The following is a 288,358-nucleotide window of genomic DNA, read 5'->3' as shown; positions in this document are numbered from 1 at the left end:
GACTCAGGAATACTCACACTAGAAGGTCATGAACGTTAAATTATGCATTCACGGAAAACGTTTATTTCAATACATAAAACCGGTAAAAAAAGTAAGGTAACACAAGTTTTCGAAGCTCGTTGTCAACAGTTTTGAAAGGATGAAAACCATCATATCTAGAAATTATTTTTCTGGTTTGAAGTGTATTTTAAACGGCGTGCTTCAGCTTAATACTATAACACACATGGTTTTATATTATATAAATTTAAATATTTGGTAAAAATAGCAAGACTCGTGATTTGCTACAAATGGTCATTCGGTGATTAACTTAGTTAGGACAAAACAACGTAAGTACTACATCAAGCAAATTGGAAATACATACAATTTACAAAAAATACTTAATTATAACCTAAGAAGGAACAAAATTAAATAATACCCCCCCCCCCAACAAAAAACCCCCAACAAAACAAACAAAACAATTGGCCTATTCGTTCAATAAAATATATGAATACTCGATATCAATTCGAGAACATTTTTTTATTACTTGGATTCTATTGTAAAGGCATGAATCTCTCGAGTCCAAATACCAATTTCACAGTCCCGGAACTGCCGTTGCACATTGTGCCGTCAGATCCGGTTCTGTGCAGTTTGATATGAATAATCAGTAGAACACACATAAAAGACGCTGATCTGGAGCATTATGCTAAGGCAGATCTGATCTGGAGCATTATGCTAAGGCAGATCTGATCTGGAGCAGTATGCTAAGGCAGATCAAGATCTTCGCTGTTTGCAGTTCGATACGAGTTATAAGTGAGTATATACTGTACATGTATATCAGGTTGTGAGCCAAAGGATTAGATGGGTTAAGAAATAATCTACCAGTAACAAGAGTATTGTGCTTTTAGGGTTGTAGTTGATGATGCTCTTATTGCTAGTGGCTTCAGGGAGAGTGTTTATACATAAATCTGTAAGCTTAATAGTTTAAGAAGGTAAGTGCCAGTAATAACAGGTCTGTGCTTTGAGGGTAGTAGTTTATGGTACTTTCTGGCTGGTGGTGATCAAGTCCATTATCACGCACGATATCGCTGTTAGGAGCTGACGCAGATATTGTTGTGGGCAGTAATTATTGAAAGAGTACCAGAGTGATTGATTTCAACCTAGTTTTGTCATATATTGACTGTCGTTTGTATACAATTGTTTACATTTGTTTTTCTATTTCTTCTCAAGATATTTTGTCGATTTTTGTAACAGGAAAACGATTGTTAGTCCGCATGATAGGGCCCGGACAGAGTAGGACAATTAGGACCAAATTCCTGGGGCCTACAACGCTCAGGTATCCCACATCTGTCACAATCTATAATTCATAGGAACCTCCTGGAGAATTCGTCCTACGGCCAACAAGTCCTGAATGCTGGCCTGACGTATGATAGGGTACTCAAGATCTCTCTTTAGAATTAAATGTAAATACATTAATAATTACAATTAATTAAAGCTTGGAACAAGAAGAGTCTTGTCGGTTTTTTTCAGTATAGAGACGTAATGCACTCGAGAAACGAAGGTGTTTCAAGTCTGCTCTGAAACAATGATACGATACAATTACCAGCGCTCGCCACACACCGAACGGTCAAGACAAAATAGGCCTACCCATTGTAGGCAAAACCACAGACACATGACATACAATGAACGCTCAAGACAAAATCATTACAGACAACAGCCGAACATGATTAGATGTTGTGCACTTAGCGATTCATAAGTCATGAATTACTTCTCTGTTGCTATCGGACCTGTCAAATGAACGCTCAAGACAAAATCATTAAAGAGCAAAACAGTTTGCACATTGCGATTAATATTCAAGAGTCATGGTATCTGAACTTTGTAGGCGCTCGACGTGGATCACGATGCCGTCCGTCATGTACCTTACTCGAATTCTTATTACTAGAGATCTAACGACTGGCTGGAGGTACACTGGTATTTAATAATCATGATCAGTTTTATATTTAAACTAATATTTGCGATAAATGTAGCAACGTTTTAAATTGCAAATGTCATGAATGTAAACCATCCCTTAAAGAGCAATGGACGTTGTATTACCGAACATGTAGATGGAATGGGTACAGAGTCCGATCGGGAAACCATTTTCAGTCTGATTCTAGTTCTAAAATATATTTTTAAAAAGGGTTTACATAGCAAACTTCAATTATCGGCATATAAACCCAAAACCCGATGAGCTCAAGCAATACAGTTTCCACTTACCCTCAGACTTACACTTTAGAACTCTGCGAAACATTTCTTAATAATAAAACCAATGACCACTCAATGTCCTTGTCGAGTGTATTGAACGACAAGGATGGCGCATAAGGAGAATGGATATATACTTATCTGAGTTGGAAACGATTTTGATTGAATAAAAAACAACCATCGTATAAGCCCATCTCTCTCTCTCTCTCTCTCTCTCTTTGAGAGAATTTATAATGCATGATTTACTGCTTCTAACTTTAGCAGGTGGACTAGATCAAAAACTTGGAATCAGAAACCCATACTATCAGCGCAAGTTGATGTCCCTTCAACTGAAAGCTTGATAAATACTGATAGATGATTCTTTTCCAGCTGGTCTGAAATTAGCCACAGTGTTCCGATGTATCATAAGCATGCAATATTCCCCTAATTTTAAAAGAAATATGATCTTCTTCATAACACACAATCCGGTTTCAGAAAAAATGTAATCATGATTCATACCATACGTCGCTAGCAGAAAAGTAATAGGATCAATTTATTTAGATTTTCAAAATCTTTTGATTTAGTAGCTAATGGAATATTAATGACAAAAACGCAAGGCATACGAAATCAGTAATAATTAGTTTCCTACAAAGCTAAGAGGAAGGCAGCAGTAAATTGCTACATCTTCTTCACTATACGTCAAAGTGGAGTATCTCAATGACCATTTCTTGGCCCTTTGCTCTTTTTTCCGTTTCATTCATGTTTTACATTTGTATAAGTGTGACGGAATGATATGATATCCCCACCTTTTATTGTACTTTTGTTATCGTTATCTAGGAGATGATCGACCCCGGTGTTATTGACCGGATCGAGCAAACAATAAAATAAAATATGAAATTAATGGATGGAATAACATAGATCTGAGCAAAGATATATAATAGAAAAACACGAGCCCTTATATGTAGAATATCACAATTTAATCAATTTGATAAACACCTTGACATTGAACATGACATTTGAATGATACAATTTCTCCTCAAAATAGAGTGACAAAATGTAAGCTATTATAAAATTAATGTCTCTTCCCTTAGCTGATAGGGCTATTCCTAATAGGAACTAAGACATCACATTGTGGGTAGTAAATTACTGGCTTAAACAATATTGGTCGACACAAACCGATTTTCCTCGGTTAAGATAATTCACAATTTAATTATACAACCTTGGATGTTCAAAAATATTTGAGTGATTTCTCTCTCTCTCTCTCTCTCTCTCGCGCGCGCGCGCTCCGGGGCTCTCAAATCCAACCAGACCACGGTCCCTTGGCAGTTTATTTAATGAGCAAATTACTTGTTAATTTCCTCCGAGTCCCTCAGGTATATATTATCAATATAATTTTTATGGAACTAAACTTCATCATCTGGAAAAGCAAACACATTTCGGTGTATTCTGTTGTTGGAACAATCTGCTTTGGTATGTGCCAATACTATTACTCTAAATCAAATACATTAAACTCCAAAATGATACGCTATAAATATTTAAAAAAGGACTATCCACGTTGAAACTGTTTTGACATGTAAATCTTTTCATTACATGACTCCACAATATATCAATGATTTCCTAATTCCAGCGTCCAATTTCCACTCACACAATCTACTGTCTAGTTCGTATTTTAATCTTATTTTACCTAAATTGAATCTTCTTTGTACAAACTATCTTTTACATTCCGCAGCAGTGTTGTTGAATATATTTCACGATAATATTAAGTAAACACCAACATTCTCTTCTTTTAAGACCGTTCACGCAAATTTCTTCTGTCTGGTTATGCAGTCAATCAAACTAACTGAAATACCCAACTTAGATACCCCTACTACTTTCCTATCTCCCAAACATATATGTATATTTTATGTATACTTTATATAATGTCTGTATGTATGCGTGCATGTATATTTTATAATTATATGTGATTGTATAAGACATTGTAGTAAGTAAAAGTTTTATATGCCTATATATATATATATATATATATATATATATATATATATATATATATATATATATATATATATATATATATATATATTAGAGCATGAAAGACTTGAAATTATTGTAAATAAAACGTTTAATCGAAGTTTTGTTTAGCGTTGAGTTTGCTGTCACAAAATTTTGAGTAAGGTAAACATATCATTATAATAGGAATTTACAAAGTTTAAAACCAGACAATGAAGGTGACTGTCGTGAAATGCGTTTTTTCATTTACAGCTTTTTAGAATGTGCTCGTTGAGTTGTTTGCACTCCACATGTCAGCAAAAGCTATTAAACCTTGCGAAAACAAGTTGTGATTCCACATCGATCTTGTCATATAAAAGGCATGTTCCCCCAGGAAACATTTTACAGCAAATATTGATTTTAATGATGCTAAAATGATGTACATATAAATCTTTGCTAGCTAATGTTCCGATGTGTTTACCATATCTAAATGTTGGTGGATAGAGCATAATTTTCTGTGCTTCGGGCCTGTGAATTTCATTGGATGCGTGCCTAAAGATGCCGGTAATCCTGCTTCAGTTATTGAAGGAAATGTTTCCTGCTTCTGGCTTTTTAAGTTAGTTGCTTCTATATGTCGCATATTTTTAAAATTGCTTGAGTCGCCATTATTAACTTTTTTGCAATTGTTTGATGAGATAATACCTTGAGATTTTCCAGTCTTCTGTCGGCTTTATCACCATTTTAGTGGTCCAAGACATGGCCATCTGCAATAATACCATGCCAAATTTCTTTATTTTATCACTGATTTGCAACGACACTCTAGAGTTTGACTTTCTTCTTCGCTCATTCGATTCACAGTTGCAGGCAGGGTGCGTTCTCCACGCCAATCTATATAAAATATAATCTGATATCTAATTGTAGGTTCAAGATCAGGCAAAAGAAACAAAAAGACAGAGGACAGAGAATATAATACAAGACAGCAACAGAAAACCTTGCGCAGCTTATGCACACGAAAACGATTACCACCAGTTGCGAACTAGATAATAAATTTAATTCTTATCCCGGAGCAACAGAATGAGATAAAGCGCCTGTTAGTGCCTAGTGCATTTTCTGCGCGTAACAACGAAGCAAACAGTTCCTGCTCGCCAGAAATCAGTATTGGTTGCGTTTACTAGCCGTGCTGTCGTCTTATATTTTCCTACTTCGACGTGCAAATTATTTGACCGCCGTGATTCCGCCTCGAGGTTTCGGATTCTGTTTAACTTTTAGCCGTTGATGTGATTTATGATAATGTCTCTTTGTATTAAATCATGTCAGCACTCAATAATATAGTGGTGCGCACTTAGTACTTTTTGACATCTTCTACTGCTAGAGAATGCTACAAGAATATAGACGTTGTTGTTTGGATTCTTCGTAAGAATTTTATAACTCAAGATACCGCGTATGGATTGTAGACGGGGTGCTACCTCCACGCTTTGTTATATAAGTATATTTCTCTGTTTAACTGCACATTCTTTTGGAAACGTTAATTGCAGGAACATAAATATGCCAGCTATTGCTGTACCATATGAGAGGCCGGCATATGCCCTGCGATTTTATTTTATTCGCAACAAAATGTACACTCTCTCTCTCTCTCTCTCTTTCTCAGAGTTCTGTTTACTTCACTACAGATGTGCTGATGTGCTAAAGCGCACTGAATGGGCAACTGTCTCAACTACAAAATGAATTCGAAATTAAATGCAAACACCGTTAAGAAATCAAGGGACTAATCTTGAAACTGCAGCATAATATGTTTATATGTACCCATTTTGAGTATCAAGCTTACCCGCGGTACCTGTGTAACCAAAAAATGAAGGCAGTGCCTTTGCAACATGTTTTAGGCTCATGCAGGTAAATTAGGCAAGATTATTTATAACTGAATCACACAAAAGAGTGAAGCTATGCTGAATTTCGGCGCTTATAAAGGGTAGAAAATAGATATTATCTCAAAGTGCGAATCAGCATCTATTCGGCAATTTTAACCCCGTCAGGACAAGTATTTTCCAGAGTCCATAATAGAAAATTCTGTTTATGATATTTGTTAAATACTCATTTGGAACGCCGCATTTTCTTTACAACGGGTGAGATATAAATTCTTGTCTTACTTCTACACTTATGTCCACATTCCAATGGCTAATTATTAAATAATGAGCTTATTTAATCAGTTGAATTACTAGCTATTATGAGCCTTCGCTAGCAAATGCTGGACATCATATGAGTTTCATACATTTAAGATTAAGTAATTACCAGTCTGAGATTTTGTTTATTGCATATACTTTATTTTAATGGAAATAGTTTAGAGAGAAAGAAGAAGAAATAATTTTCTTCATTCTTTCTCGAATTCTGCACCTTTCAGTTCGTTTTGCATAAGAAAGTAGTCCAAGGCGCCATTTGAAATAATAAAACCAGTTACAAGTAGATTTTGGTTTGTAAATTATAATTAAAAAGTGCAACTGTCCTTCCAGATATATAGAACAGTTTTAAACAGACAAAATCATTTTTCAGCATAGGATCTACAATGGAAATTACATGTTGTTATGCATATTTGATTTAATTATATCTTTATATCTGATTTAATTGTTTGTAACTTTTAAAATCTTTCTAATTTTTTTTCATTATATGTCAAAATAATGTAGTTCTGTTTGCTAGGAAATAATACTTTTTCCAGAAAATAGTTGGACCTTGACTGTTCATTTTAGTAAACACATATGGCTGACTTGGTCTCTGGCCTTAATTCAAAATTAGTAGCAGCCACGTAAATAAATTCTATTTTTATTTTAAAATGATTGGTTGTTGTCAAGGTCATGATGGCACTACGTCATTTAAGATGTAAACACTATATTATTTTAGTTCTTAGAGTAAAATGATTGGCTTTCGTCAGGGTCATGTTAGGCGTACGTGATATAAACACAATCATCTGACCCCCTTTCGATTTCGCAGCTTGGGGATTTTCGAAACTGCGTTTTATAATACGATATAACCTTTGTTGTAGAGAAATATTCTCAGTTGGGCTCTTACACTGGATAGTGTATTTTGTGTCGTTTGGAGTTGTTTCAAATTATTTGGATTCAAAGGGATTAATTCTGTGGGGTTTTTTTTCATAGAGATATACGTGTGCTCATACGAAATTACTGAACAAAGACATCTCTTATAAAAATGTATTCGGATTTCCAAAACCGGAGTGATATTAGTTGTTTCTACAAGGAACTGTAGACTTCATCATGCTACAGGTTACAGCATACGTCATCGTCTTCCATCTTGGATTCTTCGTCGGGACTTGAACTTGAAATCATTAGAACAGTTTATTATTAGTACTTCTAAAATGTTATTCTTGGATTATTTTTGAATTTGATTCTTAAAACCTTAAGTTCATATTTTTTTCATTTTTTACAGAATTTTTTCAGGGAAATAAATTATTATATATTTCAAAGCTTGTTGTTTTTACTCTTTCATGTGTTACTGTTTAATCGAGCCTAAACACGTAACATAAGTATGTGATGTGACATATTTTCCCTCCGGTTAGGTTAGACGAGATGTATATGTCGATTTTGACCAAAGTGTTTATAATATTCCACCTAAAGTGTGTCAGCTTTAGTACTAAGCTTTCCATCAGCTAGGTATTCGTATGAAGATAAGTTTGCGGCATGCAGACATTTCTGACCGGATATTTGCATTATTTGATTTGGAACAGTAGTAGACAAAAGGCAAATTTTATTTAAGGTCGGAATTGAGTCACATCATAAGAAACATTAGCTCCTTGGAGCTATTTAACCGCATAAACGTGTTCTAGTTGGATAACATTCTGTCAGTTGGGAGACCGGTTTGTGTGCATATTCTTCGGTGAGCAGAGGTGAATTTTGCTTACCCTCTAAGCTAAGAATCAAGCCATGCTTGTCATAATGTTGATTACACTGGTCAACAGTGAAATCATTACTGACTTGAAAAGGCCCTAATCTGTAGTATTTTGGTGTGCCGAACACGAATATAACCGTGACAAATTTGTATTGGCTCTCGTTTTGAAGATATTCATATACCTCATTTTCTATGTTTCACTGTGTAAATTTCTCCAGTAGGACTGCAGCAACATCCGGAATAATGATGTAACATTGCATAATACCATCATGCTCACATCATCCACAGTTGATTGCATCATTTTCTGATGCAATGCAATACTAATGCCATGCGGCTGCTGAAGTAAGTTGACGTCAGCAGTGTACTATACATGTGTAGGCCTATTATACTAATGCCAGGCGGCTGCTGAAGCTGACGTAAGCAGTGTACTATATAAAGCCCAATCAGATAGGTTCAGCATTTAAAATATTTTAGACGTTGTGCGAGACAGTTCAAGCTACTGTTACATAAAACTTATTATTTTATCCATTTACGGACAATAAAGAACAGTAATGCCTCGAAAGTGTGTTAATACCGCGGACAATTTTTGCTATATTTGTGGGGAAGTGACATTTGCCAACCAGAAGAAAAGTATCAATTCTCAAGTGAAGAAGGCATATCATCTTTACTTCGGATTCAAGGTTGGTGACCAAGACAAGCCTTGGGCTCCGCATATATGCTGTGCTACATGTACAACACAGCTTTCACAGTGGTTGAATTGCAAAAGGTCATCAATGCCGTTTGCAGTCCCAATGGTGTGGAGAGAGCCAAGCAACCACCTAAATGACTGTTACTTCTGCTTGGTTCCTCCTCTTTCCGGCGGAATAACGAAGCGAAAGAAGTCGAGAATAGTCTACCCAAACATTCCGTCTGCATTGAGACCAGTTCCACATGGTGAGGGACTTCCTATTCCAGAACCTCCAGCAGAATATTCTCTTGATTCATCTGACGAAGACAAAGGTGAGTCGACCTGTTCTTCTCCTGGTCCATCAGCATGCAGTGATCCAGATTTTCACTGTGGTGCATCATCAACCCCACACAGAATAACACAGGAAGAACTAAATGACCTGATTCGTGATTTGGACTTATCAAAGAACAAGGCAGAATTGCTAGGATCAAGACTCCAACAATGGAATCTTCTAGAAGAAGATGTCACAATTACTGCATATCGAAAGCGCCACCAGCAATTGGAGCCTTTCTTCAGAAAGGAAAGTAATCTGATATTCTGTTCCGATATTGAGGGCCTCATGAATGCTTTAAAAATCACTCATGACCCACAAGAATGGAGACTATTTGTGGACTCTTCGAAACTGAGTCTCAAGGCTGTGCTTTTGCACAATGGAAACATTCTTCCATCTATTCCAGTAGCGTATGCTGTCCACATGAAAGAGACATACGATAACTTAAGGCAGCTACTGAATTCCATTGAGTATAACAAGTACAGCTGGCACCTCTGTGGTGATTTGAAGGTAGTTGCCCTTTTAATGGGACTGCAGCAAGGATATACAAAATACATGTGTTTCTTATGCGAGTGGGATAACCGAGCAAGGGAAATGCACTACATGAGGAAGGAATTGACTCACAGGCAGAATGTAGCCATTGGAGAGAAGAATATCCAACACCCAGCTCTGGTTGAGGCTCAGAAAATCTTGCTACCACCCCTTCACATCAAACTAGGTTTGATGAAGAACTTCGTGAAAGCCATTGACCGGACTTTGCCAGCAGTCCGATACCTGCATGAAAAATTCCCTCGACTCAGCGAAGCAAAGATTAAAGAGGGAGTTTTTGTGGGTCCTCAGATTCGAGAGCTTTTCAAAGATGACCGGTTCAACAACTTGCTGGAAGGTGACGCGAAACAAGCATGGAATGCTTTTCGCCTAGTTTCTACAAACTTCCTCGGAAATGTTAGGGCAGAAAACTATAAGGAACTAGTAGAAGACATGTTGATGAAGTATAAGAAACTTGGCTGCAATATGTCTCTAAAGATTCACTTCCTTCATTCCCATTTGGATTTCTTTCCTAGCAACTGTGGTATTGTTAGTGATGAACACGGCGAACGTTTTCATCAAGATATCGCAACAATGGAACAAAGATACCAGGGAAAATGGTCCACTACAATGCTGGCTGACTACTGCTGGACACTCCTCAGAGATGCTCCCGAACAGCTGTACAAGAGACAGGCGAAGAAATCTAAGATGTAGTCAATGACTTATTTTTTATAGGTAGGCTATTACAGTTGACCTTTTACTATTGGAATGCATTTCGTTATGTCAACATTAATTTCTTGCAGATTACAAAAAAACTAGAGCCAATTTTGCAATTTGACTGTCATATTCGTGTTCAGCACATAAAAATTGATAAGAATTGACTAATTTTATTTCAGTAACATGACTTTTGTAAAAATTTGTTGTCCAGTGTTACATGTTACGTGTATCCCGCTCCCATTACATGCCCTTTATCCATTGACCAGTGACCTTAGCTTTATGTATAAAAACCCACTGATGTAAATTGGCCATATTCCGACAGACGTGACCATTTTGCCCAATGTCCCTAGGACAATCGATTCGAAAAATGGCCGCCAATATGTTACTCGCATCTATGAAGTAAACGGAATAATGCGCAAGAATGTTTGGGCTTATTTGGACCAATCAGAAACGCAAGCAGTGATATATTAACATATCGTCATATTGAAAATATTAAACTGCTAGCACTAAATGTAAATATAATTTTTTCTACTACGCTCTTCTTTCTTAGTGTCATAAAAATATATCATAAATATCATTCGTACTATCGTTGCGTAATATTTAGCAACGCCGGTAGGTCTCTGACGACTACTCCGATAGATAACCGTTGACGTTTGAGTTTTAGCGGCAAGCAGTTTCAACACTTGGTTACCAGTTAACCGAAATCTCATCACCACTCTCATGCCCATACCTCACGATTAAAAAGCATATTTAATAAGCTGTGCAAATTTATATGCATACTGAAAGTGAGAGCAATGTCTCACTTATGGTTTTTTATCCAGCGCCCTTTAAGCATGAATTAAACCACTGTCCTATCTCTGTCCAGGCTGTATCCAAATGCCATATCTCTACTCTGACCTGCTATTCTAAGATATGATACAAATTTTCAGACTATCTTCGTTAATACGTTATGCAAAGACGTACACACATTCGTAAATACACCACAAACCCTGTTTTCTTCCTTGGACATGCTTCTAAGATTTTCATTTTGTGTTTGAGTGATCCTGACAATCGGCCTGGCTGGTGCTCGTGATTTCATGAAATGGCGGGGAATATGGTAATTAAAGTTGGAACACAAATCTAGAGCTCAGTAGAAACGCAAGCGGACAACATATGTAACATTACGTTTCACTCGGTTTTAGAAACTGGAAGCTTGAAATATGCTGTCATTCTTGCCAGTTGACACTGTACAAGAGGTGATTTTGTCTGCGATTAATCGGTTTAGGTTCAGTTATTGTATTACGGGTAACCGGTTAAGCAATTTACTGTTTTATCTCTCAACGCCCAATAGCAACCTCGAGGAGCAATGCAAATTCTTTAACATTATAACATAACCTTTAACTCGTGTACATTTGTATGGAACCTGTTGCATAACACAATATATAACATTATAAAATGACGTTGCCACGAATCTCTCATCGCTGAAAATTTCTCAACTTAAAATAGTTCTGCTTCAGTAGCTTTGCAGTTTCTGTTTCGATTTCCTTCAAGAGATTCAAATCCGAAATGAACTTATTGCTCAGAGACGAACACAAATATCTATTACAACTTTGTGAATTCAGTTTGTCATGTGTGTGAAAGTCTTATAGTTCTAAAGCTCCAAGGATATTGTAGTTATTCTTTTGTTCATTCATCTTCTTTAAATTTTGTTTTTGCCTGAAAGAGAAGAAAAATATTTTATAAAGTGCCACAAGAAAATAAGCCCATTAGCAGTACAGGGCGTGTAAGAAAAAGACAAGTTTCCATGTTCATCAACGTTTGAGGTCTGGGTGCTAATATAGTGGCATAAAATAATAAAAAGTATTTAAAATATTTAAAAAATGATGTTTGAATCGAAATTCCAGTTTCCATCTGTATTACCCTTCAGTCCTCATTTTTTAACAACAAATCTTTTCAGTCTTTAAACAACATTTAAGCATTTTTCGGTTATATCAGACAAAATTTAAAAACAGGCACACCAAAACCGTACATGAAATGAACATACTGGATAGAAAGTTAAAAAGCGGAACAGAACAGGAGATCAGTAAGGAGTGTACAAAAGAAATAAAAATAGAGAAATAAGAAACGCCTAAATGACGCACAGTATAGTATAGACTTACAAGAGGTTACAGAGAAACTTAAGCAGATTAAATAAATAGTGATATCTTATTGTTTCTAGAGCAGATTAGTCCTAAATGCACAGAACTTGATGATAAGGTGTGATGTAAACACATACGTAGTTCCAGACTAAAGAAGGCACAGCAGTGACAGTATCACCGGTCTGGGAATACTAAGATATATAACCTTGTCATAAGATGACTCGCTATTCTTACACATTAAACAAAAACTAAAATATACAGCTCATTCGCTAGGTTTAATCTACTGTGTTTTATTCTCAAGTAGATTATACCAAAGTGCCTTCGGATGAACACTGATTTAATTATGTTCTAGAGAGTTGCATAAGAGTTGCATGGTTGATATTAAGTCGTCATGATTGTACTTGCACTCCTCGTGTATAACTGGAACGATATTATTAAACGGGACGAATATGGCAAAGTAGTCTGGGTTTCATGTGCTTGATTACTTCTTAAGTATCAAAGCAAGCTGTATTTGTTTTCAAATGGCATCGTCAATGAGATCATATGCGGCATCAAAAATATATGAATTCAAACGTAGTGGAAAGAAAATAAATGTGTTTGAATAATAAAATCATTGATATTTTCACATCATCCTTTCTACAGTTTATGTAAGATACATTACATTCGAGCACACGAAATGTCAAGGTAAATTGTTTGGTACTAGATAGCAGTGAGTAGAAGTTGGTACGACCCCACATTGGCCACGTGCTACCTGCATCATAATTCGCAGTCCCATTGTATTTTATCATAAGAAAGAAATAACAAATAATAAAGTAATAAAGAGCCTACAATATATATATATATATATATATATATATATATATATATATATATATATATATATATATATATATATATATATATATATATATATATATATATATATATATATATATATATATATATATATATACACATATATATATATATGTATGTATGTATCTGTATGTATGTATATGTATGTGTATATATGTATGTATATGTATGTATATGTATGTATATATATGTATGTATGTCTATGTATGTATCTGTATGTATGTATATGTATGTATATATATGTATATATATGTATGTATATATGTATGTATATGTATATATATGTATGTATATATATGTATGTATATATGTATATGCATATGCATGTATATATATATATATATATATATATATATATATATATATATATATATATATATATATATATATATATATATATATATATATATATATATATATATATATATATATATATATTATGACTTGCTGTTTCGCCAGTTGCTCTCAAACCCATTATCAAGTGGAATGTCATTACGGCAGACATTTAGACATATATATATATATATATATATATATATATATATATATATATATATATATATATATATATATATATATATTATAGCAAGTCATACAGCAAGTCATACCCCACCCGAGTAGGTGACTAGAAACCCCTGGTCTTGCCTTTGATGATTGCAAAGTATATTAAACGTGGACTGTCAGAGGCCTTGTCTGGTTCTAGACAAACCATGGAAAAATATAAAAGGCATTAGACCAAAAGTTGAATTTTCTTTGTCGAATTATCTCTAGCTGTGTGTTGTCCAATAAAGTTTGGTTCCCATAAACGCTGGCTCCAAAGTCAAGGTCTGCTCTCGTTTTTAGGGACTACGCATTTCCATGGATTAAAAATAGTTCTTGTATACTCGTGAGTAAACCAGTCATTATCATTTCAAAAAATATTATGATTTACTTTTTAACATCGTTTAAAAATATCATATAACCGCCACTAGTCTGACTAATTTGTTAGTTTGTTGATTACAGATCGTTTAATTTTTAATGTCATTTATAGTTGAACATGATCCGTTTAAACGTTCACTTCTAATTAATTTTGTAACCGAAATATAATTGTTTCATTCGTTTCTACCACTGGAGATCTTTTAATACATTTGCAGCTATTATTCATGGTTATGACAATGAAGAGCCGACAATATTGTTGCAAGATCCAGATGGGCACTACTGCCTTATCGCTAGGATGAGTCTAGATGTGGAAATAGAGTATCTTGCCTTTGACGAAAATAAAACTCAGGTAAGTGTGAAGTACACAATATTTCCGCTGCTTTAATTGTAATCGTCTGCGTAAAATGCAGAAAGAAATAATTACACCTTACAGTGACTATCCCATACCTTCATTTAAAACAAAAGATATCATCAAAATAGGTCAGTTTTTGATAAATTGAAATTAATTTCCAGTATTTTTGCACCTAAAAATTATGCAAATTAGAAATCAAGTATGATTTTATTCATTCTAGTTTTTTTTATATATTGTCTATATAACAGAGTTAATTTTGTGAGATTCTAGTCTTTGTCATCGTTCCTTTGTAAAGAGACCTTGAAAATTGTGGATTTTGACTCCTCCTATAAACTGGTATTTGATTAACATTCGGAATAAAACTTCGGAGAGGTCAGGAAAGATGATGAAATATCATATAGTATATTGCCTTATTCCGTGAAAATATGACTGCAAAGTTTGAATGTATTAAACTACATAGGATTTAATTTACTTTAAGTTTCAGTATGAGATATGATTAATTTTTAAACAATTAATCAGATTAAAGCTGTCTGTAATGGCTAATCAGTGCTGAATATTCCAAGTCTTGGTCAGGTCGGCATGTAGACTTTGATATATATGAAACTCCAGTTTCCAAAAGCAGCAGCAGCAACAACAAAAACAACAACAACAACAACACCACCACCACCACCAACAACAACAATAATAATAATAATAATAATAATAATAATAATAATAATAATTTCGTAAATAAGAATATGCTTTTCAACGGATTTTTTTTTCAGACAACATTACCGATGAAAATCCTGAGAGTACCTGATCACGACAGCGTGAAAGGAAATTGCAGTTATTCCAGGACAGAACTTACCTTCAGCTGGGAAGATGGGAAATACCAACTACTGATGGTATTCGATAGCCAGGTCAGTCAACGTGCGGTCAGCTATTTTATATACCGGAATGTACATTTTATCTTTCATGAATATATAGAACTAGTGGAACCAATCCAGATCTCTGTAAAATTATTTAGGACGATTTAATATCACTGGAAGTGTCTTTGTTTAATAATGTTTAAGTGCATCACTGATATGAGACAATATCGCAAACAAAGTGTCTATTTCATCACAAACTCTAATTGCATGCGTAGACAGAGATCTTCTTTGTCTAAATATCCTTCTAAGACGAGTTCGATTCAAACACCCCATGTCTGTATCAAAGACTGAAAAAACCCTTTGATGCTAAATTTTTATAACACTGTGATTTATACTTAGATGCCGAATTTTTATAATACCGTGATTTATTCTTAGATGCTGAATTTTATAACGTTGTTTTTACTTAGATGCTGAATTTATGCTTAGATACTGAAATTATACTGAGATGCTGAAGTTATACTTTAGATATTGAAATTATACCTAGATGCTGAATTTATACTTTAGATATTGAAATTATACCTAGATGCTGAATTTGTACTTTAGATATTGAAATTATACCTAGATGCTGAATTTATACTTTAGATATTGAAATTATACCTAGATGCTGAATTTATACTTTAGATATTGAAATTATACCTAGATGCTGAATTTATATTTAGATACTGAAATTATACCTAGATGCTGAATTTATTCTTAGATGATGAATTTTTATGATGTGATTTATACTTCGATGCTAAGTTGTATAACGCCGTGATTTATACTGAGATGCTGAATTTATACTTAGACGCTGAATATATACCTATATGCTAATTTTATAATGCATTGATATATACTTTAGATGCAGAATATATATATATATATATATATATATATATATATATATATATATATATATATATATATATATATATATATATATATATATATATGCTAATTTTATAACGTTTTGATTTATACCTAGATGCTTAATTGTATACCACTGTGGTTTAGACTTGCTGTAGGTTTCTTATCTTTATTTGGCTTTTGCACAATGCTTAAACCAAGCGGCAGAAAAAAAACCCATAAGTTTCCAAATACGTGTTAATTTAGTTGACATTTTCAAGTCAGTTTGGTTTAAACGTGTCAAAATATTTGCTTTGGCTTGGTTTCCAGTCACCACTGAAAGGACAATGTATGTTCTATGATGGCCACAAAAGAGTGACACGGTTTGTTTTACAAGGCGTCCATCTAGGGATTGACTAGACAAGCAAATAAAAGCCTTGCTTTTCAAACGTTTAAGTCACAAATCTAGGTCAAAAAAGGATCAACATTATTGGTTGTAAATTGAACACTAATTACTGAATTTTGTATTTAAGAATATCATTTCTGAGGTAGTTTGTTCTTTATTTAAACTATATCATGCTATGTTGACAGAAGTTGACAACTATTTTAGTTAATTGTCACATTTTAGATAATGCAGACAGATGCTTTGTTTTTAATTTTTTAAAAATCTTTGTTCAGTTGTGTCCTATCAGTCGAACTTGGGCGTATTATGCTGTTCCCTTTAAGAGCTGATTATGGAGAATAACAAGATAAACCAAGCAAAATAATTTTCAGAAGTGCTTTGAAATCCTAAGAGATTTGCTTGATGTTGCATGCTAACTGAAATCTCACTGTTTCCGTACTATGACGACAGAGTTCTTGTGAAGGCTGCGAACTTTGTCCTCGAGGGATTCATCCGAGTCTTGAGCACTAGACATTATAAGTTCTCTTGGTAGCATAATTTGATCTCATGCGCACGCCAACAGCTTTAACATTACTATGTAAGCCCGTGCATTAGTAGCCACTGTAATTGTCTTTTGTTGAGTATGTATGTATGTATGTATGTATGTCTCTCTCTCTCTCTCTCTCTCTCTCTCTCTCTCTCTATATATATATATATATATATATATATATATTCACTTGAGTTAAATAATTTGAGATGTCTACAGGACGATGATTTAGAACCAAATAAACAATAAACGTAAATCACAAAATAAAAAATATGTATAAAAAACTTTTAACTTATAAAATTTAAATGAAAATGAAAACTATAAAAACAACAATCGAACCTAAATCTATCAGCGTGATGTTGGCTACCTTAAACTACTTAATGTCCTAATTTTACAACTAATACTTCAGATATGTTCAAATGTATTAGTAGGTTTGATCATCTGATGTATTAATAGGTCTGATCATCTGATGTATTAATAGGTCTAATTATCTGATATATTAATATGTCTGATCAACTGATGTATTAATAGGTCTGATCAGATGTATTAATAGGTCTGATCATCTGATGTATTAATAGGTCTGATCATCTGATGTATTAATAGGTCTGATCATCTGATGCATTACTAGGTCTGATCATCTGATGCATTAATAGGTCTGATCATCTGATGTATTAATAGGTCTGATCATCTGATGCATTAATAGGTCTGATCATCTGATGTATTAATAGGTCTGATCATCTGATGTATTAATAGGTCTGATCATCTGATGTATTAATAGGTCTGATCATTTGAGATGCAAGTACATATTCATGAAAATATTGCAAGATAATTGAAGATTTTAAAAGAGTTCCTTTCATCCAACTGATCATAACTTTTGCATGATGATTTGAGAGGAGGAACAATCAATAAAGTAAGCAAACACAGAATCTTACTGGATTTTATTTTCAAGTCTAATACATCATTGAACATAAAGGAGAAAAAAAACTTCTTTACTGACGCTTTTATGGTCTTCATTGACGCTTTGACACATTGTTCAATTGACAAAAATCTACAGGAGATCTCAAAACTTTCAAATCTAATATATAAAATGTAAGCTATGTTTTGTCGATGAAACATTTGTATTATGCATGAATTTAATAATAATAATAATAATAATAATAATAATAATAATAATAATAATAATTATTATTATTATTATTATTATTATTATTATTATTATTATTTCTGATTTAATTTATATGGGTTGGAACTCAAGTAGCTTATACAGCAGGGGTGCAAAACCTTTTTCGGCCAAGGGACATATTTTATTTTCTAAGACCACTCAAGGGCCGCAAACACTAATTTCTTTAATATAATTGTTGTTCACGGGCCATGTTTCTGTGTTGTTTAAATTTGCCCTGAGGGCCGGACAGAATGCGTTCACGGACCGGATCTGGCCCGCGGGCCTCGGGTTGTGCATCCCTGTTATGCAGGCTGGGATCCTTGTTCGTCATTTAAAAGTAGGTTTGAAATCGTAAATATATACTTCTCTCATTATTGGAGTTTTCCTCAGTATATGCAATGAAATGGAAAGAGGACAAACGGATGCTTCACACATGTACTTACAATTGGAAATTGCGTGTCCTACTCTATCTTGGCTGTATCATTTTTATACATGCAACTACAAAATGTGTACTTCGAGACATTTTATTATCAATGTCATGACTTTTATCACCCGTAATTTCTCCAATCAGTGCCTGTAATTTTCAATCACGTCATTAGTACGATCCTAGATGACTCTATTCTAGTGTTTTCTGATAAAATACGGACACTATGTTATATAATGGGTTTTTAGCATCTAGTGAAAGGAACATCTTCATAATAAAACATATTATTTTTTTACCTTGTTACATCATCACGAGATTTCTGCTAACGAGATGCAAAAATTTTGCCAGAAGTTCTGCTCGAATTTGGTTTCAAGAGTGTTATAGTCTGTCATGATTTATGAACCCAGACTAATCAGATTTGGGAATGTCTTCTTCGTGCGATTCATTTAAAACCCTGCAGGTCGTGGTTATTAAAATCATTAAATTAAATTAGCAATTAATATACACATCAAAATCTGATAATGTGTCCAATTAATTTTCTTTGATAGCTATTATAAACATGTGATGTCATGCAGAATGAATTGACTTCTTCAAAATTAATATATATTGTAATACACACGCACACATATACTCGCACACACCGTTAAATATACAATTTTGGTACAAAAATTATGAAGGTAGGGTAGACAGAAATGAAATTGAGAACTTCTGATCCAAAGAGTTGGAACAAATTAGTAAAATCTTTGCAAAGAAATATGAACCTAGAATTGTAACTTTCTCAGATATTATGTTCATTGAAATTAAGTTTAAAAAAACTAACCAAGCACACTTAACTGCGAACCTGTACAACAGCCTATATCACAGGAAAGATTTAAAGTCCTCAGGAAGGTTGGTCAGAAAGTACATGATATTAATATGGTTATTAACTTCATACAACTAATGCATGAAATGAGTATCTTCCGACTAATGGATGGCTGACAACAATTACGAATTCTATTCTCGCAGTGGTTGCAAACGAAACACATCCTACGCAGCATGTTTATACATCGTCTAGCGTTTTGATTTTAGATTGTTCTTGTTCCATTAGCACTCTGTAGAGCTTCTGTTGGTTTACTTCCTCATATTTTAATAGCAAACATTTGCTTCGCAGCTTTACATAATGCTGCATTGGCATTATTTCCCTTCGGGCTGCCATTACTGGTTTCCCGGATATAGATTATCTGTAATAGTTGTCTCGCGGAACCGGTAACTGCATGATCGTTTCTTATTTCTGACTCTGCCCTATTCATCATTTTTTTATTTTATTTTTTTATTTTTTGGGTATTATATACCAGAATTTTACCGTCAAATCCTTAAAGTAAGACACGATATTGTCATCTGATTACACATTACCATATTCTCAAACGAGGCTGTAACTACATTTGCCTACAGTTTTTTGGGTTATAACTGAAGACGCGTGAATAACAATGCCGTAGCCTCACTAGACTGGAATAGCATTCTCTTTAACAAATATGTTTATGAAGTTCCAACAATTTTTTCAATCCTGCTGTAAATAACTGTCGAAATAAGGGTGTCATTCCCATACCAACCCCATCTTGTCTTCTCACAATAGCCGTATAGAAACAGTTCGAATTATATCTGCCGGGCTCCAGATATAAACTTTCCTTGTAATTTGGTTGGTGACACCTCCCTTGATGCGAAATTTGATAACTAACCAATAGCTGGGTCTGCTGCCACCATCCGTAGACGAACTTTAAAAAATAAATAAACAGTGATAGTAGTGAAAATTTGTGACATCTTGTAATACACGTTTCATTCATAAAACTGATATTCATGCGCATACAGCTTTTAAAAATAATGACATTAGGTTTCTGAGTTAAGATGGAGTTCATACCAGAAAGGCTGAAATCTTAAGCAATTTTTTCTTTTTCACTCATGTTTTGGGATATTATTAATTTATCTGAAAATTGATTGGCATACAACACAAATATCATTATCAAAGTAATTTGATCTTGATTGCTAGATCACGTCTTCTTGTCAGCATCTCGTAATGTATCCAGAATTTCTAATGCTGACAACTCGACATGATCAAGAAAGAATACTACATATTCACAATACAACGGTAAAGCTAAACATAAGGGACATTTTATATGCAATTTCTACAAACTTTCACAGGATATTAATAAGTAACTGGTTCCGAGCTGAAGCTGGCGCAGATCTTCAGTAGCATAGAAAGTAAGGCCATTTTTTTCTGATAACGTTTATCGCATATTTCATGTAGGCTGTAGCTTATCGGTAAGATAATGTTTTGGACATTTTCATACTCTTTAGACCTTTTCTACTGTAGTACATATATAACATTTTGCTGCATCAAGATTATCTCTTGTTAATTATGACCATCGACAATTTAATCCTTTGTCGTTTATAGTGTGAGAAGTTTTCTCAGACACTGGGGAAAGAATACCTCTATGTTCAAGTAAAAAATAACATCCTTATGAATTACATATTTCAGCTTACACAGTGAAATCAGCACGAGACCACCGCACCTGTGCTACAACTTTCTAAATTAAATCTGCTAAAATTCAGTTTAAGGCTATTTTATCATGTTGTGGCTCTTGTAGTTGCGTTGAGTCAGTAAATGCAATCTTTCGCGCTATATCGTCATAGTTAAGTGAAGCAGCTTTTACAAATAACAATAACATTGAAAGTAATAACAATAATAAAGAAAAGTCAAATAGTTAAAAATGACAGAATTAGTGAAAAATGGCAGGATCAGATATTTTGTTCATAGTGGTCAAACATATTTAAATATTGGCAACACGAGGGTAATGAGACGGAGCCGTTTGATAGTTAATTAAGTTGAAGCATGTTATTGTCCTAATACGATACAGTGGAATAGCGCACACGTTATTATATCTTAAATCACGCCTCTTCCTCTGGTGACATAACATATGCATCGGGTGTACAGTTTGTTGAATAGCCTCGAAACAAGGATACGATTATCGTAGTGGTACATTAAAATTTCGTTTTTCTAGCTTTGCTGCGTAAGAAGTCAAAGTTTAGCACATTAAGTTCAACTTTGTGCACAGATAGTTTTGTAATTAGATGATCTATCCTCATATCCATGAAAAATATGCCTTCATTAAAGTCTACTTCAGGTGGTGTGAATCTCTCCCGGAGCGTAACGTGCTTTCCGCACCTGTCAAAGTATGTGCAGTAATTTGATCGGTGTGCAGCGCCACAGAAGCCGAATAAATTGTCTTAATTACCACTATTTACAACTCCCTGAAGTAGATATTTTGATATTTTTTTATGAGTGATCATTCTTTTTTTAGGTCTTAGAATTATAAAAGAAATTCGCAAAGTAATTTGAAAAATAGAATCATTAAAAAGAGCAGTCACTTTAAAGTTAGGTTGAATTTTGCAAGATCTTTTCAGACATCGAGACGTTTCCACAGAGGTAAAAGAAGAGCACAATGAATTTTGAGAAAGACTAAAGTTCTGTCTCTAACCTTGTTCAGTAGCGAAACTTAAAGACATACTTTTTGGCTTCATTTGTATGTGGACAAAACGTTTATTGAAAGACTATAACAACATAATTTTTTTAGACGGAACACATGTGATTGAGAGAGCGATTAGGCCGTTGAAATAGAGAAAATAAAAACACTGACGATAAATTCGAGAGAAAATTGAACAGTTGTCACTGAGATATTTGAGATGGTTTCATCACATCATGCATAAAACAATGTCTGAACAATTTCGACCGTTTGTTTACTATTTTGGCCTTTCTCGAAAACTAACAAAGATTTAAATTTATTTGTTGTCAAGAAACACGAGCTGCAGCTCGTATATTGAATGCTATGCCTGAAGGCAGTGTATTGAATTTCCCTCTCGAGAGTTAATATTGTGAATCTGTGTGGGTTGTCATCAAAATGTTAATCAATTTTGGTATCACGCAGAAAGTAAATCAATCACCTTAGCCTTTAAATTAACTTTCTAGATCTTGTTTCGATTGACAAAATTCAATATGTCACATGTTGAATGCAACTGGAGCTGTATGCATTAATTCTGAAAATTTGCAACAGCCAGGGCTTAATTTCCAATTCTACTGGAAGACAAAATGTTTTGTGCCAAAGAGATTGATCTGACACGACTATTAGATGCATACTCGCAAGTTACTGAAAAATATGACAGTTGTCAAATAAGGCATTTGAGTAAATTAGCAACACTTTTATTATATTTTAATGAAAAAGGCATTTATCCGAGTAGTTACTTTTGATAAAATAATGTGCAATAAACTGGAAGACTCACAGCAATGACCATTTACAACAATGGCTCATTTGTGTTCATGTAGGTTAATTAGCGCCATATTCAACCTGGTGGGCTAATGACAAACACTTTCTTGACTTTTTAAAATACTTCACGTTAATGTATTTATTTCATTGGCTTTTAGTTTATTTATTATTAATTCAAATGTTCGATTTGCATTAAAATATATTGTTGTTGTTGTAGTTCTTCGTCTTCTTTGATTGTCGAGATGGCCGCTATCGCTTAACTGGCTTGAGGCAGCTGTTCTGGATGTCTGTGCCTTTTTTCATGATATATGTGCTTGTTTTCTGTCTTTCTCTACGTTATTGTGTTCATCATGCATTGGTTGTTCTGTTGTAATGTGTTTCTTCATCTTCTTGCTTTGGAAACGAGAACAATTATACTTTTATCAGCTATCTTGTTCCAATGATATAACTTCCATCACGCGATACTTGCCAGTTCACCCGTTTATGCTATGATGGACCCTCACTCATTGCTTTAAATGACCACACTACATTGTGGACTAGACTAAACGACATAGGATTACAGTCATCATTACTTGAATGTAAACTGAAGCGTAAAAACGAAAAAAGAAATGTTGTTTCAAAGCTGGCCAGCGTAGAACAGGAAGAAGAATTTTAGTTGTCTCCTTTTCCCCATTTCCGCCACAGCAGTTTAAAAACTCTGCCATTAATTTAGATAACCTAATTCAAATCCCTATTAAATCGTCAACCTTTGTTATCAACTATCCAATAGATACAACTGCGTATCGCATTATTCAATGCCCAACCAGTAGGACCACCGGAAAAGCGCACAGAAATAGTTAATTTTATCAACTATCAAAATAGCGACGTCTTTTTCCTGACACAAACATGGCTACAACATCAGACGATGAGCCCAAGTGCGCGGATCTAACACCCACCGGTTACTCCATCAAGTCGTTCCCCCGCCACTCTGGAGGTGGTAGAATTACTGTCATCGCAAAGAACTCTATGGTCAACCGTCTTATCCACACTACAACCTTCGATTTATACCTCACATCGTTTGAACTAGTCCAAATCACAATCACACTGGGACAAAGGTCAGTCCATTATTCTGTCTCTACCGCTTTCCTCCTAGTAGAAAAAAAACAAGCTGACCAAATCTCTCTTTCTGGAGCAGTTTCCGAATCTCCTGGTGTATCGAAATTCGATAGGTGGAAACCTGATTATTCTTGGAGATTTCAACTTTCACTTTGACTGTCATGGAAACCCATACACATACAAATTCCTAGATTATATTCATGTTTTCATACTCAAAGAGTCAAGTAGCCAACCCACTCATAAACATGGTCACATTTTAGACTGGATTCTTCATTGACCTGATGATAATATTCTACAGTCCTCCCTGGGGTCCCACGAACTTCCATCAGATCACCTCTGTATTATACGCCATCTTGACGTATCCGTCCCATACCCTCCATCTTATTTTGCTACTAAGAGAAATCTTCGTATGATACATGGAACCCAACTAATGCAGGACATCCAAGCAAACCTAACAACTGGATTACCTCCTACGGCAGAACAACTCGATAACTGCGTGTGTTCATTGCTTGACAAACATGCCCCAGCAACCATGTGCAGAGTATCAATTAAAAAGTGTTCTCCGTGGTATAGCAGTGTTAGGGACCAGCTTCGCACTGTTAAAAGAGACCGCCGTAAAGCTGAGAGGCTTTGGTTTTCCACCAGACTCACTATTCATAAGCAAATCTATGAAGCTGCTAAGAAGAACATCACAAACATGGTCCATGCAGCGAAATCAGCCCACTACAGTACTAAGATCATGGAAAGTTCCAGCTGCAAAGAACTCTTCGAGTTTACTAACAAGCTAATGTCATGGAACGAATGTACACCACTTCCAACTACCTTTTCTCTAGTCGACCGTCCGGACCTGTTTGCAAATTTCTTCCCTGCCAAATTACAAACCATTAGAGATAGTCTTGACACCACAATTCCAATTGACTCGTCGTCACCATACAGTTGGGATACAGAATTTGAGCGGCAACCATTAGCAGCATTTGAACCTGTCTCTATGGTTTTAGTACGTACAGTCGTGATGAAGAGTGTACCAAAGTCATGTGAACTTGATCCGATTCCGACATCACTGCTGCTAGAGTGCTTAGAGCCAATATTACCTTCACTAACTGATGTTATTAACACCTCTCTCTCTCATCCGGATGATTCCCATCATTTTTCAAAACCGCCATTGTAAGGCTCTGCTGAAGAAACCAACACTCGACTATAACGATTTCAAGAACTACTGCTCTGTTTCTAATCTCCAATTCATGTCAAAAATCTTAGAAAAAGTTGTTCTATCCCAACTTGCATCTCATCTGAATTCAAGCAGTCTTTTTAGCAATCTACAGTCTGCATATCGTCCCTGCCACTGTACTGAAACTACTCTTCTAAAAATAGTTAATGACATTCTCTCTGCTTTGGATAGCGGAAAGATCACAGTCATCACCCTCCTTGACTTGTATGCAGCATTTGACACAATAGACCATGATATATTACCTCAACGTCTGCAGCATGTATTTGGCATTCACGATACAGTCTTATTGTGGTTCTAGTCGTACTTAGTCAACAGGACACAGCTTGTGTCCGTAAATGGAATACACTGGAGCCCACTTGATTTATGTTGTGTTCTACAAGGGTCTGTTGTTGGACCTGTTCACTTCATTCTATACACTCAGGCGCTCTTATGTGTCATAGGTCGTCATCCAGTGTCACACCAATTGTACGCTGATGACACCCAGATATACAAATCTAGCCACCCAACTGAAGTTGATGCTACCATTCAAGGTGTAGAGAGGTGCATTTCCGATGTGAAATCAGGGATGACATATAACAAGCTGCAGATGAATGATGATAAAACTAAAGCCATTTTGATTACAACACAAAGACTTTCTCATTCACATCCTTTACCTCAAACAATAAATATCAGCAACACCAATATTAAATTCACAGTTAGCACGAAACCTAGGTGTTACTCTCGACAGTACTCTCTCATTGCACCAACATGTCATGAACATATGCAAGGCTGCATATCTTGAGCTGCGACGCATCAGCTCCATTCGCAATTATTTTTCAGTTGATGCCACTAAAAATATTGTGTGTTCCTTAGTACTTTCAAGACTGGATTATTGTAACTCAGCTCTGTCTGGTTCATCTCAATATCTACTCCAGAAACTCCAAAACACATCTGCTCGGATCATCCTTAGAGTACCACTATCAGAACACACCTCCCCCTGCTCTGTACCCTACAATGGCTATCCATTCGATCCAGAATCAAACACAAAATTTGTTCTCTGTGCTACGTTTCACTGACGGGCTCCAGTCCAACATACCTGTCCGACCTCATCCATGTGTACACACCAGCAAAATAATTACGCTCTTCTTCTGACACTCGTAATCTCATTATTTCCACTATGAAAATGAAGTCATACAGACAACGTTCTTTTGCATACCAGGGTCCAGCTACATGGAACGAATTGCCCGCTGAACGTAGACACAAAGACACAGTGATATCATTCAAGGGCGCTCTTAAAACTCATCTATTTCGATTGCAAAAGCAGACTTAGAGGCATAATAATGTTTCATTACCTTAAATATTTTCAACATGTTTTCTGTGTTCTAATTTCATGGTGTTTTTTTATAATCATGTCATTATATAGATTTTGTCCAATGTTGTAAAGCGCTTAGAGCTTCTAAAGATTAGGCGCTATACAAAGTCCTCATTATTATTATTATTATTATTATTATTATTATTATTATTTTATTATTATTATAAAACGAGCCTACGATATGATTTTGTGTCCGTCGTATGTAGAATGAAGTCATGGTTAAATAACGTGGACGCATTTTGACGTAATGGTCTTCTAATTTTTGTTGAACTGATTTATTTATTTATTGCCTATTTTTAGGGATCGTGCCTTTAATTTTATTCCAATGATGCCTATCTACTATAAAATTTATGTCTCCATTAAAATAATATTTAAATAACCTCTTTTCAAATACTGGTTAACAATAGTTGACATCTTCGTTTAAATACATATACGACTGCACAAATAATGCCAATCTGCCATCCAACCAGGCTGTCATTTCTAAAACTCATTTCTAAAACTAGAGAAACGTTTAAATTTCTCTAAGTACAATGCTAACCCATATTATTTGGCCAATTCATTTGGCATATAACATTGAGATATAAATGAGGCCTCTTGTAATTATTATTATCATTATTATTATTATTATTATTATTATTATTCACAGGTCGTTAATGATAGCTGGGCATGGTCTCTAACAGAACTGGCGTTGACGTTGGATGTCAGTATGGACACACAACCATCTATTGCAAGCAAGTTTAATAACAATAACTTACCATCGTCTGCTGTTTTGTTTTATTTATCCTTTAGACATCATAAACGCCTTTATATTTTATTCTCGATAATGAAAAATTCTTTGGGTGAAAAGCACGCCGCCTGTACCAAGTCTCTTAACCTTGTAATGTATTTTCATGGGGTAGAAATGACATTACTTGTACCACTCTCTTTGCCATGTAACATCTTTCACAGAGTCGAAATGCTGCTTCGACAAACTCTTTTCGCCATATATTTTGTGTACGGAAGTTTGCGGCAAAATTAATATTTTGATGGCATTCAACTTACATTGCCACTGGTAAAGTGTGTTACAAAAGATATAAGAAGCGTGAAGTACACAGAATCAATGAGTGTCAAAACTTTTAAAATCAAACTCCTCTCGAGAGCCCCGTAATAATGGAACACGTATATTGGTAACTAACAGTGTCTGCAACAATTTCCAAATGTCGCCCTTGATAAAATGTATTTTCAAATATATAAGCTGTGAAAGATTGGAACTATTGTTATTTAAAGAGAGAGAGAGAGAGAGAGAGAGAGAGAGCAGTATCTAAGGTCAGCCAATTTTAAACGTTTTGGTGACAGATTGTCTTATTAAATTCAGTTTGTATATCCTAACTAGTCGTATATTAATTAATTGCACGTTAAATGATGTGTTGCTGATGCCAGTCTTTGACAAAGATGCTATTTATGGTTGGATTCATCTTTCCCATTCTTTTGCCACGTAAAGCTTAACGTCTTGAAAAGTGACCAATGATTTAAACATTTTAATTTTCCTGGACCGTATGCATTTTTCAAAAATAATTTTATTTGCATAAATGTCCTATTTCATTTGTTGGATTCCTATTGATAAAAGAAGAAAAAAATTGTCGAGTCAGTTTAAATGCATTAAAAGTACGCACCGAAACTCATCCTAACCACATAAATGCATCGTCAGACGTTGGTAGCGAATTTCTGTATTGATTGCAAATTTTAAACTTATAACCCATCCACATGTTACGTCTTCGTGTTCTTTGCAGAGCTGTTAAACTAGAATACGAACAGGACAAACAAATTTAACAATTGAAATGTGATAAATCTGGCGTGTTCATCGTGTACATGTTGGACAACAATGTCCATGGTAAATTCTCACATTGCCAGCACCATACCGTAGATGATATTATATTTTACATAATAAACCTTCCAATAGAATGTGATAGGACTGTCAGTCGGATGGGTACATTCAGTTGAACAGAAATGAGATGTTTGCCGCTTACTTTATCTGAGTAGCAGTACTCATGATGCTGCTTTACTTACCTGAGCAGCAGTACGCATGATGCCGCTTACCTTACGTTACCTGTGTAGCAGTACTCATTATGCCACTTACTTTACCTGTGTAGCAGTACTCATTATGCAGCTTACCTTACATATGTAGCAGTACTCAACATCTGGAAAGGCCAATTAATAAATAAAAATTAGTTTTCATGTTACATTAACAGAGGGAACGAATAGTACTACGACTGTATGATCTTAAACTGAGTAACAGAAAAGAACGAAAACCAACAAGTTTTGTAAAATTCAATAAATGATTTGTTTCCCTAGAGAACAAAACTGATTTTTTTTAGAAAACACGTAAAATATTGTGAAAAAATCCCATATAGTCCTCAAGTTATATCACCAGTCCAAATGTATGAAGTTCCAACTGAATTTTAGTGGTATTCCAAATAAATTCCAATATTGAATATGTTGATGAGCGTTTCCTCGAACGTAATACTGTGCAAAGGGATTGGAGCATGATCATGTGCTAACAGTCTATTGATGCATCATGATAATATAATCCAAACTGTCCTTGTCTGAATTCACTATAATTCCAAATTAATGTTCTAGTCCAAGAATATTATTGAGCACTTTGTCATTACATTGAATAATAATTTGAATAAATAAAAGCCTCTAAATGAAAAACTGAGCACAACATTAAGATTGATTCTACTTCGGATGTTCAGGCAAGAATTGATAATTTTTCAAATGAACAATATTATATAAAAAGCTAAGACACATTATAGAGACAGGAGGTAGGTCAGTCTCCTTAATAAAACAAGTTGTTAACATATTTAGGAATTGCCAAGTGGAAATCTGATGTCCTAGACCCAGACCCAGATAAACATGTTTGCCTCCATTGATAGTGATCTGAATATTGAATCCACACCCCAATGAAAAATAATAGCGATGTATTATATTGTTTACAAAATAAATATTACTAGTTATGTACACCATGAACTTGATTTTGCGCAAGCCCAAGTACAAAATACAAATATACATAAATGCGATCATTAAGAAAAGCCAACAGACAATACAGGTTAAATAACCATAACAATAGAGAAAGAGGACATGATTTAAAATGAAAGGAAAAGTTAATTAAGTGCTGGAGCTTCAAAATCATCGTATGCGCTATACCAGCAGACATTAATAACAAGAAAATAGATTAGTCCTGACAATAAACACCTTTGTAATGTGTAAAGATTCATTTGCCCAGAATAATGTAGACGTTGCTCTGTTGCCTTATTTTCACTGAAGTGTTGAAAATTAGTCTCTATTATCTTCACTTTTGGCATTTGGTTACATGATTATGTCAAGAAACTGGGCGCTAATTTATGTTTGATTGAAAGGAATGTGTTATAAAGACTGTCAAATCAACAGTAGTGGGGTATGGTCTTAAATATACCATTAGTGTCACACGCTACCGGCAAATCGAATAGCTATTGAAGAGGGATTAACGGCCAAGTAACGTGCCAAGGCTTGTTATATTGAAATTTAAATGCCACGTTCGGAATATTGGTCATTAAAGCTATATCTGATATATCATAGCAATAATATCGACCAAAAATAGGAAGCGAGAAACTATGAAAGCAATATAGATTCACTCAGATAAAAATAGTAATTTACGTACAAGCCAGATCGGATTTTTCGGCAGGGATCTCATACTCAAAATGCTTCCAAGATGGTATTGTAGACAGTGTCATTTTACGTTTACTTAAATAACAAAGATTGTGAATTGGCAATAATCGGGTTATACTTGCAGAAAATAATGTAAACATGTCAATTTTTAAATATCTTTTGCATACACATCGAAAAAGTATTAAAAAAATAAGGGATAACATTTCTGCAAGTTTCTTGCGTAAGACAAGTCATTTCGGGGAAAGTCCCTTCAGTTCTAGGAATGAATTAAGAGAGCAGTGAAGATTCTGATTTGCCGGCGCACTGTACCACGGCAGATCTGGGTCTGTCTAGTTCGCATTTGAATGGCATCATATAAAGGTATAAACATTGATAGGCCATAGTTTTATGCAAAGACGATCGGTTCAAGTGTTGTCTGCCAGCTTCACGGTTTAGCCAATATACATTTAAATATGATGATAGCACCTGGATCTTTTCTGTTTCAGAACGAGTAGAACTTGGTAAGGGAAATGTCCGTATGTTTGAGACACCATATAACAATTCCTATGAGTGCAAATCGAAACAAAAAATCAGACTCAAGTCTCCGAATTCCTATACTAATGTCATCTTCTCCCATATGAGGCTTCAACCCTTCTCAGCGATGGACAAGTTTAAAGGAGGTCTCTCTCTCTCTCTCTCTCTCTCTCTCTCTCTCTCTCTCCATGGACGACTCTTAAAGAAACAAATGTGATACTTTTCATTCAACGTAATGGCATGCAACATTATGTTACTTAAATGTACTAGCGCTTAGCATAGTCTCTCTATTAGAAAAAGAAAGTATCCTTTCCATCAATAAATGAAAGAATGGCCAAAAGACAAGATGGATAAAAATAAGTTCCTTGCATGTTCCTTCTTTGACCATTCCTAGCATGTATGTGTGCTTTTTACCAAAAAAAATATTTTAATTAATCTAAAAGTCGGTTGCCATGGAAATTATCAATTTAGCACACCATACTTCAGTATTAACGTCATTCATTCATAATATCGAAATTAACGCATTAACCCCTGGAGGTTTTGACATTTTCGCCTGAAAATCGAGTAGGAAACACGTTTTGAAAGCTATTTCTGAATAGATCCGAAAACACCAAATCCCAGGTGATCTTTCGATAACATACTGCCTAGTTGTGTTAGAAACATCGTTTATCATTGGCTATTTGGCTCGCGCATGAGCAAAAGGGCAGAATGGTAAAAGTTGTATTTTTTTGTTTCTTGCTATTTTTGTATCGAGACCACTCTTTATACCCAATGCCCATCTTATCCTACTTTTTGCAAAGGTTCATCTGTCTGTTTGCAGTTCATACCGGTTTGTCTTAGATTTGAGACCAAAAAGTCTAAAATCCGGACACAAAATCGGATTCCGACCACGCGCGAATTTTGGGTAGAAAACATCGGGTCCAATAAATGAGATTTTTTTATCTGCATTTTGTAGTGCAGCTAGATATTTCAGATTATTTGGTATCATTGTAGAGCTACATCTGTCTATCTTTCTATAATGCCACCCACTTTAGTGTATCATGCATGACCATGACGCTACAGAGCTCGGCAGTAGGCTACTACCTCCTGCCACGTTAACTGGTCACTTGGGTTTAATGTGTTAAGCAGCTACAACTGTTTTGGTTTGATCAGACGAATGATCAGAAGCTGACAGTGTAATCAATTGCTAGTACTGGAGTAATGACGCTTAAAATAAATCTGTGATGGAATTTGTTTTCCTCAGAACACTACACTGCATAATACTGCCGATGCCGTACACTGCCGCACTGATCAAAGATGGACAAGCGTGTTTCACAGAAACAGTCCTGTATTCTGAACTCACGGGGTTAACTTAGGTGTTATGAGCCACATATTGGCTTTGGGGAACTTTAACCTTTTCAAGCAGCGTTTGTATACTTTACGAAACAATAATTTAAAAATTTATACTATATACCATGGGGTGCCGCGTTTGCTCAGTGGTTAGCATTCCAGACTCACGACCGAAATGATGCGGACTCGAATCCTACCATCGGACTAGCCTGGGCCAGCTACCGTGGTGTATCCTTGGATATGGCATTTTAATGCAATTACCCCGTTATTAAATAGCCTACCTGTGTTGCTATGTCGTTAAGCACAAATCAACCGAATTACCACTTAAATACTGTAGATGATCCCGATGCTGGGCGAGTCGGTCAGTGGCACTGAAGAACCAGAGGTAACAAAAATTAAAGACCTTAGTAGTACGACCACTGATTTAAACTTTTCTTTCTGTGTAAGCGAAGAGTGATTCTAATCTAAGACTGTGGAAATGCAGAGTATTTGTTTTACAAAGACACTAGTAATTGTGCACCCATTCATCCATACTGCTTTTGGTACATTGAGTTAAAATTAGTCCAAAGTCTGACTTTAGGTCGACCTGCACTCAATGACGGTAAAATCATTAAGTCCCAAGTAAGCCTAAAAGTTCAATAACAAGTCCAAAATAATGGTGTTCTGAATGAATTCCATAATTGATTGTGCTGATGTGCCAATAGTATTGAATATGTTGATGAACCAAGAAGTCTTGATGTATCACAATAATATAATGCAGAATGTCTTTGAATGAATTCACAATAATTCAAAGTAGTATTTGAGTCCAAAAAGTCCATGAACACTTTGCAATTCCAATGAATAATTTAAATAAAAAGATTCCGGACTGATTTTAAAATAAGAATGAATAAGTCTGTTTACTACAGCAACCCTTTATAAAACCTAAGATACAATAAAATGGCCATTCAGTGACATCCTTTAACAGTAAGTACTCATGAACAGACTTCACTTAGTTATCAGTAATTATATCACACTCAATACCAATTCAGTCCAAAATGATCGACATTGTTAATCAAGTTATAGCGTAATTTCATTTATGTGCTCTTTATTGATTTGATTTATGTGTTATACACATATGGGAAAGTATGTGTATAACATATAAGGATTGTCCAATTACAGTCTCATTGTTCATATTTGACTCAAATGTTTAAATAACAAATATGATCTTAATCTGTGTTTTAAGCTTTTAAAAATTTCTCTCTTTGTGTTAGATCCTGTACAGATGTTTCTCACCATATAGAAAACAAGGTTGGTGACACTTGTCGCATGTAACTGTAACAATAGTAGATGACGGTGACTGCGACTCTGTTTGTATCAGTGCAACTTTTCAGCACTGTTGTGCCAGGTCTGCTCGGTTGTAAAGTGCTGCGTGCCAAGTCATAATCGTCCCTTTAATATAATTATCATTTTTACAGAATTTTGTTTGTATCGGGACCCCTAACAATTTTAAAAACAGTTGACATCAATGACATAAACAATTCACAAAACTTAGTCATTTAATTGATTATAGTTCTAATCTGATTGTTTCCAGGGGGTCCCAAACACTGTCAAATTGTTGACGTTGCGAATCGAAAAGGGGAGTTTCTTTAGCAACACGGTCGTTATCGTTGCTTGGATCAGTCTGTTTTTAAGCAACAGATGTGATGTAGCTCACCGTCTTCGCAAATCTCAATAATTCAGTAAATTTTGGATTTACATCTCTTTGAACATGTGTATACAAGAGTTCCACCGGTTTATATGTTCAATTTGTTTAAGAAATATTAAAACTAGACATTGCAAATATTATAAACAGACGATACAGAATTTTTTTAATATATATCTGAAATAGACTATTCTCGAAACCAGAAATGGACTGCGTGCAGTCCGTTTGCTTGGTTACATGGGATCTTCCGTTTAATAATTTGGCTGTGTTAAGGACTCCTTGGTGACAATCAGGTTATAAATTATAAATCAGCGAATGAAATGACGAAGTTTCGTGCACTTTTTATATCACTGATGTTTTTCATTTTTAAAATCGGTAGGGGGAGGGGTACAAACTAACGGGAGGGTATTCGAGTAAATAGTACATGTAATACAAAACTACAACTGGTACCGCGAGCCTTTCCAACGAGTCTGGCCTGCCGTCGTTGGCAAGCGTGCGATAGGTTGCCAATACCTACTGTGAGATGTGTTTGGAGGGAAATGGTAATTTGGCGGCATTCTAAATGAAAGGCTGTAGTTTGAGTTTGCTTGATAAAGATTGGGACATGAAAGTACATCGAAGTTGTTTATCTTAACGGGCGTGCTAAATGAAATATAAATGAGTCCTCACTGCTATGTTAAACAGAGTCAAACGTTTATAGGCACAAAAGTGAAATCAACATGTCAGTATTATTAGCCTAAAGTTTACAGCGACAAAGGGTCGACAGATTATGGGATCATACAAAATAATTCTAGCCAATCAAATTTCTTTATTTGCACGCTGTGTATTCAAGACGTAAGTCTAAATATGTACTAACTACTGGATTTTTTCAGATTGTAGTGGAGACATATTACGGAATTTTGGAATCAAGAGAAAGATTTCATCGAGTCCATTTTCAGTGCATTCAAATCAAAGAATTCTGCAATCAAGCTAAAGACTTTTTTTTTTTGTCCTGGAAATCTTAGCTTGTTCCATTTCCTTTTTTCTAAAACAGATAGCCATCCAGTTTATGTAATATCTGGGCGTAAATAAACATAACTCAACAGATCATAAAATAATAATAATAATAATAATAATTTCATACATTTGATGTTTGCATCTCTTTAATACTTATGGACATCACGCAACAATTGAAACACGTACACGAATTAGTTAATGTCGCAAGCATCAAGGGCTATTTCATTTTCTTACTGCTAATTTATTTTATGAGCACTTCAAATACAACAACTATGATACTAATTTCAATTAACACACCAGTTTTAATTTTCAGCCCTTTTAATGGTTCGCAGACATTAAGTAAGTTGCAGAATATGATAGATTGGCTTTCTCCTGTCATCTTAACAAAAATGCAGTGCAAGTTATTGCTAATTTCGACATGACATTATCCCTGGCATTCAAACAATCAAACACCGCAAGCCGACTGATTCGAGTGGGCGATTGACTCAGTTTTTATCCTTTTAGAAATTTGTCTTTGATAGCGAAGAATATCTTTCAAGCCTGCTATTTTTGTTTTAAAACTACTTTTCTTTAATCACTAACATGAAAAATGTATTCCAAAGATTTTTTCAAGATTCATTATAAGAAATTCTATGATGATGAAATCAGAAACTTGTAAGGCAAGATGAAAGATAAGTATGGATGGGGATTACCACCATAATTCTATCCATGTATTTTCTAATCTGCCTTGATACATTATTGTAAATGGCTGCTTGCAAGTGATACTTTCATAATTCTATCCATTTATATACTGTATTCTTCGTTGATGCAAATCGTACGTGGCAGTTTTCAAGTGCTACTTTCTGCCTGTATTATTGTCAATGTCTGCTTGCAAGTGCTACATTCATAATTCTAGTCACGAATTTTCTATTCTTCATAGATGCAAAGTGTAAATGGCTACTTGCAAGTAATAGGGCTACTTTCCTTCTGCGTCATTTTATCTTGCAATTTGCCAACTACTGAATTGATTCTTTAGTTTGTCGTATGGCAAATGCTATATCAGTTATTACAAGTTTTAATATTTTATTTATAAATGTGCTATATGGCAAGTTACACAGACTGCACCTTCTAAACTCATGATTATAATGTACTTTTGTAGCATCAAGCACGTTGCAAGTTAGCATTACGGAAGTTAGCATAAAATAATGCCTCATTATGACAACAGATGGCGCTGTGACACGTCAATTTCTTACAACATGACTACTCCCTTGAACCTAGCAACAATACCACTTTACGGCATGTTTGTGCGTCTTATTTAATATATCATTCGAAATATAATAACGCATTACGGTCAGCTGATTTCTCAGAGTATTAACATTCGGAAGAGAGGTGGCCTGCAAGAAGCACAAAACAAACTAAATTTATCAAATTATATACAATTAGATTAATTTACACAATGTTGTATTTCCGCGGACCCTTTCCACCCCATTAGTTTTATTTGAATATTTTGTAGGTGTAATTTACCGTTACTGCACGGTGACAGAATATGGTAGCCGCTTACAAGCAAGGTTTAAGGTTTTTGATTGATTACTTTGTTTGTTTTTTTAGACTGCAGTACAAATTCTGCTTTTTGTATTAGTAAAGACCTCATAAGGTTTGAACAAATTACAGATAATTGCACAGCAAGGCCATACTTTCTCTTTCTTGTTTATTCACGAGAGAGAGAGAGAGAGAGAGAGAGAGAGAGAGAGAGAGAGAACTTTATAGAGACGAAGATTCTATTTATTCTCTCATCTCTATGAAATTATTTTTTACTGTTAACCTTCAGTTTATAGCGGCAGTATATATATATATATATATATATATATATATATATATATATATATATATATATATATTTATAAGGTAAATATTCAAATTATACAGAATTTTTATATATGTATGATATGAATGGTTATGCAATATCCAGCAAGTATTTTCACCAGTTGTCGTGACAAGTATCTCATATCTCCAACTTCATTTTAAATCTCCAATTCCAATACAACAGCAAGAGGCAATGACTTGAGACAAGGACATCACATACAAAGCATATACTGTAGCATAGCTATATGCTAAAAAATATTAACTTATTTCGTTATATAAGAAAAGAAAATAAAACAGTATGAAATATATTTTCTATATATAAACATAAAGAACATTTCCATACAATTATGAGATGCTTTATTTCCACAGATACCAAACTGGAAACTACATTTTTTTAATATTATTTAAAATCGTACTCATCCATATATGAAGCGATATTTATAGTACATATAAGATGACTGATTGTATGGTACCTCACTGATAAAACATCAGACTCCTTTGGTAGCAATTATAAAAATATAATATATTGAATATAAATAACATTGCTACCGCTACCATTAACCTGCTCAATGTGTTTGTATTATCACTGATACAATACAGTACCAAACTTGCTTGATACATCTGGATATGAAATTATTGTAGTAGTTAAAAAGATTAATACAAATGTTTACATATATCTTCTACAGATGTGATTGTTTTCTGTTAGAAAAGTAAGACCCCCACCACATAATTTTTTAAAAAACTTTTAAAGTTTTTTTTTACGGCTACTCATCCAGCCCACTCCCCATAAACATCTTAATTTGTTTGTGATTTCATCATTATTTTATCCTGTTTAAAATGTAAGTTAATATTGTCATGACACAAAAAACATCAGCACAATACAACTATGCAATATTTCATAGGAAATATTGGAGAAAAATAAATGTTTAATGTAAACCGGCATTCATAAAAACACTATTGTACAATGAATTAGTCTAAAACAAAAATTGTCATACAGGTAGGCAATTATAAGGAACAACTACCTGGATTGTCTTGTTACATTGTTCTTATAGATTTATTTGCCAATCCATTTTCTTTTTCACTTTCACATGAATAAAGTATGATAAAGGCAAGCTTTTCACACAAATTGGCTTTTCGATTGAACGTACAGTCATAATTGCAAATTCTGAGGAATTAAAACTGTAAATTCTGGATTGGCCGAGACACATTTCCTTTTCTATACCACCACATGCATTTGTAATTTATGCCTCAAATACAGTCAGGTTATATTCCCTAGTGACATTTTCAAGAATTAATCCAAAAAAAATTCCATTACTGAATCTGTATTCAATATATACATTGTAAAAAAAGGCTCACTTTTGCGAGAATTTGTTTTTTGCGGGCAATAAAAAAAGTTGTTTGCACTTGCTATGAGCAAAAAACCACGAAAAAGATTACATTTTATTCACTAATTTGTTATTTCTGATGTTTTGGCTTTCCCTTGCGATTACAGAAGTATTAGATTTAGTGTACGATTATTTTCCAATAATTAATTTGCATTGTTAATGCTTATTTTTTTTTGAATGTCATTTTACCTATAAACTTTATTTTAAATGTGATATTGATGTTGTTCTGAAATATATTATTTTCGCCGTAGCTTGTGTACAATAGTATCACAGGGAAAGATAAACGTCTGTGAGGTGCGTTTAATTGGGTGACGTACAATATGATCCTTACAACCAGGGGTCGTCTGATGAAAGCTCGTTAAGAAGAGTACAAAGGAATATACCATTGTTATTTCTGATTCTTACTTTGCTAAAATAACTAATGGTTCCAAAACAATGATATATCACTAAGAAGTAGATTTGTTAAACAGCGAAAGTAAATACTTTAGTGTATCAAAATTGGGGTTGAAGGAGATGGACCACCCTGCAGCAGTGTATGCGTTTTTGTTTTCGTAAGGTGCTGTAAATCTTTTGGATCTTCGAGAAAGCACATGGTTTTAGAGAACAATTAAACCTTCATTGCTAACGTACACCATAAAAAGGGGGACTGAAAGAGTTACAATGTTTATCGACACAAACTGAATGCCATAAAGCTCCGTGGGGAGCATTAATTATTTATGGTAAAGGGAAAACTTTAACAATTTAGAGCGCCGTCTGTTGTCATAATGCCATGCTAATCTTTAGTATGCTATTATGACAACAGATGGCGACACGAGTTGGAAAACAAAGACGATACTGATAAAACTTAGTATTTACATTGTTGCAAGGCCAAATCTGTACGAAAACAGCGGTTGGAATAATGTAATTATAATATGGCAAGTTATAAACAGAATGTACAAAACTTGTAAATACTGACATATCGTTTGCCATATGACAAACTACAGAATCAATATAATAGTTGGCAAATTGATAGTCCTGCAATGTAAGACATTGAACATGTTTTTGTTTTTAGTGCTATAACATAAATATCAGCGTCAAGGTCTTACATGTAGGACTAGCAAATTGCAAAATACAATGAAGCAGAAGGAAAGTAGATTTAAGCACTTGTAAGCAGCCATTTACAGCTTGCATTAATGAAGAATAGAAAATTGATGACTGGAATTGTGAAAGTAGCACTTGCAAGCAGCCATTGGCAATAATGAAGGCGGAAAGTAGCCCATGCAAACTGCCACGTACATGCATCAATGAAGAATACAATATACATGGATAGAATTTATGAAAGTAGCACTTGCAATCAGCCATTTACAATAATGCATCAAAGAAGATTAGAAAATACACGCATAGAATTATGGCGGCACTCCCTCTCCATAGATAAGACCGGAGTAAACCACATACTTTCCACCACCGGAATCTGGCGTGAAGCCTGTATTCGAAATGATCAATTGTGCGAAAGAAACGGATTTGCTAGCTATTGCTTTCAACGCCATTTGGGTCAAGATCCTCAGAGGATCAAAGCCATATTGTTGCAGTGTGGTTAAATATTACAAACTCACTGTTTATGAATATATATTTACAAAATTCGAAGAGGAGCTCGTAATTAGGCATCAGTGGGGAATGGCTCTGCAATAATCTACATACTATAGTTAATGTTAATATTGTCGTGATGATGGTAAGAAACACAGTTTTCAAATATCGAGCGAATAATGTTAACGTCTTTCCAAGGATAAAACATCACAGAATACAGCTACGAATGCGCTGTATGTTTTCCGTGACGTCAGCTGGGGGGAGAGGGTAAATAACATTACAATGAGCAACTAAACTAGGTTTGGTAAAATTAGTCCACATTCAGATTTACAGAAGTCCGCCATTCTATCCATCAGAGTAATTTCTCCAAATCGCGCGACAGCCTGGTTGAAGGAAGCAATAAATTTTATTTTTTGTCATGTCTCATGCATGACTGATACAACTGCTTAATAACTTCAAAATAATCATAACGCAGCTTCAGAAGCTGAAGTATTGTATGGTTTTATTGCAGGAATCATGTGCAAGGAGGACAAGAACAAGGGCATAAGCTTGGGATCAAGAGAAGAAGTTTTTGTGCCACTTATTGTAGCCATTTGTCTTGCCGTTGTCGTCTTACTGGTTATTCTTGGATATTTAATCAGGAAGAAGTTTGAGGGATTTGGATACACAAACATGGACTGATATTAATGCAAACTTATAAGATTATATTCATGCTAATTTGCATAGCCACACCTTCTTTACTTCAACAGCCACACTCTTTTCTGAACAATCTATCAGCGCAGGCAATCGAATTGCATTCATTATAAATGTTATTGATGCTTTCCGTGTCATTTCCCAATGTCATGCCTACTTTTTCTCACCAGGCACGCTCTTTCCTAGACAATTTATTAAAAACTGTAAAAGCTCAGCCACAGTTGCACTACTGTACCAGGATATCCCGTCTTCTAGATCCTGGAGCACACAGGTTTAACCCATTTCACGATAAATCGTGTCTCTGCTATGCGAATGCATAAGGATTTCGGCAAAAACACTATGGACGTAAACATATACCATCATAATTGTAATCGAGTATTAAAGTTATGCCGATTCATAATATAGTACTGACGACCATCTTTAACTGATAATGTAATAAAATATGGGAGGGTGGAGCACCGTGTCTCCTGCCTATTTCATGATAAACTGTCAAGACATGGACTTACACAGGTACAAGAATGCATAAAGACTGCCTATGTGCAACACTGAATTAAAATTGACAGTAATGTGGACTTAAAAATTTGTCTAATTATGGGCTAAATTCATTACATTATTGTTTGTATTATATTACTCATTTATTATTTATAATACGTTAATTACTAATCATATATTATTAATAATTACAAGTAACATTCAATGTGTCAGCAAAGAAACAGTATCATCATAAAGAACATAAAACAAAGAAAAGCTTTAGATGGACGTCTGACATGTTTAACTATGTATAATGGTTTTGGATACATGAAAACAATGCTGATAGTGTATAATTCATCAAGGTTGTGTGGCAACAGTGACATTGATCACTAAATCATCATACTGTCATATATTTTCTTCAATGTGGAATCTGATGCCTTCCATATACTTAAGTATCTTTGCCAGGGAAACACACATGTGACCATTTTTATTTCATATTTATGCAAAATGTGCCAAAAATGCCTGCTTCTGACAGTAGCCTCAGTTTAGAAGCAAGTTGAGGATGACGTGGAAATATTGTCGCTAAGTATCATATATACTAACCTATAACCTGAATCCAACTGTAAGCTTCACAAACCCAGATCTGCCATCACATAATGCACTGGCAGATCAGGATCTATGTTGTTTGCAGTTGGACTCAGCTTATTGGTAAGTATATATGGTTTGTTAGTTCTGTGCTTACTATTCCATAGTTCTTTCAAGCTTACAAAAATTTGCCCAATTTAATTTGAACTTGAGAAAACTGAACACGTTAGCTGGTGACATTCCGTCTAGATAGAAATTTAGCATGAGCTGTAACAGACATTCGTAAAATCTTGTGACATCATATTTCTTATTCCAAAGGTCATAAAATATATACTTTTCAATGCAAGACAAGTTTGGTGAGAGCTGGCAGCATCTCAAGGAGCCATTTGGGTTCATATATCTTTTGAAAGCTTCATCAATATCATAGAAATCATAGACTACAAGTCAGATATAAACTTTTGGGATGAGATATGGCACATAAGCTTGTGACTTCATGATCATTATGTCTTGAAGCAGATATGTGAGTTGTGGAAAAAAAGGTATCTCTGAACATGATATCCAGCACTGTCAATGCTAAGTCGTTTTTCAAAATATGCACATGCTAAAATAATCCACTGGGTTTATTGATGGAATGCAGTATTAAAAAGGTGTTGATTCCAGATTCTCAGTCAGATTATACCCAAATTCTGCAAGAACTTCCTGACTCATTAAACAGACTATGGACTAAACATTAGATGGCAGAAAAACACCCTTCAAACATACACACACACACACACAAACATATATATATATATATATATATATATATATATATATATGCAAAGAACATTTTAATTTGGATCTTTTAACAAGTCTACTGAATAAGTTTTCTTCATAATGAGTAAAGAGATAGCTGTCAGTAGAGGGTACCATTTTCAGCATGCACTGAACATCAGTGTAAATAAATTGTTTTGAGTATACCCATAAGTGAGGAACACTGCCTAAGTTCAGTGTGTGTTGAACCTCACTTCCAATGAGCTGTTTTGAATACCAATAAGCAAGGCACCTTGCCTCAGTTTCGTGTGTGATGAACCTCACTGTAATAAGTTGTTTTGAAGCCAATAAGTTGTTTTGAATACTCATAAGCAAGTCATCATGCATCAGTTCAGTGTGTATTAAACAATTGCCAATAAGTTGTTTTGAATACCCATAAGCAAGACACTTACCTTAGTTTAGTGTGCTTTAAACCTCATTGCCAATAAGTTGTTTTGAATATCAATAAGCAAGACACCTTACCTCAGTTTAGTGTGCATTAAACGTCATTACCAATAAGTTGTTTTGAATACCCATAAGCAAGACACTTACCTTAGTTTAGTGTGCATTAAACCTGATTGCCAATAAGTTGTTTTGAATATCCATAAGCAATGCATCTTTCCTGAGTTCAGCTTGTTTATGACAAAAATAGCTTACAAGTATAAAGGTCGATGTCATTTAATGAAAAATGAATGTGTATGTGTGATTTGGAACTTTAACATAGCTTCAACAATTTTTTAGTCATAACGCTATGATGTCTGCAGTGTGGCAGTTAATAGTGACGTTTAGCACTTGGGCATCATACCGCAGACATGTAGCATGATGTCCCACCCAGTCACATTATCCTGACACCAGGCCGACCAGTCCTAACACTAACCTCTTAATGCCAAGCGTCAAGAGAGGCAGCTGTTAGTACCATTTCTGCAAGTCTTTGGTATGACTCAGCCAGGGGTCGAACCCACGACCTTCCGCATCCAAGGCGGACGCTCTAACCACTAGACCACCGGAGTGGTGATGAAAAATGAAAATGAGTTAAATACATAACACAAATAATAAATATTATATCTCATGTTTTAAATAAATAAAGTGCTCAATTCTGAAGAATCACTGCTTATAATTTGCTGGAGTATTGCACAACTTATTGTACATAGTATATTTTAGGTGAGTAAAAATAGCAAAACATATTTTAAGTTCCGACTTTGTGTAATTTTCACAAGAAAGTCTCAAATGCATTAAAGATTTTCTTTAATGAAACAGCAATCTTAGTTCAACCATTTAAAGCTTTAAATAGTTTTGCTAAAATTTTGTCTTTTCATAATAAGTTCAAGACCTTGCCCTTTCATCTTATCCATGTTATTCATGGAAAATAACTTGTAACATTTGTGGTTTAAAATTCTGATTTAGAGTTTAAAAGAAAGAAAATTATATCACAGAGCAGAAGATCTCAGATTTATATTGCAGTGGAGATTGTGGAAAAAAAGTGTTCTGTGAAATATGCTGTCTCACCTGTAGATTTAAAGCCAAGAACAAAACAAGAAAACTTTGTGTTCTTTGCAGCTATGTCGACCCATATACAATACACACTGAACTGCAAATGAAACAGACCCAGATCTGCTGTCATTAATGCAGCAATGTATCAGGGTGTTCACTAATTTTTGGTAACAACAGTAGAATAAACACTTCAGACCCCCCACTGGTAAAACTCCTTAGCTTAATTGCTCACTCAAATTAACAATTACCTTTCTCAATCATATTTGTTCACAATATACTATATATATATATATATATATATATATATATATATATATATATATATATACACACACACAACTGGAATTTATATCAAAATGTATTACTAACTTGAAATCTCTTGTATTTCAATTGGTTTCCTGATTGACAGCTGTCAAAATATGATTGAATGTGCACTCACATAGAGTTTCTGGAATTTGGGACTAGGCTATGATATGTTACCACAGTGTGTAACAAGAGTCAAAGTTTCATAAATATTGGGACCAGACTGTTATCTGTGGTCATACTGTGTAGCAAGAGTCAATTGAAAGGACTGACACTCTACTTCGTGAGAAAATTTCCTGGAATTCATGATAAAACCATTTCTTCCTATTAACTACTGAGTGTTGAAACCAGCTCTGATATTCTTCAGCAATAACAAGATTTTCAAATTAACTTCTGTTCTGGCATACTGGATGGTACAATGTTCATTTAGGACAAAGTAGACAGAAGTCTAATGGTCAAACCCCATGACATACAAATCAATCATTAAGGGGCAGTAGTGACAAGATTTTCACAAAAGCTGTCATGGCAGCCACACTGCATGTTTAGCACTAGTTTAATTTAGGACCTACTAAGTATCTAATGAAGTCTGTATGTTGAAACACCATGCTGATATAGCCATCCATTTGGGAGTAGAGATATCAATATTTTCAAGACAGTCATCATTGTGACCATATTGAGGGTTAGCCATTTTAAGACCAAGCAGACACCATTTGAACTCTTTTGACAAAACCCCAATGTCAACAAGAGTAGCTAAAATATGATTTTCAAGATGGCCATGATACTAGATGTGCAGTACAATCAGTGCCAATTTAATTTAAAATCAACAAAACATTACAAGAAGTCTCTTCATGAAAACCCCATGAAGATATGACTATTTATTCAGGAGGAGTAGTGATAACAAGATTTTGAAATGGCCACTGTGTGGTAGCCATATTGAGTGTCAGATTGGCACCATGTTAATTTAAGACCAACTGGACATCATAAGAAATATTTTGGTAGATTTTTAAGATGGCTGCCATGGAGGCCATATTGGACTGCAGATTGGCATCATTTTTATTTAGAAGTGTGCAGATATAAAAATTACGATAGTGGAAATCTCATGTTGAGATGACTATCAATGCAGGAAGAATAGCAATAACAAGATTTTCAAGATGGCCATACTGGATGTACAAGGTGCACCATTTTCATGTAGGACCAACTAGACCATGGGATAAATGTGTATGTAAAGTTTCATGACAATGCTCCAGGTAGTTTAGGAGGATTAGCAATAACAAACTTGTGCTAATGGAAGGATGGACAATGGGCAACAGACAACAGACCACTCCATAAGCTATTTTGGTTTATGGCCAGTAGAGCAAAAGACAAATTTGAGTCGATACTGCTCTCAGATGGGTTTGTGATTTACACAGGGTAACATAACACCTGAACTGGGACAAAGACCCGGATCTGAGTCAATAGTATGCTGGCAAATTATTCTCCATAACTTTCTTACTTTTGTGATGGAAGACACATCTCTCAAACAAAATCAACTCCATGTTTAAAACTGCTAACAATCGTAGCCTGTATGCAGGTAAGCTGTTGACAACAGCAGCTCTGGAATTTTTTTTTTCTTTCTAAACTACAGGCAATATGACAGAAGTGTAACAATAAAACCAAGTATTTGCAACAGAAGCTTGACATTAGTGTAGAAGTTTATTTACACATGTACACATATAAATACTATTCACATACAATTAATGAATATTATAAACACTGTAACACTACTGCTTGCAAAGTTAAAATGGATGGTCTTATTTAAATTTTCTTTTAAGCTGAATACATTTATGCGACTAAATTCAATATGCAGTCTGACAATATGTTATCACATGGCTTCTATGACATATTTGTACATACCCTGATAACAATATATACATAAATGCTTCACTTTCATATGGTCAAATAAGTAGGAATATAGTTATCAATTTGAAATACACAAATACATAGTTATGTACTATTCTTCTATAAGCAATATTCTTATTTTAAATATGTATGTGTTTAAATATGTAAAGACAAACCTTGCCTAATGGACACTTTATTATAGCAGTCACCTGGTCTCGATGGTCATTCCCATCTGATTTATGCAGTCAATAATCAGGTGTTTCCTAACCACACAATGGTCACCTGCTTTATGGAGTCAATGACAGGTGTTTCCTAATCACACAATGGTCACCTCTTTGTGCAATCAATGGCCAGGTGTTCCCCAACCAAACAATGGCTTCTTACTGTTTTATGCAGTCACAGACCAGGTGTTTCCTAACTGATCATTGGTTTTTTATGGCTTTGTGTAGCCAATGGCCAGGTGTTTCTTAACCAATTGATGTTTTTTTACTGCTTTGTGCAGTAAAAAACTAATCGATGGTTTTTACTGCTTTGTGCAGTAAAAAACCAATTGATGTTTTTTTTTTACTGCTTTGTGCAATCAATGGCCAGGTGATTCCAACCCAATCAGTGGTATTTTTATTGCTTAAAGCAGTCATTAGAACATATCTACTGTGCAAACAAACCCTTTGTTTTCACAGAAGAGGCATTTAAATACATCTCATGTGAATTAATATGTAAACATAACTTAACTTGCTTATAAACACTGTCCTAAGTCAATCTGTCAGTGAAAATTACCTAATCTTTCCAACATCAATTTAAAAAATTCAAATAAAGCCACAATATTGCTTAGAAATTATTTGCTGGGGTAAATGTCTTTTTTTCTAGGGGTGATGTGTGCAAAGATGACTACTAATTACCGTATATTCCTCAAAAAATATTATCAGAAAAATAATTTTACCCCAAAATTATCATTTTGCATAAAAAATATGACTGGTTCTACAAATTCTATCAGTTTTTACTGTATAACAAGTTTGGGGATAAAGATTATGGTTAGCTTTTGCTTAAAAATGAGAATAATTAAATTCTTCTTTCAATTACTGCTTATTTCTGTCAGGTATGTGGATGGTAATTATTGTATGTAATATCCTCCATCCTCATCAACCAGCTAAAGTATTATTGTAGAATGAAAATGTCTGCATAATTCTGTATGCAGAAAATGCATTGTGTTCTGAGAAAAACAAACTGACAATATACATACCAGATCTACATGTCTGATATATAATGTAAACTGGCATTTAATTATTAGGGCATGGTTTTTAATCCAAGAATATTTAAGTGACCAAAACTAGTCTATATTTCACATAAGATATTCTGCTCTTTAAAATTTTAAAGGAATAGTGTGTGAGATTCTTCACAAAAACAGAACTGAGAATGAAAACTTGTGCATATTTGATAACAAAATAAATAATGGGAACAGTGTCTCAACTTAAATGGTATCACAAGCATTTGAACAAAGGTGACCTGTAAACCATTTAGTTGACACCTTTTATAACTGGCCTAGGTCTGTTATTTCTGAGACAGCTGACTCCTACTGCAATATACAACAGGTGAGCCAGCTAACTCCTTACTATATATATATATATATATATATATATATATATATATATATATATACACAAAAGCAAAAACGTACTATGTGAAATATCAACAGAGGAAAAGCTTGAAACTCTGAGAAAAACCTTTTCCACCAGAATTTATGAATGTCAAATTTATACAGTAAAATCTTAAAATAGGAAGTTAGGTGAATTGTCTGAAATAATAGTAATAATAATAATAATAATAATAATAATAAGAAGAAGAAGTTGAATAAGAACAAGAAGAAGAAAAAGAATAAAAACAACAATAATAACATAAAATAATAATGATAATTATACTTTAGAATGATGATACTTCTTCAACCAAGTCTGACATGATCCTGCATTCAATTGTACAAAGGACAATTTGACTCTCTCTGTGTCTGATTAAAACAGGTTTGACTGTATTACAAGTACCTGTCCAGTTGTTTAATATAATTTTTTTAGTCCATAACTTGCTAGGAATAAGTTTATATCGATTGACTAGTGGCTAAAATTAGTCATTTCTTAAGTAGTTGATGAAAGGGGTATAAACCTTCACATTTCACTGCTGGTACTTTATGCACTAAATATTACAACTAATTCAATGGTTTATGATATTACAACTAATTCAATGGTCTATGATATTACAACTAATTCAATGGTCTATGATATTACAACTAATTCAATGGTCTGTGATATTACAACTAAATCAATGGTCTATGATATTACAACTAATTCAGTGGTCTATGATATTACAACTAATTCAATGGTCTATGATATTACAACTAATTCAATGGTCTATGATATTACAACTAATTCAATGGTCTGTGATATTACAACTAAATCAATGGTCTATGATAGTACAACTAATTCAATGGTCTAAGAAAACACCTTCTGTGCTTGACAAATAGGTACATCTGTAGCAAGAAAAATAGAGAGCTATGAATTTAAGACATCTGGTGCTGAAGAGATTTAAAAAGAAAGGTTCTAGCTCTCGACTATTACCTGGAAAAGAAAATATTAGCTTCATTAATTCATATATATAAGACAGACAGAAATGTTGGGTCACATACATACATACCTACATACATACATACAAGTAGCTCCTTGTAAAAATCAATAAAATTTATTTTTAAACATAAAATTAACTATGCAATGCAAATAAGAATATTTTTATTTCTGCTTGTACGAATATGTGAATATTATTATTCTTCACTAAAGCCTGGAACTTTGCATATTGATGTAAACTATACTTAATTTGGTACTTAAAACATGCTATGAGCATCTAAACATTAGGTGAAGTATGTTCAAGGATAGTCAGAACATCTCTCTCTCTTTCTCTCTCTCTCTCTCTCTCTCACACACACACACACAAACCACAACAGTTATTAGGGCCTAGGACATTCAAAGAAAATGGTATTGTGGTATGAATGCACACCAATACCTGTTTCAAAAGGACTATGTTCAAGAGACTATTGTACTGAATTATACATGTCGATATATTTTACAATCTGTTAATTCTTACATGTGTTGGTTGTGTGAGACAGAATGGGCCAATCATGTTGAAGGACACTTCCTTCAGATCTACTGGTGCAAATGATATATCAGCTGACAGAAGCAATCCCAGAATACTCTTCTCACGTTTCTTGATCTTGAATGTCTCGATATGCTCTGCACGTTTCTGTAACATCAATGATATAAATCAAGACTTACTCTAATGGATGACCTTGAAATAAAAAACTCAACATTTAATGAAATCAATTACCACAGTGCTAAACAAGTAAGATACCAATTAAACTTAGTATTTTTTAGGGAAAAAAATGTCCAATTTAGATATCATCTGGTTATCTAATTTCCTAATTTGCATAACTCAAATTCAGTTGCAGCTGGATTGACATCATTTTTATGACTTAGAAAAGGACCAGAAAACAATTTTATGCATCAATTCTGACAATGTTTTGTACTTAGGTTGCATTCCAGTTTTTCTGGCACTATCCAAATATTTGCTTTCACTGGAAAGACAAAATCTTCTCCAGATGATTAATGTTGTAAAATATATCCCATCTTGATTAAGCTTCATGTCTGAATTTTTTTTTTTGTCCATAAAAAGGCATGATTTAAAGTAATGTGACGTCTACATCCGCACATGAAGGTGAACAAGTAATACCATTTCTTAAGCAGATTCCAATTTCAGAGTCAACTGAACACCATATCAAGATAAATGTAATTACTTTGTTTGGTGAAATCTTTATTTTTGTCATCAAATATAATAAAGTTGTGACTTGAATGTAGAGTCCATATTTTTTATAAGAATCTGTATCTTCTATGTCTAGAACCTTGATCCCAAGGTCAAATGAATGAGCCAGTATGTCACAAGATGAATTGTTCTTGTTTAAAAGTCAGGAGTCTTCATACCAACAGAATCAATCAAAAGGTTAAGAAAATGAAAACATACCAAAACTGTAAGCAAACCTTAATGTAAATCAATGTTTGTGACCTTGAATCCAAAACTGAAGGGATGACAGAGTGTGTCACAAAATCAGTACTGAATTTGCTCTCTAATGGATATTCCAAGTATGAAAAGGATACATGAGAGATTTTAAAAAATATATGAAAGTGAAAAACTTTGACTAAAACTTTAATTAAACTGTTGACTATGTCCCTGCCACTGCTTTGCGAAAAAAAGATGGTTTTATCTTCACTTTTCCAACAGCAAGAGCTCAACAACAATAATGACCATAAAAGAAACAAACGTTTTGGTAAGCAGCTTTATCAGATGGAACTGATTCAAAACATCAGAGAAACATTTGATTTTGTTCTATGTTAAGATACAAGTCTTACCATTTCATTTTCAAAGTTTCCACTGATAAACTCCGGCAAGTAGGTGGAATGGTGCAGTGGATATATTGTTTCCATGACAACCTTGCAAAACTGCTGCTTCATGAATTCATAATCTCTCTAAATGGACAACAAATGAAAATTTAAATTTTGTGACAGCATCCATTGCAATCAATGAACATATTTAGAAACAGACTTTTTATCATTCTTAAAAGTACAATATAACAATAGATATTTCTGTGAGAAAACAAAACAAGCATTTTAATACACAACCTAACACACTTAAATATTTTCTAAAAATGAACACACAGAATGATTAATAAGGCTTAAATATCCACAAACAAATGAAAATGAGTACTGTCACATACTGACTATAATAGCACTAACATTAAGAGCAAAGGTTTATCACATAAGTTAATGGCCATGCTGGAAACACTCTAAGACCAACAAATTGCAGAAAATGGAAATGTGACTCATAAATATTGCCCTTTTGTTTCTATTTATGGGATGTACTCGATGGTCATTGCTTTATGTTGGCTAAAAAATACACATTGCTGACTGAAGAAAGAAAAATATGTAATAATGGTCTGTAGACCTGCGATAGAAATTTTAAACTTAAAAACAGTTATTCTAAAATCTATATCACATTTCTCAAATGTTAAGCCATTGCTTGATGATACATGTAGTCATATCCACAACCTTTTTCAAAATGTCATAAAACAAAGGTAAAGCCTTGTCCAGTGATAACGATATGTCGTATGTACTCACTTATAAGTCAAGTCAAACCACAAAGAATAAAGATCCCGATCTGCCATAGCATAATGCACCTGCAGATCAGGGTCTATGTTGTTTGTTCTACTGATTACTCTTAACTGCACAGACCCAGCTCTGCTGGTGCATTATGCAATGGCAGATCTGGGTCTGAGCAGTTGGCAGGACTTATAAGTGAGTATATATATGGTGCTTTTAATCTCATTTTCTATACATGTTATTCATAGGTACATCTCAAAGAACCTTGCAATTTGATCAGCAGGACCTGAAACTGAGCAACTTGTGTCAGGAAAGCAAAGTTAGGAGAATGTTGTTGTTCTCTTTATGAGACCACATGTCCACAAATTACCACCATATCTTCATGACACGACTGATTACCTCATAAAAAGCAAAGCAAGTGAACCATTACTGCCAGATACATTGCTTGTTCCCTTAGATGTCACATCTTTGTATACTAACATACCGATAACGAAGGGACACAGGCGTGTAGAGAAGCATGGGAAACTAGAACTGTAGACAATCCACCCACACACTTCCTAGTCCAACTCCTGGAGCTTGTCCTAAAACTCAATAACTTTGAATTTAATGAAGAAAACTACCTCCAAATTAATGGAACCAATGGGTACAAAAATGGCCCCTTCATATGCTAATATTTTTATGGGAAAACTGGAGGGTCAACTTTCAGCATCGGTTGAACTTACCATACCAGTGGGTATGCATTATCGATGATATAGAAATGAAGTGGCAACACGGAAGAGAAAGTCTGGATGATTTCATATCAAAGGCAAACAACTTCCATCCCTCAATAAAATTCACGGCAGATGTCTCTAACTCAAAGCACGTTTTCCTGGACACAACAACCAGACTGATAGAAAACAAACTCCATACAGACACCTACTCAAAACCAACTGATAAACACCAGTATCTTCCCCCAACTAGCTGTTATCCAAAACAGAGGATATGCAGAATTTGCTCTGAAGATGAAACATTCCTAAAAAGGTCTGAAGAGCTATCTAAACATTTAATTTACCCAGGCTACGATAAAGGCCTGATTACGGAGGCAACCCAGAGGGCTAAACAAACCATGATGACCTACTAAAATATGGAAAGGAGGAAAAGGCTGATAGGATACCATTTATCCTGACCTACCATCCAGACAACCCCAAAGTAGGGAAAATCATTGGGAAACACATAAGACATATATCCAGATCTGCTGTCATACAATGTGCCAGAAGTTAATGATCACTTAAAATGAACAGTGTTGGCCCTAATTTACTGATGTTTTATACATCAGCAGGTCTGGCTCAATGTTAGCAATTTAGATCATGTTACATACTTGTGTTATACATTACTTTGTTTACATCTGTCAAACAGTGTACCAAAAGCATGTAATAACTGAATTAAGTAATGATACAATGATTTATTCACATCTTTTATAAAGTGTACTGAAAGCATGTAATAACTGAATTAAGGGATGATACACTGCTTCATTTATATCTTTTTATGGAATACTAAAAGCATGTAATAACTGAATTATTGATGATACACTGCTTATTTACACCTTTCAAAGACTGTACTGAAAGCAAGTAATAACTGAAATAAGGGATAGTACACTGCTTCATTTACATCTTTCATACAGTTTACTGAAAACATGTAACAACTGAATTAAGGGATGATACATTGCTTTACTTAGAGCTTTCATAAAGTGTACTGAAAGCAAGTAATAAATGAATTAACACATTAACCCCTGGTGATGAGTTTACGTGGCAGAAGGTAGTAGCCTACTGCCGAGCTCTGTAGCGTCAAGGTCATGTATGATATACCAAAGTGGGTGGTATTATAGAAAGGTAGACAGATGTAGCTCTACAAGATACCAAATAATCTGGAATTTCTAGTTGCACTACAAAATACAGAGGGAAAAATCTAATTTTTTGGACCCAATTTTTTTCCACCCATATTCACCAGTGGTCGGAATCTGATTTTGTGTCTGGATTTTATAGTTTTTGGTCTCAGATGTAAGGCAGACTGGTATGAACTGCAAACAGGCAGATGAACCTTTGCAAAAAGTAGAATAAGATGGGCATTTGGAATAAAGAGTGGTCTCAATACAAAAATAATGGGTCCATTAAACCAACAAAAAATGATAAAAAAAATCAAACTTTTACCTTTCTGCTCATGAAAAATGATGTTTCTAACACAACTAGGCATTAGGTTATTGGAAAATCACCTGGAAGTTGATTTATTAGGATGTATTCAGAAAAAGCTTTCAGAATGTGTTTCCTACTCAAATTTCAGGCGAAAATGACAAAAACCTCCAGGGGTTAATGTGTTAAGGATGATACTTTGACTCACTTACATCTTTCATACGGTGTACTGAAAGCATGTAGTAACTGAATTAAGTAATGATATAACCGTCAGATTGGAACATAATACAAACACTGTTAAGGTACTTATAAATTGTTAAAAGCCAGGTAAAAATCCAGGATATATACCTAATAAAGTGGTATGTAAAAATATACAATTAGTATTACATTTGCATGCTAATGTTTTAATTCATATGTATAATAATGGTGCTGAATATATTAGTGTTAATACTGTCAAATGTCAAACATGCAAGTTGTGAAGAGAAAATTAACATCAGAACATGCAAATTATCAAAATAAATTGATATTAGAACATGCAAGTTGTGAAAAAAATTAACATCAGGCATAAATATACGAATCTAGCCAAAACTTTTGTGAAACAAATAAAGAAAAAATTAAAGTATGCTTCTGAACATAATTTTTTGCACTTACATGCCATAATTAGGCCTTTAGCATGTCTTGTATCAACTGTTAAAGCTCATATACGTAATGTGGAGTGTTCATATAGGGATGTCTCACCTGAACATTTGGTTGTATGTGTAGTGTGGTGTGTAATGTCCATATAAGGAATGTGTCACTGACCATTTGCTTGTATGTGTGATGTGTAATGTCCATGCAAGGGATGTGTCACTGACAATTTGCTTGTATGTGTGATGTGTAGTGTCCATGTAACTGATGTTTCACTGACCATTTGCTTATATATGCAATACATATTGTCCATATAAAGAATGTGTCACTGACCATTTGCTTGTCATTTATTTATCAAATCTATGCCTTGTGATAATTAACTCAAATATTAAGTTCAAGGGCAGTCTTTATCTTGAAAACAACAAGACAAAATATATTGATTTCATTATGTCAAAACAGTATAGGTTAACCCTTAAAATGAATTCAAAATCAACATGCAGTTACAATTACTTTGAATTACAAATATGGGTCACTAACTCATGAGGGAAATACTGGTAATTTTTTTGGACATTGTTAGAACTCAGATTTGATTCCCTTAACTTCCTTCTAATCAGCCTCTAATGGAGGGTACATCTCAAAACCAATATATTATAAATTTTATCACAAGTCCAAACGTCTATACCATTCTTGATAAATTCAAGTGCTGTTCCAAATGAAGTCAAATCTGGAACGTGCTGATGTAACAATAGTCTGTAACAGTGTCGACGTGCTAACAGTCTTGATTGATAATGATACAATCCAAAATTAATGGACAAAAATCACAAAATAGTGATTTAGACTGAAAGTATTAATGAGCACATTGTAATTCCAATGAATATTTAAATAAATAAACCCTCTCATATTATTACTAAACTAAATGACTGATGTTAAGATATGAATGTGTAATTCTAATGTCAACAACCTTAATATAAAAACATGACACAACAAGAGGACCAGGATAAGGGTCAAAAGTTCATTTCCAGAACACTATAAATTATAAGCTAGATCAGATATGTTGCCAAAACTTAAGTAAAGAACTTGGCAAACATCAGGTAGACCAGGAATTCATGAGGGGAAAACCATTGTTCTGAACTCAAATCCAAATAAACACTGCTTTACTTTCAATATTATCCTTCCATGATTAACTGGCTTCCTCTCAAAGTAATTTATACAAATTATTTTTACTTTTAGTAAATTGTACTTTACAATTTATCAAACAACGGTATTTTATTCCACTCTATTGTTCTAAAACATTAATTAATAACCAAGAACAATCTGACTTATTATGTCGAAAAAATGCAGCACCCAACTTAAGGGCATCTCTGGTAAAAATCTGACTGTGAAGTTTTATTTGATCAGGTCCCATGTAAATCTTCTGTAGGATTATAATAAGGTTAGTTGTCATTGCTAATATCTTTTATTTTCTTCCACTGGGTCTAGGCTTCATATATTTTGTTTTAAAGGCAGTATGTGCTGACAGACTGTGACCAAACATAGTTAAAAACCATGTTGTGTTAGGGACTGATGTAGTGTCTGCAGGGGCAACCACTTTATTAAATGGCTTTTATTATATCCAGGAGATAAGCATTCATATCTTGTGCTTTGTGGATATAGATTGTTTAAACAATTAGGAAAACATAATAACCCAAAACACCTCTATTATATGTTGAACAAAGAAACAATGTGTCCACTTGACCTAGTCATCACTGAATTAAACTTAATGGACAATACTTCCATTGAGTGTTTGACAAACAAACAAGCTATAAACAAAACCTAGAGCCCTGAGAAATTTATTTCATTAAGGTATTTGTTTAACAATTTAATGAATAAACTAATCAAAGATGATTTGAATACTTATATTTGAGATATCCTTTGACCAATATCCATTTGCTGAAAGCATGTGTCAGTCAAAATCTTTGATCTGCTAGACATGCCTAATAAAAACAGTGATTTACGGATTTAAGGATATTATGCTACTATGATGATCAAAATAATACCAACGTGGGCTGCATGCAAATTTTAATGCTGTGTGTTTTATTTTGAACATTCTTGTTATACTGCATTTTGGTATGTAACACTTTATTTGAGATATCATGGTTTAGTACATGTTTCTCACTACAATATTGTTCAGTATAAAACAAACATTGAGAAATAGGGCAAAGAAAATGTTTTGGTTTTTTCAGATCAGAAAATATAGATAAGTTAAGAACCAATGCTCTAATGTTTCCCATGTTAAATATTCATTTCAAAACTTTTCAACAAAATGCGTGAAAGGCAAATGTTACAACTGAACCTTTTTCATCTGAACCATGTTCATCTGGATTACTGATTTATCACAGACACATATATCAAAGACACATGTATCACATGTATCATAGACACATGTATCATAGACACATGTATCACAGACACATGTATCACAGGAACCACAGACACATGTATGTTCCCCACCTACACCCCAGATCATCTAAAGTAGTGGCAAGTCATAAACCAAACTCAAACTTCCTTTAATCCGGAACACTTTTTAGGTTCCTCTGGAGAGTTTGGATAAACAAGGTTCTGATGTATCGTAAATAAAATTGCAAACTGAAATTCAAAAATACAAACAAAACATCCTCATATAACATAATATTATTAGCTTACTTTTGATGACAAGCTTGTGAATGCTTGAGAATAGGTTTTAGACTACAATAAAGAAAGGCATACAAAATCTATTATGCTTGCCTTTATTTAATCATCTGTACATGCATAAACCTTGTGCAAAAATTTCAACTTCAAGGGGATGGTTAATGTGTTCCTAAACTGCATAGACATCTATTGTAAGAAACGCTTAAGAGCATGAAGCCATATCTAGGAAAAATATCTTGTCTGATATCATGCACTGATAGCATGAAGAAAATATTGCAATTGTATTTAAAACTGATATTAAATAGGAAATTGAAAACTGGAAAGTATAAGAATTAAAAATGTTCTGCAAGCAAATACATTTTTGGTGTCAGTTACATGGTAGCACGATATAACTGGCAACACAGATCATAATCATGAGAAGGGTTAAGTGAGGTAGATAATGGGAAAAGAAGGGTAGATAAGAAGAAAAGAAGGGTAGATAAGCAAAAAAGAAAAGTAGATAGATGAAAGAAAAGAAGGGTAGATAAAGAGAAAAGAGGGGTAGAGGCAGGGAAAAGAAGGGTAGATAAGGGAAAAAGAGGGGTAGATGCAGGGAAAATAAGGATAGATAAGGGGGAAAGAGGGGTAAATGCAGGGAAAAGAAGGGTAGATATGGGGAAAAGGTTAGACACAATATACAAGAAGCCTGTCTATATAAAATACATTTCTTGCATGGCTTTAAGTGGGTATTTTAGCAGCACTTCCAAAAATTCAGCATAAAGAAGAGCTGTCTACCATTAACTCCTTAAAGAAGAGCTGTCTACCATTAACTCCTTAAAGAAGAGCTGTCTACCATTAACTCCTTAAAGAAGAGCTGTCTACCATTAACTCCTTCCTACAGCATCACAAATATGCATCTAAAAATTGATTCAGCTGAAAATGAAATTCCAGTAATTGATTTTGACATTATTGTTTTGTTGAAAACAGACAAGTTTTGTTTTGTTGAGGTAGGTGCTAGGTGATGAAGCTGACATAGTAAATGAATTACATAAAGGTACATTGGCAAATGAAGACATTAACTAATGATTTAGAGCACAGACTACTGAAACCAGCTGATCTCTAATCAATAAAAAGTTACATATAAAATTTGCATAAAATACTAAATACCCCCCCCCCCGCTGATATATTAAAAGAGTTACTGTGCTGAAAGAAAATATATGGTTCCAATATTCAGCTGCTATAAATTTCTAAAATGATGACATAGAAAGCTAACAATCCCTAAAAGCTGACAATCTGAAGTTGCATATAAAAGTATATTTATATCCTATCATAATTTTGGAAGTTATTGTGGAGGAATAAAAGTGGGTGCATCCAACAATGAGTGACCAAATCTCCAACAAATACTGATGCAAAATGCTGAAAATCTATGTCAGCCATGGTGTTACCAATATAACAAGAGTCCCTTGAAAGGACTGATGCTTCACTCTCTGAAAAGAATTTCCAGAAATTCAAGAAATGCAAAACTGAAATAGGATCAGTTTGATGATCAGGGGCCAAAACTCTGCTAAATGATAACATAGAATGCTGAAAATCAAACCTGAGATCCTATCAATATTAATTGTATAATGAATTAGGTTGCAGTCTAACAGGAATTAAGAAAGTCACTGTGCTTAAAAGAAAGTGAATGGTCCAGCAACTTCGGGCTATACCTCTCTTAAAAAATGATATAAACTGCTGATGTCTGAGCCAAGGTTTTATTAACATTGTGCTGCCTACTAAATTTTGTTGAAATCTAATGATAATAAATGAGTTATTGTGCTCAGCTGAATGTGTGTGGGGCCATGAATCTGGGATTCTTCAAAAACAATAACATAGAAAACTGGTGACTGAACTCAGCAAAGACTTTATTAACATCAAACTGCATACTAAATTTAGTAAAATTTAATTACAGTTGGGAATTATTGGCAAAATGATGGTAGGTAAGCCTGAATATCAGGGCCATGTACTAAATGACTACATAGAAGGCTGACAATCAGACGTAGCCAGTATCTTGTCAGTATCAATCAGCTTACAAAATCATGTGGAAAAGAAAGAACAATTATTACTGCATGGAAATCATAGTGGGTGGACCTGACAATTTGGGGCTATAACTTGACTAAACAATGATGCAGAATGATGATGTTCCAAGTCAACGAATGTCTCATCAATATTAGGCTGGATACCAAACCAAACTTGGTTTGAAATTCATTAATAAAAATTAATGGAGTTATTATGTGGAAACGTGGATGAGTCTGATGATTAGAAACCATAACTATTAAAAATTGGCATAGAAAGCTGACAAGAGAAATCATTCAAACTTCTCATCATCTTATAATGATGCATACAAATTTTGGTTAAAATTCAATAATAATTAAGGAAGTCTGTTTGTGGAAATAAAAATGAGTGGATCTGAAAGTTAGGGTCCATAACTCTGCAAAATGAGATAGAAAGCAATCAAAATCTGCAAAGGTCTCATCAGTGTCCTACTGCATATCAAACATAGTTGAAATTTGCCTAATAATTAAGCAAGTTATGGTGCAGAAATAGAGTGGTGGTTCTGATACTCTTGGGTTTTATGTCGGTTGACAATTCAGTCAACATCAAGCTGCACACATTCTTTTAATCAAAAGCATTGCAAAGAGTCTCTCTTCCTCTCTCCACTTTATTCAGGCTGGCCTTAACTCTTCTAAACAATATCAAGTGCTTGAGTTCCTGCTCATTCAAGGTATATCATGGTACATTCTGACTTTGGCTGAAATGCAATTTATTCCTTACTAAAATTATTCTTAATTTCATGCCACCTGCCAAATTTGATTGAAATCCAACACATCTTGGGCAAAATATCCTGTGGAAACAAAAGTCAGGAAGACAAACAATCAGGGTCCATAACTCCTGAAAATGAGACTAAAGCCATCAAAGGCACATGGTAGTTTATGAAACAATGCATCAGAATAAGTCTGTGTGTGTGTGTGTGTGTGTGTGTGTCTGTGTGTGTGTGTGTGTGTGTGTGTGTGTGTGTGTGTGTGATTTTGGATTTTTAACATAGTTTTAACAACTTTTCAGTCATATTGCTATGATGTCTGCACTGTGACAGTTTTATAGTGATGTCTAGCACTGGAACATCATGCCGCAGACATGTAGTATGAATTCCCTCCCATTTACATTATCCTGACACCAGGCCAACCAGTCCTAATACTAGCCTGTTAATGCTGAGTGCCAAGTGAGGCAGCTGTTAGTACCATTTTTGAAAGTCTTTGGTATGACTTGGCTGGGGATCGAACCCACGACCTCAGAATAAGTTCAATGGTTCTTGAGCTATGCCAGTTATAAGCAACACCCAATGAGAAGATGGTGGCACTATACAGTTTCATATTCTGCATAGGGTTCAATTTGTAAAGAAATAGAATTTCCCAGGGTTTCCTCACTGGTTATATTGGCTATTTAAAAAAGACCTTGTATATCTTAAGTTTTATTCAAATAACTTTTAACTCCATTTATTTTGCAGTATGACTGATGGGTGTAATTTGGGTTTTATAGTATACAGCTTGGACTTAGTTCAGATGTGTAACAATTAAAAAAATCAGCTAGTTCACTTGGTCAGTTTCACTTCTTGGACTGCAGTGATAAAATGTCCACAAAAAAGAGCCAATACCTTTCCTTTTTACAAACTTTATAATTCATTCATTGCACTTTCTGAAGCTGGCATTGTCTAGTCTGGCAAAATTCATTTTCCCTATTTTAATGACTGCTAAATATGGTGTATTTTACGCTAATTCAGGCTTATTTTTTGGGTACATGGGAGCTGTGTGCTTAGATCATGTACAAAATACAAATTTTGATGCAAAATATAGTCTCTAGCCAGTATTTAACTGGTTAAGCTTGTATGACACAACAAAGAAGTGGAATAGCTGCAGAAAACTCATTGGAACACTGTGATTAATGAATTCAGGTATCACTCTGCGTGATGGACATAGCATCTGCCAAGCTGTAGAACAAGCTATTACCTGAATTTGTGAAAAGCACCAAAAGCATCAATGAGCAAATGTACATAGGGATCTCAGGTTCAAATGAAGCAGGTTTATAGAGAATATGGATATAATTGGAAAAATTACTTACTTATAAGCAAGTACATATGGTAACATAACTGAATATATTTTATAACTATACTCACATTCTATGGCATGAAGAACACAATTTAGGCAAAATAAAAAAGCATGCTATTAAATGCATAGTAAGCAAATTCTAAAATAACAACATTTTGAAATCTTTATATCACACTTAATAATCAATACTGAGAATACAAGACATTGCTGATAAATGGGTAGAAGATCAATGTTGTGTAAACCCTTGCATGATCTAAAACTACCGTATATACTCCCTTATAAGTCAAGTCAAACTGTAAACAACAAGGATCTTGATCTGCCATAGCATAATGCACTTGGAGATCAAGGTCTGTGTTGTTTGTATTACTGACTACTAACAAACTGTCCAGACCGAGATTATGTGCCAGCAGACCTGGGTCTATTCAGTTTGCACTTGGACTTGTCTTATAAGTATATATGGTAGGTAACGCTATTTGTATATTGCATTCAAATATAAAAATTAAGGACAAATTGTGCATGAATGCAACTACTGGAAATAAAAGCAAAGAAATGAATGAATAATGCCAGGTAAAAAAAATGGATGCATATTTGTTACCTACTCGGAGCTCTCTTAAGGTATTTGACACTGGGAGTCTGGATGTTCAGTTTCCAAAAGTTTTGACATGGAAACTGATCACCCAGGTGACAAAACAGGAGACCATTAGAGGGCATTAAATCAATAATTTCACCCTTGCAAATCAACACAAATTTTATGTCTGTAAATCCTTCTGCTCATTTTTAATTATGAAAATTCTTTGCTTCTGTTCATATAATTACTTTTCTTGCCAACTTGTTTTTTTCTTATCATCTAATGGAACAAAATGAACATGTGCTGATGGTCATTAAAAAAAATCTCTGCTCAACTTAAAGAGATTTACAGGAAATTGATTATTTGACTGAAAGAGAATAAATTCAATACCTCCACCTTCAAAAGCACAAATCACATCACGTTTTGCACCTATTCATGAAGTAGTAAAAATTTGTCAAAAAAGACCTATTTCAAAGAATGGTGCAAAAATATATAAGAAAAAATGACAATATTGACAAAATGTCAAGTTTCTATTATATGAAAATAAAGATCTCTGTAAAAAAAAAATCAGCATTGTTTAAGACCTTTCATTGAATTCAATGCACAAGATCATATATAAATAAGGTAATGGATTTTAAAAACTCGTGCTCAAAATATTAACTATTATATTTGGCAAGACTGTCTATTTTTCACAAAACAATGTTGTTAAAATCATGCAAAGGATCATTTTGATTATACACAAAAAGATCACACATGCAGATGACACAGTGGGTTGTCCGTCTAAAATGGACATTTCTATTTTTTTAATAACGTGTTAGATCTAAAGAAATGGCATGCAGTTTGCTCATGTAAATATACTTTGTTCTCTTCCACATCCAACCCTACTCAGTAAAGTCTTGATTGAAAACAATTTTCAGACTAGTTGCCTCAAGCCGCAAAAAGGGAAATAACTCCAATAAATAAAATTAAGGTTTCAAGCCCAACATTGCCCAAGTCTACTTGTTTAGATTTGTATTCACCTTAACTCTTAGAGTGTTATATAGTTTTGTAGAACAAGTTCCCCCTGGGCTGAATTATTTGAGAAAAGAAATGAAAACTGCAGTTTTAAATTGCATGTATTTTAATTTGGCTTGGTATTCTGCCTTTTCTACATTTCAAAATACTGCTCAATATGGGGCTGACTGGTATGTTGTATGTTTCTATCCATCCTGCATGTGCATCAAACTCAAATTCAACATCATTTCTAATAATCCTTTTCCAGCTTCCGTAATCTGATACACTTCCAATCTTTCTTAAAAAAGACATTGTCATCATCACTATCATCAGCGAGTACCTCCCAAATGAAATCATCATCTGAAGAAGAACCATGTTGGAGTTAGCCATTTGGTGTTTTCTAGGTAGCCCATATTTTACACATGCATCTCTAAAACTTCCTTGATGAAAGCAAGGTTAAAACTATGACAGAATGCTTGTTCCTGGCCCAATGTGCCAAACAAATTTAGTTTAACAACTATTCGTGTCAAGCTGAAGTACCCAGAAGTGAAAACAGTTGCCTACCTAAAACAAAAGCACTATGTCACCTCCTCTACTGGTGGCATAACTTATGAAAATACAAGCACTTATGAGTTAAGAGTTCAATAAAAATTGTAGTCTACTGTGCAAAGTTCATATTTTATGTGTGACTTGAAACTAATTTCTGGGAGTTCAGGCTCATCGCTACTGTCACAGTATGCGAATTCATACAAATTTTGTGCCTTGCGTGCCCTGGCAGAATCTCATTGGCCGTGTATTTTCGGGAAATGCAAACTCAATCACAAGCGGATATTTGTTACTAAATGTTTCTTGCATAAAATGCACAGTCACAATGCTTATAATTCTGTTATATATATATCTGTTTGTGTCGGGTGGGAAAGAAAATGTTTCTATTTAATAAAATATAAAACACTGTATAATACAGTCCAAGTTGCTGGGAGATAAATTGAAAAGATATAAACAAAAAGGAAGACAGACAAATGAAATTGTCTAAGAGGTTTTACAAAGACAAATGTGGCTTTCTATGATAGGTATGCATTTTAGCCCCAAGATCCTAAATGTTACAATAACACAACATTTATTAACTTATGTATTATATATATATATACATGTATATATGGACAATCACATTCTACAAAGCATGTAGTTATGGAATGTATATAGCAACAGTAATATTTTGGTGCATATAATTTACCGTTTGTGAGTAAGTAGATAAGAAACTTCTCTGTAAAATAAATAAGGCTTGTTAGATTTCATCTCTGATCGAAGGCATCTCATTCCAAATTGAAAATCAGGATTTCTAAAACTCTTTCTCATGTTGCTGTGAAGATGTAATGAAATCATTTTTTTATTCATACCGTGTATGCTAATTCACAGTGGTTTTATTTGTGCAATGAAATCATTTTTTTATTCATGTATTCATTATCCAAATTGAAAATCAGGATTTCTAAAACTCTTTCTCATGTTGCTGTGAAGATGCAATGAAATCATTTTTTTATTCATACCATGTATGCTAATTCACAGTGGTTTTATTTGTGCAATGAATCTTAAAAGCGCATAAATGTAAACTCACTGAAATTTAGAAACTTGTACAGTGTTTAGTACAAGTATTACAAATTACTCTGCCCCTTCAATAAAAAATGCAAAATTGTCCAAATAAAAAATTCATAAAAGTTTCACCATATACAGACTCTTGTGTACAAAATAATTGGTTTTTAAGCACATATGTGGCATGGCATGCTTTCTGATTGATTAGACAATCTGCAGTAGTAACATCAATGTAAACTGTCAAAAATTGTTATTTTTTTTGTTAGGGCATTAAGTGTAGCATAGTGCCCTGAAAATCACAGAAATATGTGACAATTTCCTGACAATCTTTTGGGGGACATTTGTAAGAAACGGAACAAAGATCTATAATTTGACGATATGAGGATAATAATGATAGCTTCAGTGTCATTTCTGTTTTATTCCTCTGAGACACTGACTGATGCATCTTAATAACATCATATGTGACTCTATAAGCAAATGTGTATGAGAAAATGACTTAGAACACTGAATCTAACCTGGTGAACATTAAGCTCAATAAAAAATTAAGCAAAAATCACTGAACCATACAATATAGGTCACTGTGACTTAGTTTTCAAAGATGGTTATAGTACTCATCACAATGCAATGACATCATATAAAGTTATGAGAGTCCATAGTCAACGGTTTTTGACAACAGGACCTAAAAGCATTACTTAACCAAAACCAGTGGACCACAAAATGTAGATCACATTGACCTAATTATCACTGACAGGTGTAGTAGTCTAAATGATACATAAAACATCAACTATATGTCTTTATGAATAAAAGTCAGAGAAGAATGACTTAAATTTCAAACCTAACCGAGAGAAAATGAGCTTGACCAAAATGTAAACAGAAATAACTAAACCATGAAATATATGTCACAGATACCTAGTTTTAGCTTAAGGTTGTTGTATTTCTCATGATGCAATTACATATCAATTTCTGTAACTCCATAGGAAATAGTCCATAATAACTGAAAACCAGGAATTCAAAATAACTAATTTCTTCCTTTTAACCACTGATTATTGAAACCATCTCTGACAATGAGATTCTTGAGCAAAAGCCAGATTTTCAAATTAGCTGCCATGGTGAATGTACAGGAAGTCAGATTGGCATCATTTTCATTTATCAAAAAGCAGACATCATCAGAGTCTCTTGGTGAAAAGCCCATGTAATAATGATCATCCATTCAGCAGGAGTAGTGACAACAAGATTTTTTTAAGACAGTCGTCCTGACAACCAAACTGGATGTATGACTGGCACCATTTTCATTTAGGATCAACAATATATCATAAGATGTTGTTTAGTGCAACCTCCATGTTTGATACGACCATCTGTTCAGGAGATGTAGACATACAATTTTCAAGATGACTGCTGTTGCAACCATAATGGATGTCCGAGTGGCACCATTTTTATTTAGGACCACCTATACCATGAGATGAACGTTTGTGTAAAGTTTCAGGGCAATCATCGAACTAGTTAATGAGGAGTAGCAGCATCAAACTGAATCTTTAAAGGAGCTAGATGAAAAAAGATCAACCAAATGAATGCCCAATGAACAATGTGACCTCATTTTCACGGAAACGTGGAGTACTCCACATGACACCTTTAAATACCGATATATGTGATTCAACAAGCCAGAGAGAAAACTCACTCTGAGTGTTCATGCCAGAAAGATGGTTCTAAAGACAGACACAAACATACATCATTATTCTGTAAGCTAGAACTGCTTTGCAATCCAGCAAAAAAAGACTTAATGATATAAAACTGAAAAGTTAAAAAGATTTATTTCTCAATTACTAGCTAATCAATCAGCTATTAGATTAATGAGAGTCAAATTCTAGAATAAAATTCTATAATTATCTAAATTCTACTGTAGACATTTTCTTTGCTAACAAAGCATAAAGTTACAGCAGATCTACCAGTACATACTTTTAACAAAGTAAAAAGCATGTCAGTCAATAAAGCACCAATTTTATAATCAATGAACTGAATAACACAGCACTTGCTTAAATAGCCACTTTTCTAAAGATATACATACCATATCAACTTTCCGAATTTTCTTCACATTCTCAATCCAAGCTTCCTGTCAAAAAGAGGAAAGCTTAGTGTTAGCTTAATTTGTATTTGTCAGCAATTACAATGCTTTGAGCCTTTTGCTTTTTTCATCCAAAATATATGAAGTAGTATGACAAAACTAAGTGATAAAAGGTTTGAAAAAAATTCACCATTATTTGAAGTACAGTATTGTACACGTTAAACAACAAACACTGCATAGATTGAGATCCATGCAGCTTGCATGACCTTATGTTAAGTCATTAACCGAAGTCTACATACACCCTATGTATTTTATCTGAGCAACTTATGTTTTTAACAGTAATGGTTGGTAATTTTATTTTAGATTTTAATTTTGTGATAATACCTGTTACATTCTGCATGAGAAAAGAACAAGATTAATTTGATTTAGTTGAGCACCTGGTATTTGAAAAATGAAAACTATGTGACTTTCAAGCATTACTGTTTGATGTTGTTGTTGTTGTTTTGGCTTTAAACACTATTTCTCAGCACAAGATAGGCTATATATGGTGGCAGGTATAACTCATGGAGGAAGAACCTGGGAAGATCTCAGTAAGAAGCACTGACCCATGGGAAGGTACTGGATAGTTTTTCATCAAAAAATCTCAAACCCATGCAGACAGAAGTGAGGTGGCAGTGATCAATAAGGGTTAGCACTGAGACCACTAGACCAACCAGGGCCCCTCCATTTTACTATTATCCTTAGTTTTATATGTAAACCATATGGAAAATGTCTGCTAATTAAAATTTCCTAAATTAGGACCAAAATAATGGTTCTCAAAAGTTTTGGATTTTGAGTTTGTACATAAGAAGCAAATCATTCAAGTCTATAATAACAATGAGAGTGGGAGATACTGATAGAACACTACCCACCTATCTATCTCCTGATTTATTTATCTATATTTACTTTTCTGTCTTTTCATCAATACCAACTGAAAAACATGGCAATAAAGTCAGTTTATATTGATTACTTGTAGCAAAACTGACAAAATTTATGTAAATATCTGTAAGTAAACATGAAACAAGCAAATTCAGTGAATTTTTGTTCCCTGCTTACTGCTGTGTGGTCATCAAAAGTACCCACTGATGAAATCTGGTTCTGATCGTTGTAACAGAGCTGATGAATTATAAGGAAGGAATGGAAAGTAAAAAGAATTTCAAGCCTATATCTCAACAGAAATTAAAGTGCAGCAAATGGGAATAAATTGATCAGTGACCTTGCCCTGAAAGATAAAATCTTGATTGATCTTGAGGATCTTGACTGTCCTTGAAGAAAGAATCTTGATTGCACCTGAAGATAAAATCTTGATTCTGATACATCAGACACTATCAAATAGAGAAATATAAGTGTACCATGGATCATCCTTGAATCTCATACAGAATTTTTAAGACATAAAGCAGAAATAAAAGCATTCATGAACTATATACCTGTAACCTGGACCATAAAGATATGACTAATTTGTGGAATGCAACTCATCTTTAATTGACAATATACCAGTGCTCAAATTCTATATATTTATCTTAAACAGCTAATAGTGGATAAGAAAATGCTGCTGAAAACCAAACATACTGACCTGTAAGCTTGAAATGGAATCCCTAATGCGGAACATGACAAATATACAGTTTCATCCCTTTATTCACAAATGGAACTGATGTTACAGAATGGAAAAGAAAGCATGAATGAAAACTCAAAATATTGACCCATGACCTTGACCTTGAAGAAAACAATGTAGCATGTAAGATTCCGGCAAACAACGATGATGTAAGCATACCATGTTGCACCTTTTAATCTCAAACAGCTCTAGAATGATAAAATGTTGACCTATGATGAAGACTTTGAATATACACCCCCCCACTCCCAATATTGTAAATGACAGTTTGAAATAATAAGTTACTAGTATAGCAAGGTTTATCCCTAAAGCCCATTGAGCTCTACAGTTATAGAGCAGAAAGGAAAACTTAAAATACTGACATGTCTGTGACCTTGAAGATATGGCTACCAACGTAGAACACACCACACTTTCTAATGATAATGTACTAGTATAGCAAGATTTATCCCTAAAGCCCATTGAGCTCTACAGTTATAGAGCAGAAAGGAAAACTTAAAATACTGACATGTCCGTGACCTTGAAGATATGACTACCAATGTAGTACACACCACACTTGCCAATAATAATATTATAGTATAGCAAGTTTCATCCCTTGAGGATACTTGATAAGATTTTTAAAAACATGTGACAATGGTGGGAGAATGGATTTTGTTCTCAATGGATTTATCTATCTTACCCTGAGAAGATTCATCATATCTGGATGGTCAGCCACTTTAGGGAAGGTGGTCAGTGTAGGCTGATGTATCAAATCTAGAAATATATAATGATGACAATTTCTCAAGGTTATGTCTTTATTAAACTTCACTGGCATGATAATATTTGTACAGATTAAATTTCTCAAATTGTCTTTTTAATGTGTTTTTAAACTTTTAACTGTAATTTTTCAGAGTATAAGTATCTTGAACTCTAAATTGTAGGTGAAGACACAACTTTTTTTGAGCTACCTTGAACTCTAAACATTAGGCATAGACCTCTTTTCTCATTTACCTTGAACACTAAACTGTAGGCATAGACCCCTTTTTTTGACTTACCTTGAACTCTAAACTGTAGGCATAGACCCCTTTTTTGACTTACCTTGAACTCTAAACTGTAGGCATAGACCCCTTTTTTTGACTTACCTTGAACACTAAACTGTAAGCATAGACCCCTTTTTTTGACTTACCTTGAACTCTAAATTGCAGTTATAGACCGATTTTTCTGATTGACCTTGAAATCCAAACATTAGGTGTAGACCCCTTTTTCTGACTTACCATGAATTCTATACTGTATGTACAGACCCCTTCTTCTGATTTACCTTGAACTCTGAACTGTAGGTATAGACCCCTTCTTCTGATTTACCTTGAACTCTGAACTGTTGGTATAGACCCCTTTCTCTGGCTTACCTTCAGCTCTAAAGCATAGGTGTAGGCTCCTTTTTTACTTAACTTTAACTCTAAACTGTAGGTACAGACCTTTTTTTGATTTTCCCTGAGCTCTAATCTGCAGGTATAGACCCCTTATAATAATAACAATAATAATGAGGACTTTGTATAGCACCTAATCTTTAGAAGCTCTAAGCATTTTACAACATTAGACAACACCTATAACATAAAAAACATATAATGATATATTACAAAAAACAAACACCACGAAATTAGAAAACATTAAAAAAAACATGCTGAAATATTTAAGGCAGGAAACATTATTAGGTCTTTAAGTTTGTTCTAGCAGTTGAAATAACTGAGTTTTAAGAGCACTCTTGGATGGGATCACTGTGTTATTGTGTCTAAATTCAGTGGACAATTAATTCCACATTGCTGGGCCCTGGTATGCAAAAGAATGTTGTCCATATGACTTCATTTTCATAGTGGGAATAATGAGTATATGATTGACAGAAGAGGAGTGTAAGCATCTTGCTGGTGTTTACACATGGGTATGTCAGATAGGTATGTTGGACAAGAGCCCGTCAGTGAAATGTAGCACAGAGAACAAATTTTGTGTTTGATTCTGGATGGAATGGATAGCCAGTGTAGGGTATAGAGTAGCGGGGAGGTGTGCTCTGATCATGGTACTCTAAGCATGATCGGAGCAGCTGTGTTTTGAACTTTTTGAAGTTTGTGGAGTAGATATTGAGATGAACCAGACAGAATTGAGTTACAATAGTCCAGTCTTGAAAGTACTAATAAACACACAAGTGTTTTAGTGGCATCAACTGAAAGATATTTGCGAATGGAGCTGATGCATCTCAGCTCAAGATACGCAGCCTTGCATATGTTCATGACATGTTGGTGCAACTTGAGAGTACTGTCCAGAGTAACACCTAGGTTTCGTATTGACTGTGTGAATTTAATGTTGGTGTTGCTGATATTTATTGTCTGAGGTAAAGGATGTGAATGAAAAAGTCTTTGTGTTGTGATCAGAATGGCCTCAGTTTTATCATCATCATCTGCAGCTTGTTACATGCCATCCATTTAGGGCATATATGCATACAATTACTATTCAATAGAGGCTTTGCATGGGAGATTTAGGGCATATGTGCATACAATTACTATTCAATACAGTCTCTGCATGGGAGATTTAGGGCTTATGTGCTTATAATTACTATTCAATACAGTCTTTGCATGGGAGATTTAGAGCATATGTGCATATAATTACTATTCAATAGTCTTTGCATGGGAGATTTAGGGCATATGTGCATACAATTACTATTCAATACAGTCTTTGCATGGGAGATTTAGGGCATATGTGCATATAATTACTATTCAATACAGGCTTTGCATGCAGAGTTAGGATTTTTGTGTAGAGTGACTGAATTTGGCCAGCAGAATATCTGCTGTTATGAATGTAAAAATCAAACCCTAAACATCTTTTTAACTCACAAAGTGACCTATAACGTTAAATAATCACTTTTGAGTAATCATATTTCAAACAGAGTAGTGATAACTTGATCGATGGTGATCTCTGTATATGTTAGAGTAAAACCCACAGCTTCTGCCTCTGCTTTGGATTTATTTGAACAAAAGTAATGAGGAAAAGCATCAAAGATTGAAGAAAGGTATTGATGACATTCTGAGAAACAAAATCAAGAATAATTTCTACATCAGATGCAGAATTAGGTGTGTTGGTGAGGATATGTAAGGCAGACAAACAATTTTATTGGACACAATTTTCTTGTTAAGTTTGTTTGTTCTTAAATTTTTTGATAAGGAAAAAATATAAAATTATTTTATCCTGTCCCAAGATATATAGTAATTTAGGTATTTACTGCAGATATTTGCTTCTCTGCTTCTTTTCTTTCTTTCCATTTGAATTATGCTTCTGAAGATTATGCAATAAGAATATTGAGAACATGTGCACAACATGAAAATCTATTGTCTCGACTTAGACAAATCTTGTAGCCTGCAACTGTAACCTTTGTTGACGATCATTCTTTTTTGTCCCTAAAAATTAAATAAATTAATGAGCTAGATGACAAATGATGAATGATACTCAAGTATGTCATCATGCAATGTGACCATCAGAATTCAATGAGATTTTCTAATTCCATACAAAATAGCTAATACATGGATGTAGATTAATGACTGGAGTATAAACTCTAACCTGTGGATTCTAGATCCAGCCTGTCTCGCAATAAATTGTCTCCCAGAAGTTGTCTGTAGTAAGCATAGAATGGAAGCAGAACTGTACTACCAACCAGGGTATCTGGTAGTTGACTGTAACAGACATTGATATAGAATTAACACAAAGGTTTTTCATAACACTATGTTAAAATATAAATTTCACTGTGATATATTGTTACACTTTTAATAATTTACAAAGAGAGCTTTAGCACAAGATACAGTTGATGCAAATGCTGTTAGAGAAAAGATAATGTACATCCCTCTCATCATCTCCTAGTGCAAATAAGAACAGTTTCTTACCTCCTGGAACAATATGTATATATATTCATAAGAGCCAACTGTATCAAGTCAAACACACACCAGAAAATGACTGGGATTGAAGAGTACTTTAAATGGCACATTATATGTCTGCAACATGTGTAACAGTCTTCTATGGAGGCACCAGTATGGATGATTCAAGAGACTAATGACAAATGTGTCTGGATGACCTTGACCTTAAGACAAGTTAAGCAGTATTATTAGATTTTCCATGATCTCTGATCTTTGAATCCCAGAATATCTATTTTATTAGCATGCATATAAACCATCCACAAATGTGAATCAAGGAACTTACTCTAGAACAAAGGTTACTCAGCAAAGACAATTTTGTTTGAGCAATAATGACCATGATATTTTACCCACAAAATAATTTGCCTCTTCCATGCATTAAAGTATAAACCCTTCACAAACTCTGGTTAAGGTACATATTCTGGTACTAAAGTTTTTATGCAAAAAACAGAAATATTCTTCTTCTTTCAATTCACAGAGTCCTTGATCTATGACAGTTTGGCCCCAAACTGTTACCCAACATGTAAGTCATCCACTAACTTTGATGAAGGTAAATGGTTCATAATTGATTCAAAATCAATAAATTTCTTCCTTACACCAACTACAAGCTGTCCTCGAAGTTTGGTTCAGATCTGTGACAAAGAACTAATATTATAATGTAAAATAACACTTTCCCTACAATTACAATGATCTTAACCTTTGACCTTTTGATCTTGAAATCAGTAGGTTTTTTCCTGACCCCAAATACAAGTCATCCACAAAATCTGGTATAGGTATGCAATATAGAACTAATGATAATATGCAGATACCATGTTTCTTTGATCAGTTATAGTGACCTTGACATATGACCTTTTGACCAAAAAAATTTAAGGCTTCTTCCTTTACCAAAGTGTAAGCCATCATCATCAAAGTTTGGTAACTGTCAATGGTGGAGAACTCAAGTCAATGCACCAAAATCATTTTCCTTCTTTCAGTTACAGTCACATTACTCTGACCTTTGACCTTTTGTCTCTGAAATTAATTTGATTCTTCCTTACCAAAAGTGTAAGCCATTCATAAAGTTTGGTAACTGTAGAAGGTAGATAACTTGGAGTATGGTGTGGAAAAGAAAATGGTTACAGATGGACTTACAACATCATTGCTCTGCTTTTTGGCAGCCATATATAAATAATATCTTAGAAAGGAAATTGCAGTTGTCCTTCTCTTGTCCCAGCAATTAAATAGTGACATCACAAAAGGGATGGCTTCTTCTGATGGGGAAACATTGCAGAGAGGCAATACTTTGGTAACCAGAAGCTTTCATATACATTTCAGACTACAAAATACCATATATACTTGCTAAGACATCAAGTCCAACTACAAACTGCACAGATTGAAATCTGCCATCATACAATGTGCTTGCAGATCTGGGTCAGTGCAGGTTTTTAGGAGTAATCTGAAGAACAAACAACATATTCCCTGGTCTGCAGGCACATACTGCTACGACAGATGAGGATCTTTGTTGTTTGCAGTTTGACACAACTTATAAGCGAATATAAACAGCAAGTGTTGAACCTTGGCTGTGCTGTTAGGGGGACATTTTATGTACTGCTCTCACCCTATAATGATCAAGGTATGTATATTTATTAATGTTTGGGGGACTATGGCAGTTTGGCTCAGCAGTTTGCTTAGGGTGCAGGATTGAAAATAGGTTAAAATGGACAGTGTTTTCCAGTGAGCTAGGTACAATATGTGTCCCCCTAACATACAAACTTTAGAATGGACAAATCATTTTTTGCATCAGAATTAATGATCAAACAACAAGCCCAAAGGGAGCACAGGAGACCTGATTTGGAGAACATGGGGCTAAAACAGACAGTTTATACAAGTTACTGAGAGTTGATAGTCACAGTTGACAGTCATGTGATGAAAACTATGTCAGGTGATGAAAAAGTTATCCTCCATCACTGTTCTGCTGTGGAAAACATGATCATACACACATAAGAATGAATAAATAAAAATTGAAGAGTTAACTCTCTTGAATAAGGTTACATAAGATGGGGGCACTACTGATACTATATCAATGTGGCAGTAAAGACTGGTATACTGTATATGCTCATATGTATCATGCTCTTAACAACAAAAGCTTCACAGACTATGACCTGTGACGATAGAGCCATTAGATTTGGGTCTAGGATGCTCCTAGGTGCCAGATATATATATACAACAGGAGTAATGGGATTGAAGAGTTAAGTCATGCATTACATTAACCCGTAATGTAGGCTATTATTTTGATAATTAATCTACACTTCCTTCCTGAGCTCACACTAGTTAATGACATCACTTGACATCATTTATTTTCTTAACATTCATGTAACATGCTGCCGTTTTCAAATCCTTTAACATATTACATATGGCAGGTCTTCTTTTACTAAGACCCCTCTCAATAAAGGCCTCCGTATCATGCACATAGGCTGTGCATTACTTTTGGTGTGTGCCCCTCACTCACGGCCACTCTGCTTATAAGGACACCTTTTCACTGCAAAAAGGGTGTTTTCATATGCGGGGGGAGGGGAGGGGAGGGGGCATTGTATTCATTATATCTGTAATAGCTGAGATAGCTCAACATACTCTAAAAGTTCCTTGTGATCTCTCTTTGGTACATTAATCTTGACTGTTAATCTTGGCTGCTTGTTCCTGGACAGTAAAGCCAAAAAACCACTTGAGGAAGCTGAAAAAGATAAACACATAAACTAAGCAATCAATTTATTATTTAATTAATAACAGATGAGTCTTCATAGGACTGACCCAGAAACAAGTGGGCACCTGTAATATCATAATATGGAACAAGGTAAAGGTGAAGACAAAATGGACCACATATAAAACAATATTATATGGAAAACAAAGGAAAATGACTATCAATAATGTCACATACAGAAATTGTATCTAAAACAAAGGAAAATTAAATTTACAATTAATAATGGCACATCCATAAAGAAATTTTATCTAAAACAAAGGAAAATTAAATTTACAATCAATAATGCCACATACAGTAAGAAATTGACTCAAAAACAAAAAATTAAAATTACAATTAATAAGACATCAAAATTACATAATACCTTGGATCAGCCAACTATTACAGATGGTTAGTACCCAGTACGTGCTTTTTCAATTAGGAATAGACATTTTTCAATGTAATGTCTTAGAATCACATGTAAGATGTATCTTAGTATTTAAAAAGCTATGATGTTGTAACTTAAACTGGGGACAGGATTTTTTGTAAATGGTTTTTGCAGTAAACCATTATTAAACATTTAATTTTAAAAATTAAAAATATCTTCTGAAATGGGAGAATTACTGACATGTTTTTGTGAGTGACTTCACCATAAATGCATGTCTTATTGTTACGTTTTAGGCCCTTTAAAACAGTAACATGAAAAAAGTGAAAAATTTAACAAAATCATTTATTTGAAAAATTTAACAAAATCATTTATTTCCCTAGAAAACAAGGTAAAAATGAGAAAACAAACTTATGGTTCTACGAACCAAATCCAAAAATAATCCAAGAATAATCCAGGAATTAAAAAATAGAAGTCCTAGTAATAAAAGGTCCTAATGAATCTGATTTGGAGTCCTGATAAAATAAATCCATGATGGAGGATGATGATGTATGCAATAGTCAGTGTAGTACTGATGTGTCAACACTTCCTTGTTGAACTACAGAAAATAATATTCCAGTTTTGAATTCCGAATAAAATATCAATAAATGTCTTTCTCCAAGAATTCTGTATGAGCACTTAAATATTACCAGGGAAAAGAATTAATAATTCCATAAAGCAGAATTTCAACTCAAACTGGTCACAACAAAACTCCTTTAAGTGTCAATGGTTTACAGCTCAAATGACTAAATTCTCTTCAAAAAAGATTTATACACTAATTTAAGATGCAAAACAGATTCCTGTATGAGGGTCACATGATCACGTTTCTAGAACCATATAGAAGCTTTTTTCATGCCTAACATCATGTACTCCCAGTATGGCCTTGACTAAAACCGATGATTTTACTCTGAGAAAGAATAAAAATAAAATAAAAAAAGTTGTTTATTTCAACTCACTGATTTCTGAATCAAGGTCAGAAACTCAGCATTACATACAAAGTTTCTATTATTAGTGTGTGTGTGTGTCTAAAAATGGTTCTTAAGGTTCTTACCATATATACTTGTTTATAAGTTGAATCTAACTGCAAAAAACAAAGATCCTGATCTGTCATAGCATTTTGTGCCGTAAAGTGGTATTTATGTTATGTACTCTACTAATTACTCCTAACAAATTGCACAGACCCAGACCTGCCAGCACATTATGTGATGGCAGATCTTGGTTTGTGCTGTTTGCAGTTTGACTCAACTTACTAGTAAGTACAAATGGTACACAAAAATGTGGATGTCTATGTAGGTTTTGCTCTAAAATCTAATATAGTGAAAAGGTGTGAGACATGCTATTAAGTGACATCAAAAAATGCTTTTGGGATATTTTGTGTTGTCTCTGCCTACTATCACTTACCCCATTCCCACTTCAACTCCCAAAATAATAAGTCAAAAGTCAGACTATGAACTCAAGAGAATCACACTGATTACAGGCACACATCCTAATAGAAACTTTAATTTATGCTTTGCCCTGAAGCTAATCTGCATAACCTTTATCTGACCCACAACAGTATTAAAAATTAAAATCATACTTAAATTTATTTCAGTTTTATATGGTAATAAACATCTACTTCAATTTAGTTCAATTTTTATATGGTAATAGAAGGGTACTTCAGTTTATTTCAATTCTGTATTGTAATAGAATGGTACTTCTGTTTCATTCAATTTTGTATGGTAAAAGAATGGTACTTCAGTTTCTATCAATTTTGTATTGTAAAACAAACTAAAAACATTATAATGATACATAATAGACAGGCAAGCATGTATTCAAATTGTGGATAAAAATTTTAAAAAACAATGAAAGGAAACTGCAATTGCAGTTTGTATAGAAAGATTAATAGAAAAACAGAGATTTGCAATTTGTGAGGAAGACTTATTGAGAAACAGGAATTTGTATGGATAAGTTGTAAATGTGCTCACAAATTTTGGGGGAAAAAAATGGCTTCTTATAGTGATTCATACAGCAGGTATTTTTATGCACTCTAATGGAATAAACAAAACAAAAATGGTGCATTGGAAAAAAAAATGTAAAGATGAATAGAAACTAGAAATTGGGGTCTAAATAGAGACAAAAGAAATAGGATGTAATATACTGACACTGTAACAGAAATAGGATGTAATATACTGACACTGTAACAGAAATAGGATGTAATATACTGACACTGTAACAGAAATAGGATGTAATATACTAACACTGTAACAGAAATAGGATGTAATATACTGACACTGTAACAAAAATAGAATGTAATATACTGACACTGTAACAGAAATAGGATGTAATATACTGACACTGTAACATAAATAGGATGTAATATACTGACAATGTAACAGAAATATGATGTAATATACCGACACTGTAACAGAAATAGGATACTGACACTGTAATGAATAGCTAACAATTCACTCAAGCATGTAAATGGTCCAACTGACCTAGTGTTGCATCCACACATATTTTCATCAGTGTGGTGAAACAGGGTCCAAGATAATGAGGGTGTACTGAATGAATTACTGAAAATTCAAAAGTCATTCAAAGGTTAATACTGGGGCAGTGACCTAATTTTGGTATGGTTAACTTCAGTTTTCTGCCTTCAAAAGGCAGACAGTGAATAAATAACATCGACAGGCAGCGGACAATCAGAAAATGCAAGAGACAAGACAAACTATTTCTATGGTTGTGGAGAAACAGGTTGACAAGTCTTGAGTTAATAACATGTGTTGTTGTTGTATGGTTTAACGCCATTTTTCAGCACAAGATAGGCTATACATGGCGGCCAGTATAATTGGTGGAGGAAGAACCCTGGAAAACCCCGGGAAGAACCACCGACCCACGAGAAGCTACTGGCAGGCTTTCTCACGTACCCACGTTAGCCGAGCCTGAGACTCAAACTCACGCAGACAGAGGTGAGATGGCAGTGATCCGTAACGGTGAGCGCTTTAGACCACTCGGCCACTTGGGGCACCAAAATCATGTGTAACATGGCCTAAATGTCTACAACACACTACACCACAAACTATGGACCAACACTTATTGTATTTACTTGCTAATGAGTCCAATATAACTGCAAGCAACACAGAGCTTGATCTTCCACTGCATAATGCACAGGCAGATTAGGGTCTATGTTGTTTGTTCTACTGATTACTCCAGACAAACTGCACAGAGCCACAGCTTCTGACACATTATGCAATGGCAGATCTGGGTCTGTGCAGTTTGCATTTTGGTAAGTACAGTCTCCAGTATGACAGCCTAGTTCAATTATAGGTAAGCCTTTTCACTGTAGGTCTTTTATTATATTTTCAGAAATAGTTATCATTTGTTGCTTACCGTGTATTAAAACTGTGACAAAATATTTATTTCACTGGCTGCATCCACAAAGTCTCTACGTGATTTAAACTGTAAATCATGTAAGTCCCGTGATAGTGGCGGGACAATTACCCCCCCAACCCCAGTGTTAATTACCCCCCCCAACATGCCCCCTGACATGGCTATTCCCCTGTATAGAAGAAGCAAATATACTGAATAAAACCAGAAGTATGAATGGAACATGGGGCAGCCATACAATTTTTTCATTGTTTGACCAACAGTATACGTGTGCATCTTTCTCCTGAACTCTTAATTTTTCTCCTTGACTCAAATTCCTACAAAAGCCCTGACATCCATACTCAGCCAAATCCATAAATATGATTTATAGCAATACTTAAGACACAGCAAAATGACCACACTTTATTATGAACAGTCGGCTCCACTTAATGCATATTGCTTAATTGCATAGATCACTTAAGTGCATAGTGAAAGTATGGTCCTGTTTTTCATTGTAAATATACATGAATTCCACTTAAATGCATACTCCGTTTATATGCATAGCTTGGGTCCGGTCCCAAGGCTATGCATATATGCGGAGTTGACTGTATATCAATCAATGAGATCACACACTGCTTATTTAGTTTTGTTAGTTGATTTTAGTCCACAAGAAAATGCAAGCATAATAGAAAACAGAACTTCACACATGAAGCAAAAAACCACCATGTTTATTCTAGCATCAACCATCCATGAAAATCAGCACAAGATTATAACCCACATTGATCTCTAAGTTTGTAATTGAATAAAAAACAAAAAAGGAAAACTTATGTGCTAGGACAAAGCTTGATTGTAATTTTCATGAAAATTAAAGCTGCAGTAGTTTATTTCAGTAGTGTGATACAAACCTTTAAAGTTTTGACTTTTATGGGTTTTCTTTTTAATAACAGATAACATATCCTTTTAATAAATTTAGCCTTATCATCCACAGGTAAATTAATAGAGTTAAACATGTGCTATTGATTAACAATCATCAGCAACATGATGTGTGGTTCTCCCAAGCTGGACATGGCTATTTCTGATGATAAGCTTTCTCAAAAATGTATTTGTTTGCTTTATCACTTGACAACTATATAAATTGGTCTCCAAACAGACAAATGCATAAATACAATCTTTTAAAATGATGTTCACAAAATTACAGGACATAAACAATTATTTTAGACAATGATTTTTGATTAAAAAAACAAACAGAAAATATAGTAGCTACACAGTATAGTGATCACTGTAACAGTGAGAGAGAACTGGATGCATGATGGGATGGAAACAACGGTATATACTTGCCTGTAAGTCAGGTCAAACTGCAAACAACAAAGATCTGATTCATCATAGCATAATGTGCCTGCAGATCAGGGTTTGTTGTTTGTTCTACTGATTATTCTTAGCCAAATGCACAGACCCAGATCTGTTGGTGCATTATGCAATGGCAAATCTGGGTCTGTGCAGTTTGCTGTTGTTGTTGTCGTGGGGTTTAACGCCATTTTTCAGCACACGATAGGCTATACATGGCGGCCAGTATTAATGGTGGAGGAAGAACCCGGGAAAACCCCGGAAAGAACCACCGACCCTCGAGAAGCTACTGGCAAGCTTTCTCATATACCCACATTGGCTGAATCTTAGACTCGAACCGCCGCAGACAGAGGTGAGATGGCAGTGATCCGTAACGAAGAGCACTTTAGACCACTTGGCCACTTGGGGCCCCGAGCAGTTTGCAGTTGGAATCATCTTATAAGCAAGTATATAGGGTAATGGGAAATAAGAGAACATGTAAATAATAAGAAACAGCAAAACTGAAATATGTATGGCCACTTTGTGACAGAAACGATAACAGTTAAGGACAGGTAATAAAAGCATGATAGAAATGGTAACAGGCAAAACGAAAATGCATATAAAGCAATGTAATATAGTGCCAATGTGGGCCTGATAACACTCATATGAGTTGCTGATAGCACAGCTTGTGAATGTAAATTCACATGTGTTAAAACTAAAAAGGGAAGAGAAAAGCTTGGAGCACAAAGCTGTTACTATGTATATCAATGTTGGTGTCATTTATTTTATTACCTGAAACATACAGTACATAGGATCACATTCTTGGCATAAAATGGACAAGATATTTTTACAACCAGAACTGTCCTGTTGATATCTCCAGATCAAAATCAACCTCTGTGGACTTGACCTTAATTTACAATTTTGCAATAATTCATAGCCCCACCATTAAAGTATGTACCCTTGCTTGGTTGTTGTTGTTGTTGTTGTTTTGGGTTAAATGCCATTTTTCAGCATGTGATAGGTTATAGGTTACAAATGGCAGCCAGTATATCTGTTAAAGGAAGAACCTGGGAAAGCTCCAGCAAGTACCACCAACTAATGGGAAGCTACTGGCAAGCCTTTTCACATACCCAAGTAGGCCAATCCTGAGATTCAAACCAATGCAGACAGATGTGAGATGACAGTTCCTGACATGATAAAGTACCTGGTTTCCATCAAATCTGGTCAAATTCAGCTGATAGATTTTTAAGAAGTCATTTAAAAGATTTTCTACATTCAGCAATGAAGGCCATACCTGATGGTATATTGGCATTATTTGAAAGGCAAGGATACTTTCTGTCAAATTTGGACAAAGTCAAATGAGAGGAACTTTTTTTTCTATTTTAGTGATGATGATTTGAACGGATGGTGGATTTGCATCATGAACAAATTTTAAAGACCTTCATTCCAGGATGCTCTCCATCAATATTGGTCAAATTCTGTTGAGCATTTTTGAAGGGAAAGTAATTTTTATAAGTTTCTATTTTTAGAAATAGTGGCCAGATTTGATAGTGGATCATCATCATTTATGCATCTATAAAAGACCATCATTCTGGATGTTTTCTTTCAAATTTGGTAAAGTTCTGTTAAGAAATGTTTGAGAAGTCATTCATTTTTAAATTTTATATTTAGTAATAGTTCCATCCATGTGACAACTAGTGCCTATCCTCTAAATAATAGCAAACAAATAACTAAGGGAATGTTATGGATGCTGAGATTATATGAAAGACCGGTAAAAGTACTGAAAAAATACATGTAATATGAGATGATACAAATGAAAATGCAGGAATGTTTGGTGGGATGATGTTGGTAAAGGCTGTGTGAATTTAAAAGAGAAATAAAAATTATAGAGGTGTGAACAATCATGGATACAAGAACAAAGAAAGATAAAATTAATGTGTGATAAAATAATAAACATGCTGAAATAAGAAAATGATGAAAAGGGGTGAAGAAATATAAAATGTGATTTCGTGAATAGTAGAATGAAAGCATTGAGGAAAATTCTATCCATTGACCTCCTTCCTCTAAGTCTGACATAGATAAGTCTGAAACATAATATGATAGTTCATGTCATGTCAAGCAAAATCAAGTATTAAAATCACAAAAATCAATACATGTCTAACATACATTTACATAAAATTATCCAAGCCCACCATTTTAGTGTGTGGTGCATTTTTCATCAATGACAGCACCAATACACACTATCCAATAGTTATGTCCATTTGGTGTGACCCCATTTTAACCAACAGAAAAATGGATGTGGTCATTACAAAAATGGCACCCAAAACTCAAATTTATATACTGTACAAACTTGCTTATAAGGTGAATCCAATGGCAAACTGCAAAGCATCAGATATGTGGTCACATAATACACTGGCAGAGCTGGGTCTGTGCGATTTGTGAGGAGTAATCAGCAGAACAAGCAACACAGACCCTGATCTGCTGGTGCACTATGCTATGGTTGATCTGGATCATTGTTGTTTGCAGTCTGACTCATCTTTTAAGTGAGCACAGATGGTACTTTCACATAAAAAAATTTAAGTTACAAGTAATTGGATACACAAGTTTAAAAATTTTGGCCTTTATGAACCAAAATTGGAACCTTGTAAGAGTGAAAATGACTCTTTCTTCCGCATTGCTTTCAGTGTGTTTAGTGTTCATCTATGATAATTCATCAAGAAGTGATCTTATTCTTCAAGTTTTCATAATGAAGTTTTCCTGTTTGTGTACTTATTTTGCTAATTGTTGTTCTCCACCTGTCACTTTAAATGCTGATATTCAAATATAAAAAAGAATTTTTTTTAATTCACAGTATAAAAGACTAATATTACTCCTTGTTAGGATAAGACAGGTATAGCTTAACACCTGTCAAGTGGTGTCAATTTACCTACTTTTTCAGGCACCATGGCATCAACAAATATGTAGTAGGTTTGTCACACCTTGTCTGATACAGGTAGATAGCTCCTATTTGATGACATACAATCATACAATTGTGTAAGACATGTAACAAATGCGATCCATCACTAAAAATTTGACAGCACTGCAACAAAGCCTTTAACATCAACAGGTGTGTATCTGATTAAAGATTATCTACAGCCATATACCATTTCCAATAGATGAGACTAGAACAAATAAATTATCAGATCACAAAAAGTGTTGACACACTGTGACCAACAAACAATTCACTGCATGATACCCTACTCCTAATGCAAAATATGCTTGTCTATACTTACCGTCATCTGTTACAGGAAACAAAATATAAACGTTAAATATTATGCAAACAAAAGTCGTTTGCATGCAAAAAGAAAATAATTGTTAAATATACAAACACAATGCAAACAACAATACCTAAATAATACAAAGAAACCTGATATCCAGAGAATATTCGGGCAATGTTGTGCTCTCAAACGTAACAATAAGCCATCTAATCATGGAAATATACCTCCATCTATTCTGCACCCCATTCTTTTCCCATGATGGAAGTGGAGTCCATAGTAAAAAAATAATAAAACCCACATAACTCTTTTGAAAATAGAATGATTGGTCAGCACGCATATCTGCTGGTGGACACATTATTGCTGAGTTTCACAGCAAACCACCTAAAACTGAAAAATAGTTGCATCCACAGAATACTGTCATATAACGCATTTATCTGCAAGTCAAAAAAAGCAATAACTCTTACAAAAATACTGGATCACAAAGACTTGTTAATATATGCATATTTAGATGATCATAATATGCACCAAGTGTTACAGTGCTCAGTAAAAATAATTGCAAGACATGTTGCTTTCACAAGACTTCATCTTGCAATGCATTAGGACGAAGCACAAACAGGGCAGTAACTCTTATAAAAATCACTGGAGCACATACATTTGCTGATGTGCACATCTTCATATGATGATCATAATATTTCCCAACTTTCCCAGCAATACATTGAAATTTGTGAGACTAGCTGCAGTCACAACAATTTCTTGCAATAGATTCAGCTGCAAGAAAAAAGGGCCATAACTCATAAAAAGAGTCATTTAGAAGGACTGGAGATCTTTGGGGTGAAAAGAATTTCCAGGAATCTAAGACAAAACCATTTCTTCTTTTCAATCACTGACTGCTGAAACTCTAATAATCTTGAAGAACCGAGGATTCAAACTCACAAACTGTTTGTCAGGAGTCCAGGTTGCTAACCACAAAGCCATCCACCTCCTCTTTTTTTTATAGAACCAATTAGACATAAGAAATAGTCTTTAAATGAAACCCCATGTAGGTATGACCATCGTAGTGAGTAGTGATAACAAGACTTCCAAGATGTCTTAGGTGTACAATTTTCATGCAGGACCAACTAGATCTTGGGATGAATGTGTGTTGTAAGTTTCATGGCAATCCTCCAATTAGTTTAAAAAAAGAAGTGATAACTATGGCTGACATGTTAACAAACAAGAGTTCATCGAATGGGCTCGCACTCTACTGACTGAAAAGAATTTCCAGGAATTCAAGATGAGACCATTTCTTCCTTTTAGCTGCCAAATTTTGCAACAATCTCTGATATTCTTCATTAATAATAACATTTTCAAATTAGTTGTTGAGACTGACATACTGGATGTCATATTGGCACCATTTTCAAATATGTCCAAGTAGACATCATCAGTAGTCTTTTGGTGAAAACCCTATGTTGATATGACAATCAATCCAGTGGAAGTAGTGACAAGTTTTTCATGACAGCCATCACTGCAGTGATAGTAGATGTACAATTTGCACCATTTAATTAGGACCAACTAGGTATCATAAATAGTCTATTGGTAAAAACCCATCTTGATAATAGCCATCCATTTGGGAAGAGATAATAATACCTTCAAGCAGACCACCATGTTTGAGGGTCAGTTTATACAATTTTCATTAAGGACCAACAATACACCATAAGAATTCTTCTGATGAAAAACCATGCCTAAATAACCTTGATTTAAGAGGATTATCAATAAGATTTTCATACTGGATGTCAAATCAGCACTATTTTAATTTAGGACTCACAAGGCATTATAAGACTTCTGGTAAAAACCCAAACTGATATGATTTCCTAATTTAGAGGACTAACAAACTGGCACAAAATTCATATACAACCAACAAATCCTCATAAGAAGCCTTTGAGTGAAAACCCCATTCTTACATAACCAGGTGCTTTGAGTGAAAACCCCATTCTAATGTGACCATTTGCTTTGAGTGAAAACCCGATTCTAATATGACCATTTGCTTTGAATAAAAAACTCATTTTAATATGACCATTTGCTTTGAGTGAAAACCCCATTCTAATATGACCATTTGCTTTGAGTGAAAACCCATTCTAATATGACCATTTGCTTTGAGTAAAGAAAACCATTTTAATATGACCATTTGCTTTTTGAGTGAAAACCCCATTCTAATATGACCATTTGCTCTGAGTGAAAACCCCATTCTAATATGACCATTTGCTTTGAGTAAAAAACCCATTTTAATATGACCATTTGCTTTGAGTGAAAACCCTATTTTAATATGACCATTTGCTTTGAGTGAACACCCCATTCTAATATGACCATTTGCTTTGAGTGAAAACCCCATTCTAATATGACCATTTGCTTTGAGTAAAAAACCCATTTTAATATGACCATTTGCTTTGAGTGAGAACCCCATTCTAATATGACCATTTGCTTTGAGTGAAAACCCCATTCTAATATGACCATTTGCTCTGAGTGAAAACCCCATTCTAATATGACCATTTGCTGAGTGAAAACCCCATTCTAATATGACCATTTGCTTTGAGTGAAAACCCCATTCTAATATGACCATTTGCTTTGAGTGAAAACCCATTCTAATATGACCATTTGCTTTGAGTAAAGAAAACCATTTTAATATGACCATTTGCTTTGAGTGAAAACCCCATTCTAATATGACCATTTGCTTTGAGTGAAAACCCCATTCTAATATGACCATTTGCTTTTAGTAAAGAAAACCATTTTAATATGACCATTTGCTTTTTGAGTGAAAACCCCATTCTAATATGACCATTTGATTTTGAGTGAAAACCCCATTCTAATATGACCATATGCTTTGAGGGAAAACCCCATTCTAATATGACCATTTGCTTTGAGTGAAAACCCCATTCTAATATGACCATTTGCTTTGAGTGAAAACCCCATTCTAATATGACCATTTGCTTTGAGTGAAAACCCCATTTTAATATGACCATTTGCTCAGGAGTAGTAAGATTTTCAAGTGACCATATTAGATATCAGATCATCACCATGTTCATTTCAGAAAACCTAGACCATGGGTTGATTATTATGTGAAGTTTGATGGCAATCCTACAAACAATTCAAGAGGAGTACTATTATGAAACTTATTCTAATGAATGGTTTACAGGTATTTCCAAGGTATACATTTCTGCATCCATCACTTCAGTGACTGCATTTCCATGAAAGAAATTTCTATGTTGATGTTTGTCAGCAACCATCACATGAGTGATTAATTGTGTGAAAATGTTGGCATGGAGAGGAGAGTGCTACACCCAAGTGGAAAATGAAAAGATTGCTAATTAATAAGTTATGTCAACATATGAATGAAATTTTGGTAATTGAGCAAAGTAACAAATCCTTGTTCATGTGCAATAACCCAGCTTTGTTGAGAAGCCAGAGTTCAAATAACCTGCAATTAAAGTGTTGCAGCAGTGATACCATTTTACAATCTGCTGAGTCATCATTGTACAGAAAGCACCAATGTCTGCTACCTCCACTGCTGGTTACAGTTGCTGAATTGGAAATACCTGAACACTTCAGAAAAATGGAGGGAGGTGAAGACTTCTTGATGCACGTCTCAAATGGCATTAGCATCCTTATTTTTTGCATTCCATCAAGACTATGAAAATCTGCACCAAGCTAATACAATAACAATGGATGGAACTTTTGATTGTGTTCCAGCTCCAAATGCCCAGCCTTTTTCCTATTCATAGATTCTTTCATGACATGCCTTTGCCTTTGATATATTGCTTGATTCCATCAAAAAACAGAACACAGGCAAGGAAGTTTTCCAGGTAATAAAAAGCCATTGCCAAGTCAAGGACTGGTATTTGATCCATCTTATTGTTATTTCTGATTTTGAAAGAAGTTTTATATCTGCCATAAGGGACAAATTCCCAAATGCATGTCACCAAGGATGTTACTTCCATTATATGCAGGCAGCTTGGAAGAAGGTCCAACACTTAGCCTTGACATCATTATACACTTTTCATGAAGAAATAAAAAAGAAAATACACATGTAGATAGCACTTTGGTTTGCACCAACCCGGTTGATTCAAAGCATCTTTCGAACTGCTCCGGTGGCCTAGTGGTTAGAGCAGGAGGTTATGGGTTCAATCAGCAACCAAGTCATACCAAAGACTTGCAAAAATGGTACTAACAGCTGTATCGCTTGGTGCTCAGCATTAAGAGGTTAGTGTTAGGACTGATCAGCCTGGTGTCAGGATCATGTGACTGGGTGGGACATCATGCTATATGTCTGCAATATGTCTGATTTTCCAAAAAAAGCTATGTTAAAAATCCAAGTCACATGCACACACTCAAAGCATCTTTCAGCAGCTTAAAAACTCTTCATCTCTAGTTCTTCAACCTCTATTCCAGTTCTCTGAACAACAATGAACTGGGAATACTTCCATTAAAATGTATAATGCCTACAATGTTGATATTTGTACCAATAATGATTGCAAAAGTTGGCACAATCATTTCAACAGAATTACCAACATCATCACAATATTTGGCACCTTCTTATTATATTAAAGACACGGAATCATCTGTGGGAGTAACTGGTCAGCAAGGAAGATCTGTACAAGAAGCAGAACTCTCAAGAGGACACTCTTTGCCAACCATACCAGAGTGAAGTCATTGATGTTATAGCCTTAATAGAGACATTACACATACTATTTGCATTTAACACATAATAATATAAAATTACTCGATTTATTATGTCACATGATTATTTTCTTTCTTGCATTATTAGTAATTGCTTTTGAAATCTCATTTTTGATTGACATCGCAAGCCCATTTTGTACCTATCCTAGTAACTAACTAAATCTTTTTTGGCAAATATTTGCTTCATTTTTTGAAATCGAAGTAGTAATATAAAAGAATAATTTACTAATAACACCTACAAATTAAATGTTCTTAGCTGTATATCTTTGTTTTAGTTTCATTTAATTAAATCTAAATTTTATATTATTTCACTCTTTAAGTTTCAGTTCTAAATCTTTCTTACTGCCCTTCTTACTGGCTTCTTAAAGCTTAATTTCACTTTTCGATTTTCAAAAGATTTTTATTATTGCCCATCTGCATTTGTCCATCTGCCTCTCCCCATTTGCCTGTCATGGAAATGACAATTAGCAGAAATGCTGCACATGGAAATGCATATCACAGAAATGGCAGATGTGGGAATGCCAGTCGCAGAAAAACAGGCATACCGAATGGTTCAAGGTGGACGACAGATCATCCATGTTTTCTGGTCTAAGATGAGCTATAAATTGCAAACATCTACACGACCATTGAAAAAAAAACAATTCCATGAAAACGTGATTAATCCACTTGCATACCAGAGTTGGCACATGGTATACACATATTAAAAATCAGATGTACATGTATATTTATGATTTCACTGTTAAAAAGAGTTAAACCACCATAATATTATTTCGTAGGCAGAATGCAGAAACATGCAATTCAGTCTCCCACAATTTACAGCTGTTTCTTAATTTTCTCTTTCAATATTCATGAACAGTTTGGATATATGGATGTCAACTTGCACTAATGTCTATGCAAAAATAATATGAATGGCATCATTTTTTTCTACACTATAGTCAGTTGCTTGGCTCTCATGGCAAGCAGCAGAGGTCACCTCAAAATTAACATCATGATATAATTGCAAAGCAGACAGGAACATAACTTGGAAATTGTTGTTTTTCCTGGCACTTTGCACATTGGGTTTAATTTGGCAGAAAATCTTCTGAATCCCTCTCCCTCAACTTACTGAGCGGTCACAGATCACATGCACACATGATGGCTAGATTTTCAATGCATCATTACGAGTGACTTAACTTTTGACACTGCAGATGCCTCTGGTGACTTAAATGTAGTAACTGGCTTTTGGATAAATATTTTGTTGCCAGTGACCATGTGTTTAATTTTAAACCACTTGTGTATATGTTTCAACTGGTTTGTCATAACATCAGTGCTATCTCTAGTGTACATGGCCAATGTCACTATTAGCTACATTTCAAATCAGTAAATGCGAAATGCTTTCATTTGCCATGTTTCTTTTATGCCATTTTTAATAAGACTGGTAAACTAATTTATATAATTTTGTCATGCACTTCATTTACTATTTAAACTGAATGCAAGTTTTGTAAATATTTACAAGGCTAACACAAAATGATATAATTTACATTGTGTAACAAACTTGAGCTAAAGGATGAACAGATGAAGGACAACAGACCATCCTATCAGCTGTTCTTGTTGATGATCAGTAGATTTCTAGTCTATGAACTGTTGGGGCATTGGGATTTGTCAATCTGTGCATAACATTTGACTATGATATTTACCAAGTTTCATGGCAATCCAGAAAAAACAAAACTGCATGATTGACTAGTGTTGAGCTAGTGAGATTCTGTATATAGCTTAATGAGATGGATCCATGACCATACCTGTACTATAACGAAAAGTTGCACACACGGTTCCCCCACCTTTTGAAACAAATTTTTCCAGTTCTTTTGATGATTTTACCTGGATGAAATTGATGTTTTGAATGTTCATGTATGATCCGTGACTGAATATATTCAAGAACAAATTAGCTTCAAAACTTTCTAACAACATCTGAATTCAGCATGTGACTTATGTTCTAATCCATTTGATGTATCACCAGAAGAAAGTACAAGTACTGACTTTCCTATAAATTTTGCATGGAACTTAATTAAATTTACAAAATAAAAGCGTTAACTTAATTCTGTTTAATTGCATATGTTAGTAAGAAGAATGTTTTTTTGACAAGGGTTGTTACCAATGTGAAAACTTTTAAAATAATTTAAATATTTCTTCATTAAAAAATGACTTAAAAAAAAGCACATTTTTTTAAACTTTGCATATGAAAAGAGGACCTGGGCAAGACATGGTTTATAATAATATTATAATCCTGAACTTATTGTTGTTGCAGGCAGCTCTCTCACATGTTGGCAGAATGTTACACCTGAATGGTCTTCATACTTTCCACACAAATAAAGATACTGTTAGATATGGAGATGACTATAGGGTGACCAGTCTAATCACCTGATACCTTGGAATGACTAATCAACGTGTTTAAAGATAGCACCAAAATCATCCATACAGCAATTGTCCCTCAAAAATGACTGAAGAAATCACCAATTTTCAACAATTCTGGTAAAAACTTGATAAATTTAACTCATGATGAGATCAATTATGACTTGTACAGGTCTTTTCTGTAATCATGTGATGGCTGAAGATTCATGTGTTTTTCCCCCGACTCTGATCAATATTTGCACAAATTAAGATTTTATCCCCAGCCTATTCTTTCTTCCAACTTTATCCCGTTTTCCAAGCAGAATGTGAAGCATAATTATAGTGTACGAGTTCTGCATTCTGTTTCTATGGACATTAAAAACATGGCTGCTTAAGGTTATGAATCACTTAACAGAGATGACCTTCAGGGGGTTTATCAGTACAAAAGCATGATGTCAACAATAACTGCCTAAATACAAACAAAAGAAAAAACCTTTCACGTATTCTGGTGTATTTTCAAGTAAATAAATACAATTAAAATCTGTAAAATTACATATTCATTAATATCTTTAGAAAAATAAGTGTCCTTAAAAGACAATTAAAAAGTGGTATATTGATTCCTTTGGTTTCAAAGTTGATGCACAAAGATTTATGGGATGACACAAATTCTAAAATATAAATCTTTTAAGAATTTTGAAGAAAAAAATGCGGAACTCCCAGAAAACTACTCAAACTGTATTATATCTCAAACTGTCCACACTGCAATAATAAAGATTGGAGTGTATTAAGTATATTAAATCACCATCTTAGCTAAGTCACTGTAAGCATCATTTTAATGATTTAAATATATATTGACTAATTATATATGACTATCTTGATCATATTTTCCACAGGACTGAATGGTATTTTGAACTGGATGCAATAAAACAATATACATTTCTCATATCAAGAGCTTCCAACTGTTTTATAAGGATATTCTGAACGATAAAAACTTCTCAAAAATAAAAGAAAATTCATGTATCACTATGCTGGAAATAAACATTCAGCAACTACCTTTTGCAGAACTGTAAATGACAGACAGAGTAGAGCACTTAACAAAGTTATTGTTGTTGTTGTTGTTGTTATAGGGTTTAACGCCATTTTTCAGCACAAGATAGGCTATACATGGCGGCCAGTATTAATGGTGGAGGAAGAACCCGGCAAAACCCCGGAAAGAACCACCGACCCAGGCTTTTTCACATATCCACACTGACCGAGCCCGAGACTCGAACCCATGCAGACAGAGGTGAGATGGCAGTGACTTGTGATGGACAGCGCTTTAGACCACTGCTGAATACATGAAATGAGGTCGTTTTGTCTTCAATATGGATCGGTATAGTTAACAAATGTACAAATCACCTCAATCTAATCATTTAGCCACTGATTTCTGTTTCTAAATGCCATTTTAAGCTTTAAATTATGGTCACTTAAAGACCATTGTACATGACATCATAAGGTACTTGCTAGACTTATAATTGTAGGAATAAACATTTCAGGGATATTTTTGTTTGACTACTTAATTCTGTCAGCTACTTAAAGGATGGATCTCTGCCGTTCATAGGAAAAAAGTAGCCACAGACTGTATAGTGACCCATACAAAGCAGATCTGAGTCTACGCTGTCTACTGTTTAAACAAAATGACTAAAACTCACATTGAGCTTTGAAGAGTATTCACTCACTATAAATCATCTCAGTATAACAAGGTCCCTGATATAACAAGGTTACTGTCATATTGTTCTATATAATATACTCAAATATAACATGGTCCCTGATATAACAAGGTTATTGTCATATTGTTCTCTATAATGTACCTATATATAATATAACATGGTTGTCATATTGTTCTGTATAATGTAACATGGTCTCTGATATAACATGGTTATTATCATATTGTTCTGTATAATGTACTCAAATATAATGTAACAAAGTCACTGATATAACACAGTTACTGTCACATTGTTCTGTATAACGTATCCAAATATATAACTGATATTACGTTACAGTTTCATGACTAGCCTGAAAAACATTGTAATACGTGACTAATGTGCTTTATGAGTTCTATAAAACTTACTTTTTCTGCTGATGCTTGGATCCACTTCCACACCTTTTTCATATGGTGTACCACCATTCATGTACAGTTCAAAAGACCTGGTAGTGTTTATAAAGGAAAATGAGGTTAACAGAATATGATATGGTAATATTTTCTACAGGAGCAGAGTGGTCTAATAAATTAAATAAAGACTGATAATACAGATTGACTGCACTTCCAAAACATTAATGCAGATGTTTCAGGCATGGTCTCTAACCTGCACATAGTTCTCAGTTAAATTTATTTTCTTGGCAAAAGGTGTCCACCATGTTATCGATGGCTGTGACATGTGATGGGCTACAAAATATAATATGTACTAACTGCACAGCACTTAATATCTGCACTGCCAAATATGTGTGGTTTTGCAAATGTACATATTAGCAAAAATTGATTTTACCAATATCCTAAATTAATGTTTTGTACAACTAATATCCATACGACAAGATACACAATATTTTAACACTGTTCGGATGTACAAATTATTTTTACAATTTGAATTTTCTTCTGGTTTAAACTTGTTCTGCAGAAATGTTTTCACAGTTTGGTGTTGCGCTTTTTTCCTCTAGAAACTTTTGTTAAGTTGTATGACAAAACTACACTATCAAATTACATGTGCAAGTACTGTTACACAAAATGAAGAGTGGTCAGAAGTTCATTATTCAAGGATGTGTTTTACACCTTATATTCAATTTGTGGCTTTAGCTACTGATGCATATATTGTATATATGACATATAGCGCCTGAGCTCTTTTATAAAATAGATCAAGTGTTTGTGAGGTGCAAAAAAATATTTTCTTATTTGCCAGTTACACTGACCATTATTCTTTTGATCCCAAATCTGTAGGCATATTCCTTACTGCAAGTAGAAACCAGCCACAAAGTTTTGTGCCAGTGTGTGGTGTAGAACTGAAGCTATTGTCTAGAAACCAGAAGCAACATGGCCTTTGACCTCAAAATTAATAGATTTATTTCTTACCAAAATGCAAGTTATCTAAAAGCTTTGGAAAAGGCATATGATGAAGAATTGAAAATGTATGTAAATATAATTATATTTTGCAGTCACAGTGACCTTGACATCTAAAATATTTTACCAACTGACTGATAGACTTCTTGCTTAGCCAAATGCAAGATACCTATAAAATCTGGTCCATATCTGTAAAATAGAAATAATATTATTTTATAGGAATCATATGTCTTCTTTCAGGTACAGTGTATTTTACCTTTGTCAATTTGATGGCAAAGTCAGTAAGTTACCTTGTTCCTACCCATAGTGCTAGATATTCACAAAGTCGGGCCAAAGTATGTGATGTAGAATAATGTTACTGTGTGGAAACTATTTGCCTTCTTTCAGGTGACCTTGATCTTTCATCTTTTGACCCTGAATTCATTAGGCTTCCACTTTAACACAACTGCAAGCTATTCACATAGTTTGGTCCAGGTTCATGACATAGAAGTAATAATATTGGGCATAAACAATTTTTCTTCTTTCAGTGAGTGACCTTTATCTTTGACCTTTATATCACAAAATTAATATTGTTCTTCCTTACCCCGAGTGCAGAATTAAAGGTGGTACATGCTGTAGAACTGATGCTATCATGTGGACTAGGTAAAGTTTATGGACAGATGGAGGATATGGGAGGTTGCAGGTTCAAACCCAGCCGAGTCATACCACAGGTTTATAAAAGTAGTAGAAGCAGCTGATTCACTTGGTGCTCAGCATTAGCAGGCCTCCAGTCATGAAAACCTTTTAGGTTTGTAAATGTGATGCAAAATATACCTTCACACATGATAGGATGATCAGTACCAAGTTTTGTTGAAAGTGGCTGGGTGGTTTTTGAGGAGTTGAAAACAGCAATTGATGATTTCAAAATGTACAAAGGCTAATAATTTAACAGCTTTTATGAAAGTATGTTTTCTGCATAATTTGATTAAATTTTTTTCAGCCATATTTAATTTTTTTTTATTTATAGTGGCCATAAATTAAGGCAGATCAATTTCATTAAAAAAAGTTCAATGGTCATCGATGCCATAATGCATTTTGTCAAATTAGGTTCAGGTCTGTGTAAGGAAATAGTCTTAAGAAGTTTTTTGTTTAAGGTTTAGTAATAGCAGCTATATTTATAGTAGATTAGCATAATTTGAAAAAATTGAAACACCTTTATGCTAAGACAGTCTCTGTCAGATTTCATCACATTCAGTTTAATGTTTTTGGGAAGAAATAATTTAAAGCTTTTCGGCTTATAATAATGCCAATTATATTGTACAGCTGATGAGTATCATTCGTAAAAATTTAAAAGCTTTCATATCTGGTTGATTTGTGTCAAATTTTGTCAAATTCTGTTCAGTGGTATTTTAATACCAGTGGCTCCAGTGGTTTTAAAAAACCAATGAACAGAAGTTGATCAGATATGAAAGAAAGAATCCTGGCAAAAAATGTTTGCAGTTTATACAGTTATTGATGATAAGCAGTTTGCATTAACATTAACTGTATAACTACAAACATTTTTTGCCAGGATTCTTTCTTTCATATCTGATCAACTTCTGTTCATTGGTTTTTGAAAACTGTTTATGAAGTCAATTACATTTTTTCTTCTATATTTAGTAATATTGGCCATGGAAGATAAGCATAATGTTTCTTCAAGCCAGAATGCTCTCTGCCAAGTTTGGATGAAAATTAGTTGTTTTTTTTTTCCGAAGAAGCTGAAAATAGAAACTCCTGATGGATGATGGACAATGAATGACACAAACTGGACACAGGCCCACATCATAAGCTCACATGGCCATATGGTTATGCGAGCCAAAAATTTAACTTGTGTTCATTTTCATTAAAATGACAAATCAAAGTTGGTCATTAATTTATTACTTACGGTATTTCATGTATTTTTTCAAACCCTTTTATGTTTTTGTACACAATCCATTTATAAAAATAATAATTGTTTAAATGTACCATATTTTTCGTACATAGCATTTTGTATTTTTCAGAAAATACTTTAAATGACTGATTTACGTTTGCAAAAAAGATCAAACAAATACTGTATTGCCATTTTGTTTTTGCAAAAATTATTAAGAGAATATAATCAAGATCTTATACAATTAAGGTGGGTTTTGTAGTTATTTTATTGTTTTGTATTATTTTTTAACCTCATATTTTGATGTGTAAGATGTGTATGATTGCTTGTCCATACAAAATCTGCTGTATGGACAATGGGAAGGTTCCCATTTTAAATGCTTTGCAAATATGCCGATGTATGATTTATATATATCCAATGACAAAAGTATTGTTTTGCTAAGTGTATGATACAAAGAGTGATTAACTTTGAGTAAGTTTTAAGTGAGGCATGGAACAATGAAACAATTGACTAAGAAATAAATATTAGCATTAATCAGTTCCTACCGTTAGGTAGCCGACTATCATGTGTTCCATTCTGTAGACCTTGTTTGGGTATGATCCCTTTATTTTTCATACACGGTCAGTACCACAAGATAATAATTATTTATTTTACATATAACTTTTCATACTCTGAATTTAAAAATTATTTTTCCATGTAAGAAAAATTAAATGAAATATGGTAATAACTGTAAGGAAATAAAAAGTGACATAAGAAAATTTAAATTTCTATTATAGATGAAAGTTTTATAAATTGAGACATCTGCAATCATCATAAAAATCTGCAAATAATCTAAACCTTTACCACATACTTGTTTTGAATAACAACTCCATTTTCATCAACAAAAGGAATATGGGTCCAACCACAACTAAATTCTCCTGTCTGATCTATGCTCTGAAAGAGATGGACTCACATAATTATTATGCCTATCTGATTTTTTATGCAAAGAAATTTAGCATGAAATGAACTCCTTTACACAGAGTGGCTTAAGCTGATAACAAACTTTAGTGAAATTTAGATAAAACTAAGACCACAATTACTGGTATTATCCATAAACAGTGTTTTAGTTTGTTGGTGTCCATAAAAGAATGACTTATAGAATGTATTACACTGATCAAAACAGCGACCCATTTATAGTGGGTCCCATGTAAGATGAATTAAGTCTGCAAGCTCCATTTGAAAAAATAAGACCATATCAAAAGAAAGCACTAGGCAACAGTGACTTGAGTTAAGATTCCTGTCAGTCCTGTAAATCATAGCACTGTAGCATTCAATACAATTCAGCAACTTTATCAAGTTCAACATATGTTTGTCATAAAATGTGTTCAAATTGCCAAGTAAATTGTACTGACTACAATGGTCCCCCTCTTATATGGCTGCCCCTTCTGTACCAGGAAAGTGGCCTTATAAGATAGGTGGCCTTTCCAGAGGGGGGCTAAAAATTTTGTGAGAAGTATATGCAATATATGTAGTAAGAAAGCTACATACTTCAAAAAAGCATTTAACATGTACATTTAATATCTTGTTTAAAAGTAACATTAGTTATTAAAAGGTTCTTCTTGTCTTAAGAATAGACATATTTCAACTGAATATAATTAACAGTTCTTATTCTTGATTTAAGCGTGATATGCGAATGCAAATTGTTGTCATGCACATTGCAAACCATTCAAAAATGTCATTTAAATCTTGATACATACATAATTTTCTTTCCAACTGCTCCATTTTCCCACTTCTGCTGAATAATCTTATCAGCTATGACACTGTTTATTTGAGCTTTTCAGCATAAAATTGTTTTATTCGAGTCTTTTCTACATAAAATTGTTCAGCAGGCCCCCACCTCACCCTGATGTCATCGAGTAGAATAACTGACTTTCTTCTAAAGTAATATGTCTCTGTTTACATGATGACATGTTAATGTTTGGTAATGATTTATTCAGATGTTGCTAACTGTATGCGATTTAATTATGCAGACAAAACTTTTGCAGATGGGCGAAATGCCTTCTTCCTAAAGGAAGTGATAGATGTATTGTCACGTGATTTTTTTGGTCTTTGACTGGTACCCTGTTTTGTTTAAGGTTAATTTCTGTATGTGTGTTAATCCAAAAAACCTATATTTAGCCTATGCTGACCATATTATAATCTTGACAATTATATCCAGTTGTAACATCAAAGAGAAGAACTCGACAGATGTGTGAAGCCCAAAACTCATAACACTGTTGAGCCCATTTCCTGTAAACATCGGCTTTTATAGACAATAATATGATATTAATCTTAGTGTTACATGTACTTTAGTCAACACTTCTTTCAGTAACAGAAACCTGACATCGGGATACAACAGAGACAATCTGATTACTTACCTTATGATATGAATTCTATATTGGTTCTGGATGCATTTGAAATAAAATGTGGCTGCTTGTGAGGGGAACAATTTACAATTTTGTACTAATATGCTAACCACTGGCTGCATTAGAGAGGCAGCCATTCTTGAGGGGTACTTTCTGAACACAAACTCATTGGTGCCAAGGTATTCTGGCCATAAGAAGTGGGTGGCCGCTAGTCAGGGGGCCGTTCAAGTGGGTGACCACTGTATATAGTACCACATATCATAACAAAATTATTTTTCCCCAAAATTAATAAACATGTTTAATAGTTATTGTTGATAAAATTTAGTTTTAAAACTAATTTCCAATGGTTTGACATAAATATAATAAATAAACAAAGAATGTGTTTGTACAGTAAATAAAAAAAACTAAGCAACTTTAGATGTAATAGTTGACTTTAGAATGGCATTAAAATGTACCAAAAACCTGAGAATGTATTTCCAAACTGAAAATCATTACCAAAATATTTAAAAAGTATTTCTTAAAAACTTACTGATCTCTTGTATGTCATGCACAGCTCAAACAAAATACCTGAAAACATAAGTAAAATGGGTAAGTTTTAAGTGAGGCATGGAATAATGAAGCAACTGACAATGCATGCAATTCATTTTTAGAAGATTTAACTGCACCAAAACACCTATATCTATAGCATTTTTTTGTTGTTCATTCTAAACTGACTAGTCAAAGATTTATGGTATTTCCAATTTTCATCTTGAAGGACTGAACTCTATAGTTCATCCATAAAAAATGCAATGTTTTTTTGCATCACATCCTGACTTAAGGGTACATCATCATTTACAACTATTATTGCATTCCTGAGTTTAAAATCTTATTTCAAATATCATCACAAGGGATCCGTATTACAGTATGCTAAAAAATCATGTAGTTACCTGCATATGAATTATTGTCTTTGTACGCAAATTGTCATTTTTGTTGGCACTTCATTTTATGACTATTCCTTTCTGGGAATGGGTGATATTCAGACTAATCATTGTTTATTTTCGGTTTATAAATTCAAAGTTTGTAGTAAGCTGAAATAAACCAAAAACTGGTACTTCATGAGGGCAAAAGAGATTCCCTTTCCGTTAAGCCAACATTTCTTTTAAGCAGAAACATTTAGATCAATTTAAAAACTTTAATCTTTACCACTGAATTTAACACACATATTTATGTAAAAGGTTTAACACTGACTTTAAAACACATATTAAAATAAAAAGTTTAACTGATTTTAACATACATATTAATATAAAAAGTTTAACTGATTTTAACATACATATTAATATAAAAAGTTTAACTGATTTTAACAAACATATTAATATAAAAAGTTTAACTGATTTTAACATACATGTTAATATAAAAAGTTTAATTGATTTTAACATACATATTAATATAAAAAGTTTAATTGATTTTAACATACATATTATTATAAAAAGTTTTAAGTGATTTTAACATACATATTAATATTTTTAAGTGATTTTAACATACATATTGATATAAAAAGTTTAACACTGATTTGAATACACATATTCATGTAAATGTTTAACACTGACTTTAAACACTGATTTTAGCACACAGATTCATGTAAAAACGTTTAACACTGATTTTAACATACATATTAATGTAAAAGGTTGAACACTGATTTTAACATTGATATTAATGTAAAACATATAACATTGCTATTAATCTAATATCTTTAATAACAGTGAGAACAATCTAAAAACTTTAACACTGAAATTATAATAAAACTTTAAAGTGTTAAAGGTTCAAGATTATTCTGAGTGTCAAAGGTTTAAGATTAATCTGAGTGTTATAGTTTTTAGAATAATCTCAGTGTCAAAGTATTTAGATTAATCTGAGCGTTATAGATTTTAGAATAATCTCAGTGTCAAAGCATTTGAATTAATCTAAGCGTTATAGTTTTTAGAATAATCTGTGTCAAAGCATTTAGATTAATCTGAGCATTATAGTTTTTAGAATAATCTCAGTGTCAAAGCATTTAGATTAATCTGAGCGTTATAGTTTTTAGAATAATCTCAGTGTCAAAGTATTTAGATTAATCTGAGCATTATAGTTTTTAGAATAATCTCAGTGTCAAAGTATTTAGATTAATCTGAGCATTATAGTTTTTAGAATAATCTCAGTGTCAAAGTATTTAGATTAATCTGAACATTATAGTTTTTAGAATAATCTCAGTGTCAAAGTATTTAAATTAATCCGAGTGTTATAGTTTTTAGAATAATCTCTGTGTCAAAGTATTTAGATTAATCTGAGCGTTATAGATTTTAGAATAATCTCAGTGTCAAATCATTTAAATTAATCTAAGCGTTATAGTTTTTAGAATAATCTGTGTCAAAGCATTTAAATTAATCTGAGCGTTATATTTTTTAGAATAATCTCAGTGTCAAAGCATTTAGATTAATCTGAGCGTTATAGCTTTTAGAATAATCTCAGTGTCAAAGTATTTAGATTAATCTGAGTGTTATAGTTTTTAGAATAATCTCAGTGTCAAAGTATTTAGATTAATCTGAGCGTTATAGTTTTTAGAATAATCTCAGTTACAAAGTATTTAGATTAATCTGAGTGTTATAGTGTTTAAATTCAGTTTGTAAGGAGTAATCAGTAGAACAATGAACAAAGACCCTCATCAGCAGGTGCATTATTCTATGACAAATCAGGATATTTATTGTTTGTAGTTTGACTCAACCTATAAATAAGTACATAAAGTAACCTTCAAAACAGCAAAGAAATTTGTCTAATGGTTGCTGAGCTATGCTGGTTATAAAACAAGTGTGAATTAATGGACAAGTGAATCAATGGACAGCTGGAATGGGGACATACAGATGGACAGAAATAGTGATTACTTTAGAACTTCCAAATCTCAATGTTGGGTGCCACAAAAGGAAATACAATTTTTTTCAAAAGAAAATAATTAATAAAAATAACTAAAACATTCTGTCAAATACATGCATAAAGTGGACATATTCAGTGTCATCGGTATCAAGACAACTGTTCTCTCACACAAAGTAAAAATATCAAGCTGAATTCTTACCCAGATTCTTGGCAGGATTTTCACTCCTCACAAAGATTTCTGCATGTTGATATACATCCATCTGATCACTAACCTGTAACAAAAACTTGAGGTTACAAGATCTGGAATTCCCTCCCAAACAACTTTTGAACAATAACTGATTTTAACAGTTTTTAATTTCTCAAAGTCTGGGACTGGGGACAATTTATGCAAATGCTCCATACACAAGTAAAGAAGTCGTTACTGCAACCATAATCAGCTGCATGTGTATTGTTTTAGTTTTGTTGATTTGCTTTGCTGCCCTCAGTATGGCTTATATTTCTTACATTTAATTTTAACCAGATTTTCCTCAAATTTATATCAGTAGCACATACTTTGTTTTTATTTTTTATTCTGTAGTTTTTCTTGTAGCTTTAACTTGATTTCAATTCCTGAATCTTGTTCTTACGTTTTTCTCTATTCAGTCATATGCATTTGAATAATCTGTTTTCTGATATATATAAACTTCCAGTCATTTTTACATTAATCTTATGACTTTGTGTACTTTTTATAAATGAAAAAAGACAGCAATGAATTTACTATGAATTCAAATATAATTGCAATGGTAATAAGTGAAAAATATAGCTGAAGAGTATTTGTTTGGTAAATGGAATTATTATTTTCTTTTGTTCAAATAATGATTGTATGCACAACAAAAAATGGTGATTTTGTTTTTACCTTCATCATCCAGTGAGAGAAATCTTTTAGACAACATTGTTAAACTTTTCAGCTAGACATATTTCTTTCTGTAGACATGCAAATACAATGAAACCAAACAAATATATAAACATTTTTATGTCATCACAGCAATATCAGTTGTTTTCATGTCTTTCTTGACAAGAACAAGGTCATGGGGTTACAAGTTGTCTGTAAATCTAAGGAACATATCCTAGATTAATGGATATCACTAATAAAACTTTAATGGCATCTGGAACATAATCCATTTTGAAATCGATTCATGAAATGCATTTGTGTTTGTTCTATTTCCCTTTGTCATTCATCATTTTGCATTTGTGCATTCTGATTTCTTACAACTGCATTCACTGGTGCATTTGTATTCATTCTGCATTTTGTTTGCATTTCATTTTGCATTATGTTTTTGTTTCACTTTTAAAATTCCTAGGTCCTTATGTAAGTATGCATGTATTTTCACATGAATGTTTATTAAAATGAATGGTTATTCTGTTACTTACAGCTCATAAAACTGCTCAAATAAGCTAATATTTCTTACTATATAAATGGACATCAATCCCAAACAAAACTGTCTTTTTCTGGGAATCAGCGTCTATGAAGAAGGTTCAGACATGCAATAAAAGTGCTTATAAAAAGTCCCAATGTTGATATCAACATAATACACTTCATCATTTAATACAGCCTGCTCAAAAAAACAAAATAATTGTGAATATACTGTATTATGTAATACAGTCTCTTAAAAAACCAAAATAACATTTATAGCTAGTTCAAAAACATACAAATTGTGAATATACTGTATTATGTAATAAAACCTCTTAAAAAGCCAAAATAATTTATATATAGCCAGTTCAAAAAACCAAAATAGTTGTGAATATACTGTATTATGTAATACAGCCTCTTAAAAAACCAAAATAACTTATATATAGCCAGTTCAAAAAACCAAAATAATTGTGAATACTGTATTATGTAATACAGCCTCATAAAAAATCCAAAATAACTTATTTATAGCCAGTTCAAAAAACCAAAATAATTGTGAATAGACTGTATTATGTAATACAGCCTCTTAAAAAACCAAAATAACTCATTTACAGCCAGTTCAAAAAACCAGAATAACTTTGAATATACTGTAAAATTATACTTCATACATGTTCCTTCTTTATCCCTTTTAACCCAGCCAGTTTATAAAATGTGATAGACTGCAGACTTGGGTTCAATTACAATGTAATTGAAGTACCTGAATAATTAATTACAATTACACTGTATTTGTAATTGTAATTGTAACTGAATATCACTGATATGGTGTAAATGTAATTGAAGGTCTAGATCTGCATAATTGCTCAGTTACAAGTCAATTACAAAAGCAAAGATAAATGTTTTTTTTTTATAAATTCCGAACAAGTTATAAAGATTTAGAAAATATACATATTTAACTTAACTGCCAGGTATAAGGCTAATAACATAGTAATTATTCAGACTTGGTTTCAGTTACAACATAAAAAGTTGGTGTAATTGAGTAATTAATTAAAATTATACTGTATTTGTAATTGTAATTGAACATAACTAATATGGTGTAATTGTAACTGAACTGTCCTAATTTTGAATAATTAAAATTGTAATTTACATCTGCAAGCACATCTTAACTGTAATTACAACTGACGAAAGCAATTGAACCCAATTCTGCTGGACTGGTCTATTTCTGTATTTAAATTACCAGCTGACTGTGAGAAGTTTACTCATTGCTAACTTCCCCTTACTGACTGGTTCCATTATGTATATTCTTAGTTTCATTATATTTGCATTTCTAAATAAAGAAACATGTCTAACTGAAAAGTTTAACAATGTTGTCTGCAAATTTTCTTTCACTGGTATGACCAAAATCACATATGCCTGAGAGTCCATCAATACAAGAAATACATCAAAGTATGCAGTGAAGATATTCAAAGAATACCTCGAGAAAAAAATTTATGGGAGGAGTTTGATAACTACACCAAAGATGAATTCAGAAAGACACTACAACATAGCTAAGGAATGCTAGAAGTGAAATGCATAAACATACTTCCTAAAATGATAATCATAGTGGAACACTAAGGTATCTTAAAAAAACTCAAGCATTTAAAATCATAAAAAATGACGAGTTCAAGATATCAACTGACCTGTTTGTGTCAGTTTGTAAAGACATTTATTTGAAATGTAAAGGAAGAATCAAACACAAAAATGCCATCTTGCCAGTAAAGATGGACAAGTTATATTGCTCTATCCCTGCCCAAAAAGAATTTCCAGGAATTCAAGATAAGATGAATACTTATCTAAATGCTGAGTGTTGAAATCATCTCTGATATTCTGAAGCAATAAGATTTTCAAATTTGCCATGATTTTTAATCATACTGGATCATTATGGAGCATCAATGTCCAAATGACATAAAAAGTAGAAACTGTGTGGTAATTGACATGTTGTTTGTGTTTCCATTTTTAGCAATTTTACTTGGACTAATTGGTGTTTTAGCATATTTTCTATGAATATGAAAGGTGTTTAGGTGTTCTACCCAGCAGTTTTACTTGGACTAATTGGTGTTTTAGCATATTTTCTATGAATATGAAAGGTGTTTAGGTGTTCTACCCAGCAATTTTACTTGGACTAATTGGTGTTTTAGCATATTTTCAATGAATATGAAAGGTGTTTAGGTGTTCTACCCATCACATTTGCTCTGATAGGCAGTCTGTTTGAAAAAGTCGTTCTATGGTAGTTTGTTTTTATAAAAAAAAAACAATATTAGTAATGATAGCCATAACTGTCAGGAAAAAGTATCATTTTTAGGCATTCAAACAAAAGCCACATCATTTGTCAAGGAACTGCTCCAAATGTAATTTAAGCACATCCTAAGAAATATTCCTATGTTGTCTGATCAGGGTTGGATTGGCCATTCTGCCACTAAGCCATACTTTTGCTAGAGAAGCCACATTGGACACATTTTTGATAAAGCATTGTTCTTAGAAAAAAAACAAGTTTTGATGAAAACTCACTAAGCCATTCAGTAACAGACGTTGAAAAAATGGTTTCCATATGATTTCTGGGATAGCCACATGTTTGCAAAGGGTGCCAGTATAAGATATATTTTTATAGAGTATGTCCTAACAAACAATCATATTAAGTTTGATCAAACCTGGCTCAGCCATTTTGAGAGAAGTAGAAAATAGGTTCCATACATAGATGCTAAGGATGCCAAACTATTGCTGAAGGAGTCACCCAAATAACATTTGATTGAGCATGTTCAACAAATATTTCTACCACTTCTGAATAAAACTGATTCAGCCATAACGGAGAAGCTGAATAAAGGTTTTCTATATTAATGCTAAAGAAGAAACACTACTGCTATGGTTGCCACCCTGGATAAAACTTTGATAAGCCACCCTGGATAACATTTTGATAAAGCATGTCCAAAGAAATATTCCTACCAAATTTAACAAAATCTGGCTAACAATTTTACTGAAGTAAAAAATAGGTTTTAAATTGGTTGCTAAGGAAACCACATCACTGCCATGTGTGCTCATGCCATCCCATACAACATTTTAATACAGCATTTTAATGTCCTAAATAAACATTCCTACAAAGTTTAATCAAAATTGACTGAGCTGTTCTGGATAATAAGATGAAAAGAAGTTTTCATCTTGGTTGCTATGGAAGCCACACCACTGCTGGAGAAGCCACCCAGAACAGTAAAAATGAAATTAGCCCTGCATTTTGCTTCTTAAGAAGCTGAAAATAGTAATGATGGACAAAGCTGTACACATAGCCTTACCAGAAACTTATTTGACCTTACTGTCAGATGAGCTTACAAACAATGCATGTATTACCTTGTTAGAGAAGATCCAAGATTTCTGCTCTTTGTCTACACTAGCTGCTCTCACTGTGTGGATATTGCTGAGAATCTGATATAAAAGAAACTGAAGGCAATTAAATCAGAATGAATTTCAACAGCACTATTACTAAGTGACCTCTCTTAAACACAATGAATGCTCCAACCACTAAATAACAGTACCTTGAAAATTAGTATTTATCTCCTTGAAAAGAAATCATTGTACCTGACAGAATGTTTGAATATATGATACAAATGTTTTGAAAATTATAAGAAAAATGTTAAGTTATGAAGACTTCAAAATATATATATATATATATATATATATATATATATATATATATATATATATATATATATATATATATATATATATATATGTACTTTAGTGGAAAATGTTTCAGTGACTGATATAGCCTAGTCATGTTGGTTCGAGATGCAATAAGGTAAAGATTCAAACCCACAAATGCAGGGTGATTAGATTGCTCAATGGATCACTGGAAAATGTTAAAATTAGTTAACTGACAGCTGTGGGAACGAACTAGGACAGCTGACAATTATATATAAAATATATGCTATTAACACAATTTTTTACTCTTCTGGAGAGTATATATATATATATATATATATATATACACACACACACACACAAGGATATATAAGCATCTTCTTTATAGAGATTGGAACAAAGATGATGTATGCATACATACATTTTATTTCAAATAGACCTTTATGAAACCAAATAGCTATCTATCTATATATGTGTGTGTATATATATATATATATATATATATATATATATATATATATATATATATATATATATATACACACACACAAACATACGTAGTATGTATGCTGTATCACTGAGATACCAGGAGATGTATACAATTTTTATTTCAAGGAAATGCAGCTGGCCAAGTTTTAATGAAATATGAATACCAGAGGCATATCAAAGATACAGTGTACATAATATTCATACAGCGAAGTTTGTTTATAACATTTCAAAAAGGACTGACATTTTCACAAAGTAATAACTGAGAAACATGATATCCAAATTCATCATTTATTTTTCAAAATGGTTATATGGATGTCTATGTTGATGGCATTAGAGAATATGAAGTAAATAATGTATACCAGTGTGATTCATGTCAGAACTCATATAATGGTGATACAATTTTCACAAAAAGATATAATAGTTTGAATATATGTTGTCACAAAGAAAAAAAGATCAATTAGTGTGTGTATGTGATTAGGATTTTTATTGTAGCTTTAACAATATTTCAGTCAAATTGCTATGATGTCTGCAGTGTGGAAGTTTATAGTGATGTGTAGTACAGGGACATCATGCCGCAGACATGTAGCATCCTGTCCCACCACTTAGGCCACCAGAGCAGTCGATAAATTAGTAATTTTTTGTCTATATAAGTGTATATGCACCAGCCAGTGAATGATAAAAGTCACTGTCATAGTTATAGTTAGAGATGGGACCATAATTTGAGCTGTTAGGTATAATGTGCAAAGTCAGATGGCTTTGTGTGTTAAGAACACAAGTTTCACATGCTGAATTCACATCGTCTTCGGATGCAAATGGTGTTTACAATGGTCACTACCTTGATATCTGCTCAACAATTGCTGAAGCTAAGGGAGAGACCATTGATGCCCCAGTGCTAGACATCACTATAAACTGCCATACTGCAGACATCGTAGCGATATGACTGAAAAATTGTTAAAGCTACGTTAAAAATAAAAATCACATCACATCACATCACATCACAGTTCATATTTGTGAACATGTATATTTAGCCTTGTAACTGGGCCATTACTGTTTAGGGACTAAACACATGGTTTGCATTTAAGTGTCAATTCAGTGTTTTCTGTTAAGTTGTTTGGTTTTGAACAGAAGCGGTTGTTATCTGAAATTTAATAGTCCATACCTCAGAGGTTACTTTTCCTTCCTTGTAGGATAGGATAAATTTACACTGATCAAGAGAATCTCAACAAGGTGTGCCTCTCACCAAGTCAGTACATACATTTATCAAAATAAAGATCAATGATTGTTGCAATTATATCATTCCGCAGGTGTCTTCATCCATTGGCTGTTTAAATGTCAATCAGTAAAGTCAACCAGCCTCTGCTCTGCATCGTGGAGATGCCATCAGCATGCCTGCTGAGGTGCAGTGGTTATTTTTAGGTATTTATTACTCCATTGTGGAGTGAAAGTGGAGGGGATTAAGTCCCCCACTGTGATGTGTGGGTTCCAAAAAATCACGAGGGCTGTACTCTATATGTATGTGTGTGTGTGTGTCTGTGTTGTAATTGCTAATCATTAATCATGAAAGAAACTCAAGTCTGACATCTTCAAAACATGATCGAATGTATACACTTAAAAAAAAATTTGGGATGAAAACTTGAGAGAAAAATATAAACAGTTCATATTTTACTTACATTTTGGCCATCAAAGAGACAAATTCGAATGTGTCTGCTCAACACCTCTAAGCCTAAAAGAGAAAGTTTTCTAAATAAAACATACTGAGAGCATCTGATACACAACATACATATGAACAAGGCTTCAATCAATGGAATGATATATATCATTTGTTTGGCTTCAGCCTATCACATTTATGGTATCTACTACAGGTAACCCACCAATTTTCCAGCACCCTTGGTTCCAATGCCAGATTAACAGTTTTGCCAAACCAACTGAGGTCAAGCATCGCCAATAAAATGCAGTTTCATCTGCATCATACACCTGCTCAGGACTGAGGTGCTCATCAACTACAAGCTTCTGAAATTTGTACACATACTCGGCAGCTCCTTCGTGGACTGCAAAACTTTTTTCTCCACACACTTTATGCATGGAAATTCTATGACATTGTTTGAACCTTTGAAGCCATCCTTCACTATAGTCACACTCATGTTCTACTTTGAGTTCTTTACGAAACAACTGAGCCTGGTCCATTACATCCTGCCAGACAAGTCCACTCCATCACCCCGATGTTGTCGAAACCATTCCATCATGACTCAGTCATGCTCAGTACTCTTACCATCTTCATGATTTTTCTAATGTTCATTCACTTCGTGGAATCACTGTCTGAATAGAATTTCAATATTTTGTCCCTCTGCTTCTTTATATTGTAAACAGTTGATGAACCAATACCATACGTGTCACACAGCTTTTGCACAGATACACCACAGTCCAATTTTTTTAACAGTTCTAATTTATCTTGCATTGATATTGACTAGTGTTTACACTTGACACCACCTCTGACATTTGTATCTTTCTTAGAAGCCATAGGTAGGGTTAAATGTATAGCATGTCTCATCATATTCATATGAATAGATTTAGAACTTTGTGTTGCCAAAGTGGCTGGATTACTGCTAAATCTCGCATTTTCTCCACAAAAAAGGCAAGACAAAAAATGTCTCTAAAATAAAGGCATGATAAAAATTTTGTTTCTAAAATACAGGCATAACACAAAAAAAATCTAAAATAAAGGCAACACAAAAAAATGTCTCTAAAATAAAAGCATGACAATGTCTCTAAAATAATAGCATCACAAAAAAATGTTCTAAAATAAAGATGTGAAAAAAGTGTCTCCAAAATAAAAGCATGAAAAAATGGTTTAAGAAAATCTCATGATGAATATTCCTCTACATGCATCTAAATTTTATTAGTGTTAATGACAATAGATGATATATGCATGGTCATGATTAAAACAATGTGCCTTATTGAAAAAATCAAAAAGGAGAGAGCCTGCATGTTAGAACCATGACCAAAGTATAGTAGCTGTAAAATGTGTGACCTTGACTCCAAGGTCAAAAGATTGAGCAAGAATGTCACTGAATTAAACTGTATTCGCTTCATAATGATGCATCCAAAAGTATATAGAAAATACATCCTTGAGTTTAGGAAATATAAGCAAATTGAAATGTTTAACAAAAACTTAACACAAGATTTCTTTGACTTGGAGTTTGACTTGTGGGTTAGAGGTACAAGCAAGGATACCATAAAAGGAATTATTGGAGTTTAACACTGACTCATTCCAAGAATGAAGAGGGTCCATAAAGGGCTTTAGGGATCATAAGCAAATAAAAATTAAATAACCAAAGCTTAAATACAGATACTTTACTACTTTGACATGACTTAACAGTAAAAGTTGCTAGAAATGAACAAACCACAGAATGAACAGTCCCACAGTGATTCATGCCAAGTATATTAGAATCCATCGCAGGGTTTAGGAAGTATATGCAAATGAAAACCTTTAAGCAAAACCATAATTGCTGATGCTGCTGAAACTGGCAATGGAAAAGTGACTGCTACATCTCAATTTCTGCAAATTTAGGCTAAACAAAAAAAACTCTTCAGGATTCTTAGAATTAGACAATAAGAAAGTGTCACTGTTAACAAAGTAAAACAATTTCAATCTGGCTGGAACTTCATTAAGAAGTTAAGGACCTGCATATGAAACCTGCAATCAATGTATTACACTAAAATGTGACTTTGATCCCAAGGTAATGGGTTGAGGACAATGTCACAGAATAAACTAAGTTTCATTATGATTCACTTTAATCATTAAGCAAACCTATCAATGACTTAAGGAATACTAAAGTAAATTAAGAACTTTTAACAAAACCGAAAACAAGTTTTTATAACTGTGACCTGGACCCCAAGTAACATGGGCAAACAAGCATGTTGAAGAATGAGTTGTTTCTTACATCATAAAGACTCAAGCCAAGTAAGATAAGAATCTATGAAGTGGTTTAGGACACATTTTCAATGACTGTGACCTTAATCCCATGTGCAAAAGGGGTGAGTGAACATGTCAGAATGAACTGTCTGAGCTTCATAATGATTCATCCCAAGTATGAAGAAAATCATTCATAGGTTTAGGAAATAAAAGCAAATAAAACATCGTAAAGCAAAACCTTAAACTGTTGATGTAGTTGATGCCAGCAAAAATGTGACTGCTATACCTCCCTTCATACTAACTTGAGCATGACAAAACATAACTCATGACAACAAAGCTTGTTTATAATTGTACAGTGGTAAAACTGGGTAATATATTCTGCCAAATAAGGGAAGTAACTCCTTTAGAAACTAACAGAAAGCATTAGCAGGACAAATATGGAAGTTTCTGTTGTTGCTTTGCCTTAATTTAAGATGAAACTGAATGAAATTAACAATCACTGTCACTTAAAGCAATGAACAAAATCTCAACAAATATTGTATAAGCTGTAATTATTAAGGTTGCTGAATTTCATCTTCTAAACAAAGTCTAATTTTCACTTCTTTATCAAGTCAAACACAACCATAAAAGTTAAAACCTCAAAATATTCCTTCCGTCAGTGACCAAAATATCTATCAATGGGAGTTGCAGAAAAGAAACTGGACAAAGCTAACCAAATAGATTTGTAATAGCAGGTCTGAAAACTACCAGAAACAAAGCAACTTTTTCTGGTTCACAGTGTCATTCAAATATACCCTTCATTGATAGAGTTTTCATCAACAACAATAACTGGAAAATTGGGCTTCAAACATGCTCTTAAAACAGAGTACCATTCTATACTCAATTTTAAGACAGGTCCAATGCCACATAATGCACCTGCAGATCAGAGTTGATGTTGCAAGTTCTACTGATTACTCAAAACAAACTGCATATACACAAATCTGCTGGTGCATTATGCAATGACAGATTGGGGCCTATATATTTTGCAGCTCAACATGATTTATAACCAAGTATATACAGTAAATGTTCTTTACAGATGAGTTATAATGGCAGTGCCCAGTGATTTTAACACTTTTATCACAGCATTACTGGTCATGAATGGTTTTAAGGATGATTTTTTGTGAAATACTGGAGTAAAATGAATTTCTAAAACTTTTTATATAGCTAAGGGTACAAACAATCCAAAACTATTTAAAAATGTTCATTCTGGTGTGTATATTCATATACTACTCTTAGTTAAATTTTTTCAAAGTTTTGTTACAGAGAATAGTAACCTGTCACTAACTGTCTATGATGAGTATTTAAAAATGTACTGCAGTGAGGTCTATGCACCCTGGTGAGGTCTATGTACCATGGTGAGGTCTACGCACCCTTGTGAGGTCTTTGTACCATGGTTAGGTCCATTGAGAAAAAGTTGCAAAGGTATGTCATTCATCCAGTACTGATGCCCTGCCTATCCCAGTTTGAATTTCTACAGCACTTTTTTTCATCAAGATATAATCTTTATTGATCACCTTCCATTTCATGATCTTTCTTTAACGTTCTCAAGTTTAAATGTTCAATGTTCACTGCATGTGTGACATAAGTTTGAATTGCTCAGTGTTCATTTGTATCTCTGACTCAAGTTTGAAATGCTCAATGTTCATTTGCATGTGTGACACAAGTTTGAATTGCTCAGTGTTCATTTGTATCTATGACTCAAGTTTGAATTGCTCAGTGTTCATTTGCATGCGTGACACAAATTTTAATACATAGTTTTATATGACCAGAAAATCAGAATCTGATAAATATAACCTTAATGGTGTAATCTGTGGTTAAAAAATAAGCATGATTCTGCCAAAATCAGAATGGTTAGCGTCTCTTTTTAACTGACACTTGTTTCCTAAGACACAGAATTTAAACCTTCCAAACCAAGGAAATTAAAATCTTAAACTATTAAACTATATAGCGAAACTTGTTCATAAAGAATATTCCTCAGACCACTGATATTTTTTATGGACAAATGTCCTTCATACAGAGATCAAAATGATTATAAATACAAGGAGAGGGTATTCCCTCCATGACATTTCCTTTAGGCGGTGCACTTAATTCTGAGGCCTCTGTGTCATAGGTTTCTCTCTATCTTTTTCACCAAAAATGAAAATTTTAAAGCCACAAAGATAACAGTTACATGGTATAATCCTGTGCATTTGTACATGCCAAAAACAAACAATTCTTTAAACAACCACTCATTTGAAATTTCTTTCTAAAAGATTACCTATTCCAGGTACTGGAATCTGGTGACAGTTTACAATGGTAACAATTCTCTGTGTTCTAACATTCCTGGGACGAATCTGGAAATAAAAAAATAAAATAATATAAACAGACTTTGACCAAAGAATTTTATCAAGTTTTCTTCTATTTTTCTATCCATTCATCCCATGGCAATAAATTCAGAACATTTTGGCTGAGAATCAACTTTTACAACTGATAATCCATATGTCTAGAGAAGATTAAATGTTTTCCTGATAAAAGTAAACATGAAGAAAAGTGTAAATCCATAACCTACTGACCCTCATCCTTCCAGTTTATACATGAAACATCAAAACTTTAACCTCACTTAACTTTTCATTTCATAGGCTTTCTGCTCTCTCAGATTCTACCTATCTACCTTTATCACATGCTGCTATTACCTTGCTTAAATCCATTTCATACTTTAAGATACATGTGGTTTGTGAGTTAATGACATTTTTCAACACATCATAAACTAAGATACATTTGTTAAGCTGGTTAATTTTACATGATGTCCCAGCAACATCATAACATCAGGAATGGTAAAAGTAAAACCTTAAAGGCAGCTAGATCTACTTCAAAGTCCTGACATTCTATATAAAGATTAACATCTGGAATTTCCTTGGATTTTTCATCACCTAATAAAGTAATCATACAACTGTGCTCATTTCTAGTAAAATATTATATCAAGCTTCTTAAATAAATTCAATGTTTTCCCCCACAATACAATACTCTGTCTTAAAAAATGTATTGTATTCAATGTGTGTGTGTGTGTGTGTGTGTGTATGTATATATATATATATATATATATATATATATATATATATATATATATATATATATATATACATGTATATATATATATATATAGTGTGACCCCCCTATAATATGACACTTGGGAGCCACTGAACCTGACCATGTTATAGATAGAACTGTGTTATAAGCAACCAGGTCAGTTAGCTGAAGATAATGGTGCATGTACCCCCAAACGTTTGCAGGGGGTGGTAGGTAATAAATGTGGGCAGTAGAATACATGCTTCCTTGCACAGTTACCATCTTAAATCGATGCATATTAAATGGGAAATACACCTGTAGTGAAAACAGATAAGGCATATATAATATTTTACTTTATTTGGAGAACCACAGATTGGTACATATACATGTATACTGTTATATATACATGTCTTATGTATAGCACGAATGGAGTATCAACACTGTGTACTCACCCGCGAATCTCATCACATACACTGAATCCACAATACAAGTAATTCCATCGAAAAAATGCACACACAGAGATTTTAAATATTCAATAATTTTGTCACTGGTCATATAAGTCTGTTGTTGTTGTGGGGTTTAACGCCATTTTTCAGCACGATAGGCTATACATGGCGGCCAGTATTAATGGTGGAGGAAGAACCCGGAAAACCCCGGAAAGAACCACCGACCCATGAGAAGCTACTGGCAAGCTTTCTCACATGCCCACATTGGCTGAATCTTTGACTCGAACCACCGCAGACAGAGGTGAGATGGCAGTGATCTGTAACGAAGAGCGCTTTAGACCACTCGGCCACTCGGGGCCCCCATATAAGTCTGAATTCAGTGGATAAACATAGCACAATCATGTAACGAATGATGAAGCACATTTACTTTTCAGTATGTCCCAAGCTGGTAAAAGTTGGTTTGCATTTTAAGCCAACGTAGGTAGCGACCGTAAGCACAAACTTTTTCCCTGCAAAACGGAAACTTTCACAGCACAGTAAACATGTTCCAGTCACATTGGAAAATGAAAAAAATCCATTAGATTCCATTGCTTTTATTGAAGTTGGTACTGACTTCTTTGAAGAAAAGTTCTTTGTTTTTATTGAAGATTGTAGTTGGCTATCTTTGATAAAAGGTGCATGTGTTATTGAAGACACCGCTAAAGGCCATCACTGGAGAACCAAACAAATGCCATTTCTTATTGTGGCAGCAATATCAAATAATTGTATCGCATGACTGAGACTGATTTTTATTATCCAATTGCTTAGTACATCTTCATAACAGTCAGTGCTTCAAAGGTAATGTTTTCTTTGAAATTTCAGCAAACTATTTTATCTGGGCACATTTTAAAAAAAAGGAATTGGCCATTGTTTGGTCGATTGTAGTTACAGTTCCTCTCTGCCTAATGAATAGACCAACAAGTAATATGTTGAGTTTTTTTTACATTTGTGGTAGCGGAGTGATGCTGCCTTCCACTCATGCACTAGAAATTTAATAAAGGGTCAACAGACGATATAGGCTGTGTTCTGGTCTGATGACAAGGATTAGTACAGAAAATGTGGGTGTTCTGAAGGATATAACTCTGAGTGGAAAGAAGAGGAATTTTACTTACCATCCACACATACACAAATGTCAGTCAATGTTAATTACTAGCAAGTAGCTGAAAATCTGACAAAAGATAGATTATGAGATAATACCTCATCCGGTTGATCTCCACTATCAGAAATGTCAACAATAAAAAAAGCGGATATCTCACAACATAACAGTACTCATGCTTGATGTCAACATAAGCGGATTATGATGTAACAATGCACTGTTAAGATGGTTTGTCAATATGGACAAAGAAATTGTTTATGTAACAATTGATAAATTTAAATGCATTTTATATCATGTTTGCCACTTCCTTTCATGGGGCCTCTGAATTTCTCCACTGCAAACCAATGGTTGTATATATAAGTTTAAACAGCCAACAATGTTACCAACAACAACAAAATCACCAGATGCTATAATTTGCTGCCAATAAGGAAACAAATCGCAATTTGCAACACTGGCGAATACACTTTTTACACGTTAAAAATACATAAAAAATTTCAGCAGCCATGCCACGATCATCTTGTATTATTCAAGCATGATCTCTTCCCCCAAATGATAATAGACTTTTTATGTTTTTTCTTCATATTTTTAATTAAAGATTTTTGTTCATGTCCGAAAAAAATAAATGTATATAAAATTTTGGGACCCATGCCTCAACCGTGTTATATCTGAATTAGTGTTATAATGGAGCATGCTATAGTGGGGTCATACTGTGTATATATATATATATATATATATATATATATATATATATATATATATATATATATATATATATATATATATATATATATATATATATATATTGCTTGTAATAAATTTCTACATTCATATACACAACAGCACCATATATAACTGAATCTTCTCCATACATACTGCCTTCTTTCTTCTTGCTATCCCATCTTTTTCTTCTCCTTGTAACATAATCTCCAACCCCCTAACATTTAGTAGTCTGTATTTTAGCTGCTTTATATAGACAATAAAACATAGGTGGAATAAAGAAATTCTAAGGCAGTCACTTCTTCCCCAGCAAGGTAGATATCCATATTAGGTACCCTTCTCCTTGCAACTATATTAGGTGCCCTTCCCCTACAAGGTATGTATCAATATTAGGTACCCTTCTTGCAACCATATTAGGTACCCTTCCCCTACAAGGTAGATATCCATATTAAGTATTCTTCTCCTGTAAGGTAAATATCCATATTTGGCACCCTTCCCATGCAAGGTAGATATCCATATTAGGTACCATTCCCCTGCAAGGCAGATATCCATAATAGGTTTCCTTCCCCTGCAAGGTAGATATCCATATTAGGTACCATTTCCCTGCAGGGAAGATATCCATAATAGGTACCCTTCCCCTTGAATGTAGATATCCATAACATGACATATTGAAATTATCAAATGCATCAACTCACCTTACTTGTACTTGGATCAAAGAACAAGTCTCTGTAGGAGATGTTGGAATTACTCAGCTTGGGTATCAGATAGTTAGACATACTATATATAGGTTCTGAAATGAATAAACAGGTCCTTAGTAGTCCTGATTTCTTTCAAAACTACAAAATTTATTCAACTCTTTAAGTTCTGAAAAATGTATTTATCCTGTCTAAATGAAAATACTTCAGACATTTAGCCAGTTGAAAAAAATATCTCCATACCGCATTTGTACATGGCTCCATTTTGACAATTTCATGAAATTACTATTAAAAAAAACTGAAGATATAGATATAGATATATACATTCATACAGAGTATATGTATACATAATTTAGAGGGGCACATTCTTGCCATATCTAACATGTACAGGGCAAACTAATGATGTTTCTATTGGGATAGAGTTTAGTGGTCATGTTTGTTATTTACTGCTGAGAAAACTAAAGTGCTTTATCTGATGGCAGGATTTAAACCTGCAACCTTTTGGTCACAAGTCCAGCATGCTAATTACAGAGCAACCACAGCCCTTGACTCCACTAGTTAGATTGTACGACATGTATGTGAGTGCACTGGGCCTATTCTACATCCATCAGCCAGCATAGGGTGCCATTGTGTTTAAATAAATAACTTTGTATGCTGATTGAACCATTAGCTAAAACAGTTTATACAATCTATTTAAGTCATATATTTTTCTATACTGATGTTGGAATGAGATCATCCCTGAAATGGTAGAAACAAAATCACTCTAAAAGAATTATCAACTTTAGACAACTACTTATCCATACAAGTTCCAAAATCAAAGCTTAAACATGGGACTGTAAAGATGCAAAGATAGTGCATGTCAGTTTTGCTATTTAGACCCCAACTAGAACATTAGTCAACCAAAGACTGCATTCACTCCAGCACTTCTGAAGCATCCTTATTTCCTCCTCACTGCTGACGACAAATGTTTCAAATGGGTGAGAAAACATACCCATGACCTTTGGTAAAATAATGTGTAAATCTGCATACTTATCAAAAAACTAATTTCATAGAAAGGTCAATCTTTATTAACGTATATGTAACATAATAAAAAAATATACTGCGCAATAAGTATATCATAAAGAGTGCAGGAACATGGGTTTTTCGCAATTTTTTGTCCTGTGTCCTCCAAATCTTGAGCCTATGCACCCACCTGTGAAAACAATTTTAAAAAAACAACAACAAAAATACCTACAACTTTTCTTTAGTGGATGTCCATCAATGTCTATGCTGATGCTAGCAATGACCAAAGTCACTAAAACTGTAATATGGCAATGAATATCCATTTTAAATTAAAGTCTCAGGCAACAAAAACATTCAAGGTTTGTGGTAGTGAAACCTAAAGCTCTGACTTTTCCAAATGACTTATCTTTTGAATAATTTTAAATCCTGAAAAAGCCACTTACCATAAGATGGTCACCTAATGATCTGATTGTGACTCTTCAGACAAAGCAGGAAAGTTACTGATATGAAAAGAAAACTAAGTTTCATGCTTTTATCTCAAAAAGCATTAGAGTAAAAGTGCAGAAAAGGAAAAGAAAGTCATCAATGACCTTTACCTTAAAGATAAAATCCTTGACAGTGATACAAGAGATGCCATGAGAGAGATTTAACAGATTTATATCTTATAGTGACAATATACATATATATACCATATTTACTCAATTTTATCTTAAACATCAAGTTATATTTTCATTAACTTTACCATAAACAGTTCATAAGTTATAGAGCAGCAGGGAAAAAGGTACTAAAACCTAGAATATTGACCTGTAACCTTGAAAATGGACCCACAATGTGATACATGATACCAAGTCTCATCCCTTGATCTCAAATGGCTCAAGAGTTACAGAATGGAAGTATGAATGAAATTATTGACCCATTAACCCATGACTTTGACCTTCAAGATAGGATTCCAAATGTGGTATACAACATATCTGCTACTGACAATGTTTAAGTTACATCTCTTAATCTCAAATGACCATTAAGTTACAGAACGGAAAGAAAAATGTGAAAAACCTAAACTACTGACACATGACCTTGACCTTAAAGACAGGATGCCAAATGTGGTATATGAAACATTTTCTAATGACACATAATATCAATCAACAAGTCATAGAAAACATTTAACTGCAAATATGCAAGATTTTTGAACTTCACAAAAGTGAGGCAAGGTTAACAAAAAAAAACAAAAGACAGATTGACTTAATGTAGAAATTACAGCCTATTCTTCTTACCTTTAATATACTTTTGAGCCAGAGTAGAATCTCTGAACCCTGATGGAACAGCCCCCATTGCATGCAGGACATCTGTGGCACTTGTCTGCAGCAAAGGGAGATAATTATAATTATTGGTAGATTTTATATATTCTTCCATATTCTCAAGATTATTCACTCTTGCTCTTTTGCTAAACAAGTTAAATTTCACTGTCACTTAACAGTTACTACTTAAAAAATGTTACCTACTTCAGAACAATTAAAAACAAAATATTCAATATTCCACATTAGTTAACTTGAATAAAAATCTTCCTAACAAGGCAAAAGTTACTGTTATAAATAGTTTCCTACTTAATTTCCAAAATGTACTGACAATCATGAAAAGAGTCATTGAATTTCTACAATAATAAGCTTTACGTATATTGGATCAAATAAAGATCAGAACATCTATTAAAAGGGTTAGTGCAATGGCTTGGATAATGACTGATTATCTAAAGATACATATGTGTCATAGTTGTCACTTATTGCATTCAAGTGTCAAGCTACATGTTTTGTTCTTGTCACAAAGACACTTTCCACCATTCCATTATGCTACTTAAGATTTTAAGCTAATAACAGGAAGTCAGCTACAAACAGGGTCCATGGTGTTTGTTAGTTAAAACGACACTGACTCTAATCTACACATTATGTGATGTCAAATCAAGGTCTATGTTATTTACAGCTGAAAAAAACTTAGATGTGAATATACACAATAAACCCTGATCTGTTGGTACATTATGCGGTGGCAGACCTTAGTCTACAATGTTCTTTGTTGGGTTCACAGATTATACTAGTATGTACAGTAGTGACTTATTGTGCTAAAGGTTCATACAAGAAAATTTATTGTACTCTTTATCAACAAGTTAATAAATCACACCCTAATAATGATTGTTTCAAATGAAAATTGCCAAGCAAAATGCCTATAAGAAAATGCATACTAAGATATTTATAGAGAGCTAAAACTGTCCTGGAGAAAATCTCTAGAATGCAATATTATTTTTAAAATTATCTGTAATATTACTTTGAAAAATTCATCAGAAGATAAAATAAAGTCAGTCTAATTTTCTGGTAATGTATAAGAAACATAGAAACTGTTTCCAAAAAAATCTAGATATGACTGATAACTTACAAGTGATCGTACAATTTTCTTACATTTGGTAACAAAATGAACACCATATTCAATATAATAATTGCAATGTATACTTAAGAAATAATAAAATACCCTCCCCAAAACCACAATCCTTGAATTGGCTTTAAATACCATCCCCACAAACTACCACTAAATCAGCTTATAAAATACCTTACCCCCCAAACAATCAACTTATAATATACCCTCAGACAAAAACACCAATCTTGAATCAGCTTATAAAATATTTCCTGCCTACCCAAACCACCATCCTTGATGCAGCTTATATACACCCTTCCCACAAACCACCAACACTGAATCACTTTTTAAATATTTTAACCCCGAACTACAATACTTTCAAATCAGTCTGCAAAATACCATCATAAAGATCCACCTTTCTTGAATCAGGTTATAAAATATTCCCCAAACCAACCACCACAACCACCATCCTCAAATCAGGTTACAAATTACCATCCTTGACTTAGTTTATCAAAAAATCTCCCCACTGACCAAATGACCATTCTTGGCTCAGGTTATAAAACACCCTCCCCACAAACAACCATCCTTGTATCAGCTTATAAAATTCCATCTGCCCAAAACCCATGTCTAGCAACAGTCATACTTCTTGATAAGTTTTAGTGCTACATGATTTGTACTTCAATAAATTTTTTTAACTTTGTTTTTAACCAAAAAAATCTGAATTAAATACTCATTGTACTCTCCATGTGTCTTCCTGAGATATCGTATCCATGAACAACATTCAAAACTGACATCTGCCTGCTGGTCCAAAAGCCGACAGTTTTAATAGTAAACAGTAATTTTTAAAAGGAATTTCACTATTTGTTTAAGTAGCCCTTTGCCCAAAGTCAAGCAAGTGTTTACATTTCATTTCTAACATTATCCATTAGAACAGTAATGGTAAACCTAATAGAAAGCAGATTATTCTGTTAATTATACTTCACCTAAAATATTAACCCAATCACATTAAAGTCTGGAATATAAGCCCTGCTTCCCTCTCTCTCCCCAATCCAGATCTCCCAAAAGATGAAATCTGTCTTTCCTGTCTATATAAGCAAAGGGCAATAACTCTTGTTAATTACCTCCTTCTGCTGCCACCAGGTGGCACTAGTTTTAAGCTATCAGAAATATCATGTGTAGAATGCTCACATTGTGAGGAGGATGAGAGGGTACTTAAGTAATGTGATCAGGATAGTATTCTATATAAACATAATTTACTGACAAATTTGCTTTCTGATTCTAATACATTCCCGTATTATATTAATATTAAGACAATAGGAGGTGAGAATGTTGAGAATTCTACCTATATCCTGGGTAACCTTTGAGAAAAGATTGGAGTCCACATAAGAAGGATGACCCACTCTCCTAATTTGTGAACAGCACAACCAGAGGTGATGTTGTTTATGTCTTGAGAGTGACTGTCTGAACGTCGTGCTGGTATCATTTGGGTCCGGTAGTGGCGAGTGTGACTGAGACTAGGTCTACTAGGTCCACAGTACGTCACTGTGGAGCTAAATCTTGTAGATAAATACTCAAGATGGTCAATTCTGCATTCCAGCCAAATGCCTCAATGATGTCCCTGATAGAAACATTGCAGTTAAAAGCAAGGCTTGCATAGATTGCCCTGATCTCAAGAGTAGAGATTTTCATGAGGTGATTCTGTTCTGGTGAGATGTCAATGCCATTCACATTATCCACTCACTTAAGCCACAGTGCGAGGGCTTGAGCATTATATCCTCTTTCCCAGGCTAAACTTGAAGAAAAAGACACTTTTGAGCTCCATGAATCGACTCAGTTCACTTCAGACAAAGCTTCAGAGCACATAACAAATCTCATTTGTTTGCCTCTCAGGATGTGTCAATACAGAAGAGAGGTTGTATGATGATTTTCTGATTGCCTTCTGACAGCAAACAATTTTAAGCAATGAAATTGGACAAGGATTGGGTCCAAGGCTGTTGGAGAACATTCAGCCTGGCTTGGATCTTCCTGGGCAGATCTATCGTTAGACCAAGAAGATCATTTATTAAGGACTTGTTTCAGTGGAGGGGCAATCAAATACATTTTGCACTTCTGGCCCAATTTCTGTATAATTTTTGGTACCAAGACTTGTAGGCAAAGGTCCACAAACCCTCCCAACTGATAGAAAGGACATTGAGAGCCCAAGCCTCATGATGTAGTACTGAAGACAGGAAGGTGGGCAATTTGTGATGCTACCTGGTCATAGAAAGGTTGATCATCAGATGTCACCACTGTACACCAATCTAATGAAAGATAGATGGATCAAGGGACAATTCTGCACAGAGAATCTAGTCCTTCCTGGACAAAGAATCAGCAAGAGGCTGAGTCAACCAGGAATATGTCTAATCTGGATGGCAACATTGCAAAATGTGCACCAAAGATGGAACTTCCAGACCAGAAAGCAGAGTTTGGGGTAATTTGGTACTGCCCTTTTTGAGGAAGTACATCAATACAACTGAGTTGATGGATAGTATGAACATGACCTTGCCCTGAAGACTATCTCACCAGTAATGAAAGGACTTGATGATAGTCTTCACCTCAAAAGAGACCTGCATTTTCCAAATCCCACTGACCACTGACAGCATCAAAGCCTAGCAACAGATGGGCTTCCCAATCTTTTGGAACTTTCATCTGTACACATGGTCATGTCTTGTTGGGGCTGTTCCAGAGGTAATCCTGTTGTGTGGCAATCTTGTTTGTGCCACTGATCCAGGAATGATACAATCATTCTCGTAATACTGATCCTGTAATTGAGCACTGAAAAGGGACAGCAAGGTCATCTGCAAAGGGCATATGTACAGGTGACCCAGAGAAATTAGGTTTGCTGCTGCACTGCACAATCTGAGGAGTTGCAGAAACTATCTGGCTGTGATCTACATTTTCTTAGAAATTGACTCCATGAGTTCAATGACTTGGAACAACTGAAGGAGGGGAAGATGTATGAGGTTGTGTTGGGTGAGACATTCAATATCCTGATTGATGAACTGGTGGGGCGGACAAAGGCTGGACTTATCCCAATTGATCAAAAAGCAAAGATGATTTAAAAGGGACAGGAGATCATTATTTCCTTTGATTAGAATCAAGAAGAGGAGGGCTTACAAAACAGGGAGATGACAGTTGATTTGTTTCATGAAGGTCCAAACTGAAAAACACTGAATTAATCTCCAATAAGATGGATGACTGGAAATGTGAAAATATGCATCCGTCAGGTTGGGACTGATAGCAAACTCATTCAGACAGATGGTGAGGTGGGCTGATCTTGCAGTCTCCATTTTGAATTTTGGTAGGAGTATAAATTGATCAGTTGATTCAGGTCAATGATAGGCCTGAGTTTGCCACTGACCTTCCACACCAGAGAAGCCTGGAGTAGAACCCTGGAGATTGTGTTTTCCAAACAGTCTCCACCACCTGCTTTTTGATGAGCATTCTAATCGCTCACACTTAAAGTGCAGCCTTTACTGATTCCAACAATACTTCAACCAGGAATAGGGAGGACAAAAGAGGGTTGGAAAAACAAGATCTGAAGCCTCTTAAAAACAATTTGGATTGCCCACTCTGTTTAAAATGGCTGTTCTCCCATTTAAAGAAATGTTGATCGCTACCAGCTGCTGAGTATATAATTGGTAAATCCAATCAAAATCTCTACCTTTCTGATTAATATTGTTACTAGAAAGCATTGTATCAAATAAGAAGACTTATATTATCTGACAAAGAATAATTTTTAGTGTTCAGATAGGTTAAAGTTCAGAGACACTTAGTAGCAAATGCTTGACTTGTTAACATTCTGAAACCAGAATGTCTAGTCTTCTTATTTGTTAGTGTTCACATCTCTTCTAATCAGTGTAGCTGTGGAGGAATTAGATAGAAGTGCTGATGCACTTCCAGAGAGGTTCATCGGTATCCTGCAAGAAGGGTCACCTTCACTTCCGATAAAATATTAACCGTTAGAAAGAGATGACTGAAAGGATGCAAAGGCTAACCTCCCATCAGCTGGAGGATCTAGTCACCCCCAGTCAATTAGTTGAACAAATGTATCAACCACATTAATTGACTCTTATAAGTTACAAAGTAATGAAACCAGTCAGGAACAAGGGGTGACAAGATCCTCCCAGCAGATGGCATTGTAGCCTCCATATCCTTGCAGTCATCACATTCTGGATGACCCACTCACTTTGAAGAATAAGATCGATCGAATGCTCTTTGAAGTACAAGAGTGGTGCCCACTGAAATGGCATCAATGCATGTTTGGGGAAAAAAGTAAATGGGAAGTAGGTGCAGCCTTGGGGGTAGAGAAACTTTGTCTCCTACCCTTTCTATTAGACTGCCTCCAAGACTGTTTAGCAGACTGTCTTAGTATGTAGGTTGATATTGAGGTCGGTTTTGGAAATATGCAGTGAAAAATCACATATCTTCTTGTCACTACTATCATATCTATGAGGATAGGTCAGAAAGTGTTTATAAAGCAATGGAGGCTGTGCAGCTGGGAGGACAGGCAATTCCTGAGTGGCCTGCCTCTGCACATCCTCCATCTTGCAACCGAACAACAAAGGTGAACCAAAGGAAGTGGTCTGCCAGGTCCGAGCATGATTTGACTCAAATGAAGTAGACCACAAGCACATGTCCTGTCAAACATGGTCAAGACTGGTGGATGGTGGGCTGCCATAATAATCAACTTAGCTGTCTTTGCTGTTGACTACCATGCATGCTCATTGGCAGACTTCTCAGCAAGCCTGAAGATCTCCATAGGCACCACATCCAAGACATGGCTACAATACTGTTAATGGGCTTTGAAGTGGCATGTAAAACATCTTAATTCAATTTATTTAAAAGAAACAGGCAAAACCAGATTTACTTCAACATAGCTTTTGTCTAGCATTTGGAGATCAGATGAAAAAGCAGTGTAATGGGTCTTATATCAGTGCCATGGCAAGGATGCTGGTAACTGTCTCTCAGACAAAAGAATTGTCTGGGTCACTGATTTTGGCAAATAACTGCTCATCAATTTTCTTGAATTTCACTCAAAATATGGGGGAAGACAAGAAAAGGCTGACCTGTGTCCTTGACCCTGCAGACCAGCACAGAAGAGAGGTGTCAGACATTCTGAGTTCAACAGCAACCAATATCTATAGTGGAATCTGAGTATGAAATATCATCAACCTTACATCCACACTCAATGGGCAGGATGTCCTCATCCAAATCAAAATCAATGTCTGGATAAAAGATGCCAGGAGGCATTGATGAAGTATGTCTGTTATCTTTAAAACTGTCTTGGCACCATCCATGAGGGTAAGCCATGAGCAACTAGCTAGCCATATCCATAGGTTGTAGTCATTGAAGCAGTAAGGACGGTGGTTAAAATCAAAATCAGCCAGTACAGGTACCATGAATACAGATGGGTATATGGACAACTGCAGTACAAGAGTATAGGTAATGTTAGGCAGAAGGATGGATCTCTCACTAACATCCCTAACAATGTTAACAATGCTCAAATGGCCAAGGCATACAATAATGTGTGACAAATATTATATGAATCTAGAACTGGATGGCTGTATGGTACAGTTGGCAGCCAATACAGCATCATACTGAGATGCATCAAGATCACAGCTGATGAAAGTCACATATAAAGCCCATGCAACTAGACTTAAAGACCTGAAGGGCATGCTCAGATATGCAGGGGAACTTTGTTATTGACTGAAACAGAAGAAGGAAGAAATGGGAAAAAATGTTGTCACTTGCTACACCACACGATGCACTGTGACTTCTCCTCAGTGATAATGCTCAGCTGGGCTGTTGACATGTCATCTTGTAAATGTAGATTCACACCTGATGTTTGTCTGATTTATGTTCTTTAACAGACCATAAATATAAGAACACATAAAAAGGACAAGTCGTTTGTACGACCCGCATTGATTCATAAATCTCTCCTTGACCCAGAGGACTTGGCCATAATTGATAACCTGCAAATGGTCCATACTTGGTATGGCAATGTACCTGCTTTCTTGCAAATTTGGCCAAAATATGTAAAGTGGTATGTGAGAAGAAGCAGTTTAAAAGATTTTAAATGTTAAGTACTGATAATGGTGGTCATAACTGATGGGGGATTGGCATCAGTTGAACGAATTTGGAAGACCTTCTTGCTAAGATGTCAAATTTGGTAAAGTTCAGATGAGAGGTTTTTCAGAAATCATCATTTAAATGGTTTTATATTTTTAGTAACTTTGGCCAAATTTGATTGCATAATTAGTATCATCTGAACAAAACTGAAAGACCTTCATACCAGGAACTTTGCTTCCAAATCTGATCAAATCTGTTGAACGGTTTTTCAGAATAAGCTGAAAGCTAGTGTATTTCTTGTAATGGCAGCCATAATTGATGGCAGATTGGCATCATCTGAACTAATTTGTAGTGGTTTCATGCCAGGATGCTTTCTTTTAAAGTTGTTTAAATTCTCCTAAGTATTTTCTGAAAAGAAGTTGTAAACTTCAATTGTGAATAGAGATAGCACTAGGCTCAAAGCACTACACACAATCGACAACACACAAAGGACCGTACCTTAAGTTTACATGGAGTTACAGTCATGTGAGCTAAAATTCACAACCTATAGAAAATACAATCATTCCAAAACCACAGTAAATGTTTCATAATTCAAGCAATTCATATAATATTAAAAATCAATCAACTGACATGCCAGAAGTACATTACAGACATGCAACAGTAACTTAACTTTCTTCAGTGATGTAACATGGTTTGTACATCCCTAGAGTCTTCTGTTCTAGGTTTTTTAAAGGAATTTGTTTTCATAAGGTTTCATGGATCTTCTGGTATCTACCAATATTGTGCGTCTTTTGATCCAAACATTTTGATTCGATTTTATTTTTTAAAATTAATTATTGTTGGAAAATATGTAAATAATAACAATTCTAAATTAAAAAGTGACATTGTTTAAACATTTTGTATTCACTCAGATAAATTCAAGGAGTATGTAGAAAAATTCAATGAGCTTCTGAATAAATTCAAGGACTTTTCACGAATAAATCATTTTAATTTCAAGGAAACTCTAATACTGAAGGATTTTTCAAGGTCATACAAACCACGTGTAATCATTAAAAATTAAAATTCCTTTCTTTTGAAATTGATTGAGAACATGCTTGAACAAATCAGAACCAATTATAATATTTTAATTTTCCAGTACCTGTCTTAAAGACTGCTAAACAAAGAAAAATGATTGGCAAAAATTATATACATGAATATTCAGCCATATACATAAAAAATTTCTAAGTGTATACATATTATAATGTGATACTATAAGCAGTATATAATTCAATAAATGAAGTATAAAAAAATATAAAAAAATAATTGTCGTAAACTTTTCAAAGTTACAAAGCTTTTCCTTGGATATAACCTTGATATCTGGGTTAAAATGTGATAAAGTTATAGAAACTTATTTATCTAAATTGTTCTTCCATGCATAATGCAATTTATATCTTAAACTACAAGTCCCAAGAAGAGGATTTAAACAACACTGGTAAAACAAATTTATCTTGCAAATATAGAAATTACTACAAGTATAAAAAGACTTCACAATGAACAGCACTGCCTATACTAACCTGTCTGATTTGGGTATCTAATTCTGATAATAAATGCACTTTTATAAGATAGGAGATAGAATAAAAATGGTTTTCATTAACAGAGAGTATTCTTATTTCCGGGAGTGTCAGAAAGTACAATTTTAAAGTACTATACTCTGCAACTTTTGGATCTAATTTACCAATTAAAAGTCCTTATCACAATATAGTTTATATTTGAAATATTATCAAATTTATTTCATCAATTATGACACAATGTAACAGTTCTGTATTGAAAAAGACCATTAAATTCATAGAAACGATTAAATAAAACTTTTAGGAGGGTAACCCTAGGAAATATGACAGGTTGAACAAACACCTAATTTTATTAACTTATTGTAAAATACGATGTGTTTTATTTAAAACTGTCCTTTATAAGGCCTCTTTATTAATTAGCAATAAGAAATACAGTAATGAGCTTTCAAAATTTACATATACATGTAGCAAAATATCTTCTACAAATCAAATCTGTAAAAGCAATCCTTTATCTTACTGATGGTCAGATATGACATGTTTAAATAAGTTTTGGATGAAAAAATATGATGTAATGTACAATATCACAACTGAAAGTTTGAGGATGTGTTAGCCATGGAAATCTCAGTAATATCATTCAAACAGATGATGGTGAAAAAATTACAAGTTACTACATCAGGAAAGTGAAATATAACTGATACAATCACACAAAGGACACAGAAGAATTGACATATCACTGAACAAAACTCATCTAGTCCTCACAGTATATGACCATGTCTAACATGCACCCACTGCACATTGTCTAACATGCACCCACTGCACACATAGTCCAAAATCTGAATCTTCACATAAAATAAATAGTAAAATGTTCTTGAACTAAATCTGCCAACAAATTATGCAATAAGAGATTTAGACTATTTTATTTGCTGTGTGAGGCATTGTATTGTATGTAATTTGATGTATGGGGCATTGTATTGTATGCTAGTTGATGTAAAGGGCATTGTATTGTATGTTTATTGAAGTAGTGGGCAATGTATTTCATGCTATTTGATTTATGAGACATTGCATTTTAAGCTATTTGATGTGTGGGGCACTGTATTTTGTGTTATTTGATGTATGGGGCACTGTTTTATTGCGTTATTTGATGCATGTGGCACTGTATTTTGTGTTATTTGATTTATGGGGCACTGTATTTTATGCTATTTGATGCATGGGGCACTGTTATTTGAGTTATTTGATTATGGGGCACTGTATTTTATGGTATTTGATGTACGGGGCATTGTATTTTGTGTTATTTGATGCATTGGGCACTGTATTTTATGCTATTTGATGTATGGGGCACTGTATTTTTGTTATCTGATGTATGGGGCACTGTATTTTATGCTATTTGATGTATGAGGCACTGTATTTTGTGTTATTTGATTTATGGGGCACTGTATTTTATGCTGTTTGATGTATGAGGCATTATATTTTATGCTATTTGTATTTTACGCTACATAATACACTAGGCATTGTATTTTATGATATCTGATGTACTGGGCATTGGGGCATTGTACTGTATGCTTTCGATGTATAGGGCATTGTATTGTATGCTTTTGATGTATGGGGCATTGTATTGTATGCTTTTGATGTACTCGGCATTGTAATGTATGCTTTGATGTATGGGGCACTGAATACATTATCAAATCCAGTAAGATGTGTGATACATATACTCACTTAAAAGTCACATCCAACTGCAAAAAACATGAGTACCTAGCATGGCAGCTGTTAGTACGAGTTTTATAAGTCTTTGGTATGACTCAGCTGGGGTTTGAACCCATGACCTGCTGTAGATGAGGTGAATGCTCTAACCAGCAGGCCACTGGAGTGGTCTAAATGCGAAAGCAGATCTGAGCCTATGATGTCTGCAGTTGGATATGACTTTGAACCTAATATATGTGGTATCTTAATACTAAACTGATCTATTAGAAAACATATGGATGATCTAAATCTTATAGGATTCAAAGCTGCTAAACAATGATAGCTGTTTTTAAGCAACAACTATACAAAATTTAAAATAAAATTCATGCTTCAATCTACACAGCTGCACATCTGAAATCTGTGGCTTTATCTGAATACCATCTGCTATCAATTCATTTTGAAGTAAATGAGAGGACTGAAACATGGGCCATGTTCCATTTTTTTCATAAGAATGTCAGACGGAATGTACTGAACTAAAATTTGCCTTTGCAAAACATCACATTATACCAACTAAAACCAAATTTACAGGCTATGGATTTCAATTTAAATATTCCAGCCTGTTAAAGATCCTATGTTTTGCTTGTTAGAAATATTTTATATGTACTTATCAAGTTATTTATCAGAGCTTTCAAAGGGATCCTCATGGGCCAAGAACAGACCCCTGTCCCAATGAAAAAGTATTTAGAAATAATGCAAAATTCCCTATTTTACCAATTTATTTCTGGAAATTTTGTACCTTATTAGCCTCATTCTTCCCCAAACTGATGACCCAGGTCCCATCTCAATAAACCCCTTATTATTTTAAATGAAACCTTTTCAATTATTAGTAAATACCCCTGAATGCAGTGATGTAAAGCTCATAGGTGAACTTAAGAGTCAAGGCAATAATATCTAAGAATAAAATTTGAAACTAATATTTTGAAATTGAGCTTTGTCACTGGAGTACCGAATCCATATTGTTTGGTACAGCATATGTCTGTTGACCAAATATATACTGACACGACTGATTTTACCTCTTTAACGATCTTCCTGACTCCAGCCCACAACTCCTTGCCACTGTTTGGGAATAAACCAAATATAAAGAATATAGGGTTAGATTATATGGGAAGGAACCCTATCTTTCTTCTTGTTTTAATGTCAATATACATTCAGTGATATATGTATGATGGGTCTGATAATACTGCAAATAATCTGTATCTATTGGCCAAGCCTGGAAAAAGACAAAATTGACCTCTTATTGTAAGACTGAACAAGAAAGAGTCATTTTTGCATTGGCAAGATGTACGTATTGCTGGTGGGATGCTACATTTTTCCATTTGAGACCTATTGTTTGGGTGTGTCCATTAATATAACTGTGAAAAATGAAACTTACAGTTAATGCACTTGGATTCAGCCATTTTCTACATGAATTTATGTAACTCAGTGGATAGAGACTCATGTTTAGGAGAAACATTCATCAATGCCAAATGCCAAAAGTAGATCAAAGTGACACTTTTTTCACATACTAGTGACTGTGTTTGGTTTTAGGATTGTGAATCTGCACAAAGTTGAGATGCTGTATTCTTTATCAGTTTTGGATGTTTGTAGCACAGCAAAACTTTGAAGACTATATTGTGTCAAGGTAAATACAGTTAAGTAACTTGCCCAATGACAGACCATGACAGCCAGGCTGATCCGATGGTGGGAACTGAACCTGCACTCTTTGGTCATACTTCCAACACTTTAACCACTAGGACACAAAGGCTCTTCTTTTTCAACAATTTTAAAAAAAAATTAATGACAAAGCCAAATGGATTTCAATAACAGTTGACTCACTGGTTGCTTCATATAATGGCTTTATCAGCAGGTCTGAAGATGAGTGATCATTTGTGGTTTTCTCTAAGTTGGAACAGGGCCAGTCAATTTGAGGGGCTGCATTTAAATTTGTGTGCAGCTGACACTCAAATTATGCATCAACTTTTCTTCAAACGTTTGCCATCAACTCTCTAATGCTGTTTTTCCACAATGGATGAAGACTGCTTTGAAATTTAAAAAATGCATACAGACTGCATAAATGAACTCTATGCAAGTTTTTTTTCTTCTGAAACAAGTAACACACAAGCAGACACAACAAAATAGTTCTCCAAACTCTGAAATGTCAAACACGGTAAACCATTTGGTTGAAAAAGTAAAAAAGCTAAAGCACACATTCCTGAGAAGGACTGCCCTGATAAAAACATCATAGTATGAACTTCATAAAGCAAACAACTATTCAAACTATATTTGTGAAAAATCTAATTACTATGAAAACTCATGATGTTTTGCATACCAAATGGACACCAAAATTTGTCCCTATAAGGTGTCACCAACACAGATCTAATGAAATCTGACACAGTTCCACCAAGTTTTGTTCTGTATGTACATAGTTTAATTTAATCACAATGGAAACGTTAAAACGAAAATGAACAGTAAACTTAACTGCAACTCAGAAGACTTTATACAAAATAAACAGTATTTAGCAGAATGTGCATCAGTGCAAACTAAAAAATAAATCATATAGGAATGGTAAGGATAATAATATCTAAACATAACATTTAAATCTAATGTTTTGAATGATTGGTAGACAATACATATGCATGGTTAGTATGCAAAACCAATACTTGTTAGCTACTGTCAAACACAGCTTTTCTTTCAAGAAAGAATTGTGAAATTTTGATAAGCTTCATCTATTCAAACCCATAATTTTAAGTATAACATAATTTATATTATACCTCAATTTCAAAATGAGCTGTTAACTTTGTACATGATAATCAAAAGAATCAGTTAATATATCTGTAAAGAAATAAAATCACAACCAGAAACATGTAAAACAAAATGTGATAACAAATGAGTAAATTTTTATAATTACAGTAAAAACACTTCTTTATTAGACAGGTGGTCTGTATTTAAATGAAAAAAAGACATCACCTTATCAATATTTCTTTCATCTGAAAAAGTCACTGCATTCTAATGTAAAATGTATTGATTTTGTCAGAACAAGAGACACTGGCAAAGCAGGAGTGCAGCCAAAGGTCAAACAAAAACTCAGCGATTCTTGAAGGACATTGTGAGCAGTTACCTCATATTCCTTTCTATATTAAAAAAAATGGGAAACTGAATATTACATAGGTCTTTACAGAATATTCTGGTCAGAGCATAAATATAAAGAAACACCTCATATTCCTTTCTATATTAAAAAAATGGGAAACTGAATATTACATAGGTCTTTACAGAATATTCTGGTCAGAGCATAAATATAAAGAAACACCTCATATTCCTTTCTATATTAAAAAAATGGGAAACTGAATATTACATAGGTCTTTACAGAATAGTCTGGTCAGAGCATAAATACAAAGAAACACCTCATATTCCTTTCTATATTAAAAAAATGGGAAACTGAATATTACATAGGTCTTTACAGAATATTCTGGTCAGAGCATAAATATAAAGAAACACCTCATATTCCTTTCTATATTAAAAAAAATGGTAAACTGAATATTACATAGGTCTTTACAGAATATTCTGGTCAGAGCATAAATATAAAGAAACACCTCATATTCCTTTCTATATTAAAAAAATGGGAAACTGAATATTACATAGGTCTTTACAGAATATTCTGGTCAGAGCATAAATATAAAGAAACACCTCATATTCCTTTCTATATTAAAAAAAATGGGAAACTGAATATTACATAGGTCTTTACAGAATATTCTGGTCAGAGCATAAATATAAAGAAACACCTCATATTCCTTTCTATATTAAAAAAATGGGAAACTGAATATTAAATAGGTCTTTACAGAATATTCTGGTCAGAGCATAAATATAAAGAAACACCTCATATTCCTTTCTATATTAAAAAAATGGGAAACTGAATATTACATAGGTCTTTACAGAATATTCTGGTCAGAGCATAAATATAAAGAAATAAAATATCAAGATGTTAGAGACTTAACTAGACTACATATTAGATACTGCTCATTTTAAATACTTTCTCTGAACCCTCTTTTCAAGAAAAGACCTGTATTATGACATTAAATTAAGTTTTAAGGGAAGTTAAAATATCATATATATATATATATATATATATATATATATATATATATATATATATATATATATATACCACATGCATTAAAAATAACATAGCATTTAAAGTGTTGGTATAAAGCAAACTGATATACCAATACTGTTGGTATATCAAATTGTGATCCGCCCATGGCGCAATGATATGGGTATATAAATGTTCTCACAAACGTGTACTATTGATTCTAGATCAATGATGAATTTCCACACATTAATCATTAGTGACATAGGAAAATAATGATAAAATGTTTAATAATTCCCGTTTTCTAAATGAATTGAATATGATACACAATTTTATCCTTTCTGCTTTCTGTTCCCCCCTCCCCTCTCATGTATAATGGAAAAAACTAAGCAGAAATCTGGAGTGACAGAGAAAAAGAATTTTTGGTGGATGAAAACTTTGAAATTGAAATTACACCAAATAACCTAAAAGAATACGTTTCATTATAACAGTATGTGTTCATTTTCTCGGGATTTATCTACAGTGTTTATATAATCAATGCTACAAAGTTGCAAACCCTGTTGACATTATATGGTAAATTTCTAGGCTACATGGTACACATATTGTGATGTATTGTTTTATTACTGTTGTTGTTTCTTATACCTATTATAATATTCTAAAAAATTATTAATTAAGTATGAAAAGGCCTCTCTCTCTACGAGTGCTTGTGACATACAACGATGTCTATGGACTTATGAATGATGGTAAAAGTTAAGTCAAACTGACCAAAGGATGAGAGAGAGAGAAAAAGGAGTTAGTTTTAAAGTTAAACCGACCAGAGAGAGAGAGAGAGAGAGAGAGACAGAGTGGTTTATCAAGCCACCAACATGTTCTGCCTCTAGTGTATAGTATTTTTGCCAATGTATGGATTGGAAACTTCAAAAACACATAATTTGCTTGTATTTTATAATTGTCTATTTGCATTTTAAAAGTGAAGATACAACCATACCTCATTAATTGCAAGCAAACCATTTCCACAGAAAACAAATGTCCTATAAACCTGAGTACTGCAAAAACTGGTAACATTTGGAATGACCTTCAATTTATCATACAAATAATTTGTCTCTAGCTTAACATACTCAAGCCTAGCAACAACTTTATGTGCCATGTGGCGCTAGCCTTCTACCAGAGGTTATAATACAACCAAATCTATCGATGAGTCAAATGTACGGTCTCGGCAGAAAAGAGTAAGACCAGCCTTTAAAATGACAACAATATATTCATTATTTATGTATTTTACAAAGTTCCAGCAAAAATAACAGAAATTTTTAGACCTGAATTTTCTGAGCAAAAGAAATGACTGGTTCTGCATTTTGATTATGGGTTCTGATTTTTGTCTTCCTTGTAACATAAATATAAGTTTGGTCAAAAGTTAGAATACAAAGTAGTAACATAAACAAACAAATGTGATATACATGGAGATCCCTTGTTAAAGCAATGTTTTAATGATGTTTCAAAGATTGTTTATCTTCAAATAAAAGTAATTTATGACAATAGTGAACAATTTTGAACTTTAGTAAACAAAATATAATTAAAACACGAGAACATTATATATAATGAAAGTTAATCCTGGTGCAATTATAAACTACCCTTCCACCTGTTGACATACATCTTTATCTTATTTCTTCCATGATATCTTAGTAACTTGTGCCCTCACCTATGCTGTGGTTAATCATTTTGGACCTTGTTGTGTGCAAGTTATTGAGGGAGATGTGTAATAATTATCTTTGTTTATTCAGGCACTGAATTTGCAGACATAGTGCACTGGAATATGCAGCAACCTGTACTTTTTTGTGTTTATGGACAGTTATGACTCTCTGTAAAATAAAAAATATGGGTTTTGCAAAGGAAATAAAATACTCTAGAGTAGGTTGGTCCGAATTCTTCAACACTGTGTGATATATGAACCAAAAATGTAAAGTTTGTAAGCCATACATGCATATATCATAGTAATTATACTTCAGTTACAGAACCAACTTTTTGCATGAGCACGGGCTTGTAGGTGAACGATTCTGCTCTGGAGTAATCATTTCTGAATAATGTTAGAGCACATCTCAAACTAGCTGATGATACCACGTAATGCAAAGGTATAATGCCCAAGGAATTTTTTGTACATAAGTCATTTCAAACACTGCATAGGCCACTCTCTGTACACTGATGCCCCACTTATAACACAAATATGTACAAGGTATGATACTGTACATCAGTAATTTTACAACAATACATAGATCCCTCTCTATAACACCCCTCAGTACAATGAAGACCTATCAAAATTTGATTTATTATCGATCATTACTATTTACTTGTTTTTTTTAAAACTCATATCAGTACACAATTTCTGTTCAAACATCATAATGCAGGTAATTTTTTCATATTTCCCAAGAACAGCATTCACTACAAATTTTTAAAAAAATATAGTTTACATTAAGTGTTGCCTACTTCAGTTGGATATGCAATTCAGAACACAAAACATTTGCATATTAAAAAATGGAGTTAAAAATAACTGATTTCTAGCCTTATGTAAGATATGTTGGTAGCAATTGCTATTACTGTATATACTTGCTTATAAGTAAAGTCAAACTGCAAACAACAAAGACTGTGATCTGCCATAGCATAATGTACTTACAGATCAGAGTCTATGTCGTTTGTTCTATTGATTATTCCTATCAAACTGCTGATGCAGATCTGCCAATACATTATGCAATGGCAGATCTGAACAATGCAGTTTGCAGATGGACTCATCTTATAAGCAAGTTAAATATAGTACTTTACTTCTTATTCTACAGGATGATTGTGAATTTTAACTGGTGAATTAAAACAGTTTTGTATAATTAATAATAACAGTCTATTTCAAAGTTCCAACAAAATATTTTTCAACTGTCATGAAGAAAAATGCAAAACCTGTATCATTCTTAGCTTGCCTTTAGTATCTGCTCTATCTCTACTGGCATGTAACCATCATTACTCAATAATCCTTAACTTTTTATACCTCTTCTGACGCTTATATTTAGGCCTTTTCTTCTTCTCTCCATCATCCCCTGCATCTTCTTCTTCCTCCTCATCTTCCTCCTCATCCTCTTCCTCTTCCTCTATAAAAGGCATGAATAAATGTTGTTCACACATTAACTGCCAAACTTCCACTTCGAAAATTCAGAATCTATAAAACACCCGCTGTTTTTCTTTGAATTAAAGAAATAAAGGCCAAGTTGAGAACAGCCTGAAATGAGGTCTCATACAGGGGTTCCCCTACAATGCATTTTTTCTTCAGCATGCATGCCAACCCCTGGCGAGGAAAACGTGTAATCCAAGTGGACAAAAAGAGTAATCCAAGAAGAAAAAGAGTAACCCACATATAACATGATACAAATTCAATAAGCATATGTGCAAAATGATTTTTTTTACTCCTATTGTCTTTTAACATCAATTACTGCTTCAAGTTTTCATATGAAGCACTTTTACATTTAAAAAGCGACAGACTCTCATGTTTTGTTTTAAAACACTTTGTACCAGCTGAGACCATGAATGTTTTGCACACCAGCAGAGCTCTAAGTACTAGCTTACTGAGCGTGGATCTGAATTAAATTTTATTTTTGTTAACAATACTGAAAAATTTCTGACAGTCAGCATTAGAATGGTAAAGAACCAATATTCCTTTCATAACCTGACAAAGAAGATGAAATTTATATTTCCCAGTTATTAGGTTGTTTAGCTGGGAAATAAGATGAAGAAAAAAATCAACTCTGTCTGCATGAAGTACATTGTCGGGTAGAATGCCAACTTGATTCTTCAGGCATTCTCCTTCTAATTTATTGGCAGCCTTTCATGCAGCAAGGTGCATCAAATGACAGAGGCAACCTGTGATGTACACCGATGAAACAATTAACAAAATATAGAATGCAACTCCTTTATGAATTCCAGCTATCACAGACACATTATCAGCTGAAAACCCATATAGTTGTGCCAATTTATATCATGTTTATTCAAAACATTATTACGGAAATCAAAAAAATTTTTACATTGGAATTTACTGTTAATTCTGGTAATGAAAAAAGAGCGCTCTGACTTTGCCCTTTTCATTGTCCAAGTCTCTTATACAGACTGAGTACAACTTTTTGTCAAAATTACTACTCTAGTCTGTGGCAATGCTAAATGACTCAAGTTTCATGGCTTCTGCAATTTTAACTGAAGTATCTTCAGCTAAAGAATGAACAATATTAGATGATTTTGTTCTTGCATATGCATGTATTCTGCAATTTTGGAATCAGGAAACATCCATTTGATCAAAAGACCAATGTAGTCTTCTACCGCTAGGGGTAGTCCATGTTCTATTAAGAACTTGGTAAATAACACCTCAACATTTACAAAATTTGTATCCACAATTGAGTTTGGCTGTAAAAAAAAGAATTTACCATAGTACTGGAGTTAGTATGTTCAAGATTTCTTTAGTTTTCAAGTGTTGCTCCACAACATGGATAATATTAAAATCCTTTCCACACAGCCTGCAATGGGCGTGAATCTGCCCTAGAATGGAACACTGTGTTATGTAATTCATGTATGCATCTCTTAATTGGTTTTTTTAATCCATCTGTGAAATTGTTTGAAAAACATTTTTGCTCAAGCACGCATATCGACTTGAATAAATCTGACTGACTTTGAGCGCCAAATATCATACAGACTGATTCTGTACCAAATATGAATTATAACAAGTAATCTGTGAGTAAAGATTAAAATTTAGAAAACCAGTCTGTTATCTCCTAAATAAAGCCATACAGCTCTATAAAAAGAATCCGACGTCAAAAGTTCAAATGCGGAAACCAACATGTTTCTTGGAAATAGGACAGCCACTATAAATAGAACATAATACTGTTAGGATAGTGCATGCAAGTCTACAGACTAGTGTGCACTTATATCATAGTTATGTAGAAGCTGTCTTTTCTAGAATACGGTCCATGGGATTAACATGTAATCTATTTGCGTTTACACGTAAGACGTAATTTAGTGAAAAAAAGCGTAATGATTACGCCAAAAGCATAATGGTTGGCATGTATGCTTCATAGCAGCCATCACCTAATCAGAGGTGACATTACTTGATACTAAAACAGTATATTTTTACCATTTTATTGTAAAAACCAAACCCTCTTGCAAAGCAATGTTCTCGCTGCTAAATAAGTATTCTCATAAAAGAGGAAACCTCTATATTATTATATGATATAAAGCCACAGGTTCTCATCAATGCTGATAACAGATGGCCAGGGAAAGACACACAAAAAATTTCACTGTTCTATGATTTCTTGCTTGTAAATGAATCCAAAATGTACCAAGAGTTTTTAAAAGAAAAATTAGATTTTTGGAATGCAAGTTAAAAAATCAGATAGATTTTGACAAAAAAATTTATTGGTTGAAAAGTGTGTGTTGAACATGGTCTGTAATTCACCACTAGATCTTAATACTCCAGTAATTTAGGAAAGTATGACATTCAACATGTGCTTATACATGTGGGTTTTTAAAAAAAAATAAAATCCAAAACTGCAATTCCAGTTTGGAAATGATCTGATCAAACACCATGTGAAACTGTCATCAGCCCACCTGTTTGATACCAGTTAAATTTAAAGTTGACTAGAGCAAGAAATGAGTAGCCAGTCTTACAGATCACTTGGATTTTTTAGGTATGCAGAGTAAATTTGTTCCTCAAATTGTATATTTTATTATATTAAAAGAAACCAAGTGATTTTATTATATTAAAAGAAACCAAGTGATTTTATTATATTAAAAGAAACCAAATGATTTTATTATATTAAAAGAAACCAAGTGATTTTATTATATTAAAAGAAACCAAGTGATTTCATTATATTAAAAGAAACCAAGTGATTTTATTATATTAAAAAAACAAGTGATTTTATTATATTAAAAGAAACCAAGTGATTTTATTATATTAAAAAAAACAAGTGATTTTATTATATTAAAAAAAACAAGTGATTTTATTATATTAAAAAAACAAGTGATTTTATTATATTAAAAGAAACCAAGTGATTTTATTATATTAAAAGAAACCAAGTGATTTTATTATATTAAAAAAACAAGTGATTTTATTATATTAAAAGAAACCAAGTGATTTTATTATATTAAAAAAACAAGTGATTTTATTATATTAAAAGAAACCAAGTGATTTTATTATATTAAAAGAAACCAAGTGATTTTATTATATTAAAAGAAACCAAGTGATTTTATTATATTAAAAGAAACCAAGTGATTTTATTATATTAAAAAAACAAGTGATTTTATTATATTAAAAGAAACCAAATGATTTTATTATATAAAAAAAAAAACAAGTGAAAAATAAATGATGATGAATAGTTTCTGATAAATCTTTGTGAGTCAAGGAGATAAATGACTCATGTGCAGTCTGTGCAGTTTGATAGATACTTGCAACTCCAAATAAGAACTCTTCTGTGTCTATACGATGTCTGATGGAACATGCAACTTCTGATTCCCAATATCAACATGTCGGGGTTACTAGGTGCCTGAAAACCACCTGACACTAAAATATCAAACACAGCAAAAAGGACCAAAAACAAGAACTACTTAACGGGAATATGACACTATCAAATAAAAATATTGTTTAAAAAATAAATGGATTATAGATTTTGCCTGGATAATAGAAACAGGGTGCATGCTAAGACTGTGGCAATGTTGTTAACTGTTCAACTGAATTCTGCTGTTGTGGATACATTTGATCCAGTTCCAGTTGCAGCAATCCATTACTGGAACTTATCTTTCCACATATGTAATTTCACAGGAGCTATTGTTTGGATGCCATAGCCTCATCTTTGGAAATCAGGTCTAATTCTGATATTGTCATGGATGACAAGTCAATATAGAAGGATCCTGATTATTATTCAGACTGGTCATCAATGGAGGCAACAGATTATGAAGCTCAGCTTCTATATGAATTATGTGTGGATCTAGATTAGCTGGACAGTATGCATCATTTTTGCGCTGGTCAGTAAATATTAGGCACGTTATGATGTATTACAATTCCGTAACTTGACATACTATATAAATATCTTAGTGGTTTTCTTTGTATTACACATTTCATTATGTAAATAACTTTATTAAGGACTGATATGTCATATTAAGAGCTAATGTTCATGTCGACCTGCATTTACCAATGAGTCACTGACTACATCTCATCTTCCTGTACAATGAAATCAGTTGGTTATGAACAGTACCAGTAGTATTTTCAGGTTACTGTCCTGTGCACTTGCATGAATTTTCAGTGAGACTCACCATCTATACTTGCAATATGCGCCATCAGATCTGGGTCTGTGCAGTTTGTTAGGAGTAATGAGTAGAACAAACAAACACGTACATTATGCTATAGCAGATCAGGATCTTTATCGTTTGCAATTTGAAATGACTTATAAGCAAGTATAACAATAGTATTTTATTATATAATGACCACTTAAAAAAAAGCAAGGAATCTAATGGATTGTCGCATTTTCCAGTGACTAGAACACAATGATTCTGCAAACAAAGTTTCTTTTCTGCAGGAAAAAGTTTAGGCTTAAAATTGCTACCAATGACAGCATAAAAGGCAAATTAAATTTCCAATCTTTTGAAATCATAGATATCTAGCTGTCTAGCTAATAGATGATGGGGCATTTTGCAAAGATGTTTGTGATACTTTTGAATTTATTTAATGTCATTTTCCTATGAATAGCCTCATCTCCTTGGTAGACTTGGCAAGATAGCTGTCTCCAGCTGACCAAAATCTAGGCCCATGTACAAGTAGTATGTAAACAATTACAACCATGTGCTACTGGCAACAAAATTGAAGTGAACTGCTTAGTGACAATGGGATATAGATCAAATGTGGACTACCATATTTTTATATATGTGTCCATTGTGTTTTCCAATAGAATGTGACTGATACATGAATTATATAACATGTCATCTGTACTAGAATTCATAGATTTTCTATATACATGTACAGTATTTAATACATTATGGACTGTACTACACAAATTAAGTTTTCAACATAGAAATGTATTTTTGACTAGTGTTGTCCTCATTTAATTAAAGCATACACTTTTGCACCACTTTTGTTACTCCCCACCCCACCCCAGCTACATTTTTTGAGACATTAATCATTTTCTTCAGCTAACTGACTTGGCTGATTAAAACATGGTTTGGTTGTGTAACATGGTCAGGTTCTATGGACCCCAATCATTTTGTTGTAGCGGGGCTCACACGAAATGTTTGTATATATAATTAATTTCTTAACTTAGACTTCTTAATATGTAGATAACCTGAAGAAAGCATCTGGTTAATTTATATGATACTATATGGATAAAACACCTTTGCACAGAGAAAACCCTTTTTTTGTCCATTAATTTTAAGGACCACCTGCTAAACAAATACATTTTGCACCAAATACCAACAACAAGTACATTGAACACACAAAAAACCTGCATTCAGCACCAAACACATGTTAATGATTTTGAACAGCTGATATTTCAAAACTACTTGCATCTAAAAAGCTAAAACCAGCCTTATGATGTGACCATTTAATAGTAATGGTCATAGTAAAATGATGTTGATATGTGGCTCGCATCACATCAGCATAAACTACTGACATGTGGCTCACATAACAGAGTCAGCATAAACAACAAGTTATACAAAACATTCCAAATTAAAGAAACTTACACTGACTTACATGAATCAACTCATTAAAACCTATGCTATTTATTATTACTTTTTGGAAGGTTTGTATTTGCTGAAAAGTTAATTTTTGAAATAAGTAAGATTATATCAAGCAATACAAATTCTGAGTCCACAATTATTTCAAAAGTAGGACAAAAGTTTTCCAATAAGAGCATCATCATTTTCATCTGTACATATTTTACCTTCTTCTTGATGAACATCTTTGCCCTTGCTGAACATCTGAAACAAACAAGTAAAGTAATGGAAATTTTCTGACTACAAAATTATATTTCTCACATGGAAATATATTACATTATATAATAATGTATATAAATCCCTCAACAAACAGTTTATTCAAACAAAGCACATTATATCACTGTGAGAACCCCAATATGACCATGTTGAACAATTAAGTCTGCAGATGTTCAGGAAGTATAATCATGGCAACAGCTACATGTAAATGTTAGGTTTTCTTCAGGTTAACCAAAAACTTCCTTGCTGATTTATTAGTCAGCACTGTAAACTATTAGCGCACATTTTCTAAATCTTTGCCACAGACTAAGATAGACCTGTCTCATCATCAGAATTTATACAACAATAATAAAATTGCCTACACAAAAAACCAACACAAAGCAGTGATCTCATCACCACTGATCTTGAATGGCTGATATCTTGACATTTAAAGGCAAATCAAGAAAAGAAAATATATACCATGCTGAGGTAAGTGGTGTGAAACATCTTGCTCAGCAATGCACCATGGAAGCCAACCCAAACTGGTCCATGCAGGATTTGAACCCAACCCTTCTGATCAAAAGTCTAATACATTAACTACTCAGCCAGCACAGCTCTTAAAGAGCAGTATAAGAAAGGCAACACAGTTGTGCCTTGTGAAAATTAAATACTTCTATTTGATTGAATTGACCATGATTAGCATCCAACATGCAAAGTAAGACATTATATAATCATGCTTTCTAGCATATGTCCAGCAGGCAGTACAAAATACTGGGAGAAAAAATAAGCATTCTGATGAGCATGATGTCAAATACCATTGATCATGAATGAAATGAAATGCAGTCTGGTCACAACATTAAGAAGTACTGAAACTGGTTTGTTGTTTGGTGGTTAGAAATGTCTATATTAAAAAGTTCAGTTATTTTGATTAATGATGCTAATTATTTTTGGAAGTGGTTCAGGAGAAAGCATATGAGGTTATTTATCTGAGTTTTACATATTAAAAGTAACAATTATAACATGAATTTAAAATCATTCATGACTAATGGCATTTAATATATTCTTTACCATACAATGCTGCATGATTTGGTTGGGATAAGGTCCTGCCTAAAAGGCACATTAGAGCCTATTCATTCCCAAAGTAAGAATAAAGTGTCTTATTTACTGTGTGCATGAGATACACATAAACAATACCTAGATATCAAATTTATTTCATTTACTTAGAGTGTTCCTTGTTATATTTTTATTTTCTATATTTTTGGAAGCTTAAAATGAAAGATTACTTAATTTATACCCTAAAGTTTATAATTTCATAATTCATATAAGCAGTTTAATTGAAAGTTAAGAATCATGTGCTCTAAAATTATTTTTAAAAAGTCATGTTTTCCAGGACAGAGAGCTTTACAAAATACCAAACATGTGTTTTGCAACTGGTCCAGTGGTCTTTGAGAACAAAAGTTTAATTAGCAGTATTTGCATATCAAATCATGCTCTATGAATGACAGATGCAGGGTCATGTAATCGGCTTACTTAGTCTTTGGTCACCATGAGCAAAAAAAAGGAAAGAAAACTAAAAGACTGAGAAAAAAAATAATAGGCAAACAAAATTATGAAAAAGTAGTAACCTAATAAAAGGACGATCATGATCCATATCTTAACTAAGGACTAAAAGTAATTATTTGGTATAGATATCAATTAATTACCAGGCATATTATTAATCCTTTACTAAATGGCAATTAACGAGTTCTGGCTTCCAAACATTCTTAACAACAGCAATTGTACTGGCAAGCCAAAGCAAAATCCCCATGGATTTTACTGCATATTCCAACACACACTCCACCCCTACCCCCCATGGCCCTGACAGTGATTCAGGGTCATAATGCAAATATATGACGTGTCTTCCTGTTTATGATTTCTTGTATAAAGCTTTGTTTAGACAATATCTGATAATGATTTTGCAATTGCAACTGTTGTATTTTTGGGATCCCAGGAATAGGAATCATGGGTGGCATCTTTCTTGCATTGGAAACATGCCTTCCAAGTTCATGAAATTCCACAATTTATTTAGAGATGTGGTAATGGGCAGAAAGAAATGGAAATATATCAAAACATTCTTCATGTTGTTTTTAAAAAGCATGTAGATAAAACTTCTCAGACTTTTCTAGTAATCAAAACTTTGTTAAGAAGCTGCAGCAAATACAAAACTGTTTGGAGTTTAATTATACATTGGAATCTTAAGCACTGGCATTAATATATGTCTGAAAAGGTCTGAAACAAAACGGAGTTTCCTGTAAACTTTAAACACTCATAATTATACTGGACTTTCATAATGTAGGTCTGTGGCTATTCTACCATGCAAATCCTAAAGTTTTTAACACCTCATTTAAATGAGCTATTAATTAATCAACAAATATTCCATTACTAATGCAGAGTCAATTAATTGTCTTCAAAATAATTATAAATATACTGGAATTTCACGTTATTTTGTCAAATGATAGACATTTAGAAAAATGTATACTTCAGAAGACATGGGGATTTATTAAATTAAAAAAACATTTATGGTTAAGTACAATAGCTACTACATCACTCACCTGGCTTTCATAATTTAACAGCTGACCATCAATTTTACTATAGCCTAATAAAAAAAATCTTTTACAAAAAATGAGCCATAATTAATATTCATAATTTTTAGCCCATAATCAAATTCATCCAAAATTTTACAAAGTTATGTTTACTGGTAAAGTTTGTTGTTTGCAGAGCCACATCTTTCACATGAATCGAAATGATATTTTATAAGCTAAGGTGATGGGTATTTTTTTATACAAAATAATTCAATTTGTAAATGTTTCAAAGAAAAGCAAATTTGGATATCTTCTTAATTAACACCCAGAAGAAAAAAAATGAAATTCTAAATAATTTGTCACTAATTGAAGTGCATGTATAAAATGCCATAAAACAAGGCACAATACATACAATAACACATCAATGAAAAAATATTTCAAGCAATTTAAGTTGGCAAAACTAGCATATAAAACTTACTTCAAAACATTAACGAATTTCAAATGCGGCAAAATTTTAAGAAATAATTCTGTGCAAATAAAAGTATAAGTTAGGATGGTTTTAATATGAAATATGTTCTTACTGGGGCTAAATTACTGGAAGAAAACACATTTGCTTGCAAACAAATTTAACAATAAGTGTGTAAAGAAATTCTGACCCTTAATTACAGCACTGCACATAATGCACAGCCTGCATTTGTGTATTTTGATCTGCAAATATTTCTATTTTATATATTTTCTCAACTTATAAAATTATTCATTATAATGCCAAAGATGTATTGAATTTTATACATATTGTATTTGAAAATTCATTTCTACTGGGCTTCGTCATTTCTGCATTGGGAAAAATTCTGTAACACCAAACCTGTGTTTCTCAGCAGACAATATCATGGGTTGCTTCCCTTGTTTTGTTTTCATTTTAAGAGAGAGGTATTTTAAAAGCATTGCAAATTGTTTAGATTGCATACATGTTGAGAACTGTTTCAAATTGTGTTAGATTTAATTAATATGCACATATCTTGCTCATAATAAAGCTTATTGGAGATCTTCATGATTAAAGCCTATATACCAAGATCAGTCAAAACTGAATCAAAACCCTGTATGGAATAATAACAAGTTCAGCCAATCAGATGCATGATCTCCCATTAATGGGTATCGATCTAACTCATTATGAAACCTTGAGCAAGATCTTGATTATATAAGCCAAAATTGTACAAGTTTTCACAGAGCAGAGATATGACCTTTAGCACAGTAAGAAGATCATTCACTGAAATACATTATTACCTCATTAATATGCATGGATCTTGCTCAATACCAAGCTCATCCAAAAGCTTGAGGATATAATCCAATATTCCAAGCATTTTCAAAATCAGATAAGAAATGTTGCTTCCACAATGGTAGCCAATTCAACCAACCAACAGCAAGATCACTCCATTAGTATGTTTGAATCTGGGTAAATATGAAATTTGTGCAATATGTCTGTCGAGACAAGGAATCCAAATCCATAAGCAAATTGCTCACCTTAAGATACGTTGATGGCACAGCACCTTTTTTTCCTTCTTCATTTTGTGCTTCCCACCAACCATCTTCCCTGCAAAAAACAATAAACAATCTAACATATCAGAAGTATAAAAAAATCCACATGTGAGCAATTGCTTTCGTATCTAGAGTTCAAACTTACAAAAAAAATAATTTTGTTGAATACACAATTAGTACTTTCAAAGAAGTCTGTGGCTTTCTGAGTACAGAAAATGTGCTAGTGAACGATTCATCTTTTTAAAAATCTTCATCTCCTCAAGTAGAGAGTCATTAGAAATGCCTCAGTGTTCAAAGCCTGTCAATAAACCAGACGGAGGATTAGATATGGGATAATTCTTTTTTTAGCAAACAATTTTCTTCTGTAAATTGATTCTCAGTGGCAAAGAACTCAGGTTACTGTCTTATTAGTTTAGAAAATATATATTCAGTGGAACCTACATAACTAAATTAAAACCCAACAATCCAATTCAATCAGCTCCTGTGTTCAGTAGTTCAAGTGATATGAAATATGGCTTTATTTTTATTATCACAAACCAACACATTGGCATTTACTCCATTTGTTTCACTAAAAGTATGTGTTTTGTTAATATTAGTTAATATGAAAGTAATTAATGAGGGTCACAGAGTGCCCAGTTTTACAGACTTACATAGTAAGATGAAAAGACATTTCAAGACAGGAAAGAGCAAACTCTTCTGATTTTCAAAGCTATCAACAGAAGGCTCAGTTCAAGAGTTTTATCGAGTAATTCATCATACTATTTCAGAGTCTATCAGTATAGAAATTATTGAGATTCTGCTAGGATTCAAGCGATCATAGAGCTCATTTCAAAATGAATTCAAGTCTCCACACTATGGTAAATGATACTGACTTATCATTAAAATAGGACACAAAGGGACATTATTTTGATAAAGTTACTTGCAGGAAGACTATCCAGTGTAGCTGTAAGGTAATAGAGCAACTCTGAACTTCAACAATGGTGAGCAATTTGTTCACATAAATATACAACCAATTCTCCCACAATGCACTCCTACACCATGATGGAAACAACCATATAGGAATAAAAAGTGCATCATTTTCCTAAAAGCAGTATGACAAATATGACTGGTTGGTATGCATATTTTCTGATAATGACCATAATATAAACTAATTTTTTACTGCTATCCATTAAAAACTGCAAAAACAGTTGCAATATCATGTCATACATTGACTGTGTCCAGCTATATGCAAAAAAAGGGCAATAACTCATACAAAATGCATGAGAGAACCAAGATTTGTCACTATACACATCTTCAGATGATGATGCACCAAGTTTCAAGACAATCCGTAAAACAACTACAAGACAAGTTATATCCACATGATTCTAACTAACACTTCATTCAGCTACATGACAAAAATGGGCAATAATTCACCCCATAACTGCAACAGTACGATGACTTTCAATAAACACATTAGTTGTGTAAAGTTTCATGATGATCCACAGAAAACTGAGACTGTGTTCACAATATTGTTATATGCTCCAAATCCAAAAAAGCAATAATTCTAACAAAAATCGCTATGATTTGTTGCTATGTGCATTTTCTAATGACGACCATATAATGATGCATCAACAATTGCAGGACTAGTTACATTTCAGATTTTATCATATATTGCATTCCACTACATGAAAAAAGAATGACAATCATTCCAACGAAAATTGTAGGAGGACAGTAACTTGTTGCAATGTGCATCCTTAAAGGATGATAATATTTACCAAGGCAATCCATAAAAGATTCAAGATTAATTGTGCTAACATTATTAGATACACTGCATTAAGCTACAAATAAAAATGGGCAAGAACAAAACTTCAAGAGGACAGTAACCTCTTACTATGTATTTCTTATAGTGATGATCCTAATATTTACAAAGTTACATAGTAATCCATCTGCAGGATTAGTTGCACTAATGACACTGTGCCATGAAAAGCAATAAGCTAAAAACCAAAAGGAGTAATTATAACCAAACATGGGAGGAAACTGATTTGCCAATATACACATCCTCAACTGATGCTCATAATAATTACCAAGTTTAAAAGCAATCCACCCAAAAACTCTGAGACTAGTCAAAAACTCTTGGACTAGTCAAATGGCATAAAAAGAAGCTCTGCCCATCCCAAAAATGCAATTCTAGGGGTACCTACCCCAACCAAGGAAAGTTATTTGATGGGAATTTTCTGCTCCAATGAGGCCTCCTGCCCCCACCCCCAACAGCTGCAGGGGTTGCTTGGGCAGTTGCTATGTCAACAGACTAGAAACATCAGGGAAATTGTGTACCTGATGGACGAATGGATGTCTGGACACATGATTACTATTTATCACCAATGCTACAGAGGCAGGTGCATAAATACAATAACAATAGTAACATAAACATTTATTGCTACATTAAAAGATTTCAATGCAATACCTATGCACTGGTGATCATAAAAAGTAGCCTTTGATTTAAGTATGGTAGAATGTCTCTATTTCAGAACAAAAGTATGTTCATTCAACATGAATGACCCACAAGCTCCTAAAAACTAACCTAATGTGAATTTTAACTTGGTGAATGGACAGACAGAAATATGTACATAGGTAACATTATATGCTCCAAACACATTCATGGTGGAGAAAACAAAAACACAAGTCGCAGACAATCCGGATAAAAAGTGAACAATATTTTGTTTACTATTGCAAGAAAGTGTGAAGAATGAAAATAAATGACAAAAACATAAGGAGAATGTGTGTTCTACTTCCTGTGACCAGTGCTTACAATGTAGGCTACACTAACCTAAAAGTTCTTGTCATCACTATTTCAAACATAGGTATTACTGCTCTCTGATAACAAATATAGTATGCATGTATGTAGCAGCCAAAAAATATTATGGTCGATGCACCAAAAGTAAAGCACAAACAAAATAGTGGATCACTCTACTCTTAATGAGATCACCATGATCTTTTTCAGCTGTCATCATGTTATGGATTCAGAGATGCCAACCCTTGAGAATAACAAATCTGAACACAGCTGAGTGGCACAACTGAAGGCATGTCATGCTAAGGGGAAATATTTGAAATGATAAACTGAAAATACTTCAATCAGTGCATTTTTTAATATCTGGGGGGATACAAATGCTTAATGGAACTGCATGTTTTAGACGAATTAGATTGACACAATCATACATGTCACCAGTATTGTCCATTTTCATTTCAGGCAAGAAAAGTAATAAAAATCATTACATGTCCTTGTGCTGGCTAAAAAAAAAGAGGAATCAGAATATGCCACTCAGATCTGTACTGCCATCTGTTGCAATGCTAAATGGCACATGATGAAGATGCTCCGTCAGATGAGATGTGTTCACTTAATCAATAACTGTACTGGGTTTAATTCTGGTACAGTTGTATTTATTGGGTAATAGCTGAATCTGGAAACACTGTGTGAAACACAGGCCCAGCTTTGTCAAGAATGGCAAGTGGTAGGTTTATTTTCAATACACAGCTTGTAAAAAACAAAGTTTCTGTACTTATAACTAAGAGATCATTTCCAGTGTGAAAAAACTTTGAAATAAAGCAACTGCAATGACTCATCTGAAAAAGTGCATAGCTCTTGTGCTTTGAATTTTCGCATGTCTATCTAAACCTATTTGTCAACTGCAAGCTATCTTAATGTCAGTCCCACACTCATGCAAAATATAAACTCATCACCAAGTCTCAACTTTGTCATGCCAGGAAAATCTACAGCATCCTTCTCAAGAAATTTCTGTTTGTGCTTTCATCTTTTTTCATTTTCGGTTACAGATTCATTTCAAGAGATGGTATTTTGAGGCAAATTAAAGTGTTTATGGCCAAATGATGACTACTGGACTTGAACAGTAAAGACAGCAAGTGAACAAAAACAATATGAGATAATCAAAGCATGATGTAACTGTGACTAAAGAAAATGTAGAAATTAACTAACATTCAACAACAGAACTGAGGCCTTTCCATTTGCTCTGTGTTTCAAATTTATTCCAAAATGGCAAATGCATTACGAATAAAAGACATCTGCTTGATGATACAAAAAAGCCAAATGATTCCACGCATTTTTCTGAATAGCAGAACTTTCATGTTTTGATCTGAGCTTGGATTTTTTTCAGAAGGCTGTCCTAATTCTTGGAGCTGCTCTAACCAAACTGGAGAAGTAGACATCACTGTGCATTCCAAGTGTTCTGCTGTGAAAGTTGTTCATTTGCAATATGACCTACTCAATCCTCACACCATTACAAGAGAACAGCTTAATTTTCCCACGTACATCTTTTATCATCATATTATTAATTACTGATGTTTCAAACTGGTATCTCGAACAATACTTATGATAAACAAATCTACAAAACAATACCGGGACCTGCATATGAAGTCTCCATTTACACAAAAACATTAAGCAAAAACTCCAATATAACTGCTGAAGATGATGCCTCCAATGTCATCACCATTAGCTTAAAGATAAGAGCCAACTTTTTCTTTCTACAAATATAGGTTCAACAATAAGTCATATGAACATGTATGAATAAGCAAGAACCTATATGACCCTTTCACTCTGATCTAAAAATGTAGAGAAAGTTCATGCAAGAAGATCCTTGGCAAAAAAAGATTAAAATTTGGAGCGCAAACAGATATATCAGTCTAGGATGGCCAAAAAATCAAGCACATGGGAAAGAATATTTCAATGTGAATAAAAAGAAATCATACTGTAAAGTGTGTGGCCGTATGCAAGGTAAACTATGCTACTGTACTTAAAGTGAGCAAGCTCTGTCGATTACCTTCCAGCTAAACCACTATAAGAAGAAATTAAAAACATCTTTATAGTATACAATTACAGTCTACATTCTGGCCAAAGATTATTTTAATATGTGAGGTCCAAGTCAACCTAATATTGGTATGGCTTACATAACAGTTGACCATTTTACTAGACAAGCTTTTGTGGTATTGTAATTACAATCTATGTAAATTACATGAAAATAAATCTAGTTAAAACATGATGGTCAGGTTCCAAAAAGTGCCATCGTGTTGCATATGATATTGTGCAATACAGTAACATGTCATTTAACTGAAGAAAATATCACTACATATCATTTTCGCATTGCAAGAAAACAGGAAGAAACAGAAAATGGGCTGCAATGACATAGTTACTAATAAACTTACGCATATTATTAAACAAGAAATACTGAAAGAATGATTACAAATTTAATATTTAAAAAAATATTCTCATTAACATAAGTGATTTTTGTTCATAATCCTACTCAGGCAAGATCTTGATGATAGAGGTTAATTTATCAAAATCGACAGTGGCTAATGTATCAAAATCGGGAGCAGGACATTACCCCCCTGTCAATTACCCACCTGCCATTACCCCCCTATCAATTACTCCCCCGGTATATTACCCCCCTGCCATAACACCCTTTTCAATTACCCCCCCCCCCCGCATATTACCCCCTGCCATTAGCATCAGTTAGACATACAGATAAAAAATCGAACTAAAGCAAATACGACGAATTTAATTAAAGTGTACACAAACACAATCTGATAATCCGTGCTCAATCTATACTATTGTTTTGTCTTCAGCTCACTGAATAAAATTCGAGCAGAAATGGTTTCTAATTAAGTGTACACAAACACAATCTGATTAGAGTATTGCCTCTAGTGCTTGCTCCCAAATAAAACTATGGAAACTTATCAACATCTTTTCATGGAGATAAAGGCACTAATTCTAAATGCTCAGCCTGCAACAGTTATGATGGATTATGAAAAAGCAGCCATGAATTCTGTTGCAGAATGCTATGCAGGGATAGATGTACAAGGATGTTTTTATCATTTTTCTCAGAGCATATACAGAAAAGTACAAGCTCTTGGATTTCAGGAAAGATATCAAAATGATTCAGAGTTTGCAATGTCCGTTAGAATGGTAGCTGCTTTGGCTTTTGTGCCGCTTTCTTACACTGTGCAGGTTTTTGAAGAACTTCAAGAACTTACAGAAGATGACGACATGAATCAATTGTTAGATTATTTTGAAGATAACTACATTGGCAGAAGAACACGTCGAAGCCGAGCTAATCCTGTCTTTATTCCTCAAGTTTGGAGTGTACACAGCCATGTTCAAAATGAATTACCTCGCACTAACAACAGCGTTGAAGGTTGGCATCGAAAAATGCAAGCTGCCGTTGCTGCTGACCATCCAAACATTTGGCGCTTTTTGACAATCCTTCAAAGAGAGCAATCATTCCTGAACGTGATAATTTCTCAGCAACTTGGAGGACATCCAGCTTAACCAACTTGAAAGAAATATCGTGACTGCAATGCTCGGATTATGAACATTGTTAATGACTTTGCTAATAGAGAGCACTTAGAATACTTGCAAGGGATTGCACATAACATTCAGCTGTAATCTTATAAATATAACATATTTTATGGTAATATAACATTATGATATGATGATTTTACTATTGAATATTCCAGGACAAGTATATATTTTCAAGGCTGAGAATCATTTACTAAAATAAAAATTTAAAATAAATTCTTTTGAAATTTATTTTAATTTATTATTTACTCTTGGGATATAACAATTATATAGAGGGGGGTAATGGCAAGGGGGTAATATACCGGGGGGGGGGGGGAATTGATAGGGGGGCTAATGGCAGGGGAGTAGTTGCATGGGGGTTATATACCGGGGGGGGGGGTAATTTCCTAGACCCATCAAAATCTTATAAAAACTACAGGTTCTAGAGTGGGAAAAAAACTCTGCCAATTACATGTAAGATCACCTCATAAATAATCATAGGTCTCACTCATAATAATAAATCATTCCACTTCTTGATGGTATAAACCAATTTACCAAATGTGATTAAAGAATTTGTCATAAATAGTCTCTCAGGTGGTAAGCAGCTCGGCCAAAATTATTCAAGACTACCTCATTAATATGCATAGATCTTGCAAATAACACAACACATTATATATGCAGATGATACATTCCTATTTACCATGCTTGATCAAAATATAATCATACAGTTGCGTAAGTGTTTAAAAGCTCAACCAATCAAATACAAAATCAATAATTAATAAAACATGGATCTTACTCATAATGATTTAGGACTATTTACCAAGTTTGATCAAAGCTCGATCAGAAATACAATCTCCTAGAGTGGTAAAAAAACAGCCAATCACTTTCAAGATCATGTCATTAATATGTGAGGATCTAGTTTATTAATGAACTTATCAGAAATCTTTATATAAACACATATTCCAAATTTTATCAGAATCAGATAAAAAATCTAGCCTTTTGAGTGGTAACAAAGTCAGCCAATCAGGCATAAGATTACATCATTAGTATGCAAGGATCTTGCTCTGTCTCCAACCAATCCACAATCTTGATGATATAAACCCATATTTCAAGTTGTATCAAAACTGAATCAGAAATATATCATCCAAATGGTAGAATGCTCACCCAATTACACACAAGATCACTTCATTAATATGCTGGATTTCAATCTTGACCAAATTCATTGGAGACTTTGACTATGTAAGCATATATTCCAAGTTTGATCAAAATCAGGTCATGCATATGGACTTGAGAGTGGTAACAAGTAAATTATCATGAACAGCCAACTAGTGATAGGCAATGCATAGCATATGCAGTGCTGTACCATATGCTCTCTTGGCATTCTGGCCAGGTGAGCTAATAAAAGTACTGACAAGTTTTTAATTAATAAGCAAGACTGATACTATCTTGTTAGCATTTATATCTATGTTGTCAGTAAAGTTTGAGCGAAAGTAATCATTCAAATGGATATGTTCATTAAGAAGCAATGAATTCTGCGATGCTGCATACAATGTTGATGTCTTCATAATAATATCACACTGTATAATAGACGATGCAATAAATTATTTACATTAAGCCTATAAATCAAGTGTTATTTTGTAACTAGAAAAGTACTTCTAGCGCAATGACATTCTACAACTATGAGCATACAAGGGACAATGAAAATACATCACCTAGTGTTTATAACTGTGAGAATTTCTCCCTTTTTGAAACTCAGATCTCCTGGTTGGTCAGCTTTGTAATCATACAGCGCTTCAAACCAACTTCCCTGAAAAAAAATAAAAAAACATAACGGAGAACATTAAGGAGAATTGATATTTGTACTGCTTCTCAGTTCTCAGTTACTTTTTAACCTGTTAAATACATCCAATATACATGAAATAAATGTATAGCAAAACAAGAATGTTTACATACAGATATTATGACTGCCTTTCCTTCCTCCTCCTCCTCCTCTTCTTCTTCTTCCTCCTCCTCCTCTTCCTCCTCCTCATCATCCTCATCCTCTTTCTTGGTTTTTCTTTATCAGAAAATCATAAGTAATACATGAATTAATTTGTATTTTGATTTTTTCCAGATTAGTTGATTACAAGATATTCCAAACCTTCCAAATTTCAAAACTGGGATGCAGCTAAGAAAAAGCAAGAAATCTGTCAAAATCAGTGTTTCTCCTAACACTAATAATCATGCTCCTGTGTCAATAACATCAGAAACCACAATTCCAATGCTGACAGATGAACCAACATTTCTAAATAACATCCCAATTACTTATATCATCTGTACTCACTTATAAGTCAAGTCCAACTGCACAGACCCAGATCTGGCATCATGTGTGCCAGCAAATCTGGGTCTGTGCAGTTTGTCAGGAGTAATCATTATAACAAATAACACAGGCCTTGATCTGCAGGTGCATTATGCTAAGTCAGATCAGGATCTATGTTGTGTGCAGTTGGACTCGACTCATAGGTGAGTATATATGGTACTAAGGACAATGCTAATATAGCTAAATTTAAACTTGTTTCAAAACAAGACATCTAAAATGAAGCAAGAGAATAAAATGACAAAATTCATATTTTGATGTACTCTTTAGTGTGTTCTCTTACTTAAAATGACCAGAAGTCTTTAATGTTTTTTTTTATAACATTGATTGCAATTATTAGGAAATCTTGAATCCATTATATGACTGTTGATGCATTTTTAATGAATTCTGAAAACAGAGTTAGATGTAATACATTTTAGCCTCATAATGATCTAAAAAAGTTACGAGCCTTTGGATAATAACACAACTGCAAATTATATCATAGCAAAAATTAAAAGACTAAATACGAGTAACATGAACAGAACATGTTATGCCCACCCCTCATGCTTAAAAGTTCTCTTTGTAGATAACTGAAGATTTTGATCAGAAACCACTTTTCTACTTTCAGTCAGTGACATTGACCTTTGACTCCAAGGCTTCTTCCTCATCTTAAAAGCAAGCTATCCAAATGTTTGGTAACTGAAGATGGTGGAAAACTTGAGTTAGTGTGCCCAAACAAATTTTCTTCTTTCATTCACAGCAACCTGGACCTTTGACCTTCTGAATCCCAAATCAACAGGGTTCTTCCTTACCCTGATTGCAGGTCATCTACAAAGTTCGGTAACTCTAGATACTGTAGAAGAAGAGTTGTGGTGCAGAAAACATTTTTCTCCTTTCAGTGACAGTGACCTTGACCTCCACCTTTTGGAGTGCATATAACACTCTGTCTTATGGCAGGTATTGAAAAATCTATTTGTTCAAACGAAAAGCTAACCAACAATTGTCTTCACTTAGATGTAAATGAATGAAGCATGCATATTAGCTCTGGGAATGCTTGAAATGAAATTAACAGGGCTGATATGCACAACTGCAACCTAGTGTGGCATATATACATTCTGTATATTTACTTCACTACCAGGTAAGGGAATTTTCTTATGTTTGATAGACCTGTAGTTCAATAACCACTTCTAGGTAACAGAATCTGTTTATATGCCACTGCTTGCAATAAATCACTAATACTCTAGTTTTTAAGGAGATATGTGCTGATTTATTACTCTCCAATTGCATCCAGAGCAAACATGCATGCACCAACATTTACATTTTGACTAAGTTTCGACAAAAGAAGGTAAAATCATTCAGATCTCTGTAACACCAGAACTTTTCAACTATTCAGTTTACATTTATGCTTCAAACATATGCTTTTAACACCTCTATGCTGTCATAACTTTACAATAGATTACCATTCTTAGTAAATGGAGATTAAAAACATTACAACTCTACAGTTATCCCTGTCTAAATGATGCAGTTACAATCAAATGTTTTACTTTGATGGAGTTTCTTTCTTCTTAGGTTTTGCATCTTCCTCTTCTTCTTCCTCCTCCTCATCTTCTTCTTCCTCTCCCACCTCTTCTTCCACCTCCTCTTCCTCCACTTCTTCCTCCTCCCCCTCTTCTTCTTCTTCCTCCTCCTCCTCTTCTTCTTCTTCTTCCTCCTCCTCTTCTTCCTCCACTTCTTTTTTCTTATCTGCTGGAACCCCTTTTTGCTTGTCAGCATCTGCAATTTAAATACGATATATGTATTATTTACTTATAATTTAAAGCAATATTACTTTTGTAAAACCTTTAGCACAGCAGACATTTAAACAAAGTACCTGTTCCTTTCCTTGCAAGAAATTTATTTGGAATTTATAAATTGCATAATCAGTAGCCATCTGGCATAGCAAACTGTACCAAATTACTTTGTGCTCAGTGTCCTCAAAACCAAGTACTCATAATCTTTGTTTATCAATTACTTAAAGCAGCACTACTACATAATATAAAATAATATAAAATTCCATGAAATTCAAAAGGAGAACTCACAACATTCTGCTCCATAAGGTATGTGTCAAACATTTTGACTTGCGTAGATAATCTAAGTCAAACTTCCAGATTTCAAAAGTGGTGACTTCACTTTTGATTCTATAAATTGGGCAAGGGAATAATGTAGACATATTTTAATAACTGCGGCTGTTAGGGTAGAACCTCATGATTCCATGTAAACATTGAGAATTAGCAAAGATGTATATCCCAGAAGAAGAAATTTGTTTTGTGAAAAGTCCACCTGTACAAAGTTTGATCAAGAAGGAGAAAGAGGAAATAGAAGACAGTACAAAAGATACAGTTCGATGCTTCCAACCTCTATGGAAAATGGCTTAAAGTAAGCTGATCTGAGAGACTGTTTCAAAACCCTTATAAAAACACCGGATTATTAATGATCTAAATGGCACCATAATTTCCAACTAATGCTTGTAGCAAGTTTAAATCAAAATATTTTACATTAATGATGGAGGAATGACTATGCAATCAATATAACGAATCAAGTTATTATTACTAAAAATTGACCTGAAGAGTGAAGGTGTAAAAATATAGTTTCATCATTTTTACCTTTAACTGAGTGTATGACTGTGGTGCATGCTATCTATGTAGCTGGAAACTGTTTCCAATGTCATTAATATTGATTCTTTCCAAGAACAGTTACTGCACCATTCAGTTGCTATACTCAACATTTCTTTGCTGCACATTGTATGGACTGCTGATGCATTCAGCAGGGTATCATTAGAATACAATTTAGTACTTTAAAATCATCATATAATGGAAGAAATCAAATTTCTTGTTGCCAATGTTAGCAGACTGAATACATTGTAATGAGGAAATCAGCTATCACAATACCCACAGTTTCACACACAAACTAAAAAATTGAAGCTTTCTTTTACAAATATAAAACTGGAGGAAACAACAACAACAACAACAACAATAATAATAATAATAATAATAATGAGAACTTTGTATAGTGCCTAATCTTTAGAAGCTCTAAGCACTTTACAACATTAGACAACACCTATAACATAAAAGAAAACATAAAATGATATTATTACAACAACAAAAAACACCACGAAATTAAAAAAACAAAACATTCTGAAAATATTTAAGGTAGGGAACATTATTAGGTCTTTAAGTTTGTTCTTGCAGTCAAAATAAGAGTTTTAAAAGCACTCTTGAATGGGATCACTGTGTCTTTGTGTCTAAGTTCAGTGGGCAATTCATTCCACATTGCTGGGCCCTGGTATGCAAAAGAATGTTGTCCATATGACTTTGTTTGCGTAGTGGGAATAATGAGTATACGATTGTCAGAAGAGGAGCATAAGTATCTTGCTGGTGTGTGCACATGGGTGAGGTCAGATAGGTATGTTGGACTGGATTCCATCAGTGAAACGTATCACAGAGAACCAATTTTGTGTTTGAATCTGGATCAAATGGATAGCCAGTGTAGGGTACAGAGCAGCGGGGAGGTGTGCTCTGATCATGGTACTCTAAGTATGATCCAAGCAGCTGTGTTTTGAATCTTTTTTTGAAGTTTCTGAAGTAGATATTGAGATGAACCAGACAGAATTGAGTTACAATAGTCCAGTCTTGAAAGTACTAATGAACATACAAGTGTTTTAGTGGCATCAACTGAAAGATATTTGCAAATGGAGCTGATGCATCTCAGCTCAAGATATGCAGCCTTGCATATGTTCATGACATGTTGGTGCAACATGAGAGTACTGTCCAGAGTGACACCTAGGTTTTGTACTGACTGTGTCAATTTTATGTTGGTGTTACTGATATTTATTGTTTGAGGTAAAGGATGTGACTGAGAAAGGCTTTGTGTTGTGATCAGAATGGCCTCAGTTTTATCATCATTCATCTGCAACTTGTTACATGTCTTTTCGCTATCCAAAGCAGAGAGAATGTCATTAACTACTTTTAGAAGAGTAGTTTCAGTACTGTGGCAAGGGCAATATGCAGATTATACATTGCTAAAAAGACTGTTTGAATTCAGATGAGATACAAGGTGGGATAGAACATCCTTTTCTAAAAATTTTATATGAATGGGAGATTAGAAACTGGGCAATAAATCATTATGGTCAAGTGTTGGTTTCTTCAGCAGAGGCTTTACAATGGCAGTTTTGAAAAATGATGGGAATTCCCCGGATGAGAGAGAGGTATTAAAAACATCAGTTAGTGAAGGCAATACTGGATCTAAGCACTCAAGCTGCAGTGATGTTGGAATTGGATCAAGTTCACATGACTTTGGTGCACTCTGCATCAAGACTGTACATACAAAATCCATAGTGACAGGTTCAAATGCTGCTAATGGTTGCCGCTCAAATTCTGTATCCCAACTGTATGGTGATGATGAATCAATTGAAATTGTGTTGTCAAGCTTATCTCTAATGGTTTGTACTTTGTCACGGAAGAAATTTGCAAACAGGTCCAGAAGGTCGACTAGAGAGAAGGTAGTTGGAAGTGGTGTACATTCATTCCATCACATTAGCTTGTTAGTAAACTCGAAGAGCTCTTTGCAGCTGGAACTTTCCATGATCTTAGTACTGTAGTGGGCTGATTTCACTGCATGGACCATGTTTGTGATGTTCTTCTTAGCGCCTTCATACATTTGCTTATGAATCGTGAGCCTTGTGGAAAACCAAAGCCTCTCAGCTTTATGGCAGTCTCTTTTAGCAGTGCGAAGCTGGTCCCTAACACTGCTATACCATGGAGAACACTTTTGAATTGATACTCTGCACTTGGTGGCCTGGGCATGTTTGTTGAGCAATGAACGTGGGCAGTTATCAAGTTGTTCTGCTGTAGGAGGTAGGCAAGTTGTTAGGTTTGCTTGGATGTCATGCATTAGTTTGGTTCTATTTATCATACAGAGGTTTCTCTTAGTAGCAGATAAAGATGGAGGGTTAGGGACCGATATGTCAAGATGGCATATAATGCTGAGGTGATCTGATGCAAGTTCATGGGATACCAGGGAGGAACATAGAATATTATCATCAGGTCTATGAAGAGTCCAGTTTAAAATGTGACCATGTTTATGGGTGGGTTGGTTAACTGACTGTTTGAGGTTGAAAACATTAATGGAATCTAGGAGTGTTGATGTGTTTGGGTGTCCGAGACAGTGAAAGTGAAAGTTGAAATCTCCAAGAATAATCAGGTTGCCACCTATCAATTTCCATGCCCAGGAGATTCGGAAACTGCTCCAGCGTGTGTTTTTTACTAGGAGGAGGACGGTATAGGCAGAAAAAAAATGGACTGACCTTTGTTCAAGTGTAAGTGTGGTTTGGACTAGTTATTGGGACAACGATAATAACATGCAAAATTCATATGTTGTTATTTGTGGTTTACATTTTCTCGTTCTCTACTTGTATGTACCCCACAACCATCCCTTCTACAGTCATGACAACTGAATGTATGTGTTTTTTTAAATTGGAAGACAACTGGAGCATCATATTAGAAAGGGTTGATGGAAAACAATGTTTTACCTAGAGCTGCTGTTATTTATAATTATTATAAAAGTAAACTTAGTATTGAAGTTTGCTTTTAAAATTTTGCTGATGTAGCAATATGTGTGGTTTGTAGCTGTATCAAATGTATGTAAATTTGTTTTGTGTTTCTCATGTCATTACAGCTGTTTCATAAAAGGTGTACTTTGTCAACCAATCAGAGACATTTCTCAAAATGTTGACATTGTTTGAAATACTTTCATAATTATCAGAGAGTAATAATATTATTTAAAAAAATAAGTTACTTTAATCCTCATGAATCTTTTAGAAATGTGGGGATTATGTCCTCCTGCCTGTCTGTCCATCCATTATTAACATAATGTATCTCTTACATCATTAGACAATGACTTTAAACTTTGGAATATGATTCAGGAATTTCTTAAAAATACAAATATTTGAAGTATTTTTTTGTGGAAATCTAAAAATTTGTTTTATCTTCAAAGCAAGGGCTGTGACTTATGCAGTGGACTTTTGGGTTACACTTTCTATTCCATGCCTGTATACTTCCCCTGAGTAACTACTTGGAAACTGTTGAGATCCCCAGTCAATAAACCGTATGTGGTTCTAACAGACATGAGACAGTATATCCAATGAAGACTGTGGGTCATGGCACTTAGGTTGTGGACTTTCCCTCCTTCTCAAGTCATAACTTGGAAACAGATGAGATCACATCATCTAACCATTTATTGGTTGAAGGTCATGAGAACAAACCAGATACATTTCCGGTATAGACCCCGAGGAAGGAGATTTGCTCTTGGGTCATCACATGGAAATTGTTGTATATTTTGATGCCATCTTCAAGATCAAAGCGACAGACTTTGAGAGGTGTTTCAACATGCTTTTGCCATTAAACTATGTTAAATATTGGGTGCTTTCAGAATGTGCAACTCTGCCACATTGGATATAAAATTTTCATTAATGAGTATTTTCATCAATGGGAATTTTCATTAATTTTCTGTGCGTGCAGCTATAGCAGTATATGATTAATAAAGCATGAAATGGAAAATAAAGCTGTTTTCTCTGAAGATTTCTTTCTTAAAATCACTTTCCATTAATTTAAATAGGACACTAATTTTGGTAGCAAAAGTACTTTCTGTATGAACATATTTGTGAAATAGGCTTAGAATATGAGAAGCGTTCCAGATGCTGGAGTTTCATAGGGAGTGAGACATGGCATATATAGTATCATACGTTATTCATCTGTCCTCGATTAACTTATATAGTGACAATGGTTCAGTTCTGATAACAATCAGATCAAAAATACACTTTCACATCTATAGAAATGACTATATTTAGTTAAACATTCAAAGAGTATATTTAAGCAAGTTCTATTTTTTAAGCTTCCATAGCAACCATTAAACTCCATAGCAACCATATAATATCATGCCATTAAGTTGCCAGTGTATGGGGGTTACTTTGTTGATCTATATCTGTGGATCCATCTGTCTTACTTTTTCATGCTAAAATCAGCTCCTATACAGCTTCACATGTAAACATTAAACTTGTACTATCGGTGAATTTGGAATGAGTATAGTTGTGTACCATATAAATAAACCGATAGAGAACTCAATGTTTTATTCTTTTATTTTACAAGAGAGAGAGAGAGAGAAAGAGAGATAAATGTGAAAATGAAGTCTTTCGATCAGTAACACATTTAGATGACTCCCATTGTCCCTTTATACAACAAATTACTTGCTTTATCCAGTGCTCTAAAACTGCCAATAAAAACTGCTTTACTTAAAGGAGAGTACATTACTATATATTAAAACTATTTCACCCCATCAGCAACAGTAGTATACAGTCTTTTATTATCACATAAATTAAAGCATCAAGCTTAGTTTTTTGATGGGGTAAGCCCTATTACGTTGAAGTTTGACCATTTTTAAACACAACTTTCAACATTAGAGTGAACACAAGCTTAATTTCAATTTATTTTTACATTTCAAATCAAACAAAGAAGACGAAAACAACAAAAAATTTAAAAAGTTATGCTGTAGATGCCTTTAAAATACTTACTACAGTATTACTTTAAAGTGCAAAAGTACCTGTACTCCTTAGAACATTTTTCTAGCACATCAAAAATGTTAGCATGTAAAATTCTGAGCCTTTCCACCCAAACACTTTAAGTAAAATCTAAAATTAATAAATGTACTAAATAAGTTACTAAGAAGATAGAAAATTTAAGCTTTAATAAATTCTCTATGATAATTATCTTAAATTTCTTCTTGTGTGATCTTTATTTGTGAACCTAAACAGAATCATATTTTAAGGATCAGTTTGAGAAGACCAAGAAAACTGAATCCCCTATTTCTGTGGGAAACCAAGAATAGTGAATACCCTATTTCTATGGGAAACCAAGAATACTGAATCCCCTATTTCTATGGACAACCAAAAATACTGATTCCACTATTTCTAATGGGAAACCAAGAATACTGAATCCCCTATTTATATGGGAAACCAAGAATACTGGATACCCTATTTCTCTGGGAAACCAAGTATATGTGCATGTGGAGTGGACCCAATATAACTTATCAACTATGTTTTACCCACTCACTGGCATATCAGCTATGTTTCACCCTCAATGGCAGATCAATTATGTTCTACCCACTCACTGGCATATCAGCTGTTCCACCCAGTCATTGGCATATCAACTATGTTCCACCCACTCACTGGCATATCAGCTATGTTCCACCCTCAATGGCAGATCAATTATGTTCTACCCACTCACTGGCATATCAGCTGTTCCACCCACTCACTGGCATATCAACTATGTTCCACCCACTCACTGGCATATCAGCTATGTTCCACCCTCAATGGCAGATCAATTATGTTCTACCCACTCACTGGCATATCAGCTGTTCCACCCAGTCATTGGCATATCAACTATGTTCCACCCACTCACTGGCATATCAGCTATGTTCCACCCTCAATGGCAGATCAATTATGTTCTACTCACTCACTGGCATATCAGCTGTTCCACCCACTCACTGGCATATCAACTATGTTCCACCCACTCACTGGCATATCAGCTATGTTCACCCTCAATGGCAGATCAATTATGTTCTACCCACTCACTAGCATATCAACTATGTTCCACCCACTCACTGGCATATCAACTATGTTCCATCCACTCACTGTCATATCAACTATGTTCCACCCACTCACTGGCATATCAGCTATGTTCCACCCTCAATGGCAGATCAATTATGCTCTACCCACTCACTGGCATATCAGCTGTTCTACCCACTCACTGGCATATCAACTATGTGCTGTCTACTCATTGGTATATCAACTATGCTTGCTCAATCACTGGCACAAGATGACTTACTAACTGCTCAAAATTACACAGCCTTGTGTATGGCTGGGGTTTTAGTGATCTATCGGCAATATTAATGATCTTGGTATGGCTGGGGTTTTAGTGATCTATTGGCAATATCAATGATCTTGGTATGGCTGGGTTTTTAGTGATCTAATGGCAATATTAATGATCTTGGTATGGCTGGGTTTTTAGTGATCTAATGGCAATATCAATGATCTTGGTATGGCTGGGGTTTTAGTGATCTATTGGCAATATCAATGATCTTGGTATGTCTGGGTTTTTAGTGATCTATTGGCAATATCAATGATCTTGGTTAGCAGATTAGCTGTAATTTTGAGCATGCATCAGTATATCAGGTTCTTTAAATGAAAGATTTTGTTGTGAAAACCTATCAACATACTTCAACAGCACCATTGAGTCATTGCTAAAATTGTGTCAAAATTGGACAAAAAAATTAGAAAAGTTTCAGCAAGACGAATTTGTGTAATATACGCAGAACTGTCTAGGTATCAGAGTTCAGGAAGTAAATAAGGAGTAGAAAAGTTATTGCATAAACAAATAAACTGTCAACTGACCCACTGTCTAATTGATCAGTAGTCCAAGTAGAACACTTGTATGCAGCAGGTTACTGATAGCTGTAGATAGGTCAATTAATTTAACCACTGGTTATCCCTTTCATTTATCTAAGCTCTTTGTGTCCTCACACATGGCAGGAGAAATCAGCATCTGAGCCAAGCGGTTACAAAGCACAATTCATTCACAGTAAACCAGAACTTTTGTTTCTGTCCCATCTGTCTACTTGTCAGCAAATACTTCCTTAGGTATAGTTTAGGTATACAGTTTTAATGCCCACCACAATCAACCTATTCACTGTTTTTGCCTTTCAAAGTCTTTTTCCTTAAGTACAATCAAAATAATAAAACATTATAATTAGCTTCTTGTCTCATATTAAGATGGTACAAACAGTGGAAATCATATTTAGGATTTATATTTAATTTAACACTATTCTTGGTCCCTTGAACCAGATGTTATTGAACATAATAGTTGTTATATAAACACTATATTTGCTTTGTTTTAGTTGGCAATCATATAATCTGAACACGGGTACCTAGATGGGACTGGTGATCTATTGTCTAAAAAGAATTTTCAGGAATTCAAGATAAAATCTCTTTCTTGTATTTAACTGCTGAGTGTTGAACCACTGCTGATATTCTTAAGCAACATGAGTTTGAATTCAACCACTGTGACAGCCATACTAGATGCAAGATGGGCACCGTTTACATTTAGGTCAAACCATATTTTACAGAAAACACCATGTTTGTATGACCATCCATTTTGGAGAATCAGTGACAACAATTTCAGTACGTTTATTGTGATAGTCATACCTGAAGTCAGATTGGCACATTTCTTAATCAGGGTCAATCATATATCACAATTAGTCATCTGGTGAAGACCCCATATCAATATGACATTCCATTTAGGATGGACAGCAATAACAAGATTTTCAAGATGGCTGTCATGGAGATGATATTTGATGTCAGGTGGGCACCATTTTCATTTAGCATCAAGTAGACACTGTAAGAATTTTTCTGGTGAATACCCAATGCTGATATGACTTTCCAACTAGGAGGGGTTACAGGGTTCATACCGAATTCTGAATGATAAGTTCAAAGACTTTTTCAAAATTTTCAATGACCACAAACATAGATTTCCAAGACCTATTTTCTCTAACATTTTGTATACATGTTATGTTACATGAGAAAACAACGAATGCAAAATACTACAATATTGTTTAATGATGAAATGAAACTGAACGGGTCATCAAAAGAAAGAAACCAGGAAATCTTGACTACATCTGAATCTAACAAACTTGGACAAATGTATTTGTGATTATGGAAAGAAATTAAAATATTTGGGCTTATTTCAATTTTCAAAGACATTTAAAGACCTCAGGGTAATCAAACTTTCAAGGCCTTGAAAATGCTACCTCACTTTTGCCAAACTGTCAAAGACATTCAGAGACCATACTGAATATTGAATATCAGATTGGCACATTTCTTACTTAAGACCCACTAAACACCAAGAATTGTTTTGGTGAAAACCCCATGGTGATATTAGTTTCTGTTAGCAATAACAATATTTTCAAGACAGATGCTGTAATGGTCATATTGGCTCCTTGTAGGAACTATTTTCATTGGGACCAATCAGATGTCATAAGAAGTCCTCAGTGAAAACTCCATGTTGTTATGACCATCATTCAGCTGGAGTAGCAATAACAAGATTTTCAATAAGCTCACCCATCATGGTGGCCATACTGCATGTCATGGGAGCATCATTTTTGTTCAGGGAAAAATAGACATTGTGAGAAGACTTCTGATGAAGACCCTGTGTTAACATAGTTTTCTTTTCAGGAAAAGAAGCAATAAAAAGAGTTTTAAGATGGCTGCCATATTGGCCATTTTGGATGTCAGATCTACAACATTTTTACTAAGGAACAACTTGACATCATGAGAAGTCTTTTTTTAAAAAAAACCAGTGCTGATAATAACCATCCATTCAAAAGAATTAACTAAAATAAGATTCTCAAGACGGCCATTGTGGCAGCCATATTGGATGTTTGAGCAGCACAATTTTCATTTAGGACCAACCAGACCTTGGGATGAATGTGTGTGTAAAGTTTCATGGAAATTCTCCAGGTAGTTTAAGAGTAGCAAACCTACCAACCCTATCAAGTCCTTCTCAGTAAGGCAGTTGACCTTCTTCCATACATTGGACCAGTTTTTAGTAAGGTGTAACAAAATATCTTGATCATGCAGACATTATGCATCACAAAATATGTGCAATTTAAAGTGTCTGAGGTACTCTGGTAAAGTTAGTCTGATTCCATGAACAATTGCACTGAATCTAATATGAAACCCATGTCTGAATTATACACAGACAAGCCAGTATCCAGATTTTAACACAAACAATTGTATTTCCATAATTTGTGCTTTAATTCCAGAAATCCATATTTTCAGGGCAGACTTACAGCAAAGACAGACATCAGGTGATGGTGGACAATGGACAACAGGCCAGCCCATAAGCTTTTTCTAGAATATGACCAGTAGATAAAGAAATTTGTTTTGCAGTGCAACATGATGTGAGAGGTTTTTTCCCTCTGACCCAAACAGTACAGTGTTAGGCTTCTGAATTCTATTCAGCTGCAATATCAAAAGTACTCCCTTGGTACCCAAGAGCACTTGTTAACAAGAAATTGTGCTCATAATCCTAATAATAATAGCCAAAGCCTGATTACTTTAAAATGTACTCCACTTACAGCATGATACAGTATGCTATATCACATCATCTTTCAGATCAATGACAATTTATGCCTAGCTTGATCCAAATCTTACCACTGTTAACAAGCCATAAGGCTTATGATACAGTAATCAAATCAAGATACTATACTGAAAATGTATGTATTTATCCCAAGACATAGTGCTTCACAATCAAATCCTTTAATGAACAATATCAAGTCTACATCATCAATTGTTTGCAAAATAAGTTTTTGAATCTATACTCTGTATGTCTACTAATCTTGGGTATGTATGATGTTAAGGATCACAAGGTTATAAGTTAAACCTCACAATGTTATTTTTATCCTACTTGTACTCTTCTTACACGCAAATTTCATCAAACAGGGTAATATTCTTACTAAAAGTTTCAATATCATTTACATACATGTTGTCTGTTTTCTCTTTCACCTTTACTTTTAACCTTTGGGACCATTACACTTCTTTGACCTTTACCTCTGAATTCTGATCCCTCAATACGTAGGCATCTTATATTGTAATACACAAACTTAAGTAAAATATCTGATGATAAGCAATTAAAGCAAAAGTTTCACCTGGCATAATTACCTCCCTTGAACTGCTGGCCCGCATAGAGGTCATGACTCAAGATTAACTTTCACTAAGCAGAATAAAATAAATATTATATTAATTATAAAAATCACTGATAAATTTAAATACAATTTGTGCTCAAAATGTTTTCTCTTTGACCATTATTTTTAACTTTTGTTACCTTGATACTTTGACCATTATGTATGATATCTATAAAATATACGAGTCGGATGTACCTTTCTTTTCAGTTTCCTCACTTTCCTCTTCCTCATCTTCCTCTTCTTCTTCATCTTCCTCCTCTTCTTCTTCCACCTCTTCCTCTTCAGCTTCCTCTTCTTCCTCCTCCTCTTCCTCCCCTTCTGTTTCTGCTCCTTTAGCATCCTTTTCTAACTCTCTGTAAAGAAGCAAAAAAATACCAAAAGTGACAGGTAATAAGAAAGGCTTAAAAAACATTGAACAGCTTGATTCAAATAGAAATTTTTTAAAATGAATATTATTACACATAGTGACAATCTACAGATAAAAATAATTAAAATAAGTATTTATATGCTGATTATTTACCTGAAGCAACCAGACTGTAAAGATATGTGTCAAGTAGTTGCATGCCTTGAGCTGCATTTTCTCATAATTTAGGGTAAATTTAATTAAAAATAATGTTTAAGTGGTTTTCCTGATGAAATGGAGATAAATATTGCAAACTAAACAACAGAGTCAGAGAACAGAGGAGAACTCTAGGGGATTGCTGTACTGATCTGGCAGAGATTTATAAGTAAAAGAGCTCTGATATCAAGATACTAATTCTTTATACATGTGAAGTAAAATAAACCAATGGGATCACCAGCATCACTGTCTCTAGACAAAGTGGTGAAAACACTGATTGATTGTTTAGGTTTGTTTTCATTGCCCTTTTTACACAGTAGCGGTGATAACATAAAAGAGGAAAAGGGAGCTAAGTGCCTTCTCCAAAGACACAAAGACAATCAACCTAGGCTGGCAAGAGTGGGTACCTAATCTTACAACCTTGTGGATTATGACTCTGACACTAACAACTGGCTATCCCTTAAAGAAATATTTAAAAGGGACTTCTTTTTCCACAGTATGCACCCATTCATTCCAATGGAAGCTGCCATTGTTGTATCTGCATAATAACCAAAAATGGAGAAATGCACAGAAGAATATCTAAGGGGTATTATCAAAATTATTTCCCTACAAAAATACAACATATGTAGCCTATGCCAGGTCCTTCTTTCACAAAACATCTAAATCTGAGTACTTACTCACCTAATCAACGCAAAATGTTCATCTCTATAAAATATTAAGAACAGCATAATCATGGACAACTATTTCAAGTAGTTCACTGCATGGTCCAAAAGATGGCTGCTGAAAAATTGAGCCAAGTAAGTACTGAAGATTTAAGAAGTGTCATGAAAACTGGGTGTTACTGAGTAAGTTCTTCTGTGCTGCACTGTTCTTCAAATTCTTGGCATGTCTTGGCACATCTTTAACTGTTACATTCTTTATTTTATGGAACATGCATAAAGACTGTAGTAGTTTAAAACTGTAAAAACTTAACGCTAAACAATAAGACTCAAGCTGGTTATGCATTTATTTATCAAAACCAAGAAAAACAAATAGAAAATAAATTAATCTTATGTGATCATTAAAGAAATATTATGGAAAAGAAACAAAAAGCAGAAATTATATTCTTTGTTAACTGAAGTTATAGAAAAACTTTGAATACCATATCATTTGATGAAGCTAACTACTTGACAAAACGGCATGGTGTTTGTACTACAAGTAATTTATCGGATTAGATTTCATACCACTGTATGAAAATTGGAACTAATAAAGTCTGTATAGTGCCTTTCTTCTGTTCTAGGAACATAACACAAAAAGTTCACATATATCGCTGCATGGTTTGTCCATGGCTGCTGTTGGGTGACCAGCTTCATGGGACTGGAGTTGTTATCCATAAGTGTGGTGATCAAGGAATACAATGTATCACAGGACCTGTCTCAAAGACCTAAAAACTTACAAGCCACATCAAAAGCAGAGATGTTCATATATAAATGATACAAGAAACATTCAAATACCAATTTTTGTATTCAAATATTCACCAGAAAGTATTCTTATTTATTCAAATATTCATTTCAGCTCTAAGGTCAGTATGCAAAATGGGCCTCATTTTCATAGTTCACATGCCAATAATTGTAGATACCTATTTCAGTCACAAACACAAGTATATTAAAGAAAAAAAATAGACAATCAAGGTGAATGTCAGTGGAAATATGGTAACTATAAAAGTGCAAGAGCTACAATAATATACTTTCTTAAATTAATCTGAATGGATTGTGCATATAGGATACATCTTTGTATAGTGATAGTGATTTTGAATAAAGACAACTGAAATATCTAAACATTCAAAAGTTTTAGGTTGATATCTTTATATATATGTACAAATCAAAGGATAAACAAATACAGGCTTTTGACAGTATACTATCAAATAAATTCTGGAACACATGCGACTTTGCCATCTTCTTGGAGAATAGACCCAATGAGCCTTTGCTATGGCTGACATTCTACCAAATGAGCTACCATGGTTCCCTTCATTATGCATAAAAGATTCCCATATGTACAATAAGAATATCATCAAAATTATTTTTCATTCCTTGTACCTTCTCTACCTCTTACAAACATCCCAGAAGGGCTCACTACAGTAAGCTAATCTGATGCAAGGTGGCACTAAGAAATGACCTGTGTAAGAAATGACCAGTATAAGAAATGACCTGTATAGATCAGGATCCAGAAGTTTTTTCCCTTTAAAGTACATTTTCCAATTAAAGTTTTCCAATGTAAAACAGTTTTATGGATACAATTATTCTCTATGCTGCTTTGGCAAAAAAAAATGCAAACTTAAGATCTTCTATAAATAGCCAATGAAAGCATGATATACAGTCCTATAAAATTTTAAAATCTAGACCTTCATTTGGCTCATTTATGGCATGTCAGCAAGAAATTATGGCATAGCTGACTTCATGGCCCATGGAAAGCCTGTCTTAATGTTGCCAGAATTAGTCATAACAAGATACAACGAAGCCCCACAGTAATACACGTAAATGTAACACGAACTTGGATATAACATTATTGTGACATGGCTCCTGAAATTTTACAATTACAATTAATTTACCATTTCTTGAAGAACTGCAAAGTTTTGTATCAAAATAAACAAGAGTTCAATTTAATAATTTGGCAATATGTGTTTTATTCTTGAAGAAACAAGTATCTTCTCATGGCATCTTTTTTTATATGAATAAAGGTGTTAAATGTTTCCATTTCTGACTGTTCATTTTAATTGTGCCAATAGTCAATCACTACACTTTGACCATAGCTTTTATTTTTGAAAGATGCCAGCTTCAATAAAAGGTGATAAGTATAAAATGTTAATTTGTATTGAACCATGAACAATAAAGTCAATAACTCTTCTTTATTTCTGTCTTCAATGCATTCTGTGTTCAATCATTGCTCAAACAACAGCTGACAGATGTCTACTCATTCAAGTGGCATACACAACCAAGAACCAAACAATTAAATGGTTGAAAAATTATTCTCACTCAAATTTATAAATCAATTCATTTAAGTAATTGCAAAGTCTGTCTCAAAGATAAAGGTTGTTCTAATTATAAGGAAAGGATTTACCCAAAAAAAAAAAAAAATACAAATGCTGCCAACATGCACATATGGTTTAGTTGTGTTGTCAAACAACCATCACACAATCAATTGATCAATGAAAACTATCATTCATACCATATAAACATGACCCCATTCAAGGTTCAACACTACCACTAGTCTGCTGGCCCGAGGCCACCTGATTTTCAGAAGGACCACCACTTTCCTAAAGCTGGATGGTCCCTTAGGACTGCTATTTTAAATTGTGAATATTATGTTATAGGATTGAATAAATCTGTTTTAATTATAAACATGTCAAACACAGTGAAAATCGAAAGTGAAGCGAAGTTAAAATAAAATAGACTGCCTATACCAAAACCAAATTATTATTGTTGTTTGTCAGTTACCGTAAATTGTTATCTGTGTGCTTACTTCATTAATCATATAAGAGCATCAAGCGTTTAGACCATTAACTTTTTGTTACGTGTTTTTGCGTGTTTGAAAAATGAGATTTCTTGATAATGTCTCTCCGCTGACACTAAAAACATAAACATAAAAAACAACAACAAAAGATGAGAAACTCAAAGTACAACATGTGTACAATAAAACCAAAAGAGAATGAAAATTCCAAGATACCTGGAAGCAGGAATTTCTGTGGCTAAACTACAAGGAGAAGAATTAGATGATATGTTCAGTTTGTTCTGCATATGATACAATGGGAACATTTGTAGTTGGCTGCAACTATTTTAAAATTGATACATTTAGAACCCATCCATGTCAGAGACCCACTAAAGGAATAACTTAGGAAGAAAGAAAGCTGAGAAGGCTCTTCTGAAGGAAAGAAATCCGTTATGTTGCTGAGAAAGGGAGCCTTTGAAAAAATTATGTATCATGTTTCGAATGCTCATTTTGTTGCAAAAAATGGACCCCTATATACTAAGTAAAATTATGGGAGTTGGATAAGGCAAAAGGTGTACAAATAGGTAGTACTTGCCTGATGGACAAATATTGTCAGAAATTTATCAGGGCTATTTGCCGATACCTGTAGATCAGAACAGGACCATATCATTTGCTCCAGTCAGTTTTTGTCTGTTATTAGTGATGGCTCCACTGATTCATCTTCCAAAGAGGCAGAAATTGTATATTTTCTTTTTTCAAGTGCAAGGTAAATGTGATTAACTTTCAGTTTATGTTATTAAATTTAATTCATTAAACCAGAAATTTAAAATCAGATCCATTCCATGGCTAATATTGTTAACTCTGAAACCACCAATTTAACTTTAGATCCGTTTTAGTTTATTTAATTTTGTTAATTCAATAATTTATAATTTCTTCAGGGTTTAAACTCATTTTATTGGTATAAAAAGTGTACCAAAGGCAGACAGTAACAGTATCATTTATGCTATAGCAGGTCTTATATTAGGGAGATATGGGGATGAACAGATGAAAAAGATTATTGCAATGGGAACAGATGGTGTGTTAGTGATGTTGATGCTGCTGAAGACGATGATGATTATGATGATGATAAATAGCAAACACAAGATTTGTCAGTATCAACAAAACAAAACATATAAAATGTTGATACATTTAATGTAAACTGTAATAAAATAACAAACTTGTGAATGTTTTATCTTATGGTATAGATTACACATTTTTTCAGTTAAGTACAGCCATAAATGAGAAGGAATTTCTATCTGTCTGAAGAACCACCGGTTTTCAAAAGCAGAAGACCTGCAGGCTTCCTACTTGAAAAAGTTAATGTCAAACCCTGCCCCATCGTTCATTAACAATTATTTTTGTGGTAATTATGAAAACAAAATAGGTGTACAATTGTTAATGAGTGAATATTTACAGTGGATTGAAAAAACAGAGAAATGTAAAGCTTTTACTGTTAAAGGAAAGTTTGAAGACCAAGACAGGATTAAGTCCAGTGTTAAATGCAAATGCAATTAGCTCAAGATTTAAGTGTTCACAGGTCAACCATCCAAACTGGAAGAGGAAAAAAGCCAACATTAAGAGAGATGGTGGTATATATGCACAAAAGTGAGAGACTGAAAAAAAGAAATACTGGTGATAGGCACACAACTTGATGCAGCTATGTATCAATGATTTGTTTATATCTGGACTGAAGGAGTACCTGTATCACAACCTAATGTAAAGGCACAAGTGGAAAAAAAAGTTCATCATTTTAACATGTGACATGGAATTAGCCAAGTGATTGTTCTGGGAAAAATCAGCTCTTCTGATTCTGAAGCCAATGTGAGCTATCAGGTTGAATTAAAGGAACTAATAAAGAAAGTAGAATTATACTTTTCATGAAACTGGATTTTGTTACAAAATTATGCTCGATACCACCATAGCTGTAAAACAGATAAACATAAACACAAAAGACTTAAGAATATGAAGAGGTTGATTTTTGCTAGTTTGTGTGAACAAAACAGGAAGTCTCAAACCTAAATGACTCTGTCTCAGAAATTTCAAGTCACTGAGGTGCTTTCAAATGAGGAATACAAAGTCACTACCGTTCTCATGTAATACAGTGAAAGATGCATCAATAAATGGCCACTGTATTTGAAACTGGTTTCCAATAATATGTACATGCAGTTAGATCCCACATGAGATATGTAAAGGTAGAGCCAAAGACAATGCTATTGCTAGGCAACTGCCCTGCCATGCACCTGCTGATATCCTAGTTATTAGGGATGGGAAGATAGAGCCAAAAGCAGTGCTATTGCTGGGTAACTGCCCTGCCCAGACAACTGCTGATATCCTGGTTAATAGGGATGGGAAGATAGAGCCAAAGGCAGTGCTATTGCTAGGTACTGCCCTGCCCACACACCTGCTGATATACTGGTTAATAGGGATGGGAAGATAGAGCCAAAGGCAGTGCTATTGCTAGGTAACTGCCCTGCCCAGCCACCTGCTGATATCCTGGTTATTAGGGATGGGAAGATAGAGCCAAAAGCAGTGCTATTGCTAGGTAACTGCCCTGCCCACACACCTGCTGATATCCTGGGTAATAGGGATGGGAAGATAGAGCCAAAGGCAGTGCTATTGCTAGGTAACTGCCCTGCCCAGCCACCTGCTGATATCCTGGTTATTAGGGATGGGAAGATAGAGCCAAAGGTAGTGCTATTGCTAGGTAACTGCCCTTCCCACACACCTGCTGATATCCTGGTTAATAGGGATGGGAAGATAGAGTCAAAAGCAGTGCTATTGCTAGGTAACTGCCCTGCCCACACACCTGCTGATATACTGGTTAACAGGGATGGGAAGATAGAGCCAAAGGCAGTGCTGTTGCTAGGTAACTGCTCTGCCCAGCCACCTGCTGATATCCTGGTTATTAGGGATGGGAAGATAGAGCTAAAGGTAGTGCTATTGCTGGGTAACTGCCCTGCCCAGCCAACTGCTGATATCTTGGTTAATAGGGATGGGAAGATAAAAGTCAGCTTCCTCAGTTTTTCAAACATAAGAAAGTATTCTGATTTGAAACAAAAAGTTCAAGCTTCATGAAATTTATGCATACACTACATAATGAACTAAGAATGTACTCATGCATATTACTGAACAGCAAATGTTCATCATCTTTCCTTATATAGATTTTAATTTTGGAATAAATTCAGACAAATAATGATCAATAACAAAATGACTATGGTAAATATTATTTTTCTCTGTGCATATTTTTTATTCATTCTTACAGATGCAATGACATCAGCTGGTGAGATCATGTATGCATGTCATTTGATTTGGTAATAAACATTATGCCACTTACTTCAGGTATGTCTGGCCTTGTTCATCTGGTAAAAGCTTGGACATTGTACCCTGCAGCTGAGTCTGATAAAATAAGAATAAAAGCTATTCCTTGTATTGATCATAAAAAAAATCATTTTTTCATACTATTGTGCACATTTTCATATGAAAACATTTGTGTATTAATTAAAAACATCAAATCAAGAGACTTTACATGGATCTATGTGCAATAAGCGTGTTATGGCTTATCAATTGCTAGAGCTACATCAGGTCAAAAATTCTTATTTTTATCTGCAGATACAGTATGCACAATACATTTGGACCCCATTTAACTCAAGCTAGTGGAGGGAGCTGTTAAGGGCTCTTCTATTAAAACATACAAGGGACCCTGGGAAGGCACTGTTAAAGTTGGGTACTAACCCATAGATGCAATTTATAATTTTCTTATCATTGTAGTATGAACTCTGTGAAATCAATGTACCCTGGCATATAATTTTTTTTAAATGCCTTCCCTGGGTGCCATGCATGTTTAAATAGAACAGCACTAAGTATAGTTAAGTGAACTATGCTGTGAAATCTCCTGTCTCTAGCTGTGCTTTACACCTGGTATAACTTTCATTCACCTCCACTTCAAGTCTCAGTGGAATCTATCCAACTAGATAAAAGGACTTACTGCAGGTAATAACATCATGGGTCATAAATCAATATGGCCTGTTATCCACCACACAGTATAGTTCAGGCCTGACAACATCCGTAAATCCTTGAAATATCACTGTGTAGTGGATGTCCTTCAATGGACACTAAAGAGGTCTGAGTGAAAATGGTCCATATATTTTATGTGTGGTGTATCATGTCTGCAGAGAAAACAAGCACATCAAAAAAGCTTTTTAAAACTTGACATAATAGTTCCAATCTCCTTCACAGCTCATTATGCCTCCTCCATTTACCTCTGTCAACATCCTAATGGACATACAGTTCTTGACCAGTGACCCAAGGCTGTCAACATCCTAATGGCCATGCAGTGCTTGACCAGTGACCCAAGGCTGTCAACATGCTAATGGACATACAGTTTTTGACCAGTGACCCAAGGCTGTCAACATCCTAATGGCCATGCAGTGCTTGACCAGTGACCCAAGGCTGTCAACATGCTAATGGACATACAGTTCTTGACCAGTGACCCAAGGCTGTCAACATCCTAATGGCAATGTAGTACCTGACCAGTGACCCAAGGCTGTCAACATCCTAATGGCCATGTAGTACTTGACCAGTGACCCAAGGCTATCAACATGCTAATGGACATACAGTTCTTGACCAGTGACCCAAGGCTGTCAACATCCTAATGGCCATGTAGTACTTGACCAGTGACCCAAAGCTAATCATCACATGAACAAGTCAGAAATAAGCCAACCTAAATTCTGCCATGTACACCTCCAAAGAACCATTCCTAAATTTTATCAGAATCTTTATCTGAACTATTTGAAAGGATACTTGCAAAACACCTCAATAGAAATAAAACATAAATGGAGAGGAGCATGTTGAACTCTGGAAGGTGCTGACATAATTCCACTAAGACATGATGCCTGGTATCTTTATGCCCTAGAACAATCCTATCATGCTGGATAGAAAATAATTTCTGACATATTATACAATGAAAAGGTTCTGACTCAAATACACATTGTTACTACACTTCTTCCTTGACAACTCACAAAAGATGGGGTCAAAGAGCATTTTGAATGTGGCATCAGCAAGAGAAGTGAGGCAGACTTAAATTTTGTTTAAAAATTCAAGTTATGTGCGTGTGTTTGGTACCAATTATATTTTTTTGTACAAAAGTTTAAAAAAATAAGATAGTTTAGTTGCTAGAGTTGGTATATTGCTTCTTCTTCTGATTTCATAATGTACTATATGTTCTCTTGTCAAAAGACAGAAGACAATGCAGTTATGTCAGTATAAATATTTATTTCAACAAATATTTTGAAATTTCTCTTAGTCCTATTATTATAAAGAAAATTCTCCCGTAATGCAATATTTCAAATGTTTTGTGAAAACAGGTCATCCAACATGATGCAAATTTTGCTCAACAGAGTCTAACATTTTAATCTGCCATATCTTTATTTTGTCTGCAATATTGGATGAAACAAATCATGCCAGGAGTGACTGTACAAGTTAGCTGGGCACAGGTACATAAGGGAAGTATATTTTCATACATCATAGTCTTCTTTTACAAGCAACTAATTATTTTGCAAACTACAGAACATGCTTATGTATGGTGGAATAATAAATACCATATTTAAAAGATGAAGGTTGCTGATTAGCTAAAAATAATAAGTGTAAAACGTTATTGTAAATTGTTTAGAATAAGTCTTTGTGTGGACAAACTGTACACAGTTTTAGGCTTGAACCCATACATAGAGAGATCTCTACTGGGCTGGATATTGATAGTGGGCACCTAAAAGGGAATTTGTCTCTAAAACAAGCCAGACAAAATATCATTTTCATTATTTCAAAAGCTTGCTCTTGGAGAAATCAAACAAAATTGTAAGCATATTTTGCCAGTCTTATCATAAAGGTGTATAAATATGTCAAAATGTAAACATTACAGTCTATGGTAATTTAATCAATTTTGTGTGTCCATATCGATAAGTTTACCAGCTTCAGTAAACAGGAAGCAAAATTTGGTTCAACCACAGATTTTAGCCTTTATGCCATGTAAGAAGTCTGGTCATATGGCAGGAGTAGCAGTCAATATTGCTAAAGTTGATCTAAAAGAAATAAACAGTAAGTACTGATATCCATAATTTCTGACTGCTTCTTATCAGCCATTAAATATCTTGTTAAAAATCACAACTATAACTGTACTTTTAGAAGGTCTGGAAAAGAATTGCCTAATTTGCTAAATGAATCAGTATATCATCACTGACAACCTGTGGCAAGGCTTTATGGGGAATCGGTCTATCTTTGCTGATGACTTGAGGTAGGGTGTCATGGGAAATCGGTCTATCTTCACTGATAACCTGAGGCAAGGCTTCATGGTGAATCAGTCTATCTTCACTGACAACCTGAGGCAATGCTTTACAGGGAAACAGTCTATCTTCACTGATGACCTGAGGCAGGGCTTTATGGGGATTTGGTATACCTTCGCTGATGACCTGAGGCAGGCAGGGGTTTATGGTAAATCAGTCTATCTTCACTGATGACCTGAGGCTGCGCTTTATGGGGAATCAGTCTATCTTCACTGATGACCTGAGGCAGCGCCTTACGGGGAATCAGTCTGTCATCACTGACAACCTGAAGCAAGTCTTTATGGGGAATCGGTATATCTTTACTGACAACCTGAGGCAGGGATTTATGGGGAATTAGTATATCTCCACTGATGACCTGAGGCAGGGATTTATGGGGATTCAGTATATCTTCATTGATGACCTGAGGCAAGGCTTTATGGGGAATCAGTCTATCTTCATTGACGACCTGAAGCAAGGCTTTATGGGGAAGCGGTCTATCTTCACTGACATCCTGATGCAGGGCTTTATGGGGAATCAGTCTATCATCACTAATGACCTGAAGCAAGGCTTTATGGGGAATCGATCTATCTTTACTGACAACCTGAGGCAGGGATTTATGGGGAATTAGTATATCTTCACTGATGACCTGTGGCAGGGCCTTACAGGGAATCAGTCTATCATCACTGACAACCTGAAGCAAGTCTTTATGGGGAATTAGTATATCTTCACTGATGACCTGAGGCAGGGCTTTATGAGGAATCAGTATATCTTCACTGATGACCCGAGGCAGGGCTTTATGAGGAATCAGTATATCTTCACTGATGACCTGAGGCTGGGCTTTAAGGGGAATCAGTCTATCTTCACTGATGACCTGAGGCAGCGCCTTACGGGGAATCAGTCTGTCATCACTGACAACCTGAAGCAATTCTTTATGGGGAATTGGTATATCTTTACTGACAACCTGAGGCAGGGATTTATGGGGAATTAGTATATCTCCACTGATGACCTGAGGCAGGGATTTATGGGGATTCAGTATATCTTCATTGATGACCTGAGGCAAGGCTTTATGGGGAATCAGTCTATCTTCATTGACGACCTGAAGCAAGGCTTTATGGGGAAGCGGTCTATCTTCACTGACATCCTGATGCAGGGCTTTATGGGGAATCAGTCTATCATCACTAATGACCTGAAGCAAGGCTTTATGGGGAATCGATCTATCTTTACTGACAACCTGAGGCAGGGATTTATGGGGAATTAGTATATCTTCACTGATGACATGAGGCAGGGCCTTACGGGGAATCAGTCTATCATCACTGACAACCTGAAGCAAGTCTTTATGGGGAATTAGTATATCTTCACTGATGATATGAGGAAGGGCTTTATGAGGAATCAGTATATCTTCACTTATGACCTGAGGCAGGGCTTTATGGGGAATCTGTCTATCATCACTGACGACCTGAAGCAAGTCTTTATGGGGAATCGGTATATCTTTACTGACAACCTGAGGTGGGGATTTATGGGGAATTAGTATATCTTCATTGATGACCTGAGGCAGGGATTTATGGGGATTCAGTATATCTTCATTGATGACCTGAGGCAGGGCTTTATGGGGAATCAGTCTATCTTCACTGACGACCTAAAGCAAGGCTTTATGGGGAAGCGGTCTATCTTCACTGACAACCTGAGGCAGGGCTTTATGGGGAATCAGTATATCTTCACTGATGACCTGAGGCAGGGCCTTACAGGGAATCAGTCTATCATCACTGACAACCTGAAGCAAGTCTTTATGGGGAATTGGTGTATCTTTACTGACAACCTAAGGCAGGGATTTATGGGGAATTAGTATATCTTCACTGATGACCTGAGGCTAGGCTTTATGGGGAATCAGTATATTTTCACTGATGACCTGAGGCAGGGCTTTATGGGGAATCTGTCTATCATCACTGACAACCTGAAGCAAGGCTTTATGGGGAGGCGGTCTATCTTCACTGACAACCTGAGGCAGGGCTTTATGGGGAATCAGTATATCTTCACTGATGACCTGAGACAGGGCTTTATGGGGAATCTATCATCACTGACGACCTGAAGCAAGGCTTTATGGGGAATCGGTATATCTTCACTGATGACCCGAGGCAGGGCTTTATGGGAAATCTGTCTATCATCACTGACAACCTGAAGCAAGGCTTTATGGGGAAGCGGTCTATCTTCACTGACAACCTGAGGCAGGGCTTTATGGGGAATCAGTATATCTTCACTGATGACCTGAGACAGGGCTTTATGGGGAATCTATCATCACTGATGACCTGAAGCAAGGCTTTATGGGGAATCGGTATATCTTCACTGATGACCTGAGGCAGGGATTTATGGGGAATCAGTATATCTTCACTGATGACCTGAGGCAGGGCTTTATGGGGAATCAGTATATCTACAATGAAGACCTGAGGCAGGCAGGAATTTACAGTAAATCAGCATATCTTCACTGATGACATCAGATAGAGCTTTACTGGGAAGCAGTATATTTTCGCTGATGACCTGAAGTAGGGCTTTATGCAAACCAATATATATTCAATGAAGACCTAAGGCAGGGAGGGGTTTCTGAGGAATCAGTATATCTAAAGTGAAGACTTGTGACAGGGCTTTAAGAAGAATCAGTATATCTTCACTGACAACCTGAGGCAGGGCTTTGTGGGGAATAGGATACTTCTAGTGTCAGTCTGAGAAACTAAATAAATAAAAACTGATGTTCAAGCATACCAAAAATTGTAACTAGATCTTTATTTCACTAACTAGAATATGTAAAATACAAAAAATATAATTCTGGCTTCTTCAATCAATGTTAAAGCTGTGCATTCTCAAATAGTATGACCCAACAGCTGCTGGTGACAAGAATATCATATTTTTGTTAATTCAAAATTAAGTTTTACACTGAAAACCATTTGTGCCCAAGTCTCACCTAGAACAGTCCCTGTCCCTACTTACCAGCCACACATTTGATCGGCTGATTTCTTGTTTCTTTTTGTTTTCATAATTCCTCACTTTGGATTTCTCCTGATCCTGCAAAACAAGAGACTCACTTTAAGTCAAGATTAATTTTTATTTAGTCAGAAATAAAGCATTTTAAAAGCTGTCATAATATAAAATCATTACCAATGACCTTAATCCAGGGTAAGCATAGAAAAGCAGAGATAATGTTATGCACATGGATGCCAAAGTGTTCAATGTAAGTTCAGCCAAATAAGTTCAACAACATGGCAAACTTGACAAAAAATAAATACAACACTGTGAGTTTACTCTTTTTCATGATGTCATTATTTCTGTGAATTTTGTTGTTCCTCCAAACCATAAATTTAAAGAACCAGTGGACCCTTTACCCCCAATCCATGAAATTAAGAACCAACAAACTTGTAATCAATTAAAACAATCAATATAAATGAATTCACTACATATTCCTGATTCTGCTTAGAGGTGAACGAATCATAAAGGTTTACTCTTATTTTAGGAAAAGAACAATTATGCAATTTTTTACACTTTCATTTCTTTCATTAATATATGAGCTCATATACTTAAATACACATAAGCCCAAAGGACTTTTAACATGATACCTAAAGCACAAGCTCATACACTTAAATACACATAAGCCCAAAGGACTTTTAACATGATACCTAAAGCACAAGCTCATACACTTAAATACACATAAGCCCAAAGGACTTTTAACATGATACCTAAAGCACATGCTCATACACTTAAATACACATAAGCCCAAAGGACTTTTAACATGATACCTAAAGCACAAGCTCATACACTTAAATACACATAAGCCCAAAGGACTTTTAACATGATACCAAAAGCACAAGCTCATACACTTAAATACATATAAGCCCTATGGACTTTTAACATGATACCACAAGTTCATACACTTAAATACACAAGCCCAAAGGACTGTTATCATGATATCTAATGAACAAGAACATTTTAGAACAACTCATCAAAATAAAAAATTAAATTAGGTAAGACAGGGGCCAAAATCTTGTGATGAATCACCTTTGTGTTTTCAGTGTCAATGTTTTTGCATTGTTAAACAAGTATATCAACTTTTATTTTCAGGAAAATCAATTAAGTCTTGGGTCAAAGTAATAGGTGAATTATTCTAAATATGCAAATTAAAATCATCAAGTTATTAATATCATGCAAGCTATCTTACCTCAGCAAGTCCTTCAAGTGATGTTAAATGTCCTGCAAGCTCTGCTTTTAGTTCAAAGCATCTACAATTAAATATTGAAATGAATAAGAAAACACCATACAAAATATCTTTCTCTGTACCTATCAGTAACTAACCAACATGCATCTACATATCTATCAATCAGTCAGTCTTCATCCACATATACCAACCTATCCAACAAGATATCTGCCTACCCATGGATTTCTCTACCATCAAATAAAATCTAGAGACCATGGTATCTGGAAATTTGAAGAGAATCAAATGAAATTGCTAAGTACTTTAAATAAAAATAAGAACAACCTATGTCTTCTATGCAATAATTTTGTTTATAATTTAACTTATTTACTCTCTTTGAATAGGTTTGTACTGACTTAAAAATTGGTGTTGTATAAATACAGTTAATACCAGATACTAAACCCAAAGGACCCCAGTTCTTTATGCCTGATTTCCCTTTAACTACTGAAAACATCTGATGTAAAAGACCAGGAATAACTAAAACATTACAGCTTTTTTTTCTTCTTTTTTTTAAATTTATAATTTAAATCTATTTCACAAGTGATTTGGTCACTGCTCTGACATACATAACAGTTGTCAATGATGTAATTACAGGATTATAAATAGAATTACATTTGTCACCATTAATTAGTGACAGATACAGGCATTTAAAAAAAAGATATTCTTTTTTACCATTTTGTCATTAATATCAATAAAGTCAGAACATGATTTATTATAAATTTCCAAACATTCCTTACTGATGGAAACTATCAATATAATACCAGTAAAGTGAAAAAATGCCATGGCATGTACCACTGAAAAAAATACCATGGCACATATAACTGAAAAGAAAAAAAATACCATGGCACATACCACTGAAAAAAATACCAAGGCACATACCACTGATAAAAATACCATGGTAAACTAGTAATACTGTGACCTCTACCTGTGTCTATCCGAGTGATTTTTAAAACTGATGTCTGCATTTCCAACTAGAGAAAAAAGGTATGTCAGATTTTTTAAGCATATGGATATAGCCATGTGATGACTTCAAAACATAATGTACAGTTACACAGAGGTCTCGCTAGGATTTTAAAACTAGGAGTCCAAGACTCCCATTTTGGTAAAAATAGGAGTCCCACCAGCAAAAGTTGCAGTACCCTCCAAGAAAATGCTGAACTTTGCAGATTAGAAGAACTGTTGGTTGCCATTAATTTCCACATTCTTTATAATACTGACATGTACAACCACTTCAGCCTATTCTATGCTTCTGGTAATTCTGCACAACGACAAGTCATTTCTGTAAACATTGGACCATGTGTTTTATTTGGTTGAAAATCCAATTTGTATCAAGAAAGAACTGTCATCCTTTAATTAAGGAAAGTGATATTCATAAAGTGTACAAAAATAACCCACATTTCTATTCTAAATGAGTATAAAAATGTGATTTCTAGAATGTCAACATGAAGACCCAATCTACGACCTTCTTGAACTTGTAACCCAGAAAAACCAATTTAATATTTATCTTTTAGAATGATACAAATAAATACATTATTTAAATGATAGAATTGTTTACCTTAGAACAATGCTGTATCTCAGTCCAAGTTTCTAATTTTGCAAGAAGTTGTCCCACACCTACTTTATCGTCTGCTATCCAATATGTCAACTTGCATCTGGGACAGATTTTCAAGAAAATCAGTTGTAGTCTGTTTCTAAATTCTTTAGTAATTATTTAACCATAAACGAGATAGATGTAAACACATTATATCATATTCATTTTTGTTTCTCTTCAACATTGCAGCTTATTTTAAAAAAAAAAAAAATTAACTTTTACTATAAAAATGTACAAGATCAGTTTAGTTTGCTTAATAGCTCTTGCCATTTAGTGGCAGTGTTAGGTTGAATTCTGTAAAATCAGCTATATGACCTAGATCATTGGCTGAAATGCTGACAGAAAAAGCCTAAAGTAATGTATTTCATTTCCAGAGCCTGATGCATAAATGTTACACTTTTTCAAAGTCATGCGCAGAATAAGCCGCCATATCGCAAGTCATGAAAACATTGGGGTGGTAACACGCCTGTCCAAAATTAGTATGATTTTGAACAGAATATTCTGGTGACAACTGCCGCTTTTCAATTGGTAAGCACTGCAGAATATTATTTTCATCAATCAGTCGAATTGGGTATGCGTTTTGTGCCAATACTGGTGACCTTAGATGCGCAGGATAGCCTGACTGTGGTGTAACTCTTGTTTGTCCTGCTGGGTGAGACTGAATTTTGCCAATCCAAGGAATGGTCTTATTCCAAATACTAAGCCAGGCATCACACACTTTCTTACACTTGGCTACTGTCCCATCCAAACTATCAGTTCTAGCAGCTTCAGCATTCTTCTTAATCTTATTCAAATCTTTGTCAGTTTGCCATGTAACCCTAAAATACTTATCCAAATTTGCAAATGACATTTTGCCCCAGTCATGATGTGTCTTGATTTCGAGGTCACATGCACTACTTATTTGGCTACAATTAGAAATGAACACAATAATGGAAGCTACAGTTCTGGTGTACTCTTATAATAACCACATGCACTTCTCAGGGTCTTTTTGCCTCTGAATTCAATCATTGTAAATATCAGCACACTTTCCCACTCAAACTGCTAGCTGAAGTCTTTGAATTTGCTGCACAGCTATTGCATCTCGTTCTTTTGATGTACTCTTATAAATACATCAGGCAGATCTTAGAGTCTTTTAACCACTGAATTCTGTTGTTGTAAATATCAGCAGAGATAAAATGATCAATTAATCAGTACATTATCCCACGCAGTAGGCGGCTGAAGTAGGACTGGCAAATCTTTGAATCTGCCGCCTAGTTATTTGCATGCGCATGGAGGACTCCTGCATTGGCGATTTTCTGTGTCCCAGATAAAAAACATCTGCATAAAAATATGCCTAATTAAGTGTTTCCGAGACCTCTGGGTACATTAATATTTATGACGTTAACTGTGGTAAGATTAAGGGGCTGAAGTATGTGCATATAGCAATGATTAAAACTGATCCTGTCAATTAAGGTGAAAAACCTGAACAAAGGGATCAGTGGATGATCAGTGATATGTGTCTGGTTCAAGACTGGTCAGTAATGACGATCTGATGGATAATCCATCATCAGATTTACCCAAATGAGGCAGCTGCTCTTCTATCTACGGAAGGTGCGATTTGCTATCTCAGTCACTGGAACACAGACTTTGAGAAGGTACTGCTCTCAAATGTTTTGACTCCCATTGGAGAAGCCATTGTACCTCATATACACTGACTGTCTTCCCAAATTTGATATAGCTTCCAGACCATTTTCTTCCATTTGCACATGTTGAGACTTTCCAGTGTTCCACATCTGGTCAGACCAGAAACAACTGGAAAGCCATCCATGCAAGCACACCCTGTGTATGCTAAGCAGGTGGAATGAGTTTTCCATGTAGTCTTCCCATGTCCATACTTTGTGACAGTAGAAGCTCTGAAAGATACAAATTCATGCAAAACAAAAAAAGAAAACCCAGAACAAACAAAGGGTAGACAATACTTACCCTAGCACTGAAACTATGAAAGGGGATATATTTTAATGAAGAAATGCTTGCTATGCAGGTGCAAATTAGGCATTTAAAATCTACAATAGGACTGGATAACAATAAGCTGAAGCAAGGAATGAGGAGACAAACACTCAATTGATAAACAAAGGTAGGTGAAATGCCAAAGATATTTTAATGAGAATTTGAGACCACTAGGCCATGTGAGGCCCCATAGTAGCATGTAATGTGCGTGTGTCTGTGTATGTCTGTGTGTGTGTGCATGTAGAGAGAGAGAGAGAAAGAAAGAGAGAGTGAGTGAGAAAAAGTGTCATTGTTTCTTTTACCTCTTGAACAACTCCTTAAGCTTCACTTCCTTGTCTTGCAGCTTTTTGTTGGAAATGGCTTTGGTGCTTTCCTTTACCAGTGAGTCAACCTATTATCAAAAATTAATTTTGAAGGAAAAGATATTTCTTTAATAACAGACTCATAATACACCATATCTTATGAGTATAACCACTGCATTGCATTCCAGACATCCTAAACTAAAACTTTAGCAACAAAGGCTGGATAAGTGGATATTCAGTGGCACTATTTTGTTTAGGACCAAGAAAACCTTAGGATGAATTTGTGTATAAAGTGTTATGTATATTTAATTTGTATTTTATGCTTGACCTATGTCTGTAATTGAGGGTAGGAGTATGGGCCAAACTGACTAATGTAATTTTTTAACAATATGTTTACTTGGATTTGAGATTAGGTCCTTGAATATTCCCTTGGAAATAATATTGTCTACCTCATTTTGTTTATAAATTTGATGGGAAAATGACCCACATCCTGGTCATTTTGTCATGTCATAGATCAGGTGACAGTCTGTATATAATGGACTATGTGGGCAATCATTGGTTCCTAATTTAATATCAGTCTAGTGGAATCACTTTTAGTTGTGTTCAGTTTTAATTGGAGATTAATCATTTATTTTAATTTATCATCGGAATCATAAAGTGCTCATTAACTTTTAGACTAAAACATTGGGTTGGGATTATTGAGGACTCATTCAAAGACATTCGGAATTATATCAATGTGATACAACAGGAGTATTGGTACATCAGCACATTCAAGATTCTTGGAATTCATTTGGAACATTCTATAGTTTTGAATTTGTAATAGAACATTAAGGATTATTTGGGTTTTAATTCACAATACTTAAATTTTCACTTTGTATTCAAGGAAAATACCATGTTTCTTGAATTTTTTCAAAACATGTTGGTTTTGTTTCTTTTTTTAACTAAGTTTAGGACCACAGAGTCATAATAAAAATCTCATTGCAATCCTTCATGTCACTTAGAACAAGCAGCTAAATGATACATGGATAATGGGCCAGTAAAGCAATAAATTGGTGAATGAAAAGTGTCAAGTAGTTACCCTTTGGTACCATTTAAAATCATAAGTGAGAACCAGAAAATGACATCAGTATTTTCTTTTTGCAAGTACTGCATATATGACATGTTAAGGTAATAACATATTGCAGATGCAGTATTCAATCACAGCAAAATCTCTTTTTAATCTGTGAAACTTTGGGTTCCTACATTAAGTTGCCATCTTATATGTGACTAGCCTATCATCCATCTTGTCAGTGATCTGTGTAATACAAGACAGTCAACCTCAGCTAATGATAGAGATCTGCAAATATGGGCTTGTAGACATAATGAGACAATTCAGTGGCAATAAAATTGCTGTCAATACATGCAGATATAGCTAAGACTTTATTCTTATAAACTATCATAAAAAATGGATGATTAAGGTCCTGCATTATTAAATTTTGTAGCCATTACATTTTTAGATATATGGTTTTGAGAACTCCAAATAGTGAATTTTAATGACTGACCCAAGGCTAAATCAGATGACTGACTGTTGACAGAAATATCAGACAAATCTATCTATATTATTAAATATAACCAGATTCAGTCTTATAATTACTTTTACTTTTTTTGCTTATCTTTATTTCTACAATTCAATGATTAATGCTCAGAGTCTCTGTGTCTAAGAAATTTTAAGATCACCAAATTTTAAAATTCAGATAAACTCAAATTTGAAATGAACACTAAATTACCAAATATACTTTTGATAACCAGATAATAAAAAATTATTCCACACAATAAAAAAAAGGTATTTATTTGCTCAAATAATCAATGCATTCATGACCATAGGTAAAACATGTTTGCATTATTCCTTCATGTATGAAGAAGTGCCCAGGCAGTGGCCATACATTCAGTATGTCTGGCACATTAACAATTGAAGCAGAAATTGTTTTTCCTAGGCCTTGCATATTTCATATCATTATATGGCAGAGGTTGGAGAAGGGACATATAAGTAGTTATGCTCAAAATATTTTGGAAAATGCATTTTCAAAATGCATTTTCAGTGGATAATATTAACTTTTTTGTAATATCATGATCTTTTTATTACATACTTACATTTTTTCCCCACAAACACTAACATATTATGCCAGGAGCTGCAAATCTAAAAATAACCTGTCCTCCAAAAAATTTCCAACTTTTGGTGATCAACAGTTTTCTCCTCAAAAAAGGGGACTTGGCTAAAATGTAAAGCTTGGAAACATGTTTTATAATACCTTAAACAAAATAAATGCTAAGGTATTCATACATTTGTACACTTAAATAAAAATAGACATTTACAAGATGAATTCAAATTATTTCCCATGTACAGTAATTTGGGGTTAATCATCTCCGATTTTGCATCCGAATTTACATCTCTTTGATTCACTCCCAAATAGAATCACAATATGGGTGAATATCAAAAACAAAATGCATGTTACTATCCAATGTTTCAATGTCACACATCCTTGATCCTAAAACGATAGTAGTAAATTAAAGATTGAGATTATACTTAATGAAAACCTCATCAAGATCATGAAGGGGTTAAGTCATATTTATAACTAAGTTGGTGATAGCAACCACCAAAGTAGTAGCCCAGAAGTTTATACCTCTTAAGCTGGTGATCAGTGCTTTAAAATTATATATCTGGTGATTAAACAGTTATAAACTTGTTGTATAGTGTGCCAATTTTGGTCCAAAAGTTGGTATACTTTTGAAGTGTAACTTATTTTCGAGTCCATAAGAATCATGTCATCAAATGGAAATTTCATTTCTCTAAAAACTTCAAAACTCAAAAACTTAACATTATTTTTACTTTGGTAATATATGTTTCTGAGGCAGCTTATTAAATTTTCAAGAACAATCCTAAATGATACGTGATAACTAGTTGTGAATAGGAGTGAGATCTGGGGCGGAAACATCCATGAAGCTGACTTACTTTGGTACACCACATATTGAACATGCCATTTCATTTTCATGTCAAATTTGGCACTAGCATGTTTCAAATATAAAAATGGACTTGGCTATTTTCTTCAATCTTTGTTTCATGTTCACCACCAAACAGATACATGATATACCAAAATTCACAACTTCCAGCATGCCTTTAGCACTGTTTGTGCAGCGCTAATATATTCTGGTACTACTTCCAGTATGTTGTCTGTCATTGCCTCTTCTGTCTTGAAAAACAGCCTTACACACTTAGCTGAAAATTCAATTTCAAGTAAAGCTCAACAGTTAAAATTGTTAAAAATATGTTAAGAAAGGTTTCACAAATATATGTGCAGATCATGTATTTGGCCAACTAAGGGGTTTAAATTTAATTTGAAGATTATGTCTTTCTTTTGCTTATCTTGAAATGTGCAGTAAGTTATAATGAGGCCAGATACACAAGATTTGTGGTATCTGTTTTGTATAAATACATGTACCCATAATTCTATGCAAAATGTTACCACATGGTCACTGGGTATGGTGCAAAAAAAAAACCTGTTTTGATCTCCAGATCCAAGGTTGCTGGAGACAGTTTTGTAAATTAGTCAGGCCTGTGGAAAATTTCTTAACTTAAGGCAGTAGTGTGACTTTTTGAGTTATTATTGCTTAATAATTAAAGATATGGATATATTTGTTAATTTGGTCTTTCCAGCTTGTGCTGTTCCTTAAACTAACATGAGGCATGTACACCTCATGCAGTCACTGCACAGTATGAAGCCAGTGAAATACCAATAGTCAGTTAGGAAGCAGAGCTTGCCACTTACAGCAGTTGACATCTTGGTTCCTTTCAAGTAGAATATCTCAAAAAGTACCTGGATGACAAACATTTTGAATTGCATCAAGCTGTTAAGTTGACAATGTTTTTCAAAATTATCAACCAGGGCAAGGGCTTGTCTTTGCACGGTGAACATCACATGCAGTGTTTTATCTGCCCACATGTCATGCATCAAATGCAAAGGCTTTTCTGACTTGATGCACAAAATTAGTCACCAGTACGTAAATTGATGCACCCCAATGTTACGTTTTACTCATTAACAAAAAAACAAATGTTCAATCTAAAAGTCGTCGCCAGTAGATAAACTGACACACCCCAATATTATGTTTTGTTGATTAAAACAAAATTAAGGTTTCGTCTAACTACTTTTATGGCTAGATTACAACTCTCCCAGATGGAAAACATGCGCACATCAGTTTCTTATGCTAATGTTATCAAAACAAGACTGAGTGTGGAGCCTAGAACTGACCTTATGTGACCTGCAACTGTCACATCATTTGTAGCAACAGGATGTTAGAACTGTATAATCACCATACCCAAGAAAGAGGTGGAAAATAAACACATGATTTTAAAGTGATTCTCATGAGAAACTATTATTATATGCACACCTCTGTCATGCAATGATGCAACAATTTCCATTCGCTCAATTTTATGCCTTGCGTTGTTCCAATATACTGTTAGCATTCGACTGAAAATGGCATCCAAGCCAAAGTGATTAAAATAGAACCAAAACAAACAAAATTATCATTTGGATCACATTTATGCCTGACCGATGATAACAGCATTCAGAGGTCTCACTATGATTTTAAGACTAGGAGTCCAGGACTATTATTTCTGAACAAACAGAGTCCCAGCAGCAAAATTTGCAGTCCTCCACCAGAAGCATATTGGGCATACTTGACGTGGCTAAATTTCCAGATGAGTAGAACCAGTGGTTGCCACTGAGTTTAATTTTCTAAATTTTTTACACCACTGGCATATAACTCTTGTTTGCCCATTAAAGTGAGAGTGAATTATGTCAGGCCAGGGAAACTTCTTACTCCATGCACTAAGCTATGTATCACAGATAGTGTTCCATGTGAAATATGAGTTCTAGCAACTTCTAGCACTCCGTTGAATCTCATTTAACAATCTTCACCAATTTTCCCCAAAATACTTATCCAAATTTGTAAACAGCATTTTGTCTAACTCTCAACATGTCTTGATTTCAAGATCACATGCACTGCTTATTCGGCTACCCTTGATAATGAACACAACAATGAAAGGTAAAGGTGGCGCTCTACAGTTTCGCATTTTGCATAGGGTTAGGACTTTAAATAAATAGAATTTCCCCGGCTTTCCTCACTGGTTATACTGGCTATTTAAAAAAGACCTTGTATATCTTAGGTATAATTAAAAGAACCTTTAATTCCCTTTATTTTGGTGTATGATTGATGGGTGTACTATGGGTTATAGAGTATACAGCTTGGCCTTACTTCAAATGTGCACCTTTCAAAAATGTGCTAGCTCTACTTGGTCATTTTCACTTCCTGAACTTAAGAGGTAAATTGTATAAAAAAAGAGCTGATAACTTTTTTTACATTTTATATATTTGGTAATTCATTCATTGCACTTTCAGAAGCTGGTATTGTCTAGTCTGGCAAAATTTATTTTCCCTATTTTAATAGCTGCTATGTATAGTGTACTTTAAACTAATTCAGGCTGATTTTTTAACACAAGGGAGCAGTCATTTTAGTTAGCAGTGTGCTTAAATCATGTAAAATTTCCAAAAGTACAATATCCAAAGAAATATCATCCACATTACATTAATGTAGCATATAGGTATGCCAACATTCTCTCCATTGTGCATGTTTTAAATGCGAACTACTTCACCTTACATACGTCACTCTCTCAAAAGTACATATTAACTGGTGAACGCCCCCAGAGTTGTTCATTTGATGTACTCTTACACAAAAGTACATCACTGAATCTTTATGCCCCTGAATTCAGTCATTGTAAATACTGGTACATTTTCTCACCACTTTGCAGCTAGTCAAGTCTTTTAACTTGCCACCAAGCTATTGGGTCATGTTCTTCAAATGTACTCTTACAATGACAACATGTACATTTGGGGGTCTTTCAGCCACTGAATTTTCTCAATGTAAATATCAGCACAGCTAAAATATCATTTGATCAACACATTTTCCCACTCAGCAGATGGTTGAAGCATGACTGCAAGTCCTTGAATTTGCCATCAAGCAAATGTGTGCACATGGAAGATTCCTGTATATTAAGTGATTTTCTGTGTCCCAGGTAAAAAGATTGCATCGACATATGCATTTCCAAGACCTCTGTCAGTATTGTTATCAAACCAGTAGAATCTTCATCATCCAAAGATGAGGTAAAATGTAGTTTGTGCAGCACTAGTTGAAAACACAACTGTCAACATTTTCAAAAAGTCGAGTGAAGACTGTGACAGTTAAGATGCCTTTATATCTTGCCAAATATGTACAAAGGCTTAAAAAACCACCAAGACCAAATGTGCAAAACACAATAACTTTCAGAACAGTACACTAGCAAGGAATGCTGTGTTGCCAGAACACACACTGCTGATTGACGGTCCACAACACCGGGCAGATTTGAATGAAGGGTTACAAAAACATTCTTCCAAACAAGACATAGCAGTGAAAGTACAACTTAAGAGTATACATTGGCTGAGTCTAGAAGACATCCCTTGTTTTAAAATACAAATGTCTTCTTAATTTAATATATGACTTAGTGGCTAAAGAAACTGACACCATTGGTATTTTGTAGGATTCAGTCAATCAATATGACTCAGCTACTACATGTTCAGAGTTATTGGAGCACCTATCAAACACTGTTGAGGATAGTCTTATATGTGACATGCAACATTCGTCATTTGTGATGGCAGTAGCAGAAGAAAGTACTGGCATAGCCCACAATAAAAGCCGTGTCATATATGCTCAGATTATGTCTGATGACATGAAACCTTCAACAAGAATTTTAACAAATATATAATGTTCAGATGCTTCTGGCAAGGGAATTGCCAAATTGGCTTTAGTTACATTATAGAACTAATATTTTATTGTGTATTTGAACAATGTAATTATATTTTAAAAACAACAGAAAACCGATCATTGGCTAGAATAAGACTCATAGGTTTGGATTTTGACTCAGTTTTTTGCCTTGATGAGTCAAATGACTTACATGAAGCCATTTGTAGATAAAACACTGCACACGCTCTAAAAATGGACTTCAGACATGAGAAATGCATGTATAAATTTGGGGTTGAGATGCATCAACTTTTTATGCAATCACTTTCCACTGACTTGTCAGGACAAGTTGATGGCATTCTTATGGTGTGCTTTATTATACCTATCCAAAATTATGGACCTTTTTTTTACCTCATTCATGTGTTTTATTTTTTAAATGAATCTGTATATCAGGCAGGTGTATGCAACATTAAATTTATCAATAAAAACTGTCCCTTGCACCATAATGTTTTTTTTTTCAAATTCATATTAGAGTTATCCCCACCTCGCATGAGCATAAATTTTATTGATAAAAACGAAATTGTTGCAGCATAACGATTTCTCCTTATTCTGGGATATGGAGATAGATGCAACAATATCTGATAAACTGCAACAAAACCCGGACACTGTAAGGATTGACAGATTGAGAGTTCGTAGACCATACAAGTCGGTAGACCATAACACTTAACAGATGTCAGCATGAATAGACTTGTTCTTTTCGAATTTCTGTTGATTACCTTTTTCTTCAGCTGATCACCATCTTCTGTGGCCTTTTCAAGTGGGCCGACTTCTTTTCCCATCCTAAATATATATCTGTCAGCACATATACACCAATACGACGGCTATTCACAAGTTAAAAAATGGTTTTTCTTTACAAATCAACGCGAATTAATACCAAGGCCGCCATTTTTAAACAAACATGATGTCCTCTTACTATTTTATTATTATGTAGTTGTAAATGTGTGCAATAATTTTGCTAATAAATTAATTGAAATAAAAGAAACTAATTTAATTATTAGTCATTTTTGCTATTCATAAGATGTCTGTTATTATTTTATCACATTTGAAATAAAGATGCATGCTATTACGAACATATAGCATAGTCGAAATGATCAGTGAATCCGATTCCTTTGCAACAATGTTATCATGCGCCAATCGGAATGTCGCTCGGCCATTTCCGTTAAAGTCGAAAAGGAAACCGCGGATGTAATACGTCATCATTGATAACTATATCATGAACTACTTTAATTCGCGATGAACTATATGGCTGCCAATGGAGACAAAATCCCAATCGGAACAATATCATCCTTTGCTGACGTAACAAACGTTATGGGGGCGCTCACCACTTATTATATTCTTTTCAGAGAGTGACGTATGTAAGGTGAAGTTGTTTGCATTTAAAACATGCACAGTGGAGAGAATGTTGGCATACCTATATGCTACTTTTATGTGGCTGACATTTCCTTGGATATTGTACTTTTGGAAATTGTAAATGATCTAAGCACACTGCTAACTAAACTGACTGTTGCATTGTACTCCAAAAATCAGCCTGAATTTGTCCAAAGTACACTATCCTTAGCAGCTATTAAACTAGAGAAAATGAATTTTTGCCAGACTTGACAATACCAGCTTCTGAAAGTGCAGCGAATGAATAACCAAATATATAAAATGTCAAAAAAAAGTTATCGGCTCTTTTTTTAAAATACAATTGACCTCTGAAGTTCAGGAAGAGAAAATGACCCAAGTGGAGCTAGCACTTTTTTGAAAGATGCACATCTGGGATAAGACCAAGCTGTATACTCCATAACCCATATTACACATATCAATCATACACTAAAATAAAGGAATTTAATGTTCTTTGAACTATACCTAAGATACACAGTGTCTTTTTTAAATTGCATAACAAGTGAAGAAAGCCGGGGAAATTATTTTTCTTTAAAATTCTAACCTATGCAAAATACGGAACTGTAGAGCGCCACCTACGCACTACACCAGAGGCGAATCACCAAACAGCTCCTATAGCTGTGTAATCATACAACCACTTCTGGGGTTATTTCACTACTTGAAATAAACAAACAATTTTACAATTGCTACGCCTCCTATCGAAACAGCGCTCTGTAAAGCAGAGAAATAGTCGACTAGGATGAAAAAGACTAATGTTGATCCGTGTACCAGGTGTACTTTTATGGGGATGAAATAAGCTTTGTTGTATGGTGACTAAACATAAAACACAAGTCCACTTCCATTTGCCCTTAATTATTATGTGCCATCCTGGAAGAGCGATATTATTTAATTTTCAAAAATGAATAAAACGTGAAAGTAGTAATACTGTCAATCTAAGGGTGCAAACAGCAGCATATTTTGTCGTGTCCAGCGTGACTCGCAACAACTAACTGTGGCGTATGAGCTAAGCTCGCAATAAATTGCTGCCTGCTCAGGTCCGGAAGGCGAAGGCAACAAAGTAGAGAAAATATTGAGACAATGTCTGCCATTGGAAATAAGTGCCATAAAATAAAATTGTACAGGAACAGTTATTAAAAAAAGAGAACTAGAGAGAATTATTCTGACTTTGATGGGAGTGTTCAAATTGTGTCTGCTAGAAAAAGTTAATCCTGAATGGCTAAGCTAAATGAGGGTTTCTATGTTCCCAGACGAAATGCAAGGTTTCAAGCAATCATCCTCGTGAAATTAGTATGTCTAGGTTTTTATAGAAGCCAGAATTTAACTCCGAGAAATAGTAGATATTTCTTATTAAATACATTGTCCAAGGGACGGGGATCTGGAAGAATGTGAGCGACCGGGAGAGAAAGAGAGAGAGAGAGAGATTCGGCTGCATAGAACGAGCGAGTCTAGAAAAGGCATCGGGGTATTGACTCAACTGCATGCAAGATGTTCAATAATTAATTTTTTAAAAATTATTTGTTGAATTTATTTGTTTTAAATTTCATACTTCGATTTTCCTTGAAATCAGAAGTGAATAGTTGATTCATTGTCTTGAATGTTATACGATTCATGCATTTTAAGGATGCCATATAATATTTCATAGATATGAATGTGTTCATATATAGTGGTTTGTATGTAATATAGATCATTCATTGTAGGAATTTCATCTATTACTCTGACAAGAATTGTGAGAATTAATGTATCGGTCTTAAGTGATAGGTAGCATGTATGGAAATAATTATCACTATGTCAGTGAACCGCTAGTTAGTAAGTAATGAAGTTAAGACAAGATGTGAAGTCTATTAGTTTATATGTGTATTTAAGATGTGAATTCTCTTAACCGAAAAAAAATCGGTTTGTGTCGACCGACATCGTTCAGCTAGTAATCGATTGCCCAAAATGAGAGGTAATAGCTTATCTAAGAGGCCTAGTTATGTCGTGGCTGAGCTAGGAATGTCGAGTAGACGCTAGAGGGACATTAATTTTATGGTGATAAGGGTGTGTGTATCAGGTTGCAAATTGACCACATTAGCTTGGTTCTGTTGAATTACTATAAGACGATATCTGACGTAAAAACTGTGAATATTGTTCGATCTTAAGATAGAGAGACAGACAGACACAGACAGAGAGAAGGAAAAGAAATACGGCAACGCTGACTTTTCACCAACAGTGATTCGGAAAGGACCAGAAGCAACCGGGTTATACTAACATGCAGGCAAATTGACTTCGTTCATTCGCTCGATTTTATGATGAAATTTGTTTTTATTGATATAACAACGCATAGCATATGACACAGAAATATTTCTTTTCATTATGCTTGTTGTGCTGACCTCCAACTAACCCGTTAAATTTTATTTTATCCATGCTTAATGATTGTTATAAAACAATAAATTTACTGTTGCGTGTGATGCTCGATTGATAATGTATCTTGGATATATCTATTGTGATTCATCATCGACTCCGAAGACATTAATTCTTCCTGTTAACAGGAGATTGTTTTGTTTTTCATTTTTTTAAAAATTTGATTCTCTGCAATAGGAAAGTCAATCCCGTTAAAGTTTAGATTGTTAACATGACAAATATAATTCGATACTCGATAATTATGATCTCGTGCTCGATATAACGCTGATAATATAGCCCACTGAAAGCACCTGTTGTCACTATTTTTATATTTACACAACATTTTGATTTTTTTAATGTTAGTTGGCAACCCGACATATGAGCTCCCTCGCAATGAACTATTTTTCTTAGTGTGAAATGATATTTGTTATTTTCTCAAATCTCCAACCTGATTCTGATGTTGTGTACTTGTCGTTTTTTTGTGTGCAATATTTCCTAAAATATATTATCTGACAACGACATAAAAAATAAGTCCCAGTTAAAATGCGACGAGATCTCGAAGTGATATAAGGATCAACAAATTCCTCGCGTTGCTGTTATTGGGATTGTTGCGTCAGAGCAGCTTGCTGCTCCGATGATATATTTATCTTAGAAAAGCGAACATGAAATTGTAATATTATTTTCAGACCCTAGTGCGCGGCAAGCTCAGATTTTATATTTGGCAGAAGCAGATGATGTAAGTTTGAGGGAAATAAATTTGCTAGAAAAAGTTTATTATCAAACCTCCAGCTATTATCGAACCCAACATATTCAGATGTAATTATTTAAGACTGGTAGCTTTGTGTCTATAACAGTTTTCTTCGTGAAAACACTCAATTTCAGCATCGTATTACTATTGTTACTATTTATCAAATAGTACGATATGAAAATGTTAATCAGAGATTTCAAATACAAATAGTATACGATGGAAAGTTTATAGCAGCAATCTAGTATCTTGAACAACCTCGAAAGGTGCCAGGAAATAAGCTGTGTTGATCCTTGATATAATTTGTTTGCTGGCAACGAGCTTGGCGTTGTGACAAACATTCGAACAAGAAAGATCAATCGGAGCTTTAACTCCGGCTGGTTTTACAATTCGAGTGAAATGTGTTGATGATACCGAGTATAAGCAAATTGTTTATATGATTTCATCTGGACTTTGTTTAGCGGTAGTGAGATTCCAACGGGGATGAATGTATATCATGTAAATGGCAGTGTAACAGACAATAATATCAGCAATTGATCATTACAAGACGAGTTTCAACAACATCCGATCTATGATGTTTACGGGTACAATGATATAGTTATTATCAGAAATGTTAAAACAAGAAAAGTTATTGGAAATATTGATAAATTTTGTTATCTGCAAATTGTCATTTGAAGAACTGACACTGGTTATATTTGTAACAGATCTCAAAAATTTGTGTTTGAGGTGTTTCATGGTTTGATTCCAAGTGGCTTAGTTGTAGATCATCTTAACAGTATCAGGACTGAGTTTGTTTCACAGCAAACAAATACACGACGTGGACGAGGAGGTGGTTTCAAGTTTAGACAAACAATCCGTCTTATTGTAGCAGCAAAATCTGTTACAGATGAAGAAATAATGCTTCTTTCAATCTCATTAGCATCAAAATATTGCAATATTTGTCCAAGATAAATCAAATATGTTGCACATTGCACAAGTAGATCCGCCTTTTCAAAAACAACCGGAGATAGACAAACAACAATTGACCTACTTGTTTAGTGTTTCTCTATCATATTCGACAGAGATTTTGCCGTATTTCAACATATGATCAAGTTCTATGTTGTTTAACAAAATCTAATTATTTCCTTCTCGTTCTACTTCGAATTGAGCCACAGCGTTAACATGGCCACGAAACATATTTCTTATAGTATCTTTTAGCTGATAAGGATTCACCACATTGGCTCGAGTAACAAATATATCCATATTTTATAATTAACACAAAATTGAACTGCTCACAGATCTATCCTAAGAAAGTATCTGAGATCTTCCCTTGTCAAACAACAGTGAGCCCATTTCATAACAGTATCCCTTGATATCGAACAAAGATTTTTTTAAAATATTTGTCAAGTTTTTATACCTCATAATCTGGCGGTAACACATTACACGCCTAGTAAGGATCGTCTTCAACTAGTACATTCACATATTTTTGTTCAGTTTTTTTTTCATTGCTTATAAATATCTTGACAGCCTCAAGTAGCAAGCTCATTTTTTAAGATTTTAGTTCTGACGATGCTTCTTATTTTGTCTGACATTTTATTACAGCAATTAGACAAAAGTTATTTTGTAGAAGATGTCACTAAAGTAAAGGTTGTCAGATCTTTACTTTGATCTCGATCCTGCTACTGTAGAGAACAAATAGTGCAAGCACTCCGAGTGTGAATGTGAATTACAACAGGATTCGAAGAATCCCAGTACTGTTAACAATCAAGATGTAAAGCTTCTCGAGTTCGATCTAGAAATGTATCTATTTCCTGTCGTAGATGATAAATTTGCTGATGAATCAGGTATAATACCTCAAGACGAGCAAGTTTATTTAGAAGCATAATGATGGTACAATGTAAAAAAAATCACCTTGCTAAAAAGATTAAAAAGTTTAATTTTACTATATCTGAACATCAGATGTTCTGATAGATGTTAAAGCAGTTCATGAATCGTGGACAGCTAGAAGTTTATGGGCGTCAAGAATATGAAATTTTATTTTCTGTTTGTTAAGATTGTTTAACCTGATGCAGAGTGATTTGCTCTCTAGGCGAAAACATCATTTAATATCATTGTGCAGGCCAGTGAAATGGAAGTCTGTCCTTTTGAAATAAAAAACGATTTACTGTGATTCGATAGAATCGCTAGCAATTAAGAATGTTTCTTTTCACTAAATGGTAACCAACTATTAAAACTGTCACTATAACATCTCAATTTCCCCAAACTTTGCTTACCTTTTCTTGCTATTACTCGCTGTATGACGAATATATAATGCTCTGTCCGTGGAAGCTCCTGTTCGTAGAAACTTATAGTAATTTCTTCTCCTGTTAGATCTTTTAGCTTATACGTAACAGGTATTGCTGTGAAAATGTTATACACAACAAATACGACCTCTGACCAACTTGGGGTAAATCCTTTTTCGAATTTTTTTTTTGACTAACGAGATTCTAGCTCTATTTCCTAAGTTAAACTTGTGTCTTTGGTACATATTCTTATTCACCACTACTGGATTATTAACTACATGGTTGTGCGATATTCTAAGTGATTTATGTTTACAGTTACTGTAATCCGATGCAATCTTTGGCAGATCATCAACATTCCTAACATTGTTTTTAGTTGCGAGTTGCTTATAGCTCTTTTCTTTTAACGTACGATTAAATCTCTCTACAATAACGCTTTTTCCTTCATTTACAGTGACTTACTTGATCATACTTTCTTGTTCTAAAAACTGCTCGAATTGCTTATTTAAGAACTCTGTGTTGATAATAATATCTCTTAATGCATTAGTTATACTTTTCCCAGTATTATCTGCAACAGATACACTAAACGCGTATTTACTAAAATATCAACTACGTTCATCAGGTACATTTTGTTGTCTTTGTGCTGTGCAATGTTTGACATACCAGCAAGATCTATCGCCCAAATGTCATCAACTGCGTTTGCGACGACCTTTCTTTGAGAAAACTTTCTTTCGTTTGTGCAGTTCATGTGCAAGAGTGCTCTGCACTCCAGTGTCACCGAGCCCGAGTTTATATTTTGCTCCAATAATACCTAGTACTAGTTTACAATGAATTCGCTCTCGAATTCCGTTCGGTTGTATAACTCTTAGTTCGTCAGTCATAATACGATCACAACCAGGTTTATCGTTTTAGTTGTCTCGGTAAAATATATCATGACACATTGCAATTGCATCAACCTGGTTATACGGTTTTGCTCTGGAATCGGGACGTCATTTTAATCAAGTTGTTGATAGAGCGGGTTCCATGGACCTGTGTACTCATAACGTAGCAATGTCCATCCTCGGCTAGGTTTTGGTCATTTGCCAACTAACTTGTGAATATCTAAGCCAGATTCGATCACAACTCGTTCATTACAACACTGACAGTAAGTTATTTTTTTGTCCTGCTGGTGACATAGATCGTTGTCAGCTTTACATTTGCACGAAGTGCTTTGCATTTTTATTATAATCTAATCATCGGCTAAAATGACATCATGAATATTTTTCATTCCATGACCTCCAGGTAGTGAGTCACTCAGTTTAGTTTGTTTAAGAAACACGCTATTTTTTTCTGCCACAGGTAGCACAAACACTTTTTAGTATTAGTCTGTTATTTTTAGCTGTTTGCGTAGTTGTGCTCTCCGAGCCCATGTTTATATGTTCTGTTTTTTTTTAAATATTATCATCGTTTTCCAAGCTTGGGTTAGGTGCAAACTGCAATATAATTTTCAGAAAATCACCCGCGCAGTACTTTGCACTCTGCGGTTGCGTCTGTTTCATAAACCTAACATAATAATATCCACAAGCTGAAGTTCCAACTGGCTGAACTTGATTAGACAAGTAGTTTATTTTTTAAAATGTTTTTCAGATGAAAAAACGTACTGTTTGACAAAATCGCTCCGAGGTAGACCAAACTAATCAAAGTAGTTGTTGTTGCAAAGCGCTTCCAATGTGTACTAGATCCATCGTTGAAATTCTGAATATTTACCTCACAGCTTTGATTTATCAGCAGAGAGCGAAGCTCTCTAGGTTGTGATGATACCTCGTCTTTAGAAATACTCCGACGAATCCACTGACATCTTTAAGTTTATCTAGAATCTCAAAGTTGTTTAACGACAGGTACCAGGTAGCATCAGGCCTTTTACTCTCGTTTTTCGTTTTCTCGTTTGCAATCCCCGCCTTATCCTTAGTAGATTCGAACGTCGACTTCCCGTTATAACGGCTTGAAGCGGCTTTATGAATCCGTCTTGCTTTGTCGTTGCGGTTATTTTTTTTTTAATTGTTTCAATGCATTTGATATTACTGATATTAGATAAAATGACACTAGTTATTGATTCCATCACCGGTGATTCAATCGACAGACACAGCCTTTCTAGTTGCACCAGATATTGCACCTGACGCCGCAGCCGCAGCTAAACATAATGTTCCTGATATTGGCAATAATTTCTGAAGTACCGTTTTTGCAATCGTTGCTAGTGTAGGTCCAAGAAATCCTCCACTTATTTCTTTACTTCGCGCCGTTGCAGTTACCTGTGCTGCTGATAATTTTTTTTTAAAAAAACGGCTTGAGTTGCTGTATTTTATTAATTTCTCTTTGTGTTAGCATCAGTTTTTCTGGCAGAACGCCTTGCGTTCCGAAATCTATCTTCAATGAAACAGACTGTCTCTTAACGGTAGCTTGTGTTAGATTTTTAACTTGTCCCGGCGATGAGATTTTTTTCGTGTATATTATATTTTCGCTGTATTTTATTTTATTTTTGTCGGATAATGTTTATACCGCCTGCTGTAAAAGCATCTCAAATCTCGATAGTCACTCTGCTTTTTGTTGGAAAATCATAACATTCTGCTTTTTGTTAGAACATCAATACACGCTTGCTGTAAAGTGGAAAACACTTCGAGTGCAGAGCACTTCACACCTAAATAGTAATTCTACCTTTTGTATAATCGATTGTAATTAATCAATCAGATACATAAACGTAATAATTATTAGCTGAAATATTATGAAATTATTCTAAATCTTTCGATTGAAATTTGAGACCCACTGTCAGCATCCTGATATTTTTGCATTGCCTCCATAAGATACATGTAAGCACGAGATACATTTATCTGCAAATTACATTCGATCGCTCGTTCTGGATATTGTTTAGAATTTATTCTGACAAACATTCGTCTGACATCTGGACTATCAAAAACATGATTATATTGTGTTTGATCACTGCATCGACTTTGATGCTGAAACACAGTAAACACATGTCTTGGTAACTGTTCACTCATGCTGTTGTTATTCTATACGTGAAATCAGTCGAATTTGGTACTGCTGTTTGATAAATCTTATTTAGTTCAAAGTATTTTTTTGGGTAGACGTGATCAACATTCCCTGAAGTTCGATTGCTTTATCGATAGATGGAACGATTCGTGGCATCTATAGAGCTAGTCATGAAAGTACAAACTGGTAATTTGGATCAGAATTAGTACCACCTCGCATCAGACAATCATTTTGTTCAGCTCGATCAAGTATAAGTGTATGTTTGATACCACAAAAAAACATTATTGTAGTCTTGACAAAACCCGAATATTGTGCATCATTGTATTTGATTTGAGCTGGCAGTGAATTTTCGTCTTTTAGCATAACCTTCGTTGTACGCTATATTTCTAGTACTCATTGTTTTGTTTATAAACAGTATCATCTCAGTTGTAGTAGCACCAGCAGCTGGTGCAGTAATTCCAATAATATTACACACAGTAGTCAACAAAGCCCTTACAGCATTATCATCTGTATCTGCAGATTGTGTAGTAATTCTAACAGCTACAACGTTATTAATAAGAAAATTTCTTACAGAAACTAGATCAGCTGGAGCATCAGCTGAAATGGCATTAAAATAAATAAATTCATTTCAAAAGCTCTATTTCCAGTATCTTTAAACCACAGCATATCTGTTGCAACAGATCGTGAGTAGTCGTAGCTGAATGAAACTACTTTAAGAATAGTACTTGCTACTGGCAAATACATAGACATATCGTCTACAATTTGATTAGCTAGTTGATATCTAGCACTTTTGAACAATTTCCAACCGTTGTTCACGAGTGATGCTTGATTACCAGCAGCAATGTTACCACCTGCTGCAGTTATTACATTACCTCACACTTCAAGTACGACTTTGTGGGGCAGCAGAAACATACCTTCGTCACGTGTATAAAACTTTCTGATGCCCATCTTATTAGTCTCGTTTGAGTATGAGTCGAGGGACTCAATGCATTCAGATTCTGTTGTTGAGTTATCTGTTGTTATCTGCTCAGTCAGGTCAAGGTATTTTTGGATAGATATTTTGTATTTGTAATTGTTAGAAAAATCACGGTAGGTTGCAAAGCAATCTGTGCAAAGCATCCCACTCAAATACGACAACGTCAACAAACCTCTTTTTTATCAATGCTATAGCATTTTCTGATGTTATTGCTATTTCAGAAATTGCTTGTTTATATCTGCTGCCAAACTTTTATCAGCAATATTTTGTCCCACAGTAATACCTGCTGCGGAAAAAGCTTTTAACGATAACATCTCATGTTCTTATTCCAAATGTAAAATCATCACTGATGCTAGTTTTAACATTAGACGATACTAGTCCTATTTTGTATTGATCATCGCTATTAAGTTCGATAACAGGGTTATAAAATACAGAAGAGTTTTGTGTTGTCCGATGTTGTCTGAGATGAGTGAAGTAGTTACATTGCTGATTAAATTTTTATTTTATCTGATAGATACAACTCAGAGTGTTTTGTGATTAATAAATAAAATCAACACGAATTAATATGCCGCGATAAGATCACTATGTAAAATATAATATTCGTCTGATGAAAGATAGTTTGATCGCAAATTACCTAAAATATCAACAATTTCGTTGTCAATTTCTGTGCTCACATTTCCAGCTTCTTTCGATGAAATTAATAGCATAAGTCGATCAACTATTACAGCTTGAGAGTTATAGATCTTAACTCCGTAGCCTCCCTTTTCCTCTACTCGTATCTTATCAAGATCTCCTACAAGTGTACATACTTTTATTCTTCCATCGTTAAATCCTTTATTATATACTTAATGATCTTTATATAATGACCTGCAATAATGCCATTTCTATATTTTTCATTTACATTTCTTGCCTCCAGTGGATCAATTGATTCCATATCGTCAAGGCGCTTTCATTATTTGTTCTTATAGTTTCTATTTCTAATTGTTTAACGATTTCATTCCTTTCAACATCTTTCATTGTTTGAAATTGTATTACTAACACTGGTTCTCTAAATAATTCTTTATGGAATGTTATATACTCAGAATCATAAATTTCATACATTTTTTTGATTTTTTAACGTATCAATAAATTGTTGTCGTTGGTCCTCTTTGATTTGCTCTAATTGTGTTTTTCCTCATCTAATATTCTCTGCTCAGCAGTTTTTCGTATTATTTCTGTCTGGGTTTCAGGTTGTTTACCTTTTCCCTCAACAATTTGCAATACAGCTTTTCTCTGTCCTTCTTCAACAACAACAAGTAATCCTTTTCCCAAAAAATTTTTGCGATCTTCTGGTAAAACCGTTGCAGTTTCTTCTGTTGTTTGTTGTTGTCTACGACGTTCCTGCTAAACTTTTTCTTAAATGCGGCTCTTGTCGCAATTTTTTTTTAGAGCTTCTATTTGTTTCACGTCCATTTTTATAAGTATCTGTTAGATTAATTTTCACAATCTTGTCTATTCCACATCTAAACATGAGATTTCTATCGCGTGCAAGCGAATGAAAAAAAAAAAAAAGAATAGTGCTTTGTGATTGTATGGTATGTTTGGATTTATAAGTAATGCTATAGGCCTTACTTGAGTAATTTCTGCGCAAGTATAGTCAGTGTGACGTGCTTATCTCTGTCACTTGTTATCTTAATCAGTTCAAGATTGTAGACACAGTTGAAAATATGTGTTTAAGTGCAGTGTTTAGGTGTGAAGATGAGATTTATATGCACCTATTTTTTTATATAGATATTTATATTGTACATAACGGACGGATCAAGGTAAATTAGTTCTTTATAAAGTCAACTGAGACACCTCTTAACTTGTTGTTGTTATTATTATTATTATTTTTATTAAATTAGATACTACTACTACTACTATTACTACTACTACTAATAATAATAATAAATTTGCCTCACAGAAAGATAAAAAAAAAGAAAATAAACAAACAAACAGACAAACACAGAAACTTCGTCATTCTAGTCGTTGTTCTTGATGAAGTTAGTAATGGTGTGGGTGCTTTAATTTCCGGATTTAGTCCTTCTTTATTTCGCTTGTTTAAGATATACCAACTCACTTTTTGGACTGGTGTACAGCATTACCAGTTTTCACCTTAGGATAAGCAGTCTATTTGCCGAACATGTGTTGACGTTTTACTCATTCAACACATTGAGGATTATTATATCTCATTTCCTTTCATGGTAAAAGCTCATATCGCCGTTTAAAAAGTAGGCTTGCTTTTGTCAAAACCGTTTTTTTGTCGAATCTGTAGTGATGTACCTATAGTTGTATGCATTACAACCAGCCAAAAAAATGTCTAACCTATCAAAAAAAATCTAGGAGGCACTTATAGCTGCGTCGTTGATTATTTTCTTCGTTGAGAAGAACTTTGAAATCTTCCCTGTCATATTCCATCCGAGTTGCTCTCTTATGAGGAAAGGGCCATGTAGTCACCGATAAATGCATTTCCAGCCTGTGCTAGTTTGGAATATTGTTTACAATAACTACAAAACATATTTCCATTAAGTCAGTAAATTAAATCCAGGGATAATAATGAATCCAATGTGGCAAAAATGTCTCCGTATATTCGTTATATGGTATTTGACATTTTTTGCTGCCTCAGATTCAGGCTTATGCCTCTTTGTAGAAATACTTACCTCATACTCAGTTGCAGTCTTCCAATTTATCACTCCACTTTAATGTGAATTTTCCAAATCTTCCTTATTACTATCCTTGAGAAGAACTAATTTTGTCACACAGTAAATATCAGCTTTTCTGACAGCTGCTTCTAAAGTGATCACACCATAAGCTTTATCATTTAAATACAAACAGAAATGGCTAATTAATTAGCATAATTATTTTGCATCAAATGCAATATTGCGCATGGAAGTTAATCCTCAGTTTAATAATGAACATTAAAGAATCATTACTGTTCTTTAATCAGTTTATATAGGAAACCAACACTCATCTTGGTAAAGTCTGGCAACCACATATCCACCACATGAACCTACTTAGCATACTTCAGCATACCTCGACTACCTTTGCATTGCAACAAATTCAAATGTATGTCAACGGAGCATGAAAATGGGTCCATTTGCTAGCGTTGTATTTTCATTCCGCCAGGATAAAGAAGGCACAGTAAGGGGCCAGCCATTTAGTACGTACGCAGAAGTCTGGCAAAGCTTGACCCCTGCCCCTTCCCTGTACACATGCATACTTTTTTACACACCCACACCCTACCTGCGTATGTATGATTGATGCCCCACCTCCAAGTTCTATAGAACGGCATATTTTTAATCCGCGCAGAAACGATCAAAGATTAATAATATTGTTTAATAAAACAGTTCACGATCAAAGAAATAAGCTGCGTGACTTTAAAAAGTTTTTCTAGTGTCTGCTAAGATTCAAATGCCAGTTGAACCAAGTTGAAAAGGTTATGCATTAGACAAAGCATTATTGAGGTTTCACCCCCCCCCCCATTTCCTATGGGTACATACATTATCAGTAGAACCCCCCATACGCAAGCGTATGCATTTGGGTCATAAATTAGTGGAAGAGTGTCTATATAGGTGGCCAAGTGTGTGAGATATTCCTGAAACTTTGACTACTCATTCCAATGTCAACCAACACTGGAACAGGTTATACAAGGCTGTTATTTGGATAGTAAGACATAGCACTAAAACAAACACATGTGCTATGTCTTACATTGTAGGACAGCAGTGACCACCAATGGCAGTAGGTGTGATACAGGATGTAAATGTATGAATGGAAAGGCAAAATTCAAGCTTTTTATATGCCCCAAGGGCATGAATGGCCAGATAGAAGTAAATAAAGTTATTAAAGCACACTGAATTGCCTTATTTGTTAAAATAGGAAGCAAGGCACTTATTCTGGACTAGTGACTTGAAAAAATGTACTTGTCTGACTTTGAAATGAGTAGTCCAGGACTTCTGGCTATGATATTTGATCTGGCTATGATATTTGATCAGTCTTGCTATGGTTTTCTCTAAAAGATTTTATGATATCTAGTTGGCTCTATATAAAAATTGTACCAATCTGACTTCCAATAAGGCCACCATCTTGAAAATCTTGTTATTACTACATGTACTTCTAATAAAGGGAGAGTTGTATTGATATGGGGTTTTAACCGGAAGTCATCGTACAATGTCTAGTCTTGAAAATGGTTCCACCTTGACATCCAGTTTTTGTTGCTGCTTCTTCAGAATGGATTGTCATATCAACATGGCCTAAAAGACTTTCTATGATGTCTAGTTGGTCCGGATGAAAATAGTGCTGAGCTTAAGGCCACTATGGCAGCCATCTTGAAAATCTTGTTATTGATTCTCTTCTGGAGTTATGTGTACATTTGGCTTAAACTAGAAAATTTATTATGATCACTACTTGGTCTTAAATATAAATTGTGCTGATCTGATTATCATTATGGCCACCACAGTAGCTATTATGAAACTCACATACCTACTCCTCCTAAATGGAAGGTTATATTGATATAGATTTTTTCACTATCATATTTATAACATCTATTTGGTCATAAATGAAAATACTGCTAATCTGACCTCAATGTACATATTGGAAATCTTGTCATTAGTTCTCCTGAATGGACGGTAATGCCAGTATTGGGTTATTGTCAAAAGTCTTTCCTTGGTGTTGTATTTAATGAAATGATTCTGATCTTAAATCAAGTATGGCTGCTGCAGTGGCTAATTTGGAAATCGTATTATTAGAGATATAGAAGAGATGGTTTTAACACTTGGCAGTTAAAAAGAAGAAATGATTTTATCACATTTCATGTATTTTTTTTGTACCCATTAATTTTTTGTACACAATCTTGCTATCAAATAATAATTATTTAAATGTATCATATTTTTTTTACATAGCACTTTCTATTTGTTGAAAAATCCTTTTAATTGTTGTACAAAAAACTTCTACTAAAAGATTTATGTTTGCAAAAAAGATCAAAAATACCATATTACCATTTTCTTTTTGCAAAAATTATTTTGAATATAATCATGATCATATACAATTAGGTAGGTTTTGTATTATTGTTTAACCTCATATTCTGATGTATTAAAATTGGGAAAATTCCCATTTCAAATGGCATGGAAAATATGCCAAGGTAGGATTTAGATACATCCAATGAAGAAAGTATTGTTTTGATAAGTACATGATATAAAAACTGATTAACTTTGGGTAAGTTCTTTAGTGAGGCATCAAATAATGAAACAAATATTTAAGAAATAAAAGAATCACCATTTATGATCTCGCAGAAAGATCATTTATCTTTTCATTCATTAATTTTTAACCACTTGTTTTTGTTTTTTACTTGAAAAATCAAGAAGAGAAGTTTGTATTTCAAATGACTTTGAAAAAATACAGATGTATGATATGTCAAACTACCAGTTTATTTTTTCCTGAGCATATGTTTGATATAATATATAATCCCAAATGAAAAACAACTATTTGTTGCTGTAATTAAAACGTGTCTGACTGTTTGATAACTTTGTGTAAATTTGTAATTGTTTCATTGAATAATAAAACAGGAGGTTAAGAAATCAAATAATCAACATTTGTAATTCATTTATTCATTTAATTCTTTTATTACTTTTTAACAATATATTTTGATGTTTTCTTTGTTTGAATCAAGAAGAAAAGTTCGCATTTCAAATGGCTTGGAAAAATCAATGTAAAGTATACATATGTCTAACTACAATGTGCAGGCAGGTCACTGAACAGTTCGTTCTTTTATTTCTTTTTTAACCAAGTATTTTGATTATTTATTTGAAAAATACCAATGTATGATATAGATATGTGAAACTACAAATAGTTTTTGCTGAAAATATGTTTTATATAATACAAAATAAAAAACATAACTGTTTGTTGCTTCAAATAAAATTAACCTGACATTTTTTAACATTGCAATGAATAATGAAATGGGAGATCAAGATATAAAGATTTAATCACCATTTATAATCGTACAGAAAGGCCTTTAATAATCTCTTGTTGAAATGGCAGTTTTTCTATTCTACTCTCATTCGTGGATCCACCCTTATTTATATTCTTTACTGGTTAGAAAATACAATGAGTGATGTATAAACTCTCTTATTGTCAGTACAATATCTGCTGGTGTTTCTTAGCAACTGGACAAAGGCCTTTACAGAACATATCCTTAAATATTATTGTTAATTAGTTCTATTTATTAAGTCCATCACCATAACAAAACACAAAAAGTATTTTAGAATAAGCTCAGAAGCCATTTGATGTTTTCTTATCCAACAAAAATTATATCTCCATATATGCCAAAGTGAAGATCACAGACCATTGGTCAACTAGTCTTATTGTTTCATTATAGTCATACAAACAAAATATAAAAGCCTTGTCATTTTCAATCATAAATTTGAAAGTCACTGACTCTGTTAAATCAATTTGTATATGTATTCTCTGTTAAGTGCTTGTACTTGTTTAACTTGGTTATAATTAACATTATTATTGTGAATATATTCTGCGATACACCCCCTATTGTTATCTTTGTTGGTGAGTACAAATAACAATGATGCATATGATCACTTGTCCTTCAACATCTGTATGGACAATGTCCTTGATAACACATTGACAGATTTTCATTTCCGTAAGATAGCCTCATTTCCCTATCAGTAGCCCTGCTGATTTGACCTCTTCTGTCAAATTTTGCCCTGTATTTGGTTTCAACTGGAATAACTTGACCAAATTTCTAAGCATATTTAATTAGCATGTAAATAACTGCATAGCCATGTGGTTGTTGCAATAATATTGTAATTAAAACAAGAATGAATCGTTGATTTGAGGAGTTAATTGATAATGGATTATAGTAGTGTTCTGGTACATGAGGAAGCTCACAATCATCGGATAACTGAAGATGCAGATTACAATTGACCTGTGACCTCTCTTTCTAGAAGCTACAGATAAAAACCACCTTGAATAAATAGTCTTGCACACTGACCCAACGTTGTTTTATCTCTGTTGCTCTCTCTCGTACACACACAAACTCATTAACTGAAAACAATTTTTTTCACGTTCTTTTATTGTTTATTGTAATTTGATAATGAGGTCACTGTTGCTGTAAGGTTACAAGTTGCACTTAATTTCTGGACAACATGGGTTGATATCATTGCATACAAATATACTGATAACTAATACCATAACTAATACATGTTCAGACCATCTTAATCATTTTATCAACTGAACACAACATAACAGCTATAAAGTATGCTCTAAATGCAGATCAGCTTGCACACTGCAATATTTATAGTTTGCGACATTATCATTTCAGCAATTTCTCTGTCTGTCTGCCAGTCTGTCTTTCTGTTGTTCACTGATAACAACAAAAGTCTTTATAGTACTTTTATTTTTATTGTAATTGGATTCTTGAGTTGAGAGCAGAATGAGACAAAATTTGTACCTTTATTCTGTATGTTAGTACTGCTAGGTTGTCGAGTATCATGTGTTCCGTAGACCTTTTTGGATATGATCTCTTTATTCTTTTTGTACATGGTCAGTACCACTAAATAATAATTATTTATTTTACATAAAAGTTTTTGTACTCTAAAAATTAATAATCATTTTTTTGTGTACAAAAAATTATATGAATAAGGTACATTAAATTCCTGGTAAAGAATCTATCCCTTTCAGAATATCTTTTTTAACATTCTTTTCCTTCTATTTTTAAATTTCAGTTATAATTTGATGTCATTATTTACAAACAAGAACATATACGTTAGAATAGAAATTGTTAGGTAGTCTGTGTGATAGTTCCTGTTCTTACAGTTACCCATGTACAAGAAATATTTGAAAAAATAACTTCTAATCACACCGCCAATAACACTGTCTTGTAGCTTTTGTAAACTTCTTTTATGCAAATGCATGGTCTAATATCTTGAATATACTAAAGTCAAAATGCCAAGATATATTTTGCACAAAATTATTAAAATTAAACAGTAAAATAATTTAAAGAGAGCATGCTGTATTAAATGTTGCAGCATGAAAGTGGTTACATAAATGTTTTCTTTCAGTGTGAATCTAGTTATATTTGTATTTGGCTCTTTGTCAGACTAATAGGCTTTTGAATACCTCTGTTGTGTTTGGTAAATATTTATAACTTTTTATGGAAATTATAATTATGTATGGTGTACATCTTAGTATGGGTTTATTTCTTCCAGAATAAAAACTTTTTTTGACATGGGGCGCAAGAATAAGCACAAACAGAAGTCACAGTCAACCAAAGCATCAGCAGTGCCAGAGACAAAGGAGCTGCCAAAATCTGCTAAAAAGGAAATCCAAGACCATGTGAAAAGTCTTCTCGAAAGTAATGGCATAGTTTCTTCTCATTTTCTCCTTAATTTTTATTGACATAATGTACTCTTAAAAACCAGGATCACTGCTTTTACTTAGTGAAATCCATTTTCCATTCCTTCATGGAGGGGTAACTTTCTGGCCTAACATTTAATCCTGATCTTAAACTCTAAATATGTTTTCGTGTACATTTTTATGAAAATGTTCTTACCTGTGGTTGTTTGGAAAGTGCCAGTGACAACATATACTTGCATTGCTGATCAGATTTTACAAATGTTTGCAATTAGTTGGCAGAAACACTTGGTCTGTAAACCTTACTCCATACTTTTGTCATGTAGATTAATGTAAATTGTTCTTTTCCTTGGCAATGTTTCTTGTGCTACTTTCATGATTATTGATTGGGCCTTAAAGAAAAAATCTTTGTTTCTGTTTTTCAGAGCAACAGTTTTTTTTCTCCTTCTGATTGTATAAATTTTTCTGATCTTGAAATAATTAATTCCCAGTCCTCTGAATTACTGATTTTGCAAATGCTGTAACCAGTTAAGATTTAATTTTATTCATAGGAAACAGTATTAGACGTTAGACACCATGCTACTATTTCTCATAATATTATTAAGCTCCTACTGGACATAGACTAGAAGGCTGTCTTTGTATGCTGTTTACTAATCGTTGAGAGTTTCAGATCTAGCAAGCCATATCGGACACATGTAAATAATTTAAGTAATTGTATAGAGTACATGTTTTATAACATTGTGTACAGGGGTGACTGTTGCTGGGAAAAAATTCAGTATATTGCAATACAGCATGACAGCATTTATGATTCTAATGTTAATTTTGCTTATTTTGTACTTTAATAATGAGCAGTTTCCTTGCTTATATCAATGATTTAGCAAATAATAAACAAGTCAACATGAGTGAAAACTTTTACTGGCAGGAAACAAAACTTTGATGAGGAGTTGTGGTATTATTTTGCCAGATCAGAAAGGTACACAATACAGCATTCCATTCTAGGGCAGCTTAACACCCACTACAGTCCATGTGCTCTTTTTTGATTACCAGAATTAACAGTAGATTCCACTGGAGAAAACATTTTTTTTGTGCTTGATAATGCTTTGAATAAACATAAGTTGGCAGAACTGTATGGGGGTTTTCAGCTGATACTGCATCAGTGATGACTGGAATTCATAAAGGAGTTGCATTCTATATTTTGAAAATTGTCTCCATCATTGTACATGTCAGGTTGTCCCTGTCATATGATGCACCATACTGCAGGAAAAGCTGCTGATAAATTAGAAGGAGAACTCCTGAAGTATCAAGTTGGCACTCTACCTGACAATTTACTTCATGTGGACAGAGTTGATGTGCAATGGCAGCTTATTTCCCAGCTAAAAGATCCAATAACTGGAAGATATATATTTCCTCTTCTTTGTCAGGTTATGAAAGGAATATGGGTTCTTTACCATTCTAATGCTGACTGTGAGAGATTGTTCAGTATTGTTAAAAAAGATAAAACTGAATTCAGATCCAGGCTCTGTAACCCAGCACTTGGTTGTCTACTGGTGTACAAAACATTCATAATCTCAGCTGGTACAAAGTGTTTTGAAATGCAGTATGAGAGACTGTTGCTTTTTAAAGCTCAAAGTGCTATATATAAAAAATTGAAGCAGTAATTGATATTAAAAGACCAGAAGGGGTAAATAATATGTATACTTTAGATGTGAAGGGACATGTGAGATTTTATGTCCTCTTTGACTTTTAAATACATATCTGGGATAATTTTCTCAGAGAAATTGTCTAGATGGTACAACAAATTGTGGATCAAGCACAGATGCCATGTTTAAGACTCCCTTTCTTGCTACAGCATTGTATTGATGCAAGTCATGAATAATGAAACTGGCAATGTCATAAATGATATCTGTGGCTCTTTATGATGTTGATTTATATTTAGTTCGGGTACTCACAATCATTGGTTGCTGACTGGTAATGTTCGGTGTGTCTTTAATGGAACCTTTGACTGTTGTGTCAGGGATTGTCTCATGTTGCACAGTAATGGTGGACTGCAAATGAATTGAGAGGTTTGTCATTCTATCCGCACATTTGATTTCAGTTTTTCACTTAATACACATAGTGACTGTTTTGTCCAGTGTGTTGGTGCCAAACTCCCTTCTTAGAGAAATATTATTCTCAATAGAACTGGTTGCTCTTGAGTTCTTAATGAGCTCATATTTAGAAGCTGCCATGTTGGTAACAATGCTGAGTCTAATGGAAGACAGTGGTCTGTTCAAAGTGAGTTCCGGATGGTATAGTGAAGGTGAATAAAAATCCTGGCATACAGGTATTTCTATACTCATATTGCAATATATGTTATTGGGCATTTTTTATCACAGTTTACAGGTATATCAGTATATCGTTATATCCTTAGTTGTTGAGTAAGTTTTTTTCCTCAAAATAATAAAATAATGTCATGCAACAATGGTTGACATTCAGTAAATGGAGGAGAAAAAATAAGTTAAAAAATCTTATTCCTACTGACCAGCCCATACTATGTTAGCATGAAAACTGAAGACACATATTACTTTTTATAGGCTTTTGTTGGGGTTCCATTTATGCATCTTAGTTAAACTGTCAGGGGGACATTTTTGATGTAACTCTGTTCAGTTATAATGATCTATGGGAATTTGTTAAATTTAGGGGGACACTAGCAGTTTGAGGTGGTAAAATATCTTTTGGGATTGCTTAAAGTGTGATATAGTACTACGCACTGATCTCGATGTTCTAGGCTCTAGGATAATATTGTTGACATAAGCAGCTGTCGAGATGAGTGTCATGGTATGGGGAAAGAAAAAATATAAATTTAGCATAAACATGTATGTGAAATTAGTTGGTATGGGTAACATTTCATCAGTGTGTAAGACCTACACTTGTGAAAATAAACAATTGAAAATTTAACTAAATGAAGGCAAAAGATAAAACCTGTTTGAAAAACACTTGTATATTGACAACTTACGTTTGTGTTACCTTTGCACTGTACTGTACAATCCACAGTCAGCCAACATGCCAGTAGTACGTGGCTGTATGTACATAAATAGGCCTGTACTGGGATTCTATTAGAGAAATAAAAATATTTTTGGAAACATCTGACGCAGCACAAGCAACATTTCTTCTAATCAAGATGAATACAAATCACGAAATGCATATTTATTTATTTGCAAGCATGAAAAAGAGTATAATTGTATGTTACAAAGTATATGAGTGTCTATACGTGCCATAAAAAAATAAATGGGGTCTTAAGAGAGCTCCAAAATGAAATATTTTTACGATTGATATTGAGATGCAAACACTAGTAAGGTCAAGATAGGAGTAATTGTTATTTGTTTTCAAAACTATATAGGTATTGGGCATGGTTTACAAATGTAGATAATAATTTAAACGTGTACCACATGCCTAGACCTTGAACATTAATTGTGTTACATGCTGTCTACAATAGCATGTGTTCACATGATTGAACAATAAATAGTCAGCTTTGATTATGATGCTGTAGGGTCTGCTGGGTGGAGTAGCAGGCACTTGTGTGTGTATTCTAGAGAAACCAAGGCTTAGATAGTCATATTGGCGTAATTGACATCAAAATAGGATGTTGATTTCAGATTCCAGCTTGAAAAAGATGTAATTTATATTACACATGCTGACTTGGAGTGAAATTAATCTCTAGGTTGGTCACTAATCATTATGTTACAGTCTCATGTGTTCATAGCTGTTCGTATTTTCCTACAAAGAAAAAGAAGAAACTCTGACCACTATCAGCTATAGCTTGCTTGGTTGAATTTTTATGTTTTGGTATAATATTATATGTTGTTCAAAAATCACAAGATATACCTAAGTATACAAGTCTCTTTCAGACAGGGTGTGTTTAGTCATGTATTTCTTTTCATAGGTTTATAGTTTGCAAATTCACAACTTGCATTTTCAAATATTAAATAAATCCCCAGGTTATTTAGTTTTTAAAGATGTGTAGTTTTTGAAGCTTATAGTCACTGTCATCATTAAAATGTTATTTTTTTCATGTTTCTTTTGCACAAATCAAATCATATTTTTACAGTATAGTGAGAAAAAAATAAATGTATGTGTCCTATTTCCAAGATTGTTTTATGTATCTTTTATCTCAAACATGAGTGAAAATAAAGATGGAGTTCTGTTGTTGTCTGCCTCTGACAATGTTGCAGACAGATCATCCTTTCCCTTACCTCACTATGGTTCTTTAACAAATAACTGTAAATATATTACTTTAGCTAAGAACACATGGGAGCAATGATTACAATTTTGACCATTTAGTCCAGCAAGGATGGTTTTGGAAGTTTTGAGGAAATGATATCAAAAATCAAAATTTGTGTTCTTTTTCTGTGTAAAATTTGAACTATGAACATAAAAGTTCACTTGCCCACCAATGATTGTTCTCTGAGACAGTTGGCCTTGGAAGTTTTCATCCCTGCAACATTTTTGATAATAAAGAACTTTAGTTTGTCAGTACATCTGCATCAAATGAGACATGTTTATGAAGAAGAGAACTTCATTTTACTTTGATAATAGATCACATATATTTTTAAAATTAATTCTTGCATACAAAACATTCTTTCCCAATCTTCTGTATTGTTTATATAGTTTTGGGGGAAAATATATGTTTTGTGAAAATATTTTAGTACAGATATCATGGTTTTGGCAGTAGTAAATGTATTCTTTCATGTGCCATTCTCTCTCATGAAATTCATTATGTTTTTTCCCACTGAAGTTAAGATGAAAATAAAATTGTTAGTTTTTGTCATGATGATGACCATGTATGTTTGTTGGATAAGAAAACATCATTTAGCCAAGACTGTAACCATTATCTTTCATTATTCCTTCTTTCCTCTTTGGTTATTGCAGTTAAGTTGAATTTGTTTTTTCTTCTTCTTCATTTGTGGTTGATTTAAAATATTGTAGTTAATATTCCATTCACATGTAGATAGAACTGTTTTGTCTCTCTCTTTCATGTGTATGTAATTAATACATTCACAGCAGATGATTTTTAAGTGTGGCATTAACCCACATTTTCATTAAACTTTGGTTAGTCTGCATTTGGGTGTTTCTATGTCCTGCTTGTATTTGTTTCATCAGCCCATTACATTTTAAGAGTCAAGAGCTGCATTTAAAGTTCAGAATGTTTGTTTGATAAAGAAATTGCCTGTGCAGCTTGCATTCATATTCACAAATTATCAGGTAAGTTATAAGTTATTGAAGCTGAATGTCTTTTCTTGCATCATAGAAACTTCTTTGTAAATGGCAATATGTAATAAAATGAAACAATTTGGTAATACTTGTATCTATTTTGCGGTTTTTTTCCTGTTTTAGAATATGTCACCATCATTAGATCTAATATGAAAACATTCTTTTCTCAGAATGCTCACAGCCACCAAGTTCAGGAGCCAAGGAATTTGGAGAATTTTTAGAAATCAGAGAAATGATTGAAAATATTAGAAAGCTTCAAACAGGTAAAGTATCTTTAGCGCAGGAAGTATTAGATTTTCACTTTCCTAGATTTTTGACACAGATTATTTTGTCCAGGATCAGCATTTTTGCAAATGCTGAGCATTATCACTGACAAATATTTCATTCATCGAGAAAGAGAAAAATTACTTTGAAGGATATCATTATATAAAAGCATACATGCCTGTAATATTTTCAAATCCCTAATAAATTCTCTTTGTAATTGGCCATTATTTAAAGCACACTTGTCTATGACTGGTATAGCATTTTGGATATCATTTGCTTTTGTATCTAGTCAGAGCTGCAGTGCAGATAACTAATTCAGTTTTGGCAGACCCACTGGAGGCAATAATAACATGAACAGAAAATAAATTTGCTATGAGTCTTATTGCTTGCCATAGAAGCAAATATAAAATTGTTTCCTTATGAATTTATTTTTTGTATCTCTAGATCAATGCCTGCCACCAACAAGAAGACCTGAGGCTTTCCCTGTTTTCATTTCCTGGTTGCAAGGCCATAGTGTTGACACAGAGAAAATTAGACTACATGAGTTTGAGGGTTATGGATATGGTTTGCAAGCCACTGCTGATTTAAAGGTGCATTATAACAATTAACTTTGACTTGTTCAGTAATATGATATTTCTATTGACCTTCATGAAAGGATAAGTATAATTGTATCTACATATTTTATAGTTATGCCTACCATGAGAAGTTTGTGTAATCTAGCACAATTACTTAGGATGGTGCCTGTTGAATGAGAAAATGAAAATGTGGCCTATATTTTTGAATGACCTCTCACATGGGTGATGAAATGGTAAAAATACACTATTTGGTGTTGTAAAAGGTAACCTGTAATCAAATAATGGCTTCAAGAGTGGGACCACTTTATTTAAACATTCAGTTAAAATGAAGCATGGCTTAAAATGAATGATATAAACGCCATACAGTGGCCTATATTATCAGTGGAGATAATTTACTAGTCTCAAATTGAAAATATTGAAAAAATGTGTGACCAAACTTTTGATAATTTCAGGTTTAAAGAAAGAATGCAAAGCAACTATCCTCAATTTTGTTTAATGAGTATGTGTTACTGGTCTTCACTCTGCATGCATGGCAGAAATATAATAGTAATTGTGATAATATTTGAAAGAAATGTTTTTTCAACTCCTTGGTACTGGTACATAAATTAAACAATAACTAGATTAAACACCGTCATTAATATCATGAACAAAAAGTACCAAGGATTCATTTGAACAATATGAAAAACTATTTATTTCATACTTTTTTTAACTGGAAATGAACACACATTAATGAGTGAGCGCACAAAGGAGGACAAGGGATATTCTTGTTGTTTATGCCTTCCAATATCTCTGATTATTCATACTTCTCCAGTGGCCTAGTGATTAGAGTGTCCACCTCAGATGCAGGATGTCGTGGGTTATAACCCCAACCGAGTCATAACAAAGACTTATAAAAATGGTACTTACAGCTGCCTTGCTAAGCACTCAGCATTAAGAGGTTAGTGTTAGGACTGGTCGGCCTGGTGTCAGGATAAAGTGACTGGGTGGGACATGCTTGCAGCATGATACCCTAATGCTAGACATCACTATAAACTGCCACACTGCAGACATTGTAATGATATGACTGAATTTTCTTTAAAGCTACATTAAAAATACAACATACACACACACGCACATATACACACACACACATCAGATTATCCAGACACCAGTATTCTCCTATTAGTTTGTCCATACAAAGTAGAAGAGAGCTATATTGGCATGTAGAAGCATATACATATGTACAGCCATTCTTCCTGGGTCTTAGGCAGCAGTTTGGAGTGGACCTTATGGCACCTACCTCCAGGAGAGGGTGCAAAAGAGCTTAGCTTTGTACATTAGTTGTAAAGTTTGGGTTAAGTTTAAGAATTTGGGTTTGGTTTTTGATACCCAGTGTGCATGCTGTTGTATTTGGAATTGTAAATCTTGAAGAGGGATGCATCTTCGCAAATATTAACTATTATCACCAAATAGGTCATTGTGACCCATATTTCATGCTTCAGTGACTTTGGTTATTTCGTTTTGTTTTGAGTTTATAAAGTTCTTTTCATGCTGGAATCATCAATCAAGATGATTGTTTGCATTTCTGTTAGAACCACACTGTGCAACACAAGGATTTCAGTGACCAGCATTTCACCATTTTATCACATGACCTCGTAATGTAGGTTATTTTCAATGTTGTTTACATAATAATATGTCAAAAAGCATGAAACTTAGTGAGGGATGAATCTTGATGAACACTACCGTCTTTTGAGAAGTAGGTAATTATGGCCTATATTCTATGCTTCACTGGCTAGAACTTTGTTGTTGTTGTTGTAGGGTTTAATGCCATTTCTCAGCACACGATAGGCTATACATGGCGGCCAGTATTAATGGTGGAGGAAGAACCCGGGAAAACCCCGGAAAGAACCACCGACCCACGAGAAGCTACTGGCAAGCTTTCTCACATACCCACATTGGCTGAATCTGAGACTCGAACCCACGCAGACAGAGGTGAGATGGCAGTGATCCATAATGGAGAACGCTTTAGACCACTCGGCCACTCGGGGCCCCGGCTAGAACTTTGAAATTAATGATAGTATACATCCAAACTACACAACCAAACCATTGAAAAAAAAGGAAGCTCACTTTGTCTTTCATCTTGACTGGATTTGGTTAGCTATTTTGTAATTAGGACTATGTTTTGGCATCTGTGACCTATATTTCATGCTTTAGTGACTTCGATGAAATTTATGCTTTAAGTTCATTTATTGGGTGCTGCTGTTGCTTAAATCATGTAACTCGATAATTGAATGCAACTATCTTAGTATCATACCCTTGCAACCAAAGGAGGTCACTGTGATGTACACATTATGCATTACTAACTTACATAATGCTTTTTACATTTAGCTCATGACCATATAATATTTTTCTATATGAAATACATTGACATTAGGATTATTCTGATAGCCTTCAGTATAGCCATCCCTGAAAGACAAGAAAAAATATCTTTCCAAACACACATATGCATGCATACACCCCCACCCCCCAGCCCCTACACAATTCAGTTTTAACTGGAATATTTGTTTTCCATTTCTTAGGAAGGGGACATGTTTCTAGCTGTTCCTAGAAAAACAATGATGACGGTAGCTTCAGCACAGTCCACAGTGTTAAGTAAGCTTTCTCATTACTTTTATATATTGCCAGAGAGGACATGAAAAATTTAATTTTAATTGCCAATAGTATAAACTTTGAACATTTTCCTTAATTTTAAGATTTTAATGATACGATTGTCATCAGAGTCCCACACATTTCTCTTGATTCTTTGAGTTTCTCTTTTGCATTTAAGTATTTCCTGATTTACACTACATTTGTATGGAGAAATGATGCTGCATTTAAAAATATAATATATTGGATTGGATGTTGTATACAAATTACCTACCTATGAACATTTTCCATCCAAATTTATGTTGCCTCTAATTGATATGGTTCACATCTGTTAATTTGAAGACAGATCGTTTATTTGCAGTATTACATTTGCTACCTTCATGCTTCTTACAACATTATGCAAGGGTGCAAAATAGCAAGGGAAATTACAATTTGAGTTAGGATCAAGGCTAATATGCTTGCAACTTTCCACAGTTTATGAGAAGTATAATCTTCATTTTCCTTCACATATTCATCAAATGGATAATATTAATGAATATTTGGTCTTAAACAGTAAATCAAAATCAATAAATTGATAACAGACTTTTAATATAATTCCAGCTGACATGCATTACATACAGTAGTCTTCAGTTGTTAGACACAAGACAAAGCAGTCTCTTGTTAGACACAAGACTAAGCACTCTCTAGTCATTAGATGCAAGACTAAGCAGTCTCTAGTTGTTAGACACAAGATTAAGCAGTCTCTAGTTGTTAGACACAAGACTAACCAGTCTCTAGTTGTTAGACACAAGACTAAGCAGTCTCTAGTTGTTAGACACAAGACTAAGCAGTCTCTAGGTGTTAGACACAAGACAAAGCACTCTCTAGTTGTTAGACACAAGACTAAGCACTCTCTAGTCATTAGATGCAAGACTAAGCAGTCTCTAGTAATTAGATTCAAGACTTAAGTAGTCCCTAGTCATTAGACACAAAGTTAATCAGTCTCTAGCTTTTAGACCCAAGACAAAGCAGTCATTAGTCATTAGACCCAAGACAAAGTGGTCTCTAGTCATAGACATGAGACTAAGCATTATTTAGTCATTAGACACAATACTAAGCATTATTTAGTCATTAGACACAAGTCTAAGCATTATTTAGTCATAAGACACAAGAATAAGCACTCTCTAGTCATAGACATGAGAATAAGCATTATTTAGTCATTAGACACAAGACTAAGCATTATTTAGTCATTAGACACAAGACTAAGCATTATTTAGTCATTAGACACAAGACTAAGCACTCTCTAGTCATAGACATGAGACTAAGCATTATTTAGTAATTAGATATGTGTCAGAGAATCCTTTAATCATTAGATACAAGACGAAGAGGTCTCAAGTTAGTAAACACAAGACTGAGCATTCTCACGTTGAAACAGACTTGTGTAAGTGTAAACAGTTATACGTCAGTATGTTCATGTTTTTTTATTCTTTTATTCCCCATTAAAATAAACAAATAAGACATTTTAGCAAATATAATATGTAAATATTGAAAATTAGATATAGCTGGAATTTTGATAAACTGTCTAACCATATCAACATCAAATTCTTTATTTTTGTTTGAGTCTTTTTAAAAAGAGATCCAGAGAGCTAATTTTGCTGTTCATAAGTTTACGAGCTACCCAGGTGCGGATGAATTAAGGAGTTGAGAAACAAAGCATAATGATTTACGTTTGTTACATGTCATAATTATGACATTTTGTTGCTGCTTGAAATTAATTCTAAACGTTGTGCTTTTTATGATTATCCGTTAATTTGCCATGTCTAAGACTGACAATGTTTATCATCTTTAATTAATTCTCCACTCAGTTCATTTCTGATATTGTCTTAGGCAACCAAATTATTAGGGTTTGGTGACATAAAATTTTAAATGCCTCCAAGTTTCAAAGTAGGTAAACCTGTTGCTGCTGACATTTTATGAGTGCTTGGAGCACTGCCTGTGTGTTTATGTGTTTAGAATTGTTGAAGTGGCCAATACCTTTTCATGAATATGTGATTTTGCTTTTTCATGCCCACTTAGTATATGCATAGTTATGGTATGTAGATCTCAGTTGTTTCTGAGTTATGATCCAGGGTCTACATCCCACTCTTTTGGGGATGGATCAGAATTCTAATACTGATGTGCACATCTACATACCACCCTAAGATGCATCCTGAACTTTCAAGTCTCAGTCTTAAATGGTATTGCCGCATTTGCAAAAAAAATCAATCTCCTGCAATTACTACACATTTTATATAATAAATTAGTTATAATAGGCTAAAGTATCCCATCCTTAAAGGTCTACCTCCAGGTAAGAATCAAATGCTGAAAACATTGTACACATTATTACCATCCCCACTCATATTCCAAGGATTGAAGTCTCCAGAACAATTGTTTCATGACATTAAACACTCATTCTCAATCGAACATTCAGGATAACATAATTCCTGTGCTTTACAAAGAAATGCATGCAGATAATATTAAGCATTGGATGACTTAAAGGCAACTACATCCATGTAGTATTTGCGTTCTAATTGTCAGAGTAAGGATTGTTAAGTATTCCAAAGAGATCTGTTTCATGGAAGAGGTTATGCATGCAGTATGCATAATTTGTTGGAGTGCAAGATCTTGAGACTTAGTTTACCTTTAATAACAGTAAATTTGCAACCATCAAGAGAGAGAGAGAGAGAGAGAGAGACAGATAGACAGAGAGAGAGAGATTAAACTGTTGGAAGCACACCTATAACATGAAAAGTTAGTTCCTGTATTCAGTGTATGGACAAATTTTGGGAGGAGAGTGGTAGAGAAAAAAAGATTTAGTGCAACATAAATCTGTTGGGTATATTTTTCAAGTATACCTGTAGCATAAAGATTTTGTTTCCTTATGTAGTGTGTAGAAAATGAGTGGTTGTAATCTATGAAACAATATGCCATGAAATGTTTGCAGTAAGTGCCATGTTGTAAGAATTTTTTGGGAATAAACTTGATTTATATTAAGCACAGGTATGAAATTCTGTGTATCACATAACTTAAAGAATTTGTGTTATGCAGTATCATTGTCATTTGGTGTTGCTTGATGTTGTGCCACAGTGTGACAAGGTCATTGTCACATGATGCTGCTAGATGCTGTGTCACATTGTGACAGGGTCATTGTCATGTAATTCTGCATGATGTTGTGTCACAGTATGACATGGTCATTGTCATGTTGATTCTGGTAGATGTTGTATCAGTGCCTTTATTATGTGATGCTGCTGGATATTATGTCACAGACCAATGGTGACAGTGTTGTGGTTTGCTTCAAGATTGTATGTTACCATGTGGGAGTGTCTTTATTTTGTTTTGATTTTGCTGGATGTTGTATCACAGTGTGACACATGCTTTTCACAAACTGACCTTATGACACTAATTGAACATAATTCTTATATGATACTTTTTTTGTATGCAGATCTTGTGAGTCAAAAAGTACTGTTTATGAAATCTATTATTTCAGGTCAGCTAATATTAGAAGACAAGATTCTGCAGGTGATGCCCAGTGTTGTCTTGGCCTTACATCTACTGTGTGAGAGGCGATCACAGGATTCACCATGGAAGCCTTACATAGATATCCTTTATGTTCAGTTGGATCACATTGACATTTGTCATTTTACCTTTCATTAGAGTATTCACCTGTTCCATCTGATAACATGTATAGTGGCTTGAATGCAGTATGCATTCATATAAAAAAGATTAGTTTTCTAGGAGCCAGCACTGTGTGCAGCAGCACAGTAATAGCTGTTTTTGTACAAATCTAGGCTTTTTATCATTATTTTAATGAAAGGTTAGACTACCAGTCTACTTTTGTTGACCTAGAAACTAATTTATACACCCTTGTTTGCCTCTAAATTTAATAACATCAATTTTCATTCTTTTGACAGCAGTGATTATAGTATTTCTATTGGACAGTTATCACTGGGGCTTTAACATAAGGATTAGCCTGTTGGTTTAATACCAGTATTAAATAAATGAATTGCTTTATAAAAGTAGAATAAGTTGAGAATGTTAAAATTGACACAAATTTCATCATGTGGTTGGATATTGGCAGGAAATATTGCCAACCTAAATTGGATTATTGTCAACTTATGCACCAGTTACATGCAGTCCTGCTGAAAATTAAAGTCCAGGCTTTGATTTTGGTCTTTCTTTAACCTATTGCCATCAGATACCATGCTTTGATTCCAGTGCTTCTATTACATGTTGCCATCAGAGTCCAGACTTTGATTCCAGTGCTTCTGTAACATGTTGCCATCAAAGTCCAGACTTTGATTCCAGCCCGTCTTTATCATATTACCATCAAAGTACAGGCTTTGATTCAAATACTTCTTTGACTTGTTGCGTTAAAGCCCAGGCTTTGATTCCAATGCTTCTTTTAACCTATTGCCATGGGAGTCCACAGGTGTCGATATATCTAAATATGGAGACCATTAATCCAATGCAGATGTCGAGTATGTAGATTTTACATTGATAATATGACCTTAACAGATGGAACATACTTTACCAGAAGAGTACTCCACACCCTTGTATTTCACAGTAGAGGATCTAGGGTATTTGAAGGGATCACCAGCATTAAGTAAGTGCTTTTCATTATCCTGAAATATTAATGTAAAGTTACTTTTAAAAAAAATATATTTGTGTAATTTTCTCCAATCAGCACTGTTTTGGTTGAGTTCTTGTTAGTGGGAAGCAAGACTTGGAAGTAAATTTTCTAATGCCACTGTTCCCGTTGTCAACAGATTGTTACAGTTTTGATTAAACTTTTTCATTTGCATATATGTCCTGGACTCCGTGATAAATTTTTGTCATGCTTAGCATAAATCATTGTGAAGATAAGATAATTAATTCTTTGTCATCCACTCGCTGAACCCATTTACCTTGATGATAAGGTTACAGTCATAGAAACTTCTATGCTGAAACCTCTCAGATCAAAAGCCAGATGGACTAGGAACTAGCTTTGGATTTTAGGTGTTTTGATGAAGTTCTTAAATTGCACCTAATAGTGCATCTTTGTGTTTTATTAGATATGATCTTTTCTGTTGATATTTATAAGTGTTTACACTAATCTTGTTTCATCACATACATTTGTGCTCTTTTTCCTCTGTAAATTTACATGATTTTATAACGTGTCACTGTGTCTGAAAGGAAAATAATGGTTTCTGCAGGCCTGGGCTGAGTTTTGTGGATATTTTATACTTTGGGTAAGAAAAAGGCTTTTTGATTTGGGATCAAAAGTTCAAAGTCTCTGACAATTGTTACCTCACAATAATATTAGTTCAAGTCACAGACCTGGACTAAGCTTTATGAATAGTTTGCACTTAGGATGAAGAAAAAGCATGTCGAGTTTGGGTCTAAAGGTCAAAGTCAGTGTCACTGACTGAAAGAAGAAAAATGGTTTCAGCTCAGATAGTTCAGTTTCTCTACCATGTACACTTGGCGAAAAAGAGGCCTGTTGATTTTTGGATGAAAACTTCAAAGGTCAGACTCTTCAAAGAAGTAAAATGGCTTTGGCATAATAATATTTGTTCAAGACCACAAAGTTTGTGGAGGTTTTATACATAGGGTATGGAAGAGGGCTACTGAAGTTTCAGTCAAAAAGTCAAAGGTGAAGAGCATCATGATTCAAAAGAAAAATGGGTTTTGCAGAATAACTTTTGTTCAAGAATAAGTTTCTTTGTCAAACACTAAATGGCTTGCATTTAATGTAATAAAGAGACATATATTTTAGGTGTATAAAGGTCAAAGCTCATGATCATGAAGAGTATAGTAAGAAAATAATGTTGGTTTCTCAGTAATAATTTGTCCAAAGGTCCAGGTCACTAAAATCCATTGGTCAATAATTTCCAGTGTCAATCATGCCATATGAATGCCTAGATAGGGCACATTTAAATACAGCACAGGTTTATGATGTACTTTTGGTGCTGTCTTTTTCAAATGCTTTTATTTCCTAAGCCCATTGATGGATTTTCTTCAAACATGGGATAAAGCATGATGACGCTAGGGGCCCAGAGTGGCCGAGTGGTCTAAAGCGCCATCCGTTGTTGATCACTACCATCTCACCTCTTCTGTGTGGGTTCGAGTCTCGGATTCGGCTAATGTGGGTATGTGAGAAAGCTTTCCAGTAGCTTCTCGTGGGTCAGTGGTTCTTTCCGGCTTTTTTCCGGGTTCTTCCTCCACCATTAATACTGGCCACCATGTATAGCCTATCTTGTGCTGAAAAATGGCATTAAACCCTGCAACAGCAACAACAATGATGACGCAAAGACAGATCATTCTGTAATGTGTGTTTGCCTCTTTGACCTTGCAATCAAGGTAAAAGTCATAAAAAATTTACATTACAATTTTCCTTTCAGTTTTTCATTTACTTATATTTTCTAACCCAGTGATTAATTTTCCCATCAAAATATGGACACACCCTCCCAAGCCTCTGGAAGCACTCACATCTGTGCCAGTAGTAACTGACAACTGACTGGATTTGGGACCAATCCCTCTATCCATTGTGAGACCACTTGCATCAGACTTTCACCTGTCAAGCAAAGGACTTTTTATAATTTGTGTTGCTAAAACGAGTGAATCCCATTTTTTCTTGGAATATTGGATTTGTGAGGTAGTGGATATACCCCCCAGTATTATGATCAATATTATTGAAGGAATTTTTTGACCAAAAAAACTGGTTCACCATTATTATGTTTGAACAAGTTTTTGAGGTTATGACTAAGTTTCTTTTCATTTCTGTTATCTTTCATTTTTCTGTTTAGTTTGTATTCAGAAACTTGATACTTTCTGAATTTTATCTTATGTATTCATATACAGAAAATCTCACACAGTTATTGGTCATTTAACATGAAATGTATGAAACTGATGGAATAATTTGTATATTTTGTGAGCATCAGTTAGCTAACCATTGTAATTATGAACACAGTTTGCATATTTCAGAAGAAATGAGTACAACTATTAGGTTCAGTTTTCTATGATCTTTTTGTTGAATATAAACCCAGGTAAATACAGAATACATTATTATTAGAATTACATTCAGATGATTTGGATGTTTCACATACCCATGAATCTTATGTGTAGACATATATGACGTGATTATGCACAGGTATATGCAAGATAAAAATATTATAATGGTTTATAAATATATTGCTGAATAATTCATAAATTTGATGCATGGGATCTTTTAGCATAGCTTTTAATTCACAATTTTGTATCCTTTTTTCCAGGTGACTGTATCAATCAATACAGAAACATAGCACGTCAGTATGCCTATTTCTATCGCCTACTTCAGAATGAGACACCTGCCACAACCTGTCTACCTATCAAAGACTGTTTCACATATGATGATTACAGGTATTATATATGATCATGACAGATAGTTCTGCATTCCTGTTTCCTGTTGAAAAATCAGAAAATATTATATAAGTAATCTTCTAAATTCTACTTAAAGCATCTTGCATTAGTTCTCCACCTTTAATCATTTAGTTCTTAATTGGCAATCACAAGGAATCTGAAACATTTGCATATTCTAGTGTCTTAAGGTTTAGAATTTTTTAAGCCTTTTGGGAAGTAGGCTGTTTACACCTTTTCTTGTGATTCACAATCCGATCTTTGATAGAACTGTATCAGCATAGTAGAAATTTGTAACGCACATCCATGGTGTTGGAATGAGCCAAGTTTTTGCATTATTCTCTAATTCTTTTGAATTGTATAGTTAAACCAAAGTTTCCTTCATATTAAGAACAAAATAATAAAATCTCCTTTAAACATTTCTTGGTTTGCTGCCCACTTACTCAAAAGTTCCAGTAGTTGGTACTTATTTTTTTTTTACTGCCTACTTTATCATGAGTGAGGTTTGCATGTAATTTATTTAAGTGACAGCAACATTCAAAAATGCTGCTAGGGCATGTAAATTGCACATAATGTGTATGAATTCACACACTTGGAGAGTAGTGATATTAATTTAAAGTTGTGAATATAAAAATGTATTCTGTGCAGCATTTTAATTGAACTGTTATCCAGTAAAATACTTGCTGCAACATAAGTCATGCTGCCGATAGAGGTATCACAGCACTTGTCATGCTGCTGGTAGAGGTATCATAGCATTTGTCATGCTGTCGGTAGAGGTATCACAGCACTTGTCATGCTGTCGGTAGAGGTATCACAGCACTTGTCATGCTGCCGGTAGAGGTATCACAGCACTTGTCATAACATCTATCTCAGTCAAGTAGACAATTGTTTAAGAAAAGAAGTCAGCCTTGTGAGTCTGAACAGGATAGTAAAATACTATCCTGAACAAAAGTGTAAAACTTAACAGGATTCAGCAGACCTCATCCCTCACACAAATTTCATCCCTGACATACCCTCATCCTTGACACAGATTTAGTCTGACATGCCCTCATCCCTTACACAAATTTCATCCGACATACCCTCATCCCTGACACATATTTCATCCCTGACATACCCTCATCCCTTACACAGATTTCATCCCTGACATACCCTCATCCCTTACACAAATTTCATCCCTGACATACCTTCATCCTTGACACAAATTTCATCCCTGACATACCCTCATCCTAGATACAAATTTCATCCCTGACATACCCTCATCCTTGACACAGATTTCATTCCTGACATACCCTCATCCTTGACACAAATTTCATCCCTGACATACCTTCATCCTTGACACAAATTTCATCCCTGACATACCCTCATCCTTGACTAAAATCCCTAATCCCATGTGCACATCTCAACCCTGGCACAGCCTTATTCTTACTCAGAGCTCATCCTGCAAACAAACCTCTTCCCTTATACAAATCTTATCCATGACACCTCATCCCTGACACAACATCATCCTTTACACAGACCTTATCCCTGATATAGTCTGATACAGATACTTATCTACATTGTTTAGATTTCTGAAGCCCAACAACACACAGGAAAGATTTTGTTATCAGTAATCACTTATTTTGTTCCAAATCATTAAACTTGTTTTCTTGTGCCTAGGTGGGCAGTGTCAACTGTTATGACAAGACAGAACCAGATTCCAGCACCAGATGGCAGCAAGATGACCTTTGCCCTCATTCCACTGTGGGATATGTGCAATCATTGTAATGGGTTGGTAAGTTCCGACTAAAGTAATAAGATTCTGAACCTGTTTCTGTGTGTGAAACAATCTCCTTATTGAATAGAAGGGTATAATAATTAGATAATCAAGCTGTTGACATACAGTGCTCTTAATTGTCACATGTCAGACCCATAGATGTGTGGTATGAGATTCTTTATTTTTTGTATTTATTTTGGCTGCTTTTTTTTTGAAAAATAGGGAACATAATGTTCATGTTTTAGTCTGGAGTGTAACGTTTGAGCCATGTGAGATAAACTGAGGAAATTTGGTACATTTATATATCATTAATAAGGTGTGTGCCTAGGAAGATCATACATGTGACAGAACATGGACATCAAACCGTTAGATAAAATTTTTTTTATTGTAGATTGGCTTCAAACTAGGAGATTTTGTATCAACATAAATTTTAGGTATTTTAATGGTATTGAAAACAGTGCATTTTTGCTGTAATATGTATTCTGTTCATAATATAATAAAATGTTATGTTTGTAACATAAATCAGATTATGATGGAAAAGTTACAGTAATAAATAATATGAGTCAGTGTATTGAAAGGATACAATATATTTATTGCTTCATAACATTACATCCAAGTATTTCCAGTATGATGCAAAAATACATAAATAGTGGATGTCTCACATAATGTATTTATACATAATTCAGTAATAAAATTAATTAAAATAAAACCTTTTTAACAACATTATTTAAGTTTTAAGTTCATAGAAAGCAATTTGCAGGAGGATTTATTGTTTTAAAAATAAGGGTATGCAAAACAAATTAATAGTGTTTGTGGTATTTTAGATATTATGGTCTCTGTCAATGTACATGCGATTTGCAAGCTTGCCCTTTCCTATTTTGGTCTCACCCACAATATAAAACATTAGAGTTAGTTATTAGATTGACTTTGGTTATCTAAACCATTTGTTCATCCTCAAAACTCACAACTTTGGTACAGCCTCAAACCTTACTCACCAGAACTTAATTTTATGCAAATGTTTTTCTTGTTCTCAGAGGAGTTTAGATAAATTAGGGATCTGCTGTTAATTATGATGATGGGAATATTCTAGCTCGATATTTAATTTTTAGGCTTACCCAGGAATGCAGTCAATTGAGCTTTTGGTACAGCCCTGCATTAAGCATACATCATCTTTCATGTGTTTCTTTGTACATTGTTCTCAGTGTTTCAGTCACGCTTGGTGGGAACATGTATGTGCTCGACAATGAATATTTTCAGTGGCTTTAGAAATAGTGTGGCTTGCACAGGAAAAAATGGAAAACCAGTTTTCGACTTTTAATCTAGAATGAATGGCTCAGCCAGCTTTGATCACGCTTGCTATGATTGTTACTTAGGACGTTTCTGATCAGTTATGTCTGTTGATTTCCATAGCACTAGTGTGGCTTCCCATAGGAAGCAGTTGGAAAACCTATTTATAACTTTCCTAAAATGTTTGACCCAATTTTGATTAAACATGATGGAATTTTCTTAGGACATGCTTTTTAAAAATTGTTTCTTGGGTGGCTTCCATGGAAGACATTTTTTTCAGTTTCACCCAAACAGCAAAGCCAATATCAGTCAAACTTGGTAACTAATTATTTTAGGAAATGCTCTACCAAAATTGTGTCTCCATCAACTGCCCTGACCATGCAGTGGCTTCCATAGCAACCATATGGCTTCCCTAGCAAGGGCATGACTTCCTCAGCAACTGGGTGAAAATTCTATTTTAAACTTCTCTAGAATGGTGTAGCCAATTTTGATCAAAATAGCTAGGAAAGTTTGTTAGGAGATACTCTTTCAAACTTACCTATGGGGTAGCAATAGTGTTGTTTCCAAAGCAACCATATGGAAAGATTATCTTCCATTTCTGGAATGGCTAATTTGTTTTGATAACATTTGGTAGGAGTGTTTCATTGGACATGCTATAACAAAAATTGTTATCCAACATAGCACCCTTAGCAATTGTGTGGTTTCCATAGCAAACATATTGAAAACCTATTTTAACTTCCTTGGTATGAATATTTCTTTGGACATGTGCAACTAAAGTTGTATCTAGGGTTATTCCCCTAGCATCAGTGTGACCTCCATTGGAACCATATGGAAAGCCAAATAGTGAAATTTATCTCCAATCCGGTATTGTTTCTTCCAAAAACTGACATTGCATATCAGACCAGGTTTATGACAATCCTTGATATGATTAGGTGTGATATGACCAGGTGTGATAGGTAGAGTCCTAGATTTGAACAACAGCTTCACATTTATACGAAAGATGGCAGAATAATGTCTAATCTATCTGAAGTTATTCAAAGGAAAAAGGCAGTTAAATAACAATTAAATATTGCAAATTTCTTCCAGTTTGCTAGAAATTATCCTGACATGGGTGTCTTTCAACCCAAAGCACCCACCTTATTACTACATTTTCTACATATTCCTTGTACACTAATGTTTGACAGATGAGTGATACCGGGTCCACACTGACCTCTTGTTTACCTTTTTTCTGCTATTTTCAGATCACAACTGACTTCAGCTTGAAAAAAGATTGTAGTGAATGCTTTGCACTGAGAGATTTCCAGAAAGATGAACAGGTAATCACATGTAAAATTGTTTACTTTAATGTTCCTAGTTTTCCATTTTTTTTTTACATGTAATTTGTTTGCCATGGATTAGGAATATTGAATGCAATCATTGTACTTATTGTTTTTCAATACTACTTACATTTCTTGGGCAAGCTTTATCACATACCCACTTTGACTGAGCCTGAGACTTGAACCCATGCAGAAAGAGGTGTCATGTCAGTGATTTGTGAAGGCGAGCATCTCAGACCACTTCACCATCTGGGTCTTCTTTCCTTTTTGGAAGCGTTATTTAACATCTGAATCACTTTTTTCTGTACACTCATTTACCAAGGGGTGTCTGTGTAAGCATTCACTACATGTGATGTTTACTATATAATAACATCAAAATTATGTGAATTTAGGTTTCAAGCTGTTGGTGAGGCTTGGTACATATTAAAAGTTTCATTTAGATTGTGAATTTTTTAAACTTTTTTTTAATATGAACCTTTCATGTTTGGTATCAAGCTAAGCTTCTCCATTTGATTATAGGTACCATGGTGTCTATGAGATTTGCATGCTGAACTCATCATTTAGTTGTGGGATTAAATCCTGCTTAGACCATCTTAGTTTGGATTTTGTGATGACTTTTGGATGGACACTTTACTCCAATTGCCTTGGCACTAAATAGTCTTTCATGTGCTAATGTGCCTTTAAACACAATCAGCCAATGGATAAATCAATCTGATCCAGTTTCTCTGACTCTTTTTTGAAACTGAAATTGATCTTTGTGGATTCGTGAAAAGAACATCACTCAGGTGTCAAAAGTGGATCACAGTGACCTGTTTGCATGCTGCATGTAGATTATCAAAGCAAGTTGTTATTTAGCATACTTTAGAATTCTAATTCTATTTTACATTTTGTGTATGCCTATCTTATATTATGACTTTGTCCATACATTAACATTGCTTCTGCTATGCATAGCTATTTAATTGTGAGAGGAATTTTCATAAAAACAAATTGTCTGGGATTAATTATCAAGACTACATGGTATATTGTGTGTCCTAGCCAGGCTCCTGCCTCAAGGACAAGGTCACTGCAGTAAAAATGATAAATCTGTGACTTGTACCTGCCTCTGGAGTATAACTTTTGAATGACATTAGCTGTTTTAATGAAGCTTTAGCCATATATATATATATATGAATATATATATATATATATTGTATCACATACCATAGCCATGCCCGCTGCCTTAGGGTCAAATTAATAACAAGTGTCAGTATAATTGTGTGACTTGTATCAATTTTCACAATAAAACTTTGAAACACTGGATATATTGAAACATTAACCAATTATATCTCATGTATAGATGGTGTGTTGTGTACCATATGAATGCCCCATACCTCAAATTGAAGGTAACAGCAAGGGACAATGTAGCTCAGTCTTGTGTCCTTATCAGTACTATACTAAATCATAACTAGACTATATGTCACATACCATAGTGACACATCCTGACTCATTGTCAAGGTGACAGCTCGGGTTGATATAAATCAGTAGCCAACCCATGTATAGGCATATCTTTGAGACTGATCAAGATATTTAATGAAACTGAAGCCTTTTTGCTATATCGTAGTGTCTTACATTGCCACAGTTATACCCCTTGTCCTCAAGGTCAAGGTCACAAGGGATATTGTAAGTCATTGGACAGTTTCCTTATCCTAGTTTTCACTTTCTATAGCTGTTCTGATGAAACATAAAGTCCACACCTTATCACATAGTAGTTGGGTCCTTATTTCAATTATCAAGGACATATGACAGGTCCACACCATATTACACAGTACAGTAGTCCCCCTCTTGAACGGCCCCCTGACCAGCGGCCACCTGCTCTTTATGGCCAGAATCCGTTGGCACCGACAAGTTTGTGTTCAAAAGTACCCCTCGCGAAAGGCCACCCGGCTAACGCGACCAGCGGCCAGCATATTGGTGCAAAATCATAAAATGTACCCCTCACAAGCAGCTGCATTTTATTTGAATATGTATCCAGAACCAGTATTGTATTCATAACGTGTGTTAAATAATCCGATTTCTGTTTCCCGATGTCAGGTTTTCGTTACTGAAAGAAGTGTTGAGTAAAGTACATTTACCACTAAGGTTAATATATCATTTACGCCTCACGAGAAGCCAAATTTATTCCATAAAAACCGAGAAAGACTCAAATTTTAATCCATACAAAAGGGTACGTACATGTAATCCAATTAGCCTTACTGCTGTGTTATCATAAGATGTCCAGTTTAGTCCCTCTGATAATTGTTAAGAGTACAATTATCAAACAGTAGTAACAGCTGAGAAGTGGCAGTATTGATGTACAATACCCAAGTCAGCAGGAAAATGGTTTAATAGCCTTTATGGCTTCCCTTAGTAAAATGTTGAGCTTGTTCACTTTGGTAATCAGTGGCTATTACTACTGACAATAATTGTCAAAATTACAAATCCTAGCAGCCACGAGGTCAAATCTGCGTGATGTTAATGGTACATATCGAAGCCGTTTTGGCTTCTCTCACCTAGTTTCAAGAAATATATAAAAACAATAGGGTACCAGACTGCGACTAACGAATCACGTGACAAGATCACTTCCTTTAAAAACACACGGCAATTTGTTTAGATGCATACAAAATTGTTTTATCAGTATTTTAGTTGGCAACATGAATAACTTACTGCAAAAAGATCAACATGTCATCAAGGAAAATAAAAATTCTCAGTTTGGAAGAGAACATGAAAGTAATTCAACTGACGGCGGGGGGGGTCATCGAGGATCCTTGCAGAAAACTAACGTCGGGAGGACTCAGATAAACAATATCGTGAAAGATAATTACACAATTCTGCAGAAGTGGAAAAGTGAAATGGACGGAGAAAGGAAGATTGTTTGAGCCAATATGACGTTTGTATCCTGATTTGAAAGACAAGAAAAAGCAAAAATTTTGTCAGTTGAACTGGGATATGATGACTTTACCGCAAGTAACGGATGGTTGCACAGATTTCAAGTGTGACACAATATCAAGTGTTCTGTCATTAGCGGCGAATCAGCTGAAGTTAATAATGAAATTGTCGAAGATTGGAACAAAAGACTAAACGATATATGCAGGGGATATGACAGCAAGGATATTTTTAATGTGATGAGACTGGTTTGTTTTTTAGACTGTTACCAACAAAGTGACGTGATGTGAACTGTAACATAATTATAAAGACAGTTTTAAAACTGTATCAATGGTTATTCATAGCATTCTTTTGCAAATGATGACAAAGTTTGTTTTACATTTATTTCACATCATGCATGTGATTTTTTAATTAAAATATTAAATATTTAAAATTAAATGTACTTGTGACTTTTTTCCATATGTATTTACTATTCGCATTTGTCATCCCCCTCTAGAAAGGCCACCTGCGTTATAAGGCCACTTCCCTGCTGCATTAGGGGTGGCCTTATAAGAGGGGGACTACTGTAGTCAGGTCCCTATTTCAGTGGACATTAGTGGAGAAAAGGTCATCAGACAGGCATATCAAGTGCCGTTTGTGGTGCATTTGTATAGCAATCTTTTTTTCTTCTTCAGATATTTATATTCTATGGGGCAAGATCAAATGCGGAACTCCTTGTGCATAATGGTTTTGTGTATCCAGAAAATGAACATGACAGAATAGCCATAAAACTAGGTAAGTTGCTTTGGGAAGTGACACTGTTGCTAGTGGAGCCTCCCAGGGCATATTTGGATAGAGCATGTCCAAAGAAACATTTCTTTATGTAGAAAAGAGACTCATTTTATGACTGATAATAAAAATTGAATAAAAACGTTTTTGAGTCACATTTAAAAATCAAGGCAAGTCCTACATTTACAGCTATATATATACCTTTTCCTTTTCCTAAACATAGCCATTTTGGTTTCATAATCTTGAATGAACTGGTGAAAATTTTGTTTATCATGATCTGTACATTTTTCATTTCCAGAAATGCATTTAAAATGAGTGGACAGAAATACTCACGTTCAAAACTCACATCATCCTTTCTTCAAGCTTCAATTATATTTTACAGGCTAATTTTTTGGGAATCGTTGTCATGAGAAATATTTTATTGATATATTCATTGCTATGGAATTAGAAATATGCACATATTGAAGTATAGGATAAACTAGAAATATGCTTTATAGCATCAAAAATGAAAAGCATGGTTGGTCTTCATTTCATGCACTTTTATAACAGTTTAAATTTAGGTATTGAGGAGCTGCATAAACTATTTTTAAAATATCCACACTCTTATTAGAGCAGTTTGTAAGTATATTGTTTGATCTAGTATTTATTTTCTTGTTTTTCTTCAGTATCTTAATTATGATTTCATGTCATCAGTTAAAACCAGTCCATGCAGGCAAGTAAGCTAGCCTGACTTAAGTAAATGCTGCTTTTCTTTACCAGTCTCACCATTTCTGTAAAAGAATGCATTTTTGTCTGCATACATTCAACCATGAAATAAAACATGAAAGTGTACTATACTTTTGATATGTTCTTTATGAATTATAAAACATGAAAGTGTACTATACTTTTGAGACGTTCTTTTGATACGTTCTTTATGAATTATAAAACATGAAAGTGTACTTTACTTTTGAGACGTTCTTTTGATACGTTCTTTATGAATTATAAAACATGAAAGTGTACTATACTTTTGAGACGTTCTTTTGATACGTTCTTTATGAATTATAAAACATGAAAGTGTACTTTACTTTTGATACGTTCTTTATGAATTATGAAACATGAAAGTGTACTATACTTTTAATATGTTCTTTATGAATTATAAAACATGAAAGTATACTATACTTTTGATACATTCTTTATGAATTATAGTTTCTTTTGTTAGGTATTAGTAAAGAGGATCCTCTGTTTTCATTGAAATCTGAAGTTCTCACAAGATGTGGACTCTTAACGTAAGTGTTTGCTTTTTTGTCCACTTAGCAGTAAGGCTAAGTGAGCTTATGGTATTGCCTCACATCTATTGCCCATCCATTAGGATTTGCTTGTTTCTGCTTTGGGAATCTGCTTTTAATCCAATTTTCATCAAACTTGAAATATAGTTTTGTGTCATTAAGATCCCAGATGAGTTCATACAAGTGCCAGAGCTATGAAACTAATTAGATATTCTTGTATCTGATGGCAGTGGTTGTTCCAACTTGGAATATTTCTTCTATCAGGATCTCACATGACTTTGATAATTGGCAAGGTCCATTCATGGTAATTTTGGTGATCATGCAGTGAGGTCCATTCATGGTACTTAGGTGATCTTGCAGTGAGGTTCATCCATGATAATCAGGTAATCGTGCAGTGAGGTCCATTCATGATACTCAGGTGATCTTGCAGTGAGGTCCATCCATGGTAATTAGGTGATTGTGCAGTGAGGTCCATTCATGATACTTGGGTGATCTTGCATGAAATAGGCCAAGCTTATTATCATCTTAGAAACCTTATTGTTGTATCTAATTTTGATCAAACTTAGACTGTATGCTTATATCATTAAAATCTCATGAGTTTGATAATGAGCGAAATCCACTCGTAATGATAATGTAATCTTGTGGGGATCTTGCATCAGATTGACTGAGCTAGTTACCACTCTGGAAGCCATAATTCTGATCCAGTTGTAATCTGATTTTGGAGTGTGGCTTTGTGTCCTAAAAATCTTGGTGAGTTCATTGTGGCTTCGTGTCCTAAAAATCTTGGAGAGTTCGTTAACTATTTTCACAGTATGACTTCTTGTCATGGAAAATGGTAATATCTTTGGAAGCAGATTTTAAGAATAGTTATTAAAGAAAAAGCAATATTATTATCTAATCTCATTATTGCATATTTACTTTTATGCCATAGAAAAAATTGTTCTTTTTTATTGTTTTATGCCTTTGATGCCCCCTGTGTGTGTGTGTGTGGTTTAATGGCATGTTAGCACAATACTGGCTGCATAAAACTAGAGAAAAATAAAATTAAATAATTTCATTGGAAAAGGAATCTTTTTTTGTTGTCAAGATTATATTAGTCTGAATTTACTTTCTGCATGATAATTATTAAGACTTGTCTGTATCCATGAAGTGGCCTAGCATGCAAATTATTTTTACTAGTAGAGACCATATTTTTAACAGGAATTTGATCAGATTTGGTAAATTGGTATGTTATCAAAATTTCTTGATGAATATGATCATGCATATTAATGATGATCTTGTATTTAATTGGTTGAGTTTGTCAACACTCAAGTAATTATACTTTTGATCAGCTTTTGTTCAGTAGTTTTACATTACCAAGATGTTGGACGAGTTTGATCATGAGCAACATCTATACTTTTTCATGAGGTAATCTTGTATCTGATTGGCTGAACTTATGACCAATCTGGAGACCACATTTTACCATGCATGGATTTCACTGATTATCACCTTTGTTCCATAGGGTCCTTTGTTTAAATATGCAGCCCCTTTTACAGTTTCGTTGTATTTCTTTAACACTTTTTACATTTGACCATGATGCACAATGAGTATGGTAAATGAGTTTTCTGAAACATTTATGTTGTTAGCTGTCCTGTGAAAGTATGCATGATTTGAGATATTCTAGATTTCACACCTGGCGACGTGTTAATAAATCATTGGTTTTGGGGTGATGATATTTGTGTCTTATGGAGACATTCTTCCTTTTTTCTATTCCTTATGTGGAGATATTAATTCCTGAGTTCTTACCCTTTTCTAATAGCATCACTTAGTGAAGATGGTAGGGGCCAGTGGCAAACCTGTTAATTTCGAAACCTAATTATGATAATTGTCAATTGATTTCACAACATGGTATGTCAAAGGACATAATCCACCTTATAAAGGGATTAGAAGTTTCCAAAAAGTTCTAAAGACAGATGGAAGGGAGATGAAAATGCTGGTTTTTTTTTCTCCATTTCAAGGCAAGATTATGTTCTTGAACAAAAACATAATTTTTCAAATTGCCAATTGAGTAGAAGAATGAATGAACAAACAAACAAAGCAAATAATGATTGATCCTTGTTTCACTTTGAAACCCAGTGAAAACCAACCTTAGTATACCTTTCCTCTATGGTGTGTATAGGAAATAGTCATGAGGCCTCCAAAAGTATATTTCTGGTCAGCTGACCATCCTGTTTTTCATTGCTGACCCTAGTACCCCCCCCATTTAAATTTTTTTATATATATAAAAATGTAAAAAAAAAAAAAATTACCTGAAATTGATTTGTGCATCTAATTCAGACAGTTTAGCCCAGTACTTGAAGCATTGAGTACATTATCTATACTAATCAGTATAATACATATAATGCTTTAAAAGAAATCCCTACCAACCTACTCTAATTTTAAAACCAGTGTAATAGGAAACACACATTTTTTGTGTGTGCTGACATAGTGCCTTTATTATTATTATTATCCCATTAATCTACTATGTTATTATTAGCCTGTTAATCTATTAAAAGATCTGAGATGACAATATTCATCCATTTCTGGTCAAAATCAACATATTGTAGCCTATTTAGGGAATAACTTATTTTAGATTCATTTTTTTTGGTCAGATATTTAATATTGTTATGTATATTTGATTTAGTGACTGCTCCATGGCCTAGTGGCTAGAGCATCTGCCTTGGATGCGGGAGGTTGTGGGTTCGATCCCTGGCCAAGTCATACCAAAGACTACAAAAATGGTACTAACAGCTGCCTTGCTGGACGCTCAGCATTAAGAGTGTAGTGTTAGAACTGGTCGGCCTGTTGTCAGCATTTTTGGGTGGGGACATCATGCCACATGTCTGCGGCATGATGCCCCAATGCTATAAATCACTATAAAACTGCCACACTGCAGACACCGTAGTGATATGACTGAAAAATTGTTAAAGCTATGTTAAAAATCCAAATCACACACACATATTTGATTTAGTTACATCTGATTTAATATATATTTATTTCAATTTAATTGTTTGTTTGTCAGTTTATCATTTTATTTATTTTTCATTACATGCTATTGTATTGTAAATTTATTCACTGTACATGATACTTTTTCCAGAAAATAGTTTGACCTTGACTGTTCATTTTAGTAAACACCAGGTGTTGACCTAGAGCCTGACCTTGATTCAAAATTAGTAGCAACCAAGAAAATAAGTTCTATATTTATTTTAAAATGATTGGTTGTTGTTGAGGTCATGATGGGACTACGCGTTTAAGATGTAAACAATTTTTAAAATTTTTATTTCTTAGAGTAAAATGATTGGTTTTCATCAGGACCACATTTCGTGTACATGTATTTTAACAAGTAAATAATTTTGACGAGGTTCAGGAACATGATCACGTGACCCCCTTTTTGCGTTTTAGAAAATTGTATGTTGTGCTGTTTGGAGTTATTTCATATTACAGTCCTGCCCTTTTATGTTGACATCCTCTGGCCCAAGGAAATATTGTTGACACAGGCGGATGTCGAGATAAGTGTTGGGGGGCAGTGTCTGATAAAAAGATACAAGTTAAATTCGTCAGTATGGGGTGACCTGTCATCATTGAGTAGCATTTACACTTTGAGAAAACAATGGAAATTTCGAGTACATAAAGACAAAACCAGTGTGAAATACACTTGTATCTTGACAAATTACATTTTGGTTACCTTTGTGTAATAAAATCCACAGTGAAATATTGCATCAGTCACATCCTGATATGAAAAACATTCACTGCGATATTCAATGTTGGCATTAGCACATGGTTGCATAGTTGTTATTTACATGCTTCATGAGGCTTCCAAGGGGATGGGGCTATTCACAGGGAAATGAAAACCTGTCAAGTTGGTTTAAACAGATATTTAGTTACAGAATTCATTGTGAAAAGTAAATAAAAGCAAACAAGAGATATGCTGCTGATATGATTAATGAAGGCATAATATTGTATTCATTGACACATGATAAATTAAAGTTAAAAATGAAACTTTCACAGTACAATAAACTTGTTTTAATCACTGATCACTTTGGAAAATGCAATAATCTATCAGATTTCATTGCTTTTATCTAAGTCACCACGAGAGGCCAACTTTATAGGACCAAACAAAAGCCTGTTTTTTATCAGACCATGACATTAAAGCCTGGCGATAGTTCGTATTTTTTCATTTTTACAGATTTTTTCCAGGGAAATAAATTATTATATTTTTCAAACTTTGTTGTTTTCAGTCTTTCTTGTGTTACTGTTTATTCAAGCCTAAACACGTAACATAAGAATATCTGTGGAAAACATTTATTGTTGTGACAGGAATTCCACACCTAATTTTCATAGTATACTTGTTATCATTTGCTTTAAGAAAGTTAAATGAATTTGCATATCTGAAGGCAGTTAAAGATAAACCATTGCTTTGCTCTGTTTATGCTGCAGGTCAAGGACATTTTACCTTCATACAGGTAGCATACCAGTTGACAGTGACCTCCTAATTTTCCTGAGGATCTTCTGCATGGATGAAGGTAACAAAAAATTATTTGATTTCTTTAGTAGCTGCCTTCTGATAAACCACTTGCAAATATGTAAAGTACATTGGATGTAGCATTTGGACAACCCAGTTTATGGCTTACAGTTCCAGTAAAGAGTTATCTCTGCTTAAAATAGGTGTTGATCATCTATGGTTCATAGTTATTAATAATTAATAGTGGCTTGTTTACAGGTAATAAGATTGGACCATATTTTATGCATATGATTGGTTATAATACACTAACAGTAATTCTGTCACTTTTCAGTTCACAAGAATTAGTCTCTTCATGGAATTAGTTTTTTCTTCAAATGCTTACCAGAACAATATGTCTAGAGAACATCCATTACCATGTAAATCCATCCTTCCCAAGGAAAAAGAAACAGTAGCCACATAGGTTTGCTTGTTTAACAATAAATATCTGCTTGCCAAGGCAGAAGTGAGACGAGAGTGGTTTCCACTTTGGTAGATTGATTGTTGCCACATTCTAATGTTCATCAGATACAACTTAAATTCATGCCTGGTCAGTACATTATCTTAAGAAACCTTGCAAATACATTGTGCCCCTTCACAAGTTTGAAGTACTCACATTAGTTGGTTGGTATAGATTTACCACCATTTTTTTAAGACCATTTGACCACCCAGGGTCCCTCCTTCTTTGTAGTTTTCTTATGATAGGGAAATATTCTCAGTGTATTTTCTTTATGAATTTCACTCTATACTTACTGTTGACAAAATGTCTTGTGCTAGAGTTGTTTATTTCATGTCACAATAAGCTAATCAACTCCATCGTACTTAGCAGCTTCTGTGGTCAGTAGTACATGTACTTAAATACATCTCAGTACTTTTATTATATTTTTATTCCAAGTTAATGGTCATTAATATTCAGTTTTTAATTGACCTGGCCATAAGACTAAGTGAGTTTATGATATGGCCCTGTCTTTGCAACATGCATCCTTATACAATTTGCTATATGGAATTCTTCTTAAAAACCACCCGACCAATTTTGTCCAAAATTTGGCACAGGACATCCTGCATAGCTGCCAACCCTCACAATTTTGGTGTGAATTTCACGACTTTTTCAGCGATTCACAGATTCATGCCACATGCAAAAAATCATGAATTCCCCAATTCTCAATTATTTTAAATCTTTAACAAAATAACTAATTTCCTGTTAAGAACTAGTCAAGATATCGACAGTTACCGAAACAGGTACTGCCATTCGTGATATTAGTAGAACTGTAGCTGATTGATAATGTTGGCCCAGTAGCGATCATTTTAGCGTATTTTAATCTATATGTATAAGAGTAGTTTTACAAATACTTTTGAGAGAAACTGGGGCCTAACTGGAATTTTGTTCTGCACATGCACCACCAACATTGATTTAAATTACCGTTCGGCATCGCAACTTGAATATGTCTTCACCACTAATAAAAAAGAAATGTATTGCAAAAAAAATTGAAGTTTTGTTTGGAATATACCAAAATTGGCTGTGCATTCAGCCATCAAACACTAATATACATCATGGTTTTTGCACACAGTGTGCCACAACTTTTAGGATTTGGCATAGTGGCAGAGACGATGTGAGGAAGCACATTAGTAGCAAAAAAGCACATGGAAGTTGCGAAAATTGAGAACATGCAGCAGATTTCAGCTCTGGAATATTTTAAGCTATCAACAGAACACCTGCAAGCTACCAACGCTGAAGCATTATGTGTGAGTTTTCTTGTTGAACACAATCTACCTTTATCAGCTGGAGACCATTCCAAACATTTGTTTCGACAAATATTCCTGGACTCAAAGATTGCTTTATGAGTTCATGTCAGAATTCACTCATTTTTATCCTTATTTTCACTAATTGCAAACCTGGAGGGTTGGCAGCTATGTATCCTGGCATGAAAGGCATTCAGACTGTTGAAAATGATGCTGATCCACCATCAAGTATGGCCAACATGTATACAAACAAAAATATAAAATCTTGAAGCTTCTCCAAAACTCAGATTAGAAATTGACCAGAATATATATTCATAATATATGGCCACCATCACTAACAAAAGAAACACCTTTAAGTGACTTTTTCTTAAGAATTGCTGAATAGAATTTGACCAAACTTAACAGAAAACATCACAGGTTGAAAACCTTTCAGAATTGTACAGATGCTGTGTCTGCCATCAAATATGGCTACTGTGACTAGAAAAATAAAAAGACACAACTTCTTTTCAGAATTGCTAAATAGAGTTTGATCAAACTTGACGGACAACACTTTGACATGTATACCATTCAGATTTTTGCAAACTGCCATCAGACTTGGCCATTGTTACTAAAAATGGAAAAGCTATAAATGAAATCTGAAGAATGTTGGCTCAGTAGGATTTTAATTTGACCAAATGTGACTAAGTATTCCGGCAATGAGGTTTGTCATATTTGTGCAAATAGTGCTTGTCTATGCATTTGTAAGGGGAAGATAACCCAATATTTCATGATGAATAATGATTTCAACAGCAGTATGTAGGAAAACTTGTGACATAATACAAAAACTGCTTGCAATCTGCACCATTAATATGGCACTGATGTGAAGATATTTCTTAAATTGATAAATGGAAGATGTTGTATTTCTCATAACTGTTTTGATAGTATCTTCATAAGTTGCAGGTTATTATAGATTTGATGTAGATGTATTTTATTCAGTATGAATATGGTTGACATCCAGTATGAATATAATGGATATCTATCTGCTGGTATTTCTTTTAGCTGTAATCATTCTCTGAATTATTCTGTTTGGTTGAATCTTTGATAGAAAAAAATAAATCAGGATTTGTTTGCCATTCAAAAACTCATCAATGACAGTAGTGAGGTATACACTATTATCCTTAATATCTGTCCATCCATTGTCTGGTCAAGTTTTGTGTTAGGTCAGTTTTCAGGATTGTGGTGAGGCATTTGTGTATGATAAGCACATTTTTCGCTTTTATATCAGAACACTCTCCTTTCAGAAAGTTATAGACAGAATATAATATATATGACAGAATATAAGTTTGAGGCTGCGTAACAAGCTATGTCTCTTCTCAGTAGAGAAGATATATTGAATATGACTGTGGTAGTAAAACAACATTCAGGTCCTTAAAGCCCCCAACAGATTTCTGTCACATTATAAAACAATTTGCAATATTTTATTGAGAAATTACCAGAAATATATTTTTATATGTCACTGTATGACACACAGTATCCTTACATCAGATTGGTGTATCAGTTTACTAGGTTTTTTTTAATTCTATTTCTACAGACATTTGACAAATCAAAAGACACATTATATTGTCAGAATAGTCAGAAATGAATATTGTCTATGTTACAGAAAATCTCAGAGGGCATTTTTCTGGTGCTGATGCCAATGAGCTGCGACAGACTTTAGGGGAATTGGAAAAGTGTGTTTCCATAGAAGCAGAGGCGAAAGCATGGTCCTTTCTTGAAACTAGAGCCAAGTTGCTGTTAAAGGCTTATGAAACATCTATACAGGTAAAATATAAGTGCAGAAAATTCTGGAGAGAACACTTAAGATTTTTCTACAATCTTATAAATTTGAAAATATCAGAGTTCTTTCCTTGGTCTTTACAAGGCTTTATGAGGTGATGTTAAATCATAGAAGCAATCCTCCCACCTTGGACTGTACAAGGCTTTATGAGGTGATATTAAGTTATAGAGGCAGTCCCACCTTGGACAATACAAGGTATCATGATATAGTGCTAAATATCAGAGGCAGTCCAACCTTGGACAGACAATACAAGGCTTTATGAGGTGTTAAATCATATAAGCAGTCCATCCTCAGGCCATGCATATCATTATGAGGTGGTGTTAAATCATAAAGGTATCCAACTTTGGACCATATAAAGCTTTATGAAGTGGTGTTAAATCACAGAGGTATCCCAAAATTAGACTGACTATAAAAGGCTTTATGAGGTGGTCTTGGATCATACAAGGTTTTATGAAATGGTGTTAAATCGTGGAGGCAGTCTTACCTTGAACCATACAAGGCTTTATGAAATGGTGCCTTTGCATAGAGGCAGTCCAACCTTGAACCATACAAAGCTTTATGAAATGATGTTAAATCATAGGGGCAGTCCAACCTTGAACCATACAAGGATTTATGAAATGGTGTTAAATCATAGAGGCAGTCCAACCTTGGACCATACAAGGTTTTATGAAATGGTGTTAAATCATAGAGGCAGTCCAACCTTGAACCATACAAGGCTTTATGAAATGGTTTTTAATCATAGAAGTAGTCCTACCTTGAACCATACAAGGCTTTATGAAATGGTGTTAAATCATAGCGGCGGTCTAGCCTTGGACCATACAAGGCTTTATGAAATTGTTTTAAATCATAGAGGCAGTCCAGCCTTGAACCATACATGGCTTTATGAAATGGTGCTAAATTATAGAGGCAGTCCAGCCTTTGGACCATACAGAATGGTGTTAAATCATGGAGGTAGTCCAACCTTGAACCATACAAGGCTTTATGAAATGGTTCTAAATCATAAAGGCAGTCCAACCTTGAACCATACACGGTTTCATGAATGGTGCTAAATCATAGAGGCAGTCCAGCCATTGGACCATGCAAGGCTTTATAAAATGGTGTTGAATGATAGAGGAAAACCATGATTCTGTCAAGGAACAAATCTAAAAATATACTTTTCATGGCTGGTTGTGTGTTGTACACTGATAAATAAATGCATGAAAATATGTTGGTAATAAACCAGTCATGAAGAATTTTGTTAGCTGGTAATTAACCTGTCTTGTAGAATTTTGTTAGCTGGCAATTAACCTGTCTTGTAGAATTTTGGTAGCTGGTAATTAACCTGTCTTGTAGAATTTTGGTAGCTGAAAATCAGTAGTAGTAAGAAAAATTGTTGCAAAGAACACTTTATTTATAGGCGTTGTTGGATAACTTCTAAACTGAAAATGCTGATGTTGCAGGGATGTGAGTAATGGAACCATAAATTTTATTGCCCCATAATATGTTAGCATTGCCTATTTACTCAGCATTTGTCTGATTGATGATCATGGCTTTGCATCTTGGCAGCTGTCAGTTAATGGGGCACAAGGTGCATTTCAAGGTATTCAAGTTAATTTATTTGTAGGGTATAAGATTCCTTTTCAGTTCTTTTATGTAATTGTATGGTAGTAGAACATAATGAATTTACTTTTTTTTAAATAAATACACTACCAGAGTCAGGTTTGTTCATGTCTTTTTTGTGAAGAAATGACTGGATATGATTTTGCCTGCCTGTGTAATATGTTATGTACATCAGTGCATGCATGCTGTTTTGTAGTTTATGAACTGTTAAATTTTTTTGGAGGAGTATTGCAGATTAGCAATACTGTTTTTTAATTTTGATAAGTGGGTAAAGGTGTATGTGTGTGTGTGTGTGCTGGGTGGAGATATAATGAGTGAGGAGAAAAGAGCTGTAAAATTATTGCATTGTTATTTATTTCAAATCAATATTTGATGCTGCATTAACTGTATCAGAATCTATCTTTTTTTCTTCTTCAGGATGACGAAGAGCTTTTGAAGAACAATAGTTTGTCTCATAATGCCACACTCGCTGTTAAATTAAGGCGCTGTGAAAAAGGCATGCTGCAGTTAGTCATAGAATATGCGGCTGGCAGATTGACAAGCCTCCAATCACAGCCCTGAAAATAATGAATCATTCTACACAGTCATTTTTGGAATGTTGTGAAACCCTGTATCTTGCAAACATTTGTGCTCATTTGTGACAGGAAGTTGATTTTACAACCTGTGATAAACTGATAAAGAAAGAAGAATATGAAGAGGAAAGCTTTGGGGTCATTCAAGTAGGGAATGTAACTTGTAAGAATTATTTGGTTGCCGACAATTCATAGTTTTCGTCCATTTCTCAGACTTCAGTCATAATCGGATCATAAATGTTTTCATGGTCTGCTTTGTTGATGTTGCTGAAGGCTTAGTTAACAGTGTCTGTATTCTCCTGAACTGAATATCTACACTGCCAAAATAATGTTACTAATTTATTGTCATATTCAAGTGCCTATATATTCACTTGTAAGTCAGGTCCAACTACAAACGACATGGACACTGATCTTTTGTTACATAATACACTGGGAGATCAGGGTGTGTGTTGTTTGTTCTACTAATCAATCTAAATAAACTGTATAGACCCTGATCTGCTAACACATTATACAGTGGCGGATCTGGGTATGTGCAGTTTGCAACTGGACCCAACAAATGAATCAGATTTAAATCATTACTTACCAGGTCCAAGATGACCACACCTAGCATATTTTAATGGGGTTTTTTCAAGCACAAAAATAATTATTCCTTTTAGAACATGAAAGATTACATGTAAAACTTGTTCATAATTTTGAATAGAGACTGTATCAGAAATGGCTTTTTACCCAAATACGGTCTACATGACTTCCAATATTCAGCAACCTAATAGTATAACATTAACAAATAAAGGTTTTTGACTGATTTTGCTCTCAACCTAATTAATTATATTAAAAAATAAATATTCAGAAAGACCTTTTGTTGTTATTAATGTGTTTGTGTTAGAGAGAGATATGAGACAGTAACATCTCTGTGTAAGATCATGTGCATGCAGAGCATATTTCTTTGTATAGCTGTTACATTGTCAAAGTTATTTAGATTATCCAAGTCATATGGGCTCTTATCATTGCTTGTAATTTAAGTACCTATAAAAATGATGTACAAAACCCCATACAACTGAAAACTCTGGGACCCAGTTGTTTTAGGTTTTCAGAAGTTGCCATTTTACTGAGGTTTTTGCAAATCTGAAAGAAATTACAGTTGCTCCACATAGAAATAGATATAGAGTCCTCATAACATGAAAATTCTGAGGACCAAGATACAGTCCTTTTTTAATTTTACTAAATTCCACAGTTCTTTTTTAACTTTACTACAAGTCCATTGAAATTATAAATGATACATACTGTTTAAGTACTCCATGTAATTCATAATGTTCACAGTTCAAGAACCTGGCTTGAATAAGGCATTGAGTGTTGTCTGTTGCTTTTTACATCATTCTTTAACTACTGTGGCTTGTGTTAATGACTCCATTTCTTGTGCCAAATAATGGTCATCCTTAGTAATCTCTTTATGAGATCTAAACTTCAGCATATGCCATATCACAGCTGGATGAATCAGAACATGCATTCTCGTCATATTCATTCCTTGCATCATCAGCCTGATTGCTTTCACAAAACCCCTCCTTTTACTGATAGATTTTTTCATGAACTACATGGAAAAAGAGCCTGTTTCAAACACAAATTTGTTATAAAGACTCTCTAATAATTTCTGGTATTCTCTCGCAATATTCTTCCACTATCTCTGTATCAACACCAGCACTCTCCCTGCTAACTTTAAATCCCTTTAAAGTATAGCACATTTTCCAAAGGTGTGATCATCTGTTAGATCCTTGAAAGTCCAAAATTGATAGTTCTTTGGTAAAATTACTTACCTTTTCTTTGATTAAAGAACCTGAGATATAAAATGTTTTTGGTCCTAGCTTGGCTAAACCATTGCCACACAAGATCATTTGATTTTTCAAATTTGCAGGCATTATTGAAACCTTGTTTGCATTCCATTTTCTTCAGAATATTGGGAATATTAGATCTTCCAATGCTGAATGTATCCCCTAGTTTTTTCACTGTAGGATTTGACACAGATTTATACAGATTGTTCAGACAAATTTTATCCAATAAGGATAATTCAGTCCTATGACTGACATCCTGGCATGCAAGTGAAAGCAAATAATAGTCATGGCTGCTTAAATACATGTTTGTAATGATTGTTCTCCATTGAAAATCAGTTGAGTGAATCTGATTTCTGTTGGCAAAGCATCAAAAGTGAGGTCAGATGCCTGGCTAATAAAGCCCTGATATTTAATTTAAGAAACAAGCAAACAGTGTTCTATTGATCATATATACAAATGAACAGTAGCAATCAGAATAAGATAATTGCAGATACACAGTCTTTTTCAAATGGCTTACCTAGAAGTTCTGAGTTTTTAAAAGCTGGTTCTTTTGTTTGCTAGAAAGACCACATATTAACCTACTGTCAGCCCTAATCTGTGTCGGCACACACATCGAGTGTTGTTTTAACCTTGTGTGCCCATAAGACATTTTTTTCTGGGTCAGACCACAACAGGATCTGTTATCCATAGTTCATTTGTTCCAGCATGTGTCAGGAATTTAGCAGCTAAAATATATTTAGAAGTTTCAATTGAGTTTTTAAAAAAGCAAAACATTGAAATTTCAGATAAAAATTTGTTTAGGTATTTAGAGTTATATGGTTTCAGTTTGCTGGGGAAGATGATGTTATTTAAGAAGGGAAGATTTGGGACTTAACATTTTTATTTTGGTCTTGAGGTGATTATGGTATACTGATGTTTCTGTTTTAAGGAGTTTCACTATTAACTCTAACTCTAGGAGAGGTGAGTGCTTCCTGTGTGCTCTCCTGATTTCATCATGACATTCCTAGCACAAAATGTTCATCCATCCAGGCTTTTCACTATTACTCACTTTGGGACCTTTACATTCTTTAATTCTTTTTTCCCCCAACAGATGATCAGGAGTGGTAACGAGTCATCAGATGCCAGGCATGTCAGTACACAAATGGTGCTTGTCACTACCAATGCTGCTAACCTGCACCTCCATCATGACTCTATCATTAATCTTTCCAGGTACCAATTTAGAATACACTGGTTTTTTATCCATGTAATCAAGTTCCTCCTCTTCCTCCTACATCATTCTGGTATAATTATTGTATTGTCCATCTTTCCTCGAAATCTCATTAGTTTCTGAGACATGGAGATTTTGCTTCTCAACACCAGCCCAATTCTCTTGAAAAGAGATGAATAAAGTCACTTGAGCCCTGATACTTTGGGTTTTCCTCTTGAATTTCAGTTGTAGTATAATCTGAAACAACATATTTGTTACAGGCATGTGATGGTCCCACATGCAGAGTAACCAGGACACAATCTCCTGCTACTCATGTGAATACGTCATGGGTTGGTTAGCACCATGGGTGGATCCTTTCTTCTTTCTGAAAGTACTTTGTGTAAGGTGGTACTTTGGAGCACTGGGCCTAATTCTACATAGTTTCACCTCAATTATAATTATTTTACAATTGATCTCCATTTTTTTAATTTTTTCCTCTTACTGGTGATTTGATAGTACCATGGAATTGGTTCATATCTCTCAGATATTTACTGTAGTCCAGATAGTCTACTATGGGCTCAGAAACAGTATCGGTGTCAATCGGCTCTGTTTCACTAGGAAGCATTTGTACCTTGGCACCCAAGTATGAGTTGTACTGCTTTCTTTATATATGGCAATTTTAGCAACTGCTGGAACACTCAATTGAGGGTCTTCACTGTTTTCTTTTCCCCCCAGTTCTCTCCTGCTTTTTTTATGGTACAGCACTTTTACATGGTGACAGAACAAACATTTTTCCCATTGGCAGGGGCTTGAAAAAAAAACTTAACAATGAAGACATCTACAAGAACAAGCACTCAAAAGATATACTGCTGCCTGTATAAGAATCCATTTTACTGAGTGAGTCGCTTTCACATTAATGTTTGACAGTGATGATTTTATATTTTATTCTTGCATTACTATGCTGAAATAGAAAGATTAAATTACCAATTGCCAGAGGCCTTCATATTAGAATGGAATGAGATTTAATTTTTATTGGATAAGAAACATCAGATAGTTAGAAACATGGTGCTTTGTGACTGACTTAATGATGAGCATTTATTAATGTTATTGTTTAAGGATTATGTGCTATAAAGGCCATTGTCCAGTTGTTAACGAACAGCAGTATACTGATTTTGTAATAACATTAAAGATGACTTTTCATGGCAGATCACTGAATGAGAGTAAGTTCTCATTTAACAGAACAATTGCCCATTAAAAATGAGATGATCTAAGGTAATATTTTCATGATTTTTCAATCTCCTGTTCTATTAATTGATGCCTCAATTAAACATCAATTGCCCATTAAAAATGAGATGATCTAAGGTAATATTTTCATGATTTTTCAATCTCCTGTTCTATTAATTGATGCCTCAATTAAACATTTCAGCAAAGTTAACAGCTCGGATTGATACATTTTTGATTGAATCAACAAATAGTTGTTTTCATATGACCCTACATCAAATATATACTTAGTATACTTTACATTAGTCATTCGTTATATCTAAATTGTACATCAATATTTTTCAAGCTATTTGAAACCTGAACTTCTCTTCTTTTCATTTTAGAGGTTTTATCACACTGAAACAAGAGTTTATATCCATGTCATATGATTTACCAGGCATGGTCTATTTTGTTGTTTATGGTCTGGGAATTTTGCTTGCTTCCATATGTTTTCATGAGTGTCTTAGTTTCTTACATTTGTTGATATGTTGCTTTTGCTTTGGACATCTTGTACTTGTACTGATTTGGTGCTGTATATATACATGGGACCCAGGAAAGACACTTTCATAGTCACTAATAGATGCAATTTGGAATTTTTCATTTATATATGAATCCTGTTAAGTCACTAGAGTACCCTGACATATATTTTAAAAGAGTCTTCCATGGGTACTCTGTATGTTTAAATTCAACAGCCCTCATTTAAGTCTAGCTTTGTAAGATATTTAAAATTTATGTCAACTTTCTTAACTAGACTTTATCGTAAAACCTTGTATTTACACTTCATGTGTGTGTAATTGCCAAAATAATGTGCAATTATATTACTTTATACATTAAATTTCTGTGGTAAACTTTCTTCCATTGTTTATGTTTTAATCAGAATTTTTAGTTATCTAACCATATGGCCTAGTAAGTTTGTGATGTGTCCCTGTGTCTGTTGTACATGTACTTGTCTTCCATTGAGCATATTATCTTTGAGAAAAATAGTGTTGACTGATCACATCCATGTTGGACTGCAAAATTGTTTGGTTGCCCCACACATGCTGTGACATGTTCTTGGTCCCTGCTGTCAGGAAGTCTTTGAACTGGCTGGCATTTTTGTAGATGAATCTTGGGAAATCTTCATACACCCTAATCCTTTCACAGATTTGACTTATTCTAAGTATGGTTATGGTCTCTTACAGGTATCACCATACAGATAAAGTAATTTATATATTGCCTTTATTTTTCAACATCCACTGTAAGTCAAGATGCACCCAGACTATCTTAATTGTGTTAGATAATAACTTAAACCCAATATATCCAAACATCAGCAAAGGTTATTTGGCATTTTCTGGAAATAGTTGGATTTGAATGAAATGACTAAATTTTAGTGCAAGCAAACATCTCTGCATTGGTCAGATTTAACCTACCTGCTTTTTGCTGGAATTCTTTACTGCAAGTAGCATTCTTTATTAGCTAACAAATCTCCAAGACTTAACATATACAAATTATTAATAATTTTCTTAGGGATAATAATATGATGCAATAACAGCTGACTGTCTCTGTGTAATGATACCTTATTGTAGTTCCATTAGAAAATAATAAACTGAAGGTTAGTAGCAATATGTTTTCAAATTGAATTTTGGGTTTTGGTAAAGATGGAAAGCCAGTATAAGATCATTTTATGGATACTACAAACCCATTTGAGCCAAGCTTAGCAGACAGCATCCTGGCCTTAAATGTTTGTTAAAATAATGCTTATCCACTATTAGACATGGCTGCTGTTGCTAAAAATATCAGAACCTATAAATGACTTCTCAAAAACAGAGTTTGACCTAAAAGATACTATCTGCAATCAAAAACTGCTCAACAGGTCATAAGCAAATTTAACACAAAGCATCCTGGTATGAAAGCCTTTAAAATGTTTACAAATGATCATGGTCTGCCATAACAAATATTACTGCTTTAAATTGTACATGCCACCTCAACCCCCAATCTCTAATAAATCGTCAGAAGAGCTTAACAGAATTTAGCCAAAGTAGAGATAAAGCATCCTGGTCAGATATTTACAAAATGATCCTAATCTGCCATCAAATATCACTGCTTTCACTAAAAAGTTTAAAAACATTCTTAGTAACTTTTCAGAAACTGTTCAACCAATTTTGAAAGAAAGCAGCCTAGCTTGTATGCCTTTAAAATTTATACAAACTGTTGCACATAGCATCCATATTTGGAGGACATGTAACATTTTAAAAGAGCAAAAGAAAATTGTTGTGTGTAATGCACAAGTACTGCTATTTAAATGTTATAATCGTTTTTGCTTCAACTGTTCTACTATCTTTGTTGTCTGCACTGTACTGTCTTATTTTGCTTGGATGCTTAAACATTATTGGAATAAATGTTTTATCATGTGCTCAAGTTACTCCTGGAAACATAAACATGTTTAAATGTCTGGTTAAAAAGCTGAAGCATTGGAATTTTCCATTTCCAGATCTTATTCTCATTTAACTTTTAGTGTTCACTAATTCTCCAGAAATTACTTTTATTTTCAAATAAATCAATCATCAAGTGGTAAATTATGTATTGGCATAAATTTAGTCTCTTTTATAATTAATTCAACCTCAAAAGAAATGAAATCTTCCTCACTGTAGGTGTGACTTTAACCTAAAATGTACTTTACTAGTGGCTATCACTGACTTTATTTTGCAAGTCGTCTAACAATTACAAACTTAGAATGTTTACATTGCCAATACATTATTTTAAAATGGATATTCATTGCCATATTGCAACAAGTTTTGGCCATTTCCAGTACCAACATTGATGTGGATGAACATCCACCAAGAAAAGTTGGTGGTGCATTTATTTATTTTGTTGTGTTGAAAAGCACATAGAGGGGGACATACATTGTTAATCTTTAGGGGACACAAGACAAAAAAGTGTGGGAAATCCCAGAATCACATGCTTAAGGTGCAAGACTACAAATGATGCATTTATGCCATCGGATAATGCCATCATTACTAACAACTGACATATAAATATCTCCCCATAAACCCCCAAGAGAATTTGAACAACTTTGACAAATAACATCCTGGCATTGAGGCCTTCAGTATTCAGAAAATGATGCTGATATACCATCAAGTATGGATGAAGATGCCAAAATTTAGAGACTTCTGAAGTAATTATTTTTATAATATATATAATTAACAGCATTAAATGAAATTGTCAATAAAGTAGTCTTTTATGAAATGTTTGGGGCTGAATTCCCTTATTTTTGGCTATTTAGAAGATTCTAGCCAGGCATACAATTTGAGGCCCACTGAGGTTACTTACTCATAAACCTAAGACTTTGGCCATGATGAAAATTTCTTTGGAAGACTATATAAAGGTAAAAGAAAACCTGCTACTGTTTCGCACAATATTGCTCAGTTTCACATTGTTAATGATTGTAAACACTTATTTCTGCAAGACCAAATGTTTGTAAAAACAGTAATTTAAAAAAAAACAAACAATTTTATATAATTGTAAGTTAGGCTTATTTTGTATTGCCATTCTCTTTCCATCTGTCCATCCATTCATCCATTTGCAATTTGCTTGTCCAGTCCATAACTTTATAACTGTGATACTGGCGCGTGTTTGTCATGAGTGTGCACGTGAGTGAGTGATCAATCAGTGCATGAGGCGCATGAAGGTGATGATAACCTTGAGTACCAGGCACCTAATAAATGCCCTAGGTGCTTGTCGTATCATCTCTGGACAAATGACATCTTATTCAATGTATCTATGCCTATAATGAACAATGCATTTCGTGAGAGTTATAGCATCTGGTCTTCATGTCTGGTAAGTTGTCATCTTTATGTTATCGTGTTGCTTTATGTTGAAATTCTGGTGTGTGGGTTGTGTATCACATTTGTCTAATTTGTTGTATTTTATATGTAAGTATTTGTTCTGTTCTCTTTTAGTATCATATATTAAGCATTTGTTCTGTTTTGTTGTAGGTTTTGTTTTTTTCCTGTTTTTTTTTTTTTGTCTCATATTGTTGACGCTAAATAAACCCCACAACCCGAGAGTGTTGTGTTCGTTTCTTTTTTTACAACACCCGGCTCACGTAACGATTGAAGAAGTTTTCATGAAAATTTGCCTAGTATAAATCATGACCAGAAGGTGCGTCATGGCCATAGCCAGGCTTCATATCTCAAGGTCAAAGTCATGTTGATAAAAAAATATCATTCTGTGTCATAGAATCTTTTCCTGGAGTAAAACGTTTAAGCCACAGAAAATATCTTAAACTTTACCTAAGTATAAATCATGACTAGATAGTTTATGTATAGTAACCTGGAATCCCAGGTGGCTAAGTTGTCTAAAGCACTGGCATGCCAGTAGGTTCCTGTGGGCTGGTAGTTTTTCTCAGAGTTTTCCTGGGTTCTTCCTCCACCAGACATATTGGCTACCATGTATAGTCTATAACGTACTGAAAAATGGTATTCCACCACAACAGCACAAACTATTCCTTAAGGACAAGGTCAAGGAATGGGAAAATCAGATTTTTATCCTTGTCTAGAGTATAACACGTGAACCACTAAATACAATTTTAATGAAACTTTGCCCAAATATATAACATGACTAGATGGTGTGTTTTTATTACCATTGCCACTGCCTTTGTAACTAGGTCATGGTTATGGAAAAAGAAATATAATTCTTGAACTTGACCACTGGTCAGGAGCATAAGTTTTGAACCACTGAAAATATAATGACACTTAAGCTAGTTACGTATAATTTATAAATGGTGTGTCTTATACCATAGCCAAGTCTCCTATGTCATATTGAAGGTCACAGTTAGAGAAAATGTAACTTGGTATTATAGCTTTGCTTGGAATATGACCTGCTTATAAATTGGTGTCCCATATCTATTGACAGATGTAACTTATGATTCATTGAATGTAATTTAATAAAATTAGACTTTACACTTTCTCGCATATTAAGAGTATTACCCCTCTGTCCTCATGGTCAAGTTTGTAAGAAATAATGTTAGTCATGGGACTGATGTTAAATGTTGATCTGCTTTGTTACTTTCATGCAGCTTAATTTAGCAAGATTTCTGTCACATGATTGAAGACAGGTTGATATACCACAAGATATGCATTACTGTGAACAGTGTTATCATTGGAATATTACACTCCTTCTATAAGTACCACATCTGCTCCCAAGTTAGCACCTGGGTAGGGTAAAGGGGGCAAGAATTAGGATGGTGGCATGATTTGGTTAAAGTTTCTGGCTATATTTGTTTTACAATACTTGTAGCTCAGAACCTCCTTATCCATTTCTCTTGGTATTTTTTAATATAATGTCATCACACTCTCCTGTCAGTCCTGTAACATTCTGTGTTCTTTCCTGGGTGAGTATTGGGGCCAATAATTATAATACAGACACATTTGATTAAAGGTTTTCTATTTACATTTTGAAAACCAGTTCCCATCCTGTTTGGAATATAGCGTCATTACACACTGTGGATATTGCTATTTCTATGCCTAGGTCACGTCCCTGGGTGGACCCAAGGAGTCAGTGTGTATAAAACCTTTTGGTGAAAGTTTTATTCCAGTTCACTATCAATTTGGAATATTATATAATCCCCAATTCCACTTGTAACCTGTACTATAATGTCCATCAGATTATACCCATGGAAAGAAGGGGAAAGAAGTATGATGCATTTTTTTACTTCTGTTTAATTAACTCATCACTTGAATCACTTCTTAGTTAGAATATTATTGGATCCTAGGGGCCTAGTAGTAGGATATTTTATTACTATTAGTATTATTATTGATGAGCACTTTTCTATTTGTTCTGATTTAACCTTATCCAGTTCAATCCATATTTTGAACGTGTTATCACATTTTTGTATATTTGTGTCACATTCTTGTATATTTGAGTCACATTCTTGTATATTTGTGTCACATATTACCTTGTGTCACATTCTTGTATGTGTGTCAGACTATTTTGAATATATAGCATTTGATACTTCCCTTAATTTCTGTAGCTTTCCTGCCCTTATAGCCCTATTTGGAGCCCTGGGTTAAAAGTGTAATGCCTTCTGATATTTTGACAATTTGTCTTGGGAAATGTCATTTATTTTTTAAAACAGTTCTTGTTCATGCAAATATTAGAAGATTTTTGTAATACAGGGATCAGTGAACATCTGCTAACTTCATTATAAATAGGATTCTGGCAAGTTAAAAACTAATATATACTGTAAAATTAATCTTGAATAAAGGCAGTTTTAAATGGTCACCTTGAACTAATTTACTTCACATGTCTACATAGAATGATAGCAGTATATAGAATAGCCTTTCTGAAAATACTATTTTGCATGATCCCAGTTTCTTCCTTGCTTTGTTCATCCTCACCTGGCATTACACAAACGAGTGTTTCCAAGAATGGCTATTCTGTATACTGTGTTTACAGATTTATGTTACCAAGTTACCTCAAAAAATTATACTAACAGAATTGTCAGTAATGCTCTTCATGTGAGTTAATTCCCTTCATTGCAATGTATCTTTAGGTACACAAGTATGCAGATTTACCTATGTTACAAACTAAGAAAAATAGTACAGTTCTGCTGTTACAAGGTCTGGTGTCTTATGGGGTTGGCCACTCTGTTCTGACATTTGGGCCTAGCTCTGTCTGGATCCTGGAGCATTTAGGAGGTATGGCATAACCTCTGATGTGAGTACAACCTTAAAGGTTGCAGAAGTTGAAAAGATTATGGGTGAACCTACCTCCAAAGCTATTTACACTAATGACTGGGTACAGGTGGATTAGCAATTCCGATATGTTCCCAATCTGCTGAGGAACTAAAATATATCCTAGGGCTAGCACTTTGTCCAAGACTGTGCTTTCGACAAAATATTATGTTGTTTTGCATATAAAAAATAACACTAGTGATTCTGAGAATGGTCTTTCTGTATACAATAATATATATCAATATGGACCTAATTTTTGTCTTTAAGCATAATGAATTTTCAATTAGAGAAATACAGTTACATTAATTAGCTACTTATATATAATGGCCTGGAATGAGCATCCCATGTACAACAGGTATAACGCACAAAAAATGGAGACTTAAGACATGTCTTGCATAACAAAATTCTTTAATAAGATTCTAATAACAATGGCTATATCCTATTTCTTGTTTCTAATATGGACAGATATCAGGAAGTATCAAGTTTACATTAACTTGTGTTTGAGTGCTTTCAAGGAATCATAGCAAAAGATCTGGATATTGATTACCTTATTGGAAATAAATTTGATAACAGGATTGCAAACTTCAAAGCCATTACATGACAAATAATTTGTGTTGCAAAGTTGTAAACATAAAAGACATCATAACCAGTAGAAGCAATAAAGTGGATAATGAGAACTATTTCCATCTATTTATTAAAGCTGAAGTATCAATTGGTAAAAGCCATGAAGGTATTCTTTTTTGTTTCTGTGGTATTATAAAGGAATCTTATTCACAAGTTTGCAATGTTTGGTTTTCATTTTTTTTGTTGCAACAGCATAATGTTTTATTTAACTTTAGGATTAGTTCTGTCAAAGTATTCGCATTATTATTTTTTGGCTTCTGAAATCATCATTAGCCAAAATGTTGATGCCACCCTCCAAGAGATCATTATAGCTAGATAATCCAATTTTATTCAATGTTACAGTGTAAGGAACATGACAACTTGATCTGACTGTATTCATCCCCATGTAATGTTTTTCTCCAGGCAGTACAGTTAGAGTCTTTATGTGTGATATATTTTTGATCATTTTTTTAATTAATACTTTTAGCACACTATTTGAATTTGTCACTGTCAAGTTTGAAAGAGTGCATTTTGCTTCTGAGTCCAACAAGCTTTATGGTATGTGGTACTTCATCTTTAAACTTACATATAACTTTTTTTGTTACTTGCATCCTAAAAGCTATTTTCCTGTGAATAATCAGAAAGGTCAAGTAATTCCTTTGTGCAAATGTATCTGCATATACATTTTCTGTTGCAATCTCATAACATAGTGAATCCATACCTGTAAAAAGTCATTTGACTTTATCATTATACTTTGCTTTGATATAGTCATAATGGAAGTAATACATATACAACGTAAGCACTGGAATACTGGCATAGATAGGTTCATTTAATTTCACATGTGTTTTCTTTTTATAGATGGCCACTAGATTTTCATCGAATATTTTTATTGCTGTAAAAATTGGTGCAGCTACCAATTTGTCTCGACATTATTGATCATTAATTAGCCCTATGTTGACGTGCTGTCCGAAATTTTGGTAAGTTTACCACAGACAGAATTATCAGTATGAAGAAATCTTTTTCAAATCGCTTATTGCAACCATTATTTTGTCTGTATTAAAATCAATGAAAGTTTTCAACCAGGCTTCTTGTCTGAATTTGAATATATGATACATTCTGACAAGGTGTAAACCGAAGTCTAGGCATTGATTTACATTTTTAATGTGAATCACTTAGTGTTGTTTATCTATCAGATTTGGAATGAGCTTTGGAACATTGAAGTTACCAACCAGCTTTTCTTTGAGCAACAGAAGAGGACTTAGCATTGAATCATCCACCATAATGTTTTCTGTTGCTAGCAAATAATCATTATGCAAGTCATTTGAGTGATCTGGGTATCCATGATCCACTTCTAACATGTAACCATTATCATCATCACTCTGCAACAAGTTTTCTGTAAACTTAACTGGATGAATATAACCACTGTTGACTCATTTCCCAACCATAAGGATTATTGGAATCAAAATAAATGATCTGTTTAGACTCTTGTGCAGAATCACAATAGGTCAGATATTTGTCGTCAGCCATATAATCTCTATTGAATACAGTTCACTACAAATAAATTTGTCAATATAATGAAACATGACCATGTCACTGCACAACTCCATTACCTTTGAACAATTTAAACTCGGTATCCCACGACAAGCCAGGACTTGAATAATACCAAGCAGAATCCAACTCGTGATAGGACATACATAGATTTCGAAAGTTTTCAGATAGACCTGTAAGTAATATATCAGTTCTTAAGTTCAAGTCGTGGTTTTCGCCAAACTATTCAGAGTAAAAAAGGAGACCAGTCATAACAGACATGGTCACAGCTAGCATCAGAAACATCAGCATCATGAGGTTCCTTGTACAATTATTCTTTCTGTGGAAGACTTGTTTTTAAATTCTTGTGTATATTTGACAAGATCATACAATGAAGCAGTGGGCCAAGTGACAATGGCATATAACATTCCATGTTAACAGGTATGACGTTTCGTCAGAAAACTTTCTAAAATGCTTTATGATGAGATGCGATCATAACCGCAAAGATTGTATGACACCACTGGCATAAATTCAGGCGTTTTCAAATGAAGATTTCACTTGTAAATGAGTAGTGCCGCGATACTCTCCAGTAAGATGACAACGATCACGTACTTTGTCGGTACCAAATGGTTGCTCACACATCCAACACAGCTGAGATTTCAAAACATTTTCTCTATTTTGTGAAGAATAAGTTAGTTTAATTGGATCAATGCGGCTTACATTATTCAATTCACTAAATAAACTTTTCTTTTTTTAAATGTTCTCTGCAGTCAGCACCTCGAGACAATTTTATTAGCTTACTTAAAACAGTATTAATGCAGACAGCTAGTGAGTAGCCACAAAAGGAACACGCTATTGGTACTTTCTGGCTAAAGAAGAATTAGGATTATTATTAGTACCCTCAATAGGAAGTTTAAGTGCTTCACAATCAGAATGAATTATAAATGCAACGTTTGCCAGGTGACATTTAAAAAAATGTTTAGGTATTGTATTGTTTTGTCTGGCATAATATATCGTCCTTATGCTAGTGCTTGTTGTATTGTCCTTTCGTCAATCCTGTAAAAAAAAAATACATTTGATCCACCAATAGTGGCCGTCCCTAATATTTTTCTGAATATGAAGAAAATCAACTTCAGCAACGTTGTTGCCTTAGCTAGTAACTGAATAAATATGATGCGGATAAAATTTGCCAAAGACATTGACAGAAAAAAATTAAATGTTCAAAGGTCACGTTATTTATCTGAACAGAACAATTGATACCAATACAATTTAATGTATTCTGATATGTGTAGTTGATTAGGCGGTTTGGATTTTTGTTTGTACGATACACCGTAGATAACACAGCACACACAAACATTTGTGATCCTTATATTTGACGTTCACGCAGCTTTGACTATTTTTAATTTTGCCGGTCAGCTTCCAGGTAATGGATTGTACCTTGAAATATTATTAATGCATGCCGAAACGTCAATCTTAACCCAGGCAGAACCCTCTGTTGAAAATGATCAATACTTTTTTAAAGAAATTTTAAAACGTTTTTGATGATAAAAGGGCGATGAAATGCTCGAACTGGTTAGGAAACAAATTTTCATTAGTTTCAGTGTCATCCATTTATTATATAAACACGCAGTGCCAATATAATATTTTGTGCCAAGTTGCAATAGCAGCTCATTGGACAGAATTTATTTTATGATTGGCTCAAATAACTTTGCAGAAATATCAAACAGTATTAACTAGTCAATTTCCATCACAAACGTCTTGTCTTAGCGGACGGCCTTTTTTAGTAAATGTTTGTTTGTAAAATTGACATAAGAGTTTTTCGCTTCTTGCATGCTAAGGCATCTTATCAAATCATTTATTGCTGTAGATATTAATTTAGCCAAGTTCATTTAGCATGCGCCGCTAGTCGTCTGTAAGCAACATTTGACATTTTGGATTTCTTAGCAATTTTTTTTAACTTGAAAGGGTCAAATGAATATTTGCACGAGGATTTCTGTACAATATTACGATGGCATCATCTAACATTTCTGGCTTTTCGAAGCAAATGTCTGCAATATAAACAAGTGTATTTGACATAATATATGAAATGATTAGCAAAAGTGCATGACTGATGAAAACGAAGATGCTTTTGTCCGCTACTACGATGAGTACAGTCAAGTCGAAAATTCGCACCTTCATTAAAATACGAGATCGCAAAAGTACACTAGAAGATATTGCATCAGAAGCAAGTTGGCTCGATTTAATTTGTCTTACGAAGAAAGGGCGTAATTCGACGAGATCTTTAACAATACATGTCTTGGTAATTTGCTGCCAGGCAAGGTGGCTATTCTCCATATCACCGATAATTGTCCTGGACAATGAATAACATTTTTATCGGCGATCATTTACTGAGAATGAAGTTTCTTCCTAAACCTGGACACATGATTATAAAATTCTAGCTGGGGATAAATACAGGGTGTTATCTTCGTCGTACAAAGCTATAACTTGGTGAAAATAAATTGTCTATCAACACCACCATCTTCATGATGCATACACATATTAGGATCAGCTCGTTCCGAAACCGACATTGGTTTAACGACGCGAAAAACCGTTTCAATGTTACGGCAGGATAATAAATAAAACTAATTCACAATAACATGCAAACTTCATTATGGCCATCAGTAAGATGGTGCATAATGCCAAAGTCATGATTATAATGTCCACCTTTTGGATCAATAAAATCATTACGAATGACTGTACGAATTTGAGCATCAGTTGGTATAGCCAGAGCAGGAAGAACAGTACTGGGAAGTACTGCACTGCCTAGCAAACACGTTTTATCACTTGCTTCATTATTTCTATCCTTATACCAAAACATTTTTGTTTACTGAACTTTGTTGTGGTCGTCACTTTTCGAAATTAAATTTCATGATGGACGCTGGCAGATAGTAGCATACTTCTTCAACGATCTGATTATTCGATTGATATCCAGTCACTGATTGTTAGAAACACAATTGTGTCAGCAAGAAAATTACCGGACGGAGCATCCATGGCTTGCAAATAACTTCCTTCTCTTTAAAAAAAGTTCTTGAGGCAACAAATAGATATCTTCATCACGCGTGTAAACATTTGTTGTACCCGGCTTACTCATTTCATGATTCCTTGTCCAAGTATTCAACATACTAATAGTCGTAGACGTATCGATGGGTGCTTCATCAAAAAGCTTAATGTATTCTGGTTTATATCTAGACAGCATCTTTATACATCCTGTTACTCAAAAATTCTTTTAAGACCGGATGCCATCATGATGCTTTATACTGCTTCTCTCATATTGGCTACTGATGTGCGCAGGTCAAGCTCATTCATAATAATTTCACCGTACTTGGACAATATGTTTATTAGTGCTAGTCACGATACCGTCAGCTTCTTTGGTGTTTGCATTTTCCCTGATGCTTTATTTGACCTAATCTAATGCAAAACGGGGTTATGGTGCTGGCGTGCCTTAAATTTTGTTCTCAACTTTTTCATCGGACGGCTGATTCTATGGCTGAAGAGGAACCTTTTGCGGCAATATGTACAATTGGAGCCACATGTTTGGCTATGCCAGGTGCTGCCTTAGCAATCTTTGATAACAGCTTTGACAAGAATCCTCCTATGATCTTTTTTGCGCTTAATTCGTATTAGCTTCATTTGTACAATTATGTTACATAGTTTTGGTTAGCGCTCGCATATACAAATAAAATGTGATGCGAGCGTTTTAAAAATTAACGTGGTTCCCAGATTGGTCTGAGATTAACAATGCGATATATGGTATGCTGCAGATATTGTCGGTGAGATAATAAATGAGCGGCGAAGGCGTTACGGCAACGCATTTCACTGAAGCTACGTTGATATGGTCTCATCGTGTGTCAGATGATCCTTAAGCTATGGAGCAATTATTGAGTAGATTGTTGACATTGCTAATGTTGATGGGAAAGCCCCCATCGTAAATACCATCTTCTTGTACAATTACAGAACTAAACCCTTGTAAGTTTCATAAACTATTATCGATACTAAAGTCAACTCGACAACCACCCTTAAGCGTTAGTCGTGTGTTTATGCGTAGGATAATTTGGCTCGATAATAAGGTTTCCTCCAACACGACCTTTTATTGTCATCATTCTTTTAATTTCATCAGCATTGTTCATAATATTGTTGGCGCCTGGACTGACGGTAAGCCATTTTCGCATCAATATCTGAAGTAAAATATAAACAAAAAATTGTATTGCTAGCTGTAATATTGTGAAACTCGATCCATTTTTCTGCGGAAATTAAATCGATCTCGTATAGATTATCCTGTGATAACTCTGTGGGTGTTCTGTTTGACCCTAAAATGACTGCTGCTTCCTTGAGCCAACTTGGAATCAAAACGTAGAGTTTGAGACACATTCTCTAAGTAAAATCAATGTACAAAACCCTGTAGTCGGCATTACTAGGTACGCTTTGTTGAGTTAACTGCTCTAGTATATCTACGATTTGACTATCAATTTCCACGCCAACATTACCCGCTTGTTTTACCGACAACTAGCAACTATAAACACGAAATCAGCACTGCCATATGTCTGTAATATTTTGTTCCTTTACTCGTTGCCGTCGTCGTAGTGGAAGGCGTTAAAGAAGCAGCAGGTGATAACGCACAGGGAGAGGCTTTAACTAAGTTCACTCCCATTCTCTTACACTAACCGTTTTGTTTTATGAGGCGATGGTGTTATCTAAGGCCATTGAGATGGGTCTCGCAGTTTAGAGCCATTCTTGCGTTATTCCTTAAGGTCATTGTCTATGGATTTTTTAAAAGTCCATGTCCATTAAAATAATCTTTTTTATAAATTGCAACTCTTCTATCGTACTGAAGGTTTAACTCAGCCAGTTGATTGCGATAAATGTTTAAAGTATTGTAATCTTCACAGGTCCAAGGCTTCCTTTTTCCATTTTATTCCGTATTTTTATATACATTTCATCATATTCTCATATATTTCTGAGTATATCAAATCGTCAGCTGTTTTTGTCCATTTCATCAAACGTATTTTTTTTCTTTTTGATCATCATGGCTTTTCCTTGTTCTGGCATGTGTTTTTCAACTCACTCGTTCATAAATGTTCTTACTAGACTTTATTTACGACACTAACTTTTCAGTGTGCACTGGATTGGTACTTTCATATGTTTGTATATAACCGCTCCGGTGACCCAGTGGTTAAAGCGTCCGCCTCGGATACGGGAGGTCGTGGGTTCGATCCCCGGCCGAGTCATACCAAAGACTTACAAAAATGGTACTAACAGCTGCCTCGCTTGGCGCTCAGCATTAAGAGTTAGTGTTAAGACTGGTCGGCCTGGTGTCAGGATAATGTGACTGGGTGGGACATCATGCTACATGTCTGCGGCATGATGCTCCAGTGCTAGACATCACTTTAAACTGCCACACTGCAAACATCGTAGCGATATGACTGAAAAATTGTTAAAGCTACGTTAAAAATCGAAATCACACACACACATGTTTATAAATTGCTCCCGTGGGTTTTCCTCTAGAGCGTTACCAGGTCATAGCAGCCTCCTCATTTTTTGGCAGTTGTACAGCAAGCAGTTGTCCTGATCAGGACTCATAAAACATTTCATTTTGTTTGGTTATTATTATAAGACAGTATCAAGTATATATAATTGCAGTTTTTCTTTCGTGTCAAAGAAAAGTATTCTTTGATTTTTTTCATATTATCGCGGTCAATTTTAATGTCATCAAATGCAATGACAGTCAATATTACCATCAAGTTCTTCTACGTGTGTTATCTCTTCTGGCTCAAATATTGTAAACGTTTTGCTGAAGGCGGTCTTGTTGTGATCAGCAACAGCAAACTGCTAACAGCCTCGTCAAGGTCGCTAAGTGTCCTGTCTCTATCTTGACTTGGATTAAGCGTGTAAATACTTTGTCACAACTAAATCCATTGTTTAGTAGCATATTCAAAAGCAAACTGGCTTTGCCGCGAACCGTTCCACCCACAATCGTATAATGACAAGCTGGAAATGCCTGGAAAATTGATCTTGCTCATTGGGTACTTGAGCTTTCCCCCAAACATGACAACGAAATATCACAACTAAAGAACCCGAACATGACAACGAAATATCACAACTAAAGAATGGAAAAATATGGTAAAATAAAATATAGGATGTTATAAGGAATCACGTGATATTTGTTTAACAAATATAGAACACTTGTTATGTATGTATGTATGTATGTATGTATGTATGTATGTATGTATGTATGTTGATGAAGAAAAACGGATAGTTAGGATGCAGATAAAATTAGAGGAGTGCAGACAGCCATATATAAATGTATACAGATAGATGAATAGATAGTTTGATAAGGGTTTTGGATATGGCTAGAAGTTTAAGACGGATAGTGAGAGTCGTTTAGGTAAATGACTTTAAGCTGAATTTTAAACCGCAAAGAACAAAAGCGTCTTGACCTACTTTTTATCATGTCTAAATAAATCATATTTTTTTTCTTTATCTACGTGTCCTTATAAAGTTCAATTGATTATGCAGATTCAAGTATCTATCCAGTAAGTAAACAAGTAAAATAAATTATCATACAGAAAAATTACAATATCAATGAATTTAAGCTTGATTTTCTTTTATTTTCTTATTTTTATCTTCTGCGGAATGTTGTGTTAACTAATATGTTTGTTTCCGCTTCAACGTCATCCAGTTTTCAAGTTGAAATTAGCGACATGCATCCAAACAATCTTTGATAAACCGACTTTTGACAATGATTTTTGAACTCTTCATTTTTTCTATTTAATTATATAGCAAACAGTAATTATGTATCGCTCTGCTGTAATAATTATGTAAAACATCGATGATTAACATTGGTGACGAGTACTTCATTTTTACGTGGTTCATCGTTCGAGACGAGTGCCTTTTATCTCCAAATACACATGTGAAGAAAATCTCACAGTTATTAAAAAGTATCACCTAGTCACCTTTAAATCGGCGATTGACAAGCCAATTGTTCAGAGTCAGCAATCTCAACACGTTCGGAACTCACAGACTGCCCTTGGCGAGGTCAGGACTTAAAAGCGGGCGAATAATAACGTATACTTTCAAATATTACGAGTTAAATATTATTAGTTAGTAAAAGTATAAATCTTTATTTTCTGTTTGTCAAACCTTGCTTTAGAACGTAAATGTTGACATTACTATGTCTGGGCAAAAATGCACGACTAACGTTGACATTGATTACAATGTGGACACTATAGACTTTGACGGTATATTCTGTGAAATAAATGATCCATAGATGACAGAAACTGCGGACATTTATTTAATTGAAGAATATTTTACATATAAATAATAAATGAAGGTGTTTACACACACACACACATACACAAGCGCCCATATATATATATATATATATATATATATATATATATATATATATATATATATATATATATATATATATACTGTGAGTGAAGATATCACAGTATAAAACTTGTAGAACATATAACATTGCTCTCTCATCTATCTCTTTAAAGTTTTTGAACTTGCCCACGCGCATGTGAATTTGTAAAGCCCTGTTATATGGTTGACGCTGCGCGGTGCAAAAATATCAACCGATTTAATCGGGATCAAGCTGCAATCTGTAACTGTAAAATAGGCTAAAATCAATTGTGAAACTGGTGCAGTTTTCAACGACAAAAGGTGCCAGAAATGTATGCGCAGCTGAGGAATGTTTGGCACGACATTCTCAGTACACGGTATCGCCGAGTACATCTACTGGGATTTGTGGTTACAGTAATGTTTTCGCATCGCTCTCTAGAAAAATATAATAATAGCTCAGCCTTTGCCAGCGCAGTATTAGGACGACTTGCTATATTGCCATAATGTTATCTCTATTACACCGACATAGTTTCACAACAATTTATTACACTGCAAATTTTTGTATCACAAATAAGATAAAAATCAAACTAAAAGCCAGCCAGAAAATGTTGTTCTTTGATAAAGATCATCACTTTTTACGATACTAGCAGAATGTTCTCCCCTACGCACATAAACGTGGTCACCCTTGTTGGCTTGAGCAATGACGATTCCAGTAGTAGGATGGACGTTGTGTGTTTCGTTAGATTCAGCATAAGCGTTGCCTTTCACAACACCGTTAATTATCAATTCTGTTTGTACATAGCTGGAAAGGTTGGGGACTATTGTCCACGTAAATATATACACCCCGGCAGCTGGTACGCTAAAAATTGAGTCAACGTGATTGAAACCCCCTCCTACGTTCACCTCTTCTACCTCGTACTGAAGAATCTCGTGGAAGTTGTAAGAACGCGAATCACGCTGATAAGCATGGAACGCGACATGCTGTGTTCCTGATTGTCCTAAAAATAAGACAGTGTATGATATTTTACAAAAGTGCAATTTATTGTCTACATTATTTCTTAATACTTTGATTATACTTTCTTTCGTCTGCTCTTCTGTGGTCACACACCCTACAGTTTAGTCTTCACAAGCTGTTTGGTTACAAGATGGTGATAATGAAAGGAGTTTCTTCTAAAAACATGTCATTCTTATCGATACACAAAACCAAATAAGCTTTACAATTCATGACACTATTTAACTGCTAGGATTGAAAATGACTTCCACAGTTTTCAGCTTCTCTCTTTTATTACAACTAATTAAATATAAGTTCGAATTACAAGCGAACAAAAAGCAGTAATATTCCTGTTAATGAAATCTGAAAAGCAATAATACAATATAAATATGACCTACATGATGTTTTCGTAAGAAAATTAGACTTTCCCAAACTGGAAGTACAGTTAAACTGACAAGCTTCTCTATATGACTCTCTGCAGAGCAATGTTTAAATTGTCTTCCATGCACTAAACACACGCCTTGTTACAATTTCAGCGAATTTGGGTTTATCTATTGTGATAAATTTCTATCAATTCATTATGTCGTATGTACCTTCGTATAGAGCGATCATTACTGCAGAAAATTTGATGCAATGGTTTACCATCATATCAAAATATATACATTGTGCTTAAAATTATAAGATGATAACATACTATAGACCCTTATCTGCTGGCGCATTAAATCACGAAAATTCGGAGTTTGCGATACTTATACTAGAATGACAGCTTGAGACGAAAACATACCCATAAAAGGACACTAACGAAGCATAGACAGCTTTGCTCATAAATCACAAAACACCCCAAGAGACCATCGGATGCAAATATACGACCTGTTGAGAGTACGTTCAACAAATTCTTCGATCCTGAGAAATCGATAAAAATGAAAGAGTGAAAAAAAATTCTTCTCGTGTATATTGAATAATGCAATTCTAAATGTCCATCTCTTACTAGTATGAAATTAACACATGCATTAATGTTGCTTCTCAGTCTGCAACAGGGAAAAATTATCACCGAGAATGTCTCAAGGAGACGTTTATTTTTACCCCAAGGACTTAAAAAGTATTACCAGTACTCAGTATACTATGACATCATTAAATTTCTAAAGTCAACTACTGGAGAAACAATGGTTTACTGCCGAAGACTGAAAATAAAAGAAAAAAAAAAGAATTAAATCGGAAGATCAGTGTAGTCGGAGGCAGTTTGTCGTTTGTAAATTATCGCCACAGGACGAAGTGGACTGCAAGTAAATGTTTCAACATGCATTTGTTATGAAGACAATGATGTTCTTCAAGATGTAAGGAGTCAGAGATCAGGGAAGATAAGATCATATTGGGGTGAATTTTAATGGACGCAAATAAATTTCATGGAACAATTACAAGAGACTGGAAAAGAAAGTACAATTTATGATACCTTTTTCTAAAATCTGTATGAGCTTAAAGCCTTTACGGTGGCGATATTGTATACTGATATAAATGAGAATACTTACGTTTCATATTTTCTAAAGACGCGATTGAACGTGAAATATTCCACTTAATAATGTCCTTTTCTTTGATTCCAAAAGGTGGATGCATCTGAGTTTTCTCTTTGTCCCCATTTTTGTTGTCGTTTCCGTCGTTTTTCTCTTGAAATTTGCTGCTTCCCCCAATCGCAATGTCTTGGAAAATGTTATTGATACTGCCATTAGCCATGTTTGGTTGTTGTAGTGACATTTTCAAATCTCTAATACTTTCTCTTAATTCAGATAGGTCTGTAGTCTTTTGAATCATTTCATATTCAAGCGTTTCAATTTGATATTCCTTCTTAAGTAACGTATCTTGCAGGACTTGCACCGTGTGCTCCAAATTTCGCATGCGATCTTCAATGCTCAGTTTGGTGGTTTCTGAGGGAAAGGCAGTAGCCAGGACCGCCAAAAGAATGGCGCGGATCCAAAACATGCTCATTTACTAAAACTATGATCACTTGTCTCAAGTCGTGGAGTAGAGAGCATTTTTATAATCAGATAAAGGGTCGTCGGACTAAGGTCGTGAATGTGCAACAATGCCTTGTCATTTCTTCACAATCGAGGTCGGCAACATTTCATGTTATAGCGTTATTATATTTTATTTTATGCTAAGCAGTGAATTACTTGATTTTGTAAGCAAAATAATATTGATATTTCACTGTAGTGAACAAATAATATTTTTTCACTACAGAAACTACTTTTTTGTGGTCAGAACATACTTACCTCCCTTTGATTTTCTGTCAGTGAAATACTTATTCCTTATGCACAAGTCATTGCCATCTCTGTGGCGTTTGCAACCAAAGTTAAAACGGAAAAACTTAGTACTGATGAAATTGCAGTAGAACTATTACTGTCACATGTGGAACTAATTTTGTGCGCAGGTACACATAGCACAGCAGAACATGTATGGTAAACAGCTGACATTACCGTGAGAAATCTGTTAATTCGCTGTGTTACAAACTTTTGGTAGCCAACGTATGTGAGCATAAAATAAAAAGAATATTTGCTTGAAACGAGTGAATAACGCATACATTTAATCTCGTGGGTGACAAACTCTAGCATTTTCATTCGTGTCTTCGCCACTCGTGAAAATACTGAGTTTTTCATCCACTCGATGAAATATATCCGTTATTCACTCGTTTCAAGCAAATATCCTCTATACAGTGTTACTTTTTAATATATGGAGGTTAGAAATTGAGGATCTGTAACGGATGTTTTGACCTAAAACATGAACATGTTTGTGAATGTGTCCAAAACTCGAAACACTTTCTCCCACATCACAGCCAATAAAGTGTACTAAACGCATTAGTTATCGAAATCAATCATGAGTTTAAAACCGTCTTCGCATCACAAAACATATCACAAACATATTGAAACCTAGTCTAGACACATGCCAGCATTTAATTTGTAACCGTACAATGGTAATATATGAATAAATAAATACAGCGTACGCATTTGGAAAAACTGACTGGCTGTTTATGTTTTTCAGATATGTCATTTGAATTTCAAAGGAAAAAGGAAACAGTCTGATGTCGGACTATACTATTAACCTAATTCGTCTCAATCTGGTCTGATAAAGGGACCATGTGTCATCAAACTTCTTAATTCAAAAGTAGGATTAACATCACTACCTAAATTTCTATAGAATTTTACATGATCCGAACATTTTGGGGGATAGTTTACAGAAATTTAGAATTCGTTAAGTTTAACAGAATAATACATAAAAAACAATGCATTTCCAGTTGATTATCCTACATCAGTATATAATAAAATATGAATAGAATTTGGAAATACAAGGAGCAGAGTATATGTAATAAATTACAGAAAACCTTAAAGCAAGCGAAATTTTTTAAAAAAAACTGATTAGCAAATTAATGGCCTTTGTTCAGATATTTCTTCTGACTCTGTGAATAAAATGTATCTTTTTCTGAAGCATTTCTTAGTCATTATCATGAAAACGTAATGCTTATATATTCTGGAATATATTTATATTGTGATATTGACAATTTGCCTGGATTTATTTTACTTATACATTCAAGGTCTGAGCACTAAAAATATCTGTATTTACCATTTAACACAAGTAATAACTGTTGTTCTTAAAAGGGACATTTTCAGGACATGAAAAGGCAGTTTCTGGTGGTACTAATTCAGAAAATTCTTATAATATTAAAAACAATTGTAGTTCTTTCTATCCAGCATATCAAACTGTATCATATTATACAATAATATGCATTACTGTATCATTCTCGTTAATATTTGTTAAACCCATGACCTGATCCACCCGGAAGTTGTCTCTGTAACTCACTTGTGATGATAAGAACAATCATGAAATACTGTTGTTTCCTTATTACAGTAATATCTAATGGAATTATAATGCTTTTAACTCGATTTTTAAGCGTTATTTCAAATGGCTAAAATTGTTATTGCTATGTAAAAATTGGTAAGCTCATCAAGGCAATGCCTGAGGTAAATGAATAGAATCAGCAAAGAGAAACGGGGTTTGACCCGTACCTAAAAACTACAAAAACTGCCTCAGCGACTGTACACCAAAGTCATGATCTCTTTCATTTTTTATTTCATGGACCTTCATTTTTAGGTTCTTCGAAGTCTTTTATGGTAATAGAAAGCACGATTTAACAGTATGGGTTTGGCTTTCATTCATGTAGATAACTTTATTTCGTTCCGACAGGCTTGGTTATATGTTCTAAATCTTGACAAATATATCAGTTAATCTCACGTCCGTTTATAAGGTCGATGCTGACGACATGTTTCCTTTGTGACGGGAGTTATTAGATGTAAATTTCGACAACGATACTAGTTCAGGTTCTTTGCTCTTGTCAGTATCATAACTTTAATCATTTATTGATCACACTATATAACAATACCACATTTGAAAACCGATGAATATATGATCAAGTTAACTATTTGTGTCTCTTGACCAAGCATTTGAAAAGTAAAATACATATAACCCAATCTTGTCCGTACACACCATTTAATTGTTTAGATAATCAATTAATCTACTTAGTTGGATCTGTTCAGGATCATTGAAAATAAACTCATAAGATACTTTGCCTATTATCATATATATATATATATATATATATATATATATATATATATATATATATATATATATATATATATATATATATATATATATATGGACACTTTATTTTATTTTGAGGTAGAGCATTGCATTTTGAAGTAACCAGTTTTATAAGTTGTATTAATTTTTGTTGCACGCGTATTTTCAGCGGACTCCAACAAGAATCATCATATCCTCCTTTTCATCTCACTAGTACATTTGTTTATCAATTACTGTTTACGTATTCCAATTTTCTAAAGCTTGAACACGGCATCTTGTTGTCAAGGCAGATTAATATAATCCATGTTGGGTTTAGACCCAGAGAAGGAAATCCCAGTCAAGGGGTTATATTATTTGTCTCTACACGAGGCAATTCCTTGTGGGGAGATAAATCATGTAACCCCGCGACTGAGATTTCCTTGTCTTGGTGAAAACACTGACACATTTGTTTCTAACCCAATTTTTTCCAACTAAATTTGAATTGCCATGCACCCTTGATATTTAGTTAGCAGATTCAAAACTCAGTATTCATCTGGTACTTTTATTGCTCTCACTCTATGTAAAAGGTCATCAGGTTTTGTACTCATGTTTGAAAATCTGAATAATTCTCTAAGTAGAATCTAGCTATATATGCCGCTCATAAAAAAACCCAAAAGTTAGGAAAAAAGGTACAAGTGTTATGTGTTGGACGTATTGTGCAATGACCGTCTCGAGCCACGTGCTTGTTTTTCCAAATACATGTACATGCACTACGCATTAAGACGAATATGTTACTCAGTGTAATGAAATGACACATCGACCTTAATTACACAAGTGCTACGCATGAGAAAATAGAAACATAAAATCGTTTGATATTATTACTGTATTATCACATTTAAACGATGAATGTCATATGAAATTGACTATAAATAATTAATACCTTTTATACGGTTAATTTTTTAACTTTCATCAGTTCTAATTTGGAAAACAGTCTATGGTAGGCAATGGTACGATACTGTGCAATAGGCCTACAATATGAGGAAAATTCTAATTCATGACTTTCTTGGAAATTTATATTTTCTGTCCTGGAAATATAGGTCGTGTTGCTATCATTAGTGCAAGGATACGCTACATGGATTTTTTTGGTGTGGAATAGCATGTGGACTGATAAGTGAGCCACTCTGGTTGGTAAAGTACAGGAGTTTACATTTGATATCGCATTTTTATATTTGATTCAACTGAGAAGGGTTTTAATTGTTCGACAAGGTTAGAAGAAACCAGTCTGACATAACACATTTCTGGTTTTTGCCTGTTTTGCATTAATACTCCAGTGCATCTGGGTTTATGTGGACAATGATGTGTATTGCCTGTGTGTCTTGAGTATCAAATAGCTCGGCTTGTGTGTATGTGTGTGTGTGTGTGTGTGTGTGTGTGTCAAAATGTTTTGCATGGTGTTAACTAAGTTGGATGGACCTTAAGTTGTTTTATGAGTGTATTTCTTTTTGTTATATATCTGTTGTTGCTGTTGTTGGATTTTATAACAACTCCGTCAGGCACAGAAAAAGACAGCCGGGTTTCTTTATGAAAGCAGTTCATAGAGTCGGGACACCCAGAGTGAGACGAGAGGTCTGAAATATTCAGACTGAGATAGAAAAAGTAAGGTTAGCAGAACAGAAAGATTTCTCTGTCGCATGGATGAGAAAAATCTGTCACTTAAAATATCCCGTTAATATTCTCTTCCTTTCTCTTCCTTTAAGCATGGTCACCTAAAATGACACGTCTAATTTTAAAAGTCTCTTTTAAAAAATTAGGAAGAGAATCTTTTCGCAAGAAATATTTTGAAATACTAACATTCTAACCTTTTGATATTTGGGCGTTACATGTGTATCCGCTGTCAGATTGCCAAATAAGGTGAACCATACTTTATATTGATTTTTGCCTTGTTTCCTTCATTTACAGTGTTTTCAACTTACCTGTGATAATTATTATTATGTACATCGACGAGGTAAGGCACTGCATCTATCTAATGTCTGGTATCATTTTGTGTGAAATACTTCCACAGTCGGGTTTGCACAATTCTGTTGAACCATTCCACTACAACTCTTTTTAAAGAAGTGAAAAATTATTCGATATTTTGTTTCTTAAATAATTCCGTAAATCTTATGGCTATAACATTGTTTACTTTCATCATACTGTATATTGCCTGTGTTTCGCTCATTTCAGATTTTATTGCAGCGTCATATATGGCATCTACCTCTTTCGGTTATATTTTCTCAGTCCAAGCGTATTTTGAAGAAAATAAAACCATTTACCACCGGCACTCTGGTCATCTATGTAAGTAACACAAACCCTTTAGATAGGAAATATTTTATTCGCTTGCCCTTGCAATGAGTAGGTCTACTCATCGGTCAACCATTCCTTCAGTTCATCATATTTAATTTTCTTTCTGTCCAGTTTTAATTTGTTGGCACACTTGACTGATATTTGTTCAAGTGGGCATTCAGGTTTGGAGTCAATATATCTTAAATACTGTTCTTCTCCGTTCATTTCTTTTAAAATTATGGTCGGAAAATTGAGATCCCTCTTAATCAGGTCTAGGATATTTGAAGAATTAGTATATATATTTTCGTACGTTTGCAGTATAGTATGCGAATGTAATGATTGTTTATTTTCAAGTTTGGATGATGTAACAGTTTGGTCCAACATAATTGTCTACAAAATAACGAACATAAGAATAAGAATATTAAAACTCAATACACATCTAACGGTAATTGATAATGGTTTGTAAACCACTGTAATTTTTCAAACTTCCTTATCAATGTTAGGTACAGAAATGTAGGCAGATCAAGTTTCTTTTCTTGGAATTGTTGTACAATAAAATTCATCTCGAATGAAATCACGGTGAAAATAAATATTGTTTGTAATGAATATTTAACTCCATATATATATATATATATATATATATATATATATATATATATATATATATATAGTTAACAAATTTGAACCCGAGAACTTTTGAAAAGGGTTTTGCACTGCAGCTGTTATTTTCCCTGTCTTTATAATACGTTACATCATCTGTTTCTTTGCAAATTTCATATCTGCCTCAAACATTAAATTACAGATCATAACGATATGACCATAGTGATTCATGGAAACACACACAAACGCTAAAATGAAGAACAGAAGTTATGATAACGCCTAAACAATATCCATTTGATAGAAGAAAAAAGACAACAACTATAAATGGGATATCTAAATGTTCAGTCAATTGTTAAAATTATACTTTCAAAAACACGGTTTTTGAAAAGCTTTATGTTTATAATTTCCAAGTCTGCTAATAGAACATTTTTAGCATAAAATGGTATATATATATATGTTACGTGTTTAGGCTCTAATAAACAGTAACAAGAAAAAAGCGAAGACAACAAGCTTTGTAAAATTTAACAAATAATTTATTTCCCAAGAAAAACAAGGTAAAAATGAGAAAAAGAACATCCAAAATTGAAGGCGATCACGTATACTGTAGTCAGTATAGTACTGAAGTGTCATCAGTTCTTTGTTGAACCACAGAAAATAATATTCCGGTGTTTGAATTCCGAAACAAATTTCTATAAATGTCTTTGCACAATAATTCTATATGAGCAGTTAAATATTCACAGGGAAAAGAATTAATAATTCCATAAAATAGAATTTCAATTCAAACGTGTCACAACAAAACAAACAACTTGATTTTGAAGTGTTTAAAAGACCAACTAAAATATTTTCTCAAAACATCACTATTAAATCCGGCTACTGCGCAATTCAGGTATAACCAGAATTTCGAAAATACAACGTATAGGCTATCTACATGTCTAATGTCACGTACTCCCAGTACAGCCTCGATTTCACTTTATAAATCCCACACTAAGAATTAATAATTTTTAAAAAAAGGTTGTTTACTTCCAATCATGAAATAAGGCCAGGAGCTAGATCAGCCTTTAGATACAAAGTTCTAATATTAGGTCTTCGAAAAACTGAATTGAATTTCTGGAAAATATCAAATCCAGTAAATAAAATTACATTACAACAGCATGTAAGGAAAAAGATACAACTAACAAACAAACAATTAAATTAAATCAAATAAAAATTAAATCAAATATACGTAACACTTCCCCCCTAAAAAAGAATTATATGATAAAGCTTTTTTTTAATACTATATATTAATTATACATGAGGTTAAAAAGTACTCTTATAAATTGCACACAGTGTACATGAAATAATAGATTGTTATACATGGGAAACGCATCTGCTATTAAACTGTCTCTTCCCTTGATGTGCCTGGTGTCAATATTATATTCCTGTAACAACAAACTCCATCCTAGTAGTCTTTTATTTTTATTTTTCATCTTGCCGATGAAAGAAAGGGAGTTGTGGTCACTAAACACAATAATCGAAGAAGAAGGAGCTGAACTAATGTAAACTTCAAAATGTTGTAATGCTAATATCAAAGCCAAATTCGATTGTTGAATACTTTCTTTGGTGTTTATTTAATTTCTTAGAAAAATAACATACTGGATGATCAACACCATTTTTGGCTTCTTGAATTAATACTGCTCCAACCCCAACATCACTTGCATCAACATGCAATTTAAATGATTGGCTGAAATTTGGAGCCGTAAGAACTGGCGCGCTTTAAAGTATGGCTTTTAACTTATCGAAAGCCTCCTGATATTTTTCAGTCCAAAGAAACTTGTTTTTCTTGCTTAATAAATTTTTCAGGGATTCAGTAATTATGAAAAAATTGGAACAAAATTTCCGATAGTATCCAGTCATACCTAAAAATCGCATCAGCTGCTTTTACTAACAGGCACAGGGAATTCAGAGATAGCCTTGACCTTAGCATCTATAGGTTTAACTTGTCCATATCCCACGATCTGTCCTAGAAAAGTTACACTAACACGGCAGAACTCACATTTAGATAAATTAATTGTCAAACTTGCATCATTGAGTCTGTCAAAGAATTTCCTAATTGTTGCTAAATGTTCTTTCCAGGTGTCGTTGTAGACGATAACTTCATCGATGTAAGCATCACAATTATCTAGACCAGATGTGACCATATTTATTAGACTTTGAAAAGTACTTGGCGACCTTTTCATCCCAAACGGCATCAATTTATATTGGTAAAGTCCATGTGGAGTCACGAATGCCGAAATTTCCGTTGCTCTTTCCGTTAGTGTAATTTGCCAAAATCCTTTCAGAAGGGCAAATTGGGTGACATACTTGGCATTTCCGATCTTATCAATACAGTCATCGATTCTTGGAAATGGAAATGAATCTGTTTTTGTCACACTGTTCACCTTCCTATAATCAGAGCACATATGGAAAGTTTCATTTGGTTTCGGAACAAGTATACATGGTGAACTCCAATCACTTCTACTGCGCTCTATGAAATCATTCTCCAGCAAATAATGAATTTCGTTTTTCAAGTATTACTGTTTGAGAGGGTTCATCCTGTACGGGTGTTGTTTCACATATTTGGAATTTACGATTTCAACGTCATGGAAAATTTTGTTTGTTCTTGAGGGAACATCAGGGAATAAGTGCTTATATTCAAATAATGGCCAGTTAAGTTCATATCTGGAAATAAGTGCTAATATTCAAATATTAACTATTTAAGTACTTTTCTTTCTTATTGTTGCAAATGTGAAAGTTTCTGATCCATATCATTCATAATTTCTGAATTCCGAAGTTTAGTCACTAGAGTACTAGTAGAATCCAATGGTATTCTTTCACTTAAATCTTCACTGAGTGGGACAGGTACAACTAATTTCATTGCATGTTTAATCTGGCTATCTCTCTCAATTTACTGCTACTCCTTTAATTTATTTAGATCCCATGAGCACTAATATTATAATTTAACTCACTCATTTTCTTCTTAACCTTGTTATGGCCGTAATACCTAATCTGAAGAAAATTTCGATGAATGAGCAAGAGAGACAGAACTCTATTACCAGTCTCAAAAGTTCTCTCCATTGAAGTTCTGTCAAACCATAATTTCACTTCTGACTTGAAATGCTAAATGCAAAATTCAAGAATAATTTGCTGGAAAATTCCAGACATGAAATTTGACCCATGACCCGATTTTGGAAGGCCAAACTGAGTAAAAAATTTTTATTAAAGCTTTTACTATGGTTTTAGATTTACTATTCCTCAAAGGAATTGCCTCTTGAAACCTTGTTGACTCACACATTATGTTCAACACGTATTGGTTACCAGACTTGCTTTTAGGTAGGGGACCAACTCAATCTACCATTTAGAATCTAAAGTGTATATAGTTTGGATTTTTATCTTAGCTTTAACAAATTTTCAGTGATATTGTTTCGATGTCTGCAGTGTGGCAGCTTATAGTGATGTCTATCACTGGGGCATCATGCCGCACTCAGTCACATTATCCTGACATCAGCCGACCAGTCCTAACACTAACTTCTTAATGATGAGCGCTTAGCGAGGAGACTATTAGTACCGTTTTTACAAGTCTTTTGTATGACTCGGCGGGGGTTCGAACTCGCGATCTCAAGCATCCGAAGCGGACGCTCTAACCACTAGGCCACCGTATCGGTCTAAAATCTAAAGTCATTTTTGTTCTTTCATTGATGATGCAGAGATACCACTGGATGTAATAAAGAGATCTCATCTGGCTACAGTTTGAAAATAGGCACATTCGAGGTTTTTTTAGCTACAGCACGAGCCATATTGCATGTAATAGTCATCGTTTTCAAAATTTACTATTTGTATTCTGCCGTTCGCATCGCGAACGTATAATATTGAGCCAGACTTTGGATGTATGAATTGAGTAAGTTGTATGTAACTTTGTTGATAAACTAATGGGACAATGTGTTAGTATTAATCGAGTAACAATATTTTGCTTCGTGTAAACTTTAAAATATTTTTGGTTGAAGTCAATATGAGTTTCAGTATAAAAAACTCTGACAACAGAGGTGACCGACAAGTTTTATTTATTTAAACCAGCTCAAGTCAGCGGATCCACCAACACAAGTGGACCTCTTGACAGGTGTAATTAGGTCATTAAGTAGATTCGAAAAGGAAGAAAATTGGTACAGTATATTAGCTAGGTGAAATTATTCAGTGTAAATCAGAGCTGCATCCTGTAAATGGGAAACAGGCCGAAATGAGCTGTCCAGTTTGATTACGTTTTCGACCACGAAAGAGGGAACAAAGGGATTGGCAACTGCGCCGATATGAAAAATTATTTTGTTTGTGAATATCTTTAATACCCATCACCTGCTACATATACATGTACTGTTGAGTATAATAACTTAGATCCCTGTTCAAAGTAATTTTCACCAAAGCGCCCCCCTCCCTCTTCGACAGGGCAGTATACGAGTTCGAGGTATATCGTGATAGTATTTACTCAGTTAGGTTGAAATAGCTGTGAAACAATTTATTAACATGAAAATTTAAGTACCACAAAGAAAATAAAGTGAAACAAAAGCGAAAGAAAAATTGTCCTTCCCACAAAATTATTAGCACTTTTTTAAGTAACGCTCAGTGTTCTCTTCCGAAATTAACGTAGTCACCCTCCGTCGCTTGAGCAACGGTGATTCTAGTTCTGTATTTCGTTAACATCTGTGTAAGTTCTTACTTTCTATGTTTCGATATCATTATTACTTTGCAAAGGTTTGTATCAAAAGCAAGAAAAGAAATCAAATTAAAAGCCAACCAGAAAATGTGGTTCTTTGATAAATATTATCACTTTTTACGATACTTTCAGAATGTTCTCCTCTACGCACATAAACGTGGTCACCTTTGTTCGCTTGAACCACTACTATTCCGGTTGAAGGATGGACGTTGTGCATTTCGTTAGATTCAGCATAAGCATTGCCTTTCACAACACCGTTAATTATCAATTCTGTTTGTACGTAGCTGGAAAGGTTTGGTACTGTCGTCCACGTAAATACATATACCCCGGCTACTGGTGCGTCAAAAATTGAATCATGATGATTGAAACCGCCTCCCACGTCAATCTCCTCTACCTCATATTGAAGAATCTCGTGGTAGCTATAGGTGCGTGAATCACGCTGATAAGCATGGAATGCGACATGCTGTGTTCCTGATTGTCCTAAAAAAATAAGTTATGATAATATTTTACTAGGGTACCATTTACTGCCTACATTGTGTAATACTTTATAATACTTTCTTTCGTCTGCTACTTTATGGTCAAACACCATATACTTTAGTCTTCACAATGCATTTGATAAAAAGATGGTGATAGAGAGACACATTTCTTCTCCCTACAATTAAAGTAAGAAAGAGGTCATTTGTATAGTTGCACATGATCAAAAAAGCTGTAAAAACTCCTACATGGAACTTATTTTACTTCTGGGATCCTGGATATTACATTTTGTAGTTTCTCTCCTATTTCAACCATAAATTGGAAAATATCATGAAAAGAACAAACGAAACAAAATGCAACTTTATTCTTGATCAAGTTATCCGAAAACAACAAAACTACAAACAAACAAAATATACTATCAACGAGATGTTATCTTGTGAATGTTGCACATTCCCACACCGGAAATGTAGTGAAACGAGCTTCTTAATAAGTCTCTTGGCTAAATAAAATATTAATGCCTCTCCAGGCACTGCACACATGACTTGGTATGATATGAGGGAACCTAGGTTTATCTATAGTGAAGAATCTCAGAGTGTATCGTACGTAGCGTTGTACGTCGCAACCATAATTACAAACAATATGAGTTTATGATTTTTATGCTTGAACAATCGCTTTATACGAGAACATATGATATCTCTAAAGATGTGCACTAAAGAAGCACACTAATTTGCTTATGAATCACAACAGATCCCAATAGATCATTGTACATAAATATATTGTACGTTGATAATACGTTCAATAAATTCGTTGACAGTGAGAAATGGACGAAAATTAAAGAAAGAGTGGAACAAAGGTTTTCCCATGTATATTCAAAAATGAATTTAAAATGTCTATTTCTTACTGGCATACAACTTATTGCATGTACACTCTTTGGTCTCCGTCCTCTTTAGTAAAACAACCATATGAGAGCAGTTAATTGTCAATGAATCCAAAAGGAATAATTAAATCAGAAGGTCGATGCATTTTGCAAAAGAAGTGAACTGCTTCTTGCACAATAAAACAAATGTTCAAGTTGAAGTGAGCAAGTGATAAAGGAGGAATAAACATCTGATTAATTTCATTCAGTATTTGTTGTAAACAAGCCACTCTTAAAAACAAACACAACTTAGGATTCATTTTTATCTTTACCTCTACGTGTTTGAAACTTGTATCCCGGTAATTGTGTAAAAATTTTATTAATAAAAATGAGAATACTTACGTTTTCTGTTCTCTAAAGAAAGGATTGAATTTGAAATATTCCAATTATTATTGGCATTTTCCTTGATTCGAAAATGCGGAGGCATCTGGTTTTTCTCCTTGTCCCCATCTTTCTCGTCGTCTCTATCGGTGTTCCTTTGCGATTCAGCATTTTCTCCTTTGCCATTAGAGATATTCGGTTGTTGCAGTGTTCTTTTCAAATCTCTAACACAGTCTCTTAATTTAGAAATTTCTGAAGTCTTTTGAGCCATTTCGCTTTCAAGCGTTTTAATGCGATATTCCTTCTTGAATAAGGCATGCTGTAGAACTTGTAAGGTGCGCTCCAAAATTCCCACGCGATCTTCCACACTCTCTATGGTTCTTTCGGACGGAAGAGCAGTTGCTACTACCGCCAGAATAATAACGCAGATTGGAAACATTGTCATTAGCCAGATCGACGATCAACTCTCTGAAGAAATTCACCAAAGAATATTTATATGTCAGAAAAGGGTCGTAGGACTAAAGTCGTGAATATGCTCCAATGCCTTATCATCTGTCCGCAATCGGGTTTGCCAAATTTAAAGTTGAATAGCTAGTATAATAAATTCGTGCTATTGTACTTAAATATAATGCGTTACGTGTTTAGTCCTAAGGCATGATTATATTTGGGATTGTATTCAAAACTCGAGAACGATTTGTACAAGTTAAAATGTACTGAATTGTTAATCCTTTATCACAGTGAGCATATTCACACATTTAAACATAGCCTGAAACAGGTAGCAGCGTTTCATTTTGTAGCTGCTCAGAAACAATTTCCGCGTTCATTAAATATTCTTCCTTTTCTCTCATAATATCTTGTTGAATTCAGTTGAAGATTTAATTGGATGAATGCATGTTTGATTAATTTCTACTGGAAAACGCCAAAGATTATATTATATTAAAGAATGTCCGTGGTAACAACGTTAACATGAAAGACATAGTTAATTCATTCATTATTTATAGATTTATTCACGCATGCCCGGGTTTGGCTATTATGTTGCGTCGTCTGAATCTGGTCTGATAAACCGGTCATGGATCATCGAAATTCTTAATTCTAAAGTAAAATTAACAGCAATTGCCCATAACTTGTCTGTACCTAAAATCCTATCGAATTTTACAGGGCATTTAATTATGGAGAAAGGCATCGAAGTTAAAAATTCTTTATTTTCATTTGGCTGAATCATCCTACAACAACCATATGTATGGGGAAACCGGAAAGGCAAGCCTTTGACTGCATGATATAAATTTCATATGACATTCCTTAATGCGGCTTACATGGATTTTTCAAAATAGTTCTAAATTAGTTGACGTAAACGATGATAAGTTTAATGAAGACTGTATACGATAGTAGTGAATGGGGGCACCCTACGGACAATGGGAATTAGCATTAAAAAAACCCTTGGGCAAATCTACGGACAATGGAAATTTAACATGGAGAAAAATCGTGGGCAAATCTACGGACAAGGGGAATTAACATGGGAATAAATCGTGGGCCACTTTACGGACAAGGGGAATTTAACATGGTGATAAATCGTGGGTCACTCTACGGACAAGGGGAATTGAACATGGGATTTTTTTAAAAAATTTTTTTAAAAAAAGGGGTAGGCAATTCAAAGACTATCTCTTTTCGAGAAATATGGGGCCCTGAAAAGGACCTTTGGGTTTTCTTCTTCTTCTAATTTCTTCTTTTCCTCCACCAACTTCTTATTTTATCTCCAACACTCTTTCTCTTCTTTTTTTTCTCCTTCTCTTCTTTCTTCTCTTCCTCCTCTTCTTCTTTCTTCCTCTTCTCATTTTCCTCTTCTTTTTCAATTTTTTCGTTCCATGTTCTTATTCTTATCTTTTCCTCTTCATCCTCCTTCTCCTCCTTTATTTCTTTCAACAGATCACTGATGATTACCTTCATTTTTCGTAAATTGTTTATCTCCATCTTCACTCGATGGGGACTATATGAATAGTGATCCTCGTTTAGGTTAACCAACATTTGCTCCATCATTCCTAAATTGTCGAGGACGTTTTGCAATTTTTCCATTTTGTCAAGGTGGTTCGAAGCCATCTTCTTTTTTATTCTGTGCAGAATGGTTTGAACGACGAATACTGTGGGTTCTTATACGAAAAGCGCGGACGTGAAGGAAAACATCCCCTAAAAAATAAAATGGATCTTACCTAGATGATGACCCAACATCGCGCGCACGTGAAGGAAAACATCCCCTACTTTCTCATTTCATATAATCAAACCCAAACTATACTCTCCACATACGCTAAGAAACAATAAAGAAACCCATAATCTACTATTCACACAAACTTACCTTATCACTTACAAACACAAACACAAACACACAATCACATACACTTCCACTATTAATAAAGAGTTAGTGTTTATATTCACACTACTCTACCTACACACATTGGCAAATTGATGGTTATTTCTTTTCTAGAGTATTGGGTAGCCCTGAAAAGGGCTGTTTTGTTTGGAACTTCATGGACACCTGGTTAATGGTGGCACCTTCCAGGCCTGGCGCCACATACACATCTTATCCCCCAGTTACTTTTTACCTTTTGGGGGGAGAGAGCAGAGGCAGGATATGTTGCTTCAGAATCCCAATTTTCGCTCTCTGGGATTTTGAAATTTCTTCTCTCCTTTTCCTCCTCCTCTTCTTTGTTTCTTCTTTCCTCTTTATATCTTCTTTCTTCTTCTTTATATCTTTTCTCCTCCTCTTCTTTGTTTCTTCTTTCCTCCTCTCTTATCCTTCCCTCCTCGACAATGGCTTCCGCGGCAAGTTCATTTAATATGCGCCTGGCATATTCCAGATGCACATGAAGCTCCAACAGTTTCTCAAGTCTCGTGTTCATTTTTTGGTGTTGATCAATCAACAAGGGTAGCTGGACTGCCCAGCGAGTTTCAATTTATACTGAAAGCGCGAACGTGAAGGAAAACATCCCCTAAAACATAAAATTCATCTTACCTAGATCATGACCAAAAAAAAAAACAACAACAACGCGCGGACCTAAAAGAAACACTCACTCACTTTTTTATGCTACCCATCACTATTTTAAAATTTTTTATAAATCACTTCAATAGACTATCCACATAAGCAAAGCAATCCAATCTAACCCCAAATATACACCTCAAACACCAAAAAAGACATAATTTTAATCTACTATCCACACCAACCTACTTTATCACTTACAAACACAAACACAAACACACAAACACACAAACACATACCCTCACATTTTTTAAGAAAGAGTTAGTGTTTATTTTCACACTACTCTACCTTCACACATTGGCAAATCGATCGTTATTTCTTTTCTAGAGTATTGGGTAGCCCTGAAAAGGGCTGTTTTTTTGTTTTTTTTGTTATGGCATTCTTTTTAGTTTCTAAGAATGCGATGTCCTCTGAGGATAGACTTTCTGGCGATAGGTCTGCTTCTTCGGAAAGAGAAGAAGAATTCTTTGGTGTCGATACGACAATCGACAAAGCCTCTGTCAGCTTCAGGTTGCTGCTGTTGCTGTTGTTGCTGCTGTTGCTGCTGTTGCTGCTGTCTCTGAAGTCTGTACTTCTCTGTCCATTCTTCTTTCTCCCTGTTCATTTCTTCTCTGAAGAGCTCTTCTATCAGGTCTTCAGTGATTTTTAACATTCTCACATTCTCTATTTCTTCTGGTTTCGGTATCAGACTGTGTCTGACCCTATGCAAATTCACGTAGGCTTCGTTGAGCTTAGCTAGTTTGGAGCACATCTTCTTAGGAGGATGAGTCGACAATGGATGGCTAGACTGGGAACAACCCGGTTCTTAAAGTTAAAGCGCGGACGTGAAGGAAAACATCCCCCACACGGTTTTCGAGCCGCAACGTTCATGAGAGGGATAGTAAGAAATGAAAGAGCATCAATCCAACATTCTTATAGCTAAACAAAAGACAAAGGCATTTTTTTCTAAACACAACATTTTTTATTCAAAAAATCACTTAACACTAAACAACAACATTTTTAACAATAATCCAACACTATAACATCAAACAATTTTTTTTCAAATCACAAACATTTTTTTCTTCAATTACAATCTACTTTAAACAAGGCTGACAACGTTGTGAATGAAATTGTGATTTCCACTGTTGGAAATCATTAGGCCATTGATGGACACTACGTTTCCTAGCTTGAGACAAAAGATAAGCATAATGGTCACAAAACCATCGATCTACTTTCACATCGTTTCTAGCAGAAGAACGAGGATCAAAATGAGTCACTAAATGTTCTAAGGAATAGCCCAGGCTGCGATGATGCAGAAAATACACACAATATTGTCCACACACCAAGGAATCTGTGCCTTGTAATTTCACGTTATTGAATCGGGTGGTCTGAGCATTTCTTCTCATAAAGTCGATGATATCGTCTTCCAAAGGGGGCAATCCGTACGAATCGAAATATTCCACACAGCCTTCTTGAGGAAAGTAAACGGCTACCCAGTGGGTTCCTGGGAGATGACTATCGTCCGTGTTGATCACGTAAGCTTGATGGTCTTTAGGTTTGCGATGAGGGAGTTCATCTTTAGCACAGACGACAGGATTCCAAGAAGACGTATACGAACTGTGGTTCAAAAGGTAATAAAGTTCCCAGGTATCCATTGTTTTTGTGTTTGTTTTCTTCTTCACAGGTAATAATACGTCGTCAATTCGATCCTGACTTTTTGCTTGAAAATGTCTGACGAATAAACGGTTATTCGTTCTGTTTCCTCACTCTGATTCAGGAGAGCTTCGATACGATGGATCTCTTGAGTGGTTAATGCTGGACAAGAATGTTCACGCAAGTCTTTATACCACTGGTGCAACACGTCTTTGTTCGAGATGAGACTCCAAGCTTCGTCCAGATACTCGTCCAATTTTTCTTCTTGACTCAACATCAGGCATTTATCGTGTTGAATTTGACTGGGATGATCGTTTTGACATCCATAGCAATTTTTCTTGATCAATTCTGTTATTTTGTCGACCAAGTGTTTGGCAAAACAGGAGACTAAATGGGCTTCTTGTTCTGGCCATCTCGACTTCATCATGATATCTTCTTCTCCTTCCACGGTCTCCTTACATTCCATCTCCAAAGTTTCTTCACTAGGTAAAGAGGGACAACAGTCTTCCATGGCTTTCTAGTAATCTAGGATGACTTCTCTCAAACTGTTGATTTCTATGGTATTATCGAATTCTGCATACAGGATGACGTTCACCGTTACATCAGGGTCTCGGTTTGCAAACTGAATTTCCACACGAATCTGGCCTGATTTTATAGGGTGGAAATGTCCCTCGTCGCTGCCTTGGTCTGGAGTGAAATCGAAAGCCCACAAAGCATAGCCTCCTACATAATCCTCGTACGTAATACCGTGACTGGTGTTGGTTCCTAACTGACCGGTGGCTTCGTACAGGGACAAGTACGATCTCAAGTAATTCTTCTTCTCAAAGTCAGGCTCAAAGGGTCGGGTACACAAGGTCTTGCCATCGCGACTGACTTCGATCTTGGACACGCCAAAGTGTCGAAAGTAGAAAGGATTTTTAGCCAAAGCTCCGTTGAAGGCTTCATTTTCGACGATACCAACGATCAAACGCTTGGGTAGCTGTCCTTGGAACAGATGATCTTCGATCATGGATCGTTGTCCCTTGGGAATGGTGAAGGTTTTCACTTCCACGCGTCGTATGGGATACTTGGCTGTCGTTCTGCTCAACGTTTGACTGATGTCGTTACCCACTTTAGGTAACACTTCCACACGACGTACGTAGAGCCTGGCTTCCTCGATGACAGTTTTGCAAACAGTATTACCTATCAAATGGAAAGCGGCACTGCTCCGATTCAGTCTCAGGCGGACATTGACCCCGTTCAGCAAATATTTCTCTTGCAACCACA

At 34.3% G+C, this 288,358-nt stretch overlaps 3 protein-coding genes and 1 long non-coding RNA gene across 8 annotated transcripts; 2 read left to right on the top strand and 2 right to left on the bottom strand.

The window, feature by feature from the left end:
* Positions 1-31,025: 31,025 nt before the first annotated feature.
* LOC149804987 (uncharacterized) lies at positions 31,026-43,520 on the top strand. Its single transcript, XR_016417339.1, has 2 exons — positions 31,026-31,115; positions 40,277-43,520. It is a non-coding gene; the product is annotated as an uncharacterized LOC149804987 (long non-coding RNA).
* A 2,253-nt stretch (positions 43,521-45,773) lies between these two features.
* On the bottom strand, positions 45,774-193,097 carry LOC149804986 (nephrocystin-1-like). Of its 4 annotated transcripts, none has more exons than XM_089946244.1 (30): positions 192,922-193,097; positions 185,339-185,427; positions 181,427-181,487; positions 180,205-180,279; positions 174,246-174,307; positions 167,044-167,201; positions 155,565-155,793; positions 153,639-153,741; positions 153,398-153,492; positions 145,346-145,415; positions 141,239-141,275; positions 135,322-135,421; positions 129,244-129,286; positions 117,713-117,797; positions 115,440-115,534; positions 111,659-111,734; positions 107,120-107,172; positions 104,670-104,744; positions 100,107-100,179; positions 97,551-97,588; positions 95,488-95,570; positions 91,772-91,848; positions 74,136-74,235; positions 71,179-71,291; positions 68,276-68,349; positions 65,955-65,999; positions 63,540-63,569; positions 50,418-50,534; positions 49,102-49,257; positions 45,774-48,581 (listed from the first exon to the last, which is right to left on the bottom strand). In XM_089946244.1, exons 1-30 carry the CDS (start codon positions 192,982-192,984, stop codon positions 48,564-48,566), a joined length of 2,493 nt encoding a protein of 830 aa, XP_089802370.1. In that variant the 5' UTR covers positions 192,985-193,097; the 3' UTR covers positions 45,774-48,563. The 4 variants fall into 4 exon arrangements, with proteins under 4 accessions (XP_089802370.1, XP_089802355.1, XP_089802363.1 ...); XM_089946229.1 differs by lacking the exon at positions 63,540-63,569 and adding an exon at positions 56,639-56,680; XM_089946237.1 differs by lacking the exon at positions 63,540-63,569 and adding an exon at positions 56,639-56,680 and having other exon boundaries at positions 135,322-135,415.
* An 11,990-nt stretch (positions 193,098-205,087) lies between these two features.
* Positions 205,088-247,838, top strand: LOC149804985 (actin-histidine N-methyltransferase-like). 2 transcript variants are annotated; one of them, XM_089946207.1, is made up of 15 exons: positions 205,088-205,192; positions 211,202-211,347; positions 216,767-216,859; positions 217,305-217,450; positions 219,994-220,066; positions 223,566-223,679; positions 224,604-224,681; positions 227,329-227,455; positions 229,109-229,223; positions 231,734-231,808; positions 235,384-235,483; positions 236,676-236,742; positions 241,198-241,283; positions 244,638-244,798; positions 246,831-247,838. In XM_089946207.1, exons 2-15 carry the CDS (start codon positions 211,221-211,223, stop codon positions 246,972-246,974), a joined length of 1,506 nt encoding a protein of 501 aa, XP_089802333.1. In that variant the 5' UTR covers positions 205,088-205,192; positions 211,202-211,220; the 3' UTR covers positions 246,975-247,838. The 2 variants fall into 2 exon arrangements, with proteins under 2 accessions (XP_089802333.1, XP_089802343.1); XM_089946217.1 differs by having other exon boundaries at positions 205,104-205,219.
* A 32,295-nt stretch (positions 247,839-280,133) lies between these two features.
* On the bottom strand, positions 280,134-282,889 carry LOC149804984 (uncharacterized). Its single transcript, XM_089935689.1, has 2 exons — positions 282,454-282,889; positions 280,134-281,201 (listed from the first exon to the last, which is right to left on the bottom strand). Exons 1-2 carry the CDS (start codon positions 282,875-282,877, stop codon positions 280,786-280,788), a joined length of 840 nt encoding a protein of 279 aa, XP_089791815.1. The 5' UTR covers positions 282,878-282,889; the 3' UTR covers positions 280,134-280,785.
* Positions 282,890-288,358: the final 5,469 nt, after the last annotated feature.

The sequence above is a fragment of the Sinohyriopsis cumingii genome, chromosome 2, assembly GCF_028554795.1.
Source record: "Sinohyriopsis cumingii isolate HCF-2022 chromosome 2, ASM2855479v2, whole genome shotgun sequence".
Classification (NCBI taxonomy): Eukaryota; Metazoa; Mollusca; class Bivalvia; order Unionida; family Unionidae; genus Sinohyriopsis; species Sinohyriopsis cumingii.
The sequence above is the reverse complement of the archived record's forward strand: the minus strand, read 5'-3'. Positions and strand labels throughout refer to the sequence as shown.

Bases quoted from the DNA above. Each gene is read 5' to 3' on its own strand.
- LOC149804985 (XM_089946207.1), top strand. From the start codon at position 211,221: ATGGGGCGCAAGAATAAGCACAAACAGAAGTCACAGTCAACCAAAGCA. The intron at 217,451-219,993 runs GTGCATTATAAC...TCCATTTCTTAG, and splicing joins AAGCCACTGCTGATTTAAAG to GAAGGGGACATGTTTCTAGC. The intron at 235,484-236,675 runs GTAAGTTGCTTT...TTCTTTTGTTAG, and splicing joins CAGAATAGCCATAAAACTAG to GTATTAGTAAAGAGGATCCT.
- LOC149804984 (XM_089935689.1), bottom strand. From the start codon at position 282,877: ATGACAATGTTTCCAATCTGCGTTATTATTCTGGCGGTAGTAGCAACT. The intron at 281,202-282,453 runs GTAAGTATTCTC...TTATTTTTTTAG, and splicing joins TTCTTTAGAGAACAGAAAAC to GACAATCAGGAACACAGCAT.
- LOC149804986 (XM_089946229.1), bottom strand. From the start codon at position 192,984: ATGGGAAAAGAAGTCGGCCCACTTGAAAAGGCCACAGAAGATGGTGAT. The intron at 155,794-167,043 runs GTACATCCGACT...TTTAAATTGCAG, and splicing joins TGAGGAAACTGAAAAGAAAG to ATGCTGACAAGCAAAAAGGG. The intron at 129,287-135,321 runs GTATAAAAAGTT...ATTCCCAAACAG, and splicing joins AAATATAAGCGTCAGAAGAG to TGGCAAGGAGTTGTGGGCTG.